This window comes from Urocampus carinirostris, chromosome 19 (assembly GCF_059441175.1).
Source record: "Urocampus carinirostris isolate Australia breed hairy pipefish chromosome 19, RoL_Ucar_1.0, whole genome shotgun sequence".
Taxonomy (NCBI): Eukaryota; Metazoa; Chordata; class Actinopteri; order Syngnathiformes; family Syngnathidae; genus Urocampus; species Urocampus carinirostris.
The window spans coordinates 10,155,319-10,440,015 of NC_142367.1; the positions used below are offsets into that span (position 1 = coordinate 10,155,319).

The 284,697-nt window shown below is 39.9% G+C and overlaps 19 protein-coding genes, 1 long non-coding RNA gene and 1 pseudogene across 40 annotated transcripts; 12 read left to right on the forward strand and 9 right to left on the reverse strand.

The window, feature by feature from the left end:
• The first annotated feature begins 7,417 nt into the window (after positions 1-7,417).
• timm23a (translocase of inner mitochondrial membrane 23 homolog a (yeast)) lies at positions 7,418-10,848 on the forward strand. The gene is made up of 7 exons (XM_088323078.1): positions 7,418-7,893; positions 7,992-8,050; positions 8,748-8,841; positions 8,926-9,010; positions 9,088-9,146; positions 9,220-9,330; positions 10,022-10,848. The coding sequence occupies exons 1-7, from the start codon at positions 7,788-7,790 to the stop codon at positions 10,144-10,146; spliced, it is 639 nt and encodes a 212-aa protein (XP_088179204.1). The 5' UTR covers positions 7,418-7,787; the 3' UTR covers positions 10,147-10,848.
• LOC148347236 (elastase-1) lies at positions 10,340-17,466 on the reverse strand. Its single transcript, XM_088323077.1, has 6 exons — positions 17,250-17,466; positions 17,079-17,188; positions 14,301-14,395; positions 13,958-14,238; positions 10,606-10,769; positions 10,340-10,550 (listed from the first exon to the last, which is right to left on the reverse strand). The coding sequence occupies exons 1-6, from the start codon at positions 17,341-17,343 to the stop codon at positions 10,371-10,373; spliced, it is 924 nt and encodes a 307-aa protein (XP_088179203.1). The 5' UTR covers positions 17,344-17,466; the 3' UTR covers positions 10,340-10,370.
• Positions 11,205-39,233, forward strand: syt15 (synaptotagmin XV). 4 transcript variants are annotated; one of them, XM_088323074.1, is made up of 10 exons: positions 11,221-11,487; positions 23,926-24,049; positions 24,140-24,301; positions 26,449-26,531; positions 26,592-26,781; positions 29,942-30,078; positions 31,079-31,371; positions 34,068-34,232; positions 38,574-38,865; positions 38,944-39,233. In XM_088323074.1, the coding sequence occupies exons 4-10, from the start codon at positions 26,495-26,497 to the stop codon at positions 39,081-39,083; spliced, it is 1,254 nt and encodes a 417-aa protein (XP_088179200.1). In that variant the 5' UTR covers positions 11,221-11,487; positions 23,926-24,049; positions 24,140-24,301; positions 26,449-26,494; the 3' UTR covers positions 39,084-39,233. The 4 variants fall into 4 exon arrangements, with proteins under 4 accessions (XP_088179199.1, XP_088179200.1, XP_088179201.1 ...); XM_088323073.1 differs by lacking the exons at positions 23,926-24,049; positions 24,140-24,301 and having other exon boundaries at positions 11,205-11,267; positions 11,349-11,487; XM_088323075.1 differs by lacking the exons at positions 23,926-24,049; positions 24,140-24,301 and adding an exon at positions 19,918-21,340.
• Positions 19,497-26,521, reverse strand: LOC148347238 (uncharacterized). The gene is made up of 2 exons (XM_088323072.1): positions 26,416-26,521; positions 19,497-21,326 (listed from the first exon to the last, which is right to left on the reverse strand). Exon 2 carries the CDS (start codon positions 21,318-21,320, stop codon positions 19,896-19,898), a length of 1,425 nt encoding a protein of 474 aa, XP_088179198.1. The 5' UTR covers positions 21,321-21,326; positions 26,416-26,521; the 3' UTR covers positions 19,497-19,895.
• Positions 39,234-42,761: 3,528 nt separating the features above from the next.
• Positions 42,762-46,355, forward strand: nat9 (N-acetyltransferase 9). 2 transcript variants are annotated; one of them, XM_088323698.1, is made up of 6 exons: positions 42,762-42,951; positions 43,198-43,307; positions 43,387-43,527; positions 43,590-43,649; positions 43,707-43,801; positions 44,739-44,912. In XM_088323698.1, exons 1-6 carry the CDS (start codon positions 42,785-42,787, stop codon positions 44,841-44,843), a joined length of 678 nt encoding a protein of 225 aa, XP_088179824.1. In that variant the 5' UTR covers positions 42,762-42,784; the 3' UTR covers positions 44,844-44,912. The 2 variants fall into 2 exon arrangements, with proteins under 2 accessions (XP_088179824.1, XP_088179823.1); XM_088323697.1 differs by lacking the exon at positions 44,739-44,912 and adding an exon at positions 45,361-46,355 and having other exon boundaries at positions 42,764-42,951.
• On the reverse strand, positions 45,586-52,714 carry lrrc59 (leucine rich repeat containing 59). Of its 2 annotated transcripts, none has more exons than XM_088323696.1 (8): positions 52,531-52,714; positions 52,343-52,453; positions 52,203-52,262; positions 50,813-50,971; positions 50,641-50,745; positions 50,504-50,576; positions 47,659-47,883; positions 45,586-45,990 (listed from the first exon to the last, which is right to left on the reverse strand). In XM_088323696.1, the coding sequence occupies exons 2-8, from the start codon at positions 52,442-52,444 to the stop codon at positions 45,713-45,715; spliced, it is 1,002 nt and encodes a 333-aa protein (XP_088179822.1). In that variant the 5' UTR covers positions 52,445-52,453; positions 52,531-52,714; the 3' UTR covers positions 45,586-45,712. The 2 variants fall into 2 exon arrangements, with proteins under 2 accessions (XP_088179822.1, XP_088179821.1); XM_088323695.1 differs by having other exon boundaries at positions 45,586-45,993.
• Positions 52,715-54,499: 1,785 nt separating this feature from the next.
• LOC148347241 (5-hydroxytryptamine receptor 3A-like) lies at positions 54,500-59,792 on the reverse strand. Its single transcript, XM_088324248.1, has 9 exons — positions 59,747-59,792; positions 59,523-59,687; positions 58,046-58,086; positions 57,843-57,952; positions 57,615-57,784; positions 55,486-55,914; positions 55,299-55,415; positions 54,778-54,836; positions 54,500-54,703 (listed from the first exon to the last, which is right to left on the reverse strand). Exons 1-9 carry the CDS (start codon positions 59,790-59,792, stop codon positions 54,500-54,502), a joined length of 1,341 nt encoding a protein of 446 aa, XP_088180374.1.
• A 3,431-nt stretch (positions 59,793-63,223) lies between these two features.
• On the reverse strand, positions 63,224-75,051 carry LOC148347242 (5-hydroxytryptamine receptor 3A-like; the record flags this gene model as incomplete). The annotated part of the gene is made up of 9 exons (XM_088324249.1): positions 63,224-63,439; positions 63,506-63,585; positions 64,871-65,014; positions 66,442-66,652; positions 69,331-69,488; positions 71,974-72,143; positions 72,215-72,324; positions 74,735-74,779; positions 74,866-75,051. Coding segments are annotated over 9 exons (1,320 nt in total), but the record flags the coding sequence as incomplete, so codon positions are not given.
• A 2,499-nt stretch (positions 75,052-77,550) lies between these two features.
• Positions 77,551-78,051, forward strand: LOC148347243 (uncharacterized). Its single transcript, XR_015848172.1, has 2 exons — positions 77,551-77,684; positions 78,022-78,051. It is a non-coding gene; the product is annotated as an uncharacterized LOC148347243 (long non-coding RNA).
• A 4,676-nt stretch (positions 78,052-82,727) lies between these two features.
• On the reverse strand, positions 82,728-98,180 carry LOC148347244 (5-hydroxytryptamine receptor 3A-like; annotated as a pseudogene). Its single transcript, XR_015848160.1, has 12 exons — positions 98,139-98,180; positions 97,931-98,051; positions 94,205-94,282; positions 93,974-94,140; positions 93,155-93,199; positions 92,317-92,426; positions 89,197-89,366; positions 86,575-86,735; positions 86,302-86,512; positions 84,493-84,648; positions 84,375-84,427; positions 82,728-83,050 (listed from the first exon to the last, which is right to left on the reverse strand). The product of XR_015848160.1 is annotated as a 5-hydroxytryptamine receptor 3A-like (transcript).
• rnf157 (ring finger protein 157) lies at positions 96,403-121,535 on the reverse strand. Its single transcript, XM_088324361.1, has 19 exons — positions 120,749-121,535; positions 118,778-118,896; positions 116,898-116,986; positions 113,681-113,830; positions 113,481-113,598; positions 109,642-109,708; positions 109,535-109,578; positions 108,767-108,814; positions 108,619-108,690; positions 108,390-108,549; positions 108,212-108,324; positions 106,211-106,443; positions 106,034-106,136; positions 104,629-104,737; positions 103,049-103,266; positions 101,477-101,527; positions 101,365-101,413; positions 99,366-99,476; positions 96,403-98,374 (listed from the first exon to the last, which is right to left on the reverse strand). The coding sequence occupies exons 1-19, from the start codon at positions 120,834-120,836 to the stop codon at positions 98,250-98,252; spliced, it is 2,067 nt and encodes a 688-aa protein (XP_088180487.1). The 5' UTR covers positions 120,837-121,535; the 3' UTR covers positions 96,403-98,249.
• Positions 121,536-122,964: 1,429 nt separating this feature from the next.
• On the forward strand, positions 122,965-125,347 carry srsf2a (serine and arginine rich splicing factor 2a). Of its 4 annotated transcripts, none has more exons than XM_088324364.1 (3): positions 122,965-123,130; positions 123,255-123,583; positions 123,936-124,422. In XM_088324364.1, the coding sequence occupies exons 2-3, from the start codon at positions 123,258-123,260 to the stop codon at positions 124,204-124,206; spliced, it is 597 nt and encodes a 198-aa protein (XP_088180490.1). In that variant the 5' UTR covers positions 122,965-123,130; positions 123,255-123,257; the 3' UTR covers positions 124,207-124,422. The 4 variants fall into 4 exon arrangements, with proteins under 4 accessions (XP_088180490.1, XP_088180489.1, XP_088180491.1 ...); XM_088324363.1 differs by adding an exon at positions 124,449-125,347 and having other exon boundaries at positions 123,039-123,583; positions 123,936-124,230; XM_088324365.1 differs by adding an exon at positions 124,865-125,347 and having other exon boundaries at positions 123,040-123,583; positions 123,936-124,230.
• Positions 125,348-127,006: 1,659 nt separating this feature from the next.
• mxra7 (matrix-remodelling associated 7) lies at positions 127,007-135,620 on the forward strand. The gene is made up of 4 exons (XM_088323642.1): positions 127,007-127,422; positions 131,189-131,456; positions 133,050-133,158; positions 135,234-135,620. Exons 1-4 carry the CDS (start codon positions 127,180-127,182, stop codon positions 135,346-135,348), a joined length of 735 nt encoding a protein of 244 aa, XP_088179768.1. The 5' UTR covers positions 127,007-127,179; the 3' UTR covers positions 135,349-135,620.
• Positions 135,621-141,117: 5,497 nt separating this feature from the next.
• Positions 141,118-153,160, forward strand: st6galnac1.1 (ST6 (alpha-N-acetyl-neuraminyl-2,3-beta-galactosyl-1,3)-N-acetylgalactosaminide alpha-2,6-sialyltransferase 1, tandem duplicate 1). 2 transcript variants are annotated; one of them, XM_088323501.1, is made up of 9 exons: positions 141,118-141,255; positions 141,327-141,582; positions 143,515-143,677; positions 144,078-144,240; positions 149,768-149,906; positions 149,979-150,082; positions 151,317-151,400; positions 151,471-151,570; positions 151,755-153,160. In XM_088323501.1, exons 1-9 carry the CDS (start codon positions 141,158-141,160, stop codon positions 151,950-151,952), a joined length of 1,305 nt encoding a protein of 434 aa, XP_088179627.1. In that variant the 5' UTR covers positions 141,118-141,157; the 3' UTR covers positions 151,953-153,160. The 2 variants fall into 2 exon arrangements, with proteins under 2 accessions (XP_088179627.1, XP_088179628.1); XM_088323502.1 differs by lacking the exons at positions 149,768-149,906; positions 149,979-150,082.
• A 7,126-nt stretch (positions 153,161-160,286) lies between these two features.
• On the forward strand, positions 160,287-175,489 carry trim8b (tripartite motif containing 8b). The gene is made up of 5 exons (XM_088323531.1): positions 160,287-162,668; positions 167,691-167,786; positions 169,298-169,563; positions 169,638-169,753; positions 171,048-175,489. Exons 1-5 carry the CDS (start codon positions 162,063-162,065, stop codon positions 171,671-171,673), a joined length of 1,710 nt encoding a protein of 569 aa, XP_088179657.1. The 5' UTR covers positions 160,287-162,062; the 3' UTR covers positions 171,674-175,489.
• Positions 175,490-179,255: 3,766 nt separating this feature from the next.
• arl3b (ARF like GTPase 3b) lies at positions 179,256-186,071 on the reverse strand. The gene is made up of 6 exons (XM_088323015.1): positions 185,931-186,071; positions 183,669-183,812; positions 183,488-183,604; positions 183,373-183,423; positions 181,040-181,225; positions 179,256-179,784 (listed from the first exon to the last, which is right to left on the reverse strand). The coding sequence occupies exons 1-6, from the start codon at positions 185,931-185,933 to the stop codon at positions 179,737-179,739; spliced, it is 549 nt and encodes a 182-aa protein (XP_088179141.1). The 5' UTR covers positions 185,934-186,071; the 3' UTR covers positions 179,256-179,736.
• A 1,360-nt stretch (positions 186,072-187,431) lies between these two features.
• Positions 187,432-194,641, forward strand: sfxn2 (sideroflexin 2). 7 transcript variants are annotated; one of them, XM_088323014.1, is made up of 13 exons: positions 187,432-187,789; positions 188,305-188,322; positions 189,800-189,978; positions 190,039-190,209; positions 191,576-191,674; positions 191,736-191,811; positions 191,877-191,962; positions 193,058-193,118; positions 193,191-193,257; positions 193,877-193,926; positions 193,990-194,039; positions 194,112-194,159; positions 194,240-194,641. In XM_088323014.1, exons 3-13 carry the CDS (start codon positions 189,821-189,823, stop codon positions 194,337-194,339), a joined length of 966 nt encoding a protein of 321 aa, XP_088179140.1. In that variant the 5' UTR covers positions 187,432-187,789; positions 188,305-188,322; positions 189,800-189,820; the 3' UTR covers positions 194,340-194,641. The 7 variants fall into 7 exon arrangements, with proteins under 7 accessions (XP_088179140.1, XP_088179138.1, XP_088179135.1 ...); XM_088323012.1 differs by lacking the exon at positions 188,305-188,322 and having other exon boundaries at positions 187,433-187,791; positions 189,784-189,978; positions 194,240-194,361; positions 194,460-194,641; XM_088323010.1 differs by having other exon boundaries at positions 187,434-187,789; positions 188,305-188,324; positions 189,784-189,978.
• A 6,595-nt stretch (positions 194,642-201,236) lies between these two features.
• Positions 201,237-217,684, forward strand: timp2a (TIMP metallopeptidase inhibitor 2a). The gene is made up of 5 exons (XM_088323676.1): positions 201,237-201,656; positions 212,380-212,480; positions 213,081-213,189; positions 214,963-215,087; positions 216,116-217,684. Exons 1-5 carry the CDS (start codon positions 201,527-201,529, stop codon positions 216,311-216,313), a joined length of 663 nt encoding a protein of 220 aa, XP_088179802.1. The 5' UTR covers positions 201,237-201,526; the 3' UTR covers positions 216,314-217,684.
• Positions 217,685-222,466: 4,782 nt separating this feature from the next.
• On the forward strand, positions 222,467-239,160 carry LOC148347253 (cytohesin-1-like). 3 transcript variants are annotated; one of them, XM_088323673.1, is made up of 12 exons: positions 222,467-222,706; positions 232,852-232,934; positions 233,576-233,640; positions 235,508-235,574; positions 235,701-235,819; positions 235,883-236,076; positions 236,140-236,288; positions 237,761-237,872; positions 238,208-238,284; positions 238,358-238,429; positions 238,512-238,666; positions 238,740-239,160. In XM_088323673.1, the coding sequence occupies exons 1-12, from the start codon at positions 222,616-222,618 to the stop codon at positions 238,816-238,818; spliced, it is 1,263 nt and encodes a 420-aa protein (XP_088179799.1). In that variant the 5' UTR covers positions 222,467-222,615; the 3' UTR covers positions 238,819-239,160. The 3 variants fall into 3 exon arrangements, with proteins under 3 accessions (XP_088179799.1, XP_088179800.1, XP_088179801.1); XM_088323674.1 differs by lacking the exon at positions 222,467-222,706 and adding an exon at positions 229,476-229,679; XM_088323675.1 differs by lacking the exon at positions 222,467-222,706 and adding an exon at positions 232,208-232,335 and having other exon boundaries at positions 237,761-237,873; positions 238,206-238,284.
• Positions 238,240-252,638, reverse strand: pgs1 (phosphatidylglycerophosphate synthase 1). Of its 2 annotated transcripts, XM_088323671.1 has the most exons (12): positions 252,620-252,638; positions 249,155-249,288; positions 247,841-248,039; positions 246,188-246,265; positions 245,106-245,205; positions 243,683-243,872; positions 243,205-243,383; positions 241,473-241,651; positions 240,712-241,003; positions 240,481-240,629; positions 240,281-240,401; positions 238,240-239,433 (listed from the first exon to the last, which is right to left on the reverse strand). In XM_088323671.1, the coding sequence occupies exons 2-11, from the start codon at positions 249,286-249,288 to the stop codon at positions 240,282-240,284; spliced, it is 1,620 nt and encodes a 539-aa protein (XP_088179797.1). In that variant the 5' UTR covers positions 252,620-252,638; the 3' UTR covers positions 238,240-239,433; position 240,281. The 2 variants fall into 2 exon arrangements, with proteins under 2 accessions (XP_088179797.1, XP_088179798.1); XM_088323672.1 differs by lacking the exon at positions 252,620-252,638 and having other exon boundaries at positions 238,240-239,438; positions 249,155-249,302.
• Positions 249,001-259,385, forward strand: socs3b (suppressor of cytokine signaling 3b). 2 transcript variants are annotated; one of them, XM_088323678.1, is made up of 3 exons: positions 249,001-249,351; positions 255,190-255,484; positions 258,111-259,385. In XM_088323678.1, the coding sequence occupies exons 2-3, from the start codon at positions 255,365-255,367 to the stop codon at positions 258,615-258,617; spliced, it is 627 nt and encodes a 208-aa protein (XP_088179804.1). In that variant the 5' UTR covers positions 249,001-249,351; positions 255,190-255,364; the 3' UTR covers positions 258,618-259,385. The 2 variants fall into 2 exon arrangements, with proteins under 2 accessions (XP_088179804.1, XP_088179803.1); XM_088323677.1 differs by lacking the exon at positions 249,001-249,351 and adding an exon at positions 252,663-252,878.
• The last annotated feature ends 25,312 nt before the right edge of the window (positions 259,386-284,697 follow it).

Here is a 284,697-nt window from a genome sequence, read left to right on the forward strand (position 1 = left end):
CTTAATCAGCAACTGAGTGCATCAATGATCACACCAAGTGGCATTATAATATATTGGAAAACTAACTAGCTCAAACTAAACAGAACATAAAAGAAAGAGGATGCAGTATATATATATCCAAAAGTGGTATTAATATAAAAACATAACAGGAGTGGCATGACTTAAAATCACGGAACCTGAGTATCAATGATGCGTTCAAGAGTTGTGTAAATTGTTTTTATTAACTTTGGATTGCCCATCCTGCAATCTAAAGGCAAAGGAAAATTACATAATGTTTCATTGTCATTGGGTATTAATTTTTTTCGTCACTGTAACTCAAAATCACGTTGCGCTCAATTTTTGTTAAGATTTTTCCAGATTCCAGTTATAGCACCTGTGCTCACTTCCTGGTGTGGGACAGTTAGAATCCCCACTTTTGTCGAATGCAGCACGGGCGTTTATCAAAGTAAGCGAAGCAAACGAGTCACATGTAAAAAGAACAGTTGTAAACAAAAATCTCAAGATTGAAAAGAGGTTAAAAAAGGAGAGAGAAAAAAAGGAAAGAAACGAGAATTAAATAAAAAATAAAAAAGGATACACGCTAACAAGTCTACACGAGGCTAGCAGTGAATCAATGATGCGTTCGTGATAAAATTAAAAGTCGGATAGATCACTTTCCTTTGATCTCAAAGCATGCATTAATTAAAGTCTCCCGCAAAAAAAAACTTTATCAGGTCAAATCGACCAGGAAACGTTAATACTCTTCCTGAGCAACATAACAAAAGCTTTCAAAGACTTGATTGAAAACAGGAAAACTAGAAAAGAGCGCTCACACCCATCCCAACATGCATGGCCCCCTCCCCAATTCAAAAAAAAATCACTCTCCCAACTGCAATCTTCCTGTCCAGAGGACTGTCACATTATGTTCTTTCTCTCTCGGTAATCAGGGGAGGGGGCTGAAACAGGCTCAACTCCAAGCCTGAAGTTCAATATCAAGCCCCCCGTTTCCCCCCTCAACAAAAAGTCCACAATGAAAGCAGGAAGGGCAGGCAGAGGACGAATGAGCCACCCATGGCTGCTTTCAGCTTGGAAAAACGCTGTGTTGTTGTTCAACTTTTAAAGGGAAACGTTGTGCGTGACCTGACTGGATTTTTCACTTTGTGGGTCCGAGCGATGCAGGCCAAGATGGGCCCCTCTTCAAAGTCTTTATCTTTCTTTTAGGGGTTTTCCCATAAAAAAAAGAAAAAAAGTCATGAAATATGGCCAACTTGTGTTTGGTAAGAGTGGAGGGCGTAACCACAAAAAACAAAAATGATCTCGTAATAGGGGAGGAGGCCATTTTGCGTCAAAACACACATTTAAAGATATTTTGACTGTTTCAGCGTTCAAACAATCAAAATATCACTTTAGATTGTGATATCTAATAGATATCCCCCCAAAACTTGTCAGAATTCGGCTCACTATTTCCCCCTCTTGAGAGCACCAACCTGAAGGGAGTGGCTGGAGAGTGCCCGCCTGTCCTTAATTTAATAATATATTTGTCATAAGTAACCCCACAAAAAACATGCGTAAAAATAAAACGTCTGCCATTTTAAGCTTGTTGAATGACCTGTAAGTGGACTTAGCATACTGAAATCTGGTAGACTTGAATATCAGTCGACTCCCTCCAACCCCCGTCGGAGTCTTGCACACTATCCTCCACAGGAGGCTAACCTGGAATGAGTGACAGGGGAGTGCTCACCTGCACTTATGATAGACGAATCACCAAATTCCATATTGATAAATCAATTTTCAGGTCCTAAAATAAGTCTAAAATGGCTGCTTTGTAAGTTTTTCCAAATAAATAGGGATCAGGCACAGTTTTCCACTTCTATAGGGAGTGGCTGGGGTGCACCTACCTGGAACTAATCAGAGTATCTTTGATGATTTTGAATTCTGAAGATCCTGGAAACGTCCTTGTTCTGTTTCGGTACCAAGCCAATACACATTCCTTTTTCCATTGGTAAACCATTTTATACAATCCTATCATCTTAATTTTCTGTTTTCTTTTCTTAGAGATGTTTGGTGTGTTAGGTAGTTGTTCTATCCACACCAGAGTATGCTCTCTGTGTGGTATCCTCTTCATGTTTTGTTAAGTTACAACTATTTGGTTCTGACATATCCTGCTTTGTTTAGTCGACGCCATTGCTTGTTTCTTGTACACTATCCCACACTGATTTCTTTTCTGTAAATAAATCCAGCGTTTTCTTACTTACATGTTTTGTTCATCAAGATCTCGTGGCTTTATGTAGTAGGGATGTATAGTTGAGCCAGTGTTTGAGTAACGTTGATGTTTTTGAATTCTGAAGCTCTAGTACACTTCCTTTTTCTGTTTCTGCACTCTATCTAATACTGATTGAAATTGTTTTGTTTAATCATGTGGCATTTCCCCTTCATATTTTTTTCTTTTAGAGCTGGTTGGTGTTCAAAAGTTATGTAGTAGTTGTGTCAACCCGTGAGGTCTCTGGATCATCTTACTTACATGTATTGTTCAGTTACAACTGGTTGGTAATCTGACATATCCGTTGTTGTCCGTCAAACCTTATTGTACTGTTTCTGTACACTACCTGATTCCATCCATCCATCCATTATCTGCACCGCTTATCCTCAGTAGGGTCGCGGGGGTGCTGGAGCCCATGCCAGCTGTCTTCCGGCAGTGGGCAGGGGACACCCTGAACTGGTTGCCAGCCAGTCGCAGGGCACACAGAGACAGACAACTCACTCGCTCATTCACACCTAGGGACAATTTGAAAAGGCCAATTAACATGACATGCATGTTTTTGGAGCGTGGGAGGAAACCGAAGTGCCCGGAGGAAACACACGCAAGCATGGGGAGAACATGCAAACTCCACACAGGAAGGTTCGATCTCATGACCTCAGAACTGTGCCGCACACGTGCTAACCACTGCGCCGCCAAGCTGCCTGATCACGATTCCTTTAATGTTTCCTTTTCCTTTTATGTTTTGCTTTGTTTGAGCTGGTTGGTGATGGAAAGCTATGTCGTCATTGTGTCCACATGTGAATATGTTTCCTGCGTACATTCTTTTCATGTATTGTTCAGTTACAACTAGTTGTTATTCTGACATATCCCACTTCGTCAAGTCAAGTCATGTTTATTTGTATAGCCCTTAATCACAAGGAGTCTCAAAGCGCTGAACAGACTATTGCAAACTACAGATTATTATGACACCACCCCATGATCTAAAACCTACATGAGGGCAAGGAAAAACTCAAAACCTCAGCATGAGGAAAATGAAGAAACCTTGAGAAAGGGGGCTGCACATAAGGTAATCCCCCTTCCAGGATGACCATGCTACAATGGATATTGCAATAAAAAAACAATAAAATCAAAAATGAATTATACCGGAGCAGGATACCGGACAGGATGGGAGGGGACCGATACTGAATACACGAGCAGGACACTGAACAGGACGGGACCGATACTGGATACCGTATAGGACAGGACAAACGGGATCGACACCGGATACACGAGCAGGATACCGGACAGGACAGACGGGATCGATATTGAATACACGAACAAGATACCGGGTCAAAATGCAAGTCTTGCAAGTGCAGAGGTTCGTTGACGGACTGACTAGGAGTGAATGGGAGCACTGAGTCTAAATAGGAGGGGAGCCAATCAAGCAACGAGCAGCAGCTGGCGCCAAACGAGCGGCCCCAGGTGAGGGCAATGGGCAATCGTGACAGTAGCATTAATAAACAATACACAGATATCGTCAATATGAAATATAAGTCATTCATAAGCTAGAGAAGTGTGTTTTAAGCCTTGATTTAAACAGTTCCACTCCATCAACTACACTTTTTTGTTCTTTTTCTGTACACTTTCTGGCACCGATTCCTTTTTCTGAAATAAATCCTTGAAAAAGAAATTTTGTATTTGTTTATGAGAACGTGACTTCTGACCCTTATGCCTTGGTCAAACTTTGACAAAATAAAGAGGATTTTTAATTCCAAAAGATGCATAAGTTTGCTGGAGTCTTTTTCAAAAACTTTCAAATGGGTCATTCCGACAAAAACTGGAGGCTGAAATCACCCCGCTAATGTATTCCGCAGTCAACTCCGGCCAAGGCCCCCGCCACAATAAAAGAGTGTGAGAGAGACAGCTTGATTTAAAGTGCGATGCATTCTCCATGTAATGAACAGCTCCACATTTCCTCTTCTCTGTAAATATTTGATGCAGCGGAATGATTTTGGGGGGGAAAAAAGTCGTATTTAAACCCTCCGATCCTCACTCTCACCCTTGTCCTCTTCCCATGTAAATAAGCCCCCCCCCCCTTCAAAGAAACCCCTCAGTGAGGGGAGTTTAAAGACCTGACACTGTCTTCCCCGTTTCCCCGGCAACCGGACTACACTGTGGAGGCCTCTTCTTGTCTTTTGAGTTCAGGAGAGAGAGAAAAAATCGAGAAAACCCAAATAAAACGATGACATCACAACTATTTTGCAGAAAAAAATGGATGATGATTATAGCACATACACGTCAAGTAAAAAAAAAAAGAAAAACGGAGAGGAAGGAGGAGAGAGGCCCCCGGGGGGCCTGAATGGGGCATTGTAGGAGGACAGTGGGCACACTGGGCAGCGAGACAGAGAACACTAACTCACAGATGATGCCAGAGAGTCTGAAAAACACCCACACGGGGGCCACAATGGCAAACTTCATCGCTCCACTTGGCCCCTTGTGAATACGCACACCAACACACACACACATTCGCACACAATGGCAGCCTGGCTAAGATGTTGTGTTATTCGGGAAATTCTGCACACTGAATTCCTTCAGTGGCGCTTTGAACAAGGGCCTCCGGTGGGGACGAGGGGATGGAGGTGATGTCAAAAGCGTGCACGTACGGGAGCGTGCGTGTGGTCTTTCTGTGTGTTGCATCACGGGGGGAACAAAAAAGGTAAAGCATAAAATGACCCAATTTCTGCAAGTGATTTGACATAAATCGAGTTCTTTATTAAAAGTATATTTTATATTTTTTTAGTGCATTTCTTTGCACAAAATGACCCGATTTGTGCAGGTAGTTTTGAAAACACAATTTGTTAATGCCACCTTTATTGCAACCTAGTCATCTTTTTATTCGACTTTTATTTTATATTATTCTTTGATTATTTTATATGTGGGCAGCACGGCGGCGCAGTGGTTAGCGCTTGTGCGGCACAGTTCATGTCATGGGAACCTATCGTGGGTTCAAATCCAGCTCCAGACTTTCTGTGCGGAGTTTGTATGTTCTCCCCGTGCTTGCGTGGGTTTCCTCCGGGCACTCCGGTTTCCTCCCACATTCCAAAGACATGCATTTCAGGTGAATTGGCCGGTCCAAATTGTCCCTAGGTGTGAATGAGCGATTGAGTTGTCTGTCCCTGTGTGCCCTGCAATTGGCTGGTAACCAGTTCAGGGTGTTCCCTGCCCACTGCCCGATGATTGCTGGGATGGGCTCCAGCCCCCCGCGACCCTAATGAGGATAAGCGGTACGGCTAATGAGATGAGAATCTCATTAGCCGTACCGCTTATCCTCATTAGGGTCGCGGGGGAGATTTTATATGTTGTATTTAATTTTATTGTTTGTTAATGCAACATCCATTGCAGCCTGGTCATTCTGGAAGGGGAATTACCTCATGTACGGTCCCTTCTCAAGGTTTCATCATTTTACTCATGTTGTGGTTTTTGAGTTTTTCCTTGCCCTCGTGTAGGTTTTAGATCAGGGGATGGTGTAATATTAGTCCGTGGTTTGCCATAGTCTGTGGTCTGTGCAGCCTTTTGAGACACCTTGTGAATAAACAAGACTTAACTTGACTTTTAGAAACAATTTTTAACATAAAATTATCAAATGTTGGCGTAGTAAAAAAAGATTGAAATTAATTATTCTTAACATAATTTATATATGTATATACATATACATATACACACACACACACACATATATATATATATATATATATATATATATATATATATATATAAATATAAATTCTCAGAATTTATGTCAGTTTGAACTATACGTTTTCTGTCTTTTTTAGACATAGTTTTATAATTTTTCGAACAATGGCTTTGCATAAAACAATCCAAATTTACGGGGGTAATTTGACACAATTTGAATGTTTTTAAACATATTTTTGATAATTTTTCAGGCATCTTTTTGGAGGGATCAAATGACTAAGTTTCGGGGGTCTTTCAAACTACATTGAAAATTTTTTCCAAGCATAATTCAAAAAGAAAATTGTAAGTATTTTTTTTAACAAAACGACCCAATTTGTGTAGTTAATTAAAGTGAATTGATTATTTTTTCAAACATGATTTTTACATTAAATGATCCTGATTTTTGTTGTTCCCAATAATTATCATTATTTTTCCAACATAATTTTATACTTGTTTAAATTCAAGTTATATTTATTTGTATAGGCCTTAATTACAAAAACTCTCAAAATGTACCCATATATGTATGGAGAAAAAGAAGGGGAGAGAGCGAGAGATAGAGAGAGAGCAAGAGAGAGAGAGAGAAAGAGAGGGATAGAGAGAGAGACACGTTTATTTAATTTCATTTTTGTACATAGAATGACCACGTTTTGGGGTAAGCGAAATAAAAATTAGGTGTGTACTACATGCAGCACGGCGGCGCAGTGGTTAGCGCGTGTGCAGCACAGTTCTGAGGTCATGGGAACGAACCTCTTGTGTGGAGTTTGCATGTTCTCCCTGCGTTTCAGGTTAATTGGCCGGTCCAAATTGTCCTTCGGTGTGAATGAGCGAGTGAGTTGTCTGTCCCTGTGTGCCCTGCGACTGGCTGGCAACCAGTTCAGGGTGTCCCCTGCCCACTGCCCGAAGACGGCTGAGATGGGCGACCCTACTGAGGATAAGAGGTTCAGCTAATGGATGGATGGATGTGTACTACATCAAAGCAAGGAGATGAGGAGAGCTGCGTTGAATTAAGTGTAACTACATAGGGGTAGTTTGTTTCTAAATGTGAATGAAAAAAATATGAAAATGTCAAATAAATATCTAATATTCCACCCGCCAACCCGGGATTTCAATAAAGACGTGAAAAAAAATCTAAAGGCATGTTGCATGTTCCTTATTGTTAACTCTCTGGCGGCCTTTAGTGCATATAATATGAACTACATGCTCTGCCTGAAGCTCTATTGATGTTTTAAGGTGAAGTCTCCAAAACAAAAATAAGAAGAAGTGAGAAGAACAAAAAACAATTCTACGAGAATTAAGTGATAAATGAAATGAAATAAAAAAGGACAAAAAAAATAGATGATTATGGTTATTAAATTTTCAGCAACTGCCGTAGTTAGCCCTTAACTAACGTAAAGCTGAGGCAGAAGTTAAGGCTCATTTGGTTATCCCTAAAAAGTGTGTAAACGTCTTCTGAAGCGAACTTGATAAAGTCGTAATGTAAAATATTGCAACTCGCACACTTTTGTTTTTATATTATAAATTCCATCCCTTTTAACCCTCCCTCTCGCGTTTTGTAACGACGTCATCTAACAGCATCGCTTTACGGCAAGAGCGTGCTGCTCTATGTGGAGGTCAAGGGAAAGCTATAACCGCCGATTTAAAACACGAACATGATAATTTTTTTGTGAATTGTTTCTTTTTATTTAAAAATACACCTTTAGAATACGATAGTGTTGTTATTAAATTGGACGCCAGTAGAGAACTATATAATCGTCGTCGTTGCATCATCGCTACTTAAGAAGCAAGGACTATTCTTTTCCATCTTTTTATTTTTAAATTTACATCATTTTTTGAAAACATGGACAACAATTCTCAAAATCCTGGGGGGCTTAAAGCGAGTCTTGGGGGTCTGTTCGGTGGTGGGGCACCGGAATATTCTAACACGGAGCTTGCCGGTGTTCCATGTATGTAGCCTTGCATTTTAGCTTAGCAGCTAACAATCTAGCAATGCATAAGTGAGTGCTGCATGCTTCATCTTTTATTGATGTTTTCTTTATTATAGTGACTGGAATGAGCCCCCTATCACCTTATCTCAACGTCGACCCTCGTTACCTGATTCAGGTAAGGTAGAAAATAATTTATGCAGTAACTGGGCTGAGACCTCACTGTCTTAAACTTTTGGAGGCCTTCATGCTGATGTAAACTCAAAAGGAAATTCTCATGTTTATAGATCAGGGGTCTCAAACTCGATTTACTTGGGGCGGACAGAGCTAGGGTCTGAGTGAAGTTGGGCCAAATAGGGTTTTCTACAAAAAAATCTTATAAAACATTGTATGTGTCGCCCCTTTCAAAATGGGTCTTTATTTTCCTCATGCTGAGGTTATTGAGTTTGTCATTGCCTTCATGTTGGTTTTAGATCAGGGGAGAGTGTAATAATAGTCTTTGCTCAAGGTTTCTTTATTCTCCTCATGCTGAGGTTTTTGAGTTTGTCATTGCCTTCATGTTGGTTTTAGATCAGGGGATGCTTTAAATCAGACTATTATCTGTAGTTTTCAATATGTGGTCTGTGCAGCCCTTACAGATTCCTTGTGATTAAGGGCTATACAAATACACAGGACATGGCTCATGACTTAACTTTTATGATGCACTTCAAACTTAGGTCAGTCTGCAAGCCCTACCTTGTCAATATTTTCTCCCTATCTTAATTTTTTTTAATCTTATTTTATCTTTCACATTTGAATGACAAATTTATCCCGGCGCGTCGTAATTAAAGCGAAGACAATACTAACTTCATAATGGGTGTCCTTTTATTTGTCAGGACACAGACGAATTTATTCTGCCAACTGGCGCTAATAAGACTAGAGGAAGGTTTGAGCTGGCTTTCTTCACCATCGGAGGCTCTTGCATCACAGGTTAATCGATTTTACTTGAGATATGGTTAAAAACGTTGGAGTATATCAAATTTGTGTAACAATTTACATGTATATTTTTTGCAGGGGCTTCTTTCGGCGCTTTGAACGGTCTTAGGATGGGCCTAAAGGAAACCAGAGACATGGCTTGGTCCAAACCGCGAAATGTGCAGTGAGTATGGAGCCTAAGGAAATTGATAACCTCGTTTTAGAAGATCACATGTCAAGACTTGGCCTTTGTTTTGCAAGGATCATCAACATGGTGACAAGACAAGGGGCTTCTTGGGCCAACACATTAGGATCAGTAGGTGAGCCTCACTGCCAACTGTCTGAACAAATTCTTTGATGTAGGGGGCGCTGACATTTGATTTGTCGTCTCAGCTTTGTTGTACAGCGCCTTCGGTGTGGTGATCGAGAAGGTCCGAGGAGCTGAGGACGACATCAACACAGTTGTCGCCGGTACCATGACCGGGATGCTCTTCAAAGCAGCCGGTATGTATTTGTTAAATGTGAATTTTAATTGTTGAATAAATACCGGTATTTATTTCATATAAATAAAACACTATTCATTCAAATTTACAAATGTGCAAAAACAAATGTACTTTCTCATAAACATGATTTTATGCCTGGAAATCCGGAACGATATGATACAACTTGAAGAAGCTGTCGTGTTTGGCTGCCATCTTGCTTCTACATATGCCCGAATGAGTACTATGCCAAGCTAGCTTGTTCCGGTTGGTGCTTTTAGCTGGCAACTGGGAATTAATGCATACAGCTTACCCCAAATATGATGGTTTCTCAGTCCCATGATTTAGGCATCATCCACTTCATGTTTCCACGGTTTTCTTCTTTAGCTTCTCGTATTAGCCACTTGGCTGCAGGCTATGGCTCACCACTTGTTTCGATTGTTTTTGTTAGATGCTTTGTGTGAATAGATTGTACTGGCCCATTTTGTAGCTTTCCCTGCTAGCCGCTTGAGTGAGCCACTGGCTGAATTTCATCCATGCTCAACTGAGCAAATATGAAAGTAAGCTTCGGAATTTTGCTAAGTAGTATCCTTCGGGCTTCTGTAGTGCATATGTTTTAGCTCTATTCTAAGCTACAATGACCTCTAGTGGTGAATTATTACACACTGTCACTTTAGTATGTAGACTTTTGATTTCAACTGAGTGTTCTTTGGCAGGTGGTCTGAAAGGTGTCGCCCGCGGAGGCCTAGCTGGTCTGGCGCTGTCCAGTGCCTACGCCCTTTACAACAACTGGGACCACCTAACCGGATCGTCATCACCCTCCTCCTCTCGACTTTACTAATTTTCACCGTATCATGCTACTTTTTCCTCTGACATTCAGGCTAAACTATTTCCAGGCGGGAATGAGCAGACTCATTTAATGATGGACTTTGCCTTACAGTCAGTGTTATTCGTGTATTTATTTTATGATCATCATCATCATAAACTGTACTACAAGGAGAAGATGTCGTGCGATGTGATAAATCACAAAGGAATACCGTTAAAGGTTTTATTTTGTAAACAGTGTCAGTGCAAGAAAAAGTCCCGAATGCGTGTGGCCTCTATCCATGGCACGTATGCGCCGGTCCGGGTGAAAACGCTCGGCTTGTTCTGCACCGTGCAGCCGATGGGGCCGAAACTGACCACGCCGTGGACCTCCCAACGCTCCCGTCCCAGCTGGCATAAGAGCGGACCGCCTGAGTCCCCCTGAAAAGACAGCCATTGATGTCCTGATTGACATCCCTCCGTGCCCGAAACCAACCTGACAGGCGGCGGGCGGATCCTCCGTGTCCCGGAAGCCGGCGCAGATCATGGAGTCTCGCACGCGATCTCCCCAATATTTCTTCTGCCGACAGGTTTTGAAGTCAATGATGGGGAGGCGGGCTTGGTTGAGGGCGTCTGACAAGGAAACATTCTCCTTCCCACCTAGAGGGTTTCAATCAATTGTCATGACTGCTTGCTTTTCTTCTTCCCAAATGTTAGAAATAAAATATGCCACATGTTACTATGTTCCAAAGTTGACTTATTTGTGTAGGAAGTAAATGACTCATAAGTATTGTGATGTTTTTATTAAGAAAATATGTCAACAGTATGATTAAATATCAGACATGGGGACTTGAGACTTAGTGACTTGGACTCGAGTCGACTCGAGTCGCTGTTTTTATGACTTGTGACTTGACTTGGACTTGGCAATCTAAGACTCGGGACTTGACTTGTGACTTGACTTGCCCAAGAAAAAAATACTTGGGACTTACTTGGGACTTGAAGGTGAAGACTTGAGACTTACTTGAGACTTGCACATGTGTGACTTGGTCCCATGTCTGCTATTCACCCTTTGCACGGTACGTCACTTTGCATTCCCCGGAAGTATGGGCGCCATGACAGACGGCTAAAGCACTTGAGCAGATGGCAGTTGAATAAGCAGTTGAGTTGAAACAGATATCAATAACCATCACAGAAGAATATAACAATGATTCTTTATGATGGTGATTTCTTGCTGTGCAGTGCAAGGTTCTAAGCCCAGTCTGGCATTTTATCATATCCCTTTTGATGAAGACTGAAGACAGCAATGGATAACTGAAATCACTCGGAGGGATTGGCAGCATTAATAGTACCCCAGGATGTGCTGCATATCTTTTACCAGGTACATTTTATGTCTTTCCCAGTGAAAGATTTTATACATTTGACTATGAAGGATTTTATACGATTCACTCATAATGCGATGAAGATCTTCACTGAGGAGGCTTTAGTTCAATGACAGGTCACGCTGTTCCAAATGCAGAATATTTTGTCTAGTTCTGTTGATCACAGGACATTGACGGAGGTTGGCAGGCGTTGTTTTGAGAAACGCTTGGTGTTGTTTTGAGTACCCCAGACATCGGGACGCTCTTCTACGAGATGGTGAAGCCCAGGGGGCTTCCTTGGCACGCCCATGGGTGGAGTCGGCACACCATTATGCGGGGAGAAGATGGCCAATAGGATAAAGCTAAAGGACTTGAGAAAAAGGCTGCCCATAGACTCAAACATCACTAATTCGGCCGTTTTCGATGAAGTACACTTAGTTGAATTGTTAATGAAATTAAATCTGCCCCGTGTGGAAATGTCGGCTTCCTGTTCATCTTTTCCTTCAGGAAACGAGCGCACATAAATTGTTGGGTGAATGTAGGTTGTGTTTGGTTAATGGAGTCAGATAACTAATCCGAACAATTTGGTAAACGGTACATTTTGATATTTAATTCCCAACACCAGCAAATTTGTTTTAAGTTGGTAGGACAGTCAATGTAGCTACCGATAAGTTAGCTTGTGCTACTGTAGCTGAGTCGATTTAAGATTGATGGCACCCTGGAAACAAAATCATAGCATACACAGCTAAGGTTATTGTCTTACCTTTGCCATTATGAGGCGCTTCCTCGACAACACAGCAACGTGTATTGGTGAGAACTAGTAAACATTCAGACTTTTATAAGCTTTTAGATCAGCACTGATGTATGTGGATACTCCATTCACAATATATTGGTACAGATCGTGTAGACCAGGGGTGTCAAACTCATTTTAACCCGGGGGCCACACGATAGAACAAACATTCTGTTGGGGTCCGGACTAGTAGATTAAAGAGAAAGAAAAAGGTAGATAATTAATTAAGAGAAAGACGGAGGGTAAAGGAGAGAGGGCGGGACAAAGAAAGAAAGAGAGGGAGAGAGCGTGAGAAACAAGAGATAAAAAGTCGTGAGAGAGGGGGAAAAGAAAGGGAGAGGAAGAAAGAAATCAAAAGAGAAATAGAAAGACAGAAGGAGAGAAAAGAGAAAAGAAAGCGCAAAGGGTAGAAAGAAAGAGAAAAGAGAGAAAAGGAAAAAAGGAAGTTAGAGCAAAAGAAGTTAAAAAGACACAGAGAGAGAAAGAGACAAAGAGCAACAATGGAAGAGAAAGAAAGAGACACAAAGAGTGAAAGAGACAGAGACAGAGAGTGGGAGAAAAGGGATGGAAAAGAGGGAGAGAGAAAGAGAGAGAGAGAGAGAAAGAAAGAAATCCAAAGAGAAATAGAAAGACAGAAGGAGAGAAAAGAGAAAAGAAAGTGAAAAAGGGTAGGAAGAGAGAAAAAGAAAAGAGAGAAAAGGAAAAAAGGAAGTTAGGGCAAAAGAAGTTAAAAAAGACACAGAGAGAGAGAGAAAGAGACAAAGAGCAACAAAGGAAGAAAAAAAGAGAGACACAGAGAGTGAAAGAGACAGAGTGGGAGAAAAGGGGTAGAAAAGAGAGAGAGGAAAAATGGTGGAAAAGAGAGAGAGAGAGAGAGAGAAATACAAGCACAGTGTCTCTGTGAGAGGCACCTGGCTTGGCAACATCAAGTTGACATATTTCAACCTGCAGCTTGTTTTTCTCTTGCGCTTCTCTGAGTGTTGTCTCGCGGGCCGGATTCAATCCCTTAGCGGGCCTGATCTGGCCCGCGGGCCGCCCCTTTGACAACTGTGGTGTAGACTAAAGTCAGGCAGACTGGATAATTTGATCAGATCTTTGAATATGTCAGGAGGAAGACGTTATGGGTTGGTAGCTAGCCCTGCTATGCTCAGTTCCTCTAAATAGCACTCTTTGTGCTTTCCGACAAGGGGACCCGCTTCATCGAACAGCTGCACAATATTCATTTGACTAATCACTGCCAATGGTGTTGAATAACATAGTTTTTTTATTGTTGTTTACCGTTTACTGGCCTCACTCACGGGATGTAACGTTTACTGGGTTTACTGCCGTCTGTCATGGCGTCGTCACGTGTAGTTTAATGAATTACAAATAATGGTCACTTTTTCCTTTTCTAGAATTGAGAGTACACTGTATGGTCGAGTAGAGCCTCGGGATACCATGTCCTCTCTTTATGACATGTTTTATTTTGCAGTGTGGAATATATATTTTTTTCCATAATTCACACTTCAGAACTGATTCATGTTATCTCCAAGGGGTTTACTGGGTCTATATGGTTAACTCTTTTATTTAAAACCTCAGTTTAGACAAAAGTAGCGATCGTCTGTGCTGCCCTTTGTGATTAAGGGCTACAAAAATAAACATGACTTGACTATTCTACTGACTTAAATCCTTTTGACTGTGTGACGTCCCCCGTGACTCACCCCGGGTGTCACCCCAGCCGGTCACCCAGCAATAGTGTCCTGGCTTGAGGCTGGTCTGCTTGCGCGGCAGGCAGGCGTAGCGGACAAATTCGGACGGCAGAATGTCTGCGGCGGCCTTCACCAACGCAATGTCGTAATCCAGCTCTGTGTACGCCGGGTAGCGGAAGTTCTCGTGCCGGTAGATGCGCCTGACGGGGAAAACCATCTCGTACGCTTCCGGGCGCTTCAGTCGGTGCTTGCCCAGGACGATCCTCCAGGAGCCGGCGTCCTCGACCTTGCCCCTGAAAAAGACTTTATAACTTCTGTCGTAATTTGCTTATATTGATTTTCTTCTTAGGCTTACTTTTGGAAGCAGTGAGCTGCAGTAAGGATCCAGTTCTTATGGATCAGTGTTCCTCCACACACGTGGATGTAATGTTTGCTACCTCTGGGGCGTACCTGAAAAAAAAAAAATCACGCTAAAGATTCCCTCCGTAACCCCCTTTAAAAAGCGAGTAAAGAAATCAATAAAATACATCATAACCAGTGTTGGTAGCCAGTCTTTTGCAATGGCTCACTTCAGGCAGAACATACACGCCAGTGTCGAGGACAGATAGAACCTGTGATTATCATAGCAATCGATGGAAAACCAAATGTCTACTTTTCTTTCTTTTGACTCCACCCAGTGACGGTGTCATTCACAAAGGAGAAAAGACCCAGTTCTAAGGTTTTGGGAACCTCCTGTGTGGGTTCAAATCCAGCTACCGGACTTCCTGTGCGGAGTTTGTATGTTCTCCCCGTGCTTGCGTGGGTTTCCTTCGGGCACTCCAGTTTTCTCCCACGTTCCAAAGACATGCATTTCAGGTGGATTGGCCGGTCCAAGTTGTCCCTAGGTGTGAATGAGCGAGCGAGTTGTCTGTCCCTGTGTGCCCTGCGATTGGCTGGCAACCAGTTCAGGGTGTCCCCTGCCCACTGCCCGATGATTGCTGGGATGGGCTCCAGCACCCCCGCGACCCTATTGAGCATAAGCGGTGCAGCTAATGAGATGAGATGATATATATATAATGTATTCGGCCTTTTCCAAAGACCTTTTTTTCACTCCCAAGATAATTCCTCAATTCTTTGGATGATTGAAAATCTCGGTAATCCAAGTGGCGAGCTACCCAACACCAGGCCAACACCAGGAATCCAACAAGAATCTGATTGCTCATAGGGCTCCACATTAAGGATGTGATTCATCATAGAGCTTCACATCAGGGTTGAAGCAGGAATTGGATTACTCCTTTGATCTTGACTGTGGACTCGTGAACTTTGAGGAACCAGTTATACTCATGGATTTGGTACTCCCTGAATTGGATAACGTTGCCATTGTTAGGATCCAGAGTGCCATTCTTGACCACACCTGCTGCCCATTATTCACACTTGCCGGTCATCAGTGGCTTTGTATAAGCCTTTGATTGGGGACTTGACAAGTTTCATAATCATAAAATCTTTTTTTTGCTCGGAAGGGCACTAGATTGGTACCCCCGCGATCCATTATCCCCCATCACATTTTGCTGAGAGCAGGGCAGGCAGAGAGCATTTTTTTCTGATTAGGGCTGCTCAAGCGTGCCATTGTAGCCCGCCAAAAATGAATGGATCTGTTTTGGCCGTATTCTATTATCTCAGATCGTGTATTGCTGCGAGCATGGTTTTGCAGAGCAGATTTTTGTCAAGCCCGGCATCTCTTTTTTGCCTTTCTGACCACCAAAGACTGAACTGCACTCATGGAGCCCTGGCCCATTATCCCCCGTTGTATTCTGCAGATAGCGGTGACCGGCAAAGTGTATTTTTTTATTTACATTCAGGCCACTGAAATGAAATGTTCTATTGTGGCCCCATTCTGCTATGTCTGTTTGACTATTGCTGAGAGCTTGGGCTGGCAAAATGTATTTCTTTCTTTAATTTAGGTTGCTGAAGCATGTCAGTGTGGCCCGCCAAAAATGAACAGCACTGTTTTAGACACGATATATCATCCTGAATCGACTATTGCTGCAAGTGGGGTCCAAGAGATTTTGAGATAAACTCGTTTTATGTGTGGCTGCTTTTTTTTAAGTTCTTTTTGCCCGAAATAAACAGCACCCGTGTGGCCGCGATCCATATTCCCCAGCCGACTATTTCTTTAAGGGGCGTTGGAAGAGTGCTTAAAATCGGTGGGAGCTAGCTATCGTGGTGGGTTCTGGTCCCGTTAAGTGCTTATACCTGAGGGATTACGGTACTACTGATATTTCTTACCACATAATATTTTGTTTAAATATAATACATTATTATTCTATATGCAAATGTAAAAATATACATTTGCCCCCGTCCTGATTTCTATATTTTTTGCATATGTATCACTCACAAAGTTTTCAGATCTCAGTTTTAATCTCACAGAGACAATCCAAGAAAATACAAAATGCTGTTTTAAATATTGATTCAATTTATTAAGGCACAAAAAATCCAAGCCACCTGGCCTTATGTGAAAAAAGTAATTGTCCCCTGTACTTAATAAGGATTTGGGCCACCCTTGGCAGGTATAACAAAATAAAATGTTTATGATAATTGGTAATGAGTCTTTCACAACACTGTGAATGAATTTTGGCCCACTCTTCTTTGCAAAATTGTTTCAAATCTGCCATATTGTAGAGATTTCTAGCATGAACTGCTTGTTTAAAGTCACACAACAGCATCATAATTGGATTTAAATCCAGACTTTTGACTTGGCCACTCCTGAATCTTCATGTAGTTTACATTGATTCATTCAGAGCTGGACTTGCAGGTGTGTTTCGGATCGTTGTCCTTCTGCATGATACAAGAGCAGTGCTTGAGTTTGAGGGGACGAACTGATGGCCGGATGTTCTCCTTCAGGATCTTCTGGTAAACATCAGAATTGATTATTCTGTCAACCACAGCAAGTTGTCGTGGTCTCGAGTTTTGATATTTATGATTTTCCCTAAATAAATGGAATCAAAATTTCAAAACTGCGTTTTGTATTTCCTTGGTTTGATATTAAAATTTGTTTGATGATCTTAAACCTTTGTGAGTGATTAATATGCAAAAAACACAAAAATCCGGAAGGGGCAAAATAATACTCTACGGCACTGTATATGTCTAAATGTACCTGCAGAGAGACCTGCCAGGGCCAGGAATGCGGCCTGGCCTCGTTGCCTGACACGATCCTCTCGACTACACTGGGCTTGAAGTAAGCCGTCCCGCAGTCTTTAGGCCAATCTAGAAGAGAAAAACATGTTATTATCACAATGATTCAAGTCATAGGAGTGTGTATTCTCACCTAGGTGTAACGCCTTGTGCTGTCCGCTGACGTATGTGGCATCGCTCAGTAAAGGCAGCATTGAAAACGCAACACAAAGCGCAACGGCGGCCATCGTAGCCCACAGCAAATGGCCAGAATGCGCGCCACTCCAGGTTTTTATAGTGGCAAATACGCACAATGAGTTGGAGCGCAACTAGGAGCTGGATTGTTCTGCTGTTGTGATGACTTTCCACAAAAAAACAACAACACTTGTACGCTAACATGTCATGGGACATATTATAGTTGCACTGTGACCTTCAAATGACATACAATCAACTACAATGACCACCTATTTTGTACAGACATATTTTTTTAATACTATAAATGTAAAAAAAAATCCAATTTTTTGATATTTTAATATTTATTGTTCATACTTTTTTAAATATTATTATTTATATTTAATGGGCAGCACGGCCAGTTGGTCATGAGATCGAACCGCCTGTGCGGAGTTTTCATGTTCTCCCCGTGCTTGCGTGGGTTTCCTCAATGCACTCCGGTTTCCTCCCACATTCCAAAAACATGCATGTCAGGCCAATTGGCCGGTCCAAATTGGCCCGAGATGTGAATGAGCGAGTGAGTTGTCTGTCTCTGTGTGTCCTGCGACTGGCTGGCAACCAGTTCAGGGTGTCCCCTGCCCAATGCCCAAAGATAGCTAGGATGGGCTCCAGCACCGCCCGCGACCCTACTGAGGATAAGCGGTGCAGATAATGGATGGATGGATTCATATTTAATATATTTTTAACGGGGCGGCACGGCGGCTGGGTGGTTCTAGGGTTCAAGTACAGCTACCATAGCCTCCCCGTGCAGAGTTTGCATGTTCTCCCCATGCCTGCGTGGGTGTCCTCGGGGCACTCAGGTTCCCTCCCACATTCCAAAAACATGCATGTCAAGTTAATTGTCCCTAGGTGTGAATGAGCGAGTGAATTTTCTGAGTTGTCTGTCCCTGTGTACCCTGCGACTGGCTGGCAACCAGTTCAGGGTGTCCCCTGCCCACTGCCCTAAGATAGCTGGGATGGGCTCCAGCACCCCCGCGACCCTACTGAGGATAAGCGGTGCAGATGGATAGATGGATTTCTTTTAACGAGATCATGTTTTTTTAAAGGGGCAGTGTGTAATATTTAGTGCCTTCTAGTGGTACCAAAAACTCATTCAGGAAAAAAAACAACTTTGATTTGAATAATAAGCAAAAATACATAAATTATCATGCCAGATATAATATAAATAAATATTCATAGGCAAAAAGATGTACATTTATTTTACATAGCGGAATATATATATATATATATATATATATATATATATATATATATATATATTTATTTTATTTTTTCATTTGGGAGCGAGAAAAAAAACAGCATTTCATAACAAATCACTGAGAAAAGAGCAAAGACATCAATACGTTCATTTATTATTACATTAAATTCTGCCTCTGCTGTACGATGCCTAAATAAGAGCTCACTGGAAGTCCCCAGTGTGTTTTTTTAAAACTCTGAATTGGAATGTGCATGCTCATCTGAAACACTGAATGGTCACAGAGCATCGATGCGGTTCAACAAGTTAACTGTAGCTAATACGGACAAGTAAATTCCGCAAGAGTTTTTAAAAAAAAATAATATTCAACGGCAATAAATGTGGACCAAAATATGGGTATCACTTTGTTCATTGTTGTAAAAAAAGACAGGAAAAACTGTTAAAAGGTCGTTTTGTCGCGTTTTTTTGCCCCTTGAGGTCTTTATAAAACATACAAATGATGATTTATGGTCGTTTTTTACAGACGATTCATTATATACAATTTTGCCTCTTTCCTCACTGTTTCTCTACATGTTTTGCTACACTGTTTGTGTTTGGTATCTTCCCGTCCTCCAAAGAATATATCAGGAATCCCTTGTTCTTGTTCGCCTCGTCAACAATATAAGATAAGAAAATTAATCAAATAATGAAAACAATTAATATTTTTTGTGTTCTGTTAGCAATGACAGTAAAACCCTTTTTTTCCTTTGTTTTATTTTAGCTGTTTGGCCCTGTGTAGTATCTATAAAACACACAAATTGTGATTTGGAATCATTCTTCGCAGAAGATGAATAATATACAACTTTTTTTACTATTTTTTTTCATTGTCTCTCTACTTGTGATGTTTTACCTTTTGTGTTAAGTAGGAATTCCATTGTCAAATATAATCAGAAATACTTGTTCCTTGCCCATCTTGTTAGTAATATACAATAAGTATATTAATCAAATAATGAAATCATAATAATCTTTTGTTTGCAACAAGTAGGAGTAGAAACATTTTTGGGAAGGCTGGTGCTCCTTTTTTCAAAATATAACATAGATACATAACGTTTTTCAGTGCTTCTTAGCTTGTTGTCATTATAAAACAAACCAATGGTGATTTGGGATGATTCTTTGCAGAAATAATGTCTGACTTTGACTATTTATTTTACATCTTTCTTCAGGTGTTGCTGCACTGTTTGTGTTTTGTAGGAATTTTCTTGTCAAAACAATCAGGAATCCTTGTTGTTTGTCCATCTTGTTGTCAGTATACAAGGAGTAAATTCATCAAATAATAAAATCAATTCATATTTTTGTGCAAAACATTATTTTTGCATATGAAAACAGTGGAGCTCATCAGTCTTCTTGTTTTTTAAAGGCCCCACACCATCCTGTTTTCAGTGACTTCATCACGCTCCTCTTGCGGACGGTCCCACCTGAGAGCGAGGGCGATCTCAGAACCCCATCGCCTTCATCAGGCGCCTCCTCAGATTGGACACCCCCGCCTGGCATTACCTCTCCAAGCACAGAATTTGGAACAACGGGAGGTTTGGGTGCTTTGGCCTTCTTCTTGGAGGGCCGTCTTGCAGTCTGGGGGCTGCTGCGAAACTCCAGGTGCTTCTTGATGGCGGCGGTGAGGACCTCCGGCTCCACAGAGGCGCCGTGAACGTCCCACGTCATGCCGTCCTCATCCCACTGCACCTGCTTCATGCTGCTCCTCCTTCTCCCCCCCACCTCAGGCTTCTTATCCTGGACCTTCAAACATGACCTCCTGCGTTCTTGGACCTCTCTCAACTTCTCGTCCTCGCCGGAGGACGGCGAAACTAGGTTGGAGTCGGACCCCGTTGAGGCCCTGAGGTCCAGCTTGGATCCGGGAGGTGAGCCCAGTAGGGAATGGGATGTGTTCCTCCGGAGATCCGACAAGGAAGCGTCCGGGGTAAGGGTCTGCATGGCGGCGTCCACCATTTCCCGTCGAAGGAAGTGCTCCCTTTGGGCGCTTCCTATGGAGCATCTGCAGCCCTCACGCAGAAGCGAGTCACTCCGAGAGGACACCATGAGTGAGCTCCTTGGATGGGGTTGCCAAGGCAACTGGAAGTGGCCCATTGGACTTCTTTCGTCAGTTTCTGCTGAACTTGACATCCGACCTCCAAAGTCGGACTCCTCTGAGCAAACCGAAGACGCCATTGGGGAGGGATACTGGAAATAGAGTAAGCGGTTACCTGTGAGGCCATCGTCCTCCGTGATGGTGGCCTGAGTGGGAGGGGATTCGAGGACATGTTTGTCAGAGGTCACAGTGGACCCAAAACGGAGCCCTGGGCAGTCCCCAAGTCTGCCGGTGGACAACGGGTGCGAGTTGTAGACGTTCGCCGACGGCGTCAGCAGCGGGGAGATGAAGGGCGAGGAGGCAGGCGTGGCTGAGAAACGGGACGTGGCACAGGAAGTCACATCGCTCGCCAGGCTTTCGGGCCGCGAAGCGCCGCCGCCCCACACCACCGTGTCGGGCGTGCTGCTGCGGCTGCCGCCCTCTGTGCTGCAGCGGCTCCATCGTCGCACTTCGCCCATGGCTGGCTGGCCCTGTTCTGCGCTGGAGCTGCGACGGAGGGCGGCAGCTGTCCATGCGGGGTCACGCCTAAAAACATCTACAGAGCTCTTGGAGACGGTGAAGATGGGCGTTTTGGCGTCGCCGTCATCCGGCAGGCTAGAGTAGGACACGGAGGGGCTGACAGTACAACACACCGACGGGTACATCTCAGAGCGGGGTCGCACCGGTTGTGTCGTCATGGCAACCTGAAAAGAAAGATGTGGGTCACATAGCCGGACACTTTAGAGCACAGGTGTCAAACAGGCGGCCCGCGGGCCAGATCAGGCCCGCTAAGGGATTGAATCCGGCCCGCAAGACAACACTCAGAGAAGCGCAAGAGAAAAACAAGCTGCAGGTTGAAATATGTCAACTTGAGGTTGCCAAAGAAAGGTGCCTCGAACAAAGACACTACTTGTATTTATTTCTCTCTCTCTCTTTCTCTTTCTTTTCCACCCCTTTTCTCACACTCTGTCTGTCTCTTTCACTCTCTGTCTCTCTTTTTCTCTTCCTTTGTTGCTCTTTGTCTCTTTCTCTCTCTGTGTCTTTTTAACTTCTTTTGCTCTAACTTGCTTTTTTTCTTTTCTCTCTTTTCTCTTTCTCTCTTCATACCCTTCGCGCTTTCTTTTCTCTTTTCTCTCCTTCTGTCTTTCTTTTTCTCTTTGGATTTCTTTCTTCCTCTTCCTTTCTTTTCCCCCTCTCTCACGACTTTTTATCTTATGTTTCTTACGCTCTCTCCCTCTCTCTCTTTTTCTTTCGTTGTCCTGCCCTCTCTCCTTTTCCCTCCCTCTTTTCTTTATCTCTATTTTTCTTTCTCTTTAATCTACTAGTCCGGCCCCTTGTTCTATCGTGTGGCCCCCCAGTTAAAATGAGTTTGACACCCCTGCTTTAGAGCATAAGTGTCAAACTCACGGCCCATAGGTAACATCTGGCCCAGCATACAATGATATCTGGCCTGTGAAATCATTTAGTACACATCCACTATAATGGCCCTGCTCTATGAAATGTTGATAACGTTCAAACTACAGATCCCACAATGCAGCGCTTGAGGTGCCACCACAAGACTTCCCGGAAATGTCCCCGCATCAATTGAGTTAGCTGTAGCCTGACAGCGCAGCCACTTTTAAAACTATCTTCTGACAAACAACACGTCGGCCAGTTCAAAAACAAGACTGATAATCGTGCTAATAGTGAGTCTTTTGTGTCAGGAAGTGGTGACGTAATGTCCAGGGGAGAACTATAAATCACGATGTAACGGAAGGCTAAACGGAGAAAAGCAGGGTGACGTTTCTGTTGTTGTGGATCACCGGGATGCTAAACCCTCACAATGGCCGAACAAAAAAATGGTTCGGACAACGAAGCCTTTCAAAACCGAGGAGGGGCTGAATGTTTGTTAACTGACATAGCCCAATGGGTCTTCTTTGTGAAGCTAATGTGGCCGTAGTTAAGGAATTTATTGTAAAACAGCACCACAAGACAAAACATCAGAGTAAGCTGAAAAACTTGAATGCAGAGCAGAAGATAATGAAATTTGAAGAGTTAAAGAAGAATATAAATACCCATATATATATATTGTGAAAGGCATAAATGTTATTAATATTGTAATTTTTTCACATTTTGAATTTGTATAGTTTTGACAGGAGATATTTTTATGGAGAGCAACATTTTTAAAGTTATTTAATGTTTAAGTTTGTTTATTCTGGAATTATATTCCTGTCAGTTTTAATTTCATATTTATGTTTAGAGTCAAGTTTAGTGTATTCAATAAATATCTATCTAGTTCAGATCACAACCAAAGCTGTTGTTTGAGTGTTGGCCCTCTGTGCAACTGAGTTTGACACCCCTGCTTTAGAATGTCTTGTGGTACACCGTGAGTGCATGCAGAAAATAAAGGCAAGTCACATTTATGTATTTGTATAGCCCTTAATCTCAAAGGGCTGCACAGGCCACAAGTACACCATCCCCAGATCTGAAACCTGCATGTGGGCAAGGAAAAACGCAAAAATCCCAGCATCAGGAAAATCGAAAACTTGAGAAGGGCCCACACAAAATCAGTCAACATCACCAACAAACATAAGTTATATCTGGAATTGTTCAAGAATTCTAAGACTACAAACGACACAGCTTCCCATCTCAGCCAACTGTTCAATGCATGTGAGGGTGAAGCTGTTTAAAATGCAGCAGCTTGAAAAACCAGCTTGTGATTTTTTTCCCAGACTTTTTAATCATAGAATAATTGAAAAATAGGAAGACAAGCAAGTAAAGAAAACAATAGAAAAAAGTGCAAAAAAAGTAGAAGAAAATACTGTATATATTTTTGTCTCCTAGAAAAAAGTGGAAAAAACGTAAATACTTGTATTCACGGAAAAGAGAGGAAAAATAAAAATAAAATAAACATATGCCTGTTATAACTACTTTAGAGTGCCATGTGGTATACCATGAGTGTACGCAGGAAAAATAGGTTAAGGGTGGCAAAATTCAAAGGTTATCCTGAGATTTTTGCCAGTTTTTTTAATAGAAAAAAATAAAATGTGAAAAAGAAATGAACCAAAAAATAGAGAAAAAAAACAAAAACAGACAATTGTGAATTATACAAGGATAAAAATATCCTGTTGTGACCACTTTAGAGTACCCTGTGGTACACCATGAGTGCATGCAGGAAATAAGACAAAATGTAGTAGATTGAAAGGCCATCTTTTAGAAAACAGAAAAAGTTAAAAAAAAAAAAAGGTAAATTTAAAAAGCGGGGGGGAAATAGAAAATATAAACAATTATAATATTCGTTTTTAACTGTTCTGAACACTTTAGAGTGCCTAGTCGTCCTCGTCCAAGCGGCAATGCTGAAAATCATAGAGCGGGAGTAATGAAGCAAGATTAAAGAAGAGGGAACACCCCACTCCACTCACACATCCAGGTAATCCTAATAATCCAGGTAAAGACTACAATGATCACCTTGGAAATCCTACCTTGAAATATTTCCCCCTTTTAAACGGCGTCTCCTTTTCCTTCCATCATTTCTTAGTCCCAGTTTGCAGTTCCTTTACTTGCGGCATCAATATGGTGCGTTTGAGAGAGGTTAGCGTGGGTGTGTCCCTTCCCGGCCCCGGGATTAAGCCGCCACCTTTCATCCCATTAGCTGATGGCCAATCTGCGTATACCAGTGTGCCTGAAGAGTTAAGATCAGGTCAGCTGGCAGGATTTTGCATGCACACTTATTCTTGTACTGGATAACCCAAATTATTTTGCTACTTTTTTTGCCAAATTGTTGTTTGACTTTTACTGTAAATTTATTTACAAGAAAAAATTAAGATAATTAAAAATGTAACAAAGGGTCTATCCTTGCTGACTTTGCAAAATAGAGGTTTTCCAGTTAATGTATTTTTTATTTTGTATAATTAATTTTGGTAGGGTTTTTATGCAATTTTATTTTATGTATTTTTTATTTGAAAATAAATTCATTTATTGAATTTGAGTTCTCTCAATTGTAAACTATAATCAAAACGTTTTATTAATATATTATTATTATTTGTCCATTATTATATAACTTCGTTTGATTTTAAGCCATTTTTGTTAGAGTATTATTTTTACATTATTTTGTGAATCTAGTTTATATTCAAAGAATATTTTGTGTTTCTGTTATTTTATTTATTTCAAATTATTTATTTTAAGTTTTTAATATTCCTTATTTTTATTCATTCAAATCTTATTACTTTTTGTTATTTTTTATTTTTTTATTAATTTAATTCTTTGTATAAAATATATTTTTTATGTTTGATTTGTTTAGCATTTTTTGTGTGTGTTTTTTCTCAATTTTATTTTGTTATAAATTATTTTTTATCTATTCAAAAATAATGAGTACTTTACAGATTATAAGTTTTCTGTTATTGCATGTCAACAATAGTTATGATGCCATCAGTAGCCTAGATGGTAAGGCGCCCGCTTTGAGACTGGGAGGTCGGTGGTTCGCGCCCCGGCCGAGTCATTCCTAAGACTTAAAAAGTGGTCGGCGGCGCCCTCTGTTGGCTGCGGCTGCATCGGCTCGCTACAACGGGTCAGGTGCAATCGACATTTCGTTCTGTGTACATTGTTACACAGAATGACAATACAAGGAAATTATTATTATTATTATTATTATTTGTACGGTTAGATAATTATCCTATACATAATATTTTCTGGACTATGAGCCGCACCTGCTTATAAGGCGCACCTTTATTGAAACACTTTTTTCTTATGCAAGGCGCACCACACTATAAGGCGCATAATAAAATAACTGTTATGGGCAAGGTTGTATGAGAAACATCAGAAAATAATGGAAATGTATACTGTACAACGTAAACTATCATTATAGAATCTTGTTTCACCATGTTTTATTATGATTTTAATATTGCAAAACCTGCGAAAAAATATTGAATACGACGCCAGTTTGTTATTTTGACTATTATGGTGTAATAATAGTCTGTGGTTTGCAATAGTCTGTGGTCTGTACAGCCCTTAGAGACTTTTGTTATTAAGGGCCATACAAATAAACATGACTTGACTTGACTTAATGTTTCTGTTCTTTGTTTTCCACGTCCTTTAGGGTGGATTTGCTTTTAATTGTATTCAATGTTTAATTATAATAATAATAACAATAATACGTTGTATTTCGAAGCACCTGTCAGGACACCCAAGGTCGCTGTACATATGAGCAGGACACAACAATAAACAAAGAGTAAAACAAGCAAGTAATAAATAGCCAATAAAACACATTATAGTTAAAAGGGGCGGTGTGTCAGGCAAGAATAAGCAAGTCTGAAGAGGTGAGTTTTGAGTCAGGATTTGAAGGTGGACATTGTCGCAGAATTTCGGAGGCAAAGTGGCAGTGAGTTCCAGAGCTGGGGGGCAGAGTGACTGAAAGCTCTACCCCCCTTGGAGCTGAGGCGGGTAGGGGGTATAGCAAGATGGTGAGAGTAAGATGATCCAAAAGGGTGGGATGGCGTGGTAACGTGAAGGCGGTCGGTAAAGAAAGGGCTCAAGGTAGGTAGGGCTTTTCAAACAGATTTGGAACTTTGGCATTGTGAGGGTATTTAGTGGTAAGTTCTTGCCAGTTCAGCATCCATTGATGTCTTCTCTCCTCATTTTCATTATCTACAAAACTGTAAACGTATCAGTTGGATCTCGTTGTAATTATACATTTCCAATCTTATTTACCATATTTTCCAGCCCTTAAGATGCACTGGTTTATAAGGCGCACCCGCAATTTTTTGTTTTTTAAGTGTGTCTTATAGTCCTTAAAATACGATATGTTTTTTTACTCACTCATGTCAATGTGATTTAATGATTGACCCCTAGAGGGCGGAAAGGTCTGGGAAGCAACCACCTGTGTCCATCTCCACACATGCCTGCAAACACTCCAGCAGTCATCACCAAAAAAGGTAACATTTTAAACTTGAAGGTACACAAACGCCTCATTCTGTGTTCGACTCTGGTTCCAGGTCCTATGGTTCAGGTCGGACTGACGGCAGGCCTCCTGGTGCTGCTTTTCTTCCTCCTTTTCCTTCTGGGCCTGGCTCTTGTCTGTCTCAAGCGCCATCGCAGACGATACCAAGAGCTGGTCGCCACCAAACTACACATCCCAGGATGCAATTTTCCCGCTGTCCCAGTTTCGCAAGGATTTGGCACTAAGTCGGTAGAACCTTTACCGGAGGGGGGGAACTTTTTGATTTTAAAAAATTGGCAAAAATGCTCGACTAGGAGAGAAAAAAATGATTTTTTGCGTCTGAGGCTGGATCCATGATGCATGCATGAGGAAAAATGATATACTATTTTTATTATTTGTATAGATATAATTATTATATTTCATTTTATATGTGTTTATTAATTGACTATTCAATTAAAATGACTTGGAAATACTCAAAATGAAAGCAAAATAATATAGTATACCCCTTTTATAAAGGTGGCTTATGTCATTCGAGGTGTTCTTAAAAAGTTGAGTTACATATTTTCCCCATTAAGTATGTGTTAAAGGTACAGTGTGTAATATTCAACAACTAGATGGCACTGTGTTGTCTGGTGCGAACGAAAACCAATGTCAAATGAGCACAGCGTAGCAGCAAGATACTAGACAAGCATGGCGGATACTACTAAGGAAGGGATTCCACTATGTAAAATAAATACACATCTCTTGACCTATGAATAATTATAAAAAGTATAATTAATATAATAGTTCATGTATTTTTGCTTATTATTCAAATCAATGTTTTTTTTTAAATGATTTTCTTTTTGTACCACTAGAAGGCCCAAAATATTACACACTGTCCCTTTAACAACGCCCCTATGCTTAATATTCCACTGCACCTTCTGATTTTGTCTTACTTTCTGCAAAGCTGTTTGGGCGGAACACATTAGCGAGGAGGAATAGGGACTTGTAGTAGGTAGAAAGACTTATGCTTGTCCCAGCGGGTTTTTTATTTATGTTTATCAGTGTAGCGTGAAAATGGTGAAAGTAGGAGAAGGCCTGTTTCATGTTAAGTCCAAACGCCAACCCAAACCCCCAAAAAGATGAAAAATAAGTGTTTATTCGGGTGTTTCTTAGAGATGCACGTACTTGCACGCACATTATAAGGAGCTTGACAGAGGCTGCAGTGATAGCACAAGCTGGGAGATGGCAGCAGCGAGCATTAAAATTCTGTACAACCCCTTTAGGCACTTAATTTGATCATATGCGTGAAAGAAAGGGTTTTCTTTCTTCCAACATATGATAAGTATCTTGATAAATAAAATAAAAAAAATACTGAAAATATATATTTTTTTAAAACAAAGCAATTCCACCATAAATTCGTTATTGTTAAGTTTAAACTTTATAACTAAAATAAGGAGAGAAGACATCAATGGATTTCAAACTTGCAAGTAAGACCAGGAGAGAAGCCTTCAGAGAATAAATTCCAATTATTTGTTTTTATCAAATCTTCAACATTCCCAAAAACAGATCCACCCTAGAGGGTGTGGATATCAAAGAACAACAACATGATTGACAATTATGTGAAATTGGCTTAATAATCAAAATAACAAATAACTGTGCGTAATAATAATAGACAAAATAACAAAGTGCCCTGGCATCCTCAGTAAACTTCTTTGCAGGTGTTTAATAGTAAAAACCGAATAAATGATTTGCTTGTGAATGAATGAACGAACGAACGAATGAACGAACGAATAAACGAATGAATTAATGAATGAATGAATGAATGAATAAATGATTGAATGAATCAACAAATGAATAAATGATTGAGTAAATGAACGAACAAATAAATGAATGAATAAACGATTGAAGGAATGAAGGAATGAATTGTGTGATTGTAATCCTGTGCAGTCCTTTGAGACATTCTTGTGATTAAGGGCTATATAAACAAATGTGACTTGACTTGACTTGACATGAATAAATGAATAAATGATTGAACGAATGAATGAACAAATTAATAAATGATTGAACGAAAGAATGAATAAATGATTGAATGAATGAATAAATGATTGAATGAATGAAAAAACGAACGAACAAACAAATGAATAAATGATTGAATGAATGAAAGAACGAACAAATGAACAAATGAATAAATGATTGAACGAATGAACGAACGAACAAATGATTGAACAAACGAACAAATTAATGAATAAATGATTAAATGAACGAACAAATGAATGAAAGAATGAATGAACGAATGAGCAAAGGAACATTCATTTGTTCAAATGAAAAAATGATTGAATGAATGAATAAATGATTAAATGAATGAACGAATTAATGAATGAAAGAATGAATGAACGAATGAACAAACGAATGAATGAACAAATGAACGAACAAATGAATGAATAAATAAATGAATGAACGAATGAATGAACCAACGAACGAATCAACGAACGAATGATTGAATGGCCTTTATTGTCATGATACAAGTACAACAACATTGTAGGACTTCTCCTTTCAGTGCAAGATCATCAAAAATCATTCAATCAATTCTTTAGTGTAACAAACAACAAATTGTTTACTTAAAGGGGCAGTGTGTAATATTTTAGTGCCTCATAGTGGTACAAAAAAAAACATTGATTTGAAAAATGGACAAAAATACATGAACTATCATACCAATGTTCATTCTTATAAATATTCATGGTTCAAGAATTATCTTTTTTTACATAGTGGAATTCCTACCCAAGGTTGCCACCATGTTTGTCTTCCATCTTGCTGCTACATTGTGCTCACTGGTTCCTGTTAGACAATTTAGTGAACAAATATCACACAGTGTACCTTTATTAAAAATGACAGTTACATTAAGCACAATGCAAAATGTATATTTTTATTGGCCACAAAGGGAAACTGGGGACAAGACTGCGAACAAAACAAGAACAACAAATAAATGATTGTTATAGTGATTTAATTAAAATATATACATGGTAAAAACATATATACATAATACAGAAAAATGCACAATTAAAAATAACAATATTTAAAATGACAATATATTAATTGAACACATGAAATCTTGACACTGGAGACAAAAGAGTCATAAAAACTACAGCTTTAAAAAAAAATTGCTTATTCTAATAAATAAACACTTTTATTGTACTCAATGCGTTACATCATGAAAAATATATTCTTAAGCAGGAGGGGCAACAAAGGGAAACCGGGGACAAGACTGCCACGAAACCGTTTTTATTTGCAGCAGTTTTTTTTTCCGTTTGGTTTCGTGGCCCAAATTAAACGGACCGCATTTGGACCGAGGGCCGTAGTCTGTCCACCTTGACTTGATTGTTCGATTCTCCAAAAGTCTGTTTTTCTTGTTTGTTTTTCCGGAAGGCCTGGCGAAATCCGCTTCACGTTGCCGCCTCGTTTTACGCCGCCTCACAGAAACACAACCAAGAGCCAAGAGAAACCGGTGAAAATGGAGGCTGGCGAGGAAATTGTGTCCCATCGGGGGTCTCTTTCCGTTCAGAGTAGGTCATCATACAATGTATTAGCGCTTTAGATCTTACCTCAGAGTGAGCAAATACTAAGATTATTCTATGGATTACTACGCCAGATTTAAGCAGATAAGTAAGTAGGCATTTTTTGTGAAAACTACAAATATCAAGCAAATACCAAATTTCTACAGTGAAATTACTAAGCATAGTTAGTTTTATTTATTTATTTATTTTTATTTCATTTTTTTATTGTGTTTGTTTTCTATTTTCCAAATTGTACTTTATTCTCCTTTTAATTTTACCCCTTTGTTCCTTATTTACCTTTCTTTCTTTTTTCTCCTATTTTCTCTTTTCAACTTTTTTCTTTTACCTTTGTTTCCTTTCCCTTTTTTATTTTCTCTTTGTTCCTCCTTTTTCCCTTTCCTTCTTTTTTCTCTTTTACCTTTTCCCCATGTTTTCTGTCATTTTTTTCAGCTTTTTTCTTTTTTCTTTTTGTCCTTTTTACTTTTTTCTTTTCCCCTATTTTCTCCCCTTTTCCTTTTTTCAGCGTTATCCTTTTTTCATGTCTTCATTTTCTCTTTTGTTTTTATTTCTCCTCGTTTTCTCATTTTTATCCTTTTTTCTTTGATCCTTTTGCTTCTTTATTCCTTTGTCTTTTTGTATTTTCCTCCTTTATTCTTTTACTTTCTTTTTCCTCTTTTTTCAATTTAAGTCTTTTGCCCCCCATTTTTCCTCAATTTTTATTTATTTTATTTTCTTAAGCTGTTTTTGTTTTCTCTTTTTTCTCTTTTGTTCTGCTTTTTTCTTTGTTTTTTTTGTTATTTTTCTATTTTTCCTTTTTTCTATCTTAGTTTTTCTCCTTTTTTTCCCCCTTTCCTCTCTTTTTAAAAATAATAACATAGTCAAATAGCACATTCAAGCTAACAATAGCTACTAGGAAAGATGTTTCACAATTTAGAAATTCTCTGTATCCATTCTAAAATTTTCATTTCTTCAATATTTGACAGCTGTGTTCCCTCTATTCAATTTCCAGGTCTGTATCCGGTCGGCACGGTGCTGGCTGACCTGTATTCCGGGCCGGGGTTGAACCCGGTGGTGGCCTCCGCGCCTGGCACGACCCCTCGCCTCTGCTTCTCAGTGGAGTACCGGCCCAATAGCGAGCAGCTAGCCGTCTCCTTGCTACGCTTAAAAAACCTGCCGCCCCGTTTCCACGGCAATCTCACCCTGGTGCAGCTCCTCCTGCCGCCCGACGACCGGCGCCCCCGCCAAGCCAAGGCCAGGGGCCCCGGGGCCACCCCGGAGTTCAACGACTGCTTCTTGTTTCAGGTGAGAAAGTGAGGGAAAGCTCGAAAGAGTGGCATCCAGGCTTGGGAGTAGCGCATTACAAAGTTCTCTCTGTAAAGTGTTTTTTTTGCATTACTCCGCTATGTATTGAAAAGAGTTCACAAAAGCACAGAGTACAAGAATTTCTCCCTACTGATGTTCTCCCTACCATAGTATATATTAAATCACTAATTGTGCAAGTTCTTCCACTTAAAAATATTAGGTCTGTAATTGTCGACATGGGTAAACCTCAACCATTAGAGACAGTGTGGAGAAAAAAAAAACAGAAAATCACATTGTTTATTGTTAAAGTTTTTAAATGCAAATGATAGTGGAGAATAAATATTTGGTCAATACCAAACGTTTCATCTCAATACTTTGTTATGCACCCTTTGTTGGCAATAACAAAGGCCTATTATTTTCTGTAACCCTTCACAAGCTTTTTAACACACCGTTGCTGGTATTTTGGCCCATTCCTCCATGCAAATTTACTCTAGAGCAGCGATCTTTGGTTTGTTGTTGGGCAACACGGACTTTCGGGGGGATGATAACAAAAAAAAACATAACAAAAACAAAAAATTGAACAAGTTTGGCTGGGTTTGTTAGCATTAGGCAATACGTGTCCCGCCATGTGTTCAAATTATGTCCGGAACTCCGACTGTGAATTTGGACAATAGAACAACAGCTGAAGAGAGCAGTTCTGTTGAGGGCTTTTATTACAAAGAAACAAAGTAAGAAACAGAATATTCTGGGCTTGAAAACAGAACAAAGTCCGCCCTAAACAAGCATCGACAAAATGGCTGGCCATTCTTTTTATAGGAAAGGGGTGTGAATTGACAAAATCAAAACTTAACTCAGATGAAATTTTCCAGTCGAAGTAAGGTAGTCACATCTTCACAAAAGACCTTTGTTAAGACTGTATTTGGATTTCGCAGGTTGTATGATAAGATTAGAGCAGACTCACCAAAACCATCTTAACACCACTTAGAAACAATGTTGAAAAACCCACTGAATGAATGGATACATTGAAACAAATGAATACAGCAAGTAAATACTTCATTCAAATATATGGATAAGCATAAGGCGCATTTATTACAACTAGATGAATAATGTGATTATCAAATTAATGATGTCATGTCCTGCATGGTTGTCATGGCGCCCAGCTGGCCCCACCCCTTGACACCGGCTGAGATGCATTGGACTGATTGCTTTTGGAGTACTTAAACGCTCCTTTTCGGACTGCCCGTTGCCAGACCATTGCTTTACCTTGTTGAAGACCCGTTCATGCCTGTTTGTTCTGAGTAATGCCTAGATTGTAATTTTGCCTGCCTTTGAACCTGCTTTGTTTTGTTTTTGGTCCGTTTGTGTGTTGTGCACTTTAACAAGTATAGAGAATGGTGGACAGCGTGTTAGGAGGGTGTGAAGTCTATATATATATATATATATATATATATATATATATATATATTGTGTATTTCTCTGAACATTCCCCTAATATTCACTGTCTATATATCCACCCAATGATGTGTCAGTCTAAAGTCCACCATACTTGTACTAAATAAAGCCGGCTGCGGAGGGGAAGAGGCAGGAAGACGATTGTGGAGCCGAGAACACATCCTGTGTGTTTCTCCCCGTTTCTCCCCCGCTGCAGCGGAACGAAAATGTACATTGTCTCTGCCTGAATTTCCTTTTATATCTGATGACCGGCCACACAGGGTTTACACACATTTGGACCCCAGAGAGGGGCGTGGCTTATAGAGGGAAAACAAACCTATGGGTAATCAATGGGGCAAATGTAAGCCCAGTAAACGTGGTCTTTTTATTTGTAAAATTATTTTTGCAATACACTGCATCTTCCGATGGAGGAATCTGAGCCAATACACTGTGGAAATTGTTCATTTTCCTCATGTTGAGGTTTTAGCAATTTCCTCATGTTGAGGTTTTAGCATTTTTCCTTGCCTTCATGTAGGTTTTAGATCAGGGGATGATGTCATAATAGTCTCTAGTCTATAATACTATGTAGTCTGTGCAGCCCTTTAAGACTCCCTGTGATTAAGGGCGTCACGAATAAACTTGACTTGAAGGTCAGTACTCAGCAGTAAAGGAGGAAATCTTAGTGTGCTTCAAAGCCCGTAGACATAATGGATGTGGAGTTTCTGGGCTAAGTGTTTGTTTGCAAGCTTTCGATATCACGCAAGGCAAGCATTTTTGACTCTGACTCCCGTCGGCCCCGTTTTGTCACTCGTCTTCCTCTCGTCCCTTCCTGATTTCCCCGCTTGTCTCCGACTACGACCCGTTTTTTTGACCCCGACCACGTTTTGATCGCCCGTCCCGGCTAACGACCTTTTTTTCCGTCTACTACGCTACTATCTCCCGCGCCGGAAGATCCACTTCCGCATTCAGAACACGTTCCGATATCGTGAGCGACTTGCTTCCCACGTTCAGCGAGCACCGGATCGCTGCCGCTGCCGGTACTCTATGTTTAAATAAACTTGTGAGTAACGTTACGCATCTGGGTCCTACTTCTGTTCTGGTCGTGACATTTAGGTGGTCAGCTCCTATGCGAGTATATAGTATATTTGTAACTAGAGTTACTTTCAGAGTAATCCCGGGGGTCTGAAATACTTTTAAACGAGGTAGCTGGCATGAGTAACTAATTACTTTTTTCCACTAATATTTTCTTTTCATGTACCCGGCAGGTGTCGGGAGCGCGGGTGTCACGGAGCACGCTCAGTGTCTCCGTGCTGAGTGTGGGGCAGGATGGCAAACGGGAGGCGGTAGGCCAAGTGATGTTCCCTCTGGAGGGGGAACTGGGCCAGGCTGGCAGGGTTCTCTGGAGGGACCTGGACACGGAGAAGAACCAGGTGCAGATACTCTTGGGTTTGATCTGCACTGGAGATTAGAGAACCGCTTATAAAACAATTTGAATTTTGAAATAATACCATCTTCACTGTTCCATAGTTAATTATTTTAGTCTATATCATGGTATTACAACAGTTTTTTTTCACAAAATGATTTAATGCAGACAAAAAAAGAGTCAGAAAATATTCGAGAATGGCATGGAACTTTTTTTTTGAAGGTTACAACAGTCAGCAATTTGTAAGAGGTGTACAGGCTTCTGCTCTCAATGACTTCAGCACATCTGTGGCCACAGGATAGCCCTAGTCTCGCACTCTGTTTTGGAGTGATTTTGGTCCATTCTTCTTCCAGCCTCCTCCACAGTTTGGTGATTGTATTGGGTTTCTTGACTATAATTCTGTCAACAAGGACTTTACAGAGGTTCTCTATTGGGTTGAGATCAGGACTGTGGCCAGGCCATGCTATTAATTCAATGTTTTCACTGTCAATGAAATTCTTTACTGGTTTTGGTCTGTGACATGGAGCATTGTTCTGTATGAAGACTGCAGGCTGATTTGGTGATGAGTGCAAGCTAGGAATTATATGCTGTTGAGGAAGGTTCTGATATACATTTGCACTTACTCAACCCTGTAGCTGTACAAGTGACCCAACTCCTTCTGCAGAAAACGTGCCCCAAACCATGACACTTCCTCCTCAACCTTTCACTGATTTTTAACACACTTTGAGTTTTGTCTTTTTCCAATGTGTCGCTTGACATAATGCCTCCCATCAGGCCCAAATAGATTAAATTTTCTTTCATCACTAAAGTGAACTCTGGACCAGTTCTCCTCTGTACACACAACATGCTCTTCACCTCCTTAACCTTCTTGGGCGACTTGAGTGAGTTTCTAGTTTTGTAAAGATTCAATATTCTTGAAATCACCCATTTGGAACGATCAACTTATCTTGCTGTGGCTGATAGAGTCATCCCTTTTGTTTTTATCTGGACAACCTGCTGCCGGAGGCTTTCAGTCACTTTAGGACAGCCCACCATCTTGCAAAGTCAGAATGCCAGTTAAATAGGGGCTGACGGATCAAGGAGATCAAGGAAATTAGAACAATGTGCTAAATTCGCACCATTGGGTGGGAGGCACCTGAAAGTGTTCTGTAATTTTAATCGGTGCATTTTTGGCAAAATACAGTTTTGTTGTTGAAATGCCTTATCTAGTTTGTGAAAAAGTGTTGTAGTAACTTGGTATAGACTCAAAATGTACTTAAACTGTTGAGTAGTGAAGATGCCATTTTTTTCCAGAATTGTTCGTAAATTCTTCTCTAATATTGATCGCCAGCAGGGTTGGGTAGAGTTACTTTAACTTGATTACTTCAATTACTTTTGGATTACTCCAATACCAAATATGCTAATAAAAGACAAAAGAAACTAAATATGAATAAAATGATGACTCACAACACGTGGTAAGCTTTCTCTCCTGGCTTTGATCTATTTGATCTCCAGCAAAACTAACATAAAATGCGACAGAAACAAAATGAAAATAAATCCAAACAGCTTGCCAACATCATTTTTGCCGTTCCATGTATTCCGTTACTCCCCAAGCCTGCACAAAATTTAGTAATTTTATTCATATTAAGTTTCTTTTGTTTTTTTTTAGCATATTTGGTATTGGAGTAATCCAAAAGTAATTAAAAGTAATCCAGTTAAAGTAACCCTACCCAACCCTGATCGCCAGTGTAAAAAAGGGGTAGGCAAGCTATATGAATGGTGAGACGTATTGAATTCAATGAATTGAATTGTCCTTATTGTCTTTGATATCAACGTAGTGAAACAATGTATGCAACAAGATAAGCCATGGAACTTCAATGTATACACATAATAAATACTTTTAAGAGAAAAAAATAGATAAAACACCTTCAGGATAAATAGACAAAATATTTTCAACATAGTGCTTAGTGACTGGCCTATATAGTTATTTTACATATAAATTATCACTGTTTTCATTACTTTATTTCTTTTACTAACTTCACTAGTTGGACAAGAGTAAAAAGCCTGAATGTGGCCCACAGGCTGAAGTTTGCCACCCCCAGGATAGTGGCTGACTAAGACTCGAGCTCACAAATAGGTAGAAGCATTTATACAAGCATTTTAAATAGTCTCACATTTCAAAAAAATTACAAAACACTTTTAAAATAAAGGGGTGAAGCTATTATAACACTTATTTGGTTATCTTAGCACAGGGGTCTTTGACATGGTGCTTGTGGGGAGAAGGTAGTGTCATGATTACTGATGTGACTCAGCTGTGCCCGCTCTTTTGGCGCCAACTGCCGCAGGTTCTGATTGGCTCCCTATCAGTATTTGAACCCAGACCAGTCTGATCCCCTTTGTCAGTCCGTCTGCGAACCTCAGTGTATACCAGGCAAACCTTTTGCGACCCTGACTCCCACCTGTCCCGTTTTTGCTCCCGTCTGTCCCTGGCTACGACCCGTTTTCATCCTGACCACATCTGCTCTCCCGTCCCAACTTACTACCTGTTTTTGATCCCGACCACGTCTACTCTCCCGTCCCAGCTTACGATCCGTTTCTGACCCCGAGCACGATTTTGGTCTCCTGTCCCGGCTATCGACCTGATTTTCCGTCCTTGACACCGCCATCGCTCGCTACGGAAGATCCACTTTTGTGTTCGGATCACAATCCGATTACGAGAGCGACTTGCTTCCCGCACCTAGCGAACACCGGGTCGTGGGCGCAGCACTTCCTCTTTCCTTTAATAAAACCTGCAAGAAACGTAACGCAATTGGATCCTGTTTCAGTTCTGCTCAGGACAGGTAGCCACTTAAGGACAGCTAAGTAGTCCGTCACTTGTTCTGAAAATAGCTCATCAGTACTGGGTCAATGTGATTTTCTAGTAGAATTTTGTTGTTGTTGTTGTTGTTTGAGTCTATTCAACCCTACTCCCAATAACTGACCAGGTAATAATATAGTTACAACATAGTAGTAACATGATAAGTTTTTATTTTAGAAATGCTTATCAAACTAGTAGCCTTTTGTGCTAAATATTAACAAAAAGTAGCTCTTTGATTCAAATAGGTTGAAGAACACTCTCTTAGGGCTAGTGTAGTGTATTTATCTACTTTCTACTTTATATTTACTTTGTCTACTTTACTCTATATCTACTTTCAAAAAGTAGTATGAGTATATCTGATATGGCCAATTGTAATTATCTCATAATTCCTAAAAGAGGGAGGCAAACAATATTTTAATAAAATAAAAAAAGGGGACAATGGGGACAAGACTGGACCCAAATCAAAAGAAACATTGGTAGTACTTTTCTCTCACCCTTTCATAAATTCCCATTATGACTTTTTCTGTTCTGTGGGCCGGATTCATAACCCTGAAGTGACCCACGGGCCTTATTTTGCCCAAGAACAGTGGTCTCCAAAGTAGGGTCCATGGACCCCCAGGGTGTAAAAAACTTCTTTCCAGGGGGTCCACAACATGATGTCTGAGACAGAGTAATAATCAAATATTTTTCTGAAGAAAAGTGTCAGAACCCACACAGACGGAGGATCCAGACGCGTAACGTTTTCACACAAGCATTATTTTGCGGGAATGAGGCAGTCGTGCGCGTGAACACAAACGGCAGGGATGCGACGATCGCTGGGCGGAAGAAGTGAGACAGAGAAGTCAGAGGCAACCGAGATCGAGGCCAGACAGAACAGATGGAATCGATACAGGACACACGGGTAGATAACGGATGGGACAGACCGGATCGATACCGGGGCAAGATACAGGATCGATACCGGATACCGAAGACTGGAGCAAGATACCGGACAGGACGAGACAGGCGGGATCGATATCAGAAACTGGAGACTGGTGCAAGATACCGGGCAGGAGGAAACAGACAAGATCGATATTGGATACAGGAGACTGGAGCAAAATACTGGACAGGAGGATACAGACAGGATCGATACCGGATACTGGATACACAAGCAGGAAACCGGACAGTCAAAATACAAGTCTTGCAAGTGCAGAGGTTCGTTGACAGACTGACAAGGAGTGAATGAGAGCGAGCACTGAGTTTAATAGGAGGGAAGTCGATTGGCAACAAGCCGCAGCTGGCGCCAAACGGGCGGGGCCAGGTGAGGGAATTGGGCAACCGTGACAAAAAGAACCAAAATAAATTGCACGTGAGCCATTAAACTTGAGTATTTCTCTGTAGCAGAATTGCATAACTGTGTCCAGTACTACATTATTGGCAAAAGTTAAGGTTGGGGGTCCGGGACCTTTTTGGGGGCCCGGGCCCAGATTGACATTGAAAACAACTGCTCTGGAATAAAACAGCTTCTTCTCTCAGCGTTCAGAGCTGGGCGACCTCTCGGTGTCCCTCAGCTACAACCCGACTCAAAAGCGACTTTGGGTGGAGGTCCCGAAGGCCCGAGGGATGCCGATTCTCGCCGAGGGCGTCTCGGTGAGGGCCACTTTGCAGATTCACGCTCGCGTTGTGAAATTTAAAAACAGCGGGGTCGTGGCGGCGGACGGCGAGCCGCTCTTCGAACTCAGAAGCAGTTTCAAACTGAGGAAGGAGCACTTGGACCAGGCCTGCCTGCGCTTGGAGGTGCTGCTGCAGAACCGGCAGGTTCCTTCAGGTGGCTCCAGAAAAAAAGAGAACTTTTATTATTTTTTGCTGAATTGTGTGCAAATGTATCATCACATCCTTCTTTCAGAAGCTTCAGTGCCGCTGGGAGTGGTGGTCCTGGGTCCGTTCATGTACTCCAGGGGCCCCCAGCTCCAACACTGGATGGACGTGGTCAACACGCCGATGCAGACTGTCAAATTGTGGCACGGACTTTGCACGGCTACTTAAGCTGCTAAATGAAATAAAAAGAGACAAAAATCATGTTTGCCTTCATTTAAATGGATTTATACAGATATTTAGATTAAATATTTCATACCGGGCATGTTCAAAGTCATGGCCCGTGATCAAATTTTCACTAGCTCACGGCCTCTGCCATAATAATAATAATAATATATGGCCCGCTGTAATATTGACCACAATATAAAATACATTTGTACAAAATCACCAGATAGTGGCAGCAGACTGAAGGATTTTATACATTTGACTATAAAGGATTTTATACGATCGAATACAAATTACATTTAATAAAAAAGATATTGACTGGCTGGGCTGTGGTGCGAGGTCAGGGCACCCTCGTAGAAAATGTTGTTTACAGGGACGGCGGGAACGGGACGTAAGGCTGATAAGAATTATCAGCACATCCAGACGCAGAAAGGCCCTGATGACGTAGAAACGCTCAATGTTGTTTTGAGTATTCCAGACATCGCGACGCTCTTCGACGAGATGGTGAAGCCCAGGGGGGGCTTCCTTGGCACGCCCATAGGAGGAGTCAGCACGCCATTATGCGGGGAGAAGATGGCCAATAGGAGAGAGCTAAAGGACTTCAGAAGAAGGCTTCACACAGACTCAAACGTCACTAATTCGGCTGTTTTCGATGGAGTATACTTAGTTAAATTGTTAATTAAATTAAATCTGCCCCCATGTGAAAATGTCAGCTTTTTGTTCATCTTTTCCCTCAAGAAACGAGCGCGCATAAATTGTTGAGTGAATGTAGGTTGTGTTTGGTTATTGGAGTCAGATAACTAATTCGAACAATTTGGTAAACGGTACATTTTGATATTTAATTCCCAACAAGACCTTTGGCCATCGTCCGCAGTTCTGACGTGGCGACTGTAAATAAAAAAAGGAAAGTTGACTGAGGGCCGTCGCTTTGAGGACAAGTGGAAATCGCAGTATTTTGTTCACCGAAATCCTAAACAACTGCGCTTCCAGAATTTAAAACAGGAGCACGCACGTTTATGTTCATTGGAGCTTGAGTCAAGAGAACGTAAAACGTTAGTTTTCATCAAGCGTAGCGGAACGCCGTCAGTAAGTCCTCCTTCGTTTTGAATTGAATTGAATTAAATGCCTTTATTGTTATCATACAAGTATAATGAAATTTGAGCTTCACCACAAGTGCATGCATAAACATACCTGTCAACCCGTACTTTTTTTTTGCCGTACAAAGTATATTTATTATGCATTTTAAGACGTGAACGACGTACGAGATAATCTGTACGGAAAAACGCAAATTTGTCGATTATGGGTACCCTCCGGTATACACCGACTATCACGAAACGGCAAATCAATCAAGTCAAACGAGTTCGCCCCGGAAGCCTCTATCTCGGTATTGTTTTTTTTGTTGCATACTAAGCGAGCGGTTTGATGCTACTGTGCGTATGCGTCTGCCGCCTGGGGATTTCCCATTGCATCCAAGTGGTAGTTGTGTAGTGAAAGAAAGTCCGTCTCTTTTTAGGGAACCGGCTTTTTCGGCTCAACTCATTAAACTGAGCCGGCTCTTAAACGGCTCACTTGCTTTGATGTATTGTATTACGAATTATTATGTTGAATAAAGAAGTTAAGAAAAAAAGGAAGTTTAAAAGGAGAAAATGAAAAAAGAAAGGTTTGTGGTAATCCCTTTAATCAGTATATTACCAACAATAATTTAATGCAGAAAATGAATTATATTAAACTTAATCATATTTGCATGTACTTTTTCCTTCTACAGTGAACGTCCAAGCTACGGTACTTAATTTTTGAACATTTTTTATAATAAACCTCATGCATGTCAAGCAACTCGGTATCTCACAACAAAATGTTATTTAACAATATATATGATATAACGAAACACATGTACAATATAACACGTTAAACTACATAAATAAACACGTTTGAAAAAACATATGGTGGAAGATTATTTTGTATTTTGGAAGGGAAAATACCACATTTTGTAAGGGCATGGAGCCCTGGAGGTTGACAGGTATGCATAAGGCTGCGGCTGCATCGGCTCGCTACAACGGGTCAGGTGCAATCGACATTTCGTTCTGTGTACATTGTTACACAGAATGACAATACAAGGAAATTATTATTATTATTATTATTATAAATAAGTATAAGAAAATAAGTACATTGAAAAAATAGAATAAAATAAGGTCTGGAAATGTGTGCAATAAAACCAGTATTGAGTTACTGTCAGCTATATATAAAATGTCTGAAGAGGTGCAAATATGCTGTCATCGCAGCGTAAAATGATGATTCGTTCGGGTTCAGTTCTTAACTGGAGTTGAGAATGGTGACAGTCTTGGAGAGAAGCTGTCTATTTGTTTTGGCTGATATGGCCCTGTAGCGCCCACCAGAGGGCAGCAGGTTGAACAAATGGAAGCCAGGATGTGTGTAGTCTCTGATGGTGTGTTTTTTCTCTTCCCAAGGCACCGGGAGTTATTGATGGTGCACAGGAGTGGTAGGAGGCGGCCGATGATCCTCTGTGCTGTGTTGGTCACCCTCTGCAGTCTCTTCCTGTCTGCTCCTGTTCAGCTTGAGTGCCACACAGACACAGCGTAGGTCAACAGCTGGCACAATAGTTCAATAGCTTTGCTCCAGGCCCACCGAGGGATTGAATACAGCCCGCGAGACAAGGCTGAGAGAAGTTAAAGAAAAATATTCAGATGCAGTTTGAAATATATCCACTTGAGATCGCCAAAGCCAGGCAACACTCCCAAAGCAACTGAAACTGTATTTTTTTCTCTCTTTTTCTTCCCTCTTTCTTTCTTTCTTTCTATCGCTCACTTTCTCTTCTGCTCTCTCTTATTTTTGTCTTTATCTTTCTTTCTTTCTGTGTCCCTCTTTTCCTTTCTCTTTTCTCACACTCGCTTTTCTCTTTTTTCTCTCTGTGTTTCTCCCTCTTTTTTCTCTATTGCTCTCTCTTTCTGTCTTTGTCTCTCTTCTCACTTTCTTTATCTGTCTCTCCTTTTTCTCCCTATCTCTCTGTCACTTTTTCGCTCCCTCTCCCTTTTCTCGTTTTCGCTCTCCCTTTTTCTCTATTTATCTCTCTTTTGGTCTTTCTCTGTCTTCTCTTTTTGTCCATTTGTCACTCCTTTTACTCTCTTTCTCTATGTCTCTATCTTTTTCTCTCCCTCTCTCTTTTTCATTTTCGTTTCTCTCTGTCTTTCAGTTTCTCTTCTGTCTTTCTTTCTGTCTTTCTTTCTCTCTTACTTATTTTATTTCTCTCTAACTCTCTTCCTTCTCTCTTCCATCTCTCTTTCTTTCTCCCGTTCTTGCTTATTTTCTGTTTCTCTTTCTTTCTCTTTCTCCATTCCTCTCTCGCTTTCTCTCTTTCTCTATACCTCTCTCTTCCTTTTCGTTATTTTCTCTTTTTTAATCTCTCTCTTTCTCTCTCTCTCTCTCTCTCTCTTTCTCACACACACACACACACACACACACACACACACAACACACACACACACACACACACACACACACACACACACACACACACACACACACACTCTCTCTCATTTTTACTCTTTTCCCAGTACAGTGAAACCTTTTTTTAAATTATATTACATAAAAAGTGTTTTTTAAGCCTTCAAACGAAGAAAATGGTTGTAATACTATTTGAGTCCAGTAGAAGAGCTGTTTGTATCTCGTTCCGTTATCAGCGTAGCGTGAGAATGACCCCGGAAGTCGTCCGTGCTAGCGCTTCACATCCACTCAAACGTGTTTCTACGTGGCGACTTAATAAAATATTTGAAACATTTATCATGAAAATAAACGAAAACACATTATTAGAAGGACATAAAGTCGTATTAGTGCCTTATAATGCGGAACACGTGCCAAGGTAATCGCTAAAGAGTGTACTGTGTAACACTTTACAGGTTTTCCTTTTTTACTTATCCAAATAAGAACAAACTGGAAATGGGAGAAAAGTTTGAATCAAATGTGGGTGGACAAACGGAGAAAAAAAATGATTACTTGTTTTTATATTTGCATGTAGGGTAGAATTGTCTCTGTCAAGGAATACAACGTTGAGTACAATGTTATTTGGTATGTGTTATGCAATTGTAAGTTGATTTCTTTTTTTCAGGTACCACGAGTGGATGAAGTCCGAGGAGCTTCAGCAGCTAACGGCCTCAGAGCCTCTGACGCTGGAACAAGAATATGAGATGCAGAGGAGCTGGAGGGAAGATGCTGACAGTAAGTGAAAGGAGCCAGACTCCTTAATATATTCTAGAAAATGAATCTTTGCATGATGTTTTATCTCTTGTTCTCCAAGAGTGCACCTTCATCATCCTGGACAGGCGTCGCTGGGTGGATTCAGGCGCCCAGGAGGAGCAGTGCATGATTGGAGACGTCAACATCTTCCTGACCGACCCTGCCGATCATTCCCTGGCTGAGCTAGAGATCATGATAGCAGGTCAGGAAAGCTACTCGATTTGGTATTATGACTGAAGGGGTTCATTTATTATTTTAATGCAGACCCCATCTACAGAGGCAAAGGCATCGGGAAGGAGGTGACGCAAATGATGATGCACTATGGTGAGCTCTTACAAGTTTCTTCAAGAGCCAATAGGACATAACGCACTCTCTTCTCAGCGATTGGCAAACTTGGCATCCGAAAATTTCAAGCAAAAATCGGCCTGGACAACGAGATCAGCATTGCGATGTTCAAGAAACTACAATTCCAACAGGTAAAACAATTTGGTCTGATTTTTTGGGGGGAAAAGGTATAGGATTGGTATTTCAAATGTAGGGACACTTACCCTCCCTTCATAACAACTTTGGATCTTTTTAGAAGTATGGGACAGGGGCCCAATACAGTTATAATAGTTGCTATGATCTGATACAGTGAACCTGAGGCGTGTTCAGGAGAGTGAGCGATTGCTATCGCTAGCTATCGCTAGCTTCTGAACGGCCAATGATTATTGAGCGCTCGCGTGCCCGAGTAATCACGGGAGAAAGACCGCTTACTTTGATTTCCAACATGGCGTCGACAGTGCTGAACATGGAGGATCTCACCCTGACGAGTGCTGTTGGCGATATAATTTATCGTCTTACATTGCCTGGTAATGTTTGTCAACAATGCAAGGCAGGTATGACCCTTCCACTGCGTTTAGGATAACCTTAACTGTGTCAATATGCGAACTGTCGCTCATATCAGCCAACTCGCTCAAAGCAAGCTGTAGAACGAAATCCATTTTACTGTCGTCGGCCATTTTGGATCAGTAAGGCAATCACAGTGAGCGATTACAACCGTTCAGCAGTGCGCGGCAAGCGATTAACAAGCGACTACATGTCTGATTACTCTCCTGAACACGCCTCAGCTTTAAGGCAGTTTTCCTTTACAGTGTGCAGTTCGATGTTTTTCCACTTTTTACTGCATTTTCCCAACTATACGACAGAAACAATAAATTATTTACCATGCCGAAGAAAAAAAAAATCAAACTTAATGTCTGTCTGCTATTGGTCACCGTCATATAAGAATCTGGTCTGCTTTTGGCTGAACTACCTCCTACAATGCATTTTTCTTTATGTAGTTCGGAACCCTGTGTAATTCGAAAAGATATTGCAAGTTGCAGACACAAGATTGTAATTTTTGCACTGTGTTTATCCCCTACGGTGCCCAAGGCTTGCGGTGATGCTAAAAGAAGAGACAAAGACATAACCATAAAAATAAAGCAAAAATCAAGAAATATGAAGAGGGCACACCGTTACAGGAAGTGTTTCCCCTGACAATTTCCCACAGGGAAACAGTACCTTAAATTTTTGCATCATCCATAATAAATGTCCATAATTTATACGTAATCCTTCCACTGATAATTATATAGTACCCTGTTAGGTGTAGCATGCACACCCGAGCTGTAGAGGGCAATGATGCTTCAGAGGACAATAGCAAAGAACCCACAGAGCAGTGTTAGCGTCATTTTTAAGTAAATTTGTAGAGAAACCTGGGAACAATTGTTAAGCATTTACAATCCTTAAAATAATCATCAAAATTCAAGCATTTAGGTATTTCAAGCACTTGTACAAACCCTTTCATTATTTTTATTTGGGGTATTGGGGATTTGTAATTTATTACCATGGGTTTCTATCCCTTTCTTTATAATTCCACTTTGTGAGCGCCACTTGGGAACCTAATTGTGTCTAATCCTGGGGTCTACTGTAGTATTTGCCCCTCTGAGCAATAAATAATTGAAAAAAAAAACATGAGGTCAAAAATGGATGAATTTGACGTGTGCCGATTGCACAGGTGTCCGTGTGTCAGGTGTTCAAGGAGGTGACCTTGGAGACGCCAGTTGACGAGTCCCTCCGTCGTCGGCTGTCGCAGCAAGTGGCTCACGTGAGCGAGCGAGATTATCTGGCGGCCCGCGGCGCCAGATGGGAAACCACGCACGCTCACGCGTGAGCTCGATGGAGACCGGCGTGGACTCGGCCTGTTTATTTCACATCGAGTGAGGAACTTGGAAAAGTGGCGTCTGGCGACAAAAAGACCTTTTTTTATCTTAAAAACAAACAGTTGTACAAAGAGCGACAACAATTCCATAGGAATTTTCACACGCCTGCCCCCGCCCCACTGAATATTTTCAAAATCACATTTTCTTTTAGCTTTTGGACGTTTGCGTGGATTCCAGGAAGTCCTTGACTGCCGCAGATAGGTCGCCGAACAGCTGCCGGACCGTTCCCTCTTGCAGGCGGGCCCAAGCCAGGCCTCGATCCAGGGCGGCATCCAACGGCACGCATACGTCCAGCTTCCGGAGCTCCGTCAGGCGACACGCGGCCGTAGTGGCGGCTACGGCCAGGAACAGGAGCAGCAAAAGCTTGAAGACCGCGCCCAGCACGGAGCGGCAAGGCTTGGGGGCCGCATTCGCGCTCTTCTTCCCTGCTGACGACACACATTCGGGATTTTTTTTAACACACGTGAGTTATATTCATACCATACGATTTTGGAAAAAGACCTAATTGGGTTTTTTCAGACCTGTATTGCAATTTCAATTTTAGAGAAGCAAAGTGCATTTTCTGTGCTAGTTTTGTTTTATGTGAGTAAATAATCATAGTAAAATGCTTTAACCTTAAGAAAACATCTGACTCTTCTGGAGAGCTTTGTTAGGGTTGGTTTGGATACCTTAATCGATGAAAGTACCTCGTAGGTGCAAGGGTAAAATGATGTGATTACCTACTGGGAGTGTATGATTAACTAAATACCAACCATACTTCTAATAAAACAGAATGCAGAATTGCAGCGGAGTAATGTGCCTTTATTGTCATCATGCAAAGTCTAACCAAGTTAGAGGGAAAAATCTCCCCCTGCCCAATCTGCGAGTATTGAACCTCTAACCAGCCCGACAAATTAACCCTCTGGACAAGCGCTATTCAAATTATTATAACTTCACGACGAGTTCCTTCAAGAAGACAAACTTTGACTATAACCCTTGATTTCGATGAAATCCAATAAAAATAGTTCTCCAAAACACCCCCAAAGTGGCAGCAACTTTCCATAATGGATTATCCCTCAGGCATTGGTATCACAGGTATCCACGTGTGGCAACCATCAAATTACAGGCAAGAAATGATACATTACAGAAGCGAAGCAAAGCAAAAATTGAGTGTTAGCCGTTAACCTATCGATCGGTTTTTTAAAGATAACAATAAGATTTTGCCTAGAAAACCCATCGAGAGTGACAAACCCTTAAAAGCGGTTGATAGTACAGTTTAGAGTTAGATGAAGGGAGTTTGTCTGGAGCAGATCGATCTCAACCAGAGTAATCTAAAAATTCCAGGCAGCCTGTATGATACTTGGTCAATAAAGGATTTTTTGAGAGACCGAGCCAGAAGAAACACTCAAATTTTCACTTTTTTTTATTTGTGAGGAGGTTTCCTCTATCGATTAGCTTTTTAAATTATCCACCCGTATTTGGTTTTGGGTTTTTTCTTTAAAGAACGCAATGGATTCCGCACGTCCCCCTTTTGCTAACAGGGACGCACTAAGCCTTTCTAGCTGCACGCTAAAATCTTGTAACTGCAACTTAAGCAAGGTCTCCCTGATAGATAAAATATAGCGGTTTCGACGAGTTGTAGCTTCAGGTCATCCAATTCATGGGTAATGGATCTGGCAGAGGTGAGATACAGGCTCAAGGTGGCTTAAGAGAGTTGTTAGCCTAGCCATAGCAGTAGGCCAGACTTGAAGCCTTGCTATTGCTTTCCCTCCTGACGCCGCCTCAGTCGTTTGACAGACGTGGTAATAATCCACGGCGCACCTACTGATCGCCATTTCTTTGGGCTCTTTTGACTTTTCCTCAAGAGTCCAATGTAATTGTTGAATTTCTTTTAAATGTAACGAGTCGCTAAGGCTTCTAGCTGTCGCGTATTTTGTTATTTGACAGCATACTTCAGCACATCAGTAGCACACACACTTGCCTCTGATTGACTGGTGCCTTTAACACCCAAACTGACAATTCTGGTTGGCCAAACAGTGTACTGTAAATTCACAATATCTATTTGATTTCGGTTAATTGTGCAGTCCTTTGTCGTACAATAAAAGTTGTGTTACCTGAGGCCTGCCCGTTCTTCTTCCTGCTTTTCTTCTCTTCCTTCTTTTTCTGAGGCTGCTGCTGCTGTTGCTGCTGCTGTTGCTGCTCTTGAGCAGCGGTGGCAGCCATTTGGGCGTTGTACTCCCGCCTTCGCTTTTCCTTCTCCTCTGCCTTTTCACGCTTCCGCGCCTCCTTCTCGCGGGCCTCGCGTTCCCGCTTCTTTGCTTCTCGCTTCTTTTCCAACTCTGGCAGGGATGAGGAAAAATGACTGACTTGCACACAATAATACCAATAGATGCTTGCATTTAGTATTTTTTTCACCTAAATATTAAGTCCCAATTTCATTTTCAGAAAAAAACAAGTAGATTTTTTAATATATTTTTGCAACTTTCAGAAAATGCCCTTTGTAATATAAAAAAGATTTAATAATTATCTTATCAAAAAGTGTAAATTAAGGTATTCATCTCATCTCATTAGCTGCACCGCATATCCTCGTAGGGTCGCGGGGTTAAGGTATTCATTCATAACCTAATTCCTTTGTATTGTTATTTCTTGTTTATTTTTTTGCTCTCAATTGTATTACAACAGACACCACAAAATGGACATGTCATCTGAAAAGAAAAAAGGGATGAAAGATTGAAGCCAGAAGCTTATGAGAGACCCCCTCCACCCACAAATAACTTGACATTTCTATCTAATATTTAAACCAATTATCATATCTTACATCATTATAACAATCATTAAAGGTGAGAACCACCAGGAAAAGTATGTGTGTGTCTGTGTGTGGAGTCAAACTTTGGAACAATTTACAAGATGAGATCAAAAAATGTCCAACTATCCATGTGTTCAAATTTAAAAACAAAAAAAGCATTACTGGCAAAATACAGGGATGAAGAAAATGGGATCAGAGGGAGATTGGAAATACTGCATTTAAAACTATGGTTAACTTGTTGTTATTGTTGCTATTATTATATCAGAACTGTTATTATAAATATTATGTTTATTTTTGTTGTTATCATTGGTGCCGCAGTGACGTTTGGTAACTATTATTATTAACCACTATTATTACTACTATTATGACGTTGAAGGGTGGGTATTGCGAAGATTAGTGTATAAAATCTGATTATTGTAATTATTATAATTATTGATATCTGACTTATGTAATAAGCATATCCATGAGATTTTTTTATATTAGACATAAGAGGAAAGGAGGATTTGTAAAATGTATTTAATAGGGAAGATCAAGGGGTAGGAAAAATAAGCATCTGCTTCTGACTACCCCTTTTCGAACATGTTATGTGACATTATTTTGTTGTTGACTCATTGTTTTTGTCCTGTTTTTATTTTAATGTTCGAAATAAAAGTTTTCATTCATTCATTCATTCATCATGTTTGAATCACAATATATATTGGACAGTTTGTGGTTGTTTTATATCCATCCTTCTCTGGGCCGTTGCTAACCATTTGGGTGCTCTAAGCAATTATTATTATTATTATTATTTACACAGTATTTTAAACAAACATGATAATTAAATAAGTAACTTTATTCTGTTTCTTTTGGATTAATAAAGTGACGGCGTTTTTTTTTTTTTTTTACAATTTTGTTGTATTCTGGTGTTTTACTTTATCAGTACTTGATTAAACCACAATCAAAGTCAGTTTTGTTGCCGGTGCTTTTTTTCTTTTTCGTTTTTTAATACGCACACTTGTTTTGGTATTAAAGGCGTTCGCAAAAGATTCGCATCTAATGGGCCAGTGTGCATGCGGTGGCATGCAATAGGCGACAAAAAATAATTTGAACCAAAGAGAGTGCGCCCTTTAAAACAGTGCGCCAAATGGGTGTGGGAATACAGTACAAAATAAGCTTTTTTTATTTTAACATTGACTACCGGCAAGCGACGCATGAGCTTCATCTCGTTTCTTGTTGTTTTTTCTTTTCTCCGCTCCAGACTCTTGTTGCCGTTTCGAGACCATGTTCGCAGAGGTGTTCACCAAATGGCCAATGAGGCATAATCGAACATACCACTGGGAAGGGAGGGGGGCATCATGAGACCGGAGATAGGCAGGGGCACAACTCAGTTTCACCCCTTTTTGGGGAAATTTGGTTTATGCCGCTTTTTGTATGGTTTAACCATATTCACGCATATTATTAACACTTTACACTTTTTTTTCCCACGACCCTGATTTCTTTTGGTGCCTTCCTGGGCCCTTGATGCCCTCACAGTACGCGTTATTTGCGTTTGCGGGGCTACGGCCCTGATCCTTCTCCTTACTCTCTAACACAATACAATGTGTAAAACTTAGGACTAATAGGTTTTTCTCATGTACATAATGATGTGGAATTGAATTAAATCTAATAGTCTTTTTTGTCAAAAGGCCTAAAAAGTGAGTTACTAGGGCAAAACAAGACCAAGTGAGAGCCTGTGCCCAGGAATTACTAGTAATAATAGTATTTCAACCAGACAGGAAAAAAAATGTTCTGTTGTAGTTTTAGAAATACATTTTCTGACAACAAAATTTTAAATATTTTTTAAGCATTTACAACAGATAGAAAATACTGAAAAAGTAAAAAACGGTAAAGATCAAAAATATACAATTGTAAGGTATTGATAAAGTTGGATTTAATGAAAAAAACACAAAGTTACATTAAAAGTGTTAAAAAACGAGGAAATAAATGTGAAAACAGTTTTCTTAAAGATACTTTGTCCAGTGGAAAAGAAATAGCATTCAAATAAGTGGCAGTTCAACAAATATAAAGCGGGATTGTATTTTTAAATGGGAGACAACTGTACCCTAAAACTAGTATGTTACAATTTATTGTGAATTTGTAAGTTTTCGTTGCTATCAATGTTTCTATATCCTGACCTTTCTCCCTCAAGAGTCGCTTCTCCCGTGCACGGTCGGCCTCCTCCTGAAGCGTCAACATGTACTTGAGAACCTGAAAGGGAGAAAAAAGAAGGAATTGTGACTTGTGGTCTTCCCTTTTTATACAGCTTTCTTACCTTGGTAGCACACTGTTTGCACTGCTTCTCATCCAGACAATCTCCTGCCACCTTGGCAAGGCCAACATCCAGAGGATTGTCCTTCAAGTCTAGCCACTTCAGACTCTTTAAAAAAAAAATCTGTTAGCTTAGCGACAGCAAGCAAAATGCTACTTTCAGCACGTCCACTGACCCGCAACTGGGAAACACTGAGTGGCAGGACCCTCAGCTTGTTGTTGTACAAATCCAAGTGCTGCAAACTAGTCAGGTTCCCCAGGTCATCTGGCAAACATGTCAGCTGGTTTTTGCTCAGGTCCAGCTTTACCAAGTGGGTTAGGTTGCAGAACTCCAGCTGAAGTGGGAAGCAAAAGGATAAATCATGTGGGTATAACTATGATGTGTAATCCGATGGTACATAAGTTTAGAGCTACAGTTACAAAGCAAATTTGGGACTTAAAGTAGGTCTTTGTGATAATTGTGAACTTGTGCGGTTTCAGTTAGAGTAGGTACTATCTCAATGCAAGACTTTCCTTAGGTAAATTCAGGGACAATTATTAGGTTTACATGCGAGCAATAACTCGATTGAAAATGATATTGGCTTTCCAGAGCAATCCAAATGAATATTTTACGTGCCTAAAGTAAAACGAATAATCCCTTATACATAGCATTTGCGAGTAATCCGATTAAAAGACAGAAGTGGGAGTGACATCATGACACAAATAGATGTCATCTCCACATTTGTCGTGATATAAAGGTTGATCGCACTCACTAAATTCAACCAACTGCCGTTCTTGTTTGCTCCAAATTTGAAATCCATTGCTGAGATGTGCTCATTGTTTGCAAAAATTAAATACTTGTATTATATATGGATGGAGACAAGTGGGGAAAAAAAACACCAAAATGTCCCGCAGAAATCAACTGATACAAATGAAGTTTTTTTAGTAAGTAAGCCGACGTTTGTGCTCGTCATTCGTCCCACTGTGCTTTAGGGCATCAAAATTTCCCAGATGAGTGAAACGGCGCAATCAGTTTCTATATGCAAGAGTAATTGGAAAATGGAAGAACTAACCCCACCATTGTAAACGGAATACTCTCACAGACCTTAATCTGATTATTTACATAATCAATACTTGATTTCGTTTCCAATCATATTTTCTGCCTGCAAATGTACCCAGTATTTTAAGAGAGTGGTTAGAAAGTAATACAGGAAAATTATGGTGGAAAAGACGTCCTTATTTGGTTGTCAAGTCAATATTTAGGGGGATAAGTTCGATCTAAAACCAATAAAATGTATGAAGGGGAAAACAGAATAAAGGTTAAGACTACAAAATTACGCCATATTGTTTGACACATGAATTGCTTCCCCCTTGGATTAAATTAAACCTACCATTCTTTTATTTTATTTTTTTGCCTTTTTCTCTGTATTCCCACAGTAGTTAGTGTTCCCATAAACTTGATGACTCCATATTGTTGTTGTTTGTATCATTCCGATTTTGTTCGAAGTGATGCAATGTACAATTTACAAGAAAGTTAAGCCAGAAAACAATAATCTGCATATTTGGACATTAAAAAAAAAGACTTACCGGCAAAGAGGTGAGGTTGTTGCACGACAAATCCAAAATGGTCGCTTTGGGGAATAAAGCCTTTCAAAATAAAAATGATTAATTATTCTTTGTAAATAACGTAAAATTTAATGAAGGGTTTTTTTTTCCCGAACACTCACCAGCTCCTTGACAGGCACCTCAGTCAGATTGCACAGACTTAAATCCATCTCCTTGCCATTTATTTTGTCTTTTAAATTAAACACTTTGTTCGTTTTAGCCATTTTGTGTAACTGAGGGGGGGAAATAAATCACACCAATATAGGGGATATTGATTGTTGATTTTTTTCCGCACAAACGAAGCACTCACCTGTTTTTTTGTGTTGCCTTCCAACTGTCTTGAGGGGAGCGATGAAAAGAAAAATATTTTTTTGTAATTGTAGAAAAAAAAAGGAATGGAAAAATAAGCTTTGCAACGTTCCGTGTTTTTGGGGCAACTGAATGAAAATCCACGTCACTGATTTGAGACGCACAGGGGAGGCGTGGCAAATAGCAGCGTCTCCTGCAGCACCGGAGGACGCATTACATCCGTTATTATTTACGAACATTGATCATTAAAATTATGTATGATGATTGATCTCATTTAAAAACATTTCACTCTCAAATCATAACAATTTATTTTATATACGTTTTTTGTAACGAAGAAAAAGCTCCTTGATAAAATAGTAGATAATTTGTTTTAACAAAATGCAGTATTTTTAACTGAAATATTTTTAATCAAGCCTTGCAAAAACTTCATTAATAAAAAAATGCATAATCTAAAATCAACATGAAAAGTTTAATTCTGGTTTCTTTTCTAAACTATGTTTCACTTTAATCCTGTAACTTGTTATACTGTATAGCTATCCCAGTTGTTTGCTAATATTCCGGCTTGTCAACTGAGTTGCTTGCTAATGTTCTGGCACGGGAGCCAGCTAGCACATTATGTAGACAGCTAACATCCAGCTTGGTAGCTAACTAGATTACCTAATAATGTTCTGGTCGGATATCTAGTAGGTTTGTTTTAAATCTTGCTAAATCACTTGCTAATGCTCTGGATAGCCAACCATTCTCATGTAGTTTACTAAATTGCCTTTTAATGTTCTGGCTAGCTAGAGAGGTAGTTTGTTATACAGCCAGCTAAGTTGCTTGCTAACATTCTGTCGAGCTACCTAGCAAGCTTCCTACATACAGCCGTCTAAATCGCTTCCTAAAGTTCTGGCTGGTTACCTAGATAGCCACTTGTGTGGATTCCTTAATCTCTTGCTAATAATCTAGCCAACTAGCATATTATATAGCCAACTAGCATATTATATAGCCAGCTGTAATGCTTGCTAATGTTCTGGTTGGCGATCCAGCGAGCTTGTTATGTATCAAGCTTGCTAACATCTGGCTAGGTAGCTAGCCAGGTAGCTTGTTATATAGCTTGATCAATTGCCTGTGATTGTCCTGCCTAGATAGCTTTTTCATATAGTTTACTAAATTGCCTTCTAAAGCTCTGGGTAGTGTAAAGTTTTTTAGGTTTATTAGACTCAAATCTGACCCTGGAGACACTTCAAGTGTCTTGTCTAAACCCCTACAGTTTGAGCATGTTCAAAAGTCGGGGAAATATGAGCCAGGCGATGAAGATAGTCCACAGTGCTAACTTATTCAACCTATAAAAGAGTTTAACAGATAGATATCTGGGTCTTCTACCACGTCAATAGCAATCGTGTAGGAGAAGACAAAGAGGGGGCCCCAAAGTTGCCCATTTTTATAATACATTTAGATGAAATGTATACGCCCTATGACTAAGCTGCTGCTGACTGGTCCACATTGTTGCCGAGGCAGACTTTCCCAGTACTTCTCCAAAAAGGGAGGAGGGGTGATGGGTCATCGTTATCTGCGCAGAATGGGGTAAGACACACATTCCAACCCCCAAGGAGAGGGGATAGGTCATCGTTATCTGCACAGTATGGAACAAGAAACACATCCCACCGCAAAGCGCGGTTTACGACACACTTCTGCCAGAGTTCGCTCTTGAAGGCTGGAGTCCAACATAGGACAAGTATATTTGAGTATAAGTAAGATAAAACAGCGTATAAAATAGTGTATAACTTCAGTAGCTAGAGAGCAAGCTTGTTATACAGCCAGATAAATTGCTTCCTAATACTCTGGCTAGCTAGCAAACCAGCTTCATAAATAGCTTATATAAATAAATAACTAAATGAAGGGGATTATTTAAATGCATCTTTAATTTCAGACATGCATTTTTGTTTTGAGGGAAATCATGCATGCATCATAATTGTGATTTCAATTCCTCATTCTTGATGATTTTGGTGCCAAATGAAAAAGGTGACGGCTAAAAACAAAGACACGGCAGTGACATAGAAGCAAAAGAAAATTCTGTTGATTTTGAGGGTGATTCTGGTCCAGTAGCCGGGCTTGTCCTCATTTGTTTTATTGTTTTCCAGAAGCCGGACCAGGGTCTTCATCATTTCCCGCATATCGCCTATCTCGTCTTCCTGCAAAGGGTTTTTGGGATTATTGGGATTATTTGACGGATTCAACAAAATTATGAAGTTTTAAAAACCTTCACCATCTCAGGTAGGTTTTCATCCGTTGGTCCTTTGCAGAGACAGGGTCTGGTTTTCTTCTCTGCAATTAGACAAAACGCTATCCGCGTTAGCATTAGCATTGTTTTGAGCTGAAAGTGTTTAGGACCCTAATGTTTTTAAAAAAAAGCGGAAAGAAAATGAAAAGCATTAACTCAAAGATAGAGGAAATAAATTAAATTTGAAAATAGAAAAAGTGAAAAATATTAAACTCATAAAATAATTAAACAAAATAGAAAAAATATTGAACGATAAAAATATTGAACTCGATTGAGCAAACCATCTACTTTTAAATGATTAAAAAAAGAAAGAAAAAGAAAAAAATAGTCATCAAAATTTTATTTAAAAAATGAGAGACAAACACAAATATATAATTAAATAAATAATGTAACCAAAGTATATTAAATTAAAAAGATGAAAACGTTTAAATTAAAAAAAAAATCAGTAAAGGAAAGAGAATGAAAAATACTATTGCTGGGCACTGTAAAAGGCAAATTTTTCTCACCATTGTCACCAACCATCACGTCCTGGCATCCTTTATCTTTCTCCATCAGGTACATGACCAAGATGGTCTCCAGCAGGCTCAGCATCATTATAGCGAAGATGCCCATGCAGTAGACGGCTGGGGATTAGGCAGAAGATCAGAACATGGCACCACGTTTAAGCTTCTGCGATTTTCCGCTTCTTCCGACCTATAAGCGGGATCTTGTCGGACGAGCACGGCAGGATCTCATTGAGGATGAGCTGCATGACGGTGACGGCCAACATGACTGTGATCTTGAAGCTCAACTTCTCGCCGCCCATGTCCGAGATGAAAAAGGAAGCCAAGTCCAAGGCCAGGAAGAAGAAAACCGGCAGCAGGAAGTTGATGATGTACAATACCGGCCTCCGCTTCATGCAAATCTGCCGGATAAAGCTTTCAGAATCGTCGGAAATCGGAAACCGAGTAAAGTGACTCACGGTGTAAACGATGGTGTCCTGCCAGATGCCGAACTCGGCGCTGGTTCGGTTGACCACGGTCATGCTCAAGAAGATCCACTCGTTCCGCGTGCCCATTACCTCCTGCGACCACTTGGTGGCCTCGGCCGAGCTCAGAGAGTGGAGCAACTGCAGTTCCTGAACTGGGAGTTAGAAGATATATATATATCTATTTACATCCATCCATCTATCTATCTATCTATCTATCTATCTATCTATCTATCTATCTATCTATCTATCTATCTATCTATCTATCTATCTATCTATCTATCTATCTATCTATCTATCTATCTATCTATCTATCTATCTATCTATCTATCTATCTATCTATCTATCTATCTATCTATCTATCTATCTATCTATCTATCTATCTGTCTGTCTGTCTGTCTGTCTGTCTGTCTGTCTGTCTGTCTGTCTGTCTGTCTGTCTGTCTGTCTGTCTGTCTGTCTGTTTCCGTAGCACATTCGCCTAACAGGCGCCCCCGGTTGCGAGACAATGTGGAAATATTCGTTGGGGGCCACCAGGAAATGGTGCGCAGATGACCCTAGTGGTTATGGGATCCACCCACCCACCATGCATATATCAAACTAATTTAATACAAAATATTATAAATATATAAAGTAAAAACATAAAATAAGTATAAAAAATGCATACAATAACAAATATTATATCCATCCATCCATTATCTGCACTGCTTATCCTCAGTAGGGTCGAGAGGGGGCTGGAGCCCATCCCAGCTATCTTCGGGCAGTGTGCCAGCCATTCGCAGGGCACACAGAGACAGACAACTCACTTGCTCATTCGCACCTAGGGACAATTTTGACCGGCCAATTAACCTGACATGCATGTTTTTGGAATGTGGGAGTGCTTAAAGGAAACCCACGCATGCACGGAGAGAATATGCAAACTCCGCACGGGGAGACCGGTAGCTGGACAGCAATATTTTGAATACATAAAATAAATATTTTGAAAACATGTTATATAAGATATTATAAATATCTGCATTTTAGAAAATTAATATTTAAATTACATTAATATAAAATATTTCAAATACAAAATAGAAACTAAATATAAAAAATGGATTTAATATGAATGATTATAAACGTGTAAAAAGTGAATATAGATAATAAATAAAACATAAAATGATATAATCATATAAAACAAAAATATAATAAAAATATAACAAACATAAAAATACATTTTATATAAAATATTATAAAACATGAATTAGAAAATATTAATTACATAAAACAAATGCAACATAAAATAAGAATATAAATGAGTATATAAATGAAAAATATAAAATATATAAAATAAATATAATAGAAGATTACGAATATCCATGGGCAGCACGGCGGGGCAGTGGTTAGCGCGTGTGCGGCACAGTTCTGAGGTCATGGGATCAAAACATACTGTGTGGAGTTTGCATGTTATCCCCGTGCTTGCGTGGGTTTCTTCCGGGCACTACGGTTTCCTCCCACATTCCAAAGACATGCAGGTTATTTGGCCTGTCCAAATTGTCCCTAGATGTGAATGAGCGAGTGAGTTGTCTGTCCCTGTGTGCCCTGCGACTGGCTGGTAATCATTTCAGGGTGTCCCAAAGATGGCTGGGATGGGCTCCAGCACCCCCGTGACCCTACTGAGGATAAGCGGTGCAGATAATAAATGAATATCCATCGGTCAATTAGCTGCACCGCTTATCCTCAGTAGGGTGGCAAGGGTGCTGGAGCCCATCCCGGCTACCTTCGGGCCTGAACTGGTTGGACTATGAATATATAAAATACAATTTCAAAATACAATTTTAAAATCCCCTGAAAAGAAATATCTTTATTGCAAGCCTCACTGGAGTGGACCACCGACTTAAAGGTGAGGTTGCAGCTCTGCTGGTCAAAGGGGAAGTGGTAGATGTGCAGCTTGCAGGTGCTGAGCAGAACCTGGTCGTTTTGCAAAAATACCTGGCCGTCGCTCTGGATGGTCAAGTAGGGGCTGGGGGGGGCTTTGTCCTTTTCAATCCTGCAGGGATTTACACTCATTGAAGGTTCAAGTTTGGCTTTAATAATTTTCCACTTACATTTCCTCAATTGTGAGATCGGGTTGCCAGAACAGTTCTGTGGGAAGAGAGATGTTCCTCATCCCGCAAAAGTCCTCCGGATCCCAAGAAATATGATCGTTTTGCCAGCTCTGTGCAGGAAAGACAGTTACAAAACAATCGATACACAAAATTCACTCAGAATAGATCCAATATGATGAAAAAGGAAATAAATCGGACAGAACCATGAAAATCCAAACGTAAGGTACGAAGGTCTGGTCCAGCTCTCTCTGTTGACAGATAAAAAAATGGCTCAAATAGGAATCAAAACTAAAATAATACTTACAATTAAACATGAATTTAAATCATTTACATAAAGGGAGGGACGAGACGCCCCAAACTGGCAACCCAGCCTGATTAATTATTCATTTGATATAATAAATTACAGCGGGGAGAAACCGGCAAAGTGATTTTCCAAAGCTTTCCATCTTTAAGATGACACCTGCCCAAATCCAAAGTAATTTATCATTTATTCATTGTGCATATATCATTTGGCCTGATTGAGTATTTTATTAAATATGTTTTGTACATATTTACATTTATTTCTTTGTGTTTTTATTTCTTTATTCGGTATTATTTTGTTGATCTGTTTAAAAGTCTATTTAAAAGTCTATTGATGTATTTAGTTTTATTAAAAATGTTTTGTATAAAATTTCAAGTCTTTTAAGTCTTATTATAAATGTTTTATTTCTGTATTCTTTATTTAAATGTTTAATTGCATTTCAAGAACATGTGGAAACATCTTTAGGCCTGGAGAGAATGGGCGCCAGCAGGATGTACTTGCCCAAGAATCACCACAAGAAATGGGGCCCCCAAGACCTGTGTGGTTAAGGGATCTAAACAAACAATGATCATTCTATATTGTGTATACGGTACATTTTAGGGCAATTATGGTTGGTTGGATCCCTTAACCGCTTGGGTTGGAGGGGCACCATTTTCTGGGCAGGGGACACCCTGAACTGGTTGCCAGCCAGTCGCAGGGCACACAGAGACAGACAACTTGCTCACTCATTCACACCTAGGGACAATTTGTACCGGCCAATTAAAATGAAATGCATGTTTTGGAAACCCACGCAAGCACGGGGAGAAAATGCAAACTCAACACAGGAAGATTTGATCTCACAACCTCAGAACTGAGCCGCACACGCGCACACCACTATGCCGCCGTGCTACAAGTCAATTATACTTTTTCAAAATTACTTATTAATTTATTATTATTTAGATTTTTTAAAAAAAACATTTTTACCATTGATAAATATTTTGTGAAACTCGACAATACGAAAATTATATCATTAATTTTTAATTGATTTCCCAAAAAAGCTTATATTTTATTAAGTAAAAATGTTAAGTCATTTTGTTATTTTTATTTAACTTTTTATTTTATTCATTTAATACTATCAATTAGTTGTATTTTTTTATAAAAATATATTTTTTAATATGATTTTATTATAATTCAGTTTAGTTATTAACAGTATTATTTAAATTTTTTATTTTATTTCTTTGTTCATTATTATCTGTAGTATATATATATATATATATATATATATATATATATATATATATATAAATGTATATTAAATCCACCAAACAAAATCAACTTGACCTCTTTGCAAAAAGAAAAAAACAGCAAATAAAATGTTGGACTTCAAAAAGAAACCAGACTGACCACATCGAGAATAGCATAAAGGACGACTTCCAGCGAAACCACGATGGGCTTTTTGTAGTTCTTGACGGGCCTGGTCCAGGAATATAAAGTGCTGTCCGTGGTCAAGTTGAGGTGGTCCAAAACCTTGCGGTACGAGCACGCTCGCTCCGTTTGGGCAGCACCTGCACCGCATTTGCTGTTACACAGTCATAACACGTTGATAACACAGTTATAAACTCACCTGCCAAGAGCACCATGAAGGAGAAGCATCTGGAAGAGAGCATCATGACGGACTGAATGTGTTTGTGTCTGATCAAGCTGGTCGGAGGAAATTAAATCTAAAATAGTGAGGGGGTGGTAATTTGTACTGGATCCCGCAAGTCCTAATTGCAAATGTGACGATGGCGCCGGTCCATACTCTTCGCCTGTGGTTGGACCACTCAAATTCTCAGATTTCGCCTTCGATTCTTGTTTGTCAGAAAGCTGTTGTGAAAATAAATCAATAGATATAAGGAAAATAAATGAATAATATTGAAAAAAAAGATTTTGTTACCCATTTTTGCAATGCTCAGCCAAAGCTTTATCCCATTTTGTGCATTTAGTTATACATACATTTATACTCGTGTATATAAACAACGCCCTGTTTGAGGCTTGTATAAGTAACGTGTATTGTTTTGTACTAAAAAAACATTTAATAAAATAATATGCTCTATAAAGATAAATAAAATGAAGTTTAACTTACTTGTGGAAGATGGGCTTCAAGAGTTAGGCTACTTCCTCCTTTGTGGTAGAAGGTGGCCGAAAAAAAGCGATCCAACCATTTTCTCAACCGTATCAAGCTTTCTTATTCCACTTTCATTTCAAAAGAAACAACTCGCCTCTTCTTTACACTTTACACCAACCATATTGAATGGATGGACGAGATATTAAACAATGAAAACGTCAAAGTTCTTAGCGCGCTGGAGATACAGTATAAAATGTTTACACACGATCTAGGAAGTAGAAGCCGGATTTCTTCTTTGGGGTGGATGCTGGGTGACCTCTCAAGGCGGAAAGAAGCACTACAGTAATGTCCTCTACTCGGAAAAAGGCGCACACAACACAAATCTAATTTACAGCAATGTCCAGAGATTTTTCCACATCCCGGAAAAAATGATCGTGTCCACCTTTATGTGTAAGTCGAATGTTAATAAGTAGGGGAGTGTCTTAATTGAAATTAAAGAAAAAAAACTACACCCAAAATATTAATAAAATCTACACCTAAACAACAATACATGTTTCATTATGTAGATAATGAAGATTAATATACTCGTAGAAAAGCTAAAAATGCAACATGCAAATCATTTACTGTACCTTCCAGCAGTGCTTCGATGGCAGACACTCATATTTATATTTTCGAATTTCGGAATCGTTTCCCTCTTCGACTCAATCGCTAGTCACTTATTTTCACTTTCCCTACCCCTTATCACAGATTTCCTTGGGACTGTATGTTATTGGAAGAAAAAAAAAATAAAACAGACCAAATCTTAATAAAATGAGAGGTGGTCCCTTTCAAACAATGCCAGGACAGCGCCAATTGACTTAACAGGAAGAGATGACGCAGGGCATTAGTCGCCATCTACCGGTCACCAACCCTCCGTATTCAATAAAAATAAGGGAAATTATAGTTTGATTATAGTTTGAATGTGCCTTTATAATTTTATCCCCCAAAGCACCTTAACAAAGCCAAAGATTATATCCAGGTGCTGTTTGTATTCTTGAAACAATTGTATCCTCTTGGGGCCCCCTAACTATTAGTCAAGATGGCCTTCGCTTTAGTGCCAGGAAGTCTGCTCAAGAGCTTTCCTCCCTTTTTCTTTTACTACATTCCTTTCTTAACTAGCTTGAATTCACAGTGACGCATCGTACCTTTTGTGTTACAAAGTTTCACTTTCCTTACTGCTCATTCATTATAGTCACATGCCATCTAGCGACCAGCATTATTTGCTTCATTTAAACATGTGATTTCTGTCTAAACCGATCAGATTTGTCTCATGTATTCGAGTGATCTTGCTTAAGCCAATCAGAAGTGTTGTTTTATGCCTTTGTTTTCAATAAATGAGTCTCTAGCCACTGGGGGCACGTGATTCCTTCCTTAGCCGATCTTGGAAGCAGAACTTGGAATGACGCGCCTCTGAAAGAAGGGCTATCAAAAACCTAATTTCCGACTCAGAGTGTGTTTTCTTTATCCTAATACAATCTCAAGTTTTAACCTTGTCAAAATGTTGGGGGGAAAGTTAATGATTTTTAAAAAATGAACACAAAAAATAAAATGACGATGCTAAAAATGTTTATTTTATTACTGTTGTTTGCAATGCTAAGCTAATAACTGTACATTTAATTTTCATGTTATATCATTTTATTTTTTTATTGTTTTATTTATTTATAATTATAATATCCTCCTTTTTTATTTCCTTTTTTTTTAAATTCCATTATAATATTTGACAATATGTTTCTTTAATCTTTACCTCTCCACACTGCAAAAAGTTGTTGATGTCACAATAACAAAAATATATTACTATTGCTAATAATAATAATAATCAATAACTTTTTTCTTCATTTTTAGATGTTTTTATGTATTGTTATTTTATTTAATAATAATAATAATAATTTCCTTTGTATTGTCATTCTCTGTAATTTATTTACAATTATCATTATTATTGAATTTTATAAGGAAAAAAAACGTTTTTTTTTAAAAATAATTTGTACTTAATAATTTGCTTCTATTACTAATGCTGGAAATCCCAAAATGATAATTTTTTTTCATTCTTACGTATTCTTATATTTTAAACAATACAGTATACAGTATTCCTCATGTGACAGGTATTTGGAGATAATAGCGCCTCCTCTTGTAAACTTCAAATTACATCACAGGAACTAATTATTTAAAAAAATCAGGAAAAAAATAAATCAAAATGATTGTATTTAATCATTGTTTTTAGGCCATTTCATTATTTAACAATATTTTCCCTCGATGTTTTTTCTCTAGAATTAATTCTACTTTTTTCTTTAAATGTATTTGTTTATTATCCACGCATTTATTCTATCCATTTTTTAAAATATATTTATCGGTTGAAAATAAAATAGTAAAACATAAATTGTGAATGGCTATCGCTGTAAACTGCAATGAGATTTCTCTCGTTTGAAGAAGATAAATAATATATTCCAGTCTACTCAATTTATTTGGTCAAGTGGAAACCAAATAAATATTCAACTTTTTCTGAAAAGTATTTCAATTTATTTACTTTTATCATAAATATTTTAGATATTTTGTAAATATTTCTAAGTCAAGTTGTGTTCATTTGTTTTTGTTTTTTGTTTTTTTAAAATGTACTGTTTCCATTTATGCATTACTATTTTTATTTATGTATTTATTTATTCAAATGTGTTCGTTTTCTTTGGTTTATTATAATTATTTGTTTTTTTTGTTGTTTTTATTTTACAAATTATTGTTAGGAAAATAATTTCCTCTTTTATTTGTTATTGTTTTGTGTTTATAGAGTTTTTTTAGTATATATTTATTATATTTTTTAGGGTTCTTTTAGGTTCAAAACGGAACAATAAAACAGGTCTTTGTGGACAGGGCCGTCGACAGCAAAAAGATGGCTCATCTTTGCAGGGGATAAAGAATATATTTTATTTTTACGCTCATGATCAGCCAACAATGTTGCGAATGGCGTCAGATCCACTTGGAAAAGAGAATGGTCAAAAAGACGCTGACCACCGTCAGATAGAAAACGAAAAAAATCCTGTTGATCCGATTGGCCACGCGAGTCCAGTAACCCGACTGGGCTTTTTCGTTTTTGCTCTTGAGCAGAACGGTCAGCGTTTTTTCCATCTGCCGCAAGTCGTCCGACAGTTTCTCCAGCGCCTGGCAAAGGGTGCCGCTTTGATTCTTAGAAAAAGAATACGCCAAAAATAAAATAGATGGCAGGTTTATTTGGATATTATCCCAACTTACCTCTTTGGTTAGCTGTAAGAGCTCGGTCGGCGTTTCCGGCATGGAATAAAAGACTCCGTCCTGCGACCAAGCTTCGATTTCTGTAAGCAAATCGAGGACATTGCTCAAGCTGATTCCAAAGCTAATGCTAAAGTTAAAGCGAATGCTAAAGTTAGTCCTAAAGCTAACACTAAAGATTTCGCTGATGCTGATTATAATGCCAACAATAAAGCAAACGCTAAAGCTAACACTAGAGCAAATTGACACGAAAGATTATGCCAAAACTACCGAGCTAACACTAAAGCTAACACTAATACCAATGCTAATGTCAATTCTATCGCTAACACTGACACTAGAAGTGATGCTTAACCTACAGCTAAAGCTCACATATACGCTTATGGTACCAGTAAAGCTAACGCAAGTGCTGACACTAAAGCTAGTTCTAATAATAAATGTTGAGGTTATGCTAAAGCTAATACTAAAGTTTATGCTAAAGATAATGCTATAGCTCATGCTATCATTATCGATAATGCTATAGCTGACACAATTGTGATGCCAATGCTGATGTTAAAGCTGCCGCCAAAGCTTACGATAAAGCAGACACTAAATCTGATGCTAAAGCCCACGCCAATGTTATTGCTAAAATCAATGCTAAAGCTAATACTAAAAATTATGCTAAAGATAATGATAATGCCAACGATAAAGCAAACGCTCAAGCTAACACTAAAGCCTATGCTAATGCCATCCCTATAGCTTTCGCTCAAGATAACGCTTAAGCTGACACCAATGCTGACGCTAATATTGACTCTAAAGTTGAAGCTAAAACTACAGCTAAAGCTCAGTTAATGCTAAGTTAACACTAAAGCTAACTCTAATGCTGAAGCTCATGCTAATGCTAAATGTTAAGCTAAACAGAAACCTCATGCTAAAGATAATGCTCATGTTAACACTTTAGATAATGCTGAAGCCAACACCAATGCTGACGCCAATGCTGATGCCAGTGCTAACACTAAAGCTAACATAAAAGCTGACACCAAAGCTGACGCTAAAAGCTAACGCTAAGGCTAATGACAAAGCTAACAGTAAAGCAAATGCTATCGCTAAGGCCAATACTAGATCTAATGGCAATGCTTAAAACTGTTGCTAAAGTTTAGACTAAAGCTAACACTGACTTGAAAGCTAATGCTGAAACATTTTTTAAAGATAATGCTAAAGCTCACGCTAACTCTATGGATAAATTTAAAGCTAACGCCAATGCTGATACTTAAGTTAAACTCAAGCCAACGCTATAGACAACGCTTAAACTGACTTTAATGACTTTAAGCTAAACCTAATGCTAAAGCTAAAAACAAAGCCAAAACATAAAAACACCAGTCTTGTAACTACCGTTTTGGAATCCGGTTTTGGGTTTTCTGGTTTGTCTTCCCCCGTTGCCGCGGTTTTTGTCGTCCTTCTCCACGAGATGCATCACCAAAATTGTTTCTAGGAGGCTGAGGAGCATCAGCGCGAAGATGCCGATGCAGTAAACGGCTATATATGAAAAAAAGACATTTAAAGATCAGATACATTTTTTTTTACCGATACTATTAGTACTTATGGATAAGAAGGCACAATTTTTGTTTTCGGATTGGTATGATGATCCTTAACTCTACCACTAAGGGACATGAAATGACTGATTCAGCCACTAGAGGGCAGCAGATATTGATATCAAGTCCTGATAATAATAATAATAATAATAATACCTGTAAATATACAGTAATTACACATTGGCACTGACACTTATGGGCACCACCACACTGTACTTGCCCAAGACACACCACAAGTAATTGTGCCCCTAAGATCCTATATATATATATATATATATATATATATATATATATATATATATATATATATACGATATGCATAAAGGTCTTTACGTTTCTCATACCTTATTGTAAAATTGCCACAAGAGGGCATCAGATCCTGGTATCGGACACAGTCATGAGTTCCGGTACCTTTAAAATTAAAAATCTCAAAATAATACTGATGTTTGGCATCAATACCTGGCTTTCGAGCTTTTGATATATAAATGTATAGAATTAATATCGATAATAATGAAGAACATGTTTAATTTATATGAATTTAATCCTTTAAAAAATAAATTTAAAACAATAATAAAATAAGAGCGTTTATATAATTATAATAAAAATAAAAATGTACAAAATAAGAAATGTATACAATCATAATAATAGAAAAAAAATAAAAAATCAATGTTCAGATGCTGCACAATATATAAATACAATAACATAAATAATGTAATTTAATTAGTTTTATTACAGAACACAGCACTAATATTGGATGGAAAAAGACCAAACTTTTTGGAAATATCACATACAAATCTTAAACAGGATGTGAACGATAGACAAGATCCTAGGCCCGTCCCGACAAGGCTGAAATGTCAATCATTACGTTCGGGTTCCACCAGGAAAGGGCCAGGCTGGTCCAGGGTTTTCTCGCTGACGTTTTAATGTTTTTATTATCCACCTGTCATTGTTCTTTGTTTCTTTTTCTTTGCGGAGGACCCACGCAGCACAGCATGCACGCTTGTCAGCCCGTGTGCTCGGCGGCCCGTGAACGCTGCAGGGGGATGGGGGTGGTTTATATGGGAAGTGGCAAAGTCAGCCAAAATTACCCATCCTCCTTCGAGTTCTCAAAAATCAAGTATTAAAATTTGGGTTTGCTTCAGGCTCTGTCCCTCAAATCAAATTCAATTTCGGGCTGGTTTGGGCTTTGGGCCCAGGACAGGCTGGATTTTTTTAAGTGCCTGATCTTACCTCTAATGTGAACGTAGTCTGCTGCCACTTGGTGGTTCAAAGTGGGATTACAATCAAATCCTGTTTCTTTTTTCCTCCTAAACAAAACCTCAAAACATTCTATGACCTTTTTCTTTGTTTTAATGAAGAATGACATGTTACCTATGAGCGGGATGGAGTTTGAGGAGGAAGGCAGGATGTCGTTGAGGATGAGCTGCAGGACAGTGACGGCTAGCATGACGGTCACCTTGAAGCTCAACTTCTCGCCGCCGCAATCCGATATAAAAAACGACGCCAAATCCAAGGCCAAGAAGAAGAAGACGGGCAACAGGAAGTTGATGATGTACAAAATGGGCTTCCTCCGCATGCTGATCTGCAACCAGAACCGCAGATCAGAACCCAAAGTCCAAACGGTAATCCTCGAAATGTATTATTTTGAAACCTTATTGGAACAAAAATGCTAACATTGGTTTAAAAACCAAAAACACCATTTGTAACCAAAAACAAAACAAAACAAAAGCTAATCCAAAATAGGTCAAAATATCTTCAACGACTTCTATTATGGTTACATGAAATTGGGTTGTTTTCATGTCACATTTACATAGATTTTTAATGAAATAATTTATTTTGGGGGTAGGGGATATAATTTACATCTTGAAAACAACGATTTATTCCTTATTTTGATCAGATTTAGTTCTGTACATTTTTAAACTAACTCAGTTAAATCTAATCCAAAATGGGTCAAAATGTCTCCAACATCATCAACAGAACTGTAATGTTTACCAAAAAAAGTTTGATTATAATTGATATTTTGTAGATTTTGAATAAGACCAAAATGAAGCCCTCTCTCCCTGAATGTTTTTCTTTTAATTTGAAAGCAGAAAGCCAACTTTCAAACGACTGTGACGAAAAATAGGTCAAAAAGTCTCCTTGCCAGGCATTCTACTTATAAGCAGTTGTTGGGGCTGTGGTTTGTTAAGAAAAAAGTGGCAGAGAGCCACTAGGGGGCGCCTAAGAACTGCATGCAGTTCCAGAGCTGCTTGTACATGAGAGAAGAGGGTTTTCAACTTTGTTGGTAGTTGGTTGAAAGTAAAAAGCATAAATATTTGGGATTTTTTTTTTAATAAAAACATTTTTGGGGGTGATTTCATTTGATTTCCTTGTGGGGTGAAATGATCTTTTAATTTTTCTACGGGCAATTTTTAGACACTGTGAAAGAGTTGTAAATGTTTGTCTTCTCTTTCCAGAAGTCATTTACTTATTGTTCACACTTGTGCATGATAATCGCGCGTAAAAATGGATCTTGAGTTAAATTACGCGAGTTCATTTCTGCCTCTTACTTGAATAGACATTGTAAATATCCACATATTTATGTTTGAAATTTATTGGCTAACCAATGTGTCAATCATCGTTTGAATCAGTTACTAATGGCTCAAGATCTTTGATGCCAAAGTGGATCTTGTCCGTTTTTTCTGTAGAATCCCTCATAGGCTATCGCAGGAGAAAGACCATGAAAAAAAGCTCCCAATTGGTCGAGAGTGGGGCCAATCAAAAGCTTAGAGGCTAGCGGCAATTACAAAATCATCTTACGAGTTTTTTTTACTTTAAAAAGGGAAGGATGGAGTGTAACAATTAGACCAAGGATCGTCAAATGATGCAGAAATGCTTTCAGGTGGATTTTTTTGTTGGCAATACTCTGTGTTTTGGAGTAAACATTTTACAAGGTTGGATTCACTGGACTGTCATGAAGGTTACAAGAGCATGTTATTGGTGCGTTATACCGACTTAATAGTTTTCAGATATCTTGTTTCAGACTGATCGTGATGTTTCCGTGATGATTACATTTTAAAATGATATGCAGCAGGCTGCCGGGACTTTAAAGGGTTGATTGAGAAAACAGAAGAGGAAAAAAAGGGCTATCGGGAAAAAGACCCAGCTTATCGTGGTGCCGTCCCGTCGATAGTCCAAATACTCAACATCAAACAAATCATATAACCGGTTATTATAACAAGGTATTATATGTAAAATGAACACTCAATATGAAGTCAGATAATAAATGGAGGATTATAATTTCTCATCACACCATTTTATTCAGCATCATCACAAGACATGGGCGATTTTTGGAATTTTGGTATCATTCCAATCCAAGTAAATACCATACATGGTAGTATCAATGGATACCAATCCGATGCCGATATTTTTTGCATGGAAATTTCATGATCATTGAATATTTGAACCCTTCCCTCGTCTGAGTGACTTCATAATAACGATAAACACACAGTAAAGATTTTAGGCACTCAAAATATTTCATTTTTTATGTCATAACTATATTACAAACCTCAACAGTATTAAAAAATAGACATTTCAATTATAACTGTTTCAGAGCAAAAGCAGAGAGTCAAACCAAAAAACCAACCATGTAAGGAAAAAAATATATTGTGTATCAATGTCAACTAGAGAACTAAAATACCACCCATTGCACTAGATTTTCAAAATAAAGTCACTAATGCAATTTAGGTTTTGTCTCTCGTTGGCTCTGTTGCAATAGTAACAACAGTAACATGTTTACATTTATAATTGTAGCTCGTTGCTCTTTGGAGGGTAAGCTTTTTTTTTCATATGTTTATGTAAATGTGTGGTGTTGCCACAGTAAGAGACCACGTTACCAGACAAATTGTACCTGGAATTTTCCTTTTCTGTAGGTAAAAATAAAGTCCACACTGTGCTGCACTTCCTGTTTGCCTCTGTCATTTTGGCCTTCAGATAAGGGCGGGTGCATAGATTTGCACTTCACTAATGCCTCGCAGGCAGGATGCAGCAGCAGGCCAGGTAGGGGGAAAGTACTAAAATTGTGCCTGTTCGTCTCGACTCAAGTATAATTTTTGAGAGTGGGCGAGAGAGAGAAGGGCTGCGCTATCTAGATAGTTAAGCACCACTTTGGGGAAATTTTTGGAGGAGTTAAGTATCGACCCCAGAACAATAGTATCATTCCGATAATATTGATATTGGAATCATTCCGCCCGCCCCGGATAATCACACACAATTTCCCACCGTGTAGATGATGACGTCCTGGTGGTTGGGGCTACTGGCCGGGATGGAAGTGACTTCAAGTTTGAGGAAGATCCACTCAAACTGGGTTGGCATCAAATCTCGCGACCACTCGGTAGCCTGGGAGGAGTTGTTACTAGGCTGCAGGCGGAGGTCCTTAGCTGGGGGGGATAGAAAAAGACAGTGCCTAGCAAAAGTATTGACCCCCGTAAGAACTTTTTGTCATATCGCCACATTTCGGGCTTCAAACTTCAACGTAAAAAACTGAAAATATTTGATAAGAATTAACAACATGTGAGACACAAGAACGAAGTGGATACAAATTATTTCAACATTTTATATTATACATAGAACGAAAAAAACACAAAAGTAGGTGTTGCAAAAATATTGGCCCCTTGGTATCTCAGCTTAGCAAACTGATTTCAGAAGTTCCTTGATTACTTCTGAATGGTCCAATGTTGACCTAAATGACTAACAATGACAAACAGAGTGTTTTAAGTCTTAGTTGACTGTCCGTGCTCTGTGATGGGATCAAAGACAAAATACAGCATTCGGAATACCAGAGAACACACCAAGCATGTCCGGGAAAATGTTGTGGAAAAGTTCAAAGGAGGAATGCAATATTTACACATCTCCCGGAGCACTGTGCAAGAAATAATATCAAAATGGAGAGAGCATCAAACTAACTGACCAAAACCTGCCCGTCCCTCCAAAGGATAGAGTCTAAACCCTCTGTCCAAACAAGGAGAAAACCAGTCAGAGAAGCAACCAAGAGGCCTATGATCACATTGGATGACCTGCATGCACACAGAGCTGATGTGTGACAATCTGTGTATAAGACAACTTTAAGTCGTACTCTGCATAAATCTGCTCTTTATAGAAGGTAGTCCTTTCTGAATACTATAAAAAAGCCAATTTGGCATTTGCAAGAAGCCACATGGGAGACACAAATAACAAGTGGTACAAGGTGCTTGGGTCAGATGAGAACAAATGAAACCTTTTGGGCTCAATGCAAAGTCGTTACGTTTGACATAAGAGCAATGCTGCATATCACCCTGAAAACACCATGCCCACCGTCAAACATGGTGGTAGCAGTATCGTGCTCTGGCGTTGCTTTTCTTCAACAGGGTCCCGGGAGATTGTTAGAGGTGATGGGAAGATGGATGGAGCCAAATACAGGGCAATTCTGGCAGAAAATCTGTAGGAATCTGCTAGAGACCTGAAAATTGGGCACGGTTTCACCTTCCAAAAGAACAATGACCCTAAAAATGACAATGGAATGGTTCAGAACTAAGAATAAAAGGTGTGAGAATGGCCGAGGCAAAGTCCAGACCTCAATCCTATAGTGCAGGGGTTTGGGAACCTTTTTGACCCAAAGAGCCATAAAAGCAAAACATTTAAAACCTTTTTTTAATAAGAGCCACACCATATCTATAAGAGCAAACTTTAGCAAAACCGCCAAACCAGCTCTCCCTAAAAAACAACTAATTCTCAACGGCATTTTATTTCACTGTGTGTTATTTGACAGTTTGATCAAATAAATATGTAGTAATAATAATAACAGAGCCTGTGTCTTGTATCAATATAAATATATCAGTTAGAATTTGTCTCTCCACCAGATACTTTACTGTTTTAAGGCTCATTTTGGCTGTCATGTTTGTCCTAAATAATGGTTTCAAAATAAGGTGCAAGCAAAGTTCTTTTGTAAAAATGTCACAGAATACTGCAAACGATAAGAACATTGTCGTATTTACCTTCAGCGCGGACTGCACTGAGTGAGAGGGAAGGGAGTGCCCAGGGCTGTGTGCATAGATCCGCCCACCTCTACCGCTCACCCAATCAAATTACTCTCAGTGGTTTGCTGGCGTTTTTTCGGGTGTTCGCATTTTGTTCTGCGATTCTTCATCATAAAGTATTTCAACAGTGAACATACATAGTTTAATGAGCTTATATTTAAAGGTTTTTTTAGCGACTTTCTGCCAAAATGGGAGATGGTGGTGTTGCACCCGATCTATAAACTGTGGTCAAAAATGTGCCCTATATATATATACTGGACTGAACAGGGAGCCAATTCAGTGTTGTTTCAGCTTCGCTTTTACCAAAATCAGGTTTTAACCATCCGACTTAGGCAACAGAATCACGTCAAATTTTATCCCTGAGCCACATGTACTCAAAAAGAGCCATATATGACTCGAGAGACATAGATCCACCCCTGCTACAGAGCATTTCTGGGAAGATTTGAAAAAATACTGAGCACAAACGATCACCATCCAACTTTAAGGAACTTGAGAAGTTCTGTAAGGAAGAATGGGCCAAAATATCTGTTTTAAGATGTGAAAAACCTTTAGAGACATACCCAAAAAGACTTGTGGCTGTAACTGCTGAAACAGGAGGTTGTACAAAGTATTAACTCAAAGGGGGCCAGAATTTTTGCAACACCTACTTTTCAATGTTTTTATTCGTAAGTACAATATAAAATGTTGAATAAATTTGTTTTCTTTTCACGATTATGTCCCGCATGTCGTTGATTCTTCGAGTTTTTTTTATCTCCAGGTCTGAAACCTGCAATGTGGCAAATAGTCAGAAAGTTCTCAGGGGGGGCAATACTTTTGCAAGGCACTGTATGAGGAGAAAAGCTGAGCTCACCTGAGTGTATGATGGACTTGAAGGTGAGGTTGCATCTCTGCGTGTCGAAGGGGAAGCTATAAATGTTCATGCGGCACATGCTGAAAAGAACTTGGTCGTTGGTCACCTCCACCAGACCGTCGGCGCCGATGCTCAGGTACACGTTGGGGGGGGCTTTGTCCTTCTCCGCCCTGCCCCCAGAAAGGGTTCCTTATTTAATATCGGGGGTTGCAACCAGGAGGACAACGGGGCCCCCACTCACATCTCCTCGATGGTGAGGTCGGGCTTCCACAAGATGCCCACCGGGAGGGACACGTTGGCGATTCCGCAAAAATCTTGGGGGTCCCAAGAGATGTGTTCGTTGTACCAGCTCTGGGGAAAAAAAAGGGATTTCATGCAGAGGATAAAGAATGCATGACTTTTGTCATGAAGTTTTTTGCCAAAATGAGAAAAAATGTCAGGACTAGAACGGAGACAGGACCCACTTGCGTTGCGATTCTCACAAGTTTTATTGGAAGAAAGAGAAAGGGTTGCGCCCACGATCCGGTGATTGCTGGACACGGAAAGCAGGTCGCTCTGAACACGGAAGTGGCTCTTCCGTGGCGAGCGATGGCGGGAACGGAAAATGGTTCAGTAGCCAGGACAGGAGAGCAAAAACGTGGTCGGGGTTGGAAGCGAGACGTAAGCCAGGAAAGGAGAGTAGACCTGGTCGGGGACAAAAAGAAGTCGAAAGCGGGGACGGGAGAGTAGACGTGGTCAGGATCAAAAACGGGTCGAAGCCGGGGGACAGACGGAGCAAAAACAGTTGGGAGTCAGGGTCAAAAACGGCTTGCCTAGAGTTAACTGAGGTTCACAGATGGACTGACAAAAGGGGAAAAATAGGAGTGGGTATAAATAGGGACAGGGAGCCAATCAGAGTCCGAGGCAGTTGGCACCAAAGGAGCGGGCATAGGTGATTCACATTGGTAATCATGACAAAAAAGGTAATTTGGTTTTGTTTGAAGGGACAGTGTGCAATATTTGGTGCCTCCTAGTGGTGCAACACAACTTTCATTTCGTAAAGAAAAAACCTTAATTTGAATATTAGGCAAAACTACATTAACTAGTAGTGTTAGTATTTATGTAAAAAAAATCATAAGTCGAGAAATTTGTATCTCTTTTGCGTAGTAGAATCCATGCCGAGAAGTCGCTGCCATGTTTGTCTGTCATCTTGCTGCCTCGCTGTGCCTTTGGCACTGGTTTACTTTTGCGTTAGACAGTGCCATCCAGTAGTCAATATTACACACTGGGGCTTGAAAGACTTTTAGAACCATCAGGAAATAATTAAGTAATCATTTCTCAAACTAATCTTCTCTTGTTCTTTTACTAAAAATGATAGATAAATGTACAAAATTAGAAAAAAAAATGTTTTAATGGATTCTATATACATGTTTTTGGATTTTTTTTGTTCAGTATTTCAATTTTAAAAATGTATTTAGGGACAGTATTTATTTTTTTTTAATTAAAAAAATAAATAAATATATATATATATATATATATATATATATATATATATATATATATATATATATATATGTGTGTGTGTGTGTGTGTGTGTGTGTGTGTGTGTGTGTGTGTGTGCGTGTACTTTGGGGGGGTCAAAAAATAATAAATACACAAAAAATGTTTTAATGGATTACATATACGATATCTATATTTTTAATTCTTTTGTTAAAAAGAATTGATAAAATATACACTAAAATAAAAAAAGTATAAAAATATATAGTGTTTAAAATATATTTTGTCTGAAATTGTCACGGTTGCCATGGCACCCAATTGGCCCCGCCCGTGTGTCACGGTTGCCATGGCGCCCAATTGGCCCCGCCCGTGTGGCGCCAGCTGCAACTTGTTGATGGGGTGGCTCCCTGTCAGTATTTAAACTCTGTCCTGTCAGTCCCCTTTTGTCGGTCTGAATCTCTGTTTTTACACGGCAAGCCCTTTTTCGCATTCCTTGTTTTTTTGCTCCTGTTTGTCTCCCGTTACGATCTGTTTTGATCTCGACCACGTCTGTTCTCCTCTCCTGGCTTTCGACTTGTTTCCGATCCCGATCACGTTTTTTGCCTTTCTATCCCGGCTACTGACCCGTTTTTTCCATTCCCGATGCCGCCATCGCTCGCCACGGAAGTCCCACTTCCGCGTTCAGAGCGACCTGCTCCCTGCGACCAGGGATCACCGGATCACGTGTGCACTCCTTTCCCTTCTTCCCAATAAAACTGTGAGAACCGTTACGCGAGTGGGTCCTGTTTCCGTTCTGGTCCTGACAAAAAAAGTTAATAATAATATAAAATAAAAGAAATGTTGTAGTGGATTGTATATAATTTTCACTCATTATGTTGAAAATATTAAATTGGAAATAATTCCATAAGTGCATACATTCCTTTTTCATTAATGTTGTTGAATATAATAGATGAAAATGTAAAATTTAAAAAAATGTTTGATTGAACATGATATATATATATTTTTTTAACTTTGAATAGAAATATTCTCATTATATAGTTAATATGCAATGTAATATAGTAAAATTGTGTAAAATTTCCATCAGTGGTTAGCACTAAGCAAGCTAGCATGATAAGAGAAAAACAACAAATGAATCCATTAGCCTGTCTATGAATTGTATTTCGTTTTTAGCGTAAAGCTAGCTAGTTTTAGCGTTTTAAGAGAAAAACTGCATAATAAACCCATTAGGCTGCCTATTAAATCTTATATTAGCATCAAGCTGGCATTTCCTCAAAGGAGAACTCACTGTGACAGTCCAGACGTAAGGAACAAACTTCTGCTCTTTCTCCACCTGTAATATAGATATCTCATTTGCACGAATGGTCTTTTTATTGACATTTTAATGGAAATCATGGGACATTATTCGGATCAATTTACCACGTTGAGGATCGCGTACAGCAGAACCTCGAGGGACACAATAGTGGGCCTCTTGTAGTACTTGACGGGCCGGGTCATGGAGAAAAGCTCGTTGGACCGAGTCAGGCGCAGATGGTTCAGGACGTCCTGGTAACTGCAATTGGCAGGTTCTGAGGACACCCCGGCTGTTGAAATCAGAAGCAGAAACCGTTATTTTCTGATAGATGGCAAAAGGATTGTCTCTTAAGTGGTCCAGGGTCTGGAGTGACAAAGCTTCCCCATATGATTGTCGCTTTTCTTTTAGGATTTTTCTCATTTATCTCAATAGTTCTCCGCTAATGTCCTCATTTCACAATTTCTAAATGGTGAACGTTAACCTTGTTTTTGTGACTTGAATTAGCCGTCCACTCATTTTGCAGCTTCACCACATTTGCCAAATTTGTCCATTAGGAGATAATGGCTCCCGGTCTGCGGTTTCATTACCCCGAAATGACTCATGTTGTCGCTCAATTGCTTTAGAACACAGTACACTTGTTTTGTTTCTTGTAGGACTATTTAAGTCGATTTTGTATTCCAAAAATTAAATGTATATGGTGTGGGTGTGACCACGTAATTAGAACTTGACAGTCAAAAAACTTTTTGACATTTTGTCCTTTTTGGGAACGGCATTCTGATATAGAATACATTTGCTTGATTTAAGCCTTATTTCTAGTCACTAAACAATAAAGTGTTACTTAAAATGAGAAAATATTTTAGTTCTTGTGGTAGGTGACGGATAATTCTGCTTATTTGAAATGTTTTTCTTATTTTACAATATTTTCCAACGCAATTCTCAAGCAAAACAAAAACAAAAAAATCTAATCACATAAATCGGCTATTTTTAAATTTAATTTCAATCCATTAATATTTTTTAGGGTAAAAAGTCTTTATTGAATAATATTTGTCCATGTCCTTGTCCAGGAATATTAAATACAAATATTGAAGTAGATACACCAACTTCTTTATTTTTTACATTTTATTTTTAAGAACTTAATATTTTCTTTACCTTACAATATTTGTCAACTTATTTTTCCAAAAGATAAAAACATCAGTTTAAATATATCACCTTTTTAACATTTATTTATTATTATTTAAAATTTAAAAAGCAAATGTTTCATTTTACTTTACAATATTTGTGAATATGTTTTGCAGTAAAATAAAAACCTATAACATTAGAAAAATCAACCGATTTTTGCTCCCATTATACATCCATTATCTGCACCGCTTATCAGTAGGGTCGCGGGAGTGCTGGAGCCAATCCCAGCTGTCTTCCGGCAGTGGGCAGGGGACATCCTGAACTGGTTGCCAGCCAGTCGCAGGGCACACAGGGACATATTACTCATTCGCTCTGGTACACCTAGGAACATTTTGGGCAGGCCAATTAACCTGAGATGCATGTTTCTGGAATGTGGGAGGAAACCGGAGTGCCCGGAGGAAACCCACGCAAGCACGGGGAGAACATGCAAACTCCACACAGGAAGGTTCGATCTCAGTGCTCTCAATCACCCTTTGTCAGTCCATCAACGAACCTCTGCATCCGCAAGCCGTGTGTTTTGACTCTGTCTGGTATCCTGCTTGTGTATCCTGTCCGGTATCGATCCCGGCTTTCTTGTCCTGTGTGATACCTTGCTACAAGCTCCAGTATTGGGTATCATTCTCGTCTATCTCGTCCTGTTTGATATCGGTCTCTAGTCTCCAGTGTCTGGTATCGTTCCCGTCTATCTCGTCCTGTTTGATATCGGACTCCAGTGTCTGGTATCGATCCCGTCTGTTTCACCCTGTCTAAAACCTTGCTACGATCTCCAGTAGCGGGTATCGTCCCTGTCTATTTCGTCCTGTTTGATATCGAACTCCAGTCTCCGGTGTCTGGTATCGATCCCGTCGGTCTCGTCCTGTCTATATGTCTCCTGTATCTGATATCAATCCTGCCTGTCCCGTCCTGTCCAGTATCGACCCCATCTGTCCGGTATCTGCTCGTGTAACTGGTATCGATCTCGTCGGCCTCTGGCTTCCTGTTGTTCCACGCCAGACTTTGCCTTACTTCTTCCGCTCAGCGGTGGTTAGCGCGTGTGCGGCACAGTTCTGAGATCATGGGTTCAAATCCAGCTACCAACCTTCCTGTGTGGAGTTTGCATGTTCTCCCCATGCTTGCGTGGGTTTCCTCCGCGCACTCTGGTTTCCTCCCACATTCCAAAAACATGCATGTCAGATTAATTGGCCGGTCCAAATTGTCCCTAGGTGTGGATGAGCGAGTGAATTGTCTGTCCCTGTGTGCCCTGCGACTGGCTGGCAACCAGTTCAGGGTGTCCCCTGCCCAAGGATAGCTGGGATGGGCTCCGGCACCCTCGCGACCCTACTGAGGATAAGCGGTGCAGATAATGGATGGATATATCTATGTAACGGGTGTAATAATAACTTTTGTTTTATTGAAATTCCTGCTGAAATATGTGTATAGTTTTTGGTAAATGTCCTGCAATGCTGAGTCCAACAGTGCCATCTGCTGGTATGGGGTGGGGTCTGGTTTTGGCTTCTAACATGTGACCAGGAGGCGGGGTTTGTTGTTAGTCTTACCAGAGAGAACTACAAAGGTAAGACATATCTTTTGGTGCTCCACAAAAGAAGTTAATTTTAAACATTATAACCCCAGCTGACAAATCAAATAGTAATGTGATTGATATTGTCAAGCTGTTTACGTTTATTTTCGTTTTGTTTCTGTTTTACTAAATATTAATTCCCCTTGTAGAGATCAAAGAGATCAGACCCAGCAGAAAAAGCTAATGTTGTGACTCATCCATTTGCAGGTAAATTGTACCCATTTTTATACTCATTATTGTTTTTATTCCTATTTTCTCATATACATTAAAAAAGGATGATGTTGGTTAAAATTCAGACTAAAGAAAAACATGTTGAATTCATTGTAAACATTAAAAATCCACTATATGATCTCTTGTTAAAAGTATCTTGTTAAAATGTAAAGATGTAAAAATGTATTGTGATATTCTAAAATGTATTTTCTGTAAAGTGAAAAGAAAGCTCTTTGATATGCTTTGTTGTTAGTCTTACCAGAGAGAACTACAAAGAGATCAAAGAGATCAGACCCAGCAGAAAAAGCTAATGTTGTGACTCATCCATTTGCAGAAACTGTAATAATAAAAACCTCATCATCCAGTCCAGCGTGAATGTGGATCTTTGGTGGGACACGTACACCGCGGTTACATCTATATATATATATATATATATATATATATATATATATATATATATATATATATATATATAGATATATATATAGATATAGATAGATAGATAGATAGATAGATAGATAGATAGATAGATAGATAGATAGATAAATATATTTATTTTTTTTGTTTAACAATATTTTTAATCCTCTTTTTCCAGGTAAATAAAAAGTAGATTGAACAAATCAACTCATTTTTAATATTTTAAAAAAGTATTAGAAACGTAACATAAAAATATTTAACGTTGGATCCCTTAACCACTGGGGTCGTAGGGGCACCATTTCCTGTAGTGTGTCATGGGCAAGCACAACATGGTGGCACCTATCCCTCTCACAGGCCAACGTATGTTTTCACCCGGTTTCGAACCAGGGACGTATCCTGGGACTTTTTGACTCTTAGGTGAATGTGCTATACATTTGTCTTTTTTATTCTAAAACATTTTTTCAACTATTTTTTTAAATAAAATCTACATAAAAATCATCATATAATATAAATCAGTTCATTTTTCGTAATCGTATTTCACTTCTATTTGACTGTGATTTTATTAAGGATAGTTTCTTGATGACAGCATCTCATTTGAGAACATTTTTTTTGATAAAAAAAAGGAAAATACTCAACATTACATTTAAAAGAATTCTATACAGTTAATTTCCTTCAATGTGAGACTCAAAGGCAACAATATGGCTTTTAATATCCAAAAATATGAAATAAACGTTTCTCACCAGAGAAGACGAGGACGCAAACGAGAGCGGCGAACATAATGAAGTCTTGACGGAGCACTAAGGGGCGATTTCCTCGCCTCCCCTTATAAAGTACGTACATCTTTACGAGCACTTGCGGTCAGTGGCTGTTTTAGGCATGGGCGAGGCGGGCAGCCCCCTTTTTTGACCATGACACATAGGGGGCAGCACGAGATTTTACAAAAAAATAAAAAACAATTACCGTAAATTCCGGACTATAGAGCGCACCTGATTATAAGCCGCATCCACCACATTTTAAGAGGAAAACTGCTTTTATACTTACACAAGCCGCACCTGTATATAAGCCACATGCGCCCATATTATAACATGCAACACAATCACAAAAGTAACCCAAACTCAGCTTTATGTCCCGCGATTGTAACTGAATATAAGGTATACAGTCCAAAAAACCACAGCCAGGTAAATGAACGGAAAATGATACCGGTACTTAAGGTTTGATGCAGACCTGCAGAGTCCGGGTCCCGTTGAAAGTAATCCAAGGAAAAAAAGTCTATATTTCCAAAGGTAAGGATGGGAAAAATACATATCCACTATTGTCTGCTGTGTCCACAAACACGTCTCACCTTTACTCCACTTCCCGTCAGCCCCCGTTGTTTTCGCCCCTTCTTTTTGATTCGCCCGTGGAAAACATATCAGAATAAGTCTCTAAAATAAATACATTACAAAAATATACAGTTGCAAATACATATTATACATGGTTAAACATATTTACAAAGAAAGACGGTACACCGAGAGAGTTTTCAAAGCTTTAATAATAATAATATAACTTTCATCCCAAACCGTGACTGTGACAGGTAGCAACACGCTATTACCAACACGCTCGCAAAACAGTAAACGGGTCCGTTAAAAAAATATACCGTACTTTTAAAAATCTCGGTAAACCGTCCTCATCTTCCTCCTTATAACTGACGCCATCAAAGTCGTCTTCCTCAGTATCGAAAAGAAACTTTGTCATGTAGACGTCGTCCCACAGCTCCCGTATTCCAAAAACATATTCCAAAACACGCTAGCAACACGCTCGCAAAATAAAGTTTACGCGCAATAGCTCTGTTTCCTTCTTTATCGGATTGCTCGATTGCTTTTAGCTTGAAAGCTGCGCCATGTGCCTTTCTTTTTGCAATTTGCATGATGAGGGTAAGTTTACGCTAATTTAATTTGTGCACAAACTAAGAAGCTGCAGTCTTCCTCGGCGTATATATTCCAGCGGTCTAAATCTTACCTTTTGTACTCGAGCGCCGTTGGCGGCCTTTAGAAAAATTACATAAATTGGCCGCATCACTGAATAAGCCGCAGGGTTGAACGTTTGGGAAAAAAGTAGCGGCTTATAGTCCGGAATTTACGGTACAATAAATGACCTGCGTCTTGTCAAATAGGCGCCCCTTTGTTGCAGCTTTGACCGCCCTGCTTGCTGCGAAGGTGTGCAGAAAGACAGAGGCTGAGACGAGGAGACCCGTAGGGGAGGGATGAGGTGGGGGACACTTCACTTTTGACTGGGGGAGGGGGAAGATTCTCTGTATTACTGCTATACGCTTGGAGGTGGTCTCACCCAGGGAGTCATTTAGTGTAGAACCGCTACTGCTTGCGGTTGCACTAATGTGACGAGATGTTTTTCTGATAAAAATCGAAGCGAGCGGACATAGTTAACAAACATACATGAATATTTGATCGCGTGTGTTATAAAAATGCTGATAATATTTAGTTATTTCGCATACGCTGCAGACATTATCTTAGTATAGGAAATTTGATTTTTTAAAATAGTAGAAAATTCAACTATGGTGATAAACAAAAATATTGGGAATAATTCCTCCTATTATCGAAATAGTATAAATTTGCGTTTAAAATCTATCAATGAAAACTAATAGAATACATTAAGCCATTCTGATCAACACATCATCGTTCTGTCACGACCAGAATGGAAATAGGACCCAGATGCGTAACGTTAATCACCAGTTTATTGAGATATACAAGAGAGGCAGCCCCCACGAGCCGGTGCTCGCTGGACGCGGGAAGTAGGCCGCTCACAGAATCAGAACGTGTTCCGAATGCGGAAGTGCATCTTCCGGAGCGGGAGATCGTAGTGTAGGAGATAGAAAAACAGGTCGTTAGTCGGGACGGGAGATCGAAACATGGTCGGGGTCAAAAAACGGGTCGTAGCCAGAGACAAACAAGGAGATCAGGAACAGACGGGTGGAAAACAGGTGAAAAACCGGGACCGACGGTAGTCAGAGTAAAAAATACTTGCCGTGTGAAAACAGAGGTTCGCTGACGGACTGACAACCGGCGAGTGAAAGGACTGAGCTTAAGTAGGACGGGGAACCAATCAGGAAGCCAGCAGCGGCTGGCGCCAAACGAGCGGGCACAGGTGAAATTAATCATTCATCATCACACATTCATAAATAGGTCTGAAGTTAAAGATTATTTTGCTCTTTTTTCTTCTTCCTACATTTGTTTACTTTTTATATAGTAAATTTCAAACAGAAACATATGCTTAATTCTAAAATGGAATAAATTGGCAAATTCTAAGCCTTTTTTTACTCAAACAAATATGTAGGTGTTTTAGTATAATTTAGATGAATTCAACTCTTTTTTTGTTACCATATTTTCTAGATAATTTTTTAAAGTAAAATTAAAAATAAAAATATTATAATTGTCATATTTACCGATGTGAAGCACCCGTGCCCGCTCATTTGGCGCCAACCGCTGCGGGCTCTGATTGGCTCCCCGTCCCTCTTTAAACCCAGTCCTGTCAATCCCCTGTTGTCAGTCAGTCTGAGAACCTCTGTTGGTTCAAGGCAAGCCTTTTTTTACCCTGACTCTCGCCTGTCCCGTATTTGCTCCCGTTTGTCTCCGGCTACGACCCGTTTTGATCCCGACCACGTCTGCTCTTCCGTCCCGACTTACGACCCATTTTTGATCCCGACCATGTTTTTCCTCTCCCGTCCCGACTATCGACCAGTTTTTCCGTCCCTGACACCGCCATCGCCCGCTACGGAAGATCCACTTCCGTATCCGGATCCCAATCCGATTGCAAAAGCGACTTGCTTCCTGCGTCCAGCGAGCGCCAGACCGCGGGCGCTGCCCTTCCTCTTTCTTTCAATAAAATTGTGAGAAAACCTTACGCAATTGGGTCTACCCTGTGTGCTGGTCGTGACAGAAAGCTGTAGGTTTTTAGCTATGGAATACATTTGCTAATTTTAAGGTTTACTGTGTTTTCATTTATGTTTTTTTTTCCCAAAAACATTTTACGTACCACGGGACGGATGCTTATTCGTATGCTAAACATTTATTTATTTTACAATATTTTCAACCTATTTAAAAAACAAACCACTTTATTGTACTCATTCTCTGTGATTAAAAAAAACAACACTCAAATTCTGCTCAATTAAAATGTTTTTTTTTAAATAATTTTTCTAGTAAACTACTGTTTATTTTTTTCTGATAAAATAATTAAAAAAAACATATTTAAAATGATCTACACACAAATTACAATTTTACCGTTTATTCATTGTGCTTAAAAATATTTCATTGCAAACAAAATAAAACAAATTTATCACATAACGATTTTGTGAATCATTGTAAAAGTAAAATAAATGATAAACATAATTATAAAATAAATTAAAAAGTAAAATAAAATACAAAATTATGCTTAAGTAGTAATAACCAAAATATACAAAATAAAAAACAATACTTTCATTTTATATTTCATTAAAGGGCTAAAATGTACACCCAAACAAATGTCTTCAGTGAAATGTAATTTATTAACTCTATTAATCCAAACACATCTTAAGAAATGCATAAAAATGTCACAAACCGATAAATAAATTCAAATCTGAATGTTCGCCACCTGCGAAGTTCTGCCATTGAGTGGAGGCGGGTTTAGTTGTTATGCAGGTCAGTATACATCATTCTCATCGATAGACCAATCGTTTTTGTGTTTTTTTTTCGTTTTGCTGCCATCTAAGTGGTCCACTCCAGGTACAGAAAGGAAAGGAATAAAATGGCGGCAGCCAGGTAGAAGAAGAAGAAGCTTTTGTTGATTCTGTCGGCAGATTTCTTGCGAGCGTTTTTGCAGTTCTGGTGCACGTCCAACATCTTCTGCAGCTTCTACAGCTCGTCCAATAGCTGCTGCAACAGCGGAGTCTCCGCCCCCACCGATCCCCCGTTGACCTATCAGGATGTAGAACAGGGGTATGCAAACATTTTGAGTCCTGGGCCACATTGGGATCCTGGAGACCTATCCAATTTTTTTCATTTATGAATACATGTACATGTAGACATCTGAATTGTATATTTTTTTTATATTTGTTGTATTTTATAGTTTTTATAGTATTACTGGTGACATATTTTTGTAGCATTTCTGTAGTGGTATTATTGTAAAATTTCTGTAGTATTTTGTAGGTCTCAGATCACGGGATATTGTCATGATTGTCAGTGCAGCCCTTTCAAATTTTTTTTGTGATTAAAGGCTTGAGTAGTAGTAGTCTTTTTGCAGTATTTCTGTAATACTATTTCCGCAGTACAATTTCTGTATAAGAATTTCGGTATGATTGTTTTTATGCAATTGTATTTTTATTGCAATTCTGGAGTAGTATTTCTGTATAATTATATTACTGTAAAATTATATAATAAGTTACTGTTTTTAGTCACAAAATTTGATATTTAGTTAGCGATTTTGTAGTATTTTTGTAGTAGACACACCAAGATACAATAAGGACAAAGCTACCCCAAAAACCCTGTATTGTTTATTCGGAGTACTATTATTACGGTTGCCCATTGCCCTCACTTGGCCCCGCCCATTTGGTGCCAGCTGCGGCTCGTTGCCTGATTGTATTCCCTTCTATTCAAACTCAGTGTTCTCATTCACTCCTTGTCAGTCCATCAACGAACCTCTGCACTTGCAAGACTTGTGTTTCAGGTATCCTGCTCGTGTATCCAGTATCCGGTATCGATCCCGCCTGTCTCATCCTGTCCGGTTTCTCGCTCCAGTGTCAGGTATCGACCCTGTCTATCTCACCCTGTCCGGTATCTTGCTCCAGTCTCCAGTATCCGATATCAATCCTGTCTGTCTCCTCCTGTCCGATATCTTGCTCCAGTATCCGATATCGATCCCGTCTGTCCCGTCCGTTATCTACCCGTGTGTCCTGTATCGATCCCATCTGTTCTGTCCGACATTGATCTCCTCTGCCTCTGACTTCTCTGCCTCACTTTCTCCGCCCAGCGATCGCCGCATCCCTGGCGTTTGTGTTCACGCACATTACTGCCCCAGTCCCGTAAAGTAAAGCTTGCGTGAAAACGCTATGCGACTGGGTCCTCCGTCTGTGTGGGCTCTGACAACTGCACTTTATTCATCATTGTATACATTATGTTGTCATTAAACTGGGCCACATTTAAAAGCCTTCCAGGCCACATGTGGCCTGCTGCCCACAGTTTCCCACCCCCGATGTAAAAGATGGAACACGGATTTCCTTCCCAAGACTTTTGTTCACCTTACCTCATCTGGCAGCAGCTCGTCTTGTTTCTCAAGTCCGGCTGTGTTCATCTCTCCTGAAAAAGCAAAACTGAGTTAGAGAGATGCTATCGAGTTCTGGGAGTTCTGGAGGAGTTCAGACCCGATCCAGATTCATGGGTCGGATTTTTCTCCTGTCGGTGTCTTCTGGTGCAGCCGGTCGGGTTCTCTGAGGGGTCGTCCTCGGTCAGGTAGGCCACAGTGATGGTCTCCAGAAGGCTGAGGAGCATCAAGGCGAAGATGACGATGCAATACGTGGCTAGGAGGATGAAAGTAAATAAGTCCATACAGGCAAATAAATAGATAAATGAATAAATATAGGGCTGATGAAGCGGGTGGCGAATGACAAAATGATTGACCAAAGAAATAAAACACGCAAAATATGGGACTATTGAAAAATAATTTGTAGATGACAGACTGCATATTCATTGTGAGGTTTTTGTGCCCTTTATTGGGTGTGCAATTCTAGAAAATGTTGTAACGATCCAAGTAAATACATGCTAGCATCGATCGATACTTTTGCTTGGAAATGTCATAATCCTTGAATTCTGTATTTGAAAAAAAGAAAATGCACACTGTACTGTGCTTCGTGTTTGCCTCTGTCATTTTTAGCTTCAGTTCGAGGTGGGCGCACTAATTCAGTACTCTTTTCTGCATGGCAGACAGGATAGAGCAGCAGGCCAGGTAGGGAGATGTTAGGTTAACCCCAACACTTGTAATAAAAACCCGCACTTAAAGAAGACACAGAGACGTGAATATGACTTACTAACTTGCAAGGAGAGATGACCATAGACTGCCTGTTACAGTCTACTAGACACTCTGAAAATCTCCCCTTCGTCCATGCCTTTTTATTGTGTTCGGAATGCCCTAGTTTACATAAGGTCTCTTCTGCTAAAGGGAGGGGGAGTGACAAAATAAACAGTTGAGACCTGTTTACACAACAACATGTTATCATAAGCATATTCTATAGTAAAGGGAACTAGGCGTGCCTGCGGTAAGAGAGGAGCTGAGTGTCCCTTATCTGGCCGCAGCTAGGTGTTGGCTGTTTAGTGAACATACTGTTTCCTCCTACAAACACAAGCAAGAATGGCACACAGTATGCAAAGAAGATAAGCAACAGTAGAATAACTTATTTGCAGTTTAAATCCTTCAGGAGAAGTGCTAAAAGTGTGCCTGTCAGCTGCACAATCAGGCATAAACTTAGAGTGTGTCCAAAGACGTTGGGTAAGAGAGGACTGTGCTATCTACATAGAGAAGAAACGCTTTGAGGACATTGGTGGAGGTGTGACATACAGTATCGATCCCTGGACAAAGATATCGATCCAACCCAAGTAATTGTTTAGCATCAATTAGGTTGATATTTGGATTGATCCACCCACCCTTACAACGTAGTGTTGGTTGGTTGGTTGGTTTGATCCCTTAACTGCAAGGGTCTTAGGGGCACCATTTCCTTTGATGGTCTTGGGCAAGTACAGCCTGGTAGCACCCACCTCCTCCAGGCCAACATATGCTTCCACCCGGTCTCGAACCAGAGAGCTTTTGTTGTTAGGCAAAAGTGGTAACCACTGCACCACGGAAGCACTCGAGTGAAACAAACCATGATCTGTTTGGCCTGCAGAGAGCTGTGTGGTGCTATGTTGATAATCAAGCGGAAGCCAAAAAATAAACGAATGATAGGTACGCTGTTATCTTATTTGGAGATCAGAAAATACTGATACCAAGTGATTATACCATTTCAGTACTTAAATGGAGAAAATTTGTATTACTTCAAATGTTCATGTTTTCTTTTTCCTGTTTGTCTTAAAATGACCTAGTTACCGATATCTGTCGCAAGTCCCGATACCGTGAATCTTTTTTACTCTTTTCAATGTCGGGCCCCCCCTCCGGCAGTTAGCCCCGCCCCCCTTGTTACCAATGAGTGGGGTCCTGTCTGACATGGAGGGCAAGATGTCGTTAAGGATGAGCAGCAGGACGGAGATAGCCAATAGGACGGTGACCTTGAAACCCAGCTTGTCGCCGTGGCGACCGGGGATGAAGTAGGAGGCCAGGTCAAGGACAAGGAAGAAAAGGATGGGCAGCAGGAAGTTGATGACGTGCAGCAGGGGGCGCCGCTTGATGGTGAACTGAAGGAGGACGAGGAATCACGGAGAGCCAGGTGCATTTTTTAAAAATGTTTTAGTCATACCGAGTAGACCAGGCAGTCCCATGCCTGCCCTTCCATGGTGATGTTGGTGCTGTTGACGGACAAATGGAGGAAGTCCCACTCCCCCTGCGAGTGCAGGAGCGATTCGGTGTACTCAGTGGCCCGAGACGAGTTCACCACTGGGACGAGGCGGAGATCTTCGTCTGTCCGGGAGAACGAAACCCGAATTTGTTGTCCAAATCCCAGTTTTGCTTTCAAACCCTAGTATCAGGCCAAAACTGTAGTTTGAAACCGTAATTTGAAACCCCAAAAATGCTTTAAAAGTGGACTATGAGGCCAAAACCATAGTTGGAAACCCTAGCTTGACACCTTAAATTAACTTTAAAACCCTAGTTTGGGGTTGAAACACTAGTCTGAAACACTAACTGGAAACTCTAACTGCGCTTTAGAACCCTAATTTGGGCCCCAAATCCCATTAAGAAACCCTAACTGGAAGACCTAAAAGCGCCTTGAAACCTTAGTTTGGGGCCCAAACCCTAGTTGGAAACCCTGAGTGGAAATCCTAAAAGGAAACCCTAAATGTCCTTTAAAGCTCTAGTTTTGGGACCAAACTGGTTGGAAACCCTATCTAGAACACCCTAAATGTGCTTTAAACCCTAGTTCAGAGAACAGACCCTGGTTGGACACCTGATGTAGAAAACTCTTAAAGTGCTTTAAAACCCTAGCTTGGGGTGCAAACCTTAGTTGGAAACTCTAACTGGAAATGTGCTTTAAAACTCTAGTCCGGGGCCCGAACCTAGAGCTAAAAACCCTAGCTGGAAACCTCAAATGTGCTTTAAAACCATAGTTTGGGGCTGAAACACTACTTTGAAACCCTGACTAGAATCTCTAAATGTGCTTTAAAACCCTAGTTTGAAACCCTAACTCGAAACCCTAAATGTGCGTAAAACACCTAGTCTGGGGTTCAAAAGCCTGGTTGAAAACCCTAGCTGGAAACCCTGAATGGCTTTAGAACCCTAGTTTGGGGTACAAACCTTAGATGGAAACCTTAAATGCACTTTAAAACCCTTTTTTTGTGATCTAAACCCTAGGTGGAAACCCTAGCTGGTGATCCCAAATGTGCTTTAAAACCCTAGTAATTTAGTGATTTACGACCCCAGTGTTTTGGGGCAAAATTGTCGATTTATGACATCAGGTCCTCTTATTGATGTTATCATTTCAACATATTTCCATAAAAATTGTCAATCTATGACCTTAGTTTTTAGAGTGACATTACCATCTTAATGTATTTTTTAATGGAAATATATTGTCATGATTACTGATGAGAATCACCTGTGCCAACCGCCTCGGATTCTGATTGGCTCCCTGTCACTAATTGAACTCAGTTGTGTCAATCCCCTGTTGTCAGTCCTTCTGCAAATCTCTGCGTATACTAGGCAAGCCTTTTTTAACCCTGACTCACGCCTGTCCCGTTTTTTGCTCCTGTTCGTCTCCCGCTACGACCTGTTTTGATCCCGACCACGTCTTCTCTCCCGTCCCGACTTATGACCTGTTTTTGATCCCGACCCCGTCTGCTCTCCTGCCCCGGCTTACAACTCGTTTCTGACCCCAACCACGTCTTGCTCTCCCAGTCCCGGCTACCGACCAGTTTTCCACCCCTGACACCGCCAAAGCTTGCTACGGAAGATCCACTTCCGTGTTCGGATCACAATCCAAGTACGAGAGCGACTTATTTCTCTCCCTCTCTCTCTTTCATTGTACTCATTTTTTCTTTCTCTTTCTTGCTCTCATTTTCTCTTTCTTGCTTTCTCTTTTTTCTCTTTTCTTCTCACACTCTCTCTTTCCCTCTTTATCTTCTCTCTCTCTCTCTTTCATTTTTTTCTATCTATTGTTTTCTTTCTCTGTCTTGCTCTCTTTGTTTTTCTCTTTCCCTCTCTATAACTTTCTCATTCTTTCTCTTTCCTTCTCACCCCCTCTCATTCCCGCTTTTTTCATTTTTTTCTATTTCTCTCTCTTTTGCTCTTTCCTTCTTTTTCTCACTTTGTCTCACTCTTCCTCACTCTCTTTCTTATCACTCTTGTTCTCTCTTTTTCTTACTCTATCTTTTTCTCCTTTCTTGTTCTTTTGATCTTTCTCTTTCTCACTTTCTTTCTTTAATTTTCTTTTTTGGTCTCTTTTTACTCCTTTTTCTCTCTATGTGTTTCTCTCTCCTTTTTTTCACTTTCTGTCTATCGTCTTCTCTCTATTTCTCTCACTTTTCCTCCATGTTTCTGTCTGTCTCAGCATCTCTGTCTTTTACGCTGTCTCCCATGTTCTCTCTCTCTCTTTATCTTTCTCTCTTCTTTCCCCCTCTCCTTTTCTCTTTCCTTTTCTCTCTTTCTTTTTCTTAAACCTACTAGTCCGGCACCCGTGTGATTTTTCTTTTAAGCATGTGGCCCCCAGCTCAATGGAGTTTGACACCCCAGTATTATAATAACAATAATTCTCACTGGTGCTCATGGTGAGAGTTTTAGAGTGACACAGCCACTTCTGTGCATTTTTTTTAAAATGTCGATTTAAGATCTCAGTTTTAGAGTGAAATTGACATTTCGATGCATTTTGACCCACGTTGATTGATTTATGACCCCACCGTGTTTCCAAAATCGTTTTTTTCACCCGACTTACATCTGAAAACGGCAGAGACCAGCGAAATGTTGCAGCGCTGCGTATCGAAGGGGAACTTGTGAACGTCCATGGTGCACATGCTGACCGCTCGAATGTCCTGATCCATGGAGACGCTGCCGTCGTGTCCCACCGCAAGGTACGGGTTGTGCTGGGAGTTGTCTCGCTCCACCCTGGCCAATCACATGCCACCGTGTTTAATCACATATGAGACGAATACGTGCTAAAACAGTGTTTACTCACATATAACGAGTTTTGTACTCCGTCACACATGTTTACCCGCGTATGATGAGGGTTATACCTTTTACAACAACGCAATTATTTGCATATAATGAGGCTCATATTTTCTTAAATGTAGTTAGTCGCATATTATGAGACTTTTACTTTCTAAAATGTGTTTACTCGCCAATAACAAGGCTTATACGTTCTAAATAATAATAATAATATCCTTTGTATTGTCATTCTTTGTAAGAACGAAATGTCGATACACCTGACCCGTTGTAGCGAGCCGATGCAGCCGCAGCCAACAGAGGGCGCCGCCATTTTACCAATGTTATAAGTCTTAGGTATGACTCGGCCGAGGCGCGAACCAGCGACCTCCCAGTCTCAAAGCGGGCGCCTTACCATCTAGGCTACTGAGAAGCAGGTTTATATAATGAGGATTTTACTTTGTAAAATGTATTTGCTTTCACATAACCAGTTTTATACTTTCTCAAATGTGTTCAGTCACATTAAATTAGTTTTATACTTTCTTAAATATGTATACTCGCATATCATATTTTTTTAACTTTAATAGGACATGTTAACTCGCATCGCATGAGTTTCATATTACCCAAAACGTGTTTAGTCGCATATAATGAGGATTTTACTTTGTAAAATGTGTTTGCCTGCACATAACAAGTTTTATACTATACGGGTTTAGTCACATTTAAAGAGTTGTATACTTTCTTAAATATGTTTACTCGCATATCACTGTTTTTTTTTTACCTACTAACCTATAACGTTATTAAAACAACGTGTTTATTTGCATGTAACGAGTGTTATTGTCACGGTTCCCATGGTGCCCAATTGGCCCCGCCCGCGTGGCGCCAGCAGCAGCTCGTTGACGGATTGGCTTCCCTTCTATTTAAGCTCAGTGCTCTCACTCACCCTTGGTCAGTCCGTCAACGAACCCCTGCACCCGCAAGACGTGGGTTTAGACTCTGTCCAGTTTCCTGCTTGTGGTTCCTGTCCGATATTGTTCCCGTCTATTTTGTCCGGTTTTCCCAATGATCACTGGCGTTTGGGTTAACGTGCATGACTGCCCCATTTCCCGTAAAATAAAAGCTTGTGTAAGAAACGTCATGCATCTGGGTTCTCCTCCTGTTCTGGTTAATGACAGTTATACTACCCAAAACGTTTTTACTCACATATAACGAGAGTTATACTATCTAAAACAAAGTATTTACTTGAATATAACAAGGCTTATACTTTTAAAAACAGTTTCCTTGCATGTAACGAGTTTTATACTTTCTAAAACGTGTTCACTCGCATAAAATGAGGCTTATACTTTCAAAACCCGTTTGTTTACTCGCATAATTTTTACTTTCCATGTGTTTAGTTGCTTATGAGGCTTACACTTTCTAAAATGTGTTTACTCGCATATAACAAGGCTTGTACTTTCTAAAATGTGTTTCGTCGCTTATAATGAGGCTTTTTGTAAAATGTGTTTAGTTGCACATAAGAAGTTTCATTCTTTCTAAAAAATGCTTGGTTGAATTTAAGTTTTATACATACCTAAACGTGTTCACTCGCATATAACGAGTTTTTGACTTTCTGAAACAATTTTTAACGACATAACGAGGCTTATCCTTTTGAAACGACGTTTTTACTCGCATATAACAAGTTTTATATTTTCTAAAATCTGTTAGTTACATACAATGAGAATTACACTTTCTAACATGAATAAAACGAGGCTTATACTTTCAATAGTATGTTTACTCACATTTGAGAAGGCTTATACATTCCAAAACAACATAGATAGTCACATATGATAAGGTTATACTTTCTTAAACATGTTTACCTGCATTTGTAAGGCTCATATTTTCTAAAACTTAGCGTTTACCTGTATATAACAAAGGTAAAACTTTATAAAACATTGTTTTTACTTGCATCTACGCAAACTTTGTCATGATTACTGATTTGGATCACCTGTGCTCATTTGGCGCCAGCCGCTGCGGGCTACCTGATTGGTTCCCTGTCATTTTTTAAGCCCCGTCCTGTCACTCTTCGGTTGTCAGTCCGTCAGCGAACCTCTGTTGTTACAAGGCAAGCATTTTGACCCTGACTCCCGCCTGTCCTGTTTTTGCACCAGTTTTTCCACCTGTCCGTTCCTGATCTCCCCGTCTGTCTCCAGCTAGGACCTGTTTTTGATTCCGACCACGTTTTTGCTCTCCTGTCCCGGCTATCGACCTGTTTTTTCCGTCCCTGACACCGCCATCTCCCGCTCTGGAAGATCCCCTCCCGTATTCGGATCAAGATCCGATTTTGTGAGCGGCTTGCTTCCTGCGTCCAGCGAGCACCGGATCGCGGGCGCCACCCTTCCTCTCTCAATCAATAAAACTTGGGATTAACGTTACGCAATTGGGTCCTGATTCCGTTCTGGTCGTGACACATAAACATGTTTCCATTCATATAGGGAGGCTTATATTTCATAAAACGTGTTTACTCACATATAATGAGTTTTAGACTTTCTAAAACGTGTTTTTAGACTTTCTAAAACGTGTTTACCCGCATACATCGAGGCTTCTGCTTTTTTGAAACGTGTTTACTCACATATGACAAGTCCTATACATTTTAAAACAACTGATTTAGTCGCATATAATGAGGTTATACATTCTAAAACATGTTTACCCTCATATAAGGAGGCTTATATTTTGTAAAACGCAGTGTTTACTCGCATATAACAAGGCTTATTCGTTTTCAAACATAAAAGCGACTAAGCAAACAGCAGGTGAGGAACTTTGTTTGCCAACAATTTGCTCGTAATTGGCGGTCTACAATCACGATGTAGAATCAATAACGTTTTTGGGGGGACAGTCACAAAGCTAACGCATCAGATTTTTGTGTGTGATACAGATATACATTTCCAGGATAAAGATGTCGGGTTTCCACAGCAACTCAGTGGGAAGGCTAATTTCTGTGATGCCGCAAAAGTCGTCCGGTTCCCAGAAGATGCGTTCGTCCTTCCAAATCTGCACAAAATTAAAAAAAATGTGTTTCTTTTATATTAAAATTGTATCATTCTGTTTTTGTTTATTGTGGTCTTTAAGCAATTATAGTGGCTTAGTTAAATAGTGGAGTGCAGTTAGATTTCTTTTAAAGAATGTTTATGATTTTTCACCTTTTTACTCATTCACTGGCAATGACTTGTATTGCTGTAAATGGCAATGAATGTGTTTCATGATGTAATTAAATACATTAATTTCTTATTTAAAAAAAACAAAATTGTCATCACATACTATTAATTGTAAAAAATAAAGATGAATTAATACAAAGAAAATGGATGAAATACATCAATAAATCAATAAAAAACAGAAAAAAAAATCGTCGAACCAATGTAATATGATGTAAAAATATATAAATGATTACAAAATTGAGACGGACAAATAAATTAAAAAACAAGTAAAAAAATAAATGAATAACAAATAAAAAAACAATATGGTAACATGATAATAGAAAACGAAAATAAATATATGTAAAGTTGAGATAAATAAAATAAAAAATTGAATGAAATAAAATAAAATAAAAAAGAACAATAATGATAAAAAATTAAGAAAAAGAGTATCGTCACATAATAATAGTAAAAAAATAAAATTGAATGCAAAATTAAGACAAATGATTACACATAAAAAATAATATAATATAAATAAAAGAATAAATACATCATAAAAAAGAAGAAAAGATTATCATGAAATCATACCATCAATGTCCAGAGGAATGGAATGAAGATTTGCGTTTTCTCGATCTGCGAGGACATAGAAAGGTCACTCAATCCACATTCCCATCTATGAGAACCAGAACAAGAACGCGACAGATCCAGTCGGAAACCTGACGAGAACCCCATGGATCCCAACGAGAACTCGACCAGAACTCGACGGATCATGAAGAAAACTGATGGATCCTGACAAGAACCCGAAAAGAACCCGACAGATCGTTACATGGACCCAACAAGATCCCAATGTTAACTCTACGGATCCCGACAAGAACCTGACGGATCCAAACAAGAACCCAACAAGAACCCAAAGAGAACCTACGAGATCCCAATGAGAACTTGGCGAGATCTCAATGAGAATTCGACAAGACTCTGAGGGATCCTAACGAGAACCCAACGAGAACCCGGTGGAACCTGACCGATCCTGACAAAAACTTGACAAGAACCCGACGGATCCCGCTAAAATCCTGATGAGATTCCAACGAGAACCGAATGAGAACCGGACGGATCACAACAAGGACCTGTGAGATCCCTACAAGAAAACTATGAGAACCCCACAGATCCTGATGAGAAACCAACGACAGCCCAACGGATCCCAACGAGAACCTGACAAATCCCAACAAGAACTCAACGCATCCCAACGAGAACCTAATGGATCCCGCAGAGAACCCGAAGTGTCCAGTGGAGAATTCGCCAAGAACCCAACAGATCTGGACGAGAACCTAATGAGAACCTGACAGATCTCGACGAGAACTCCACAAGAACCTGGCGGATACCGACGAGAATCCAACGGATCCAAAGGCTTACCACGCCTAAGATCCCATACAGGATGACATTGAGCTCCACCACCGTGAGACGGGTGTGGTCCAGGACGGGGCGGGTCAGCTGAAGGGCTCTGTTGCCTGAGCTCAGGTTCAGATGCTCCACCACGTCCTGGTAGCTGCACACTTTGCCTGGGGAGGTCCCTCCCATATCTGAAACAACTTTATCATGTTATTACTGTTATTATCGTGTTATTACTAAGAATACCGCTCTTACCTGAGAGGATGAGGACGATGAGCAGGATTTTCAACATGGCTGTGATTTGACCGGGATGGGCAAAAGCCCTTTTTAAAGCTCAAATGAAAAGCTCCTCCCACAAACGACGTCACCCAAAAGCAGGTGGCAACGAGGACGTCTCCCAAAAGTAGCTTAATGGGGTTTTGACGAGGAACCGCAAGCTCCGAGAGGGAAAATAATGGAGTCAAGGAAAAGCAAAACTCATTCAAGTCCATTAGAGAGCCCACATAAATTAAATTAGAATAACATTAGAAACACATCCGACTTTTTCTCCTTTTTTGACGTAAAACAGGAAGTGAATGCTTGAAATAATTCTGGAGGTTTTGATTTAATTACATGCAACCAATTCCCACAATTCTATGGGACAAAACAATTTCAATACGATATAAAACATTAAAATAAATGTCTTTACTTTTGACAAAATCAGCAAGGCTTTATTTTAGTATTTTCTATGTTTAAATTCTGTGATACACTTTTTTTATGGTTGATAAAATATCGTCAAAAATATTACTTCACAATAAAAGCATAACCTTATTGAGAAAACAATGTATTTGAAAATATTTACATTTTTTTAAATCATCAAGTACATTGAAATTAAATTATTTGACAAAAACAGTAATTTGCCTATTAACCTAAAAAAAAGATAAAAATATAAAAAGGTATTATCTATTACATCACAATAAAAGAATTTAACAGAAAAAAAATTGCCATATTGGAATATTACATGCTCGAATTCCTCCACTTATTTAGGATAATTTTTCTATGTTTTTATATGATTTTTTAAAATGTCCCCCCCCCCAAATAAATTGTTTTAGTGTCTTATTTTATGAGTTATGAAAAAAGAAATCCTGGCAGATTATTTTGCTTATTGATGTTTTATTAAAATATTTATTATTAACTATTGGTCAAAGGATTTGGTTACCCACACAATTTTGTGTTTTCCAAGAAACGTCAATTCAACAAATGATTTGCAAAAAATAGAAAGTGTAGTCAAAATATTGAAAAGGTTATAAATAATGATTATTATATATATATATATATATATATATATATATATATATATATATATATATATAAACGATACTGGATACACGAGCAAGGAACCGGACAGGACGGGAAAGACGGGATCGATACCGGATACTGGAGCAAGATATCGGACATAACAGGACAGACGTGATGGATACCAGATACTGGATACTGGAGCAAGATACCGGACAGGACGGGACACACGGAATCGATACCATATACTGGATACACGAGCAAGACACCGGACAGAGCAGGACAGACGGGATCGATACCGGATACTGGATACACGAGCAAGGTACCAGACAGGACGGGTTCAGACGGGATCGATACCGGATATTGGATGCTGGAGCAATATACTGGACGGGACAGACAGGATCGATACCAGATACTGGATACACAATCAGGATACTGGACAGAGTTAAAATAGAAGTCTTGCAAGTGCAGAGGTTCATTGACAGACTGACCAAGAGTAAATGAGAGCACTGAGATTAAATAGGAGGGGAGCCCTTAAGGCAACGAGCAACAGCTGGTGCCAAACGAGCGGGCCCAAGTGAGGGAAATGGGCAATCGTGACAAAAAACAAAACTGTGAGATCTCTTGTTCTATTAGCAGGTCATTTAGCTTTAAAAATAATAATAATTACACTTCTTTTATACTGGTTATTTTTGAGAAATATAAGATTTAAAGATTTTATATTTAAAGAAAAATACCTAAAAATAGCTCAATTATTTGCTATATTTATTACATTTTAGTTATAGTATTGCTTTTAGTAAAATAGGATAATTTATTTTTCTTAGTTCTTTCAAATTCACACTACTGTCACCAAGTTTGGGGCTGCTTAGAAATTTCAATTCTTTGACGAAAGCAAAGTTTGAAGTATATATATATAGATAGATAGATAGATAGATAGATAGATAGATAGATAGATAGATACACACATATCGCTGGCGTTTGTTCTCGCGCATGACTGCTGCATTTCCGTAAAGTAAAGCTTGTGTGAAAGCATTACGCGTCTGGGTCCACCGTCTGTTCGGGTTCTGACGTTGTTTTTTTTTTTTTTCTCCTCAATTTTCTAACTGGATTCTGATTTTGCTGACTTGTATGGAAACAAACCATCAACATTTTCAAAAAATACACCCAAAGTCGAGCTGTACGTTGCAAAAAAAACCTTTATTGTCCGTCTCTTGTCCTACAATCCTACAAAAGTGAGTCGCCCTGACGTGATTGGCCGCAAGAGAGGGCGGACATTATCATGCTCCGCCTTCGGCCTCATGCAAGGTGACGTCGCCACGGAAACGGCTACTAGTGCACCGTCGTCCCTTATTCCCACCGGCTACAGTACGTGTGAGTTTGTCCGAGTGTGTAAACGTTCACATTGTAATAAACATTCTGTTTCACAACACAGTGCTCCGCGCAACCACAAAGGAAAGCTTAAGTTAAAAAAAATGTATGGATCCCTTTCTTATAACACGAAAAAAAGTCAAAATGAAACCATTTTTATTGCCTGGGGATGACTTCCAGTGTTGCACTGCAACAATACTGACCATCGTCATCTCTGCCGTTATCACAATTTTCAAGCCCGATGTCGCTAACGGTATACAGTAGACCCCCGGGATAAGGCGTTCCCACCTTAAGACGTTTTTACTTGTGGTGTGGAATGTTTCCTTGTGCCATTGTTACAGAATTTTCCCCACTATACCACATCAACAACAAATTACTTTAGGTGCCCAAAAACATACAAAATTCAAACTTTGCGGTGTTTGTGCAAATGATGACTTATGACCCCGAGATGCCTGTCTGCTATTGGTTGTTGTCAAATCAAATCCATAGTCCTAGGCAGTATTATGAAAATCCCAATATCCTATTGGCTGATCTACCTCCTATAATGACTTTCTCTTTATTTGCTGTGCATCGTAAAAACTTTGCAAGTACTGTTTCTGTCCTGTAAGGGAAAAGCAAAAAACATGACAAGCCTGGAACTGAAGCTCACGATTAAGAAATACTAAGAAGGCACGCGAATGGCTACTCTTACTAAATTGCATGGCCGTAAACTATTGATGATCATGACTATTATTAGAATAGGGATAAATCCTCCCAAATTAATGGTTTAATTTGAATTTGCCGTCTTCTCCCCCCTCTGCATCCACCCGCAAACTCCACTGTACCAGTTCAAATCACATCACACCACATGAATATTTATTTTATACTGTATTATTTCATTTCATACAATTATACTAAACACAAGTGGTACTTAATATGTACAATTATGTCAAAGTGTCCTTGGGCGGCGCCTTGCATGGCCGCTATTGGTGTGTCAGTGTCTGTGTGAATGGGTAAGTGTAATGCACAATGTAAAGCGCTTTGGAAGGTCTTCAATGACTTGAAAAGCACTATATAAATGCAGACCATTTACCATTTAATGTTTAATGGTCGGAACGTATTAGCCAATTATCGTAGGTTACTATCTGCCACCTAATGGCCAGTTTACTTTGTGATCGCTACCTGAGAACCAATTCATATTGTGTCCTTGGGCTATACTGTATTTGCCGTAACAGGCTAATCGCTAATGCTAATATTGCTCTGGGCCACAAAGACGCCAACGTCGGGCGAACAAATTAATATCGTATCCCGAGGGTCTCTACTGCACCGGATTTTCCCAAAATACACTGACGTCAATACCCGTCATCGGCAGCGGACGAAATACTTCACATTCGGAGACGGAGTAGCCCACCTGACGACGGTGATCGCGGCAGCTCCCGATTGGTTGGCCGGTGGACAAGGAAAAGGGCAGCAGCGACTTCTAACCAATAACAAAAAAACTGGCACGGATAAAACTACGGGGAAATAAATACGGAAAAACATAAAAGGACTCAAAGAAAGTGCTCACTGGGTAGGAAACTGAATGGTGGCGATGGCCGTTATCGAGCATTGAAGCTCTGAGTAGGAAGTGCTAGTAACTAGTAGTAGTGTTTGTAGGTGAGAGTATGCGTTAAGAGGGCTACACGATGAGGGGTCCCCGGCGGCGGGGTTCCGGACTTTGGCCCTCCCGGTTCTGAGACCCCCGCTCCTCACGGTTGCCGGTGGACTCCAGAACCGGCCTGTATCCGCCCAGGTACATAAGACCTGAAGGGGGAGAAAACAAAACAAAATAAACACATGCACAACTACAAACTTTTCAGATATAATCCTTTGTTTTTGAAAGACCGAAACTAAACTTTAAGTAGTCTTCCAAACCAATACCATCAGTACATTAAAATACAATTAAAACCATGATCTCTCTTTTTTTTTTTTAAATCGAACTAGTAATAACATAACAGTTATTTCTGAAACTCCAAAATCAAATACGTTCGAAAAATGGATTAATAAATCAAAATAATCTTATTAACATTTTTGTAGAGCAAATAAGCCCAGCACAAAATTGACTTCCAAGTAACTCAGAACCTTAAAATGGATGGAACGACTGAGTAAAATAGTAATAACATAATAATAACATAGTTATAACAGTTCAGAAATTACTATCAAACTACTGCAACACCTACTAAAATATAGTAATAACATACTAGTAACATAGTGTTAAGTTGAAACTTTAGTAGTCACTCAAAATAATGAGAAAATACATGGATTTTTAAGAACAGATGTGACCCTTACTCAAACCCAATAGAGATTTAGCATCCCGGCCAATGCCGCATAGTGCCTACCTAGTCCTCAATATGTACCGGGCATGACTCCATATCTTTCCATCCAAAAGGAGGGCAGAAAAGAGGAAAGGAGGAGGAGGAGACGGGATGGGAGGAAGCCACAAGGAGAAGGGAGAGATAACAGAAGACATTTTACGACACACACAGAAAAAATCGGAAGCCACCGAACACGTTGGAGCTCAATAATGGAGAAGGGGAAACAGGTCGGTGAGGAGAATGGAGGACATGCGTGACAGCGATGAACACACACACACACACGGGGGCTGAAGGTCGCGAGAGCTGAAGGTCACGCGGGGATGACAAGCGATGAAGCAGCAGAGAAAGGAATGTCAGAAAGATTCTTCACGCTAGCTAGCCTAGCATTGGCTAGCTAACATAGCATTCGCTAGCATCACGTCCGGTCGGCGTCCACTCACCGGCGAATCGGCCGTCGGGAGCCGGCTCATTGTCCAAGCCCAAAGAGGGCGTGTCACACAAGGCCACGCCCTGATTGTTATTGGCCAACTCAGGACACTTGCTTCGCCCACCTGTAAGCGAGGGCACAGGTCAAACAAGTGGCGGCCAGGCACGGCAAAGCGGGTGAAAGGGGGGGAGGCAGGCAGGGGACAATCTGCCATGCTAGATGAAAGCATTTGCGGATGGATCTTTTTTGGGGGGGTTAACGAACGGTCTCCGGTGCGCACTTGCACCACCTTCGGGATGGGAGTGGAACAGCAGTCAACCAGTCTTGACATTTTTTACCTATCTTTGGTACTATTCTGTACTAAATATTAAGAATCACGATAAATAATCGATTCAAAACATTATTATCTAATTTTTTGGAATATAAGGCGCACCCAAAACCCCAAAATTGGCTAGAAATTTGAACGTGCGCCTTGGAATCCAGTGTATTATCCTATTTGTGTAATTATGTATCCCTGACCACAATTGCAAAACAATGTTGGCAACAGGGATTGTACCCAGGTAGCAATGGTAAAAAATGGTCTTACCTTATTATCACACTATTATTTGTCATGTTACCAGATACAAATGTTAGAAAAATGAGAAAACAGAAAGTGATAAAAAAGATTCAGTATAAAATTTTGTCTCACTTTCTCTTAGCTCAAACTAAGCATTGTGGAAAAGTGCGGGCGTGCGTTTGTTTTTATCTTATAGGACAACTGAATTACTTCCCACAATGCCCTTTTCTTCATCCAGTTCAGAATCTCGTGCATTTTGTCAAGACTTTGCGAGTTGGCGATACAAAACTGTATTTCAGTGGTCCCGAACCTTTTCTGTATCACAGACCAGTTTAATGTCTGACAATTTTCTTGTCATATTTGATTAAGGACTATACAAATAAACATGACTTGACTTGACTTGTGGCCCAATAATAACATCAACAACTAGTCCCCAGGAATAAAAATAGCCTGATGATGAAAATAAAACCAAATGCTTTTCCATGTGTCTTCTGTATCCCTAATAGTCTGGTGGATAGGATCTGGTGCTCTCCCCGCATCGATCCGGGTTTGATTCCCTTGCCTCCACTTTTGCTATTGTGTGAAAGAGATAATTTGACAGATCATCCATCCATGAATCCATTATCTGCACCGATTATCCTCATTAAGGTCGCGGGGGTGCTGGAGCCCATCTCAGCTGTCCTCGGTACATCCCGAACTAGTTGCCAGCCAGTCGCAGGACACAGAGAGACAAGAAAGACAACTCACTCGCTCATTCACACCTAGGGACAATTTGGACCGGCCAATTATCCTGACATGCATGTTTGTGGAATGTGGGAGGAAACCGGAGTGCCAGGAGGAAACCCACACAAGCACGCGGAGAACATGCAAACTCCACACAGGAGGTTCGATCTCATGACCTCAGAACTGTGCTGCACACGCGCTAACCACTGCGCCGCCATGCTGCCCTTCGACAGATCAATCAATGCTCAAATATGGTACCTATTTATATTTCATGCACCCCAAGCCTTTACTGCAGTTCTAATTTTATGCGCCTTATAGCCTGGTGCACTTTTTAATCCGTTGCGCCTTATAGTGCAGAAAATTTTGTAAATGACTGATCAGAAAACAGTAATCACATATATACACTCCCTTTTTGAGATATCTAATTTATTTATTTTTTAAATCGCTGGGTCGCAAAGCTTATAAAGCACTGGAAGGAACCCTCTACTAATACATCATAAACTTTTAATGAGGGATCAACATTCATAGGAGCAACCTGGTAATACCATGATAACGAGATTGTAATAACATAGTAATAACACGATAAGTTAAGTCAAACTTTAGGAGAGGGAGGGGCCTCCCAAGGACAAAGCGTGCTTGAAATGACCTCACCATGCTCCAATTCATCCGAATGTGACTTTTCCACTACCAAATATCAACAACAGGAAATAGGAAGTGAGCGGACGGTAGTTACCTTTGCAGTTGGAGGGTGAGGATCGGTCCTCTTCCGTGACATCGTTGCCCTGAGAAAATAAAAGATAAGATTTAATATCAAATATTGGGCGGCGGCCATGCCAGCGTATCACCTCTGAGTCCTGCTCATCCAAAGCCGAAGGGTAGTTTGATTCTTGCGACTCCTTGGAAAGAGAGAGAAGAAAAGACCTTTATATAGCACAGTTTGGAAATATGTATTAAGGAATCGAAATAATACAGTTTTCCAAATTATTATTGTCTTTATTATTTACAAAGATTTGTATTAGTAATGGTGACGTTGGCTGATACCAGTATCGGTGGCCTCTAATGGCTATTTTGTTAATGAAAAATTGGGGACTGATCAATTGCAAATACATTCATAATATTTTAAGGTAATCAAATATATTTTCGAAATATTATTATTGTTCATTAAAAATACTTTGGGGTGATATTATGTATTACAGCAATCCCTCACTCTATTGTGGTATACTTTGCAGGGTTTCACTGCTTTGCGGATTTTCATTGTGTATTGAATTCTGCATTCTGATTGGCTAAACAGTTACTCCACCCCTTTTTTGCCTGAGTCTGCCTGTGCGTCAATAACATTGAAGTCTGAGTTGTACACCTTAATGAACCTTTGAAAGTCCCTGGCGATTCACCACGGTCTAATCGGTCACCGCCAGGGTTAAAAAAAAAAATGGCACAGGAACGGTTCAAGAGAGATTGCAATATGAATGACGAAAAGGAAAGGAAATCTAAAAAAAAGAAAGCAGAAAAATGATCCTTATTTGGACTCATTTTAATTACATTAATAGCTCAAAAATGTTGTGCATAGTCTATTACGGACAGAAGGATCTGAATCAGTCCCTCAGAGGTTAGGCACATTGTATTCTAGATGTCAATATTCAGAAGGGACTAACGATATCTTTATGTTTTATTCTTTACGTTTTTGATCATTTCAAATTGTGTTTCTGTATAACAATTTTTATATGTGGGCACACCCCCCGGAACCCTGTAGATTGTTTACCTACAAGGGTCTCACAAAATTCTATGGGAAACACTCGAAGCTATATTACATATGAGAAAATCATTTTTAATATTTAATTTTTTTAAAATAGCCTTCATGTCAACAAAACACTCTGGACCCACAAAAGCAACAAAGTGCAGCGGGATATGCTTTCTATTACTGATGAATAATAATTTCCTGTCATGATAAAGGAAGATAAAGAAATGTTTACGCCACATTTGTGTTTTCTCAATAACGTCCACACGATGGCGACAAAATATCTTCTTAAATAGGAATAGTGCCCTGAAATCATTTTTAATACCACAGTGCAATACAGTATAGCTTGATTATTTTTAAAATTATAATTTGGCAGTACAGAAGTTATTTGTTAGCAAAACATTTTTCTTAAAAAAACTCAAACGAATACTTGAGCGATAAATGCGTTTTTTTCTTTAGTTTTAATGCATTTTAGAGTATTTGATAAATTAAAAAATGAATGTTTCTACTTTGCCGGTTTTGACTAGACATTTTTCGGACGCAAACCCCACAAAAACGAGGGATTGCTGTATCTGTAACAAAAACACATTTTTAATAAGAAAATGTTCTGATCCTCTTTACCGAAAAATGTAAAATATATGAATGAAATTAATACATTTTTCAAAATCAAGCTCTAATTTACCCTTTCCAACTGCGAGGGTCCCTGCCTCTCCTCGGGGGTGTCCCGATTCTCCCGGCCCTGGGCGTGCACCCCCTGCTGGGCCCCCCCGGGCTCACCGTCCGCCCCAGCCAGGTAGGACCCTGACATGGAGGACATGGTGTCAGTGCTGATGTGGGAGTGCTGCGAGTGGGACGAGGCCATGGACATCACTGACTGGGCAAGGCTGCTGCTCACTGCGTCTGCCGGACAAAAAGTGGAGGGGGACATAAATCACCGTCGGACCCCATTTTGAAAACAAATCCGCCTCCTGCCTCGCTGGACTCCTTTCCCGGCACACTGCTGATTATATTCCAAAATCCTCCCGGCATCAGGTAATGATTTATTCATGTAAAACATCTAATAGCTCAAGAGTGGTGGTTCATCGTTCCTCGAGTGTGATATGTCGATAATCTTTCTAGTGCAGGAGTGTCAAATTCATTTTCGCTCAGGGGCTAAAAAGTAGAAAGACCACCCTTACAGAGGCCGGACTAGTAGATTAGAGAGAAAGAGAAAAGTTGTTTATTTACATGAAAAGAAAGAGAAAATAATAAAGAGAGAAGGAGATCGGAAGGGAGAAATAAAGACACAGAGAGAAAGACATAGAAAGTAAGAGAGGGAGAGAAAGTAAGAGAGGGGAGAAAGTAAGAGAGGAGAGAAAGTAAGAGAGGGGAGAAAGTCAGAGAGGAGAGAAAGAGAGTGAGAAAGAAATTCAAAGACGGAAGGAAAAAACGACTAAAAAAGATAAAGAGAGAGAAAGCAAGAGAGAAAGATTAAAAGAAAAAGAAAAGAGACAGCAAAAAAAGAGGGAGAAAAAAGAGATAGAGAAAAATAAATAGGGAAGGAGAAAAAAGAGAGAAAGAAAAATGACAGAAAGGAAGAAAGAAATGCAGGGAAATATAAAAGAAAGAGAAAGAAGGAGAGAAATAAAGAGAATGAGAGGGGGAAAGAGAGCGAGAGAAGGGGTGAGAGTGTGTAGAAAAAGAGAAACAGAAAATATAAAAAGAGAGAAAATGAAATAAAGAGTAAGCGAGAGAGAAAGAAAAAAGAAAAAAAGAAAAATGTCCCACAAATAAAGAAAGAAAGACATAGCAAGTAAGATAAAGATAGAGAGAACAAGAAAGAGAACAAGAAAAATAAATAGAGAGGGTAAAAGAGAAACAAAGAAAAATAGACAGACAGAGAGAAAGTGAGAGAAAGAAAAAGAGAAAAAAATTGAAATATAAAAAGAGAAAGAAAAAGAGGAAGGGAGAAGAACGAGATAAAGTAAAAGGGAAAGAGAGAGAAAGAAAGAAGTACAGCTACAATTGCTTTGGAAGTGGAAGTGGCATCTGGCTCTGGCGACATCAAGTGGACATAATTAAAACGGCAGGCAGTTGTTTGGCTCTTTTTTCTCATACGCTTCTTTCAGCATTGTCTCTCGGGCCGGATCGAATCCGCTGGCGGTCCTGATACGGCCCACGCGCCGTATTTCCGACACCCCTGTTCAAGTGTAAACTGAAACCCTCGGATCCCGGATTTCTTCTTCCGGTCGACTTATAACAGAGGGGAAAGTTTCGTGTTACCTTCAGGGGAAGTGATAGTGGAGGAGAGCGGCGTTCCGGTGCAGGGCGACTGGTCGATGGCCCCTGAAGAGGAGAGGGTCAGATTTTCGCTGTCGGGTGTCGCGCCGTTCTGTAAGTTCAGGAAAGACAAAAAATAGGAGCACTGTTTTCGGTGTCAGTCTTGATGCTGTTCAATATTTTTTTTAAATACTCGCATTTAAAAATGATTGGTGGTTAATTCCACGTTTCTTTTGATACCACTACGAGCACTCAAATAAATGTACATTGTGTAACTCTGACCGGTATCGGCCACCATCCCAAGCACCAATAACTTAAAACAATGCAGCTATTGTCTGCATCAATATGTGATATCGATACTATAATACTATTTTCAATAACTCTTTTTGCAAGAATGAATAAAATGTAAAAAATATAAAGGAGCAGGGTTTTTCAGACCAATACCAGTTTTAGCACTCAACTAAAATTATTGACGCTTTACTGATACAACGGGTCAGGTGTATCGACATTTCGTTCTGTGTACATTGTTACAAAGAATGACAATACAAAGGAAATTATTATTATTATTATTATACAAAATACTGATACCAAGTGCACTGCAAAAAACTTAAAATATATTTTTTCAAATAAGTACCTTAAAACAATGCAGCTAGTGTCTGCACCAATATGGATACCTGATATCGATACTGTAATAAAAACCATGTACGACCTCCCTTTTATTCAAGAGTGATACTGAATCTACTTTGAAAAAAGAAAAAAAATCTATAGGCGCAGCGTTCAAAAGGATTGGTGGTTGATTTCATGTATTTTTTTGGACCGATACCAGTATGAGCATTCAAATCTCGAATAAATGACAATTGTGTAACCCTTGAGTAGTCACAACACTGGTATCGGCCACCGTCCAATGCACCAATAACTTAATACAAGACAGCTAATGTCTGCACCAAAATAGATACCTGATATCGATACTGTAATAAAAACCATGTATGACCTCCTTAACAAAACTGGGTATTGAATCTACTTTAAAAAAAAATTCTTAAGGAGCAGCGTTAAAAAAGATTTGTGTTTAAGTCCATGTTTTTTTTAGACTGATACCAGTATGAGCACTCAAGTATTAAATTAACAACATGCTATTGATACCAAATAATGATACCGAGCGTCAGGGATCCTGGTATCAGCCACCGTCACACGTATCAATTACTTAACATAAGACAGCAGTTCTCTACAACAAAATAGTTGAGAGAAGTGACTGGTCCCCGCAACAATCGCAAGCACCGACAACCTTAAAACAAGGCAGTCAAAAAAGATACCTTATATTGATACGATAATAAACACTGTGTTCGATATCCCTTTAAGATGCTGATTTCAAGACGGGCACCGATACAACCGTTATATAAAATACACCCACCTCCTGCTGATCCACTGCAAGTTTGTGGCGACGCCCCTCCAATTCACTACACGACTTCTCATCGTCCTCCTCGGGGAGCACTGAGGAATTCTGGGAAAGCGATCTAAAAACCGGCAGACTTTCCATTACGAATCGATTTTCAACTAACGAAAGATACGGGCTCTTTGGGGGACTCACTTGGAGCCGCTCTTTTTCAATTTCAGGCCCTGACTGGAGTTGGAGTGGTCCAGGGGGGAAAGGGACCGGGCAGTTGCCGGGTGGGCTTCGCTGGCATAGGGGGGCAGGGGAGCCGCCGACACGTGGCTGGGGCCCGAGTGGAGGGCCGGAGCTATGGAGGAAGTGGCCAGGGGGCCGTTGAGAGCCTCCAGCAGGGATACGGCCTCGTAGCCTGGGGGGATGTGTTCCGATGCCTGCAACCGAAAAAGGACATTTAAGTTATTTATCGATGGATTTTTGTTTTCTTCAGTACTTTCTAAAGCAGTGGTGTCTAAACCCTAGCCCTGGGGACAATTGAGGCCCATCATCAGTTTATTACCAGCCTGTAACATATGTGCTCTGTTGAATATTTCCCATACAAATGTTCATTTCTACTAACCTTATAGAAAGTTATTTCATGCTAAGAAAACACAGATTTTGGAATATTCAAAAAAAAAAAAATGAAATTTGTTATATATATAATGGAGCAACTAGAATTATAACTCCTATTGTACACAATAACCCAATTGATTGAATATTCCGTTGGAAATTCCAATGCCTAACTGCAGCTTGTAGCTGGCCCAAAGTCAATTTGTCAAAATGGTGCAGCTAGCATTGCTAATGCTAATGGTTGTATAATGAAAGACCTGAGCCTTAACGGCACTTGAAGGGCAACCGTTGAAGGCCCTTACACCTACTGAGCTTTGCTAGTCAAGTCAAGTCTCATTTATTTCTATAGCCCTTAATCACAAAAATGTCTCAAAGGACTGCACAGGATTACAATTACACCATTACCTGATCTTAAACCAGCATGCGGTCAAGGAAAAACTCAAAACCTCAGCGTGAGGAAAAAGGAAACCTCTAGAAGGGGCCTGACAAGTGGTAATCCCCCTTCCAGGATGACCAGGGTGGAATAGATTTGAGTTACAGTACACAAATATAGCTAACCGCTAATGCTTCAGCGATGCTAGCCGAAATAGCATTAGCACTATTGGTTCCCTTCACTTTTGAGGCGTAGCATAAAAAAGGCGTTCAAGATGGTTGATAACGCCTTAAATGTTGCCGACATAAGCAGCCCTTGAGCTAATCATTTAACGCCCTCGCAACTTCTCAGCTTAGCATGTTGCTAATACTTCTGCGATGCTAGCTGCATTGTCATTAGCAGCATGGGCTCTTTCCACCTTTTAGATTGCATTAACATGCATCAAATTTGGTTAATAATTCCTTTAAGTTTAGCGACATTAGCAGCGCTTAAGGCCCTTGCACCTACTGATCGCTGCTAGTTGCTGATTGTTCTGCAATACAAGCTGCAGTAACATTATCGGAAAGGGCTTACTCCATCTTTGAGTGATAGTATATAAAAGTAGGTTAATCGCGTCTCTAAGTTTGGTGATGATGCATCTGTGCACATTTTTACCAAAATGCTAGCTTTAGCTTTAGCTCACTATGTTTACTGCTCACCTTGCACAATGTTGACTATCTTTTTTTTGCACTGTGATGACTATTTTTGCACCAAATGCATATGTTGACTATTTTTTGCACTAGGTTAATAGCGTCTCTAAGTTTTGTGATGATGCATCTATGCACATTTTTACCACAATGCTAGCTTTAGCTTTAGCTCACTATGTTTACTGCTCACCTGTCACAATGTTGACTATCTTTTTTTTGCACTATGTTGACCATTTTTGCACCGAATGCATATTGCACAAACCCTTACGATACCAAACTGTATGTCACATCCTACATGCTGACATTTCTTGTGTAAATTTTGTGTAAATTATAACTATAACCTTATCCTCCTTGTTTTAAAACCTTATCTTCTCTGTTCCTTTACCTTCTTGTTTTTTTTTACATCACTGTGATTGTGTGAAACTGGAGTGTCATGCCCAATTTCGTTGTCACAATATGTTAACCCATTTTGTAACAATGACAATAAAGGTATATTCTATTCTATTCCATTCTATATTATCGCCATCCAATTACCGAGTGTTCCTCCGAGTCTGACGTCTGCGATGTGATGACAGGGTTAAAGTTGGTGGGCGTCAACGGGCTTAGCTTCTTCCTCATCGCTCGGATCTGCAGCAGAGCTCTGAAAGCTAAAACCACACAGAAGGTTTAAGGGGGGTTCTTTGGCATTTGTCGACGGCTACCGTCTACTCACGAAGCCTGCAGATGGGGCAGCAGTTGGCCTGGTAGCGCAACGTGTCGGCGCAGGCGTTGCAGAGGCACAGATGCCTGCACGGCAGGATGAGGGTGTCGCGCACGTCCGACAGGCACACCACGCACTCGGCGCTGTTGTCGCTGATTTCATCGTCGGCCACCTGAGAGTGGTAGGGGGGGCAGGATTTGTGTCGGCACCCCAACCTTGCAAAACCTCTCGTTCTGTTTACCTTTGATTCCTGGCTGTTATATTTGTTCTCGATCCCGTAGATCTCCTGCAGGAGATAACTGACGCCATCCACCTGTGGGATCAAAGAACCGTCTGCAGGGGACTGGCTTTCAAATAGAATCAAGAAATACTTGACGAAAGGCGCTCACCACTTGTTTCTGCTTCAGAGGCTTCACGCAATAGCTGCCGTCCATGTGCTGCCAAGGAAAATAGTGACAAATTTGATTTGACGAATATTCCGTTGTTTACTAAGCCAGTTTAGAGCAAATTACGAAGTTTTCGATGAAAACTAAAAAATTTGAAAAGACCACAAAAATCAAGCAAGGCTTGTTTTTGAATTGACCACGTTGAGTGTTGCTTGGTTATTTATTAGTGTCATCTGCTGAACACTAGCAGCTACAGCAGGTTTGATGTGCAGTTACTTTTTGTTGCCTAAGCGCACACACAGTTTACCTCATCTGGAATATTCTGATGTTGCAAAGCAGTACAGATGAGATTGATACACACAGACTCCAGCATAAACGCTTAAAAAAGCCTTCGTGTATTGTTTGATTTATCTTGGGGATTTCCCGTTTTTTTTTTTCTTCCAGAGCGAAAACACTACGGTCCATATGGAGTGGATGTGACAGTTGTATCCGTCCATATGTAGTGTAAGTCTATGCTTTTGGCTAGCCACTTAATAGTACTTTTTATAAAAGTCACTGGTCGCAGCAATGGAGCACACTTTTGAAGCGATTTTGTCATTCATCATGTGAATGATTAATTCGTATTGCTCAATTTAGCACCCAGGGAACAGAAGGCAGTTCTCCGCTTGGTTAGAGTGTAATGTTGCAGAAATTCCGCCACATACTCAAAAATCATAGGAAATAAATCTGCATTGCACTTTACTTTCAATACCTCACAATCGACAAACTTACCTTCTCAAACGTGGCCAGCAAAATGTGCGAGTGACCTAGATGTTCTGCGGGTAAAAACACGATTATTCACAATAAGTCATGATGGCCGTTCAGAAATGTAAACTCACCGTCTCCCTCGTCCACTACAGCTTGAACAACCATGGGGAAGATTTCCCTGTCTATGTCGAACAGCAGCTGCGGAAAACAAAATATGTCAAAACTCTTTTATCTCCTCTCCTAAAAAAAAACTACATGTAAAAAAAAAATACAATAAACAAAAAATAGGTTCACGTAACGTGTTCAAAAATGAATCGGAAAGAGCATATGGTTATTTTATCGTACCCCCCGACTTCTTTAATAATTGTCTTACAGATAGATATCTCTTGTATATTTACATGTAACATGTACCTCATGAATATACACATTTACATAGGTTTGCACAGACACAACATCATCATCATTATCCTGATCAATATCATCACTATCACTATTTTTAACATCACCATTATCATCATTGCTGTCTCCATAGTTTCTCATTATACTATATAATAAGACTATCTATCATAATAACAATAATTCTCATCGGTGCTTATGGTGACAACTCAGTGTATTGTGGTGCGTGTAGTCCATCACAGAAAGTATTTTTGGATCAGCCGCCTGCAGGCAGCAGGACCATGCATTGCTAGGTGTCCTGCACTGTGCATTAAAATGACAAGAGATGGGAGCTTGAGTTGGATGCCTCCAGCAGCAATCTCCCAATTGTCTGCCCTAACTATGAGTTGTGCAGTACACATATTTTTTGTGTTCGTATTAAAATGTATCTCTATGTGATTTCTTCCCCATTTATTTAGTTATTGTTTCGTTTTCGCCATCATCACCAACATCGCAAACATAAATTTAGATCCAGATTGTGATGAATTTGCATTATAAAATGGTGACAGCAAAATAACAACAATAACAACGTTCAACATAATAGTAGAGTTGATAATGATAGTAATAATAATAACAACAATAACAACAAAAACAAACAAAAATAATATTCATGACAATAGTTATAACAATAATAATTACAATAATGATTATAATAATAAAAACAAGCTTAATTATTAGCTTGACCCAGCTATTGACTGTTTAAGACATTCTCTGGGTGCCGATAATACTAATAATACTACAATAGTAGTCACATAATAGTTATAACAATCATCATCATCATCAAAAAAATATTTATAATGATAATAGATTAATTATTAGCCCATCTATTAACTCTGTATTGCTACTGATTAGTCGTAAAAGTAGCTAAATATCATTCAGACACCAATAATAATGACAAGAATAACAACAGTAGTGATAATAACAGTTGATGACAGCTATGACAATATTAATTAAAAGATTAATAATAAAAATAATAACAAGGTTAATTATTTGTGTAAAACATCCATTTGCTATATCTCTCAGACCCCATTTCCTTCCTCTTGGTACTTTTACAATATTGTTTTTTTTTTTGTATCTGGAGTTGAACCGGTGTATATTTGGACATTGTTTGACCTCATCCTGTAATATGTTCCAATGTTTTACTCAACATATAGACGCACACATAGTTTTCCTGGTGGTTCTCACCTGTTGGATCTTGAAGTTATTACACTACCTCAAATTATAGCTTCCTTCTTTTGTGTGAATAATTTTAGATGTTCTTTGGCAGTACATCTTTGTCTACTTTGAATACTAGTAGTGAAGTGGAAAATTCCACTAGATTAAACAGTTTTAATTATTTCGACTGCAGAAATAGAATATTGGTGTTATCACAGTATCCGGCCTTGTGTATAATTCTTACTGCACGTTTTTGGAGTATAAAAGGGGGATGGATTGAACTTTTGAAATTATTGCCCCAAACTTCTGCACAGTATGTTAAATATGGCAAAACAAGAGAACAATATAATAATTACAATGCATTTTAATTTAAAAAGAATGTGGCTTTATTAATCTTTGAAATCATTTTAGATACCTTAGTTTGTATGTGTCTGACGTGTATTTTCCAGTAAATTCACTCTCTATTGTAACTCCTAAAAATGTATTTTCTGATACAGTTTCTATGGCAACACCATCCATTTTCACCGCCAGGTCTGGATTTGCTTTGTGATTGGCAAAGAGTATCACTCTAGTTTTGTTAAATGTTAAAACATGATTTATTTATATTGATCCATGTGTTTAGGTTAATTGATTCACTATTAATGTTTGTTACTAGAATAATATATTTATCATTGGAATAGAAAATGTTTGTGTCCTCTGCAAATATCAGAAATTTGAATAGATTTGAAACATTAAATATATCGTTAATTCATAAATTAAATAGCTTTGGACCGATGGCCGAACCCTGTGCTACTCCAGATGTCCAAGTATCCATATGTCAACTCTCCCATTTTTACATATTGTTGCCTCCAAGTCAAATAACTTAGAACCCATCCCAAAACCACTCCCCTGATGCCATATTGTTCCATTTTTTCTAATAGTATAGGATGATTGATGGTATCAAATGCTTTTTTTTAAGTCAATAAATATCCCTGCTGCATATCTCTTCTTTTCTATGCTATTGGTAATTTCTTCTTCCGCATCAAAAACGACCGTTGTGGATCTATTTGTCATAAAACCATATTGACTTTCAGTGATTAATTTATGCTCATCTATAAATGTGCCTAGTCTATTATTATGAAGTGTCTATCATATTTTAGGGAACTGAGGTCGCAGAGATACTGGTCTTCAGTTTGTGAAGATGTGCTTGTTTCCATTTCTGTATATTGGTATAACTTTTGCTATACGTTCAGATCATTGTAATTCCCTGCTCTCCGTGCTCTCCATAACAAATTTTGCAAGCCATTCATTTGAATGATTTTAAGAACAGAGCCAGAGTATGTCGGTTTCTCTCTCAGAGGTGCCAATGTATGCTCTTATCTCATCTTGTTTAGATTACAGAGACACCTCTACTTCGCACTTTGGTTATCGCTGGCTCACTCCTTTGCAGATTTTTAATCGAATTGAATGGTCTTTATTGACATAGATATCAACGTATTGTGCATTGTGGTTCCAATGGACAGCAGAAAGCAAAAGAGAGATTAGAGAGAGGGCGCTCTGTGTTCAGTGGGTGTGACTGTCTGTGTGCGCGACTGTGATAGGCTGCTGTATGCTGTCAGTCAAACAGTCGATTTGGGCATGCTTAGTCTCCAAATCAAAAAAACTGGTAAGGAAAGGGGCTGAAAAAGGAAGCCTGGCTATCCACGACATGGTAACTCAAGATTTCCTATATTTTTTCATTAGATAATTTACATCAAAGTGGTTATGAAATGTCTAGTTTTATCAAGACAACGGGTCAAGAGAATGGATGGATAACTAACTCAATAATTAGAAATACGAATCCATACCAAGCTACAAAACAGGAAATATTAATCTTTTTTAAGCTTTTTTAAATTACTCTGGGCTCACCTACTTTTTTGAAGCTGAAACCTACTTTTTTATTACTGATAAGTGTGAAGGGCCTACCAGTTTGATATGCATTTATAAAAAAACTTGAGTTACTAGAACATTAGTAAAGTATTATATTATCAGGTTGTAATGATTACAAGTAGGGTTAAAATAGGATTAGTCATCCACTAAAACATCTGCAATTAACAAGGCTAGCTGAGTGATTTAAGATTTATTTTATAAGAATTTTGAGAGAAAAAATTTTAAGACACTGATCATGTCGATGATTTCTCGTGCCACTTAGATATCCAATTTCCTAGAAAATCATAATGACCTATTGCGAGTGAGCTATTTCCAGAAACAGTCAACAAACTACTCAGGTGTTTTCAGAGGGGACAATGTTGGTGACCCCAGGAGTAACTTTACCTATTTTGTGGGGACTTTTTAATTGAAAGGATGCCTGAAGATTGCTATGTGGGTGAGAAAGAATGAAAAGGTCGTCTTTTTTTCTCACCTCTTCCTCCGCCCATTCACTGAGGTTGACCGTGTGTGAGGGCAGACAGAACTGCTGGCTCACCCCTCTCTTGAAGTGCACCGTCTCCGACTGCAGGGAGCCGTCCTGTGGCAGGTAGCTGCCGGGAACCCAAGCATCCAGGTAAAAAAAATATATATATACATCAAAAAAGGTATCAAGCTCCTCTGTGGAGAACCTACACCGGCACGCCATTGTGGAACTCCTCGATGGCCTGGTAGAAGATGGTGATGGCCACCTGCGTGTCGGCATCGAAGGTGAACTCCACGTTGTAGCAGGCTCGCTGCGTGCCCGTCTCTTCGTCGCCGGGCAACTTAAGTTCCTCGCTGCATCTGCCAGGTAGAGCAAGAGACGGGTTTCGAAAAAGGAGACTGCTGTTGCCGTGGAGACACTGGCATGTAATATAAACTCCAGCGTAGGCTCACTGGAATAAACTTTATGTTGAGGTTTTTATTGGATTGGCTTCAAATTTGGAGTGTTTAAAAAAGGGATGGTTATCAAATCCTTACTTTAGCCATGGCGACCACTAATAAAGACAAACTAGGCCAGTTTGAGGGTTTAAGTCTCATCCAACAGAAAAATTCTGAACAACTTCCAACTAACTTTAGTGGTTATGTCTGAAAATTTTTGAAAGAGAAAATTATTTAAATGCACTATGTGTATTATTTGACCACAAGATGTCACTGTATGGTGTGGTGCAATCGAAAACTAGTATAAGGAAGAATAAAAACTACAGAGACTCAACGTAACCGAAACGCACCATTTTACTTATCATTTTTTTGCCCAGCCTTTTTGAGGTTTTTGAGTACCCATAGAAGCATGATGGCTGACAATCATGTCAGCTCCCTCTAGGTGAGCCTCATGGTATGTAAAATAAATGGTAGTTTCTTGCCCTACGGGTATTTTAAAAAATGCATGTTTATATGATAGTTCTTATATTATTGGCCCATTTTTAAATCAATATTGTTCTTTTTTAATGAATGAATAGTTTTGTCTACAACTAGTAGGCACTAAATAATACACTTGGTCCCTTTAAAGGCTTTTAGTTGGACGCTGGTCTAAACCTCAGCAAATCGATTATTTTGTTGTCCGATTAATCCATCGAATGTTCCTACAGCTTAAGGGTTCCTACAGCTTAAGGGAAGCTAAATTCAAGACTTCTTAAGACTTTTTTGATGCCTTTTGACACCAAATTTAAAACCAAGTCGACAAAAAACACAATTGAAATAAACAAAAACAAAAAAACACACCAATATTTCTTGCAGACAGTACATTGTGCCTCGTACACATTACCTGGCACAGCTTTTAGCCATGGCGGAAAACGTCCTTTGGACAGCCAGTTCTCATTAAAACTTACACTTTCCCATAGTCCAAAGTAAACATCGCTGTCCAAAGTTGCTATATGTATTGTGGTTAACCTAAGACCTAGGTCTGCTCTGTAAGGCAAGTGGTACTCACTGCAGAAATACCACAGGTTAAATCCTAAAGGTGCAGGCCATGAGTCAGCCCTGCCCACTGGAGATCTCTGGGTGCAACGTATATTCTACAAATGCTCTTTTCTCAATTTGATGAGTTGGCATTGTGGGTAACAGTGCTGATATAAAAACAGGTGTCTAGCGTTAAATTCTCTATTAAGTTTTTTTAAGTTTCATATTGCAATAAACAAGTACAGTAATACCTTTAAAAAGATTCGATCATCCGAAAAGAATGATCTAAAGCAGGGGTGTCAAACTCATTTTAACTCGGGGGCCACACGATAGAACAGACATTCTGTCGGGGGCCGGACTAGTAGATTAAAGAGAAAGAAAAAGAGATAAAGAAATAAGAGAAAGAGGGAGGTAAAAGGAGAGAGGGCGGGACGAAGACAGAAAAAGAGAGAGAGAGGGAGAGAGCGTGAAAAACAAAAGATAAAAAGTCGAGAGAGGGGGGAAAAGAAAGGGAGTGAAAGAAACAAATCCAAAGAGAAATAGAAAAACAGAAGGAGAGAAAAGAGAAAAGAAAGCGCCAAGGGTATGAAGAGAGAAAGAGAAAAGAGAGAAAAGGAAAAAAGTAAGTTAGAGCAAAAGACGTTAAAAGACAGAGAGAGAGAAAGAGACAAAGAGCAACAAAGGAAGAGAAAAAGAGAGACACAGAGAGTGAAAGAGACAGAGACAGAGTGGGAGAAAAGGAATGGAAAAGAAAGACAGAGAGAGAGAGAGAGAGAGAGAGAGAGAGAGAGACAGAGACAGAGAGAGAGAGGGAAAGATAAAAAAAATATAAGTACAGTGTCTTTGTGAGAGGCACCTGGCTTTGGCAACATCAAATTGACATATTTCAACCTGCAGCTTGTTTTTCTCTTGCGCTTCTCTGGTTGTTGTCTCGCGGGCCAGTAATAAACGGCACAGCGTGGCAGACAAACATGGCGCCAACTTAAGTGGGGATTTCACGGTGTAAAAGAAATACAAATTTCTCCAACTACGATTGAAAGTTTTTTTGTACCATTAGGAGGGAATCAATATTACATACTGTCCCTTTAAATCAGTCAAAAAAAAAAAACAATGTTGACTGATTGTAATATTTAGTGCCTCCTAGTGGTACAAAAACTTTCATCCAGTAAAACAAAATATTGATTTGGATACTAGGCAAAAATACATTAACTCTAATACCAATGTTCATTTTCAAAAAATGGCAGAATTTAACCTGTGCTGCACCTGGTGGGCGGGGCTGCACCTGGTGCAACTCCGCCCCATGGTTCTGCAGCAAGCACTCTCTCCTGTAAGGCCCAACTGAAACCACATCACCGTTTTGATAGTTCCGTGATTGTGGTCACGCCATCTTGCCACAAATGTAAATCAGTGAATTATTAAAAAAGACATTTGATAAATGGTACTAAATGTTTTTTTTGTGTACTGTAAATCTTAGTCACGTTTTTACATTTTTAAGGCTTTCGAAAGATGATTTAAGACAACTTAATGCCAATTAAATAATTGTTTTAAAAAATAATGAATTCAATGCCTTTTAAACCTTTTCAAGGATCCGCAGGAACCCTAGTGTACTTGATGGTCTTCTCCCCTCACTCATTCTCTACGACGACAATAGAGACAGCAAAGATCCAACCGGCTGCCGATATCCAGGTCAACTAATGCATTTTTTTGGTACAACTGAAACCCAAAGCCGCAATTTAGCGTTGTTGATGAATACCCAAATATCACAAACCGCACTGGTCTTCTCTCCTAACTCATTCTCTAACATAGACGACATCAGACGTAAAAAATCCCACCATGCCGCCAGCTTCCAAATCGACTCCCACCATTTTTTTGTTTGTTTTGCTGGTGCAACTGAATCCCAAAGTCTCAATTTTGCAGTCGCTGCCGACTCTTAGTCAGCCCTTCTGCGGGGGCGACTCATATCACAACGTACCGTACGAGCCGCAGTGTGTCCTTGCGGATGTTTATAAGGCTCCGTAGCGTCTTCACCGGTTCCTGAGGTGGGGGGGCAGCGTAGGGGAACTGAAAGCGATGAAAAAAGAAAGTTAAATACATGTTGGGAGACGATAGGGAGTGGCCGCAACATTCCGCTCGCACCCACATTGACTGATTTTAATGCATATTTCCATTTGGTGGAATTTAAAAAAAACAACAACAAAAACTTCCTTTATGATCCTGTTACGATCTGTAGGTTAGGTTGACAAATCTGACCCCGGTTGTGTTTGGCTTGCATTCGGCTCAAAGACACAAAATGCTGACAGTGCAAAAAAAAAAAAAACATGTTGTTTGTGTGATTACGCGACAGCTCTGGGGAGCAAAACACACACAAGCACCCGATACTGAAAAGAGCCTTTCATTAGTGGACAGTGGGGGTCTTATTGGAAACGTTACAACCGCCATTCAAGCTCCGTACTAGAGATGATTCCACGAAGGGGGGAAATCTCTAAATATAGATCGTCCGTGATCATATTTGTGAGCGAGACTCGAGCTGGCTTTATGATTTTTGCTGCGCCATCTGCTCACAAGCCACCCTGCATTATATAACGTCTTGTTCAAAGGGATTTTTTTTTCTTTTTTTTGTGAATTTGGAGCCAGCGGGAAGATTTAAACGTCTGTCATTTAAGAGGAAAAAAATAATGCTACTGGTAACTTTAGCCCCAGTCTAGACTTAAACGGCAGTGATCCCACAAAGGTCACTTATAAAGTTTGTGAGCTGAAAATTTAGAGCAGCGTTTTTCAACCAGTGTGCCGTGAGACCTTCTCATTGTGCCGCAGGAAATCGCCCAATTACATCTTTGCAAAAAAGGATGCCATCATTCAGTAGCTTTGCTTTCTCCCAGTAATCAGCGCAGTAACTGTAATGATCAACCCTATCAGTATGTGGTAGCAGACTACTCTTTATTTCATCTTTTTTATATGCTAGTTATTTGTTCATAAGGTATATACTCGCATATAAGTGGAAACTAAAACTAGCTGTGCCGTGTCCCCGTGCAGCCCCTTCACCCGATTTAATCTTCCTGTTCAGTCAATCAGCACCTCTCGATTGTGTTTATGAGGGAATACATCTCATTTTATTGTGATATTGTGCGTGTTATTGCCTTTACTGACGATAATAATGGGTCCAAAGGAAGTTAGTGATAAGGAAAAGTGGAAAACTTTGACAACATTGATCAGGAAATTATTGTAAAATACGATATAGGTGTCTGCAATCAAAGCGGTGCTCAAAAGTACAGGTTTAATATTGTTTTATTTGTATCTTCATTACCAGTATACTGATCCTAATTATCTACACATGTAAATAATTATTGTTGTTTAGGTACACATTTAATAAATATTTTGTGTCAGTTTTTCTTTAAGTATGTGACTTTTTTAAAGTAGTTTTAGGGTGCCTGCCAATATGCGATGTAAGCTAATGTGCAAATATATACGGTAAGTTTTTTTTATGAAGCTGTTTCACATTTTTTACTCTAAAAAATAATGAAATTCTGTTACTTGTTTTTATTTATCTTTATTTTTTAAACAAATGAAAACAAGATAAAAATATAGTAAAACTAGAAAAAAATGTTAAAAATATAGGAAAATCAAAATATTACATCAAAATCCCAAACCTCCATTAGTTGACAATTCAGACTAAGTTTACTCTTAAAAAAAACAAATTTGTTTTAAATTTGTAGTATTTTTTTTTAATTTTTTAAGCTTGGCTTACTAGCTAATAATTGTTACAGAGTAATTAACAAACACTACCTTGTATTTGTATGATTTAGGCAATAAATTGATACTTTTCAATCTTTGACTTCTTTAAAAAGAACTTACAGCGACTGGTCTGGTCCCAAGAAAGTTGAGGTCCGTGTTTTCTCCAAACAAGTAACCTTCCGGGTGAGTGGAGTCAAACTTCTCGCCCCCCATGATGAAATGGCTAGCAAAGTAACTTCCTGTGGGTACGGGAGAAAACGATGTAAAATAAATTATTATGTCGGCTTAAAAGAAAACCCATAAAAAGAGGTAAGATAAATCAGTTTCAACTCGTGAGGATATGTGATTAACTTAAGCCCTGAACTCTATCTGGCTCAGCCGATCCGATCCCCCTCTTTTATTGAAAGAAATTCAGAGAGGGGCTTGAGGAGAGGGGTGTAAAAACTCAATGAGGCCAAAACATCAAAGTTGAATAGGAAATCATTTAAATTGCTAAAAAAAAAACGATGGGAAGATAGGAAAACGGATTATAGGAATTGGGAAACTAATGAGAATTTTGCCTGATTTCTCGTTAATTTTAAATTGTTTTCCAAACGTCAGCGGCTGTCACCAGATCCCGCAAACGCGATCTCGGTCTGATAGATCAATTTCCTTCACCCGTGAGCTTCTTTCTTCTTCCACCACACCAACAGGGTGATAACAAACAATTATGGTTATGCATTTATTTTAATCAAATAATCTTTTAAGAAGCCAGGTGTGGCAGTAAACAACAAAGCCATTTTTGCATGTATTTTTATTTTGAATATTTACATGATAAACGACGCTCATGTTGTGTTTCTTCTGGTAAGAAATGATCAGCTAGTCCGTAACTCATATTCTACCAACACAAAATAAATAGGAGCACATACAGCATCATTTTGATGAGATTTCGGGATACTTTCAAATCTAAAATGAGGGCTGCAACATGTGGCATGAGTATGAGTAAGAAAAAGTAATAGAAGTTGCACTAAAAGCACTGGAAGCTAAGGGATAGTTCTTTTTTCCACAAATAATAAAGGTTAATGATTGAGGTGAAACCAAATGATGTCATAACAATAACAAATATCCAACACAGAAATTGCTGCTATGGAGGGATGTAAATGAAAAACATATTTCGGTTTTGTATTTTAGTTTATTTTTTTGCCTATGTAGAGTATCATTAACCAAATTTGTGTTGTTTTTTTTTTTTTTTAAATAATATGACAAATTTGTCTTAAATCAGGGGTTTACCAACGCAGTGTCCTCTAAGACCACCTGAGTAGCCCACAAAATGGTTCTGAAAATAAATCATCGGCCATTTTGATTTTTGGGGAAAATTTAATTTCTAACTGGCATAGATTTATTGGTTGACTGAGCCTATTGTAACCTCTAATAATAACATGTTGTATTAGAAAAGTGTGTCAAACTAGTAGCCCTTCGCCCTAATCAGTAACAAAAAAGTAGCTTTCAGCTTCAAAGAGGTTAGCGTCCCCTGTCTTATATCCAATAAGCAGATATTGGAGGTTATTTTGTGAAACACTGCCCAATTGAGATATTATAAAGGTAAAACTAAGAACAAAAAAAATTATATGAACAATAGTTACGATATGCTTTTTTTAAATTGTCACAAAGTTGTTTTGTTGTGGGGTGAGGAGAAAACAAAATGTATGTTCCGATTTGCATGATGGATGTGTCAGAGGTTGATAAGGCATTTTTATAATCAATTTCATCGAATTCTCCCACTGTGTTGAATTCAAGCTCTGGTTTACTTTAACTTAAAATTGATTTGGGGAGTTTATGAAGGAGCTATGCATTATTTCCTTTAGAGAAATCAGAAATTCCAAATATTAGGATATCTGTTTTTTGTTTGAATCATGTGTTGTATAATTCATCACGACTGACGTTTAAGTGTGACGGGGTGTGCCTCCCAAAAACAATTTAACCGAGAATTTACGATATATGAAGAAATGTCACGATATGTCAAGAATATCTTCTCAGCATCACTTGCCGTACGCTTTGCAGCCTGAAACATTTACTTACATGAACCGGGCGGACCTGTTGGAGGACTCTTACCAGATTTGGGTGGATAACGGTACACCGAATTGGACGTGATGTCCAATTCTTCCACACCTATGTTTTGTCTGCTCGCGAAAACTCCCATCCTCGGTCACACGACGACAACCAAGACAAAAAGGACATTCAGCTCGGCTTGGTCGAACCCCCCTCGATGGTGATGACGACTCTGACTCATTTAATCCACTTGATCCTTGTTCTGATCCATTTTTATGCTCGGAAAAGAGGGAGATTCGATCTCCTCTGAGGATTAGTAGGTTGTTTGTCCTCTCCAGTTGAAGCGTTGTTGGTCAGTCAGAGGTGGGGGGAAAACTGTTGCGGGATTCCCTTTATTTAAAAAAAAGAAGCGTGATTTAGATTCCCAAAAAAACACACACAAAAGAAAAGACTCAGATGCTCAAACGAGAAGCAGCAGGACGCAGGTCCTGTCAAGAGGTCTGTGGATCCCTGTGACGTCACAAATCCGGACCCTGTTTTTGCGCAGTCCCCCTTCTCTCTCTCTCTCTCTGCACTTAGCAACCAACATAGCCGACTAGCCTGCGAAGACTGCAATGCAGAGATGCTAACAAGCACGAATACAGAGGAAGTCAACGGAGGCTAAATGATGGAGCCTGCTACGCTAAAGGACCCGCGGCTAATCTATGGAGGCAGCTATGCTAAATAATATAACCGTCATTAGCTCTACATTTAATGACAAAGATACATTAAAGCCGTTAAAAAACAAACTTGAGCGATGTATTCCCGACACATATGTTTAGGGATGTTGCTACAAGCTTACGTTGCTAACTGACGTTAGCGTGGCGTAATGACGTCATAGCGTATTTATAAATGTACATTACACGTTAATGTGTGAGTCATATATTATAAACGTTTAAAATGTCTACGCAGCTCGTATCAAAAGTGAACTGTTATATAATGAAATTGTGAATATGCTTGATTGCTAATAAGATTTTCGAGAAGGGTTGTTCAAACCTCACATTGTGTTTGCTGTTAAAAACGTCATATTGGAATATAATATTGTGAATGTGCTTAATTGCTGTTGAGATTGTCATGATTGTTTTCTGTTATTAGTGTCAATAAATTTGTTCAAACCAAAAAAATTTCGGAACTATAACAAATATTCAAGACTATCTAGATATAGAAAGTTAATGAGAAAACCTAACTTAAATGTCATATGGCAAATAAATGAATCGACTCACCGTAGACATTGTCAATTAGCATGTGAAAATACAGGTATCATCTATTATATAATATTTTTCATATCCCTCAAGAGGGGTGACCGACAGCAAGACAAACACATACAACAACAATGAAAATAAAAGGAAAAAAACACACACACACACACAAAACTTTTGGGGTCATGGCCAACCCAAATGCCCAAACACCCAAACAAGTCAGACACTTCGGCACCTAAGTTGGTCATGCTTTCGTCCCTCCAGATGAAACGGGACACAAGAAAGCGGCCATGTCACTCGGGTCAGGGAGACACAACACACTCTTTTGTTCAACAGCAGGGCACAACAGCTTTCACTGGTTTACCCCTGACGCATCATACAGGTGCCCTGCCCATCCCTTAGAACGCGTCCAAACATCCCACTATCTTTTTACCTCTCCACGCATTCCTATCACCAACAATAGCTCTAGCTTTTACTAGATTTAGAACTCTTTCCTGCAGTGCACTCATAACACCATCCATCCATGTCAATCGCGGCCTTCCTATTGGTCTCCTTCCATTGACTTCTGCTCTGTAGATCCTCTTCAATATTCGCTCCTCATCCATCCTCTCCATGTGTCCAAACCAACGGAGTACTCTCTTATCAACACACTTGCTCAGTTCCACGACTACTCCAGTTCTGTCTCTCACAATTTCATTTCTCAATCCAAGTTTGTCACTCCTAACATACTCCTCAAACACTTCATCTCAAAAACATTTAATTTCCTTCTTAAATCTGCGTTCAGGCTCCAAGTCTCTGCACCATACAACACAGTCGGCAAAATCACACTCTCATACAGTCCCCTCTTAAAATCCATACTCATACTCTTGTTGCTCACCACTCGCCTCAGAGCACCCAAAACACACTTTCCAATATTTTTAAAGTCGTCATTTAAAATTCCAAAAGTAGAAAAAATATTCAGGAAAAAAATGCTGGAAATTTAGCTAAATCTAGCAACGCAATACGAATGAATTACTATATAAAAATAAGTTAGAGTCATGTAACATCCCAGTCAGCAGGGGCAGTAGTGAATAATTGAGGGTGCCGAAGCCTGCGAGGACATTAGCCAATCAGCAACAGCTGCCACGAGCAGAGAAGAGAGACAGAAAGGAGGCTTCGGTGCCGCCATTTCACGCATTGCAAAGCCACAACTCGCACACGCGTCCTTGTAAGTTCAATGTTTTTTTTTTTAGATTACATTCAGAATTAAATCAATTTTAGTTGTTTGAGACGCAGTGAAAAAGGCTATATTATTTTACTGACGTGGTAGCTTATCTGTCGGTCGCGCATAGAAAATGGCCTACGGTAGGCCTCCGCCAGACGTGGAGGGGATGACCTCCCTTAAAGTGGACAACTTGACGTACCGCACCTCGCCGGAGGCGCTTCGCCGAGTCTTCGAGAAGTACGGCCGTGTGGGGGACGTCTACATCCCGCGGGACCGCTACTCAAAGGAGAGCCGCGGCTTTGCCTTCGTCCGCTTCCTGGACAAGCGTGACGCCGAGGACGCGATGGACGACATGGACGGAGCGCTGCTCGACGGGCGGGAACTTCGCGTGCAGATGGCCCGATACGGCCGGCCCCCAGATTCCTTGTACAGCCGTAGAGGAGCTCCGCAGCGACGGTACGAAAGGGAAAGTCTAATTGGGGGTTTATATTATTAGTTTCTGATAATGGTTTGAGATTTGTGCACGTAAATAGCAGCCATTTTGTTTCCTGTAACACGTGCATTCCTGGTTTAAAAAAGGTCACTGTTAAAAATTTGTATCCTCAGCTGGTATCGTAATTGGAATAAATTAACGAGGGGCCTTGTGACCACCCCCAGCTATATTTTAAATATGAGCCTTATGTCACTAATAATTATCACCAATTAAAAATAATTGAATTGTTGCTGATAGAATACGTCATTACCTCCACATGCCTAATGAAACTACAAACAAATGTGAAATTGATGATTTTAAATTTTTTTTTTGCAGGCGCTCACCAAGCCCTCGCCGGCGCAGACGTAGCCGTTCCAAGAGCAGAAGTCGATCCAGAAGCCGTCGTCGCTACTCTCGCTCCAGGTCCCGCTCCTACTCCCGGTCCCGCTCCAAGTCCAAGTCCAGAACCCCAAAACGAAGCAAGTCCAAGTCTCCCTCAAAGTCCCGATCCAGGAGCCGAACCCCAGTTTCCAAACATGGGTCCAGATCCAGGTCAAAGTCTATGAGCCAGCCCAAGTCTCCGGAGGACAACGGAACTGAGCCTTAGCTTCAAGCTGGATGCAACATGACGGTATTTAGTGGGATGGCTGGGGTGTCATGAATGTCTTTATGATATAATTTCTGCATACTTGTGGTTGCGTTTTTCTTAAGTTGACAAGGCAACCATCTAAACAAGTCCGCAGAACTATTTATAAACATGCAAAATAGGGATCTAATTGGGCTTATTTTAGTAAATATGGGTGTGCTTCACCTGGATGGTTGACTTAATGTGGAATTCTTTCCTCCAAGCTGCTGAGTCCTGTTTGCAAAGAGTGGAGGAGGAGATGGGTTTTGGCAGTGTGAGAGCAGTTAGTGTGTGACCTGCCCATTGCTGGGGGGCAGCGGCAGTTGCTCGGGAGCAGGTAAACCAGGCAAGGCTTGCTTGGTCAGGAGCAGGTCGTCATTGCGGCTGTCGGTTGGTGTGTGTGGCGGTGCGGTGAAGTACGTTCACGGGGATTGGGGGCCTTCAGCCCGCCGCCTGCATTTGCCCTCCCGCCTCTCGACCCAAAGGTTTGTTTGAAAATAACACGCGATTGCAAGAGTCCTGTGTAGTGCTAAAGGGAGTGCGTGGAAAAAAATGAGATGTACTCACGAGATATGAATCCTCGGGTGGGGAGTTAAGATGGTGTATTTTGCCATGTGCTGACTGTCATATTTTCTTGCAGATTTCTCAAAAAGATGGCTTCTTTTTGCCGAGGACAACAGGACTAGTCTCCCCATCTTCAAGTGGGCTCCACAAACGCCACTGAAAGCAGACTGAAAGGTCATTTGGAACTCGGAACTTTTTCGTAATAGTTATTCTTGCTTTACCGAAAGAAAAGGAAACGTCATGTTGGTCGTTCACAAAGTACATGTATGATTTTGTTCCTTCCCTTTTTAAATTGCTTTAATTTTGAATATGTACTCAATAAAGTTTTCATTTCTTTATTGGAAGATGTTATACTCTTTCACAGCAGGAAGTTGTACCTTACAAATTTGTTACACCCCACTCAATGGGTGAATATCCTGTACGTTAATCAGTCTGGCTTTTTTCCCCCACCCAGTCAACTCTTATCTAGTTAAAATTGCTGCCTGCGATTCTAACCCTCTTTCTTGTATCTTTTGTGCACTAGGCGCAGTTGTGTAGCAGTTGAGTAATGCTGGTTAGCTGTTAAGATGCAGTGCGGTGGTGAGATGGTGTGGCGTGTTGCGGTGCTGAGTGCCCGGTCACTGTTCTGGGGCGCTCAACCCTCCGCTGCTGTATGCCGGTTCGTAAGCTCACAGGTGTTTTGCAGCTCAACCTCCCCCATTTTTTTTTTCATTTTGATTTTGCCTGTGTGCTGTACAGCTTTCACTTTTTTCTTTCCTCTTTTCATGTCTATCTGGTTCATCAGCGAGTCCACCGGGGCTCAAGGTTTAAGTTCTTTGGGGTATTTTTTTACTAAACGGGGGGGGGGGGGGGTGGAAGCATCAGCTGCCTTTTTGTTCTCCGCATTCCATGTTGACATCTGTTCCTCAGGCGAATGCTAATAAATGTTATTGTTCAAACAAACTGTTCTTTGACTTGTGTCTTTGTTTTAATTAAGTTGGTGCTTTTCTGGGAGTATTTATGGTGTCAAACGAGGGAATTACTTAGTCAGTTTGAATTATTCATTATGATGGTCAAGTATTGTTTCTAGACCTTTAATTGGCATTTAAAAGCAAATACCTCCAAATGACAAGCTCCACATTTCATGTTGCTTGACAAAGCCAATTCTTTGAGGCATTTTTCAAAAAAGATTCGGATGTATTGCGTTGGCTTTATCAATGGTTGTCAAGTACTGGTGTGGGTCCCCCTTGAAGGTTTGTTGTTGGGCCCTGACCCTACTCCAGAGCTCAAGTTCAAAGTGTTTATTGCTTTATGCACAGTAAAGAACCACAATTCTCTGCGCAATAAAATTCTTACTTTGCTGTCCACACAGTTACCAGCATAATAAATCTAAAAGTACATGTATAAATAAAAGAATATTTCAAATAACTTGAATACCAGAATAACTCGATGAGTTAAGGTAATAAGATGAAACACAGTTGAAAGTGACTGTCCTAATTAGCAAGTCATTTTTATTTGTATAGCCCTTAATCACATGTTAATAAGTTTAGGTTATTTGTATGCTATAGAGTAGAAGTGAGTTTTAAGCTTAGATTTAAACATTTCCACTGAGGTTGCAGATCAGATCTCAGGGGGAAGAGCATTAGAATATTAACTTTACATTTTAACAAGCCAAACAGTTTATATTGCACCGAGTATAGCATGTTAACACAAAGTGAAGCAGACCCTTAATTGACCCAATGAAAAAAAATCAAACCCGGATGAGATGGACAATAATAGTCAGTTTAAAGGGACAATGGAGTCAAGTTCAATGAAGCATGCGTAATATCACTGCCACCATGGACGGAGCACTACAGTTCTAATGTATTTGCAACATGGGACAGCATACAAGCAATGCCTTGTAAATGTCTATCCTAACATTATCTCTGACAAGTGATTTATTACATGTTTATTCTGGAGTGACACGTGAAATCTCGTGGGAAACAATGCTCACCATGTTATTATCAATGATGAGACGTTTATAATTTAATAAAACCGTGACCAAGCCAGAAACCATCACCAACATGTCACCCCTAAAAAGCCCCCCGAGGTGAGGCCGAGCGTCTTCCTCTGACAGTTTCTTGACTTTTTTTTTGTAAAGTTACCCTGCGTTTACACGCCTATCGACGGAAGCTTTTTTTTCCTCGATAGTACATCTAGACACTGATGCGATTAACACCGATAAGTGTCAAATCGGCGTGCACGTTGCCGGAGCGCCTGACGGAACGGCAAGGGGGCGGTGCCGGATGGGGTGACGTCACAGCTGGACACTATCCTGCTTGATCCAGTAACGCGCCTCGTTTAGGGAGATAATCCTCGAAGCGTCGCTATGGCTGCTGCAGAAACTACGCGGGAGCATTAAAAATATCAAACATGGATTGGACTTTCCTATTATCAGCAGTTGTCTTTACGCTGCTCGCCCTGGTGGTCGCGACGTCGCTGCTGAACGTCTCCTCTCGACCACCGTGCAACGCCAGTTTGCAGCCTGGACCCAAACCGGACGCCCGTGAGCAGAACGGCCACGTACCGGGAAACCCTAAACAAAGGACGGACGACTGGTGCGAACTCAGCGGATCCTCCCACGACCACTGGGAAGTGGTCAAATCTGTGCAGTCAGTAAGTGTGTCCCCCTCTCCACCCTTAACATTTTGCTTGTTGTGTTAAAGCTGTGATCGATGGCGTCACGGTATTAAGCTGTTTACCTTCCACTTGGTCCTGTCAAGGCACAAAGAAAGTTTCTTAGTCTACTTCAGGGGTGTCATGAAAACTGCCTTAGCTAGAGGGTTGGGGGTATTTTCTGAGCCTCACAATGAAATCACGAATCAGGGATGTAAGATTTTATTATAAAATTATTATTTAGGTTTTTTTTTTCTTCAACAATATTTCCCTTTTCTAGAATTTAATCTATTGTAGTGTTACTCAAAATTTAGGAACAAAATAGTTTTTCCACCGTGATTTAAGATCTTGTACGAGTATTGTCAAAGGGATCCTTGAACTGTTAACGAGTGTTTATCAACTGTAATATATTTCTTCGTTTTGGAGTGGGTGGCTGGGGGAGAGAAAGCAAATTTTGTTATTCATTTTCACTACAGCTTACTTAACTTGGGGTAAGTAAGATGACTGATAAGGGACAAGAAATAGCATACGAACACTCAGTATTTCAGATTTTTTTTAAATAAAATGTTTAACTTATTGCGACACGGCGACTGAGTGGTTAGCGTGTCAACTCCACAATGTGAAGGTCCAGGGTTCAATTCCAGCCACCGCCCTCCCGTGCAGAGTTAGCCTGTGCCTGTGTGGGTTTCCGCTGGGTACTACGATTTCCTCCCACGTTTCAAAAACATTCATGGAATCTTGATTGATGTGAATTAGTTGTCTGTCTCTTTGTGCCCTGTGACCGGTTGGCAATCAGTTGAGGGTGCCCACTGCCCAAAAATGGCTGGGATGGGCCCCTAGTGAGGAGAAGCAAGTAGAATAATGATTGGATGGAACATCAGGATGGGTTTCCTCAATTTCGTCTGGTTGATGATTTGTAGTCTGCAAATACAGCTACACTGAGTGCTTTGAGAGTGGCGCCTGGCTTTGGTGGCATCCATTGGACACATTTAAAACCGAAAGTCCTTGTTTCTCTTGTGTTTTTCTCAACATTGTCTTACAGGCCACAAACAATTATGTCATTCATTTTGTCACTTTCTAGTCAGCATGAGTTTCCCTGAGTTAAATAAATTGCAGTAGAGGTCAAGCCATGTTTATTTGTATAGCCCTTAATCACAAGGAGTCTCATAGACCACAGATTATTCCAAACCACAGACTATTATTACAACATCCCCTGATCTAAAACCTACATGAGGGCAAGGAAAAACTCAAAAACTTCAACATGAGGAAAATAAAGAAACCCGTTTTTCAGTACCACGCCCAACACTGCTTACCATTACCAAGTGCCTATATAATTAATACATAATTATTTCAATTCAAACAATTTGTTTATAAATTATACACTCTAAAATGAAAGAGATATCAGCTAAACATAAATGTTATTGTCACGAGGATTACCAGAACAGAGCAGGGGACCCCAGAGCGTTCGTTACAAGTCTTTTATTTGGGGAAAGAGTAAGGGTTAGCGGGAAACACGATGACCGTCGAACTCAGCAGCAACGTCGTGAAGACAACTTCGGACGACGTAGCCAATCGTAGCGTGGACGGAAGCAGGTCGGATCGGAGGCAGGCAGGCAGAATCAGGTAAACAAGGCACAGGTAATCGGGAGCGTCATACGGGGTACAGATGTGAATCCTCCGACAAGGAGTTCTCCGCGTAACGCGTTTAAAAGGGGAGCATTGATCAATCAGGAAGCACATTCCAGCGCGCCACATGATTACCCCAGGTGACTCCACTTGGGTAATCATGACAGAACCCCCCCCTCAAGGAACGGCTCCAGAAGTTCCCCAGGAAAAAAAAAAATAAAAATAAATTTAACCCAAGACACGTCACAGGGAAACACAGGCAGATCAGGACAGGCAGAATCAGACAGGACAGGCAGAATCAGAAGAGTCCAGACTCAGGGGGGTCGGATTCAGAAGAGTCCAGACTCAGGGGGGTCAGATTCAGAAGAGTCCAGACTCAGGGGGGTCAGATTCAGAAGAGTCCAGACTCAGGGGGGTCAGATTCAGAAGAGTCCAGACTCAGGGGGGTCAGATTCAGAAGAGTCCAGACTCAGGGGGGTCAGATTCAGAAGAGTCCAGACTCAGGGGGAGCAGATTCAGAAGAATCCAGACTCAGGGGGAGCAGATTCAGAAGAGTCCAGACTCAGACTCAGGGGGAGCAGATTCAGAACAGACAAGACAGGACAGGAAAGACTGGAGAAAATCAGTACAGGGAGACTCAAGGCAGGCATGGGAGTCGAACAGCCAGGCATGGGAGTCGAACAGCCAGGCATGGGAGTCGAACAGCCAGGCATGGGAGTCGAACAGCCAGGCTTGGGAGTCGAACAGGCAGGCTTGGGAGTCGAACAGGCAGGCTTGGGAGTCGAACAGGCAGGCTTGGGAGTCGAACAGGCAGGCTTGGGAGTCGAACAGGCAGGCTTGGGAGTCGAACAGGCAGGCTTGGGAGTCGAACAGGCAGGCATGGGAGTCGTTCGCAGTCATACGGCCGGAGGTGCCTTAGCCAATTTCGCCATGTCGGAAATGACTTGCCGAACTGCACAACAGGTATCGCGCTGCTGATTCAGACTTTTATAGCGGTCAGGGGGCAGATGTACAAACGCGGGGTCCATTCTGGTCGGAGGATTCTGTCACGAGGATTACCAGAACAGAGCAGGGGACCCCAGAGCGTTCGTTACAAGTCTTTTATTTGGGGAAAGAGTAAGGGTTAGCGGGAAACACGATGACCGTCGAACTCAGCAGCAACGTCGTGAAGACAACTTCGGACGACGTAGCCAATCGTAGCTTGGACGGAAGCAGGTCGGATCGGAGGCAGGCAGGCAGAATCAGGTAAACAAGGCACAGGTAATCGGGAGCGTCATACGGGGTACAGATGTGAATCCTCCGACAAGGAGTTCTCCGCGTAACGCGTTTAAAAGGGGAGCATTGACCAATCAGGAAGCACATTCCAGCGCGCCACATGATTACCCCAGGTGACTCCACTTGGGTAATCATGACAGTTATATTAATCATGTTCCTACAAGCTTGTTACTGCACTACTAAATTTCTAAACACAACAATAAGCTGTTGTAAAATGATAGCAAAAAATGCACTCATATCATATGTGGACTAACCAGAGCTACATTATGGGACCTGTATTGTTATGCTTGCCAAATAAGCTTGATTTTGAACTCCCTAAATGAGGTGAATACAATTGTTTGTTTTTTTTGTTGATAAACACTACAAGGGAAAAATATTCAGGAAAAAACGATGAATAATCAAATCTTACATCCCTTAATCATAATTTTATTGCTAGCCTCCAAAAACCCTCACAACCCTCCAATTAAGACGGACCACATGTGCAATCCCTTCTCAAGGTTTCTTCATTTTCCTCATGTTGAGGTCTTTGAGTTTTTCCTTGCCCTCATGTAGGTTTTAGATCAGGGGATGGTCAAATAATAGTCTGTGGTTTGCATCAATCTGTGGTCTATGCAGCTCTTTGAGACTCTTTGTGATCAACGGCTATACAAATAAACATGACTTGACTTTTCTTGCCATCGATTTACTCATCCAGCCCTCTTATGAATGGTTTTCCTATCATGTAGCCTCCTAGGCTAAAGGAGTTGGACACCCCTGTCCTAAACAAACATGTTTTTTAAGTCACTTGTCAATCATCCGAAGCGTAGTACTGCTCGACACATCCGCATCCATCCGAAGTAACTTTTGGTCTGACTCCCCCTCACAGGTGGAGGCGCAAAGTCGTCCCATCAACGAGGAGCCGGAGCCCCCGGCGGTTGAAGTCACCCCGGCCGAGCGCTCCTCCTCCTCGTCGGCGGCATCCAGCCTGTCTGTGCCGCCGCCCGAGTCCAGGCAGGCCAGCTTCGATTCTTCCTCCGAGGCATCGTCAGGGCGCGGCCGGCGCTCCTTCATCGGGCTCTCTGATCAGGAGCTCCTAAAGTGCGCTTTCTCTCACCCTCAGACCGACGGAGACGCAGAGATCCCGGAAGTCAACGGTGGGTGGCCACACGATTTCAGTTCATTGGCTGATTACATATTGTAAATATAATTATATACAATATTGGACAGCATTCAAAACCGTAATAATTTGTAGCATGGACAAATGAACTAATGCAGTCGAATGTTAGAATGTCAGAGTTTAAACTTTAAAGCGGCTTAAATTTGCTTTAACTTAAGCTATAGTAGATGTAACAACATTTTAACTTGAACTAAGGCAGCCACAAAGATGTTTAACTCGAGCAAAAATAGCCGTAAAAATGCTTTAACTGGAGTTAAAGCAGCTGTAAATTTGCTTAGACTCTAGTAAAGCAACTTTACAGCTGCTTTAACTTGATATAAAGCAGTTGTAAAGCTGCTCCAACTCGAGCTTAATCTTTAAAGTTGGTTCAACTCAAATGAAAGATGCTATAGAGTTGTTTTAACTCTATTTTAAAGCCGCGGTAAAGATGCTTTGACTTGAGTTGAGGCAGCCGCTAAGTTGCTTATACTAGAGTTAGATCGGCCATAAATCTGCTTTGTCTCGAGTGAGATGGGCCATAAAGCTACGTAAACTCTGGTTAAGGCAGCCATAAAGTTGCTTTTACTCAAGTTAGATTGGCCATAAATCTGCTTTTACTCGAGTTAGATTGGCCATAAATCTGATTTAACTCGATTGAGATCGGCCAGAAATCTGCTTTAACTCGATTTAGATCGGCCGGAAATCTCCTTTAACTCTAGTTAGATTGGCCGTAAAGCTGCTTTAACTCGGGTTAAGGCAGCCATAAAGTTGCTTTTACTCAAGTTAGATCAGCCATAAATCTGCTTTTACTCAAATTAGATCGGCCAGAAATCTGCTTTAACTCGATTTAGATCGGCCTTAAATCTCCTTTAACTCGAGTTAGATCGACCGTAAAGCTGCTTTAACTCGGGTTAAGGCAGTCATTAAGTTGCTTTTACCCGGGTTAGATCGGTCATAAATCTGCTTTAACACGGGGTAGATTTGCTATACATCTGCTTTAACTCGAGTTAGATCGGCCATAAATCTGCTTTAACTTGAGTTAGATCGGCCATAAATCTGCTTTAACTCGAGTTAGATCAGCCATAAATCTGCTTTAACTCGAGTTAGATCGTCCGTAAAGTTGCTTCAACTCGAGTTAGAGCTTTGAAGATGTTTAATTTTATATGAAAGCAGCGATAGAATTGTTTGAACTCGAGTTAAAGCAGCTGTAAACATGTTTGACTCAAATTAAACCTTCAAAGTTGCTTCAACTCTAATGTCCACTTATATTAAAAACTCTGAAATTCTTGACTATAGATTAAAGTTTCACATATGTCGTTAACATTGAATTTTATACTCTCAATCTTCTTGGAGCTAATATCAGAATTTATTTACAATATTTGATTAATAGGAGTACTTCAACCAATTAGTTGACATGTGAAATAATGGAATACTTTTATGTTATTCACTATGAATAAATTGACCTTTAATAGGTGTTAAATAAAAATACACATACAATTTTTATTAGTAATACGTTTGCTGAGCTACAATGCAATTTGGAAATGCTTTAATGTATACTGAGTTTATTGCATTGTTTCTACCATGCTTGCAGAAAAATCAGAGTTCCCCACAAACAATTCTTTAAAATATGTTCCCGGAAAGTCTCGCTCGCACCACATGGAGATGATGATGTCCAAAGAGGAGCTTGAGGAAGAACAGAGGTGAGTTTGAAACATGCTGTGACCTTCCCTTTTAAGCGTTGGCTGCTTTTCACCCGCAGCTTTCCGCTCTTAAGCTGCCTTGTCGTGCCATGCGAGCCAGACTGACTTAATGCTAGGTTGAGTCCCTGCCAACTCGCAGGACGCTTGACCCGAGGACGTGACGGGGAAACGCCGAAACACGTTGTGGACTTGCCTTTTCCTTGCACCTCGCAAGTGTTGATTGGCTCTCATGGCACAGCAGTCGCTTGAGTTTCGTTCATTAGTCCTTCACATAATCATAACAGGCTTGCGTGGCAGAAACGTTCATTTTACCCCAATTAATGCCCGTCAAAATCCAGATAAAGAAATCTGCAGTAAGAGGCTAGTAATAACCCAAATGTCAAGACTGCCTTGCTGATAATGCTAGTTTTATGTACTAAACTACTAAAATATTTGATTTCTTGGCAACCCCAAAATTTTGAAAAAGCTGTATATTGTATCTTAAAACACGTGTTTTGTAGCCACAAAAATAAGGAGAATTATATACGCTTCATAAGGAAGGCAATATATAGTGATATATATATATATATATATATATATATATATATACAGGGTTGGGTAGGGTTACTTTAACTAGATTACTTTCAATTACTTTTGGATTAATAATACCAAATATGCTAATAAAAGACAAAAGAAACTAAATATGAATAAAATGACTAAATTTTGTGCAGGCTTGGGGAGTAACGGAATACACGGTACGGCAAAAATTATGTTGGCAAGCTGTTTGGATTTATTTTCATTTTGTTTCTGTCGCATTTTATGTTAGTTTTGCCGGAGATCAAAGAGATCAAAGCCAGGAGAGAAAGCTTACCACGTGTTGTGAGTCATAATTTTATTCATATTTAGTTTCCTTTGTCTTTTATTAGCATATTTGGTATTGGAGTAATCCAAAAGTAATTGAAAGTAATCAAGTTAAAGTAACCCTACCCAACCCTGTATATATATATATATATATATATATATATATATATATATATATATATATATATATAATATAAATTCACTGAATCATGTTTGGATCATCATGGTTGTCCTCCTATAGACACCATATAATTTTCCATTATCAAACATTTTTGAAAAAGGGCCAGGGAGCCACTAGTCGGTCCAAAGAGCTTAATGCGGCTCCAGAGCCTCTTGTTGCCCCCCCCATCAGAAACAGCTGATGGCCACAATAATGTGTAAAAGTGAGGAATATTGGGATGAATTGACATCACACTTTTTCAGAAAGAAATGAAGAGAGGCAGGTAAGATGATTAAAGAGTACAAAGCAGGGTCATGAATGCAGGTAGCCAATTATTTGCTCTCCACTGAATCTCAAAATATAGAAACTTTCGAGGGTCACATGACTTTTTATGCAGAAGCCATATTGGATTACCAGCGACAATGGAAGACAATGCAATTACAAAACAGTCTGCAAACTGCTCATTTTTACAAGGATATCTAAGAGTAGATATGAGGAAAAGTCTAGGCTTATTAACGAAATTGACGATTTTTTCATGAAAAACAACAAGTTGTCGCCGGATCCTGGCATTTTACCGGCAATTCATACTCAGACATTGTCAACTACATACTCGTCCAAGAGATAAATGATGACTGTTGATTTCAGCTGATTTGACTTTTCTAACCTCTCAAGTTTTTTTCATTTTCCTCATGTTGAGGTTTTTGATGTTTTCCTTGCCCTCATGTTGGTTTTAGATCAGGGGATTGTGTAATAACAATCTGTAGTTTGCAATAGTCTGTGGTTGTTCCAGCCCTTTGAGACTCCTTGTGATTAAGGGCTATACAAATAAAAATAACTCGACTTGACTTGACCCAGCCTGTAAATAAACTGGTTTTATGGATTTTCTTCCACTGTCGCTTGAAAAGGATAGAAACACAGAAAGGACATTAAAGGATACAAGGAGTTGAAACTTTAATGTCAACAAAAAGTTACAAATCTTGAAATGTCTCACAGTCCTTTAGAAAAATTTACTTTCCTGTGCGTCTTCTGCAACCAGGATTGAGTTCCCTATTTGGTCTGTTTTTGTTGTTTTTAGGGTTCAGCAAGAGCAGCTGGCCGCCATCTTTCAGCTTCTTAAGGACAACACGGAGACGTTTGGTGACGTCTCCGAGGGCGACATGGAGGAACAGCTGCGTCTCTACTCGATCTGATAAGACAAAGACAAAGTTTATGACGTCGCCTTACCTCGACGACCAAACTCTATCACGATTGTGTGACAGCCGCCATTTTGTGGTGGAAACAAGGACATTTGCGTGATGGCTGCCAATTTGTTATGGCAGAGAACAAGCGGTACAATTGTGTTCCTTTGGCTTTAGTTGGCCTCGGCTGGACTTACGTGACATAATGCCACCAACCAAACTACAATTTCCTCTCTTATTTGTGACTTCTGAAATAAAAACCAAACACGCAGGTGAAATTTGTATTCGAGAGTTAACGACCGGGTGTCCTCACACTGCCAGAATATATGCTTGTCTGATCCATTCAGCATTCCATTTTGTTTTACCGATCATCACAAACTGTTTGAACATTTTTTAAAATCCGTTGACTCGGCCAACCCATTATCATGGCAACAATAATATTTAATCTTACAAAAAAGTACATACTGGGGGTTCTTCGTGATTGAGTGGATTTAATTTTGAAACGTGGATTACCCGCATGCTATATACAGTGTCTGGTTATCCGTAACGAATGTCTGTTGTAAAAGGCAGGGCTGCCATTTTACTTTGGAGGACAAAGTGATTTTTTTTTCATCTCCCTTTTCTTCTTCTTTAAGTTTAACGGCGTTTGCCATCCATCACTTTGTCAAGTCAAGTCATGTTTGTTTGTATAGCCCCTAATTACAAGAAGTCTCATATGGCTGTACAGACTACAGACCAGGGAATATAAATTAGATGAATAATGATTTTCCATGAAGTTTGTTGCAAAACATTTCAAAGAATTGCTTTAAAATCCATACGTTTTATATACATATATATTTTACAATTATGATATTGGTACTAGCACGGCGACGCAGTGGTTAGCGCGTGTGTGGCACAGTTATGAATTCGTGAGATCGAACCTCCTGTGTGGAGTTTGCATGTTCTCCCCGTGCTTGCGTGGGTTTCATCCGGGTACTCCGGTTTTCTCCCACAATCCAAAAACATGCATTTCAGGTTAATTGGCAGGTCCGAATTGTCCCTAGGTGTGAATGAGCAAGTGTATTGTCTGTCACTGTGTGCCCTGCGACTGGCTAACCACCAGTTGAGGTTGTCCCCTGCCCACTGCCCGAAGATAGCTGGGATGGGCTCCAGCACCCCCGCGACCCTACTGAGGATAAGCGGTGCATGATGGATGGATGGATGGATAGATAGGTATTGGTACTTGTGTCTACATAGCATAGTAGGCTGAAAAAATGTAATATTAAAAACTCCCGATTTAAAATTTACCTTACATTTTCATAATTAATATAGATTTAAATGCAATTCTTATTTTCAAAATAATAATAATTGTAGTATTGGTACTTGTGTCTGTCTACATAGTGTAGCAGGCTGAGAAGAATGTTGTATTCAACACCCCCCCCCCCCCCCCCCCCCCCCCGATTTAGAATTCACCCTAAAGTCAAGTCACATTTATTTGTATAGCCCTTGATCACAAAAATGTCTCAAAGAACTGCACAGGATTACCATAACACCATCGCCTGATCTTAAACCAACATGCGGGCAAGGAAAAACTCAAAACCTCAGCGTGAGGAAAAAAGAATCCTTGAGAAGGGGCCTCACAAGTGGTAATCCCCCTTCCAATTCTCATAATATAGTCAAATCAAATTATTTATTAAAAAATACATATAAACCCCCCATCACACAATCGAGATTGATAATTACTCAGTAGTAGCCTGAAAAAATGTGGTTTCAAGTATCTGATATTTTTTACTATTACACATTTCCAAGCACCCAGTTTATGTGTAGCACGCACCTGGAAAAGTGAAGTCACCAGAGGGCAGTGTCTGCATAATTTTTAAGCAAACATGTTGAGAAACGTGGCACCAATTTCAAGCATTCACGAGTACTTCACCCAAAATTAAAGCAATTTTCGATCCTTGAAAGCACAACATTAAAATTTAACTATATTCAAGGATTTCAAGCACCCGTACAAACCCTGTATATCGATACAATCGTGGAAGCTTTGAGCAGTCTACTTTGGTGCATTACTACCTACTATCATTCACAGATTTTTGTCTCTTTCTATTAAAATGTCCCATACTCCTCTGAAATGGTAAAAAAAACAAGTACCATTTGTTGAGAGCTATTATCCAAGTTCAACAATTCTTTCAGTAATGTTTCCTTTATTCCTTCTTCATTTTCTCCCTCTGCACTTCATACTTCCTGCATAACACGCACTACCACTTTATTTTCTTCTCACAGTCTTCACACAATGCAGTGCTATGTTTCCCCATCAGTTTAAATGTTTTGTTCAAAGTGCCGTCTCCAATCCTTAGTTTCATCATTATATTCTTCTATTATTGCCATCAACCCTTGCCGTCCTAACATTTTCTTGAATTTTCTACAAGTGTAGCCCTCTTATCTCTCCGTCCCACATGCTCTGCAAGTTCAGATTATTTTTTGTCATTGAAGAATGTCCGGGCGGCACGGCAGCTGAGCGGTGGCACAGTTCTGAGGTCATGCGTTCAAATCCAGCAACCAGCCTTCCTGTGCGGAGTTTGCATGTTCTCTCTGTGCCAGCGTAGGTTTCCTCCGAGCACTTTGGTTTCTTACCGCATTCCAAAAACATGCATGTCAGGTTAACTGTCCCTAGATGTGAACTAGTGGGTTGTCTGTCTCTGTGTGTCCTGCAACTGGGTGGCAACCAAGTCAGGGTGTCCCCTGCTCACTGCCTGAAGATAGCTGGGATGGGCTCCAGCACCCTCGCGATCCTACTGAGAATAAGTGGTGCAGATAATCGATGGATGGATACAAATTTTTTACAAAATGAATCATACAATATTTGTTGTCATTTTACAAAAGAATGAATTAGTTCCCAATAATCAAACTAAAAAGAGATGAATGTCCATTGTAAAAGTTATGCTTAAAAGCAAAACGGCTTGAGTTTATTATTTCTTCAAATGCAAAATGTCAATCAAATAAACACAACAAACTATTGATATTATTTAAATAGGATCAACTACAAATTGTATTAACCAAAGTCAATAAAGATGAATGTCTGTTGAAAAAACCATGACCGCCAACTTTTTCCATTGCAAAATTGTACATAACTGACCAAAAAGTAAATATTTAAAAATATTAATGTTATTATTTAAAATAAGTTTAATACAAGTTTAATTCATCTTGTGTCAGGAAACGGACCAGGAAGCAGGAAGTCGGAACTCATTTGCGTAGCTGATCTTTCACTTTAATTGAGAAATAAAAGTTGTCCAACACACAAACGGGCCAAGAACAAAACAGGTTCAAAGGTAATTAAAATGACAAACTAGGCATTACTCAGATCAAACAGACATGAACAGGTTTTCCTCAAGGTTGAGCAATGGTCTGGCAATGGGCAATCCCAAAAGGAGCGTTTAAGTACTCCACAAACACAAACAATCAGTTCAATCCGTCTCAGCCGGTGTCAAGGGGCGGGGCTAGCTGGATGCCATGACAACCGTGCAGGACATGACATCTTGAGAAATGAAATACAATTTAACATACTGATATGAACTACAGCAGGAGTGGGCAAACTGAGTGGTGGGCCGCATTTGGTTAAAAAACGTGGCGGAGGGGAAATAATGATTGTATCGGCAGATACAAAAACAATATCGGAGTCTAGGTTTGATACCTTAGCAAAGATAATCCGATTTTTCTCAAACTTATTTATGAATACCGGTAAATATACATGCAGACGTTTTTGTATTCGTTTATTAATAGACAATTTCTTCAAATTGGAACGAAAGCAAATTCAAAATGCAACAAGACAATTCCTGCGGCAATGGTGACAGTTGGGGCTGGGCTCTGGCAGTTGTTAGCGTGTAGCCACAAGGATGAAGGTGTTTGCGTGAGGTCGTTAGCATGTAGTCATTAGAATGGTGTCATTAGCAATAAGGGGACATTTTGAAATCACAGTCATAGTATTAACACTGTTATTACACTGTAATAACATTTTGAAAGGGCCCATTCAATTGAATAGGCCTATTCAATCTGAATGGGCCAATTCATTTTCACAGGTAGTCGTTAGCATCTACCTTTTAGCATGTAGCCGTTACCACAAATCGTTAGCACAAAACAGTCAGCATGACTTGTTTGCATCTACTCGTTAGCAGGTAGCTGTTGAATCGTAAGCATGTTTCCGTTAGCATTACACGTTCGCATGAAGCCGTTAGCATGACTCATTAGCATCCATTGGTTAGCATGTAACCGTAAGCATGACTCATTAGGATCTATTGGTTAGCAGGTAGCTGTTAGCATGACTCCACAGCATGACTCGTTAGCATCAACTTGTTGAAATGTAGGATTGGCATCAGCCAGCCCCAACTAATTAGTGGTCACAAAATAAACACTGTCACTTTAAAACAGGCGTATCTTTTGTAGCAATGGACAGATTATGTCTTACTTTAACAATTAAATTATGATTTCTTATATCCTTTTTTATTTTTTTCTAAATAATTTTTATTATATATTTACTGTATATTGTTTGTGATTTTTCTGTCACATAAGATCATTTTGCTTGTTCTATGGATGATTTTTCCATTTTCATGATAAGAAAAATTATCGTATGTTACGAAAAATAAGTAGTAATAAGTAAAATTAATATAATAAGTCCTTTTTTAACCATCAGATTTGATAGCGTGCATAGAGAAACTCAAAATGCTAAAGTGTTTTATCCATAACAATTGTTAAATATCTTGATAAATATACTGTATCAGAAAATAGAACAAATCCAGGAAAAAAACTGTGAAACATAAAGCTTTATGGACGGTGACGCAAAGGGAGACCTGGGACAAGAATGGACCACCCTGATAATGTTTTTAAATTTCTTTTTTCTTTTTTTAAAACTGTTGTTTCGGCGGGCTGGATTAAAAACCCTCATGGGCTGCATGTGGCCCGCGAGCCATAGTCTGCTTACCAGTCAAACAACATTACATAAATTCTGAGGAAAATACGGTAGGTCGCCTCGCTCCCTCCTTTTTTTAGCGAGTTTCGGTGGGGAAGCAGATTTGTATTCTTTTCTTATTCTACTTTTGTATCTGTTTTTATTTGACTCAAACAAAACCACTTTATTAATGGGCCACCAGACTGTATTTGCCTAAGACACACCACAGGAAATGGTGCCCCTACGACCCACGTGGTTAAGGGATCCAACCAACCATTGTAATTTTTAAAATCCACTGCACTCTCGCTTTTTGACAGAAGAGGTCACTGTTACTCACTCTTTGGAAAAAAAGAAAAAAAGACTTTAGTGTAAAGTTATCAAACGGATATTAGAAGAATAACGTCATACATTCTATGATAAATGTATCATTATAGTAAACTGTTGTTTGACCTTTATCAAAATGCAGTTGTCCCCTTTTCAACTATACAAATAATGAACAATGACATAAAAACCCGTTTTTCTCACTACTTATTTGATGACGTTGGAAAGTTGCGCAAGGCGGCTAAAATATCCCCTGATTGTTAACATCTTTCAAAAGTCTTTTTTAAACCCTTTGGAAAGTAACTGCCTACCCATTACTTTAATTCACTTTGTTTTGTATTGGTTTTTTTTCGAGGGAAGGGAGTGCGGTTGTTTCAACCTCAATATTGTGAATTCAGTCAAGGAAAATGTAGTAGTTATGTTCTTTGTGTGACAAGACGTCAAGTGTGTGTTCATGTTGTGTGTGTGTGTGAGTGGGAACAAATACAGAAAATAGGCCCTGCCCAAGTGTGGCCTCTACAAGGTTCCACCTGCTCGGAAACACCAGAAGAACCCTTTTTGGAGCCAGCAAGGTACGAAATGGCCTTGCACATCTCCAAGATTTTTACTTGGCTTATTTTCATCTCTGTGGGAGTTGTAGTTTTCGTTCTCTATCCGGAAAGTTCCCCGACGATCAAGTAAGTGTGATGTTTTTGGACTGAATCCATCCTTTATTTTTAATTTTCCTCACATTTCTTCTTCACTGCAGCTGGAGCACTTTCTCTCAAAACTTTGGCATTCTGGTCTCCAAATGGGATCAATTGGAAACAACCACAAAAGGTTTATGGAATACCGGAAAAGTGACCTCCAAGCCTGTCACCGAGCTTCGGAATCATATCGGGAATGTATCCATACCCCTCCCTTCTGAGACCCCCATTCCTATCCTCTGGAGGAAAAACTATTCTAAACTCCCAGTGTGGGATTTCGACGACGTTTATAACCAGGATGCCGCACCTGTCGAGACTGTAAGTATCTGCCGATCGGCCCAAAAAAAACAACAGTCTTTATTGTTTCATTTCATTTCATGACCCATTTATGGCTGCTTTTTGACCCTAACAGTCATAAGTTTGCAAATGAGCTTTAAAATATGAGTAAAGCCCATATTCATCACATTCCTTACATCCTTGAAATACTTGTAATTACTTCCTGGCTGATATATGGCCCTACAGGTCATACTTAAGCAAACAAGCTTTAGAATATGAGTAATTACAGTGTTTATTGCATTAGTATCATTTTACCAGTCATATTAATGCACATAAGCTAGAAAGAATAAATGAGAACCATATTCATTGCATTCATGTCTTTCCATTAATTCATTTATGACTATTTTGTTGACTCTTTCAGTCACATTTATGCAAAGTATATATAAAATATGATTAACGACTGTATATATTGCATTCCTTACATTCCTTTCATTAATATCTAACGGATTTATAAAATACAGTCACAACTCATCTTTACCAACGTATTTACATGAATATGACAGCTCGTTACCAAATTTCTGACAGGTATGGTCATACGTCTGTCTGGACAGGAACGGAAACAGGACCCAATTGCGTTATGTTTCTCACAAGTTTCATTTAAGGAAAGAGGAAGGGCTGCGCCCACAATCCGGTGTTCGCTGGATGCGCAAAGCAAGTCGCTCTTGTACTCGAATTGTGATCGGAACACAGAAGTCGATCTTCCGTAGCGAGCAACGGCGGTGTCAGGGACGGAAAATCGGGTCGGTAGCCGGGACTGGGAGAGCAAGGCGTGGTCGGGGTCGGAAACGAGTCGTAAGCCAGAACGCTAGAGTAGACGTAGTCGGGGACAAAAAGAGGTCGTAAGTCGGGACGGGAGAGCAGACGTGGTCAGGATCAAAACAGGTCGTAGTCGGAGACAGACATGAGCAAATACGGGACATGTCGGAGTCAGGGTCAAAAAAGGCTTGCCTAGTATTCACTGAGGTTTGCAGATGGACTGACAACAGGGGACAGACAGGACTGGGTTCAAATACTGACAGGGAGCCAACCAGAGCCCACGGCAGTTGGCGGCAAATGAGTGGGCATAGGTGAGTCACATCAGTAATCATGACAACGTCAATGAGAAGAATGCTAGGGAATACAAGAAAATTCAGTAAATGCAGTAAATACGGTCACAACTCATATTTTCCAACTAATTTGCTTGAATATGACAGGCAGTAACTCAAGAGGTAGAGCGCTCGTCCTGCGATTCCCGGCCCCTGCGAGTTAAATGTCGAATTGTCTTTGAGCAAGAAACTGAGCCGATAATGCCCCTGATAAGCAGGTAGGTGCCTTGTATGGCTGACGCCACTCGCGGTGTGGGAGTGTCTGTGTGAATAAGTAAGTTGTCATGTCCTTCACGGTCATCATGGCACCCAGCTGGTCCCGCCCCTTGACACCGGCTGAGACAAATTGACTTGATTGCGTGTGGGATACTTAAGCGCTCCTTTTGGGCCTGCTCGTTGCCAGACCATTGCTTAACTTGAGGAAGAACCTGTTCATGCCCGTTTGTTCTGAGTAAATGCCTAGTTTGTGATTTTGAGTAACAGATCGTACACGCAAATGAGTTCACACTTGCTGCGTCCTGGTCCGTTTTGTGACATAAGTAAGCACACTGTAAAAAGCGCTTAGGAGGGTCATTTACCATTAATTTAGCTCATTAGCACAAATAAGTCCGATTGGGTCATAAATCAATAAAACAATGTCTGGAGTGTAAGGAAATGTAATGAATAGAGCATAACTCCTATTTTCTAACTCATTTGCATGACTACGATACCTTACTAGCATAAATAGGACAAATCATTAATGTTATCATTGATCCTAAATCAATAGTGAATGGGACATCTAATAATAAAAATAGCAGATTTTGACAGGACATTCACATTATTTCGGTAGAGATGCCAACGGTCATTGAGGAAGTCCAAAGACGAGAGCTTCAGAAAGGCCTTCATCCCCAAAGTTCGCTTGTTCCTGCACAAGGACAACATCAACATGAGCGAGTGGAACCGACTATCGCATTTCAACAATCCTTTCGGCTTCATGGACTTCTCTTATAACGGTAGGACATTTGTCGTTTTTGGGTAGATTCAACAAAATGACTGACATTTATTTTGGGGTTTGCATTGAAGCTGTGATTTTTTTTTTCCCCCCCCAAAAAATCAAGCAGCTCATGCTGCATTCAGGGAAACTGTGATATTGGAATTTACTGATCCAGCAGGAAAAGGGTGATTCAATAACAATTAAATAATTCTTTTGGAAACTATAGAGGGCGACATCCTGGGGGCGGGGGGAAAGTGGCTGGAGTGACCCAACCTGTGCCAAAGATTCATCAGATTTCTGACCTTATTTAATTTGGGGGGAGACATTTGACCTCACAGCTTGCTGGGATAAGACACAATAATAATAATGATGTTAATAATTAATATTAATTCATAATGTCAATGATATTTTTATTTTAGATGTTATGTCCTCAGTCAAGTTAATCCCGGAGCCAAAGGAGCCTTTGGTGACCCCAAAGGCCGGCGGAGAAGGTTGCACCCGTTGCGCCGTTGTGGGTACGGCCGGCATCCTGAACGGCTCCAAAAAAGGAAAAGAAATCGACGCGCACGATTACGTCTTTCGGTAAAGCTTTTTCTTTTTTTGTGTAGTTGACGATTAGAATCTCGATATAGCTTTTTATGTAATTTTTATCATTTTAAATATATTTTTCCATGTTATATTTCACATGTTTACATCGTTACAGAGGGATTATAATAAACATTAAAACTCTCTGGCTCTGTTTCCCTCTCTGTCTTAGACTTTGTCTGTCTGTCTGTCTCTCGCTCTCTCGCTCTCTCGCTCTCTTGCTCTCTCTCTCTCTTGCTCTCTCTCTCTCTCTCTTGCTCTCTCTCTTGCTCTCATTGTATGCCTTTCTTAGTATATCTTTCTGTCCTTTTTCTCTCTCTTGCTCTCTCTCTTGCTCTCATTGTATGCCTTTCTTAGTATATCTTTCTGTCCTTTTTCTCTCTCTCTCTCTCTCTCTCTCTCTTGCTCTCATTGTATGCCTTTCTTAGTATATCTTTCTGTCCTTTTTCTCTCTCTCTCTCTCTCTTTCTCTCTCTCTCTCTCTCTCTCTCTCTCTCTCATTATATGCCTTTCTTAGTATATCTTTCTGTCCTTTTTCTCTCTCACTCCCTGTAAATTGACCTGTCAGTCTCTCTCTCTTTCTGTCTTCCTCTCTTTACCTGTCTTTCTCTCTTTTTTTTTGTCTCTCTCTCTCGCTCTTTCGCTCTGTCTAAATCACACCGTTTGTTTTCAACAAAAGAGGCCAGCCAAATGCAACAACTTTCAAATACCGTGTTTAAAACACACTGTACACCCAACTTGTGTTTCGCGACCTTACGTTTTGTTTTCTCTACTTGCACGCACTGTTTTTTTTAGTCCGTCCTCATCCGAGTCAAAACGTCACTATGACTATGGACATAAGCTTCAGGATGCTTTAGATAAATAAAGCTAGAGTTGTGCACACATTCAAATGCAGGATACGTCCAATTGTCAGCGCAAACCAGTTTAGCCACATACGCTGACCAGTATAAACACTTTTAGTGTGAACAATGGCAATGGAATCTATCGCCAAGGCAGGATTTGGCTTATGTGTTAGATTTCTAGTTCATAATTTATATTGATTGACACGTGAAGACTTATTTATACAGAGGATATCACTGCCAGGTGTTCCAATACTTTTGGACTGATAAATCCTTATGTGGCCTGCCTTAAAAGAGGAAAACCGGTGACTATCTAGTATCAGGGATCAACTATTGTTTGTTTTGATATAACCAGCGCCTTCACATTACAGATACAGATCAAACAAAAATTGTGCCACCAGACAGGAACAGTGACATTCTTTTCCCAAAGACATTGAAAGTCGCTTTTTAAAGGGAAATTTTCTAAGTTTAAGAACCCAGAAATTAGAAAAAAATGTTTTCAAATACCAGTAAACTTTTCAATTTTGGGAACCTAGGAACCCCAATTATTTTTCATGTTTTGATTTATTTTTCTTTATTAATGATTCCTAATATATCGATATACGTTTATATGTAAATATTTATAATAAATGAAAAAAACACATAATAAATATATAATGAATACATTGACCTAACCATGCGACGACACCATGACGGACGGCACTAAACTGTCATAAAATGTTATATCCGGGGTGCCCTCAAATTTCAAATCGACTGTAATCAAAAGCTATTTTATAATCATTTATAATTATTTTGAACAGACCAATGCATTTATTCACAGCAGACGTCAGACACACTGAGTAGTAGTAGTAGTAAAGTAGCACCCTCCAACTTATTAGTAGCTACATTAAGTGTCTTTGACGTGACCTGTGCCTATTTATATAAATTTGCTTGGAAATAGATTAAATGTACCTTAAAAAAATTCTGCCAGGGCCTTTGTTAGCCATTTGGGTGGCGCATCCAATTGGCCAGTGCGCCGTATGAGCCGATGAAAAAATAATTTGAACCATGGAGAGTGCGCCCTTTAAAACAGTGCGCCAAATGGGTGTGGAAATACGGTACAATAATGAGCTTTTTTATTGTGACATTGACAACCAGCAAGCGACGCATGAGCTTCACCTCGTTTCTTCTTATTTTTTTCTTTTTACCGCTCCAGATTCTTGTTGCCATTTCGAGGCCATGTTCGCAGAGGTGTTCACCAAATTGCGAATGAGGCCTAAATGAACATGCCACTGGGAGGGAAGGGGGCTATCGTGAGACCGGAGATAGGCTGGGGCACGAATCAGATTCACCCCTTTTTGGGGATATTTGCATGCTGCTTTTGTATTGTTTAACCATATTAGCGCATAATGACTTAATGACTTTTGCTTTTTAACTTTTTAAACATTAAGTAAAGTCCTCAGGTTCGCAATAGACCCGGACCCACTAATTGTCATTTTCGGAATCCCGTCACCAATGCGTCAATCCAGACCACCACAAACTGTCATTTCCTTATCCACCCTAGTAGCAATAGACTCATCCTCCTTAAATGGACGCATATGCATGCATCCCCTCCAACGCACAACAAATGGATTAGTGAACTTCTGTAAAACCTGAAGCTTGAGAAAATCATACTTTCTCTTAAAAGCTTCCAACAGGCCTTCCACGAGACCCGGCAACCCTTTCTATCATACATCGATACCCTGCAGTTTGGCATAGATGATCACTAACTCTGAGCTGCCCCTTGTTTGATTTTTCTTATTTTATATAACTCGGGCTAATATATATATATATATATATATATATATATATATATATACAGTATAGAGATAGAGAGATAGAGATATTGTCACGAGGCGTGGTGGAGTGGAAGGGGTGACCGGACCAGAACGGAGGCAGGAAGGGAGAACTCAATTGCGTGACGATCCCTAAGTTTTATTTAACAAAATAAAAGTCGCCCAATACTCCGGGTCAAAACAGAACAGTACAGAGTTCCTCCGGCACGAACTCAACAGGACAGGGCATAACAGACGGAAAATGTTTAAAACTAAAACAGGACAAGGCATAACAGACCGGGGAATGTGTAATGAGCCAGCGCCCGCCAAACCCACAACCCAGCCTTAAGTAGCAGACCAGCAATCAGCTGATCTGCTACAGCTTGAGTTCGGGGGCGCGGCAGACTGGTCGCCACGGCGACCGTGACAGAGCCCCCCCTTTAAGGGACAGCTCCTGAGGTCCCCAAAAAAGGAAAAAAAATAAATAAAAATACTACCTCACGCCCCGGAATGGTTCGACGCTCGGCAGGGTTGGGGGGGTCCGGCAGGCAAACTGGACCGGCGAACACGAGGACAGACGGAATCAGAACCGGCAAACACAGAGGACAGACGGAATCAGAACCGGCAAACACAGAGGACAGACGGAATCAGAACCGGCAAACACAGAGGACAGACGGAATCAGAACCGGCAAACACGGAGGACAGACGGAATCAGAACCGGCAAACACGGAGGACAGACGGAATCAGAACCGGCAAACACGGAGGACAGACGGAATCAGAACCGGCAAACACGGAGGACAGACGGAATCAGAACCGGCAAACACGGAGGACAGACGGAATCAGAACCGGCAAACACGAAGGACAGACGGAATCAGAACCGGCAAACACGGAGGACAGACGGAATCAGAACCGGCAAACACGGAGGACAGACGGAATCAGAACCGGCAAACACGGAGGACAGACGGAATCAGAACCGGCAAACACGGAGGACAGACGGAATCAGAACCGGCAAACACGGAGGACAGACAGAATCAGAACCGGCAAACACGGAGGACAGACAGAATAAGACCCGGCAAAACAGGCGAGTCAAAATCAGAACCGGCAAAACAGGCGAGTCAAAATCAGAACCGGCAAAACAGGCGAGTCAAAATCAGAACCGGCAAACAGGCGAGTCAAAATCAGAACCGGCAAAACAGGAGCAGCAGAGTCGGACTGGCAGGCAGCAGAGTCGGAGTCGGACTGGCAGGCAGCAGAGTCGGAGTCGGACTGGCCGGCAGCAGAGTCGGACTGGCAGGCAGCAGAGTCGGACTGGCAGGCAGCAGAGTCGGACTGGCAGGCAGCCAAGTCGGAGTCGACCCGGCAGGCAGCGGAGTCGGAGTCGACCCGGCAGGCAGCGGAGTCGGAGTCGGCCCGACGGGCAGCGGAGTCGGAGTCGGACTGGCACGCAGGGGAGAAGGAATAGCAGGCAATCGGCACGGGAGTCGGGCAGGCAGGCATGAGAGTCGAACAGGCAGGCGTCAATCCTTCCCGGGACCCCATTCGAGGCACAGCAATGGCCACGACGGGCGGGGCCGTGGTTCGAACGGGCAGGGAAGGTTACCTCAGTGGGCGCTTGCCAAATTGCGTTCTCCAGCTCTCCCCAAGTCGCGCTGGGATCGTTCGCTGAGTTCTTGTCGTGGCTGGCTCATTCTGTCACGAGGCGTGGTGGAGTGGAAGGGGTGACCGGACCAGAACGGAGGCAGGAGGCAGGAAGGGAGAACTCAATTGCGTGACGATCCATAAGTTTTATTTAACAAAATAAAAGTCGCCCAATACTCCGGGACAAAACAGAACAATACAGAGTTCCTCCGGCACGAACTCAACAGGACAGGGCATAACAGACGGAAAATGTTTAAAACCAAAACAGGACAAGTCATAATAGACCGAAAATGTTTTAAAAACTAAAACAGGACAAGGCATAGCAGATCGGGGAATGTGTAATGAGCCAGCGCCCGCCAAACCCACAACCCAGCCTTAAGTAGCAGACCAGCAATCAGCTGATCTGCTACAGCTTGAGTTCGGGGGCGCGGCAGACTGGTCGCCACGGCGACCGTGACAGAGCCCCCCCTTTAAGGGACAGCTCCTGAGGTCCCCAAAAAAGAAGGCAGTGGACAGGGGACACCCTGAACTGGTTGCCAGCCAATCGCAGGGCACACAGGGACAGACAACACGCTCACTCATTCACACATAGGGACAATTTGGACCGGCCAATCCACCTGAAATGCATGTCTTTGGAATGTGGGGGGAAACCGGAGGAAACACATGCAAGCACGGGGAGAACATGCAAACTTCACACAGTAAGGTTATATCCCATGACCTCAGAACTGTGCCGCACATGCGCTAACCACTGCGATGCCGTGCTGCCCATGTTTACATACGCTATCCATATTGTTATCGTTATTATTATCATTATTTCTATTTTAAGTCCCCGTTTTTTTTCTCTTTAATTTCGTTTTTTTTTGTTTTCCCTGGATGGTGTGTATGTGTGGCGGAGTGTGTGACTTACAAAATTGTTTTTCAATGGAGACCCCTATGCTTACTGCCTCCTTCAATTTTCTCTATCACCATTGGAGAAAGAATATAAATAAAAAACATATTTTTTTTTTAAATGCCAAATTGGGCTTAGAACAATGCCGGTTTGCGCAGCTCACCGCACAGCAAGAAATCACTAGTGTAAAAAGTCACGGTTGTATTCTTCCGTATTAGTTTTTGATGTTAGTTTCAACTCATCTTCTTATTCAACTGCCGTCCGTCACGATGCTCATACTTCCGGGGAATGAAGCGTGACGTTACGTGCAAAGGGTCAAAACTAAAATATATAATCAAAAATATCTATGAATATGAAAATCCCAGGATGAACGGCGCGGTCACCCAAGGCTACGAGGAAGATGTGGGAAATCGAACGTCTGTCTACGTCCACACGGCTCACTCCATCACCACGTCTCTTTACCTGTTCAAGAAATACGGATACAAGTCGGCCCCCCACGATGAGGTAAACCGACCCCCGGGACCTCTCTGGGCCTCGGTGCTCCCCTCCGTCACTTATGCAGCTCATCTGGTGCAGGGCATCAAATATGTTATGATCCCGGAGGGTATGAGGGACTTCCAGTGGCTCCAAGGACTTCTCAGCGGAGAAAGGGTCAAGCTTGGGCCCTATAAAAATCGCCGGTGAGGAAAAAAGTATTTACTAATCCAATACCAAAGCTGATATTGTTGTTTAAACACTAAAAAGATCTGTATCTTTTACCTCTGTTTCGAACACTGCCTATGTACTATTGAGCTTGTGAATATGATTTAATACACACATTTGTGAAATAATGTTAGCAATTCTGAGATACCAAAGCTGATATCATTGATACCAGTATTGAGACATCACTGAAAGATTGCTGCAATATACACCTCTGATTTAAAACACACAAAAGGTCCCTGGTTCGACACCGGGTTTAAACGTGTGTTGGCCTGGGGAGGGATGAGTGCCACCAGGCTGTATGTACTTGCTTGCCCACGACACACTACAGGAAATGGTGCCCCTAACACACTAGTGGTTAAGGGACCCATCCAAAATCTTTACTATTGAGCTTGAGAATAAAGTGAAATAATGTTAGCGATTTCTGTTATTCTCGAGTAATTCCTTACAAGTGAGAAACTAAAGCTCATATCGTTAATACCTAAACTGATACTCCCTTAAGATTGGCTAGTATTTATCTCATATGTGAACGCTTCTACTATTTAGTTTGTAAATAAAGTTTAAGAGTGTCTTAATCAATTGCTCTCATTCTTGGCTGATTCCACTCACTGATACGATACCACAGCTGATATCATTCATACCAGTGTTTACCATTTGACAGAAATATTTACCTTTGATATAAACACAGTCATTATTACTAGATCTTGGAAATAAAGTTTAATTTTAAGGTCTGTGAATTTATATCAAATAGTTTTCGCTCATTTATTTACCGGTAATATGGCTAAGCTATATCATTGTTACTGATCCTTATATAATTATTGTTGCTTGATCGTTAGTCGATTGCTTGTATTATAGGCTTAACTTCTTACTTGTATTATACCAAAGGTCATATTATCTGATACTGATGCTTTTCTTTTTACGTGTTGATTATTTAGTAAAAGGTTGCTAATATTCTTGGCTAATTTTCTTACGGCTCTACGCCAAAGCTCATACAGTTGATATCAATCCTTATACTTATTGCTGACTGTTCACTAATTTATTGCTGATCAAATGAGCTAATTTCCTTCCTGGTTTGATACAAACGCTGATATGATTTATACCTAATCCTCGTCATTATGGATGTTATTTTGCAGTTGTTTGATTATAGAGTATTTTAAAGAAAGACTGAAAAATATATCTTATTTATTCATTTATTTTTTAATTTTCTCATTCCAGCCCTCGGACGTACTATAGCGGGCAGTACAATGAGAGCCGTTTTTACGTCCTGCACCAGGATTTTATGCGCTACGTGCGCAACAGGTCGACTACATTCAAAATTTTTCATTAAATTTTCTTGAGTTAAACACATTTTGTTCTTTTGTTTTTTTAGATTCCTGAAATCTCCCAACCTGAATAAAAGACACTGGGCCATCGTCCGACCCACTAATGGCGCTTTCGCCGTTTTTCTGGCTCTTCACACGTGCGATATCGTGAGTTGTCGTTTTTTATGCATTTTTCTCAAGTAGGAGCGGCCATTTTGACACTGGTTGTCATCTGTTGCCTAATGCAAAGCCCTGATTAGTTGTTGGAGAGGCAAAATGGCTGGCCCCTAGGTTTACAAAGTGGATTTTTTTTCCACAAATGCAATAATAATTTGATGTTTTTTCCCCCCAGGTGGACATATATGGCTTCATGACGAGCGACTATGCTAATTACTCCAACTATTATTTCCAGAAGCACGACAAAAGCCACGTGGTTCTCTACGCTAATCACGACTACATCTTGGAGATGAAAACCTGGGAGAACTTGCACAAGCGAAAAATTCTGAATTTATATCGGGGGAATAGAAATGAGGAATCAGCAAAAACATAACGGTCAACATTTAATCGCCTACGTTTTTTTTGTTTTTTTTTTAAAGTCAAGTCAAGTCATGTTTAGTTGTATAGCCCTTTATCACAAGGAGTTTCAAAGGGCTGCATGGACCAGAGATTATTGCAAACTACGGACTACACCGAAAGTGAAGAAACCTTGAGAAGGGACAGCACCTGGGGTAATCACCCCACCAGGAGCAGGACAAAGACTAGGAACCTTCCCGTGGTGTCCTGCGAAGGGCTCTCTCCCGGGGGAGCCTTACGAATCCTACTCAATCCACTCAGACTCGCTCTCTCTTTCTTTCTTGGTCCTCTCTCCTTCTTTGTCTCTCCTTTTCTCTCTTTCCCCTTTACACTCTTGTCCCTAATTTTCTCTATCCATTCTCTTTCCTACTCTCTCCCCACCTCTCTCACTCTCTTTTCCCCCTTTTTGCGTTTTACTCTGTCTGTCTTTCTCTCTTTCTATCTGTCCCTCTTTCTCTCTCTTCTGCTCTCCTCTCTCTATTCTTCTTAGGGCACGCGACCCTGGCCCCCCAGTCCAAATGCCAGTGGTGCTTTCGAACCATTCGCTGCGACCACACCCCAATCACCTGTACTACCTGCCCACGGGGTTTCCATAAATCATGCACCGGCCTGTCCGAACGTACTAAGGACTTTATAGGCTTCGTCTGCTTGGTTTGCTTGGGTCACACCCCGTCAGGCCTGGCGGCACAGGACAGTCGCAGCCCCCTCTACTTCGGAGAACTACGGAGCCTCCGACGAGCGAGTCTGGCGCTACTATGGATTACCTTAGGCGCCTTGAGTGACTCAACGACGACGACGACGACCCCACTAGGATGACCAGGCTGCAACAAATGTTGCAAAAACAAACAATACACAGATATTGTCAACGTAGAATATAGATCATTCATAAGCTATAGAATAGAAGTGTGTTTTAAACTTAGATTAAACATTTCTACTGAGGTTGCAGATCGAATCTCAGGGTGAAGAGCATTCCACAGCACCGAGGCCCAAATGGAGAACGCTCTCGAACCTGCAGATTTCTTCTTGGCTCTTGGGATCACTAGTAGACCAGCATTTTCAGAGCGAAGGCATCGGACCGGAACATAGGGGGAAATTATATCTGAAAGATATGAGGGAGTGTATTTAGTTAAAATGTATTTTTCCTTTTTACATCTCGTGGATTTGATGAGTAGAACAAAGATTCATCACAACGATGTCTAAATAAACTGCTAATTTATATTTAAAAAATCATGTGTCTCTTCTCAACATGTTTTTTATTCACTCAACTGAAACAGTATTGTGAAAAAAGACATGAACAATAAATCCGGTATTTTGAAGTCAAGGTCGAAGTAGAACAAAGTTGAGTAAAGTCAGTAGAGTTTTTCAAGAACCTGCTTCTTCGGCTCGGCTCACTAAAGGGAACTGGCTCTTTCGGGTCCTAAAGGGCTCTTCAGGTTGTTTTTGCTCCTTTCATCCTTATATGACCAAATATTATGTAAAATTATGCACAAAATGACTTAAAGGAAGAGGGAATACAACAAAAAGAAAAAAAAATACCAAAATGAAAAAGTAGTGAAAAGCTGAGAAAAAAAAACAAACGGAAGAGAAGAAAGAAGGAAAAAAATCAGAAAAAAGCCAGAAAAAAAGTAACAAAGGGAAAAAAATTTAAAAAAAAGAAAAAGAAAAAACAAAAAGAAAAAAGTAAAAGCTAGGAGAAAATAAACACAATGAGATTGTTTTAAAGGAATTAAAAAAAAAAAATAGAAAAAGCAAGGGAAAAAGAAGAAAAAGTTTGTGTTGCATTCAAATAATTTCCAATTATACCTAGTCAATCTTGTTGCCAACATTGTACTTCCACTAAAAAATGTGATTAAATACAGTTGTGTATCGTGCAACCGACTAAATAAGCCCCCCAAAATACTAGTATTTTGCGACAAAAGATTCTATCTATAGTGACAAAAGATACCAGGAAAAAAAAGAAATGGAAATCTTGTGAAAGAATTGTTGTAAAAACAAGTGACGTTTGTAGGCCGTACAACCTTTGCAATAATACAATGCATTACATTAGTCAATTCATTCAAAAGTGAAAAAAACCTCAGCAAAATGTAACGTGACGTCAAGTTTTGGATGTCAAGTTTTGGACATGTTTGATAATGACTTAGTTGCCACACTTGGGATTGCTGTTGCTCACTGTTGTTTCAAGCGTTGCTCACCGACTTTGTGTGAATGCTCAGACCCGTGGAAAATTAGAGGGAACATTGCTGCACAGTCTTATCTGGCCTGTGCGATCCTATATGCCCAGTGCCAGAGTGTGGTCTGCACTACCGGAAAAAAAGTCAGATTCGTTTCCAGTGTGTGTATTACTCCTCCAGGGCTGCCCTTTGTCACCGATTCTGTTCATAACTTTTATGGACAGAATTTCTAGGCGTGGTCTTGGTGGGGGAAGGGGTCCAGTTTCGAAGCCGCAGCATGCCATCTCTGCTTTTCGCAGTTGATGTGGTACTGCTGGCTTCCTCAAGCCGTGATCTTCAGCTCTCACTGGAGCGGTTGGCAGCAAAGTGTGAAGCAACCGTGATGAAGATCAGCACCTCCAAGTCCGAGACTTAGCTTTATGGATATAACGTAATTTTTGTAACCAGGCTGTACTTGCCCACGACACACTTCAGGAAATGGTGCCCCTACGACCCTAGCGGTTAAGGGATCCACCTACCCTATTAACATCATATATGCAGCACGGCGGCACAGTGGTTAGCGCGTGTGCGGCACAGTTCTGAGGTCATGAGATTGAACCCTCTGTGTGGGGTTTGCATGTTCTCCCCGTGCTTGCGTGGGTTTCCTGCGGGCACTTCAGTTTCCTCTCACATTCCAAAAACATGCATGTCAGGTTAATTGGCCGGTCCAAATTGTCCCTAGATGGGAATGAGCGAGTGAGTTGTCTGTCCCTGTGTGCCCTGCGACTGGCTAGCAACGAGTTCAGGGTGTCCCATGCCCACTGCCCAAAGATAGCTGGGATGGGCTACAGCACCCCCGCGACCCTACTGAGGATAATGGATGGATGAATGGATGGATGGATGGATATATATATATATTTATATATATACACGACCATGGAGGAGACAAACCCGTAAGTGCTTCCCAGCATACATTGCGTCGCAGAAGGCTTTACATTAAAGCTTTAAGTTTGTGTATTATCATCTCATGTCATCTCATTAGCTGTACCGCTTATCCTTATTAGGGTCGCGGGAGGGCTGGAGCCCATCCCAGCCATCTCCGGGCAGTGGGCAGGGCACACGGGACAGACAACTCACTCGCTCATTCACACCTAGGGACAATTTAGACTGGCCAATCCACCTGAAATGCATGTCTTTGGAATGTGGGAGGAAATCGGAGGGCCCGGAGGAAACCCACGCAAGCACGGGGAGAACATACAAACTCCGCATAGTAAGGTCAGAAGCTGAATTTGAACCCACGCAGGAGGTTCCCACGACCTCAGAACTGTGCCGCACACGTGCTAACCACTGCGCTGCCGTGCTGCCCTTCGTGTATTTTGTAAAGCCCAATTTTAAGGTAACCTTTTAAATTATTCATTATTATGTGAAATCCATGAGTAAACTATAATGAATTTGTTCAGTAATTAGAAATTTAAAATAGAAGTGTTTAAGGTTTACGTTTTACAAAATTAATTTAGTAACATTTTAGAGTACAATACATTGAGCTCCACTGTAGGGGTCCCAGCAGCAGTGGCCTGGCTATCCGGGTGGTTGTGGAAAGTAGAAGCAAGAAAGGAGAGGACCCATCTGAGCATCCCGGGCAGAGGACTGGAGGATGCTGCTTGGGAGGGTGGGAAGAAATCCCACTTGAAAAGACAGAGCTGTGCCCCTGCACAATAGTATTGCCCTTTACACATTGGTTAACTGCTGTTAAAAGTGTCGATAAAAACTGTTCAAACCTCTTATTGTTAGAATATGATATAATGAAATTGTGAATGTATTTAATTAGATAGATAGATAGATAGATAGATAGATAGATAGATAGATAGATAGATAGATAGATAGATAGATAGATAGATAGATAGATAGATAGATAGATAGATAGATAGATAGATAGATAGATAGATAGATAGATAGATAGATAGATAGATAGATAGATAGATAGATAGATAGATAGATAGATAGATAGATAGATAGATAGATACTTTGTTCATCCCCGAAGGGAAATTCACATTTCCAAATTCACATTTCCAGCAGCATCCCTGAGCTGAGAACAATCGAGAACAATCGAAAATAACACGGGAGCTGCTGGAGTGGCTGCCAGTGGCTGCCATTCGTGACGGCGCCGGAAGAAAAGATTCAATTTGAATCATGTACAAACAAACAAACAATTGAATCATGTACAAACAAACAAACAAACAAAATATTCATGTTTGCTGTTGAAAGTGTTGATAAAACCTCATATTGTTAGAATATGATATAATGAAATTGTGAATGTGTTTAATTGCTGTTAAAAATGTCGACAAAAATTGTTCAAACCTCATATTGTTAGAAAATGATATAATGAAATTGTGAATGTGTTTAATCGCTGTTAAAAGTGTCAATAAAAATTGAACCAAAATAATTGATGCATTTTATGTATGTGTTTACCAAATCGTTGAACGAAATTGGGCAATATGCTTTTCAAATTGCAGCAAAATAATAATAATACGGGATTCCACTGGGTAAACGTTACCTGCTCGCCATCCTCGTCAAATGGCCTTTGTCGCCCCTTGCAGGCTATTTTTAGTACAAACATTTGGTTTTGTGAGACGTTCAATGATTGAGAAAACGATAGAAATTGAGGAAAACGTGATTTGTTGACGTTTTTATTTTTCAAGTCACCGACTTTGAATGCTCATCACTGACAGAATGAAATGTAATTGTGGGGTCAAGTCAAAGAAAGGATGAAAAAGGTCAATAAAGCAGACTCTTATGCTTAAGGAACTCATCTCAAATTCCAGCAAATAATCTTTAAACCGTAATCAATTTTAAGACCTTTTTTATGATCTTATCTTTTGATTAACCCCATTGCACAAAGTGTGAACGTCAATATATTTTACGGACCGACAGAGAACAAGAAAAACAGAGTGAGAAAGACAAAGAATGGATGGACGGAATACTGCTCCAAACTCTACAACCACCTGACACAGGGAACACATGGGTCCTTAAAAAATTATGCCCAGGAAAAAGTGAAGAGTTCCTTATTTTATGAGAAGAAATAGAGGCACCAATTAACTTGCTGAAGAAGGGAGAGTCTCCAATCTACAAAATCCCGTCAGAACTCATGCAAAATGGTGGTAAGGCAAACTATAGATACTTTATGTTGGCAAAAATTTTCATAAAGATCTGGCAAACAAGACTCTGGCCATCCGCATGGATAGAATCAGTAGTGATTATACGACCAAAGAAAGGAAACCTCCAATTATGCTCCAACTACAGAACCATCAGCCATGCGAGTTAAGATATTCTAAAGGTCCTACTGAATAGACTGAAATCACAGGGTGAAAACACCCTAGCCGGAGAACAAGCAAGTTTCAGGGAGAGAAGGAGCACCATAGAACAGATTTTTATTCTGTGGAGTCTAATGCTAGAAGTTTCAAGACCAGAGAAACCTCTATCCTGCGTTTGTGGATTTCAAGAAGACAGAGTAATCAAGCCGCTTAATGGGCCACCATGAAGAAGTACAACATGAGGCAGAAGCTGGTTTAGACCATTGAACAGCTGTATGCCAATGCCGACAGTGCGGTAGTAATCAATGGTACCATTGGAGCGTGGTTTCAAACAACAATCAATGTAAGACAAGGCTGCTTTCTCTCTCCAACTTTATTCAGTATCTACCTGTCAACCTCCACGGCTCCATGCCCTTACAAAATGTTGTATTTTCCCTTACAAAATACAAAATAATCTTACACCATATATTTTTTTCAAACGTGTTTATTTATGTAGTTTAACATGTTATATTGTACATGTGTTTCGTTATATCATATATATTGTTAATTAACATTCTGTTGTGAGATACTGAGTTGCTCGACATGAATGAGGTTTATTATAAAAACGGTTCAAAAATTAAGTAGCTTGGACGTTCACCGTAGAATGAAAAAATACATGCAAATATAATTAAGTAGAATAATACATTTTCTTATTCAAATTATGAATTCATTTTCTGCATTAAAATATTGTTGGTAATATACTGATTAAAGGGATAACCATAAACCTGTCTCTTTTCATTTTCTCCTTTTACCCTTCCTTTTTTTCTTAACTTCTTCATCTCATCTCATTAGCCGTACCGCTTATCCTCATTAGGGTCGCGGGGGGGCTGGAGCCCATCCCAGCCATCTCCGGGCAGTGGGCAGGGGACACCCTGAACTGGTTGCCAGCCAATCGCAGGGCACACAGGGACAGACAACTCATTCGCTCATTCACACCTAGGGACAATTTGGAACCGGCCAATTCACCTGAAATGCATGTTTTTGGAACGCGGGAGGAAACCGGAGTGCCCGGAGGAAACCCACGCAAGCACGGGGAGAACATACAAACTCCGCACAGGAAGTCTGGAGCTGGATTTGAACCCACGACAGGTTCCCATGACATGAACTGTGCCGCACAAGCGCTAACCACTGCGACGCCGTGCTGCCCTTCTTAACTTCTTTATACAACATAATAATTTGTAATCTAATGCATCAAAGCAAGTGAGCCGTTTGAGAGCCGGGTCTCTTAAATGAGTTGAGCCGAAAAAGCTGATTCTCAGAAAAGGGACAGACTTCCTTTCACTACATAACTACCACATGAAATCCGAGGCGGCAGACGCATGCGCACAGCAGCATCAAACCGCTCGCTTCGTTTACAACGGAAAAAAAACGATACAGAGATAGCGGCGAATTCTTTAGACTTTATTGATTTGCCGTTTTCGTGATAGTGTATACTAGATGATACCCATAATTGAAAAAAATTTGAGTTTTTCCGTACAGATTTTCTTGTACGTCGGACACATCTTAAAATGCAAAATAAACGTACTTTGTACGGCAAAAACGTACAGGTTGACAGGTATGGGACCATGTCCGAAGCTCTGGAGCAACATGAAGGTACAGTCAAGCATTTGTCTTGTGGATGATTTTTCCAGATTGACCGGAGAAAAACAAGAACTCATAGATCTGGTCAATCGCCTGGTCAAAGCATCAACCCAGTTTGGAAAATAAATCAGGACACACCAAAAACAAAAGTAATGACCAAGAATCCCCACGGGATCACCACAAACATCACCATCAACCACCAAGAGCTTGAACCTGTCAGCAAATAATTTCAATATCTTGGAGCTGTCATATCAGAAGAGGGCTCAGAACAAGAAGTCATAGACAAGATAGCTCAGACTACAGACACACTTGCCAGACTTAAGCCCATCTGGAGGGACAAGAACATGGCAGTGAAATCAAAGATCAGACTCATGCAAGTACTAGTTACTTCCATCTTCCTCTAGGCTTACAAGACATGGAACATTCACAGCAAAATTGGAAAAGAAATCCTGGCCGTGGAAATGTGTTTCTAAAGGAAACTTCTAGGCATTATAGCCAAAGTGACAAAAAAACAAACGCCATCTGAGGGCACATTCTACCTTACAAAGAACTGTTGTCAACTGCATAGACTGAAACTTCAGTGGTATAGTCACGTCACAAGACCATCAGGACTGGCCAAGATAATTCTCCAGTAATCCAAGGGTGCTGGAGGAAAGGAAGAACAAAAAGAACTAGGCCGACAACATTAAGGAACAGACTGGTGCCAACTTTGCCACGGCCACAAAAACAGGCCAGAAACCGTCAACAGTGGAGGAAGCTGTCCAGAATTGCGTCCTCATTGGTTCCCGACCACCCAGGGGGTTAAGGGATCCATGAACCGTGAAGTTTGTGAAAGGTTTAACATTTCTCTAGGTCTTACAATTTCTGTGCCTGGGAACAAGTAAAAGACTGGTATGTGAAAGGAAGCTGCCTGGCAGTTTGGAATTACTGTATTTATCATTTGTTTCATTATTTAGACACAACACAAAAAAAAAAAATCGTTTATTATAAAAAAATGTTGCTGGACATAATATATCTAACATGACATGATTCATATATTTTTAGGCCAGCACAGAAGGCCTTGCAGGCCCTCGCGGACAACCACTGGTAGATTCACGGTTCACAAATCCCTTAACCACCAGGGTTGAAGGGACACCACTTCCTATGGTGTGTATTGGGCAAGTGAGCCTGGCAGCGCCCATCGCTCTCCGGGACAGTTTTTTTTAGGGAGGGGGTTTCCTCCACCTACTGGTTACCATTGTTACCAGAAGCAGGAGAAGCCTCCTGATCTGACTCAGATACAGAACCTTCATCATCAGTGATTTAGGACGTACAAACGCTGCTGCCATTCATTGCTTAGGTCATCACCTTTAAAGAGCGGGATGCCACTGTATAGCAAAAAAAACAGTGACGAGATGATTAGTCCATTTTTTACGCCCATCCCCCAAATGACATATCACCAAAAACCCGACCTCCAACTTCCGGTTTAATTCTGAAACGCCGGAAGTCGACACTTCCGCTGCTCGCCTCCTTTGACGCGAACCGTCCAGATCGTCCGCATTCCTCCTCTGTCGACAGGCGAGACTGCCTTGCTGTGGCAGAGTGAGACACAGGAAGAAAGGAAGCCGTCATAAAAGAAACAAGGCTTCAAATTATTCACATTATTTTCTCTGCCCGTGTCTTCCCAGCAGCACCAAAGCGATGTGGATGTTTATAAACAAGAAGCCGTCGATTCTTCAACCGGAGCCTGTGACCGAATATGGGCCGTGACTAAATCACAAGCACGTCAGGACTGTGGACTTTAGGACCTGAAGAAAAAAAGCAGAACCACCAGAAAACGGTCGTTTTTATTGAGATCTTTTTTTAATCGACGATAATATCGATATAAAAGAAGACGAGCTTCGAGGAAACGACCTCCATTTTTTTCTAACGTGCTTAATGTGTGCTCTTTTAATATCAAGATGGCTGATGACAGCAGCTAGCCTGTAACAAGGACGGCGAGGCGACGTTCCGCTTTTAAAAATATATATTTTTATACGATACCGGCTAAAGAATTACAAATATATATATTTTGACAAATAATGTCGTCGTTGTATGCGAGTAAAGGTTGTGTTTGTGACGAAAGTGCCGTTTGAAAATGTGTACCTGTGCTACAAAATGGTGAGGTGAGTCGCTTCGTCTTTCTTTTAGCCCCCACGATTGTCGTCGAGATAAGTCGATTAAATATGTTTTTGGTCGACGGGGGAAGAGCAGGCGAAGAGAAAGGACTACTGATTATTTTTCAAGTCATAAAAGATTTTTTTTAATTTTTTGTGTGGGTGTCGAAGCAGGGGACACATTCCTGTGGATCCTTAAAGGTAAATAAAACCCTTTTTGTTCGACGAGAGCTACTAAACAGCGACAACTATGCAGCCAAACCTCATCCGAAGCGATTAATTTATGATTCCCCCACCCCCAAAAGATTACCAAACCCTTTTGTTTTCCATCGGATTATTATTTATCTCAAGGCAATGGCGTCATAACGAAATTGAGGCGTTTTTAATCTGAGTTTTGTGTGGTCTGTGGTGCGTTCAGGGCCCAGCCGAACCTCCCGGGCTATTCATAGTGACTGTTAAAGGTTCAGAGTCAGGTTCAAATAAAGTAGTGCGTTAATCAGGGTTCGAGCAGGTTAATGAATCAAGCCCCGGGCTTTTCGTGGTCCACGTGCAGAAGGTCTGTCCTCATTTGAATATTGGGCTGCCCCCAGGTTGGGTTATCTGTGCCTTGTTTGGATTCCAAGGTTTTACCTGCAGGCTGCTACTTCCTGCAGGTTGCACACACACGTTAGCACGTTAATACGCCCCGTGTGTGTCTCACAGTTTACAGTAATCTTGTAACGTCAGCCTCACGCTGTGTGAGTGTGAGATCATCTGGTCAGTTTTCGGGAACTTGCCACAGCAATAACTAACAAGTCAGGGTGTCTTTGTGGAGAGTGTAGTTGTTTTTGTCTTGGAGAACACTTGGACTCAAATCCAAAGGTGTCCTTGCATGCCCGCTCCTGCCGCCATGACGTCCGACATGGCCGAGACGTGGAAGAACTGTTTTGAGGAGGAGCTCATCTGCCCCATCTGTTTGCACGTCTTCTCTGAGCCCATCCAGCTGCCCTGCAAGCACAACTTCTGCCGAGCCTGTATCGGCGAGGCCTGGGCCAAGGACTCGGCACTGGCCCGCTGCCCTGAGTGCAACCACGCCTACAGCCAGAAACCCAGCCTGGAGAAGAACCACAAGCTGTCCAACATTGTGGAGAAGTACAACGCCCTCAGCGTGGAGAAGGCCTCACTGCCGCCACCTCAGTGCATCTTGTGCCGACGGGGGCCGCCGCTGCCCGCCGTCAAGGTTTGCCTTCGCTGCAACGCGCCCTGCTGCCAGTCGCACGTGCAGACGCATTTGCAGCAGCCCTGCTCTGCGCTCGGGCACCTGATGGTGGAGGCTGAGGCCGTCAAGGCCTGGACGTGCCCACAGCATGACGAGTACCGGCTTTACCACTGCGAGGCCGAGCAAACCGCCGTGTGCCAGTACTGCTGCTTTGCCCGATGCCACCCAAGCCACGGGCACGCAGTTGCTGATGTGGAGGTGCGACGCAACGAGATCAGGGTAAGACTTTCCGTACTACTTTCCTTGGTTTGATTCTGTAATACAATCATTGCCAATGCATTTAGATGATCTTTAGATATTAACACTGGAATCATTCGGCTAGCACAGGGGTCAGGAATGTATGGCTTGTGAGCCACATATGACTCTTATTATGAATACGTCTGGCCCGGAGATAAAAATATTATTTTAAACTAATGAAATTCTTTACTTTCTAATTTTCGTGTATGCAAAGTCAAAGCAGTTAGTGACATGTTTGGTCCAAAATATATAGAGCGAAGTTTTAATTACAGTTCAAACTCTCGATGTTAAACCAAAGACCCCGTTCTGTCTGCACACCTCCAAGGAATCTTTTATATGAAAGCTCATTAAAACATGTATGTTTACTGAGACATGTTATAAATAAAACCCACCGAACAACATCCAAGAATGCCAGCCAAGCACCCATAGCAATTTGATTGGGTGAGCGGTAGGGGTGGGTGCATCTCTGCACACATAGCGCACTCCCCTAAACGCATCTGTATCCTTCTCATTTGCAGAATTTTGTGACATTTCGACAGAAGAACTCTTCTCTTACCTTGTTCAAAAATATTTACAACAAAAATGAGCCTAAATGAGTTTTAAGTTTCTGCGGGAGGGAGAAGCATTTTAAGGGGTATACTTGTTGTTACGCGACACAGGCTCTGTCATTATGATTTCATAGTTTTTTATCAAATCATTAAACGTTACACAGTGATTTTTTTAGTTGTAAATTTCTTAATCACAAATGAAATGTGCTGAAAAATTAGCTGTTGTCTGGCGAGCGGGTTTGGTGGTTTTGTTTAATTTTCTCTTAAAATATGTGACAAAGCTCTCCCCAAATAATAATAACAATAATATATATATACACAGTATATATATACACAGTATATATATATGTGTGTGTGTGTGTGTGTGTTCCAGATCCCTGGGCTGGCATGTTGGCTAACTTGTAGCATTGGTGCGACCAAATATTTAAGTTTGTTGAACATCACAGGATTTGTTCCTTTTATGTGAGGCTTTTGGGTCAAAACCCATCCGTCTATCTATTAACGGCACCGCTTATCCTGAGTTGGGTCGCGAGAGTGCTGGAGCCTATCCCAGCTATCTTCGGGAAGTGGGCAGGGGACATCCTGAAATGGTTGCCAGCCAGTCGCAGGGACCACAGCGACGGACTACTCACTCGCTCCTTCACACCTAGGGACAATTTGGACCGACCAATTCACCTGACAGGAGTGCCCGGAGGAAACCCACTTTTGGGTACCCTTTATTATATAAATCGAACCCACAGAGAATTGAGCAGAATATAAGGGGATGGTGTCATAATAGTCTGTAGTTTGCAATAGTCTTTGACCTATGAAGCCCTTTGATACTCTTGTGATTAAGGGCTATACAAATAATCATGACTTGACTTGACACACTTTTGTCAACCGGCCTTGTATTTAAGTGTTTTTTTACATACCGGACGGATACACTATCAAAGATGTTATATAACGAAATTGTGAATATGCTTGATTGCTGTTAAGATTGTCGAGAAGGGTTGTTAAAACCTCACATTGTTTGTCTGCTGTTATTAGTGTCAATACATTTGTTCAAACTAAAAAACACAAGTGAATTGGTCCAGCCTCATTTGAGTCATGGGAAGAAACCTACTGTAATAGCAATTTGACTCAGAAAAAAAGGAAAAAATATTTTACAAACTTTACCGGACTGTCTCCGAAATTAAGAATATTGTGATGAAGTTTTTCATTTTGGGTAACACAATTAAAAAACAACAATTTTGAACATTCTGGATTCATTGCAAATCTAGTGAAATATTGCAAGCGTTTTATGGTTTTAGTATTGCCTGACTATGGGGAGAACGGCAAAATCTCATTTGAAAATATTAGCGTATCATGAAAAAGTATTTACAAAGGGTTTAAGCCATAATCAGACATCATAAAACGAAAAAATACTTGCAGTATTTCAGTTGATTCTGTTGACTGCATTGTTTTTGCTCTTAATTGCATTTTAAAAATTAAAGAAATGTATAGCAATATTCTCATTTTTGGGGACAGTCCTGAATATTATTCTTGATTGCTCGCGTGTGCTTGAATATTTGTACAAATTATTGCCAGATATCAAATATAAAAATGCAGTGTTAATTTCGAGGCTACCAAGAAAAGTGTCAATTTCATAGGCAGAAGATTTCTGACTGATGCCAATGATCAATTTGGAAAATAATATTCTTAAATCTGATCAGTTCATAGAGAGTAATGACCTATAGATTGTAAAATATTGATTATTGGAAATCTAAAAGAGTAGCGGACATTTGATTAATAGAAAAAAGCAATGGTAGCAAGTTTCTGACATTTTGAGTCACTCAACATTATCCCTCATCGATAATCGTTTCTCTACGTGAATCGCACACACCCACTACGGTGATCGCTTTACATTTTGTGCGGTCGCCAAGCAACAGCAAGTGCATTTAAAGCGGGCGGGGGGTGGCTCGCACTGCTGGCGTTTTAGTCAGTAAAGGCCGAAATACGTTGCTGCAGTCGTCCTTCTTATCTGTCGGAATGCTTCACAATGCAATGGGGGCAGGGGTATTGGAGACAATGAGGGTCCTTCGTCGTAGCGGAGAGTGTGTGTGTGTTGGGTGGTGGGCTTATCTTCCTGGCACAGGTGCATCCTCGCTCGGGATTTCAAAGATTCGTGACTCGATTGTGTTTTTTCTCTCCATTTTTTTAAATAACTTTGCTGGGGTTTTGACCCACCTCCCCCCTTTTTTCTTCAAAGGTGTGGGTGTGTTTGAGGTAATAAGTCCGAATGGGAAACGTGAGACGCCTCTGACTCATGTCACCGGTGTCACCATGGCCTCGTACTTCCTGTAGCTGTGAGTCAGCAGGGGGGGGCAACAGGGGTCTGGGGCGTGATTGCCCATCTGAACTCTTCACACTCGCATTAAAAAATCTTTTTTTTTCCTACATTATTAATGGTCTGGATGCTTGCTAATTAGAACTCACTGAATTATTCAGGGAGGAATATTTACACACTGTGTCGCCGAAGGTGTGTTCGAGTACAATGGGACAGAACTATTTAACATATATTTACATATCTGGCAAATATGTCAGATGAAGAAGCGCCGATTCAAGCCATCTTTAATATGATTTCAAATCCCCCCTCAGCCCAGCACTCATCAGATTCACTTCTGGGCGTGGCCAGACCTAACCGCCCCCCTTCCTGATGGAAACGACACTGTGCTGATTTGACAGCTAAAAAGGGGCCTTGCCAACCCCTCCCCCTTTGACCCCCTTCCACCTCCCCACCTCTTGCCCTATGTAGCCATAGCTGCAACCTCCCTTTGCTAAGATTCTTACCCCTTCAAACTGGCTGTTTGAGTCAGGGAAAAAAATAAAATAAAAACAATCAGTCAGCTCAACCAGGTCACAGTCCTGCATGTAACATGGCAACCGTATGTGTGTGCGCGTGCATGTTTGATATCTAGGCCAGCGGTTTTCAGCCAAGCAACCCATGTCAACAATCATCCGTTTGCAGAGCAAGATAATGTTTTATTATATATTTTTTGTCATTTTGGATTTTGCAATAATAACTTCTAAAATGCATTAAAAATAGCTAGCATGCTACACAGAGGAAGCAAAATACGTGTAAAGATGGGGCCAGGGAACAGAAAGCCAGGTCTGTGCATGCTGGCATTAGCGGTTAGCTGGAAGCGCTAATGTGGCTGCAAGGGGGTGGGGGTTGTTCGTTCCAATCTGGATCAAGTTGATAGCTCGGCTTGATCTTGTCGGTTTCTGTTTTTCAGAAAAATGTAGTGAAATGTTTTAGATTTTTTTTAAATGATTGTTGTTTTGATTCTTGGTTGCATATACCTGTATATAAATACAACATGAAATTTATAAAAAAAAAAATATACATTTCATGCAGGACTGTTAGTCTGGAAGGATTTCTTTTGTTTTTGCACTTTTGATTTTCCCTTTCTTAAGTTTCATTCCTTTACCCGACCCCACTTAGTAATTCTTCTGTGGCAAACCCTGTCTACTTCTCTTGTTCCCTGAATGACCTTTGATTTGCATTTTTTAAATGAAATATTCCAGTTTTTCTACTTGTACATTTTTGGGGGGTTTATTTATTAGTTTTATTTGCAAAGTTTTTTTGTTTTTACAACAACCTTTAGTGTCATAAAAAGCACTTTGTTTATTGTGTTTATTATTCAATAACTCAAATGAAAGAAAGGAAAAAATGTAAAAAAAAATGGTTTTCAGTAAAATCTTATTATTTGATAATGCAAATAAAATAAGTTAAAAATATTCAGTAAATCATATTTAATAAATACTATGAAAAAGTAAAATAAAAAAAAAGAATAATATAATAAAAACAATAGCGTAATAATATCATAAGGATATAATGAAAGGAAAACGAAATTCTGTATATACATAAATGTTTTTAAAAAATATATAATGTGTTAAAACAGAGATGTTCATCCTTTTGAACATGAATTTTCCCCAAATTTGAATAAATATGCAAAATTGGAATTTTGTGCATACTTGTATTCAGATGCAATGTAATGGACGTAGAGACATTCTGTATTCGTATCCTTTGCCGAACCTCCACCCAACAAAAAAATACCGTAATCAAGAGAAATCAGTCCTGGTCACATACACAATTAGCGAAGTTGCCCCTCGCATCTAAAACCAAAATAAAGTCGACATTCCATCATGGCAGCCTCGCTTTCTCATTCTAAAAACCGGCCACCAAGGCGGTGGGAGGGAGGAGAGCTTTTCCTGCTGCCTGTTTGTGTTGCTTCATTTATCAACTAAACCCCCCCAACACACACATACACACTTATGCAAGCACAAAACAGCTGCCGGTTGCTATGGCAGCCCCGTCCTCCCCTCCTGCGAGGATTGTGCGTGTCGGATGGGGACTAACTAAGTCGGGGATAGAGCGAGTGAGGGGGGAGAGCGTTGCCATCCTTAAAGGCCTTTTTCTGTTTTTTTCTTGCAGCAAAATTTACTGAGGCAGCAGGACCGCGTGGAAGACCGCGTGCAGGAGATCGAGGAACAGCTGTGCAAGCTGGACTCTGACAAGTGTGTGGTGGAGGTACGTTTGGAAACCAAAATCAGCTTCACAACTGACTAATTGAACCTATCAATTGCGCAAAATGGGCCAATCAACTTTTTTTTTTTTTTTTTTTTTTTTTTTTTTAACATAACACGTCCCTTTTTTTCTGGTTCATAGACAAAAGACACAACTAACCTAAACAAAAGGAGACATATTTTTTTGTTGTAGTTGGTACAAAATAGCACACCCAATTTTTTTGTTTGGAGCATGATGATGAGACATTTTATACATATATATATATATATATATATATATATATATATATATATATATATATATATTAGGGAATTTTGTGTAAGTGTATGTTTTCTACAATATGACACATATAGATATTATATTTTTATCATTTTTAAAGGGCAGTTTCCAAAATGACGACTTCTTTATTACAATATTAGTTTTGGGAGAGTATTATTTTGTAATTCGTCCCATTAATAAAAAAGTATTTTTACAGCAATATTGCCAATTTTTACGAATTGTTTTCTTCTTTTTTTTTGTAGTGTATATAATTTCACATTTTTTTTATATTTTTGGTTATATGATCCTTTTTTTAAATAGACATTACCCAGTGCTTCTAAATTGTTTTCGTTCACACCCCTCACCCCCTTGGAAGAAGAAATCCTCTGGCGCCCCCCCTAAGATCCACCTTTCCTCCCCAAGTATAATTTGTCTTTAAAATTGTTCTAAGTACACATCTGCATAACACTGTATCATTATGAACATATAAAATAATAAAAACGAAAGACGGACCACCTTACAACAAAGAAAAGCGTTATTAGCTGTAACAGAAAATATTAAAAGTGCATCAGAAATTAAAAAATAAAATAAAAATCCCTTAACTACAAACATTTTTGACTGACTGAAAAATTAAATGAAATAAAATCAATAAATACTAATGCATTCAAAGTGATCCCAGCATTAAATCAAGAGCACACTATGAAAAAAACTGCAAAACAAAAATATATAGAATAATTAGCGCTCGTTGGTTTAGTGACGAAATAAATCACAAAGCGGGATGATTGTCGGTAATATTAGGCTCCAATGACGCCGTTTTGGGGCAGGCGTTAATGATGACCAAATCGTAAGTCTCGCGTGAAATAGGGGAGAGGCACCACCAATTCAAGAGAACGTGTTTTAACCCTTTCTGAGCTGCTTTGGTTGATCAATCTTTTTCTTAAGTAAACAAATAATATTGGTGGGGACGAAACAATAATTGCTCAATATTGGTGGTAAGACGTCACCACAATCCATGCCGCCTTTCGGCACGATTTGGACACGATTAAATAAAAAATGAAATTCAAATGAAAATTTGGGTTCTCTTCAGGCCCGGTCCTGCAAATCAAGTTAATTGGTCAGGATCGAGGTTGGTCTGGCTTTAATATCCGCAACCCTTGGTAAGGTCCAGCTGGATTTTATAAAGCCCGCTCTTACCACTTATCTACAAAACCGCCTCCATTTTGTGTCATTGTTCACACTGGCGTCTCCTCCCCAAGGACCGCGTTCTGGAGCTGAAGGAGGACGTCCGCCTGCAGTACCAGCGCATGCACCAGCTCCTGGAGGAGGACCTGGGCCGCACACTGGAGGCCCTGGAGCGAGCGCATGCGCGATTCTGCCAGGAGAACGCCGCTCAAATCCTGGTGCTGGGCGAGCAGCGGCACGAGGCGCACAAGCTGCTGAGCGCCATCAACACCGCTTTCGGCAAGGCGGAGGAGCTCAGCTTCATGAAGAACACTAAGCCCGTCAAGATCCTCGCCGACAGGTAGGGCGGGCAGTCGGATCGGGCGTCGGCGTCTCGTCGTGTGTCCCCAGAGTCTCATCCAGAAATTTTTGCAGGTCTCAGGCATGCGTGGGAAGCTCGTTGCCTCCTTACAAGGTCGGAAATCTCAACGCCAAACTCTTCCTGTCTGAGATCTCCAAGCGGGAGAAAAGTTTGAAGAGAACGCTGGAAGGTAAGGGCCTCTGATTGCCACCTTCATTTTTGTGAGACTAAGGAAATAACAGTAACAATATAGTGAATTTGTAAATAGTTAATCAACACTTTTGATTATATATCCAATTGCTTAAATTGCTAAACAAATTCAAAAATTATTTTAAAAAGCTCCTCAAGAGTCCATTTACGCTGCAAAAAAATCTTGGACCTTTGAGAAATAAATTTGCTTGGTTCAGTTATTTTTTTCTCACAATAATAAATAACATGTTTCCATTAAACTTACAATCTGGCTATTCTTTTTGTATCAGTTTGGTGTGTTTAATCAAGTCATATTTACTCAAATAGCCTTTAAGCATAAAAGACTCAAAGGGCTGCACATGTAATATTATTTATTAGTATAATGAAATTATCATTTTGCTTATTTGGTCGATTTGTAAATTGAATAGAAAAAACGTGTTTTCAATATAGTACAAAGCAGGTGTTACTAACCTTTTTGAAGTTAAGAGCTAATTCAGTTACTGATTGGCACAATGGGCTACCACCATATTGATATACATTTTTTAAATAATAACTTGTGATTGCCTAGATGTTACTATGTTATTACCAGGTTGGAATGATAAGAAGTTAAGTCAACCACGTATCGATGATGTCAGTTAGAGATCAAATTTGATAGAAAATCGCACCGTTGAGCCATTTTCAAACCTGTCTGCTACTCAGGTGCTCTTGGGCGGCTACCTGGTGCCCCACCCCTGGTATAAAATGTAATTTTTCTTATTTTTGGTATTATTTTTTGGACTTTAATAGACAAAATATGCCTTATGCAATAAAATAAAACATGATTTTTCTCCTTTTTCGTATTCATTTTGTATGTTTATTTTTTTTATTAACATGTTAAAAAGTATCATCTTGACTATTTCCTGTGCTTTGGGGAGTTTAATCGAAAAATCGACACTTTAATTTATTCAAAAGTGTACGTTTTTTAATATAATAATGACATAAAATAGCACTTAAAATGAGATAAATCCTATATATCTTATCTAATATATATATGTTTATTGGCGACACAAATAAAAGATCTGCCAATGAGACGATATTTAATTTTATTTTTGCAGTGTTATAAATAAATAATGATCCCTCTTTTTGATAATGTAAATATCGGCTGGGTCCTATTGTGGCTCCCAATCCATACTTTTCGCACCTTTTGCACGTGCTCAGGATAAACTGTAGCGTGATGCATGAATCCACATAAATAAGCTTGCTGTGTTTTGTCTGGAAGGTTTTGCTCTTGACGTGTTTTCATGACTTTCCCCCAGCTCCGCTCACACCCCCATCCAGCTTCCTGCAGTCCGTCCCAGCCTTCCCCAGCAGCCAGAACTCGTCTTCGGGCGCCGAGAAACGCAAACATTCCGCCGCCTTCCCTGAAGCTAACACGGGCAAAATCAAGGACGCCTCCTCCTCTTCCTCGTCTTCGAGCAAGCAGCCCTACCTGGGCTCGTCCACCGGCGAGGGGCAGTCGGCCAATCCGGCCCACTTGTCTGAAGGCGCCAACCACCATTCGGGCGCCGTCTTCGGGTCCTCGCACTTCCCGACTGGCGGCGGGGGCCCAGGGGCCGGCGGGGGCTCGGCCCACTCCTCCCAGCAGGCGGTGCTGCCGCAGTACGGCGGGCGCAAGATCCTGGTGTGCACCATGGACAACTGCTACTGCTCCGGCGTGCCGTCCGTCTCGGGGCACCGCGCCCACCCGCCATACCCGCGGTCCGGCTCCTTCCCGTGGGTCAGCGCCCAGGACTACCCGCCCCCGCCCGGCCTGGCCTCAGGGGGGCCGTCCATGCAGGGCCTGGCCGTGCGCGACTGGATCGACGCATCGCAGTCGCACCGCCACGCCGACTTCTATGGGCTGTACGGGCAGCCAGCGGCAAAGCACTACGTCACCAGTTAACACACACACACGCAACACACACTCAAAGACCCCTTTCCTTGTTTGTAAACGAGTGCGACGTAGCCTGGCTGCGTGCGCATTGTTGAGCCAGAACAGCGAAATTCATCTCAATTGATATCAGCCGATCGACCGGAAAATCTCGTAGATTGTAACATTTCAAATAAGCACAAAGTATGTGCATGCAGCAAGATAGTGACTTTATTTTAGGCTCGGTTCACACTGCAGGGAATTTTGATCTTTTTGAACGGACGCAGTCTAAACGGCACAAATCCAACTTTTTCACTCCAGACCCAGGCCACATGAATGTAGTCCTAGATCTGATTCATATGTGATCTTTTGGAAGGCGACTGCTGTGTAAACGATCGAGACCCATCCAGGCGACCGGCAAGTCATGGAGAGGCAGGAGTATAGCGTAGAACTCAACAACCATGGCGGACAAAAACACGAAAAGCATTCAGTGGAGGGAAAGCAAGGTTTTGGATTTTATTATTATCTGGGGGGACAACTCTGTTCGGCCTTTGATTGCACAATAACTTTCAAATTGCTAGATACGCTAAGCTGATAGCATCCACGAGTACTTCCGCGAACAATGAGCACATTGCCTGTGGCATCGCTTGTCCTCTTCTGTCCATGTGGAACACTTGAGGTGTTCACACAGAAGACGCATAGAAGTCACAAATATTGCATACAAGTCTCATTTGGATGAAAACGTTAACGATCTCGCAAAAACATTGTAATTCACCCAAAATTTCGAATTGAGCTTCAAGCTCTGCAGTGTGAACCATTGTGATCAAAGTCAACCAAATCAAGAATATACACATAGATTGTGCGAGCCACTTTGTGCAGCCTTTGTGTTCGTTTTTTTGACCTTATTTACAGGGTCACGTCAAATCGGGTAACGATTAAAATAACTTTTTATGCCAGCGAATTAAATGGATGAAAATAGCGGGTGACGTTTCTAGTAGCTTAGTTCGCACATAAATTAAACATCAGAACAATTCACTTTCCTTCGCTTGCGCCTACCTTGAATAAAATGTTAACGTTGCTGGGATCAATAATAATTATAACCACAATTAACCGATATTTTTATTAACAAGATAATACTGTATTATTGTTAAACATATAAATTGTACATTAATAATAATGTTGATATTGTAATAATAATAATTATTATTATTATAAAAGATCTAATAGTAGCAACCTCATCGTCTTTCGTAGGCATTTGTAGCAAACATTTTCATAACACCTAACCATCATACTTACACTTACTAAGTAAATCCAAACCAGATCGCCACAATACCTTACCAGACCTGAAATGAGCCCCGCAAACGCGGATATTCCTAATGATGTCCTCGGTCCTGTAAGTTATTTATATGGCTTGCAGCCAAAGGTGCGTTTTAAATAAGCCTCTTCTTAAACATTGCGATTCGTGCACCCGTACACAGTACAGCTGGGCATGTTGTTTTTGTAAATTGCGACTCTTAAAAAAACACAACCTACAAATCTTCTCTCTCTCCATTCAAACTCGTGCTCCTACTCCTGCTGTTTTGGGTCCACAATGCGCATGCATCCTATGCTGATCATGTGATGACGTAGAATGGAAAGGGGTCTTTGGCAAAACACTAATCCCCTGCTAGTTTCTTATATTTGCATCTAAACCCATAGTTTTAACACCATTTCTAACTCGTTTTCAAACAGAATCCCCAAAAGAATATTTCAAATGTGATTTCGATAAATTTCTGCTCAGCAAAGACTCTCCTTAGCCACCCATGCTAAAGTAAATCTTGCCCCAACAGGGGTCTCCAAAGTGGTGCCCGCCAGAACACATGAGTAGCCTGCAGACAGGTTCAGAAAATAGCTCAACAGTGATAGGTAATTGCGATTTTCTAGGGAATCTGATTTCTAATTGTAATAACCTGGTAATAACAGTAACTACAGAATAATAACAATTAAAAAAAAAATGTATATCAAAATGGTAGCCACTGGCACCAATCGGTAACAAAAGAAGCTCTCGTTTTCAGAAAGTAGGGTTAATAATTTTGTTTTATTTATTTTTTTGGTCCGTTATATGAAAAAAATATCTGTAAAAAAGCTAACGAAATTAACTATAACTGCTATTGCACTGCTAAATAATGATTAAAAAATGATTTAATATAATTGCGATGTGAACCTAAAAAAATCTAACAGGGGAATTCGATTTTTTTTTTTATTGCAGTGAAAAATGTACTTCAATATTTTCTGTTCAAAGACCAAAAAAAACATTCAAAGGCCATGTAAAAGTAACTATATAATTTAAAGGGACAATTCATATTATTTGACCACTTGATGTAATTGTATTGTGTCATGCGACAAGGTGCTAAAAAGCACAAGAAATAATACAAACGACTGTGACCAAAAAGCAATTTTTTTTTCCCCCTGCGCCTTTTGCAAAGCTTTTTGTCTATTTCGGGCACCCTTAGTGGCAAAATGGCTGACTCTAGTGAAGGCTTTTTTAAATTACAAAAGTCTCAACCTACCTGTATTAATATATGATTGTCCATGCATTTTTACTCATTATTTAATTCAATATACTTTTTATGATTTTTTTTACTACTAGCAATAGCTAAATAATTCACAATGTCCCTTTAAATTAGTATGTTAACTAAATTTAACGTATAATGTTTTCTTTTTGTTAGTTTTTGTAAAGATTTTTTACCACCAGGAGCCACTAAAAAAGGAGATTAGATTATTTTAATAAAGACACCTAAACTCAAAGGCTTTCTGTAAAATGAATCGGTTTTAACTACATAAAATACAAAATTCTTTGATTAAAAACACTAAATCATTATTTTTTTCACTCAATGGAATACTTTAAAAAAGTTGTGCAGTGTGTAATAAAGACAATAGTGTCTGACTTTTCAAAACGACACATGCATTGTCCACTAACAACCCAGACTAAATTAGTTCCTATTAATCAAAAGTGGAAGAAGTAGAAGTACTTTCAGTTACTTGCAAACTACTTGAAATATTTCAATGATTGTTTAAAAAAAGCAGGGGATTACCAGAGACACAAAATACGTTAACACTTTCGGGGGCAGGGTCGATCGGTTTTTACTTTAACTTTGTTTTTCGCTCGTGTTGTAAAATATATGTTTAACTTTGGAAAGAAAAAAAAAAGGATTTATTAAGGAATTTGCGCGACTGTTTTTAGAGACTCTGGAAAGGTTTTTTTTTTTTGTAATTTAAAGATGGAGAAAGTGTTCCAGTTTAACATCCACCGAGGTCCGTTGCCTTACGAGTTTTTGTTTGGAGGGGGGCTCCTTTTGCCGCTGCACTTGTTACTGCTTCCCAAGCTCTTCCACCCCATACCCACAATGCACTTGGAGGACGCGTTACCGTTCCCCGCCCCACCCCCTTTCGGAAAGCCCGGACCAGCCGGGACAGACCAAACCAATCAAACGTCGAGGAAATGATCCGACGATTCCGTTGAAAAAAAGTACTTCCTTCAGGGCAACGATGTCACTTCCTGTCAATAAGCACATACACACACACACACACACACACACACACTTCCTCTTTATTTTTTTATTTTAAGGCACTCAGAAGAGAGACAATGTATGCAGTTCAAGAAAAAAGGGGAGTGTACGGAGATCTACTTTTTTAAAAGAACGAACTGCTCATCCTTATGTAGAAGCCATTATCGATGCTTGACTTTGAGAGAAAGGACACACCAAACACTCACTCAAAAAATAACTTGAAAGTATCTTTTTTTTGTAAATATTTTGTGAAATGGAAAAATGACTCGTCGTGGATTCCAAATAAAGGAATTGAAGACTTTCCTGGTTGCTTGACTCGAAAGGCTTCATCCCTACACTAGACCCCTAACCTTAAGCTTTGATTCCATGGTTATCATGTTTTGATTCTTCTTTTAGCCTTAGCGTCACTACAAGCCTTAGGGCACATTGCATTTATAACACAAAAAAAGTGAGAAAAGCATTGTGGGAGGGAGTTCTGCATATCTGCACTCTAATGATACTGTAACACGTAGCAGACCAGCATTTTGTATGATGTCAACCAATAGACTGGCATCTTAGACAAGTTTGAATATCATAAGCTTTTAGGCCAGCAAAATTATTTGTTTTTAATGTCGTATAAGTGGGGTAAATGCTATAAAGAGGGTCTGAAAAAACATCTCATTCTACTATGTAAAATGAAAAGGGTTGTAAGGTTGGGTCGCCTTATATATTACTTACTATATTTGACGACCTAGCGCTCGGGCAAACGAGTGAGACGGGATTGGTTGAGCCCTCTGGGGCTGTGATGTCATTTTTAGAGGAAATCGCCTAAAAAATATCCGTCCTTGGTTGGACATTGCTGATCAATTTTTACTCTAAAACAGTAGTCCCGAACCAAGGTCAGAATTAAACGTGTTTGTACTTTTTCCATAGTAATAATAGAAATAACGACTTTATTTGGGTGTCTTGTGTAACATTCTACTATATTCATGTGACACGGGCCACAAGCCATGTGCTAAGCACCCTATTTTTCCTGGTTTAAAGTTGTACCTAATTATAATGTGCACCATCAAAAAGAGGACATTTTAAAAATATTTTTCATCTACAAAGCACACTGGACTATAAAACCGCATCATCAAAAAAGTATTTGTAAAATATTTTTTATATAAAGTGCATCGGACTATAAAGTGCACGTAAATACAACTTCTGTGAAAAAAAACTCAAGATAATGAAACAATAAATCTCAGAACCTAACTAAAACTAGAACGGCTGTGCGCCATTAGAACATCACCTATGTTTAGATGTGAAACCATTTTTGGGTGGCATTTCCCTTTTTTGGCAGGCTCATTCCCCTCTAGAGCAGGGGTGTCAAACTCATTTTAACTCTGGGGCCACATGATAGAACAAACATTCTGTCGGGGGCCGGACTTGTAGATTGAAGAGAAAGAAAAAGAGAGATAAATAAATTAGACAAAGAGGGAGGGAGAAGGAGAGGGGGTGGGACAAAGAGGGAGAGAGTGTGAGAAACAAGAGATAAAAAGAAGTCGTGAGAGGGGGAAAGAAAGGGAGAGGAAGAAATAAATCCAAAGAGAAATAGAAGGACAGGAGAGAAAAGAGTAAAGAAAACACAAAGGGTAGGAAGAGAGAAAGAGAAAAGGAAGTTGGAGCAAAAGAAGTTAAAGACACAGAGACTGAAAGAGACAGAGTGGGAGAAACAGGGTAGAAAAGAGAGAGAGAGAAAGAAATACAAATACAGTGTCTTTGTTTGAGGCACCTGGCTTTGGCAACATCAAGTTGACAACCAGCAGCTTGGTTTTCTCTTGTGCTTCTCTGAGTGTTGTCTCGCGGGCCAGATTCAATCCCTTAGTCAGCCTGGTCTGGCCCGCGGGCCGCCTGTTTGACACCCGTGCTCTAGAGTGACCAACTTGAAAGATTGTGATCCTGCCCAAATATGTGTCGGCTTGAAAAAGTAGAATGTCTTTCTGGGAAAGCTACCGAGTCAGCAAAACCCCAAAAAATGCAGAGTCAGCTTATTTTTCAGATCTGGGGTAACCTACATGACTGCCTGTAAAAGAATTGGTTGAAATTTAATGTTGTCCTGGATAAAATACTAAGTCAGCAAAACCAAACCTTCTGTCCGCAAGACATTATGTCAAGTCATGTTTATTTGTGATGCCCTTAATCACAAAGAGTCTCAAAGGGCTGCACAGACCACAGATTATTGCAAACCACACTGTTATTACACCATCCCCTGATCTAAAACCTACATGAGGGCAAGGAAAGACTCAAAAACCTCAACATGAGGAAAATGAAGAAACCTTGAGAAGGGACTGCACATGAGGTAATCATCCTTCCAGGATGACCTTCTACACATTTATACTCCTCTCGCTCTGATTTGCAGTCTGTAACCATGGAGCCTGGAAGATTTTTCTTCTGTGGTTCTGCCCCTGGTTTCTTTTTCAATCAGAATTGTGGAGAAGCATGAGGTAGTTTTACCTTGATCATCGCGAACACCTTGCTGAGGTCGTGGTTACCCAATGCTAGGGTGTAGCTAGCTAGTTCCTCTCTAAAATTGCTTTCTTATGCTGAAAGAAGCCCCCAAATTACAATATACTTTTGTATATTGACACTAAAGACCGTTTACTCAACTACAATACTGGTTTTATTTGTAGATTTGTAGTTATTTTGTTACAGTCGTATACTCTTAATCAATAATGAGGTCATCTTGAGGTAAGTTCGCATGTCACTATGTTTAAGTTCTCCCCACAGACAGAACTAGCACAGAAAATGCACTTTTCTTTTAGAATCAAAATTGAAATACATGTCTGAAAGATCGGAACTAGGTTATTTTCCCAAATCGTGCAAGCACTAGAGTTGGCCACTTGACATTTTGCTACTCTCTGCCGCCATCTCCTGGCTTAAAAAGTCATGATCACAGCCCAAGTTTTTAGTTTTTGAGGGGGTTGGTGTTTTGACTATATTAGAAACAGGCCATGTCTTACGATTTACTATTTAGGCTACACTAACAAAAATAAAAACGGTGAACAAGCATGAAATCGCGCTCCCAAACTCCTTCCCCATTTCCCGCTTTCTAATACAGTATGTTGCAAGAGCAGCAGTGCTAAAAGATAAAAGCAGGCGCCGTTGGAAATAAATAATAAAGGAACTCAAGAGTTTTTACAAATTTTTTCATGGCCAAATTCAACCTTCTGTTAAGCGTTGGGAGTCGAGTTTTTGGGGGTCATTTTCACATCTAGAGTGACCTACCTGATTGCTTAGGAAAGATCGTGATCCTGGCCAAACTTATTCTGGCCTGAGAGAGCAGAATGTTTTTCCAGGAAAGCTGTTGAGTCAGGCAAAATAAAAAAAGCTGAGTCAGCTTTTTCTGTTTAGTCATTTTCACATCTAGGGTAACATACTGGACTGCCTGTAAAATGTGGTTTTGATATTTGATGTCGTTCTGGCCTGGTAGAGTGGAATGGTCTATTGGGGAAAAAAATTCTGAATCAACAAAACAAAAAGTGCTGTCATATTTTTGGGGTATTTTTCACATCCAGGGTAACCTACCTGACTGCCTGTGAAAGATGGTTATATCTAAACTCTTTCCCCCTTTTCTTGGTTGGATAGACTCACAAACAAACATACTTTTACTTTGAATGTGTCTATTGGGTTATTTATGGGTATTGGGTTCTTATCTATATTTATTCTGAATATTTATGGATCTTTGCATTTTCTTTTAACTGTGAATGGATAAATGGATGCTCCAAACGAAGTTTCGTTGTTCTTATAATGACAATACATTTTCTGATCTGATCTTGTTGCAACATTTCTTTGTCATTGCCACTTTTACTGACCATATCTTCCAGCCTATAAGGTGCACCCCATTATAAAGCGCACTTCTCAAATTTCTGACATTTTTAACATTTTTTTTACATGTACCTTATAGTCCAGAAAATAGATTGTTTATTATCTATGTAACAAGATGTGGAAGACTGAGGTTGATAGTCGACTTTTTGTTTTTTTGGAGTCGCGACCTCTCCACTGCCATCAACAGCTGCTGAGTCGGCGGGGGAAAAAAAAATCACAGATTCTCAGTGTTTTTTTCCTTTTTTTTATTCACAGACGGTATTTTTCACTTTTCTCGTTTATCAAAATGAAATCCGACCCGACAAAGCGTCGCAGAGGTGCTACGAGGACTAGAAAATAGAACATTGAGGGTGTGGCAAGGGGCGTGGTCCCGGTCGCAGAGGTGGCGCGAAGACTACAAAATTCAGCCGGGGGAAAACAACATGGCGGGCGGGGAACGAGGCGTGGTCCCACACTATTTACAGCGTACTTTTATTAAAAACTCGTGTTTTTTATTATACATGAAATGTACAGTTTCATTCTTGGGCACTGGGGGGGTGAGGGAGCACACTCTAATCACTCTGTCATAAATAAAACATCAAAAAATTAAAGAGCTCACGTCAAACAAAGACAGCAGTGGTGAAAAAAATAGTGTAACCGTCCAGGTTGGATTAGTAGCGTGTACATTCGTAGGGTTTGGAGGTAGGGGCCGGGGTCTTGCTGCTACTTCTTTTTGGAGTTAACGCTCTTGCACACCCAGTTCATGCCCTCCTGTAAGGGATGGGGAGGAATGAGTAAAAAAACTACCGGTATATAGATAAAAATCACATGCACTTCTGAATAGGGGGAAGGAACGAGTAAATAATATATAAATAAAGATTAAATAAATTTGTACCTGTATGCTCTCATGAAGGGCGGGGGGGAGGAATGAGCAAATTCATTGATAAAAATACAGAAAAATGTGTACCAGTACGCACTTCTGAATAGGGGAAGGTATGGGAGAGGGGGTAGAAGTAAGAAATGAATGTAAGAATAAAAGTTTACCGGTAAGTCCTGAATGGGGGAGGAACAAGTTAAAAAGAAATATGAATAAAGAATAAACATGTATTTGTATGCCCTTTAGAATGGAGGGAAGGATTGGGTAAAAAATATATATGAAGAAGAAATAAATGTGTATTCTATGCCCTCCTGAATTTGAGGAACAAGTAAAAAGTGTATATGAAGAATCAAAAATGTGTACCCACATGCGCTCCTGAATGGGGGGGGCATATATAAAGATTTAAATAGTTTTAAGATCAATTAATTTGTACCTGTATGCTCTCATGATAAAAATACAGAAAACATGTGTATCAGTATGCACTTCTGAATGGGGGAAAGTATGGGGAGGGAGGGGCTTAAAAGGAAGAAATTAAAATGGGAATAAAAGTGTACCAGTAAGCCGCCCTGAATGGGGGAGGAACAAGTAAAAAAATGTATATAAATACATTTTTAAAAACATGTACCTGTATGCCCTTCAGAATGGGGGGTGGTCGAGAAAAAATATATATGAATAAAGAAGAAATACCGTGTATTTTATGCCCTCCTGAGTGGGAGGAACAAGTAAAAAATTTATACGTATAAAGAATAAATAAGGTGTAGCTGTATTCCCTCCTAATTTGGGTTAAGAGGAACAGGTAAAATAATGGATTAAGAATAAAAAAATAAAGGTGCAATTAATAAAGAACTTTTTAACAATTTTCTAATTTTAAAGACATTCCTGTATAACCCCCTGAATAGGGGTAACGAGCAAAAAAACGATAGAAAAAAAGAATTAACTTGTGTCCCAAAACACGCTACTGCATGGGTTGGTGGAACGGGTAAAAAATATTACACCATTGAAGACAGAATAAAGATGTATCTGTATGCTTCGATGAACAGGAGGGAGGAACAAGTAAAACGTTTCTTTTAAAAAATAAATAATGTGTAGCTGTATGTTTTCTTGAAAGGGGAGAGGAGCAGGTAAAAAAGGAATATAACAAACGCGTACCTGTATGCCCTCACCGGTGAGGGCGGAGCAAGACTGGATCTGCCATATACGGTCGCGGATGGTGTGCAAGTTGAGGCCCTCGGCGATCTCGGAGGCCGGCGCCGCCGTAAGAAGGTCCTGCTTGTTGGCGAAGATCAAAACCGGGACGCCGCTCAGCTTCTCCTCGTCCAGAAGCTCGGCCAATTCCTAATAAACAAGATGGCCGACGGATGTACTTAACGAGATTTGGGCAGATGTTTATGAAAAAGACGGCGGCTGGCATGAATGGGAATCTCAAAATGGCCACAGAGGAGATGGCAGTTTGGGGATTTTTAGGTCGTATGCAAATTTTTGTATTTTTTTAATAATGTTGATACTACTTCAAAGTATGACACAGTTTTTTTCCAACAGAGAGTATTTTTTTAAAATAAGTCCCTTTTTAATTGTATTTTAATGATTTACGAATTATTAATTGATTAGGTTTGTTTTTTATTTTTTTTGCAGCAGAAAAATGAATGATCTTATTATTAATGATTATCCGCCGTGCTGCCCTTGAGCCACATTGATCAATGATAATAGTGATAATCATCTATTTTATATTACATCGAAAAAGAGGCAAAAAGTAAAAATACAAAATTAAGATTTTCTCCCGGGCAGCACGGCGGAGCAGTGATTAGCGCGTGTGTGGTACAGTTCTAAGGTCTTGGGAACCTCCTGTGTAGGTTCAAATCCAGCTACCGGACTTCCTGTGCGCAGTTTGTATGTTCTCCCCGTGCTCGCGTGAGTTTCCTCCGGGCACACCGGTTTCCTCCCACATTCCAAAGACATGCATTTCAGGTGGATTGGCCGGTCCAAATTGTCCCTAGGTGTGAATGAGCGAGCAAGTTGTCTGTCCCTGTGTGCCCTGCGATTGGCTGGCAACCAGTTCAGGGTGTCCCCTGCCCACTGCCCGATGATTGCTGGGATGGGCTCCGGCACCCCCGCGACCCTATTGATGACAGGCGGTGCAGCTAATGAGATGAGAAGATTTTCTCACGACAACAAAAAAACAATTATCTTCCTGCAACATCAACACAATTTTTTTTTAATGACTTTTAAATTGTTATTAATAATTCATTCATCATTACACAAAAAATACTTATATTATAGAAATTAGTGGAATGTTGACATTGTAAATAAAGACGCTGCCCTACTTACGAATGAGAATTTGTAAGTTGCTTCAGTGATATATTTTGTATGTTTAAGGTTCATTTAAGAATGTTTAAGGCTTTTATAAGTAACCTGTATTGTTTTGTCCTAAAAAAATAAATATTTTATAAATTAATATGCTCTATCAAGATAAATAAAGTTGAGTTTAATTTCATTTTTTTCCTCTTCAATGGTAAAAAGTGGCCAAAAAAAGCGAGCCGACCATTTTCTCAACGGCATCAAGCTTTCTTATTCCACTTTCAGTTTAAAAGAAATGGCTCGCCTCTTCTTTACACTTTACACCAACCTTATTAAATGGATGCACGAGATCTCATTAGCTGCACCGCATATCCTCAGTAGGGTCGCTGGGGTGCTGGAGCTCATCCCAGCAATCATCGGGCAGTGGGCAGGGGACACCCTGAAGTGGTTGCCAGCCAATCGCAGGGCACACAGGGACAGACAACTCGCTCGCTCATTCACACCTAGGGACAATTTGGACCGGCCAATCCACCTGGTGAAATGCATCTCTTTGGAACGTGGGAGGAAACCGGAGTGCCCGGAGGAAACCCACTCAAGCACGGGGAGAACATACAAACTCCACACAGGAAGTCTAGTAGCTTGGATTTGAACCCACATAGGAGGTTCCCAAGACCTTAGAACTGTGCCGCACACGCGCTAACCACTGCGCTGCCGGATGCACGAGATATTAAACAATAAAAATTTCAAAGTTCTTAGCGCACTGGAGATATTATAGACATAGACAGTATAGAATGTTTACTAAGGAACTAGGAAGAGGAAGCGGATTTCTTCTTCGGGGTGGATGCTGGGTGACTTCTCACAGCGCCACACAGCGGTGGAAAGAAGCACTACAGTAATGTCCTGTATTCTGAAAAAGATGCACACGATACGAAATCTAACTCACAGCAAAGTCCGGATTGTTTTCAACATCCCCGAAAAAATGATAGTATCTACCGTTTTGCGTGAATCAAATGGTCCTAAGTAGGGGAGCGTCTGTATGAGCATGAAGCAGCCTTTTTTGGCAGTTATAATTTTTAATGGAAAAGGATGTGTTGATTATCTCAAACGATGCCTTTGAAACTTAATACACGTTAATTTAAAGGACTTTTACTGCCATGCACCACAAAATGTCTCGCTTGTGTACATACCTGCCCCGTTTCCTCAAATCTTTTCCTGTCGGCGCTGTCGATGACGTAAATCTGCAGACGATAAAACCCGAATGTACAACTTGAACTCGTACGCGATACTACGGTGACAACATACGAGCACGTCTGTGTTTTCAAAGTAGTTCCTCCAGTAGGGTCTGATCTTCCTCTGGCCGCCGATGTCCCACACGTTGAGTTTGAAGCCTTGCGACTGAACGCTCTTGATGTTGAAGCCCTGGGGAAAAAAAGAGATTTTGAGCGGCAATTCTCAAACATATCTGGAGAAAATGACGGTCCACCTGGGTGGGGGTGATGTGACTGATGTCCTCGGAGGCTAGCTGCTTGAGCAAAGTGGTTTTGCCGCCGTTGTCCAGCCCCAGTAGAAGTATCCTCACCTCCTGGTCCGGTGTGCTCTTCAGCTTGCGCAGGATTGACAGCAATCCCTGCAGAGAAATAAAATGATGTGGTATGCTAGGAGCATGGCAGCAGACGGAAAGGAGAGAGTCATCAACCCAGGAAATCATGGGCTGCTCTCTACCCAGTCTGGAACATGGCAACAGACGGAAAGACCTCACAGAGAGTCATCAACCCAGGAAAGCATGGACTGCTCTCTGCCCAGTCTGGAACATGGCATCAGAAAGACCTTAGAGAGAGTTATCAACCCCGGAAATCATGGGCTGAGCTCTACCCAGTCTGGAGCATGGCAGCAGACGGAAAGACCTTACAGAGAGTCATCAACACAGAGAGTCATCAACCCAGGAAATAATGGGCTGCTCTCTGCCCAGTCTGGAACCTGGCATCAGAAAGACCTTAAAAAGAGTTATCCACCCAGGAAATCATGGGCTGCTCTCTGTCCAGTCTGAAACATGGCATTGGAAAGACCTTACAGAGAGTCATCAACCCAGGAAATCATGGGCTGCGCTCTGCCCAGTCTGGAACATGGCATCAGAAAGACCTTAAAGAGAGTTATCCACCCAGAAAATCATGGGCTGCTCTCTGCCCAGTCTGGAAGACTTTGCCATGACTCGCTACCACAACAGACCCGACAACATTATTTACATCTATAAAGGTTCTTTGAAAGAAAGAGCTGAGAGACACAGCAATTTGTGCGCCTTTTTCAAATTTATTAATAATTGCAAGCTCTGTTTCCATAGCGGCAGACAGAAAGTCCTTACAGAGAGTCATCAACCCAGGAAATCATGGGCTGCTCTCTACCCGGTCTGGAGCATGGCAGCAGACAGAAATACCTTACAGGGAGTCATCAACCCAGGAAATCATGGGCTTCTCTTTGTCCAGTTTGGAGCGTGGCAGCAGACGGAAAGACCTTACAGAGAGTCATCAACCAAGGAAATCATCGGCTGCTCTCTGCCCAGTCTGAAGGACTTTGCCAGGACTCGCTACCGCAGCAGACCTGACAACATTAATGAAGACTATAAAGGTCCTTTGAATGAAAAAGCAAGAGACTCTGAGACACAGCAATTTGTGTGCCTTCTTTGAATTTCTCAATAATTGAAAGCTTCGTTTCAATGGTTACAATATTTTTGCTTCGACCATTAGCATCACTGCAAACTTTGGGACCTCTCACCGATAAATACGCAACAAAAATACAGCATTTTAAAAAAATAATCATAAGTCACAAGGGAGGATAAAATATTCTGAACCGAATAAAAAGAAAGGCACTATGGGAGGGAGTTCGGCCAATATTGTACGGGCATTTTCATGATGCCAGGATGCAGACCAATAGCAGACAAGCATTTTATATGATGGCGACCAATAGTAAGCTTCAATCTTAGACACATAACTTGTCATACACACAAACACTGCAAAGTTTGACTTTTTGAGGGGAGGGGGGCAGGCAAAATAATCGGTTGTGGATGTCGTACAGTGGGGTAATTGCCATGAAGAGGGTCCCAATTGTGTTTCTTCCTATTAAATTAGAATTGTCTTCATTGTTATTGATTACATTTAAACATATAATGATAAAACAAAATGAAATAAGATTAAAAAAAATATTATCACATTGTTATAAATTTTTCCTTTATTTAATATTCTTTTAAAACATAACGGTGATGGCTACAATTTATTTTGTGTGCAATTTGCAAAATACAATATTGCACTTCCTAACCATGCACAGATTATTTAGATTTACGCAATAAATATGTGCAAAAGCAAAATCTTGCAGAGATTTCATTTTTCTTGATCCGAGTGGTAAGGCCGCAGCCGGGATTCGAACCAGAACCTCAGAACTATTAAAGCAAACGTGCACAGCCATAGTTTACTTCTTTCGTCTTACAAACGTGTTTTCACTACATTTTTTTCCTTTGATAACATAATATTATCTAATTTTATGGTGATGCAGAGAAACAAGATGGAAGGTGCTAAACGTGGCTAATTTGCTAAGCTAATCTCCCCCTAGCAACCAGCGCTAACGCTTCAAGACATCTTTCGCAGTTCCGATCCCATCACAAATGACTTTGCGTCTTCACCTGCGTTACATCTAGTAAATGTTAACTCGTTTAAACGCAGTTAACGATAATTCAAAACAATTTTCGGACGCTTACCATCTTGTTGTCTTGTGTCGTGGAGACGCCGCCGCGGTGGGTTACTAAGGGCGGTGACGTCACGCACACAGTTTTCTTTTTTAAATTAAAACCACAGGGTTTCGAAATATTTCAATATAATATAACGATTTTAAAATAGTGTTCATTGATATTACATGAAACTGAGCGTAGTGAAACAAGATAAAAAAACAAGAAGAATTGAAGTTTTTTTATTTGTATAACGATTGAATATTTTCTTTCACCTGTATTCATGAATACAATTTAGTTCATATCATTTTTTGCAACACTATTTTCACAAAGTGTGCAACCGAAACGACAGAAAATTCGAATTAATTACTGTAGCAAAAAAACAAGTATTAAAACTCAGCGGGTTTTAGAACCCAGCTAAAGCAGCACTGCCTGTACCGTTTCTAGCCACGAGAAGAAGAAGAAGAATATACCTTTATTGTCATTGTTACAAATGGGCTAACATATTGTGACAACGAAATTGGGCATGACACTTCAGTTTTACACATAGTGAGGGTATGAGCAAGAAGATAAAGGAACAGAGAAGATAATGTTATAAAACAAGGGGAATAAGGCTATAGTTATAATTTACATGGTATTTACACAGCAATGTCAGCATGTGGGATGTTACATACAGGGTTGTCGTGATAACGTTGTATCGTAACGGTTGTGCAATATTGCATTTGGTGCAAAGTCATCATGGTGCAAAAATAGTCCGCATATATATTGGTGCAAGCATAGACATCATAGTGCAAAAAAAGGAAATGGTCAGACATTGTGCAATTTGAGCATTAAACGTAGTGCAGTCGACATGTGCAAGAACAAGACTTGAGTAACATTATATTCGTATGAGGTAGTGTTGGCACGAGTTTTCAGTTTTTGTGCGGTGTCTGTTGAGCAGTGAACAAACATAGTGGCAGTGGCAGTGAGGAGAATTTTACCCATGTCGTATTAAATTACTGTATTCTTTTTTTAATTTACAAAACGTGCAGTCGGTACATTAATGCTTAATATTGAATAGGTTTATGCAATGATATGTGTAAATATTTAGATAAATAAGAGGGTGTTGTGTCCTAGGCAATTAATTACAGCATGGTGGCGTCCATCCCTTCGCTAATCACACTACAGATGACGAATTTATTTTTGTATTATACAATATTATTTTATAAAATAAGAATATTCTGATATAATTACGCAAATTTACCTAAAACAGTTGGATTTCAGATATTTTAAATAGTCGTAAACTAAAGTCTATGGATTTGATTGGGCTTTAGGACCCAGCGATGAGCGTCTCAAAGGGAGCTGCTCTGACACCTTATCGTGTTAATATATACTGTATGTCTTTTTTCGGATATGAAAAATGTAAAATAGTAATCAAAAAGAGAGAATTTTGATATATCTAGGATACAAAAACAACCGATTAAATTTAGATGTATTACTTGACTTGCAATTTCGTGCCGTTTTTGTTCGCTTCCGGGTCATCCGCCAATCACACGCCTGTCTGTTTTAAGCTTGGAACCGCGTCATGTCGCATTTACTAACCCTCCAATTTTATAGAAATAATACATATTTATCTACTTTCAGCACACAATTGTATTTGGATTAATAATTTTCATTGTATAATACTCACATATTTTCAGCTATAAATAGCTGTCTTTTAGATTATTTTCAGTTTAGTAAGATGAATATTGTTAGCTATCTATTAGGGGCTTTAGGACCCAGCGATCATCGCATCGAGGGGATCTACCCCGCCACGCCATTGGCGGAGAGCGTGCCACGTGCAATATTACTTTACGTTACTTGATTTACCTGGCAGCATTTTTACGCACGAACGGCGGACAGCCAGCCCAAAGGTGAGATTTTCGTATATACCTGCAATCTAAAGTACAATATTTATATGTGGGATTTTTCTTCGGCCTCCTGGCGATCGTAACACGAGACACGAGTTGCATCAGTCCTGCCGATTTTGTTTTTTTTCCCACTAAACTTCCACACCCAACTTGCGAATGCAATTAAGTCACACCTTTAGTTGTTGATTTTTTAATGCAATCAAATTTAGTTTAAAGCTGGAAGCGTTTGTAGACATGGTGGACGAAGCCCAGATGTTCTCCAGTCTTGTGGATCCAGTTTGACAAGCTGTTGTTGCACACAGAGGTGCTCCATGTTTTTATCGATTTAGTAAACTAGATTTAGTCAGTAAAACTGTAATTAAATGACTCCAGTCTGCGTAATGACGGTTGCTTTTGTTGATTTGCACAATGGACATGCAGGAAAGTCTGCAAAACTGACCTTGCACACCCATTCCATTTGTTTTTCTTTTTTTACGTCTTTCCCGTGACCTACTTTCATGCATCTGGATTTCCTGCAGAGCACTTCAAAGTTTAAGGTTAGAGAAAGTTTTGACTTTTGACACTTATTCAAGTCAACAAACTAGACAAATCATTCACCCGGAGCTAAACCGAGATCTTTACCGCTTTTTCCACAACATCTTTGAATAACATACTTAACTTGTGTGAATGATTAGTAACTTGTAATCGCTTGTTGAACCATTCACTCGTGCCCCGTCAATTATTTGCATTTTTTAAAAACATATTTCTCTCAAGCGGTGGTGAAGTGCACATTTCTATCTTTTTGAAAACTAAAAATAAAAATACAATACCCAAAAGTAAGTACCCAAAGTAAGATTCAGTTCTCATTAGAGTGATAGTTTGTAATTCACATTCACAACTAAAAGTTATTTATTAGAAAGACTTCTGCTGCATTTCTGAGTCCAAGTTTGAACTGTTTACCAGTAGAGATGACTTAAAGTGACAGTGTGTAGGAATTTATTACAAAAGGTCGTTTATTAAGTGGCTAACTTTAGCAGCTAGCAGTAGAAGGTACTATACAGCATGACCATCTGTGAAAAGCGAGTGACACTAAAGGACAAAGTGAGGTTTATTTTTACATGGAGCCGCTAACAATAGCAGCTAGCAGCGAGCCATAGTCTGCAGGCAAGTGGTTACCTTGAATGGCTAAAGAAGGAAACAATGGGTAAAACAAAGTGGAAGAGAATGATTGGATTTGGCAACCATCACATTCGGGGCTCAGCTGCGTCAAATGATCCTTGGGTGCTTAAAGCATCCACTGGACAAATAACCTTTAAAAAATGGCCCTTTGGGTTTCCGTAGTACAAAAATGGCCATCAAATGTGTCAAGTCAAGTCATTTTTATTTGTATAGCCCTTAATCACAAATAGTCTCAAAGGGTCAGCTCCTCAGGTAGTATGAGATGTTACATGTGTTTTTGCTTATCATTAAATAAATAAAATTTAGTTTCAATAAGTCAAGTATTTTAAATCCACTAAGGGTCGCTACATAATCAGAGTCGTAGGGGCACCACTTCCTCTGGTGTGTCTTGGGCAAGTACAACCTGGCAGCACCGATCGCTCTGCAGGCATTTTTTTGGCGTAGGGGTTTGCTCTCTCACATAAACATTTACTGGTAGGAGAAGCCTCCTGATACAGCACCTTCATCATCTTAATGGTTTAAGCGTCATCCCACTCTTCAGGGGTGAGCCGAACCAGGATGTCAACTGATTTGAGAAGTATCCTTCAGGTCATACCAGTATACAAAAAATGGCTTTTCCGCAAATGTAAATTAAAGTATAGTGAAGAAAACATTTCTTATGTACCGTGCAAAGTTGGGATTTGAACTTTTTTTTTACTGGTTTGCTTCATTTTCTCTCTGAGTTACAATAGCAGTTGATAAGACACACCTTCAACTTAAAACCGATTGATCTTGAATTCGAACTGAATGGACTCCAGGCCCTCTACGGTCAGAAACGGAAATACATTCCGCCCCTCAGGTTTCCCCTTTCCGGAGGACGAACGTGAAGCGGTTGCCATGACGCTGAGCCCCGCCTTCGACATCGATGCCCCGCGATGGGACCAGACCACTTTCATGGGCCGCCTCAAGCACTTCTTTAACATTACCGACTGCCGGACGGCCCTGCTGCCCGACTCGCGGCTGGACGAGGCCAAAGCGCTGGTGGAGAGCTGTAGGTGAGGAATTGACTTTTCATCCCCCGTGTTTTTATTTGTAATAAAGGTTTTGCGTCACAGGGCTGGATCGGTGCCACCCGGCACTACCGAGGAGCAGCTCCACTACGCCAAGAAGTTATATGACTCCGCCTTCCACCCAGACTCGGGCGACCGCATGAACATCATCGGTCGAATGTCTTTCCAGGTACCCGGCGGTATGGCCATCACCGGAGGAATGCTGCAATTCTACAGGTGACTTGAGATGGTTTTGTGGAGTAGCGGGTGGATGCAGAAGGGGGCAGAGACAGCGGATTCAAATGAAAACTGAATTGAAAAATTCAATTTGAGACGATTGTCATGAACTTCATTTATTCTCCTTTTTTTTCGGCTCCTTTTAAATTTATAGTCCCTATTATCAGTTATCGGGACCCGTAGCTAAACAAGTTGAAGCTTGCTACATGAGATTCTGTGTAAATACGTCTTGAACAAGTTTTTTCCTGTAAATTCTCTCTTTTGACCTTAGCATTAGCAAAACATTTTCCCTCTTAATAAGAATAAAAACTAAACCAAAAGTACACAGATATAATCATAAATATGATATTTTGTTTTTTAAAGAAATTACCTACCCCGCCCCTCCAATATTTTATTTCTAAAATATAATTAAAAAAAACATTATTTTACAGTCCAATCAACCAAAATGATAATAATTTGTGATAAGCTAGTACCGATACCAGTTATTTGTGTCTTTACCAGCTTTGTAGGCTTTAACAGTGGCCGATACCAGTATCAAATGCCCTCTAGTGGCCGTTTCAGGAACTCCAAATTCAAGGAATTGTAGAGTCAAGTCCACAGTTTAGTGTGGCAGATTCCTCCATTGAAAGATCTAGTTAAGTGTCATCTGCATAGCAATCGAAACTGATATCATACTTGGGAATAATATCACCTAATGGAAGCATGTAAATGCTGGAAAGAAGGGGACCAAGCATTGAACCTTGCGGAACACCACAGGTAACACTAAAGGGCTCAGATGTCATTTCATCATATTTAACACAGTGCGTCCTATCTGAGAGGTAGGATCTGAACCGTAAGAGGACGGTTCTTGAGAGACCAATCCATTTTTCCAACCGTTCTAGCAAGAGTGATGAAGTGCTGGAGTCCATTGCCAGTAGAAGATCATTGGTTACCTTAATCAGTGCTCTCTCAGTAGAGTAGTTAGCCCTGAACCCTGAATGCATATTGCCATTTTGTAACTTCTGTGTAGTGCTCAATATCAGATATTTATGCCGATACCACAAGTACATATATACAGTTATCGATGCCAAATTTTATTGCAAAATCACAACATGTTTTTACTAATATTGCATATGGTTGTATCTGGGGTCGCAGGGGCACCACTTCCTGTGGTGTGTCTTGAGCAAGTACAGCCTGATGGCGCCCATCCATCTCCAGGCCAACATATGTTTCCACCCGGTCTCGAACCGGGGACCTTACGCGTGTTAGGCGAATGTGCTAAACACTGAAGGATTTTTTTTTTTTTCAAGGGTAGATGATATTTTTTAGATGTTTTATCCACGCAGCCAAAATGGCCACCGCTAAAACGAGCCTTGGGTCTTTCCAGAACGGTGCCCGCTGTGGTCTTTTGGCAGTGGGTCAACCAGTCCTTCAACGCGCTGGTCAACTACACCAATCGCAACGCCGCCTCACCCATCACCCCCAAGTAAGACCTCGCCCCCTTTTTCACAAATTCGGATTCTAACCGCGTGCCACCGCCCCACCAGGCAGATCGGTGTGGCTTACGTGACCGCCACCAGCACGGCTCTCGCCACGGCAGTCGGGCTCAACCTCTACACCAAGGTGCGCTTGCAAGTGATGCCCGCTTAGCTGTCGTGTGCGTGAACTATCCTGCGTTCTTCCTGCAGAGAGCACCCCCCCTGGTGGCACGATGGGTGCCTTTTGCCGCCGTGGCCGCCGCCAACTGCGTCAACATTCCCATGATGAGGCAACAGTGAGTAGTCGGACCAGCCGGAATGATTCCGCATAAGCTTTTTGGGAGGGTGTGCACATTTTTGCAAACGTTTTTTTTTGTTTCAGGAAAATCAACTAGAACATTGAAAAAATAATAAAACGAGAAACAAACCTGCATACGTTTGAAGGGAGAAAATGTAAATAAAAAAAGGAAAGGGGCAATAAAAGGGGAAAGTTAGAGCAAGGAAAAGGTAGCAAGAAAAATACAGAGTGAAAACCAAAGAAAAGGAAGAGTGTGAACAGAGGATAAGGTTGAGCAAAAAAAGTATCAAGAAAAAAAAAGAGCGAGAGAGGAAAAGGAAGAGTGAGAAAATAGGAAGAGGAAATGAAAGCAGGAGAACAAAGAAAAAAGAAGTGTGTGCATAATAGAGAAGGAAGAGCATGAACATATGAAAAAGAAAAGCATGTAAAAATGAAAAGGAGGAGTTCGAAAAAAGTAAGAGTGAGAAAAGATCAAAAAGAGGAGTGAGGCCAAATCAAAAGGGGCTAAAAAAATGAAAAGGTAAATAAACGTGAGAACAATGGCAAAGAGGAAAGTAAAGAGGGAGAACAAAGAAAAGAAGTGTGTATGAAGAAAAAGGAAGAACATGTACAAGGCAAAGTAAGACATAAAAAGGAAAAGTAACAGTTAGAAAAAAGGAAGAATGTTAAAAAATAAAAGAGTGAGAAAAAGAAAAGGAGAAGCAAGAAAAAATGAAGAGGAAAAGGAAGAAAAAATAAAGTGAAAACGTAAGAGTTTGAATAAAGGAAAAGGGAAAGCATGTTAGAAGGAAGAGAATGTTGAAAAGGAAGCGCATATACAGGTAAAAAAGAGAGTGAGGAAAAGGAAAATAAATAAATGAAGAAAAAAAAATCAAAATGGGAAAGGGTGTAGCTAATGTAAATAGGGAACATGTTTATATTCTATATTTTGGTCTTGTTTTGTGCTTGTTTTTCATAGCACAAAAATATTAATGCAATGATTCAATACCTGCTCAATTCCATTCTTTTTTAATTCCAATGCCACCCATTCCACTTTTTTTACCACTAGGAGGCGCTCAACAGTACACACTGTCCCTTTATAATTGATTTTCAGGGAAATCTTGAACGGCATCGCTGTCACCGATGAAAACGGCAACAAACTGGGACACTCGAAAGTGAGTTCTTTTAATGTTCTTCTTTGAAACATAAACATCTTAGTAAATCCCGATGACGTGGATTTGTGTCAGAAAGCAGCGGTGAAAGGCATCACGCAAGTGGTGGTGTCCCGGATCATCATGGCGGCCCCGGGGATGAGTACGTAGTCCGGAAAAATGAAAATGCTTCTTTCTTTTATTGTTTGTTTTTGATTTCTTTGTTCCTTCTTTCGTTCTTTCTTGTGTTCTGTCAGTTTTTAATTATTTTTTTGCTCCTATTCTTCCTTTTTTTGTTCTTTCTTTCCTTCATTTTTCTTGATCTGCTCCTGTTTCTGTTCTTTTTATTACTGTTTTCCCCTTTTTCTTTTATTTCCCTCTTAATTTATTTTTCTTTATTTACTTATGTTTCCAATCTCTTTTATTTTTTGCTTCTTTTTGCCCCTCTGTTTTGTTTTTTTCTTTTATTTTCAGTTTTTTTTCTCCTTTCTTGCTTTCACTCTTTCCATCTCTCTATCTCCTTTCTTTCATATTTTTTTTCCCCTTTTTTGCTTTCATTTCCCCGTTTTCTTTATTTTTTTTTCTTTATTTACATGTTTTTCAATCTCTTTTATTTATCCTTCTTTCTGCCTGTCTGTTTTGTTTTTTCTCTTTTCCTTTTTTCTTTTCTTTTCAGTCTTTTCTCCTTTCTTTCTTGCTTTCACTCTTTCCATCTCTCTATCTCCTTTCTTTCATATTTCTTTTTTCTGTCCTTTTATTTATTTTTTCTTTCTCCTCCGCAGTCATCCTGCCCATTATCATGCAGCGGCTGGAGAAGTACAAATTCATGCAGGTTTGTTTTCCTCTTTAATTTTTTCCTTTCATTGAAAGTGACAGAACGCGATTCTCTCTGCAGAGAATCACGTATCTCCACGGGCCCATTCAAGTAATGATGGTGGGCTGCTTGTAAGTACTTCTGCCGGATGAGGATCTCAAGGTGGGGGTCAACTCTTATTTGTTGCTCTTTTTTGCCAACAGCTTGATCTTCATGGTGCCGGTGGCTTGCTCCATCTTCCCACAAAGATGGTTTGATTTTTCTTTTTTTTAAATTTCAAATTGGATTTAATTCGTTTGATTCGAATAGTTTATTTCCTATTTCTCTGCAGTTCCATGGCTGTGTCCAAACTGGAGCCGGAACTGCGCGAGTCCATCACGTCCCAATACGGCGACCGCGTACAGCGCGTCTATTTCAACAAAGGCCTCTGAGGAAGCTCGCAATTTTCAAACGGTTACAACCGTCAAATTTCCACCTCACGCGAGGGGATCTTTTAATTTCGGCTCCGATGATTTCCGTTTCTCACCACGAACCAAATAAACTCTTCTCAGGAATGTTCCTTTTTCTGAGCTCGGAAGTCAACAAAAGTCCTGTTACTGTGCCCTCCCACCTTTAAAGCGTGCCTTGGATGATGAGTCTCTCTGGAAGTTCTCAAAAAAAAAAAATCAAAAATAAACTGACTCTATGGATGGTTTAAGATGGATGAAATAAAGCTCTTCTTGTGAAACTGCAATTTGCATGTTTTGTGAAAAAAGAAAACAAAAATGGAAAAGACAGAGCAAAGAAAAACGTAGAGCAAAGAAATGGTAGCAAGAAAAAAGAAAGGAATAACAAAAAAGGAAGGAAGTGGATAAAAGAAAAAAAAGTGCATGAACATAGGAAAAGGAAAAGCATGTACAAAAGAAGAGTGTGTAAAAGAAAAAGCAAGAAAAAAAATTCAAAAGACGGGCTAGAGAAAATGAGGAAAATAAAGGAGAATACAGAAAAAGGAAGAGTGTAAATAAAGGGAAAGGAGAGCTTGTAAAAAGAAACAATGTAAAAAGGAAAGTCATGATGTTAAAAGGAAAAGTGTTAAAAAAAAGGAAAAGCAAGAAAAAACAAGGGAAAAGTAGAAGTGAGATCAGCAGAAGTAAAAAAAGAAAGGGGGAAAACAATGAAAAAGACTGAGAACAAAAACAAAGGAAGGACGTGGATAAAAGAAAAGGATAGTACATGAACATAGAAGAAAGCATGTAAAAAGAAAGTGAGAAAAAAAATTGAAAAAAAGAGCTAGAAAAAATGAAGAGGAAAATAAAGGGGAGAATAATTGCAAAGGATGCGGCACGGCGGCGCAGTGGTTAGCGCTTGTGCGGCACAGTTCATGTCATGGGAACCTGTCGTGGGTTCAAATCCAGCTCCAGACTTCCTGTGCGGAGTTTGTATGTTCTCCCCGTGCTTGCGTGGGTTTCCTCCGGGCACTCCGGTTTCCTCCCACGTTCCAAAAACATGCATTTCAGGTGGATTGGCCGGTCCAAATTGTCCCTAGGTGTGAATGAGCGAATGAGTTGTCTGTCCCTGTGTGCCCTGCGATTGGCTGGCAACCAGTTCAGGGTGTCCCCTGCCCACTGCCCGGAGATGGCTGGGATGGGCTCCAGCCCCCCCGCGACCCTAATGAGGATAAGCGGTACGGCTAATGAGATGAGATGAGATAATTGCAAAGGAAGAGGAAAATAAAGGAGAATTAAAAAGAGTGTGAATGAAGGGAAAGGAAAGCTTGTAAAAAGGAAGATAATGTAAAAAGGTAAACCATGAAGTTAAAAGGAAAAGTAAGAGAAAAAGGAAAATGAAGAATGTTAAAAAAATAGGGAAAAGCAAGAAAAAATAATAGACGTTCAATAAAATATAGTTTTATTACAGTAATAATGTATAATAAATGAATACCGGTAACTTTAAAAAAAAAAAAATTGCCGCCACTTTTGTTAATGCTAATCAACTCTAATCTGACTTTTTACTTGCTGTGGCTAGTCGAATAAAATGATACAAAAAAAAACAAGGTCTTCCAATTGACCCTTTGCACATGAAGTCAGGTTGCCTTCTCTGGCAGAATGAGAGCCATGACGGACGGCAAGGAGCAATTGAGCGCACGGCAGTTGAGTTGAAACAAATACCATGACAAAAGAATCTAACCACTACTTTTTACCATGGTGATTAATTTATAAGCTTTTAGATCAACACTGGTGTATTGGAATACTCCATTTACGATCTAGTTCGCAGGTGTCAAACAGGCGGCCCGTGGGCCAGATCAGGCCCGCTAAGGGATTGAATCCGACCCGTGAGACAACACTCAGAGAAGCGCAAGAAAAAAACAAGCTGCAGGTTGAAATATGTCAACTTGATGTTGCCAAAGCCAGGTGCCTCTCACAAAGACACTGTACTTGTATCTCTCTCTCTCTCTTTTCCACCCTTTTTCTCCCACTCTGTCTCTTTCACTAGTTGTGTCTCTTTCTCTTCCTTTGTTGCTCTTTGTCTCTTTCTCTCTCTGTGTCTTTTAACCTCTTTTGCTCTAACTTCCTTTTTTACTTTTCTATCTTTTATCTTTCTCTCTTCATACCCTTCGCGCTTTCTTTTTTTTTCTCTCCTTCTGTCTTTCTATTTCTCTTTGGATTTCTTTCTTCCTCTCCCTTTCTTTTTCCCCCTCTCTCATTTCTTTTTATCTTTTGTTTCTCACGCTCTCCCTCTCTCTCTTTTTTTCTTTCTTTGTCCCGCCCTCTCTCCTTTTCCCTCCTCTTTCTCTTATTTCTTTCTCTTTTTTTCTTTCTCTTTAATCTACTAGTCCGGCCCCAGACAGAATGTTTGTTCTAACGTGAATTAAAATGAGTTTGACACCCCTGATCTAGTGGTACAGACCGTTTGAACTGAAGTCAGGCAGACTGAACAATTTGTTTAGATGTGTGAATATGTCAGACTGTATGGTTCGGTAGTTAGCAATACTAATGCTATCCTCAATTTTCTCCATATAGCGCAGTTTGCGCGTTCATTGCCAATGGTGTTGAATAGTATAGCTATTTTTGTTCTTGTTATACACTGTTTGCTGGCCTCGTCCTCTATTTCTTTTTTCGTCTATGGTTAGGTCCTGTGTGTGCAAAGGGTAAATTGACCCTTTGATTTGTTTGTAAACATTGTGACATATCCAGTGGGCGGGGCTTAGCCTGGAGGCAAAAGAGTACTTGCGCTGGTTAGAAGACAGTGGAAAAGAACGATGTTGTAGCTGCTAATGTTCGTCATGCCGCGTGTTTGTGTGCCAGAATCGAATTAGTGATCGTTAATTGAAGTTTTACAGGATCCCAGGGGACACTCTTGATCAAAGAAAAAAGAAGATAGTTGTGCATTAAAGCAAAAACATTGGACCGAGGCACTCATCAAAAAGGCTCAGGTTTAAGCCAGTATTAAGAAAGAGAAATAAACATTTATGATTGTTGCTATTGATGTCCATATTACTTATTATATCGGCAAAATATTTTGTTATTTTCCCAGCTTTAGCTAACTATTAACACCTAAATGCTGACAATAGTCTTGTAAACACTGCATGGGTTGACAATAAAAACAGGCATGCATTGCCAACAATCGTTGAGCAAACATGAGCATTTTTGATGAGTGCCTCAAACCAATCTTTTTGCTCTAATGCACAACTCTTTTTTTTTTTTTTTTTTTGATCAGGAGAGTCCTCTGGGATCCTGTAAAACTTCAATTTATGATCACTAACGCTTTTTCTCTGATTCTGGCACGACATGACAAAAACTAGCAGCTACAACAGCGTTCTTTTCCTCTGTCTTCTAACCAGCGCAATACTCATTTTCCTCCAGGCTAAGCCCCGCCCATCGGATACATAATGTTTACAAACAAATGAAAGGGTCTATAGGCCCCTTTCCTTGTTTGTAAACAAGTTGCTGCGCAGGCATTGTTGAGGCAGAACGGCGGAATTCATGTCAGTTTCTACCGAAACAGATTTTGGATTGTGGATAGTAAGATGTCAAGTATGCACAAAGTATGTGCTAGCAGAAAGATAGCGACTTTATTTTTCATTTATCAATGCTAACAACAAAAAAACAGTTCTTTTGATATGCGCTACACATTGATTTTTAGTGCGACATTGTGGATAATTTTTGTGTGCCTTTTTCATTTTATTTACAACGCCGCTCCGTAGTGGGTAAGTACAGAGGAAAATACTTTTTTATAACAGCAAGTTAAATGGACGACGGTAGTGGCTCAAATAAAATGACCTGCTCATGTTTACAGTAACTTTATTCACGCATTAATTCAATTTGAGAAGAATTGACTTTCCTTGGCTTCACCCACCTTAAATACATTGTTATTGTTAGTGGGATCAATAATTATGATAACACATGATGAGCTTTATTAACAGTATAATAATGTTTCATTTTTAAATATATATAAAATACACATCAATATTGTATCAGAATGAAGAGAAAAACACAATCTGAGTCGGAAATGTTGGTTCTCGATAGCTCTTCCATCAGAGGCGCGTGCTTCCAAGATCGGTTCAGGAAGGAATCATGCTCCGCTTATGTCTCTAGGCTCATTTAGTGGAAAACACAAGAATAAAATAACACAGTTATTAGTTATTCGTTGAAATGTAATATTTATTGTACATATTTTGGGAGCATTGAAAAATGTTACAAGTGTTTGTCTTTGTGTCATACAGAAACATTATTAAACCAAAAATTATTTCCCTCTCCCATCTTTTTCAATTTGTAACCTTTCTTGGAGAAGTGTGCTAAAGATGTAGCTCCTGAGCCACATGTTGCTGACCCCTGCTCTATACTGACATGACTTGGTTTTTTTTGTTTGTTTTTCTTCGTCCTTCAAGGGACTGTGTGTAATATTTCGTGCCTTCTAGTATTACATGACCTTAATTTAGTTAAAAAAAAATCATTGATTTGAGTAATAAAAAATAAATGGACTATTACACCAATTGTTAATTTTCATAAATATATATAGGGCTAGCAATTTGTATTTCCTTTGCATAGTGGAATTAATACTTACTAGTCGCCACCATTTTTGTCTGGCATCTTCCTGCTACGTTGTGCTTATTTGGCACTGGTTTTCGGTCGCATTAGACATTACAGTGCCATCTAGTGGTCAAATAATACATAATCTACCTTTAGAATTTCCTTCAATTAATCGAATATATCATAGAATTTAAACTAATGTGTATTTTTGGTAACATAAGTAATGAGTTTATCTATGTAAAGGGGGTAGTAATAACTTTTGTTTTATTGAAATTCCTGCTGAAATATGTGTATAGTTTTTGGTAAATGTCCTGCAATGATGAGTCCAACAGTGCCATCTGCTGGTATGGGGTGGGGTTTGGTTTTGGCTTCTGACATGTGACTGGGAGGAGGGGTTTGTTGGCAGTCTTACCAGAGAGATCTGCAATGGTAAGACACATCTTTTGGTGCTCCACAAAAGAAGTTAATTTTAAACATTATGACCCCAGCTGACAAATCTCTCAACATGCACAGTAATGTGATTGATATTGTCAAGCTGTTTAGGTTTATTTTCGTTTTGTTTCTGTTCTACTAAATTATGAATTCCCCTTGTAGAGATCAAAGAGATCAAAGCCAGCAGAAAAGCTAATGTTGTGACTTATCCATTTGCAGGTAACTTGTACCCGTTTTTATACTTATTATTGTTTTTATTTCTATTTTCTCATATACATTAAAAAAGGATGATATTGGTTAAAATTCAGACGAAAGAAAAATAACTTGAATCCATTGTAAACGTAAAAAAAAATCCACTATACGATCTCTTGTTAAAAGTATCTTGTTAAAATGTAAAGATGTAAAAATGTATTGTGATATTCTAAAATGTATTTTATGTAAAGTGAAAAGAAAGCTCTTTGATATGCTTTGTTGGCAGTCTTACCAGAGAGAACTGCAATGAGATCAAAGAGATCAAAGCCAGCAGAAAAGCTAATGTTGTGACTTATCCATTCGCAGAAACTGTAATAAAAACCTCATCATCCAGTCCAGCGTGAATGTGGATCTTTGGTGGGACACGTACACCGCGGTTACATCTATAACTGTACACATATTGACCGCATGGCGGCTGAGTGGTTAGCGAGTTAGGCCCACGATGCAGAGGTCGGGGTTTTAATCACAACTACCTGCCTCCCCATGCAGAATTTGCATGTTCTCCCTGTGCCTGCGTTTTCTCCAGGCACTCTGGTTTCATCCCACATTCTAAAAGCATGCACGGCAGGTTGATTGGCGGGACCAAAATTCTCCCTGGGCGTGATTGAGCAAGGGAGTTGTTCTCTGTCTCTGGCAGGCAAGCAGTTCAGGGTGTCCCTTGGCCACTGGCCAAAGTCGGCTGGAATTGGCTCCAGCCCCCTTGTGAGAATAAGTGATTCTTATTATATTCATTGCCATTGTCGAGGAGCAACTGAACTTTGTTTGGAACATCCAGTCATTCATTCACAGCAAAGGATTTTATACATTTGACTATAAAGGATTTTATACATTTGACTGTAAAGGATTGTATACGATTGACTCATAACGCAATGAAGATTTTCACTGAGTAGGCTTTAGTTCAATGACAGGGCAGGCTGTTCCAATTGCAAAATATTTTGTCTAGTTCTGTTGATAACAGGACTGTGACGGAGGTCGGCAGGCGTAGTTTTGAGAACACAGCCCTGATGACGTAGAAACGCGTTGTTTTGAGAAGCCTCATGTTGGGCTTCCTTGGCACGCCCATGGGAGGAGCCAGCACACCATCTTGCGGGGGGACGTGGGCCAAGGAGAAGAAAGCTAAAGGACTTCAGAAGAGGGCTTCCCATAGACTCCGACGACACTAATTCAGCCATTTTTGATGGAGTAGACTTAGTTAAATTGTTAATGAAATTAAATCTCCCCCCGTGTGAAAATGTCGGCTTTCTTGTTCATCTTTTCCACCAAGAAACGAGCATGCATAAATTGTTGGGTGAATGTAGGTTGTGTTTGGTTTTTGAATCAGATAACTAATTCGAAGAATTTGGTAAACGGTACATTTTGATAATTAATTCTCAACAACAGCTAAAAGAAAATGCAAAGATAAAATCCAGAAAAAAATCTTGATAAAACCAAATTCCCATAAATAACCCAATACAAACATTAAAACAGCAGCATAATAGTATCTGTGAATGTTAAAATGCACACATTTAAACCCATTAACTCTAATAACGCGAATCTTATACATCTGGAAATTCTGTTTAGGTCATTTGTTTCTTTTTGGTCTTTCCTACTTGCCGTAGCCACAGGGGGCGTGGTCAAGGCGCTTCTTTTATAAAACAGGCGTGCAGCCGACGACAACAAGAGTCCTTGACTGACGCGTCTCAACGCAACCCACTCAAAAATCGACTTTTCAGGTTTCTTCCTTGTAACTTACATCAAACGTTTTTAATATTGTTTAAGTCTGGACTCTCGCGGGTAATAACACAAAACAAAAAAGATTTATTTACCGGGATAGAAAAAAAAATAGAAGAGTCGTACTCGTTTGCATCTGCGCCGCAACTGCAGGAAAAAACAGGAGAGGGAAAAAAAGAGGAAATTCTCTTGGTTTGCTGCGATTTTCTTCGACGATGTCGCCGATGGCCAACGGCGTCTTTTGCACCCTGGCTCTGCTGCTCGCCTGGCGGGCGTCGGAGCTGGCCGAGGCGTGCTCCTGCGCCCCGGTGCACCCGCAACAGGCTTTCTGCAACGCCGACGTGGGTGAGTACGCCCACGCAAGCACACCCCAACATTCTTAGCTTGTTTTTGTTGTTGTTGTTGTCGTTGTTGTATGGTGCACATGCTGCAGACAAAAAATAGAAGCGTTTTTGTGCTGCTCAAGGCCACGACTCGCTTTGCATGCTGATTTTTTTTTTTGCAGCAACACCCTCCTGCAGACCAAAGACCCCACTACACTGAAAAACGGGTCTTCACTAAATAAGGGAAATAGGTTGTAACAAAGGAATAGGACACCTTGACTTTAAATCATCACTAATGAATTAAAAACTAATTATATATAGATACAAGTATATTAAATACTGTATATATTCTTATTTAAAGGGGTACAGTGTATTACTTGGCGCCTCTTGTTGGTAATAAACTTCATTTGGAAAAACATAAACAACACTGATTTAAATTTTAAGCAAAAAAATATAAATTATCATGTAAACAGGCACTTTGGAAAATACTTGGAGATCGAGAAATTAGAATTTATTTAATGATGATGATGATGATCCTCACTTAAAGGGAGCTGACATGATTGACCGCCATCTTGCTGCCAAGGCATTAAAATATTTTTTTTATTCCCTTTTTCCTGTTTTTTTCTTTTTCTTTTTTTTCTTTCTTTCATTTTAAATATTTTTCTTCCTCTGTTTACTCTATTTTACTCTATTGTTTTCTCCTTTTTTGGGCTCTTTATCTTTTCCTTTTTTAATATTTGTATTTATTTTTTCCCCTTTTCTGTTTTTTCTCTTTCTTTTCTTTCATTTTTCCTTTTTGTATATTTCTTCTTTTTTTAGTTTTTAAAAAGTATTTTTCTCTTTCATCTTTTCCTTCTTTCACCTCTTTCCTTTTATCCTTGCAAAAAAAGTGAGGGAAAATAATGTGTTTTGGTTGCTGTGAGTGTCCACAACACCATACAGAGCCATTTAGTGGTCAAATATTACATAGTGTACCTTTAAACACGCAAAATCCTTTGATATTAATATTCACGGCTACCTGCATCTAATTAAAATGTTACTATGACTGGCCTGGCCGTGAAATTTGTTATCATTATAATTGATATAATATAATATAATCGTTTTTATTGTTGTTGACACAACAAGATTATATATGGTAATACAAGAGAGACGTGTTTTAAAAACTTGAAGAATAAAATAAAAGAAATTAAAGTGACTGTGTATGGTTTGAATGGTGTTGTCGCTCTATTCTATAGTGCAACCGAAAACGAGTACTAAAAAGCACAGGGGAAAAGGCAAACTATGGAGAGTCAAAGTGGCCAAAATACACAAACACATTTCCTTTCTTACTTTTGCCTTTCGTGAATTTCGGGTTAATTTTTTTTTATCACTAGAAAGCACCAAGTAACACACATCGTCACTATAAAAATTTTAGGATCGATAGGCAATATTCTCACGGCTTGTAGACTGAATGAGAAAAATAGTGCTATGAAAATACTGTAGTACAATGACAGAAACATTTACAAAAATAAGAATAACAGATTAAAAACTAAAATATATATTTTTCCATACATTATAATCAAAATATACTAAGGTCTCTTTTTTTCTAAACTAATTTACGAATCACTGTTTTTGTTTTGTAACTCGACCAAATTAAGTGGAATATTTTCACACACTCAATATTTAAAAAAGAATATTGCATTTTTATTATACTAATCTATAATTTAAGAGCAATGATTATTTTTCACAAGTGCTGGAATCTGCTAAAAGACACAGCCGCTGTAAAAAACGAATATTATTTTTTGTTAACCATCAAGTTATGATACCAATACTTTTCTCTCAAAATGGGTTTTAATGTCATATTTAGGTGCATATCGGGATAATTATAAAGGTACCTTAAAATGTAACATTTTTGTAGGTGGCTTGGATTTCTTTCCCCCATGCCTCCTACTTTTATAAACGTTGTGGGTATTTTAGAATAAACAGGAGTGAACAAGTTCCTCATTGTGGTCGTACGTTGCCAAAATCATCATTTTTGAGGCCTCTGGTTCTTTAAAACTACTATATATATATTGGACTGGATGTTTCGGGAATTTAGAACCTGAAATGTATCAAACTAAATAATGATGATCGGTCATTTGTCACGCCACAAAGTATAACAAAAACTCAGTTTACACAGCGCTTTTCAGGTCACCGAAGACCTCCAAAGCGCTTTACAATGTACTTTACACTTACCCATTCACACACTCGCACTCCGCTAGCGGAGTCAACCATGCAAGGCACCTGCTTATCACGGGCATAAGGAGGTTCGGTGTCCTGCCCAAGGACACTTCGACATTTTACTCAGAGGAGCCAGGAATTGAACCTGAGACCTCTCGGTCCCAAGACGAAAGCTCTGCCTGTGCCACTGCCGCTAATAACGCAACTAATTTTCTTCTACATGTAATAATAAAACAAAAAAACTTGTAGCTGCTGTACTGTACAGTCCAACTTTCCCTTCGTTCAAAACAGTAGCTGAAAAAGCTAACATACTAGCCCAGGGGTCCAACCTAGGGGTCTGGAAACTCTTTAAATCAAAGAGGCATTGAAAAATAATTTATATATATGTATATATAAATATATGCACTTTTATTGCCATAATACTGTTATTATCTCCTTATAATTATCCCAAAACACCAACTATTGTTGTGCTTCCCCCTTTCTTCCGCTTCAAGAAAATGAAATGGATGAAACCTTGCAAAATGTATCTTGCATCTCATAGTCCTAACGTGACCTCTAGCGCATTGGAATCTGCCTCACGTTGCCGCGGCAACAGCAGTTTGATATCCTTTGTGGATGAGAATGGATGCACAATATCTATTTCAGCTAGAATGTAAATATTTTTTCTGTCTGCTTTTTGAAATTGACCAAAAATGGATGGGAAAATCGTTTCTCAATTATTATAATTTTCCATGCGAAAAGGTGAAAACGTGAAATTTAGATTAGTGTGTAATACTATAGTAATTATCATTGACTATTTTGTTAGGGGAAAAAAATCCTTACATCAAGGCCACCTCGGCCAGTGACCCACATTTAGAGGTTTGTAAAAACTGATCAAATAGAAATTCTTAATAATTATCAGGCTGATCGTTATCTGATTGATACCGGTCAAATATTATGTCACGGTTATCGGCCCGATATGAAAAAAATAGCCACGCTATAATATCCAAACAACCGACACTACTTGTTAGAAAGATTCCCATTCATGTTCCTCATTTGAATATTTTTAGATTTTCTGTAGAACTACTAGCACAACTTGGTTGTGTCTCCTCTCTACCTCTTTGTATTGTGCGTGAGGCACTGGAGATCTGGATCATAATCGGTCGCATGGCTTGGATGCGTGCACCCGATGTAAATTTTTTAATTTTTGATCTATAAGAGTAGCAAAATTTGGTCGTGTCTCCTCTCTTCCTCTTTGTATTGTGCGTGAGGCACTGGAGATCTGGATCATAATCGGTTGCAGGGCTTGGATGCGTGCACCCGATGTAAATTTTTAAATGTTTTTATTTTTGTTCTATAAGAGTAGCAAAACTTGGTCGTGTCTCCTCTCTTCTTCTTTGTATTGTGCGTGAGGCACTGGCGATCTCGATCTAAATCGGTCGCATGGCTAGGATGTGTGCACCCGACGTGATTTTTGAAATGTATTTTTCATCTATAAAATTAGCAAAACTTGGTTGTGTCTCCTCTCAACCTCTTCATAATGTGCATGAGGCACTGGAGAGCTGGGCCATAATAAGTATCATGGATCAGGATGCGTCCAGGCTGCTGTGATAAGTATTATAGTATACCTTTACGTTGTTGGGGATGGGGACAACGTGGCACAGAGGCAGTGTGGAAAGTGTGGAGGATCGGGGGGATGTCAGAGAAAAAGCGGGATCCCTGCCCGCCACATCGCAAACTTTCCTCTCCGGCCCAGTCCGTCTTTGGACTTTTGCAAGTTGTGGAATTGCAGGAATGCCCGGCAACTTTGAACGGCGCCAGAATAAACACGAGCGACGCTGTGAGGGGAATTCAGCAGGATTTGAAATGAAAAAGGGATAAACACACTACACTTGAAGTCAAATAATTACTTAAATACATCATATTGCAATAATATATATTACGAACATTAGCAAAAAGTCTATTTGGAAAATTGAGGTGCGAATCTGAAGTAAAGGCTCAATAATTCGATTTAAGTCAAATTCTCTTCTGTTGGTGAATTTGCAAAATTGAGTTTATTAAAAAATCATTTTAACTGGAAATACTATACTTTATTCTTAGAATTATCTTTTTACAATTAAAATATTTTTCTTTTCGCAAAAAATCCACTGAAAATTTGTTGTATTTTTTGAATACAGTAATGTAATAAGTATTTTATTTTAAATGTATAAATTATTTTTTAGATTATACGACATTTTCCAAACTCTTTGTTATGGAAAAATAATTATTCGTTGATCGTTAAAAATCTACTAAAACGTGTTTTTTTTTTTTCACAATGTGTTTTTTAAAGTATTTTGGGGCACATGTTTTATTATTTATTTTACCCTTCCTTAAGATTTTTTTAAACCTAAAAAAAATTGAAAGCGAAAATTCAACTACTAATTCGTGTTTGAAAGTATTTCCCCCCTATATTTTTCCGTAAAATGATACTTCCTTCAAGTATTTTTCAATTGTTGAATTATTTTTAAGTTTTATTACATTTAAAACTAGTTTTTTACCTATTTTGTTTTTGTTTTACAAGAATTTGTTTAAGATTTTTTTCAACCTCAATATTATCCTTCACACTGAAAAATCCACTCAATCTTTCTTTAAATGAAAAAATAGTTTTTTTCTAAACTGATTAGATTTATTTGTTTTTAAATTGTTAAACCCCTTTTTTATTTTCTAAAATCTATTTTTATTATTAGTTTTTTAACTGAAATGGTTTTCTTTCACAGGGAAAAATCCACAAAAACTCATTTTTTGTCATGAAGAATATAGTGTTTTGGGTGACTGGCAACTCTTTTTTATTTTTTTTATTATTTTATATTTTGATATACTTTTATAATTTGGTTTTGTTTGTCTGACATAGCTCCTTCCACCAGGGAGTCACAACCAGGGTTTGAACTGGGTATAGGAGGGTGATAATAGGACACACCTCTGTCCAGTTGAAACCCCGGTTGGGGCCCTCTGGTGGTAGGAGGTATGTCAGACCCTGACAGGTTTCCTGCTTAAAAATCCACACTCTGCAAAATGTTCAATTAAAAACTAATATAAAAGACAAAAATTATGTTAGAAAAACATGTGAATTTCAAAATATGATAATTGAAATGGGCATAGTTATCTGCCAACAAAATATATTACATCTTTCTTGTGGGATCAAAATGGCATAAGGCAGGGGGTCAAGTATGCGGCCCGTGGGCCGGCTCAGGCCCGCTAACACATTGGATCCGTCCCCCGAAACAATGCTGAGAGAAGTGCAAAAGAAAAATGAGCTGCAGTTCTTAAATATATCCACTTTATGTTGCCAAAGCCAAAAACACTGAAGCTGTATTACTTTCTCACTTTCTTTCTCTTTTTTTCTTTCCCTCTCTTTCTCCTTTTTCTCTTGAATTCTCTGTCACTCTTTGTCTGTCATTCTCTCTTTTCCCCTCTTTCTCAGTCTCTTGCTTTTTCTCTCGCTTTTTTGTATTATTTTCTTTCTCTCTGTCTTATTTTTCTCCTATTCTCTTGTCTTTCTCTCTCTTCCTGTCTCTCTCTTTGACCTTTTTTCTCTTTTTTGTCCCGCTCTCTCTCTTTTTCTTTAATTTACTTATCAGGCCCGCGTGAGAGTTTTTTTATTTTGACCATGTGGCCCTTGAGCTCAAATGACGTTGACACCCCTGGCATTAAGTCACTGTCTAATGGAAGCTTGGTGGAAACAGGAAGCTATAGGACTGTGAACCACTTCATTTATTTTGATGGCAAAGCTTGTTTTTTTTTCCAGACCTACAGTTCAAAATAGCGCAACATCCGCCTTATGGTTTTCACCATAGTTTTTTTTGTGTGAGCCGATAACAAAAAAGGGAAGTCCAAACCGAGGGCGGGGCTCTTTCAAAATAATAGCGTATGTTCACACGCTGCTGTTCCACATTAGCATGGCAGACGGATTACAGCTGACGCGACGAAAAACTAAAAAATTCCAGCTGACGCTTATGCTTTAGCGCCGCCTGATGTAATTGTCTCAACATGTGGCGGGCAACCGACGGAAAGGGAAGAAAGTCGTCATGGTGGCGGGGGTGATTGGGCCTTTGGGGGGTTTAGCGCATGGAAAAGTTGTAGGAAATCACAATTTGGAGTCGCTAGCAAGCGAAATGTGGGTCACTCGGCGGCTTGCGGTAGAATCGGCGGTCGCATGATCTCAAGGCGAGTCCAAAAGTTCTACAGCAAGCAGTTTTTCGGTCGTTCATTTCTAAGTACTCTATTTACAGGAAGTGAAATTGACCAAGGGTAACTTACAGTAAAGAGGAAACAAGGTTTTACAAAGACCTCTTTCATCAAAGATGATGTAGTAGACCACCAGAATACGACATGAGACCATTCTGGGGTGGGGATCTCAAAATGAAATTGCTGTAAACCAGACGATAAAATCTCTTTTAATTAGCTAACCTGTTTTGAACCTACGGTACCCAAGATTAAAATAACAAAATAGTATGAAATAAGTACTATGTTTGTGTAACGTGTGTATTTGATCAACTCATTCACTGTTATAATGTATGAATATGTTTTCAGAAGCATTGGCCCTTAGTGCCAAAACGAAACATTATATTTGTATTTTATTTGTTTAAAAAAGAAATAGTAAATGGGTTGGCACAACTCTTCAGCAAGTATAAAACCTCTGGGAATGATATCAGTATGAAAAGTCACTCGGAGTGGCTTTGAGCTGATCTTTGTCCACACTCCTACAAAGCCCCCTCTTCCTTGTGTTGCTTCCTGTTTCCGGCGATTGAGAGTGTTTAGGCAGCCCCATATGGCAAGTACAGACGTTGCCCTTCTTACGAACGAGATAGTAGAATTTGTTTGTAAGTTGCTTCAGTGCTATATTTGGAATGGAATGTATGTTTGTTTATATAAGTAAATGTAAGGCTTGTATCAGTAACCTGTATTGTTTTGTACAAAAAAAATAAACATTTCATAAAATAATATGCTCTATCAAGATAAATAAAGTTAAGTTTAACTTACGTTTGGAAGATGAACTTCAAGAGGTCCTCCTCCCTGGAAGAAAGTGGCTGAAAAAAAGCGGTCCAATCATTTTCTCAACGGCACCAAGCTTTCTTATTCCACTATCATTTTAAAAGAAACTGCTCGCCTCTTCTTTACACTTTACACCAACCATTTTGAATGGATGCACAAGATATTAAACAATAAAAATGTCAAAGTTCTTAGCGCGGTGGAGATACAGTATGTTTACACACGAACTAGGAAGAGGAAGAAGATTTCTTCTTTGGAGTGTATGGTAGGTGACCTCTCACAGCGCCACACGCCGGTAGTGGCGGAAAGAAGAATTACAGTACTGTCCTGTACTCAGAAAAAGGTGCACAGAACACAAAATCTAACTTACAGCTATGTCCGGATATTCTTCCACATCCCGAAAAAAAGATCTTATCTACCGTTTTTCATAAGTCGAAGGGTCGTAAGTAGGGGAGCGTCTGTAGTTCGTGAAGCAGTGTGTGAGAGAAACAAATGTATGAAGAAGCAAAGAAAGAGCTTTTTGACAAAGTCCCTTTGTGACATTTTGTGCATGCCCGGAGGAACGCGACCACCATGGTGATCGAAATGGTGTAATCACATCACTGGAAACATTTTTGCAAAGTTCATGTATCGGCCATGCATAAGTTCTGTGTTCTTGCAAAAACATGTCTTTTATTTTGCAAGCAAAGTGCCCTTGTGTTTATGGGAAGCATTGTTTAGTTATTGGTGGTATCACAAATGCAAAGTGAATGTTATGCTTGAAATGCACCCTTTCACAAAAAGCGTTTTTTTTTCTCTGATTTTTTTTGGGAGGGAAACCAGTATTTTCTAGAAACTTAGCAATGTTCAACTGTTGTTTACTAAACAAAAATAAAAGCTAAAAACATACTATTTTTTTACTGAAAGATGAAATTTCAAGCTTTCTTTTGATATGTCCTATATGCATATATAGCTACAAAACCACATTTTCTGTATGCCTTCTACAATGGATAAAAATGGAAAAATTTGGCTGGCACTCGAACTTTCCATTTTAGAGAAGCGTCTGGCATTGAATGTGTTAAATAACATTATAAAAGCAAAGTAAAAATCGTGTTTCATTTACCAATAGCGTTGTGGGAGGGTGCAGAGGAGGAAAATGTTGACGGCAGATTAAAAATGATTTAAAACTTCCACTTGCAAGGATTGTCATGCAACTTAGCAAGTGTATGTTTTATTTCTTGATAAGAAAAAAAAATATGTCTGGAGCAGCAAAAATACTAAAACCTATTTTTAAAAGATATGGTGAGTCATACATAAGTTAGTCATTCAATATTTAGTACTTATTCTAAAGAAAACCATCACATATAAATGAATAAATAAAATCTACCCCATCTTTTTTCATTTTCAAACACTTCAAAAAAATCTCCAGGGCCACTAAGGCAACTCTAAAAAGCCACATGCTCTAGAGCCGCAGGTTGCTGACTCCTGCTTTAGCAACACTTGCAAGCCTTGGGAGCCATAGCAAATAAATACATGATTTAAAAAAAAACGGTATTTTATCACTGATTTATCAAGTCTGACCTACTCGAGATTCTTAACTAAATAAAGAGTAAGGCATTGTGGGAAGGAGTTCAGCCAGTAACATATCAGCATTTTCATGACCAAACCAACAGCGGACCAGCATTTTATATGACCTTGGCCAATAGCAGACGGGCATTTTGGAGATATAATTTTGATATTTTGTAAGTATTTGGGCACACGGAATAATTTGTCATTGGTGTGGTATGGTAAGGTAAATGCCATAAAGAGGGGCTGTAAAAACATCCTATCGCAAACCATAACATGATAACGCCCTAAGGTGGGGACACCATATCCCAGGGATTTACTGTCGCTCGAAGGCCCACAAAAGGAAAAGAAAGTACCGCGAAAAGGTTTGACAAAGATCTTCTACAACACCCATGATGCCTCACCCCGACTACAAACTGCAAAAAACAAACATAAAACTATAGTTACAATTCAAAATCAGCGGCACATTCACTGAATAACGCCGATTCTTCACTCCGATCGAGGTCAGAAAGCAAGAGTGGGCTGGGGGGCTAAGGGAAGGAATTTTAGAAGAGGAATGCGAGCGCCAGCCAGGTACGACCGCATTATATTTGCAGAGTGGGACTCAAAATGCTGAGCTTGCAGAAACTCAAAGAATTTAAATGAAAAGCTTTTTGCCTGAAAGAGCGTTTTTACAGTTTTTCTGGTGTTTATTTCTAATACAAAGAAGTCATTTGAGTTGGTCTCACGGCCCCGAATGGCGTTTGGGTGCGTAAATAAACTATTCGCTCCTGATTGTTTTTCCTCGTATTGGTTCGCTCACTTTTTCCGTCGAGAATTTGATGTCGTAAGCCCGTATCGGCTTTCGGGTTCTTTAAATAGAGTCTGGGGGGAGAAAAAAATCATTTTTTAGGCATGTTTGAGCCTTTCCTGGTCAGCTGTTTTAACATTTGAGTTCAAACTTTCAAGCAGATTTGGATTTGATTTAAAGGTTTGAGCTTAATGTAACTTTTGAGTTAACGCTTCGAAGTTGAACTTACTCTCCAGTTAAAGCTTTGTTGCGTTTCTAACCTTAGTTAAAGCTTTGAAGTTAATGTAGTTTCTGAGTTAGAGCTTTGAAGTTGCTCTAACGTTTGAGTGAAAATGTTGATCCTATTTAACTTTTGAGTTAAAGCTTTTGAGCTGCATTAACATTTGAGTTAAAACATTTAAGCTGGTCTAGTTTTTGAGTTGATGCTTTGAGGCTGCTTTAACTTTTGAGGTAAAGCTCTGAGGCTGATTTAAGTTTTGAGTTAAAGCCTTTAAACTGGTCTAATTTTTTTGTTAAAGTTCACAGGCTGATTTGACTTTTGAGTTAAAGCTCTGAAGCTGATTTAACTTTTGAGTTAAAGCCTTTAAACTGATCTAATTTTTTTGTTAAAGTTCAGAGGCTCATTTGGCTTTTGAGTTAAAGCTCTGAGACTGATTTAACTTTTGAGGTAAAGCTCTGAGGCTGCTTTAACCTTTGAGGTAAAGCTCTGAGGCTGCTTTAACCTTTGAGGTAAAGCTCTGAGGCTGATTTAACTTTTGAGTTAAAGCTCTGAGGCTGATTTAACTTTTGAGTTAAAGCTCTGAGGCTGATTTAACTTTTAAGTTAAAGCTCTGAGGCTGCTTTAACTTTTGAGTTAAAGCTCTGAGGCTGCTTTAACTTTTGAGGTAAAGCTCTGAGGCTGCTTTAACTTTTGGGTTAACGCCTTTAATTAAACTGGTCTAATTTCTTTAGTTAAAGTTTGGAAGCTGTTTTATTCTTTCAGGTAAAGCTCTGAGGCTTTAACCTTTTGAGTTAATGCTCTGAGGCTGCTTTAACTGTTGAGTTAATGCTCTGAGGCTGCTTTAACTTTTGAGTTAATGCTCTGAGGCTGCTTTAACTGTTGAGTTGAAGCTTTGAGGCTGCTGTAACTTTTGAGTGATTGCTACAAGGCTAATTTACTAACTTAACTTTGGAGTTAAAGCTCATTCTGTCCATTTGATTCCAGTGATCCGAGCGAAGGTGGTGGGCGAGCGCGAAGTGGACTCCGGCAACGACATCTACGGGAACCCCATCAAGAGGATCCAGTACGACATCAAGCAGATCAAGGTCAACAATGGCAATTATTATTTTTTTCTTATCCAAGCATTAAGTTCATTTGCTTCCTGTTGCGTACAGACCTTTGCGATTTTCGTCAGCGATGTTTCCTGCTTGATCAATCATTGACTCAAATACAGCGCCTTTATTATCTGGTCGCCGTTGTTTTTGATGGAACCGCAGTTTCGTGAGCGTTTTCCATTCATGCCCTGGCGCTGTGGAATGTTCTGGCCTCTGAAATTCGGTCTGCAACCTCAGTGGAACTGTTTAAATCTTGGCTTAAAGCACACTTCTATTCTATAGCTTATGCATGACCTATATTTCATGTTGATGATGTCTTTGTGTAGTATGTTGATGCCCTTGCAACTTTCATTGCAGCCTGGTTATCCTGGAAGGGGGTTCCCTTATGCGCGCCCCCTTCTCAAGGTTTCCCAATTTCTTCATGCTGAGATTTTGAGTGTTTCCTTGCCCTCATGGAGGTTTTAGATCTGGGGATGGTGTAATAATAATCTGTAAAGCCCTTTGAGATGTCTTGTGATTAAGAGCTATACAAATAAACATGACTTGACTGGACTTTAATATTATTTGTATTTTTATTTTTTTTACCAACAGATGTTTAAGGGACCTAACCAGGACATCGATACCATTTTTACTGCGCCCGTATCAGCCGTCTGTGGCGTCACCCTGGACACCAGTGGCAAGAAGGAGTACTTGATTTCCGGTGGGTGCGCTTTAATTCTTGGGGTGTGGGTGGCGTGGCACAACATAGCCATCAGAGTGGGACAATATGCTTCGGTCACAATTCAATTGTATCACTACTAAGGTGCCGATTCGATTTATATCACAATTCTGGACAATTCCACAAGGATTGCGATTCGATGTAATTGACGATTGCTATTTAATTTTCTTTCCTAAGAACATGGAAATTAAATCACACACTTCAGGGACAATAAACCATGAATGATGTTCAAACAACGCACGTCAGCCTGTGTCAGTCAGTCCGGAAGCTGACATTTATTTGAACTGAGACAATTAGAACATAACATATACACCATGCAACAGGTTTACAGCCACAAATTGTGATTAACTGGTCAACGTAACACAAATATGGTCCTTTAATGATCCTATTAACAGTTTACTCTGTAGGATGATAAAATAAAGCCTTCTTTTCCACCTCCGTTTGCATTTTTAAGTACCGCATATGACGTCGCAAAAATCCATTCTGGGAGGAAGGTCAATTTTTGGAAAGTTGCCCAAAAAATAAAATCACAATTTATCTAATTTAATTTTTTTGTCCTACAGCTATTAGCCATCAAGCAATCTAAGATAATAAATGTAAAATTTTTCATATAAATTGTGAGCTTGTGTCTTATACATAAGTTAAGAACATTCACAATTATCAGAAAACCTTGCTTTTTTTTGAGAAAATAAAAGTAATCTTTAAAAAATACGTAATTAAAAAAAAACACTTTGTCAGTTTGTCAGTCATAACAGTCTGACTGCCAAATAGTAATGATGAGAAATTATACAATTGGCAGAGGATGCTGCTCCTTTTCTTTGGGAAAATAAATATAATCCTTCAAAAAAATCAAAAAAAAAAAAATCAGATAAATGATCAGATATAAAACTAATAGAAAAACGCACACACACACACACACATATATATATATATATATATATATATATATATATATATATGTACTACATGATCACTTCATCATCCAGACAATTGTGTTTCCCATGAAAATTCACACTTTATTATTAATCAAATGAGTTATAAAATAAATAGAAAATATAGTCAAGACATTAAGAATAATAGAAATACTATTTTTTATGTGATAAAAAAAACCCACAATAATTAATCCTTCAAACTTTGCTTTCTTCAAAGAATGGAAATTTCTAAGTGATTCCGATCTTTTAAACGGTAATGTATGCCTAGAAAAAAATCTCCAATGCAGAATAAAGTGTAATTACACTCCTCTCCAAAAGATGGCAGTAGCTTTCTGATTGTCAGTGTGCACTTCAGTATCAAATTGGTTGGTTTGTTGAAGCTCCTTACCACTAGGGTTGTAGGAACACCATTTCCTGCGATGTGTCTTGGGCAAGTACACATTTCCATACAAAATCTTCCAACAATGTGTTACATGTATAACCAAACTATACTAACATTCACAATACAATTAAAACTAATTTTTAAATACATATGCCAAGGAGCGGGGGAATACGTTATATGAAATACCAAACCGTTCACAAATATTATTGGTTTAAATGGCCTTCTGGTTTTGGCAAAGCTTTATGGATAAAATGTATTATTTTACCTCACATTGGAAGGCAACAAAATAAAATTGTGTACCACTGAATTTGTATTTGTGAATGTAGAATTTGGCTATGATGATGATAAGATTGACAATAAAGTTTCTTAAATGTATTTTTTATTCAATTTAAATCTCTCTGAGTCATATAGTCCAAAAACGATGTTGTGTCCCCTTGGCAGGCAAGGCCGATGCCGGTGGTCAGATGCATGTGACGCTGTGTGATTACATTATGTCCTGGGACCTCTTGAGCAACACCCAGAAGAAGAGTCTCAGCCAACGCTACCAGATGGGCTGCGAATGCAAGGTCAGAATTATTTGTATTACTATTTTTTAAATATAACAGAATTGTCCTTTTTTATACAATTTAAATTACTTCGTTTGAATTGGATTCGATGTGTTATCAAGAGTAATATCAAAGATTATTACATAAAGTAATGATAAAGACTTTAGAGTTATTCAATGCTTTTGTAACTATTTCAAAAATGGTAAATGGTCTGCATTTATATAGAGCTTTTCAAGTCACTGAAGACCTCCCAAAGCGCTTTACAATGTGCTTCACACTTACCCATTCACACACACACTCGCACACCGATTGCCAGAGGCAGCCACGTAAGCCTATGGAGAGCTCGAGGGGTTCAGTGGCTGCCCAAGAAACATCACTTAAACATTATAATTCAAAGCATATCTGTCAAATTAAAAATGTATTTGTAATAATTGTATTTAGTGGGAAATCAGTCATTGAATGGCTAAAAAATTCACATATCTAAAATGGCAATATTTTATTTCTTAGGGTTAAGGATAAGGGCTAGAGTTAAGTGCTTGGGTTGAGGATTTTAATTAAGTTTAGGGGTTAGGTTGAAGCTTTGTTGATTGTTAAATAAATTAAAGGTCGGCAATCATTGCTGTAATTAAAATTTCAAAACTGCTTTAACTTAACACCCTGCTATTAAAGTAAAACTTCTTCAACTATAGAGTTAAAGCTCCGATTCTGCTTGAACAGTAGAGTTAAAGCTCCGAGTCTGCTTGGACAGTAGAGTTAAAGCTCTGAAACTGATTGAACAATAGGGTTTAAGCTCTGAAACTGCTTGAACAGTACAGTTTAAGCTCCAAAACTGCTTGAACAGTAGAATTTAAGCTCCGAGTCTGCTTGGACAGTAGAGTTTAAGCTCCGCAACTGCTCTGGATAGAATCAAAGCAAATTTACTCTCAATTAACATTGTATATTGAGCACCCTGAACCAAATCAGGCCAATTTGTAGTATTTTTTTCCCTACTCTTTTGTGCATCCTCTCACAAATTAAACAAAATATTGATTTGTGGCGGTGGGTTACAGATCGTGCGCTGCCCCTCGCTGCCCTGCGAGATCTCGGCCCCCGAGGAGTGCCTGTGGACGGACTTGATGATCGAGAAGCAGGTCTACGGTCGCCAGGCCAACCACTACGCCTGCGTCAAGCGCGCCGACGGCTCCTGCTCCTGGTACCGTGGCGTGGCCCCACCCAAGAAGGAGTTCCTGGACACCGAAGACCCCTAGGGAAGGCCCCACCGCCGCCAGGCCTGAGAGTATTAAATGCAACGACATCAGGCCATTTTGTTTGGGAGGGATGAAAAAAAAAATCTAGCTTTTCTGTGTCCATTTTAAAACCAAACAAGGGTTTTTAGTTGTGGCGTTGGAGGCGTGCGCCTGGTCAAGTGATGTCTTTTCCTCCTGAGGCTGGCGTCAGGAGGATACAACATAGTTTTTTTTTTCTTTTTTTGTTTTTGTTTGTTTGTTTTGTAGCAACAAAGCACTTGTTTTAAAACTCCCACCAATTCACTATAATGACCTCATCGTCCATTTTATCCAAAGCCAAAATTCCGAGTTGCCTTTTTATCATTTTCTTTTTGTTCGTCCTCAACTTTGGTTTTTGTTGAGAGGCAATCGTGTTCACTGTCAAAAATGCATGCGAATAATTACAGGGGGAGGAATAAGTAATTGAGCTGTCACTTTTACAGTGTCTGCTTTAATCCAACCCACCCAAACATTTATACATTTACATGTTTTAGAGGATAACATGCAAACTATGACAGAAATAAGAAGAAAAAGGAACCGGACCTTTACATTTAATATATAGGTGTACCCTTTTGGCAGCAATAACTTCAACCTGTCACTTTTTGTACCTGCAATAGTCAGCTTTAACTCAAACCACCCAATCATTCCTAGGTTTCTGAATTTGAAAGGGGAAACGCATGCAAGCAATGACAGAAGAGGGAGGAATAAGTAAGTGAGCTCTCACATGTACAGTGTCTGCTTGGCCTCAAACCACCCAAACATGTCTAAGTTTCCTTATTTCAAAAAGAATAGCGTGCAAACATAGGGGGAGGAATAAGTAACTTAACCATCACATTTCATATTTAGTATTTTCCCCCTTCCTTGACCATTAGTATTTTAATAAATTCACAGTGTTGATTTACTATATTTGCACATTTTTGATGTTTTTGTTATGATTACAGTATTATTACATTACAGTATTGTCAAAAGGGATCCATTCATTTTTATATCCTTTGATTGTATCTGCATTTTATATAAATATGGTGGCAGATTGAAAAAGTGTGCGCACTGTTTTTTATGTCCGTTTACGAAAATCAAGCCCCCGAAAAGTAGAAAATAATGTCCCCGGTGTACGCTTTTAGCCGCTTTTTTTTTCCACATTCAATGCCGTAAACGCGTTTAGCCGTCGAGGCGAGGTCCTCTTGCGCTGGAGCAACGTGAGAGTGAATGAAAGCTAATTTCTTTTTCTTTCTTTTTCATGTGTGAATAATTCTGAACACCGTGCATGTGTCTAATGTTTTGTGTACGTCCGGTTCAAAATAAAGGACAGAAGTATTCCGTATTATCAAATGAAATAAAACGTATTTGAAAAGATTAATGGCTGGTTGTTTTACGGTGTTGTTGCCTTCCTGGTAGGGCACCTGCCCTGAGACCTGGAGGTTGTTGGTTCGAGCCTCGACGGGGTCAACATTGGTACCCATTGCCTCCCTGCTCGGAGTTCTGCATTAGGGGTTGGAATTGAGGTGTTTGGTCACCTAATGACTCCCAATGAGATGTTGCAACACATCAGTTTGGATGAGCGAGGGGGCTGGGAATCCCCTCCTCAGTATCAATCTCCCAGAAAGAGTCAAAAAATTTAAATGTGTTCTTGACTCTAGCCACTTCCCGCTAGGGGGATATGGCTCCGGTGTATATAATATATATATATATATATACATATATATATAACATTTTTAAATTTGTATTTATTTCATTACTATAAATTGACTATTTAAATTTATTTTGTATTGTATATTTCAAATGGAGTCTTCCAGTGGCAAATAGTTTTATTTTGGTATTTTTATGTGACTATACTGGTAACTGCTTTTTGTACCGGTAATACAATCAGAACAGTTTTAAGAATAATTTATCTTTATTTTTCCATACCTTTTTTTTCTCCTCGTAAAATAAACAATTTATATTTTAATCATTCATATTAAAATAGAGTTACATCATCTAATTATAGGTGTATTTAAAATTATATCTAACTAAATTACATATAAGTATTTTGATAAAAATCGGTTGAATGTTATTCTTAAATCATATTTAAAAAATATTCAACCAAATTATATTTCGGTAGATTTAAATAATATGTAATTTGTTAAAAAATTATTTTGATAACGTTATTTTAAAGTAGTGATTATTTGTCCAAATGACATTTAGGAATATTTTAATAAAATGTAATGGTGTAAATATTTTTTTAATAATTATTTTAAAATACCATTAATATTTTCAAAATATGAGGTCAGCAAAATGATTAAATTCCTTTGAATATTTTAAATACTTCAAAGGAAAAAAATGTCATATGTCATCATTTTAGTATTTAAAAAAAATACTTTTTAAAAAATAAATAAGTATTGACTTATGGTTATTTATCACATGTATTGTTTTCCTTCAAAAATGCGAAATAAACTATCCTGTGCAAGTTAGATATTTCTCTGCATGAGTTAGGAGGTTGCTGCTGGGAATTGTGAAAAAAAATACTCAAATGACTTGACTCCATTTGGAAAATATTTGAAAAATGCGCAGCCCAGCCCAGGGTGTAGCTTTGCCATTTTTTTCTTTATTCCTCTCTTTCTCTCAAGTTTTCACGTTAGAGATTATTCTTAATATAAAGTGTCTAAGGTTTTCATAGTTGGGATGCAAATCCAACCATAAACGTGACTTTTAACTAAACACCACTTAAATTTGTAGTTCTTTCCCCCTGCAAAACTTCTACAATAGTTTATCTGCTGCGTAGTGCCCTCAAGCGGCCAACTGTGGTTATATCATTTACTGGTTTTGGGTGAGTTTGTGATCTTATGACAAATAACAATAATTAGTTTTAAAAGAACATATTGCTTTTTTTTTCATATTTTGCAATTTTTTTAATGTACTGTACGCATATCACAGCGTGGTATGCTATGAGCACGGCCAGAAAAACCATTAACAACATAGTCCAGAAAATCATGGGCTGCTTTCTGCCCAATCTGGGGGATGTAACCGGTACACAGAAAAAAAATAATTGTAATCATGTTTCACAACTGGCAGCACCGCGGCGCAGTGGTTAGCGCGTGTGCGGCACAGTTCTGAGGTCATGAGATCAAACCTTCCTGTGTGGAGTTTGCATGTTCTCCCCGTGCTTGCGTGGGATTCCCCCAGGCATTCCGGTTTCCTCCCCCATTCCAAAAAAAATTAATGTCAGGTTAATTGGCCGGTCCAAATTGTCCCTAGGTGTGAATGAGCGAGGGAGTTGTATGTCTCTGGGTGCCCTGCGACTGGCCGGCGACCAGTTCAGGGTGTCCCCTGCCCACTGCCCGAAGTTAGCAGAGATGGGCTCCAGCGCCCCGTGACCCTACTGAGGATAAGCGGTGCAGATAATGGATGCATGGATGGATGTTTCACAACTGAGAAACGGCAGTTTTTGGCCACCATTTTGATACTACCGAAACAGGAATGGCCATTTTGTTAAAATAGATTATCCCGCTTTTAGCATTTAAAGGCTACTTACCTTCCACGGTCACAGAGTCATGGCATTCAAGCATTTTTATTTTTTTTTATTATTTTTTTACCGTTTCCTTCTCTAGATACTCATGTTAGCCACTTAGCTGCAGGCTATGGCCGACCCCTTACCGTTATCATTTTCTACTCTGTTCAGATAAAGCTTGCTTCGTTCTTCAGTGTCATTCACCCCACATAGCTGAGTTCAGTGAATCAGGTGTCTGGCACATTTTTCTTCAGTTTCCTTCTCTAGCCAATCTCGTTAGCCACTTTTTGTCACTATAGCTATTTTTGGCTGCTATGCGTAAACAAAGCTTGCCTCGTCCTTCTGTGTCACAGACCTTCCACTACGAGTTCTATAATTCAGGAATAAGGCATTTTTTTCCCATCTGTTTCCTTCTCTATACCCTTTTGTTAGCCACTTGGCTTCTGGCTATGGCTCGCCGCTAGCAGTCATTGTTAGCTACTCCATGTAAACAACACTTGCTTTGTCCTTCAGAGACCCTCGCCTTCAACAGCTGAGTTCTGTGATTTAGAAATGCAAAGCTTTTTTTCCCACTGATTCCTTCTTTAGCCACTCATGTTAGCCACTTGGCCAAGGCTCACAGCTTTTGTTATCGTTAGGTGCTCCTGCTTTAATATGTGCTATTATCCATTTTTAATATTTATTTTCTTCCAAATTTAAAAGTAAGTATTTTTTATTTTTCCCCACTTGTTCTTTTTTTTTTAATTCCGCCAATGAACACTTAGTCTGTTTATGTGATGTATTTCTGTAAAGAAACAGATTAGGGATGCTCACTTAATGTAGATTTTTCTCGCCTTATTTTTCCCAGTGAGTCACAAATGTCTCTTTGCTGTTGTCGCCTACACGCGTTGCCATTTCAATATGGTAACCAAGACTTTTCTATTTGGCAAAAAAAAGATAATTGAGAGAGGAGGAGGTGAAACACCTGCAGGCAGGAAAGTTTTAAGAGTGAGAGAAAGAGAAAGGTCAAAGAACGAGGTTAACACGGCAGGGGAAAGGAGAGCTATTAATGGACTAAAATGGAGTACAACCGAAAGATTTGGCCTTAAAGCCCTAGTGTGTAGTTTACAGTGACGTTTAGTGGGGTAAAATATTATATATTATATTAATTGAGATAAAACACTTATGATTCATAAGCAATAACACATGTACAATCTAATAAAGATGATTTTAAGTTTATAAGATGGTAATTACATATCTATACAAATGGCTCAATGACCATTATGTTAGGGACTTTATGACCACTTAACTTCCAATGCTGAGGCCTGCATGTAATGGTAGCCGAGTCCCGGCATCCAGGCATCTTCCCCTTTTCCCACTGTTTCCTTCTCTAGCCACTCACGGTGGCCCTCGTAGTGTGTCGTCTTCCAATGTGCACCTTTCATCTCTATTCCAAGCTACAACGACCTCTAGTGGTGATTTCCTACAGACTGCCACTTTAGATTATTTTTATACCTCTGATATCGGTTTGATATCCGCCAAAATATGTATCAGATGTCATCCAAAATATCCCATATCGATGCACATATTCAAGGTCTTCATTCCTAAAGTTTAAACAGTTAACTCCTTCATTTTTTTCATGTTTACTTACTCCCACAGCTGAGCCCTGCATGTGATAGTCGGCATGGGGCGGCAGTGGCTCAGGAGGTAGAGTGCTCGTCTTGGGATCAAGAGATCGCAGTTCGAATCCCGGCTCCTCCGTGTTACATGTCGAAGTGTCCTTGGGTAAGACACTGAACCCCTAATACCCCTAATATGCAGGTTAGCGCCTTACATGGCTGCATGGCCGCTATTGGGAAATGTGAAGCGCTATGTAAATGCAGATCATTTCATTTCACATTTCATTTCATAGTCGCAGAGTCCCGTCATTCAGGCACCTTTGACTTTTTCCCCCAGTGTTTTCCTCTCTAGCCACTCATATTAGCTCTCATAGTATGTTTTCTTTCAATGTGCACACTCCAACTAAGTTCAAACATACTTGTGATGGATTCTTACAAACTGCAATTTTAAGCAATACTTTATATATAACTTTAACCCCAAAATAGGGCGAAATTCTTTCTAAAAATTGTCTGCCAAGAAGAGAACCGCAGGTTCGAGAGTATTCTCCATTCGGGCCCTGGTGCTGTAGAATGCTCTGCCCACTGACGTTCGATCTGCAACCTCAGTGGAAATGTTTAAATCTAGGCTAAAAACACACTTCTATTCTATAGCTCATGAATGACTTATATTTCACGTTGACAATATATTTGTATTGTTTGTTATTGCAACGGCTGTTGCAGCCTGGTCATCCTGGAAGGGGGATTACCTCACGTGAAGTCCCTTCTCAAGGTTTTTTCATTTGCCTCATGTTGAGGTTTTTGAGTTTTTCCTTGCCTTCATGTGGGTTTTAAAACAGGGAATGGTGTAATAATAGTCTGTGGTTCGCAATTATCTGTGGTTTGTGCAGCCCTTTGTGACTCCTTTGATAAAGGACTATACAAATAAACATGACTTGACTTGAAATGAAAATATTTTTCTGTGCGTGGGAGGAGCAGTTAGTGAGCACGCGTGCACACCCATTTGTCACCATCACTTCCAATAATAGTTGAGCAACTGTTGAAAGTGTTGTCACGGGTGTCTTGGCGATGGTGTGCGTGGATGATGGGAGTCAGGTCAAGTGAGGGAGGAAAGAGAGAGAGAGATGAAGAAGGAGAAAAACGCTCTTTTGTAAAAGTGTCGCCGGACGGAGACAAATCGTGATGGTGGAGTCTCCCGCGACGTGATGGGGAGCGTCAGTGAATTGTGCGCCTCCAGTTTTCAGGCGTTTTTGTGTCCAATGGTGCGAGATCTACAATCTGCTCCTGCTAGTAAAGGTCAGTGATTTCTTCTTATTATTATTTTGCTCTGTACACTAAACAAGTAGATGGCATCACAATCATACACAGCTTTGTTCAATATAATCCATCTCAAAAGCTACATTTGATTAACGTTAGGGTACAGTATTTGAGACGGATTTACCTTGTTATTTAGGTGGCATAAAGAAGGGGTCTCATACTGGATTTTCTTGGGGTCTGTCAGAGCTTAGGCCTGGGTGAGGTTGGGGTTGAGGAAAGCCCTTATGAAAAATACCACTGTTGTCAAAAACCTTGTTAAAAATATACAAATTAAGTTCTAAAATTAGAAGTGAAGTCAAGTCATGTTTATTTGTGACGCCCGTAATCACAAAAGTCTCAAAGGGCTGCTCAGATTACAGACTATAACAACAACACACTATTATTACACCGTCCCCTGATCTCAAACCTACATGAGGGCAAGGATCTAAAACCTCAACATGAGGAAAATGAAGAAACCTTGAGAAGGGACTGCACATGAAGTAATCCCCATTCCAGGAGGACCAGGCTGCATTGAATGTTGCAATAACAATTAATATACAGATATCGTCAACAGGAAATATTCATAAACTATACAATATAAGTGTGTTTTAAGACTAGATTTAAACATTTCCACTGAGGTTGCAGATCGAATCTCAGGGGGAAGAGCATTCCACATAACTGAGGCCCAAATGGAGAACGCTTTCGAACCTGCGGATCTCTTCTTGGGTCTTGGGATCACTAGTAGACCAGCATTTTCAGAGCGAAGGCTCCGGACAGAAACATAGGGGGGAATAAAATCTGAAAGATATGAGGGAGCAAGTCCATGCATGATTTTTGTATCACACCGACAGAACCTTGAAATCACATCTTAAGCTAACAGGTAACCAAAGCAAGTTTGCTAAAATCAGGGTAATGTGATCAAACTTTCTTGTCTTAGTTTAAAGCCTCGCTGCAGCATTTTGTACCAGCTAAGACTATAAATGTGAGTCAAAAAATTGAATTACAATGATTCAGATTTTAATATATGGCTTTCGCCTTTAATTTTCTGAACATGAACGGTTTTAAACATGGCTTCTTGCAAAATAATTTATCGTAACATTTAACTACTGTGACATATGACGATGCTAATTTAGCCAAATTGGGTTTTATAACCATGGTCAGGCAGATGAAACATGTATAACTCACTTTTTTCAAAGGCAGAAGCCCACCAAAAGTTATTTGCAGGGTGCGTCTACTGTCTTTTAATCTTCAGTTCAACAGCGATGACAATATCCTCCCTGGTAGGATAATCTATATGGAACTCTTTCCTTAAACTTGCATATTGAGGCAAAGGCCTCACAATTTTGCCCGTGAGCCTCAACTGGCCCTCAGGCCACATGTCTGATACCACGGGCAAAAAGTACTATTCTATGGGTACAAGGCTTGCACTGATGCTTGGGGGGAAGAAAAAAAATATTACCATAGAAACAGAGTAATACGAAGAAGGAATATGCATAGTTACCCTCACTTAGTTGCATGGCCGTACGTAACCAATCAACTCTCAGGAATATTATTTAAAATAAAAAAGCAGTTAAAATGAGGAAATCTTCCAATGGTTTAACAATCCTTGAAAGGGGAAGTTTTAAAATCACTTTAATTTTAATCTGCCGTCTTCTACCCGCTCTGCATCCATCCACTAACTCCACTGTACCAACCGAAGTCACGTCACACCAAAGGTAAACAAAATGTCCTTTTTCCATTACGTGCATGTACAGATTCATGTTGCGTCCTGGGAGTCTACTTTATCAGTATAACAGGTTGCTGCCATTGCCATGGCGACATCCAAGAGAGTGACAAGATGTGTTTTAGTGCATGCATTTATGAGGCATTTGGTTGAGTGTGCATGAGTCAGGCAAGATGGTGGGCTCGCTTGGAGAGCGTGACACACGCTCTTCGCCTTCTTTGATACTCTTCTAGAGCGATATCTTCACGGCGGCCCACCACTCTCACCCTCATCTCATTGGAGATCCCTTCAAACTCCATTTGGGACTGAGAAAAGTTCAAGTGGAGGTTATAGTGGTGGACTAAGCTTATTTTACAACTAATGGTTACAACCTAGTATTGAGTTAATAACAACATAATAATGACGGGTGTTATTAAAATGTGTCCCTGGTTATATTTAGTCATGTTTATAAAATGTCTTAATTTACCAATTCATTTCCACCATATGTAACTTCTTTATTCATTCAGTCATAATTACATACCTGTCAACCTCCAGGGCTCCATGCCCTTACAAAATGTTGTATTTTCCCTTACAAAATACAAAATAATCTTACACCATATTTTTTTTTCAAACGTGTTTATTTATGTAGTTTAACATGTTATATTGCACATTAATTAACATTTTGTTGTGAGATACTGAGTTGCCCGACATGAATGAGGTTTATTATAAAAAAGGTTCACCAATTAGGTAGCTTGGACGCTCACGGTAGGAGGAAAAAATACATGCAAATATAATTAAGTAAAATAATACATTTTTTTATTCAAATTATTCATTCATTTTCTGCATTAAATTATTGTTGGTAATATACTGATTAAAGTGATAACCACAAACCTGTCTTTTTTCATTTTCTCCTTTTATACTTTCTTTTTTTCTTAACTTCTTTATTCAACATAATAATTCGTGATTAAATGCATTAAAGCAAGTGAGCCGTTTGAGAGCCGGCTCTCTTTAATGAGTTGAGCCAAAAAAGCCGGTTCTCTAAAAAGAGACGGACTTCCTTTCACTACATCAAACCACTCGCTTCGTTTGCAACGGAAAAAACGATAACGAGACAGAGGCTACCGCGGCGAACTCGTTTGACTTGATTGATTTGCCGTTTTGTGATAGTCGGTGCATACCGGATGGTACCTTTAATTGACAAATTTGCGTTTTTCCGTACAGATTTTCTTGTACGTTGTACACGTCTTAAAATGCATCAAAAACGTACAGGTTGACAGGTATGTAATTATACATATTCTTCTATTATTTCAGTTGTTTTGTAGCCAGAAGTGGCCTTGAAAACCTCAGCATAACCATACTTGTTAGAACCAATGAAAGCAAAGGCTCTTGTTCGGGGAAATTCCACTTCAGATTTTTCTTTGGGTTTTGTTTCGACCGCTAGCTTACTCTAGACACTGGTGATTTCTGTCAAGAGGTGTCGGACAGACCCAAGTGCATGTCAACGAGGAGACGGAATACAAGGAACATGATCAAACCCCAACAGGGGGGAGTTTATTTAACAACAGCAAAAAGGCTTTACTAGGTAGAGTGTGGGGCCTGAACTGCTGAGGACAGAAACTTAAGAGGAAGTCTCTTTGTGAAGAAAACCTTGAAAGGAAGATTTGGAAGTACCTGTAAAGAAAATAGGCTGGAGTCAAGTCATGTTTATTTGTATAGCCCTTAATCACAAGGTGACTCAAAGGACTGCAGGATGGAAGGAAGAAAGAGAAAAAAAGAGCAAAAGAGAACTAAAGAAAGACAGGAATGAAGGAAGAGAGAAAAAAGACAGGATGAGAGGAAAAGAGAAAATAGACAGGAGAAAAGGAAGAGAAGAGAGAAACAAAGAATGAAAGGAAGAGAGAAAGAGAGGACGAAAGGGCGAGAGAATGAAAGAAAGGACGAAAGGAAGAGAGAAAGAAAGAAGGAAGGATGGAAGAGAAAAGGAAGAAGGGTAGCGAGAAAAGGAGTGGAAGATCCTGGGGCAAAGAGGGAACTGAAGAAGGAGGTCAGGGAGTATAAACTTGAAATCTTGAAAGTGAGATTTGGGAGTATCTTTATAAAGGCGGTTGGAGTGTCAGGACTTGGTATGGGTGAACTTGGAACGAGAGGGGGAATGAAGAAGGAAGTCGTGGGGGAAGCTTGTAGTCTTGGCGGGTGAATTTCTTCAGGAATCGAGATGACTCAACAGTGTAAAATGGAAGCCCGGAGTATTTATATTAGAGGTGGCTAATTGTCTGATTAAAATCACCTGGGGAGAGGAAAAGTGAGGGGGACTGGGAAATGGGGTAATGCTGCCACCTTTGGAGAAGGAGAGGGACTGCAGGCGCCAAATCATGACAATTTACAACAGCCATTGTTTTGTTCGTGCTTGTCTACTAGTGATCCCAAGAGCCAAAGACAGATCCGCAGGTTCGAGTGTTCTCCATTCGGGCCCGGGTGCTGTGGAATGCTCTTCCCCCTGAGATTCGATCTGCAACCTCAGTGGAAATGTTTAAATCTAAGCTTAAAACGCACTTCTATTCCATAGCATATGAATAACCTATATTTGATGTTGACTTTATCTGTAGATTATTTGCCCTCTTGTAGGTTTTAGATGAGGGGATGGTGTCATAATAGTCTGTGGTTTGCAATAATCTGTGGTCTGTGCAGCCCTTTGAGACTCTTTGTGATTAAGGGCTATACAAAAAAACATGACTTGACTTGTAGCTCATTTGCCCCCGAAATAATCTGTAATAAAAACCTCAAAAGAACTGCTTATCTTCCAAGCCTTTATTTCAACCAACCAACACCTTACAGCCAAGATACAAACGAGCATGCAGAGGAAGAAAAAAGCTTTCTTCTTAAAACAATAAATTATTATAGAAATGTGTATCAAATTGGTAGCCCTTCGTCACTAAGTAACAGAAAAGTAGCTCTCAGCTTAAAAAAAGTTGAGGTTTTATTTAGATTATATCTTGACTTCTGTTTTATTCGAGGTAACCATGTTAATGATTAGATCCAGGAAAAGGTCATTAAAGATTTCCTGAGCGCTTCCTTTTTGTCCATCCTGTTTTTAGCGAGTACAAAATGGCCGACAGCTGCAATGACCTTAGACTTCTTAACATTCCCGGCATTGTCCGGCCGCGTCCAGTACAACAGCTGCTTCCCTTGCAGAAAATTACTTTTAACGTCCCCAAAAAAATTCTGATCAGCAAATATACAGGGAATTCTCAAGTTAATCAGTGTTAACACTGCAGTTCTGCTTACCTTTGGCACGAAAAAGTTTGGTTTACCCATTAAATTTATTATCTCAATAAAGTAAAAATAATAATCCATTATTTTGTTATTTCTCCTATGCTCAGAAACAAGACCGAAAATGAAAAATTTCCCAACTGAGAGGTCAAGTCGACCCAAATAAGTTTAAAGAAAAAAAATTCTAAATACAAATCTAAAATGTCAAACACTGGTTAAGCAATTTTCCAACTAATTTAATGATAAACAAAATGATTTATCCTCTTTATCAGATGCAGCATCAGATAACAGCCAATCAGAGCGCCGCTTTAGACAACAGATGAGTTGTGATTGGTTTATTAAAATTGCAAATAGTAAAATGGCCGCTACTCATGGATTATGTGTTTCCAACGTATTTTATACGTTTTTGATCATTTCAATTTTGTACTACAGGAATATATATAATATATAAATAAATTGTTTTTTTCCCTCTCACATATTTTTTCATGACCAAACGTTTCTGAAAAATCTCCAGTTAGCCACTAGGGCAGCTCTAAAGGGCCACATGCTCTAGAGCCACAGGTTGCTTACCCAGGCTTTAGAAACACTTGCAAGCCTTGGGAGCCATAGCAAATAAATACAGTATCGATAATACAGCATTGTTTCATTGATTCACAAAGTCTGAATCACTCAAGATTCTGAACTAAATAAAGAGTAAGGCATTGTGGGAGGGAGTTCAGCCAGTAGCATATCAGCATTTTCATGATGTCGTGTCGCAAACCATTAGCAGACCAGCATTTTATATGACCTTTGCCAATGGCAGACATGCGTTTGGAGACATTACTTGTCATATTTTGTAAGTAAATTACTGGAAGTTGGGAAAGAACAAAGAAAGAAGCTGAAAGAATTGTGTAAATAGATGCCGTGTTGTGTTTGTCAGGTTTATTATGGTTTAGTAAGGGGAATTGCAATTGTTTAAAAGAGTATGGTATATTTTGGTGCATAACAAACTAATTGCCGTTGTTCATAAAACAAAAATCCCCAAATTCGGTGTTTTTTGTTTATTATCTAAATCGTATCTCAAGAGTTTATTAAGAATTGGAATTGTCTTCTTACTGATCAGAAGCTAATAAACATTATTTATAGTCCGTCTGCGAACCTCAGTTAACACTAGGCAAGCCTCTTTCGACCCTGACCCCCACCTGTTTTTTGCTCCTGTCTGTCCCCCGGCCTCGACCCGTTTTTTATCCTGACCACGTCTACTCTTCCGTCCCGGCTTTCGACCTCTTTTGTCCTCAACCACGTCTACTCTCCTTTCCTGCCTTACGACTCGCTTCCGACCCTGACCACGTTTTGCTCTCCTGTCCCGGCTACTGACCCGTTTTTCCGTCCCTGACACCGCCATCGCTCGCCACAGAAGATCCATTTCCGAGTTCAGAGCGACCTGCTTTCCCGGATCGTGGGCGCAACCCTTTCCCTTTCTTCAAATAAAACGCACCGCGAGTGGGTCCTGTCTCCGTTATGGTATAATTCAATTTTTTTTTTGTCCTGAAAAAAAAAATGTTCCACAGCAATAAAATGCGATATCATCAGCAAATCGTTAGTTTAGCCTTATGGGAACAATTATTTAAAAACAACTGAGTACATATTTGGCGTTGGTGTCCACTTTTAAAGAACAAGAGCATTGTTGAATAAATAATTAAAAATACTTTTAATTGTTATCTTTTTTTAAATAACAAAGCTTAACACATAATTTTGGCCTTCGTCTCATATCATCTTCGATACCAGCCGCCTTCTGATTGGCTACTTCTTCTAAGTCACGCCCAACGCCTCCCTAGAGTCCCAACACCGGGTGTCTCCTCCGATGGGCTTAGTTGTAATTTTTCCCAACTCGACTCCAAATCCCAACTTAAACCTTAAAAGTTACTCGAAGTCGCGTTTACTTTTTCTATTTTGTCCTCGCTCTTCTTAAAAAGTCAGACGGCACAACCAACATGGTTTTAAAGTCAGAAGACGGCGTCGGTAAGTTCCCCTGGGGGTCTTTTTAATTGAAGCTAACTAAGTTAGCTTGGACAGTTTTGCTAATTAGCAGTTAGCTTAATATAAATTAGCGCTATATGTTGTTTCTTTTGGAGTTTTAAACAAGTGACTCGTCTTTTAAAGTGTCGATAAAAGCCATTAAAGCGAGTTGTTATCAGTCAACTGGACCGAAGGCGCACTTAACGAGGTTCTAGTGCGCCGCATTATTTATTAGCTTTTTAAACGTGAACATTTTTAAGGACGTTTTTTGACTTACGTATGACGTCATAACAAGATCTCTTGTGACGGTCAGTCAATGTTGATGTTCTGTAAAAGCGACGGTCTTTTCATCGGGGTTGAAGGCTATTATTTACACTGTGTTTATTTTTCGATCCCACTTTGCAACAATTAAAGGTTATACCAAAATATTGGTCAGAAATGTTTATAATATCTAATGTCTTGCAGTCCATCTTGGTTATAATTACGAGGATGAACAAGTACCGGTATAGGTTTCTTTATATTGTTTGTCAAGTCACGAATTGAGGTTGATATTTATACAATATTTATCCTATGACCAAACTTAGCAACGATTAAAATCATAAGTTGGTGGGTCGGATCCCTTAACCACTAGGGTAATGGGGGCAACATTTTCCGGTGGCGTGTCTTGGGAAAGTACAGCCTGGTGTTGCCCATCCCCCTCCAGGCCAACATATGTTCTCACTCGGTCTGGAACCGGGGACCTTTCGCGTGTTAGGCTAAGTACCGAAATCAATTTTCGTATCAGTGCTGATACCAGTTTTGGTTTAAAGTAATAACACTTCCTACAGTGACAGGTACCGGTACAGTATTGGCTTTCCTATGGCAGCCAATTTTGATTAAGATTTAGTTCATATAATTTAAAGTCCTGAAGGGTAAGTGTGAAATATTTAATGCCTCCTGATGGTACGAAACTACTTCATTTGGTAATAAAAAAAAAACATTGATTTGAATACTCGACAAAAAGAATTGAACTATTATACCAATGTAAATTTAGAAAAAAACATTATTTTACATAGTGGAATCCGTACCTAGAAGTCACTGCCATGTTTGTCTGACATCTTGCTGCTACGATATGCTCTTGGCACCGTTTTTTGTCCGCATTAGACAATACAGTGCCATTTAGTGGTCAAATATTGCACACTGGGCCTTTAACTTTATAAGTCAGTTAGGCTGGTAAAAAGTTTATTGGAATTTGAACAAAACAATAAATCTACTCAAGAAGCGTTTATTTTGACAGTTTTTTTTTTTAATATAAGTGGTCTTTTGCATGAAGTTCAGAAAAGAATAACATTTATAGCTTTTGTAAAAAGAAAATCATGTTCATGTCTTGTTCTTGGCAACAATTTAATAATTGGTAATCATTGAAATAAAATTTTCAAAAGTGTTTAATTTTTAGGGAATCAATTTCCACTTCTAAAATATTTTCCTTGATTTCAGGATGAAGCAAATTTTTAAAATGGCAAATTATATTGCCCAGCCCATTTCCCTGGTGTCGGCATTAATCCCTTTTTATTGTTGTCTTTATTATTATATTTAGATAAATATTTGTACTGTCACTCCCATCATATCACCATGGTCTCTTTTCTTTTCAAACTTTTTTTTTTTTTTTACACCACTCACAGTGATATCCGCACTGTTATATAGAAAACAAAGCGTAGTATATTTTTTGTTGCAGCTTTCCATGAACTCATTTTGCATTCTTTTGAACTGGCCACAATTCTTGTGTTGGCCTTTTCTGTGGATGAATGCAACCCAGTCTCCAGTGGGAGTTCACCATAACCGCCGGATTATATCTCCAAGCTGGGCCGGTTGGCCTGGGGGCCAGCTGCCGTAGCAAGAAACAATCCTCGCTTTATGAGTGAAGCGAGACGACCAAACGCATCATTTTCTTTTCTTCACAAACAAACCCGCTTGGCCTCGGGTCCTGGGTCAGCTGCTTCTGACGGTTACAGTGGCGCAGTGCCCAACGAGACTGGTCTGAGACGAGAGGGCGGGCACAAGTTTGATTGTGTGGCCATTGGCATGCGATGACCACAATGTTTTTTCTGCAAATACTCAGACAAGTTGAGGAATACACCGAATTGCTTTTGGGGGAATTTTATGGAGGGTGGCTTCGAAAGTGAGAAACAAATGTGCCCTTTTACAGTTATAGTCATTTAGAATATAATATAATTGTTTTCATTACATTTCACCTTGCAGCTCTGGCAATATTGACTTTTTGATTTAAAACCAGCACTTTCTGTATTTTAGGCCTCATTTAATTGTGTAACGTTGTGTCAACCACACTTTTGCAACCGGTTTAGGTGAAGCACTACTTTAAAATTAAAAAAAAAAAGAATCCTCCATTGCTTATTCACATGAGGATCATTACTGCCTAATTTTAAGGCCAGTTAAACATTGAGGGTGGAGAAAGTCAAGAGGGAGGGGAAGTATTGGGTGGAGGGAAATGCTTAAGGGTCTTGCCCCTCTCTGGCAGTTTCACATTGGTTTGGTTTTGAGCGTCTAATAAGTCTGGAGAGGACGTCCTATCAAAAAGGCAATCATGTGGACTGAGCAACTCTAAAATTGACAGGTGGATCAGATCGGATTCACGAGTTAAGGTTTAAATAGCCTCTCGCTGGTAAGAAGCCGTGTGATAGTGATTTGTTACTTTTTATAGCAATGTTTTCTGTTTCATGCTTTACACTTTGTCATGCATTCCGAGGAGTCTTGTTTCTAGCAAAAACACAGTTAGTGGCCTCTCGAGAGTCCTGTTGCTATTGTGTCTGAGATTTCGCACTTGAAATTTGATTTCTGCTCACAATGGTGGGTTGTTATTCTGGTACTGGGTTATTATAAGAGCGATGTCTGTCTGGGAGTTGCATGCTTGTGTTTATCTCTTTTAGAAAATGTGCCATACCACTTGAGAAAGTTGACTACCATGATAATCAGGGTTGCTCCAAGCCTGTCAGGCCACTGGGCTGTTCTTGTCCGTTGAGATAAATTTTGATGTGTTACTAGATGGTCAGATAAACACTGCAGTGTTTGCTGTCTCATGAATTTGTAATATTTTGCACATTTGGAACCTGTTGCCACAGAGATTAAACCCAATCTGTCGCCTGTTTGTTTTTTTCTTCACTGTCTCAATGGTCATCAGTGCCTGATGACCTCAGTCCAGAAGAGAGACAGGAGCTGGAGAGCATCCGACGCCGAAAACAGGAGCTACTGCAGGACATTCAAGTAAACATACACACACTTTTTCCCTTTAACATCAAATGATTTAAAATGTATTTTTTTCAAGGCTCAAATATCTAAACAATATGAGACACTGCAATCAAAAAAATGAAATCGCATTCAATCGACATGTTCCTTGGCCACTCTTGAGCCTATATTGTCTGCTATAATCGTCTCTTCCGTGTGCCCCCGAGACAAATGGGCAATGAGCCGTCAAATATTCCAGTAATTGAGACATTGGACGCAGTTCCTTTATAAAGAGTGGGGATGGGTAGTTGTCGTAACCATGGAGACGCATATGGAAGAGTTCAGACTATTTTTTTTTTTTTTCATACGATGGATGAGGATTGTGTCTAGGGAGAGTTCAACCTGAGACACATTCCTGGTCTGTTTTTTTCTTCAGGATTACCTCTATTGCTTTTCCCTCCAATCTTTTTATCCTATTTCCGTTCATTGCCATTTAATTCACTAATTATTTAATTTTTCGCGTGGGCCAAGTATCTGGGGGGGCAGCCTCGTAAAAGTGGGTCAGGGCGCATGGGGAAGAAAGGTCGCCGCACTGACCCAAGAACAGGTGCTCAGGATCCCATAGAAGAGGTGTCGAGTGTCACTCATGTTTTTTTTCTGTTTTAAATGTGATTTTCTAGAGACTGAAGAATGAGATAGCAGAGGTCACTTGTGAGATTGATAACCTAGGCCTAACTGAAGAAAGGTAAGAAATCTTTAGAGGAACATTTTGCTTGTGAGTACATCCTTATCAAGGCTATGAAAAGTGACTCCAAAAATTGTAGGGCACTATTGTGTCTTGCTTATTTGTCAGCAGGCAGGTTCCTGAGTCATTGAAAAGACTATTTTGAATCTACCGTATTTTCCGCACTATAAGGCGCACCGGGTTATAGGGCGCACCCCGAAAAAATAGTTTTTGGTCCAATTTTTGACATAGATAAGACGCACCGGATTATAAGGCGCTACAATGGGAACGTGGACAAAACAGTCAGATAGTTAAGTCCAACTTATTACCCCCTTAACATTCCCAAAGCTTGCAAAGACGCAAATACGTGTCGAGAACACGTGCGGATGCGGTGTCCGTACGATGTCACTCAAATGCATCGTTCCATCATTCGGAAGGTTAAAGTCTTGGGATTCAAGAAATGCCACACATTTCTTAGTTTCTATTTTCTTTTTCGCTCGCAACTTTACTGTGCATATGACAATAAACACTTGGAATTGAGTTTAATTTAAAAATAGACACTCCATCCATTATCTGCACCGCTTATCACAGAAACATCGAGTTCAGTCTGAAACAAGATACAGGGACAATATAAAACCCGAAGTAGCTCACCGAAGTCGTTGTGTTCAATAATAATGTGCAGCCATGGTCCTCTTATATCCGTGAGTTTAGTAAATCCAGGAGAATAAAATAATTTCAAATACAGAATAGAAAAAAATGCTTTCTCTATGCCGTCAGCCACGTGCCATAAACATTCATCTTTTTTGGCCAATTGCAGGCTTTGTGTTGCCGTTTAAGCCAATGCCAGCCTGTAAATGATAAAAAGGATCCGCCTCTTGACCTCCGAATAACTTTAGCCAATAGTGATCGATTCAAATGATGATTGACACATTGATTAGCCAATGAAACGCCGGTAAATAAATCCCAGCATACACCGTTGTTTTGGCCAATTGCAGGCTTTGTGTTGCCGTTTAAGCCAATGCCAGCCTATAAATGATAAAAAGGATCCGCCCCTTGACCTCCGAATAACTTAAGCCAATAGTGATTGATTCAAATGATGATTGACACATTTGTTAGCCAATGAAACGCCGGTAAATAAATCCAAGCATACACCGCGTACTACTTGGCGTTCAGGGGAAAATCGAGTCGGCGGCTGCAAGTTAGTTGGAAAACTTTGCAATTTTAAAATTGATCCATAAATAAGGCGCACTGTATTATAAGGCGCATGGTCAGCTTTTGAAAAAAATAAAGGCTTTTAGGTGCGCCTTATAGTGCGGAAAATACGGTATTATAAACCTGCCTATACTTGGCTTATTCCTTTTTTTACATTTCAGTCATATATTTTATTGGTTTCGGCAGGAAAAATATCTCCTTTCAAAGTGACAATTGAATACAAATTTATTTTGCAGGAGTATCACATACTTTCAAAATGATGTTCAAAATGATGTCCCAACATACTTGCAAAATGTCTTGGAATATTCTCGATAACCCAGTTAAAGGGCACATGCAAACGTTGTAATCGGATTTTTATTGTTTGCACATTTTCTGAAAGTAATCAACAAAATTGAGTAAATAGCATGGGAACACTACCTAACACATTTATTTGTAAAGTTGCTTCTGAAATGCCCTAAGAAGCCTCAAGATGGCGTCAACGTTTAAGTTAGCTGATGAAGTAGCAATGTAATATTGTTGAAACGATTGAGGTTGGAGCCACACTTGCATTTTTTATCATTTTTGACATAATCTATTTAAAAGTAATATAAATATTTGTGGGGGTTGGGCAGTAGGTTCATTATTTTTTATGCATGGATAGTGTTTTGTTTTTTTAAGTTTTTTTTTTTTACTTTAGGAAAAGCATGCAGAGGAATAAACAGATCTCCATGGGCCGGAAGAAATTTAACATGGACCCCAAGAAGGTCAGAAAAAATAAAATATGAATATTCTCTATTTAATCATTTGAAAGATCCCAATTTAACAGATGAATGCGCTTTTTAAACAATATATTTAAAAACTAATACAAATTTGCCAAATGTTGTTTGAAGGGGATTCAGTTTCTGATAGACTGCTCATTGCTGAAAAACACCAGCGATGACATCGCTCGCTTCTTGTACAAGGGTGAGGGCCTGAACAAGACTGCCATCGGTGACTACCTCGGAGAAAGGTCAGTGTTTTTCCTAACCATGTTTTTGTTCGTTCATGCAAATTGCAAAAATGTGTGTTTCAGAGATGATTTCAACATTGAGGTGCTCCACGCCTTCCTACAGCTTCACGAGTTCTCGGACCTCAACCTGGTCCAGGCCTTGCGGCAGTTCCTTTGGAGCTTCCGGCTTCCTGGCGAGGCCCAGAAGATCGACCGTATGATGGAGGCCTTCGCCCAGCGCTACTGCCACTGTAATCCTGGCGTCTTTCAGAGCACAGGTGAGTAATTTGTAGTTGGTGGCCATGCTCCTTTAATGAATGAGCGCTCTTTTATTTCCGCAGACACATGTTACGTGTTGTCGTTTGCCGTCATTATGCTAAACACAAGTTTGCACAACCCCAATGTAAAGGACAAACCCTCCGTCCAGAGATTTATCGCCATGAATCGGGGCATCAATGATGGCGGTGACCTGCCAGAGGAGCTTCTCAAAGTGAGATTTCAGACTTTTCTAAACGTGTTTTCATTTTGACTTCTATTGTGTTAGGTGAATGTGGTCATGACAAACGGGCTAGGGAATGTTGCACATTTCATTAAACTGGCAAGGGTAGCAGTCACAATTTTTGCATTGTACTAGAGTTTGATCTTGAATTAGTTGATGACATGTGGATTTAACCACTGTTTAAGGGTGTTCCAAAACAGGGTTTCTTTTTTCAATTAGGCACAGAATGTGAAGTGTACCTCCCCACAATTATGCAAATATTTTGCAAAATATTCCACAATATTAAACCACACCCCCTACATTGCATATTACCGAATTTTATTGCAATATGTATTCTGTGTAGCACTATTTAGATATTCTATATAACACGCTACAGTGGGCATTTGCACGTCACATTGGGTATTTGTATATTGTATTCTTTTTGCTTTATTATTGTATTGTTCTCAGCTCAGGGATGCTAATGGAAATGTGAATTTCCCTGCGGGGATGAATAAAGTATCTATGTGCCGGGGGACTTGAGAAATTTAGTCCAAGTTCACTGATGTGGTTTGCTTCCTATGGAGCTCTGATGTGATGGCGGGACAGAAGACTTTCAAAATGGTAAATCCCATTAGTTCATCATGTGAGGCTAGCACCGAAACAGACAGCCATGGTCAACAACAAAGGTTGAGCAACGTGCCTAACTAGAATAGAATATACCTTTATTGTCATGGTTACAAAATAGATTGAACATATTGTGACATCGAAATTGGGTGTGGCACTCCAGTATCCAGACATGGGACCAAGTCACACATGTGCAAGTCTCAAGTAAGTCTCAAGTCTTCACCTTCAAGTCCCAAGTAAGTCCCAAGTATTTTTTTCTTGGGCAAGTCAAGTCACAAGTCAAGTCCCGAGTCTTAGATTGCCAAGTCCAAGTCAAGTCACAAGTCATAAAAACAGCGACTCGAGTCGACTCGAGTCCAAGTCACTAAGTCTCAAGTCCCCATGTCTGCCAGTATCCCATTTATCGGGTGAGGATAAAAAAAAAAAGAAGATAAAGGAACTAAGAAGATAAAGGTCATAATCTACACAATATTTACTCAAGAAATGTGGGCATGTAGGATGTTACATACCGTTTTGGGGTCGTATTAGTGCTAGCACAGCCACTAGCAAAACTTAGCGCAAATATGTCAAAAACTCATTTTCTTGGCTGGACTGAATTCTTGTGCCAGTCGTCGATAAATTCAAACTACGAATGAAATTAGGACAGATGAATCCTGACAATAACTCCTTGGATGTAAAAATGTAGGTTTAATGTTGCCAGGGAGTATTTTGCTCAAGATCTAACTTTAGCAGACGTGAGTGCAACAAATAGTTACGATTTACCTCAAGGATCACCAAAAATAGTTTTCTTTCTGAGTATTTATTCTTGTAGTCTTCTTTTGTAAAAAAATTGTTAAATCATTGTCTAACTGTGCGAGTAGAACCTGTTTGAAAGCATCAAAAACGAGCCCTTCAAAATCCCAGAAGATGACGGCAACGACCTCACCCACACATTTTTCAATCCGGACAGAGAGGGCTGGCTGCTCAAATTAGGTGGGTCTTTTGCCAAGAACGCCGCCTAGTGGCTTCTTCGGCCATGTGAACAAGTTCAAAGTTTGACTGTTTTCTTCTTGTGTTTTGTGTTTTATGAAACCAGGAGGTAAGTACCGTCGTAATCGACTTGACTGCAACAACTGCTTTCGCCTCCTGTCACTGCTATGCGCGCATTTGCTTTGAGCTCACACTAGAATGCAAACCATGTTAAGACTCATCCGCGCTTTTAATCTGAAACATTTGCTTCTTACCCCCCTCAGTCGCCACGCCTCCTTTTTAAAATTTGCTTTTATACCAAAAGTCGCCCTCACAGCTGACCCGCCATATCTCTACAGGTGGACGGGTAAAGACATGGAAGAGGCGCTGGTTTATCCTCACAGATAACTGCCTTTATTATTTTGAATTTACAACAGTAAGTAGGCTCAGCAAGAACATTTTTGAACCATTAAGTACTATAATTATAAAATGTATTCCCCTCAACTAAGGATAAAGAACCAAGAGGGATCATTCCCCTGGAAAATCTGAGCATCCGCGAAGTGGATGACTCAAAGAAGCCGGTAAACATGTCACGCTTCTTCACCCGGGATGTGGCTTTTCAAACGGCTTACAGGCGTTCTTTATCTCCGTTGCTTTCTGAAGAACTGCTTCGAGCTTTTCATCCCGGACCACAGAGATCAGGTGATCAAGGCCTGCAAGACTGAGGCGGATGGTCGTGTTGTCGAGGGCAACCACACTTTTTACAGAATCTCTGCACCCACCGCGGAGGAGAAGGACGAATGGATTAGCAGCATTAAGTGAGAACTGCAACTGTAATGCAATTCGAAATGGACATCACACGGCTTGATATGCTCTTGTACTTTCTTTCAGAGCTGCCATCAGCAAGGACCCCTTCTACGAGATGTTGGCGGCTCGCAAAAAGAAGGTTTCAACCTTGAAGGGTGTGTAGCGAGGCTACACAGGTTGGAGGGGGGGAAAAATGGAACTGTTCTGCTCACACCAATGAATCACTGTTGCACCTTCATTTTACCTTTTTATTCAATGTAAAAATCTGAAAGGACCACCTTTTGTTTTAATTTGATGCATCTCTTGGTGAGAATCTGTCTGAACAATTCATTTACATGAGGTGCAAGAAAAGAAAACTGGAATATAACATTTTTCATTTGAATATGCTCCTGCTGATGCTTTCAAAGCACCATTTGTAGAAATGAAGATGAGTGAAGGCATTGCTTGGTATTTATTTGTCCTTATTTATTGTTTTGTCATTAAAGGTTTTCAACGGATCAAAGTTCTTCTGAAATTTGCATTATTTGATGTGAATAGCATAAAGCCTTTCACACATGCTTTTTTTCTTCAAAATATTGGCCCACGTTTTGATGTAAGTCTCTGTAAATTCATGATATGACACACATTGTCCCAATGTGTTAACATTATCGCATAAAGTCCTTTTCACTTTCCGGAGCAGAAGATGCATATTGAAAGGTGAAAATTCCTGGGACACACAATTGTGATCTTTTCACAAGTGCAGAATGAATAAGAATTAAATCCTCTTGGCGCTCTCCACCTGTGCTACAACAAATGACGTCAAAGAAAAAAAACAAAACCAGGGAGTTAGGTTTTCCTAAAAACAATTACGTATAGAACAATTCCTCTTTTTACCACTAGAAGGCACATGTTCCTAAACCTTGAAACAAACCTTTGGTTCTTGTAAACGATTGCACAAAACAGCAGGCGCAGCAATGTTCTACCAGTGTTTATAACAACTGTTCTTTCAACAGATAATGAGTTTTACAGTTGTTTTTAATTGTCGGGTACAAAGCTATTGTCTTAGTGCTGATTTGTTCTTTCCTGCCAGGAACAGCCAGATAGCGGATGTAAAAAAAAAAAAAAAGCATCCAAAATGGCTCCTATTTGGCAGTCAGACAAAGGTGGTCTATTTTCCAAAACTTTTTGTAAAAAATAAATTATTCGTGTATTTTAAATGAGACAAAGGATTTTAGCTTTTCCCAACTTGGTCGTGTTTTTCTGTTGTCATGCACACCAAACATGAAGTAGTCCTCCAAAGATGGCCTTCATAAATAAATATGTGATTCAGAGTTAGAATTTCTGAGTCAGTCATCGCGCTTTTTATTTCTTTAAAAAAAAAAAAGGGGGGGGGGGGGGGGCGTTGTTCTGCTGGGAAAATTAGGACGCCTTCTAGCACAAACCACTTTTTAAAAGAAATGTCAGTTGCTGGAGTTGGAATCTTATGAACCATAAATCACATGTATGAATGATGTCACAAAAAATATATAAACATTTTCAGGCAGGCCAAACTAAGGGGGTGAAAACAAGTATGTTTAATACTCGTCTTTTTGTTGCAGTGCGATACACACGAAACCGGTATACTGACTCAAAAAAAGCTGCATTACCTCAAAAGAAGTTCTTGATGAACGGCGTGACCAGTTTGACCCAGAGTTTAACATACCGATCTGGCTGATCAAATGTCGATTCAGATACCTCCGAAGAGCACCGATACAACGTCTCTTGTTCCTGTTTTAGGACAAAAAGAACAAAGTCTAAGATAGACTGGTAGTTTGCTCAATTTTGGCAATGGAAAACAAAAACCCACCTCTTGCAGCTGGTTCTGCAACTGTGCGTTTTCTGTGATTATGGCAATCTGGGCCTCAAGGTCACGATGGACTGAGCGGTAGCCGAAATTAGGGGAGCCGATGAGTGTGAGGCAAGGCCGGTCCTGCCCCTGGAGGTAGTACCATAGACCTGGAGGATGACCGTATGGATTAGCCACATACATTTGGGATCAACATTAAACAATAACGAGCCTGCACTTTCACAGGCTCACCCTTGGCGTGGAAGGTCCACTCAGGCCTGTGATACTCGTGCAGACGCACGCGGTCCTGCTGGCCAAGATGACGCACGCGGTCGTAGAACTGCCTGGCGATGTGCGTGTAAGCATCGGGGATGGCACCGGCCACACCTTTAGCGCCGAAGAATCCGTTGACCTCCGGCGAGGCTGTGAGGATTCGGTATTCGGCCCCAGTCCCTAGCACCAGACTCATGTACGCCCGCGTCAAGTTGAAGTAACCCGACGTCAGGTAGACAGTGGAATCTGGACCGGCGTCCCGCAAAAGACGCTAGGGGAGAGCATGTTGTTAACGTCGCTAAGGAAATATTTGTGAGTGTTGCCATCGTTTTAGAGACATTTTATAGAAATTTAGGCCACGAATGGATCAGAAGGTTTTTGTTGATGCAACATTTTTAAAGGCCCATTGAGTATTTTTACTACTCGAAAAAGAAAAGGCCTTGGTTAGGTCTGCTTTTAATTTTATTGGTCAATTATCGCAGTTCAACGCAGTCTTGCAGACTCCTCGCGTCAATCATGACTTAATGATTCTAAATGGCAAAATTACAACGTCATAAATATTTGAGGGTACTCTTTGTAGCATTATATGAGCGAGTAAATTTTGCCAAAACAGCTTCTGATGTTGACGCCGTAGTTAACATTCCATTGCACTAGTGACTTTTTTTGGAATGCCTAAAAGATGTGACTCAAACATTCTGCCTGTGAGTCACACCAGTTGAAAACATGCTGCTCAAACCCACCTGCGTAACCTGTTCATCCACCTGGATGCCGAGGGGCTTCATCTGGACCAAGGGAAGGACCCAAGTGTCCTCGTCGTTGTCCTTTTCCTCCTGAGCGCGCAGCTGCTGGCGCACGCGGGCCATGTTTACAACCTCCATGATGCGCTTGCTGGCCGCTGCCGAGAAACCTTGTCTGTCACCTGGTTGACATGCAAAATTTTTCAGTCTTACTCTAAAAATGATATATTTTTTTTATCTTTTGCTATAGGAAACCGTCAATGGTATATTTATCAATTAACATCGATGGGAGGGAGTGGGGGGAGGATGAAGGGCATATCATCTTTCGACTTCAGTCTATTCCCAGCGTTTGAATTCCACTGCCCGAGCAGACATGATGTCATTCGCCCCTTTGGAATTGGCATATTGGAAATCGGTTCTCCGGTTACAGCAATGCAAGGTATGTGTGTACATGTGCTTGGCAGACTCTTCACATTTTAAGAAGCTAACTGAATCTAGGACTTTCTAATAGCTTATTTACCCTTGAGTTCAGTCCATTCAATTTGCTGCAAGGTGGAAGGAGAAGAGTTTCTTTTATGTTGTGAGATTTTCATCTTAAGTTGCCACGAAATATTTTAAAGATGTAGTAATACACCGCACTTCCATTTTACTACACAATCGGTTATTCAGTTACCGTATTTTCCGCACTATAGGGCGCACCGGGTTATAGGGCGCACCCCGAGAAAATAGTTTTTGGTCCTATATCTTCCATAGATAAGGCGCACCGGATTATAAGGCGCTACAATGGGAACGTCGACAAAACAGTCAGATGATTCAGTCCAACTGATTAACATTACCTTAACCTTAACATTCCCAAAGCTTGCAAAGAAGCAAATACGTGTCGTAGACACGTGCGGCTGCGGTGTCCGTACGATGTCACTTAAATGCGTCATTTCAAATTTCATTCGAAGGTTAAAGTCTTGGAATTCAAGAAATGCCAACCATTCCTTAGTTTCTATTTTCTTTTTCGCTCGCAACTTTACTGTGCATATGACAATAAACACTTGGAATTTAATTCACTCAACTCATCACAGCAACATCAAGATCGTTCTAAAACAAGATACCGGGAAAATATAAAGCCGCATAACTCACCTAAGTTCTCACGTTCAATAATGATACGCAATCATGGTCTTCTTACAACCGTGAGTGTAGTAAATCCAGGAGAGTAGAATATTTACAAATACAGACTAATGAAACATGTTTCTTTATGGCGTCGTTTAGCAAGCTTGCTATTCAGTCATCTTTTTCGGCCAATTGCAGGGTTTGTTTCGGCCCTCTAGCGTATCCGAGGCTCCGAATAACTTCAGCCAATAGCGATCGATGTAACGGATGATTGACACATCTTTTTCGGCCAATTGCAGGGTTTGTTTTGGCCCTCTAGCCAATCCGAGGCTCCCAATAACTTTAGCCAATAGCGATTGATTCAAATGATGATTGACACATTGGTTAGCCAATAAAACGCCGGTATATAAATCCCAGCATACACAACGGACTACTCCACGTTCGGGGGAAAATCGAGTCGGCGGCTGTTGCGTAAGTTGCAAGACCTTGCAAATTTAATATTGAGCCATATATAAGGCGCACTGTGTTATAAGGCGCATGGTCAGCTTTTGAAAAAAATTAAGACTTTTAGGTGCGCCTTATAGTGCGGAAAATACGGTACTCCCAAAAAACCCTTAAAGATGCCAGCGCAAACCTTTGTACGGGTGCACCATGCCGTCCCGCATAGCCACAGAGTCGTCGGGGCCGAGTTGGAGCGAGACATCCCCAACCGCCTCAACCAGCTCCGAGAAAAAGTCCGCAAGCTCGCCGCAGTCCTCAAGCAGGACGTAGCGGTCCTGCCGGTTAGTGAAGTAGGAATCGCTTAAATTAGCCCTGAAAAGAATGAAAATATTTCGTTTCATTTTTTTCTTTTTGTCTGGGTGCTTGAAATAATCTGATGGCTAAGAAATATATAAAATCGCAGGCCTGCGGGTTGAATTTTTCGAAAACTATTTAGAGACTGAATTCTTTTGTTATACGCATCCATTTTAATACAAGTTTTACAGGATTTGCACCTTCTGCATTTTGCAGCACATTTCAATTCTTTGCCAGCTCCCGGGCCAAGTGGACTACAAACAGAAAAGTCATAAGCTTGCCAAAAAGTTACGAGATCGGAGCGGGAAGCACCTCACCCGCTGATTACGAAGCTGTCGTCGAAGAGGTAGACCTTGATGTGCTGCACGCCGATGGTCTCGTTAAAGCGCTGCGGCACTAGCAGCCTGAGCATGCCCCTCAGGTCGGGCGTGTGGTAGAGGGAGACGCGCGTCTGAGAGGTGAAGCGCCGTAGCAGCGGCAGCAACATTGTCCTCGAGTTCACCTGCCCTAAATATGCCACCCGTTTGGCCCGCAGAGAGACGTGTTATTAATTCAGAGTAACGGGAAATACTTGTCAAATCTATGGTTACCAGAAAGCCATTTGGATTCCCTACTAATTCATTATTTCCTCAATTAAAAATCCTTGTTTATGCGCACTAGCTAACAATAGCAGCTAGTAGCGAACTGTAGACTGTAACCAAGTGCCCAGAGAAGAAAACAATAGGAAAAAGGGGTAAGATGCCTGAATAACAGGACAAGGCAACCGTTGCATAGCTTTTGAAGATAAACGGCCGCTAAGTACCACTGGGGTACACTAGCTTGTCAAAATGGTCATGAGGGCTTCTGTTGTCACAAGACGATGGCCAAAAATGTTAACTTCCTCAAGTTGTGTCTCATAAATTCCCAATTTCTAAACCACAAATCAGATAAGATGGCACATTTAAATCTTTTATATTAATAATTGTACACCACTAGCGGTTGCTAAATACACACAGGGGCTAATAGTCTTAGGAATTTGTTGATCAAAATATTTTACAATTCACGTTGAATGCTGGGCAGCATGGCGGATGAGTGGTTAGCGCGCAGTCCGACGGTGCAGCGGCCCAGGGTTCGATTCCAGCTACCGCAGTCTCCCTGAGCAGTTTGCATGTTCTCCCTGTGCCGGTGTGGGTTTCCTCCCCCATTCGAAAAACATGCATGTCAAGTTAAATGGCCTGTCGAAATTGTCGCTAGGTGTGAATGAGCGAGTGAGTTTTCTGTCCTTGTGTGCCCTGCAACTGGCTGGCAACCAGTTCAGGGTGTCGCCTGCCCAAAGAAGGCCGGGAATGGGCTCCAGTGCCCCCGTAACCCTAGTGAGGATGTGCGGCGCAGGAAATGGATCAATGGATGTTGAACACTCAGTATAATGTCACTGGTTAATATCCAGAAAGTATTTTAAAAAGCCAGTAGAACCTTACAAGAACAACAGCAAGATACTAACTATGACAAAGGAATGTTTTTTTTCTGTCTGAAAATACAGATTTAGTTCTTAATTGTGCTATTGAATATGACACACTTGGATTTTCTGTTTATATAGCCATTGTCATCCAACTCGGTGATATAAGTTGGAAAGAAAGATGAAAGAAAAAGAAGCCTATGCATTGTATTACTTTGGAATTGAGAGAAAAATAGGGCAGAGAAAATAACACGTTTCTAAATTCTCCTTTGAATTCAGTTTCTTGATCCTAGACAACTACTGACCTCGAGAGCCCCTCGTGTAGTCCAGCAACACTGAGACTTTGAGTTCAGGGGCCTGGCTGTTTTCTTGAGAGCGTTCCAGCGCTTCCTGTATGCAGTCAACCTGCAACACAAGAAAGTAAACCACATCTCAATGGCATTTAATTTGTTAAGTTGGCACCAATGAGCTGATGACAACTCCACGTACAATTGTCCTCGGGAGTTTACCCAAGGGCAACAATAAGCTTATTACCAACAAATAATTTGCTAATTGACATTAATTACCGTGCTGATCACTGCGGCTCTTAATTGTGCGACAGGCAACAAATCAGGCGCAGCCAGTACATGATTTTAACAATGAAAGAAAAAAAAAATCAAAATGTTAAGTAATGATGCAACTGGTGCCAAAATGCAATCAAAAGTTTCCTCGTTCTAGCAGTGACGAGGAATAACACTTACGCTTGCATCCAAAGTTTTTTGGAAATAGGTTGTGAAAGGTCAGTGTAAAGAAGCGCATTTAATTTTTGTTCTGAGAAAAAGTGCTTTCAGCCTTTTTTGACAGGGTGATGTGATTTTTTTTCTTCCAATTAAAATATTAGGAAAACACCATGACAGCATTTGTTAGTGAAATTAAAAAAAATTCCTAGCAACACCTCAGTTAATACAGCTTCCCTCATTACGTTTTTTTTCACCTCATTAGCAAAAAAGTACGCAACAACATGGCCGCCCGGGATTTCGACAGCAACACCGTGTGACTCATCCTTGAAAACTCTAGCAGCGACGCCAACTTACTGAAATGCTTTTTGCCGTGTGACTCAGCTTCTCTGTGCCGCGGACTTTTTGTGTGTTTTCCAAACAAAAAAAAAATGAACGTGAGCCCTGACTGCGGCTACCATTCTGTTATGCTGGTGTCCTTCTACCCATAAAACCTTCATACTTTGCAGTCATAGCTTTTGATTGGCACAGGAGAACGTTTTCATTCTGGGCCGGAGGGAACCGTGACTCACTTTTTCTGGCATCGACTTCTTTTGGTACCCCTCTCAACTGCCCCGAATTAAAGATTGCTGTTCTCTTGACAACACACCGAATTATTGCGAATCTCTCACCAGGTCTTGCTCCAGCTGACCCGTACCCAAGTACAAGGAGGCCAACACCACTCGTCTCTTTGCAGTTCTGATGCGGGTCTGATGGAAAAAGAGTTGAAAGTGAGTATGGAGATCAACAGTTCCACAAAAGATGACAATTGTGTAGCAGATTTGACCAGAAGGGACCTTTTTAGCAAAAAAGTGAATGCTTAAGACTAACTAAATACACAACGTGTACTCCCGCAAGCCTTTGACCATTATTCTTTCCTGATATAGCAAATTTGATTTAGGCAAACAGAGGTTCTGAAGCGTGCTTCCATCCTTTACTATCATTTATACGATTGTAATTCCTTGCTCCCAGGATTCCCAAAATAGAATAATGCTAGTCTGCAGCTGTTGCAGAGGCACAGATGACAAAAAACCACTAATAAAATTGCTACACTGATTCCCTGTTATGATCATTTTAAGGTGTTTTTACTAATTTTCAGAGAAAAAAAATTGAAATTTGTGGCTTCGTGACTGAATTATACAGCAAATTACCCTGCTGGGAATGCAAGACCAATTAATTGTGTTATTACACAATGTGTATTCTTCGCAAGACTGACCATTATTTTATTTATCCGACGCCGCCAGAGTCCGCCCAATTCTCTCTCAGGTAAACACAGATGCTAAGCTTTTATCATCTTCTTGTTTAAATTACCGTAAAATTCAGACTATAGAGCACACCTGATTATAAGCCGCACCCAAAGAATTTAGTACATACATAAACCGCATGTTCCCACATTGAAACGCGAAATATTTACAAAGAAGGACGATACACAGAAACATTTTGAATAATATACAGTACCTTAATCGCTTAGCGGTCTATATCTCACCAGTCACTGAAATATAAAATATGCCCTGCGGCATTTCATAGCTTAAACTCTTGGGATTCAAATATGATAAGCATTTCAAAATATACTCTGAGAAACATCACCATCAGTCTAAAACAAGATACCGAAAACTAGAAAGCCGGCGTAACTCACCATTACGTCCCCTGGTCATCTTCAACTTCTTTGAATGTGCGCGAGAATAGTTTCGCTACATCAAAGACAATCTATAGAATCCGACCATGTAAAATAATTACCTCAAAAATCACACGATAATGCCGACAGATAAATAGGAATACGCCCAAAGCATTTCTGCCCAGTTGGATGTTGCTTGTGGTAATCTTTTCGTTTCGCCACATTAGTTCCGTTTACAAATAAACAGACTGGCAAAATTATTCCCAATATGGTAGTTAGCGCTCCCTTTTTGATTGACACTTTTTCCATGATGCAGGTCTTTTCATTCTAGTTTTATTTCTGCATTATTTTACATTAAACTTCATACAAATGAAGATAGAAAAATAACCCTTAACATTAAACAGAAAATATTCCACCCATCTCACTCTTATCTTAACTGCTCGGATGCGCCTGGCGACCATTAGAAGAAATGCTATAATAGCCGCATTATTGCATAAGCCGCAGGGTTGAAAGCTTGAGAAAAGAGTTCCGGCTTGTAGTTCGAATTTTACGGTAATGTACTTCCTTGCCCTCATGATTCCACAGAAAGAATATTGCAATTCTTCAGCTCTTAAAGCTACAATTGTACGGCTAAGGTACAACTGTGCAGCAAGGCTTCCTTTGGTCTGACCTTCAACGTCTGGTAGAAATGGTCTGGCGAAGAGAGCACATGGACGCGTGCACCTTTGACCCGGAAAGCTGGGACACGCTCCGCCATCCATTGAAAGTGGGCGTGGAGGCTTCGGGGGAAGCATGACGCCGCAAACGCCGTGTTCTCGGGTGCAGGTTCGGCTTTGGCGAGCAAGGGCGCCAAAAGCAGTACGGAGGAGCTGCGCCAGGAAAATAAATAATTGGGTCAACCCTGGAAGAATGCTCAACTCCCATTTGATTAAGATAAAAAGAGATGTCAATCATGATGCATTTAATCAACATTTTTTGGAGTGTTGAGTGGTTAGTGCCAAAACCCACAAAGCATATGATGTTCTACGGGTGCTCAATTGGCTGAAGATTACTCCTCTGCTGCTGCCGTTCTTCCCACAATCCCTTGGCAAAGTGTAGACTTTTCATTGTTAAATGTTGCAAATGTGTGGGTGACGTTTCACCTTGTTGCTATAATTATAGTTGCGATTTTATAGGAGGAGTGTCTCTGTCGTTAAATTCATTTGCAGTCATTCCGGTTTTGTATAATTGCTTTTAAAAGTACACGCACACACTGTTGGATCCCTTAACATCTAGGGCCGTTGGGGCACCATTCCCTATGGTGTGTCTTGGGCAAGTACAGCCTAGTGGCACCCATCCATCCCTCTCAAGGCCAACATGTGTTTCCACCCGGTCTTGAACCGGGCACTACAGAAACACGACATACATAAAAACATACAAAAACTATGCACCCCACTTTAACAGGTAACATTTTTCTATTTTTGTCCTGTAAATCTACCGTCTTTCTTAAGAAAAATAATTTTCTGTTCCCCAAAAAAGGTCAAACAACGTACGTGCTAAAAACGTGACTTTTCAAATAGAAATTTAACTAGAGATTAGGAAAACACACTAATCAAATGATTCTACGTTTCAAAGTACAGTAAGTAAAACAAAAACGAAGTAACCAATGCTGTCTCAAAACCAAACAACCAATCAGCTGGCAGCATTGGTGACCTCGATGACTGCCGATAAGAGCCGAATGATAACGAGCGCCGTTTGGAGCATATTATATATAATTCTCCAAATGAACGCAACGAGCTGAACGACGATAAATATTAATTTCGTGATATGGCAGCATAAAATAGTGTTTGATTGATTTTAACAGTCATTTGTGACAACACTCCCTTCACAGGAGCATCAACGTGTTATCACGCGAGCATTAGCTACTGGTTCAGTCAACGGGATGCCTTCCATACGACTCACTTTCGCTGTCATTTCAACTTTTTATTTTGACGTCCCTTCTTACCCTCCTCGTCGGTCCCGAGCACGGAAAATTCGGTCAGATATTCGCGTGAAAACCCCGGCCAGGACCGGAGAGTACAAGGAGTACACCAGCCTCCTCCACGACATGGGGGCCGCCATTGTTGCCGCAGCGCCCATCTGAACAGGAGAAAAAAAAAACTTTATTGACACGAGTGGTGGAACACGTGACAAGACTCGCGAGTAAGTACGAAAACAAACAGGAACGAAGTCAATTAAAAAACTTGAAATACACGTACCGAAATTTCACGTGCAGTTTTTTTTAATAACTATTTAAAAAAATGCGTCATGCACCTAAACCACTAGAGGTTCTAGTATTGTTAATGACAAATTCCCACTCTGAATATTTTTTACTAACATATGCAAATTTGTTTATAGACACACGCGCACACACACGTGTACGTTTTGTTGTTCTAACACCGAAATATCGATGGAAAATGTACTACTTGTGGAATAATTTATAAAGCAATGAGTTTTGTCATTTAGTACCTAAATGATGAGTTCGTTGCAATTTCACAAACCACATTTAAGATGATCAAAATTGAACAGAAATAGACAAAATGTTATTTTGAATCTGTAATCGCCAAGCCATGGTGGAAAATTAAAAACAAAACAAAAAGGTTAAAGGTAACATACATAAAATGTGATATAATTACAGTGCAAATTAACAGGTTAATTTTGTGCGTATGTTTCAACATATTAAAGTGGGATTTACCAAATACATATATGTCAACATATGAGTTAGCATAAATCTTTGGGAGTAGTCCAACAGTGTTGTATTTTTCACTGAATCAGTATTAAAATGATGAATACAATTCCATCCATTATCTGCACCGCTTGTCCTCAATAGGGTCTTGGGGACGCCGGAGCCCATCCCAGCTATCTTCGGGCAGTGGGCAGGGGACATCCTGAACTGGTTTGCCAGCCAGTCGCAGGGCACACAGGGACAGACAACTCACTCGGTCATTCACACTTAGGGAAAATTTGGACTAGCCAACTAACATAAAATGCACGATTTGGGAATGTGGAAGTGCCCGGAGGAAACCCAAGCAAGACCGGGGAGAACATGCAGACTCCGCACATGAAGACTGGTAGCTGGATTTGAACCCATGACCTCAGAACTGTGCCGCACCAATTCATGAAACACGTTTATGTACCCTAGATTTGGTCATTCATGAGCAAGAAAAATATGATCTCATGAGTAAAACGAAAACGAGGGTTTTTTAAAAAGCAAATATTATGACTATTTTCTCAGTCATATGCTTAATTAACTCAAAGTTAATTACAGGACTTTTCACTCATTTCCAAAACACATTTTCACACTAAATTAAGTCTTTTGCAATAAATAAAAATACTCAAACAGAACAGTTTGTTTTTCATGACTTAATCAAAGTTTTCCCACTGTGTAACTCAAAGATAATTAGAAGGCTTTCCACCAATTTACAGAAAAAATTTCATACCTTGAATTTAGTAATTCATAATGAAAAATATGATTCAATTATTCATATAAAAAAAAGAAACAACAGCTTTTCCACTTATATGTGTAGTTAACTCCAAGTTAATTACAGTATAGGACTTTCTGCCTACCCTAAATTAAGTCATTCATAATAAATAGAAGCAGCACGGCGGTGTAGTGGTTAGCGCGTGTGCAGGCACAGTTCTAAGGTCTTGGGAACCTCCTGTGTGGGTTCAAATCCAGCTACCAGACTTCCTGTGCGGAGTTTGTATGTTCTCCCCGTGCTTGCGTGGGTTTCCTCCGGGCACTCCGGTTTCCTCCCACGTTCCAAAAACATGCATTTCAGGTGAATTGGCTGGTCTAAATTGTCCCTAGGTGTGAATGAGCGAATGAGCTGTCTGTCCCTGTGTGCCGTGCGACTGGCTGGCAACCAGTTCAGGGTGTCCCCTGCCCACTGCCCCGAGATGGCTGGGATGGGCTCCAGCCCCCCCCGCGACCCTACTGAGGATAAGCGGTATGGCTAATGAGATGAGATGAGATGATTCAATTATTCATATAAAAAAAAAAAAGAAACAACAGCTTTTCCACTTATATGTGTAGTTAACTCAAAGTTAATTACAGTATAGAACTTTCTGCTTACCCTAAATTAAGTCATTCATAATAAATAGAAGCAGCACGGCGGTGTAGTGGTTAGCGCGTGTGCAGGCACAGTTCTAAGGTCTTGGGAACCTCCTGTGTGGGTTCAAATCCAGCTACCAGACTTCCTGTGCGGAGTTTGTATGTTCTCCCCGTGCTTGCGTGGGTTTCCTCCGGGCACTCCGGTTTCCTCCCACATTCCAAAGACATGCATTTCAGGTGGATTGGCCTGTCCAAATTGTCCCTAGGTGTGAATGAGCGAGCGAGTTGTCTGTCCCTGTGTGCCCTGCGATTGGCTGGCAACCAGTTCAGGGTGTCCCCTGCCCACTTCCCGATGATTGCTGGGATAGACTCCAACACCCGAGCGACCCTACTGAGGATAAGCCGTGCAGCTAATGAGATGAGATAATAAATAGAACATATTATGATTTCATTATTCAAACAAAACAAGAGAACATAATTTCTCCCACCAATAAGTGTAATTAACTCTAAATAAAAAACAGCAGTGGTCCGGAATCTTTTCTGTACCACGGACCGGTTTTATGTCTGACCGGCCCAATAATATCATTAGTAATAGTAACAACACTAATCATAATACGCCCAGATCTATTGTGTATTTAATAGACCACTCGGGAAGTAGATGACATTGAAAAGGGCATCAGATTTTATCTCAATAATGTTGATTTGGCTGAACTGTTTCCCATAATGCTCCAGTACGTCAAGGTTCAACGCAGCACTGTGATTAAAAATTGTGGGATGGAGGCATAAAATCTGATGCCTTTTGCTTTGTCATCAACAATCCTAGTGGAGTAGTGGTTAGGATTCAGCTCTCTCATTGTCGTGATCCGGGCTCATTTACCGTTGCATCCAATGTTGAGCAAATGTGGTCAGTGATTTGCTGACTGGCCAGCTGCCTCATTCACAGTGATATACCAACATTTCTGGTGTGATGCGCAGCCAAATGTGGAGGTTTTATAGTTAGGTAAAACAAGAATGGGTGTATACACAAATAAATACGGTACGAGGAAAAATTAAGGCAAATAATTTTTCTTTCTGTGTGGCCTGGTTTATGAACTGGACTTTCCACCATTTAATGCGGCATATTTTCTTCAAGAACGACCCAAATTTCCTCCCATTTATCCTAAAAAAAGGTATCTATAAGATGCTCAATGATGAGGATGAATATTTCATAGCGTGTAAAATACATTTGGACCGATACCAGGAAGCGGACCCTGCAGCAAAGGTCACCGCGATTATTTACTGGCAAGCCGCCATCACGCGTGAGCGGGCCGTGCGCGTGCGCGAGTCCGTGCCTTTACTGGAACAAGGGGGCGGGGCCTTACGATCGGCTTTACTCACTGGAAACAACCTCCGGTAACCTTCCGCCACACACCAACCCGAACACACTCACAGGCTGGGTCCGCTACCTCCTTCTTCCCCCCGCAGACGGCAGAACCGCCGCCGCCCGTCCCCGGCAGAATTTTTTGACGGAATATTCCGGGTGGGGGGATTTTTAATGCCTGAGTTAACTCTCCACCATCTAGCACTACTCTCGGGTAGTTTGCCGAGTGTCTCTTTAGGCGACGAGCTGCGGCGCGGGGCTGTATTCATCCGCAAGGTAAGTAAGTTGACGGCTCGTGCGTGAAGTAGGGCGCGTCAAAATGGGTTTTGATATTTTGTCTTAATTCGGATTTAAACGGTTGGCGTTGCTTAGTTACAAGGTTTTACTCCCCCCCCCCCATTTCCATTTTAATTTTCTCGTTGTCCAACCGCTAGACCAGGGGTCACCAACCTGAACAGATAATTAGCCTAGTACCAGGTCATTGTGAATTTCTAGGAAACTTTCATATCGTACCGGCATCATGTTTAAGTGGTCTACTTAATGTTTTAATGGGCCCCCCTAAGACCACTTGAGAAGCCTGCAGGCCGGTTGTGAAAATAGCTTACCAGTGATAGATCATAGTGATTTTCTAGGAGAACTCAATCTCCAACCCATTTTTACCTATTTCAATCCTACTTCTAATAATACCAGCTCAGTAGCCTAGATGGTAAGGCGCCCGCTTTGAGACTGGGAGGTCGGTGGTTCGCGCCCCGGCCGAGTCATTCCTAAGACTTAAAAAGTGGTCGGCGGCGCCCTCTGTTGGCTGCGGCTGCATCGGCTCACTACAACGGGTCAGGTGCAATCGACATTTCGTTCTGTGTACATTGTTACACAGAATGACAATACAAGGAAATTATTATTATTATTATTATTATAATGACAAGCTGGTAATAACATAGTAATAACAGGTCAGTATTTTAGGAATGCCATAAAACTGGTAACTTTTAGCGCTAGTTGATCACAAAAAATAGCTCTCGGCTTTGAAAAGTTTAGCAACGTGCTGATCAGGGCAATACAGTTGTACCTCTACTTACGAATTTAATTCGTTTTGGAAGTACCTTTGTAACCTGAAACATTTGTAAGTTGAGACGCCGTTTCAATGTAAATGCGCTACTCTGTTCCAGCCCTTGCGAAAGTAGGATTGTCTTTTTGATGAATGATAAAAGAGCATCAGAACATGAAGCAAATAAATAGCATGTAAAAAAAATCAAATAATAAAGGAAATAATAAAAATATTCATTTACCTCTTAACTGGCCTCTTTGTTTATTGGTCCTCAGCAGTGCCATTTGCCTCGCATTTCTTGAAAAACTGATCCAATGATGTATGCTTTTGCTGGCTTTTGGCAATCAGTCAAAAATGGCGTGAGGCAGAGGCCGTCTTAATGAGCGATGGCGCGACCCGTCAACACTCTTCTGGGTGATTCCTTTCTACGAATTCCGAGACTTCATGGAATTTTGCCAAAACGTCTTTATTTTGGGATGATGACTCTGTGCTCTTTATCGTCTCTGTTGGCACCGTGTTTTTTCATACCTTTCTATTTACTCTTGCTTTGTTTCGATGGCCGGAAAAAGTCTCTTACTCTTCTTTTCTCCATGTCAACTTTTTTGGATGTCTTTCATGGGGCCATTCTGAATGATAGTTCTTTTTTAGTGGTACCATAAAGTACTTTTTATAGGTAGAACTCTGGGTGCCGCGAATGGCAGCACGTGCTGTACTGTATTTATGACTGTATCCTGAAAGTGGGCAGCACGGCGGATAAGTGTTTAGTCTGCGGCACAGATCTGAGTTAATGGGTTCAAATCCAGCTACCAGCCATTCTGTGTTGGGTTTGCATGTTTTCCCCGTGCTTGCCTGGGTTTATTCCGGGCACTCCGTTTCTTTCCACATTCCAAAAACATGCATGTCAGGTTAATTGGCCAGTCTAAATTGTCCCTAGGTGTGGTACTTTGTAACCTGAAACGTTTCTATGTAAAGACATTTGTAAGTAGAGGTACCACTTTAATTTTTAACAATTCTTAGTATATTGATGATTACTTCTAAAAGGGGTAACCCTCTAAAAAAACCTGCCACAGACCGATTCTGGAAATATCTCACCCGTGAGGTGTCTGTGATTTCCTTGGGAATTTTCTTTTTAACCTATATTAGCCTATTTCAACTCTAAATCTAAGCATTACACACTAGAAATGACATGGGATGACATTGTAAGAACATGGTAATAACATGGTTGTAAACTGGTAATAACAGTAATGGCACAATAAGGTATTTTACAAATTTAGCTCTCAGCTTCCAAAAAAGTTGGTGACTCCTGCTCCCGGAACACGCGCGTGTGTGTGAAACTTTAGAATATGGAGTGAGGGGAGGGGGATGCAGTGACTCTATTATTTTTGAACCCCCACTTTGTGATTGATTGCAGCCAGGCTCTAGTTTCTTAATGGGCTGCAAGGTTCATTGTATCATTTTAATTTTATTTAGGATTTTTGTACGATTTGTTGTTATTCTGCCCTTTATTCATGCATTGACCCTCCCACTATTCCGTCTCCCCCTCAGGTGTGTCTCGGTGGTCTCTCCCAGCCCCTCTCTGGATGCATCCAGCTCCTCTGCCCCCGGGTCCTGGACCCGGTGTGTGACCCCAGCGTCCTCCCCGCTGTCCCCGACATCACCGACCTGCGCCTTCCCGCCCCCCGTCCTGTGCCAGGCAGCGGATGGAGGCGTGGGAGCTGCCATGGTGGCCCCCGGGCTGCACCAGCCCCCCGCTATGAGCGAAGGGACCCCTTCAGTCCCTCGGTCCGATGGCGCTTCTCATCACTTCAAGCCCTTCAGCTCGCATGCACACTACCAGCAGGTGAGTCATCTTTTTTATTTTCTCGTCAAATTAAACCTAAAATAACTAGAATTTCACTTATTTTCAACCAAACTTCGCCCAAAATACATATTTATGCTAACAATACTCACAATCCTGAAATGAAAAAGTTTTAAATTCACCTGTAGCAACGGAATTCTAAAGGATTGATCTTCTGGAAACAATCTGTTCATCAATCTGTTTGTGTTACATTGCCCACTAGTGGCCAAAAAAGTATTAAATCCGTGCTTATACCAGTTTTGATCTAAAGCAAACAGGCGGCCCGCGGGCCGGATCAGGCCCGCCAAGGGATTTAATCCGGCCCGCGAGACACCGCTCAGAGAAGCGCAACAGAAAAACGAGCTGCAGGTTAAAATATGTCCACTTGATGTTGCCAAAGCCAGGTGCCTCTCTCAAAGACGCTGTACTTGTATTTCTTTATCTCTTGCTCCCTCCTCTTTTCTCTCACTATCTCTCTCTCACTCTCTCTGTCTCTCTTTCTCTTTCTTTGTCTCTTTCTCTCTGTGTCTTTTTACCTTCTTTTACTCTCTCTTGCTTTCCCCTTCTCTCTCTCTTGCGTTCCCCTTCTGTCTTTCTATTTCTCTTAGGATTTCTTTCTCTCTCTTTCCCCTTCTCTCACTATTTCTATTTTTATGTCTTTTTATTTGGATTTCTTTCTTTCTCTTTCCCGCTCTCTCACTATTTCTATTTTTACCTCTTTCCCCCTCTCTCACCATTTTTATCTATTTTTATTTCTCTTTGGATTTCTATTATTGTCTCTCTCTTTTTCTCTTATTTCTTTCTCTCTAATATACTAGTCCAGCCCCTGAGAGAATGTTTGTTCTAGCGTGTGGCCCCCGAGTTAAAACGAGTTTGACACCCCTGGGTCTAAAGTAATAACAGATAGCAGTATTGACTTTCCTATGGTAGCCGATTGAGATGAAGACGGAACTGTGTTCATTTTAAAAATATCCGATTTTTTCAAATTAAGTTCATATAATTTGAAGTCTATAGGAAGAGTGTATAATATTTTGTGCCTCCTAGTGGTACAAAAAAAATTCACTCAGTAAAAAAAAACATTGATTTGAATAATAGGCAAAAATACACAAACTAACATACCAATGTTAATTTTTATTGTTATTTCATAGGTAGAGAAAAGCACGATATAAGTGCAGACCATTTACCATTTTACATACCTAGTAGTCGCCGCTGTGTTTTTCTGGCATCTTGCTGTGATAATTTGGCATTGGGTTTTGTCCATATTAGACAATACAGTGCCATCTAGTGGTCAAAAATTACAAAATGAACCTTTAAGCACGGTATGAAAAATAAACGAGAAAAGCATTTTATTAGAACTGTTTTGTGGACATATGTGGACTTTTGAACAGCAAATAAAGTTTTGATTTACATCAATTAGAAAATACAATTCTTATAATGTCTCAGTTTGGTCCCTTAAAAAATCATTAAATTTAAGTGCAGACGTATTTGAATGTTTATCCGTTGAGATAAAAATAAATTGAAAAAAACAAACACATTTGGGGCAATATTTTAAGATAACATCATTAATTTAATAAACACACAATTCATAAAATGTTTTATCTTGTTCCTTAACTCAGCCTTAAAGTTAGAGATATTTGGAGAAATATTTGAATGTTTTAGGGTAGTTTTTGTTAATTTATTCAGTTTAGTGGAAATAAAAATATATTAATAAAAAATAACATCTTTATTGACATTTTTGAAACAAAATGTGTCTTATTTTGACTAAACAAACAATAAACAGCTAGATAAAAATTCAGCCCCCTAAAATTGTACTGACTCAAGATAAAAAAAATGCAAATTATATTTTGTAAGTGTTTTTTTGGGTGTTGTGTGGAATGTTCTATGCTCGTGGTATCAGTACCTGGTATCAAAATTGATGGCCACTTAAAGGAGCTGTATGAAATTTAGAACTTTGTTGTTCTCTGCCAATTTAGTAAATCTATATAAAAGTAAGATAAAAGCAGATAGGTAAAGTTGGAAATGAAGCATAAAAGGGGTCTTTGAACTGAGTTGTCTGTTGTAAACACAATAATGGAGAAAATATTTGACATTGAACTTTTCATCATACATCCTTCATTTTATTCAATACAGATTGGCCAATTTCAGATGATAATTCAATCAGTATTTCTAAGTCTTCTACCGTGATTTCCAGTCTGTTAGGCGCAACTAAAAGAAATTTAGAAGTGAGCCTTTTAGACCCGTAAAATACGGTAGATAAAATTGGAAGTGCGTAATTATAGAGTAGTGGATAGAATCCAGTAGTGGTAAAATCAAATTTTCTCATTATTTATGTCCTATGAAATTCAACTTTTTTATGTGTGCAACTTATGTATGGAGAGTATTTTTAGAAAAGGCTTTTTTTGAAGATGCACTTGATTATCCCATGTGTCTTATTGTCTGGAAAATAATTAGAGTAAATTTATAAGTAGTAATTATGTCCGAAGTTTTTACTTGAGCCTTTATTTGCATTTAATGACATTTTCTCGCAAAATGTTTTCAGGTTATTATGACCCTTACCCAATATTGCAGTAGTGTCAAAACTCTTTTTCCTTTCTTTTTTCTAAAAATGCAAATTGGCCGACTGTTCCAGGTGATGCGCGCGCTGGGTAAACTCCGCGAGAGCGGCTTCTACTGGGGAGCAGTGGGGGGTCGCGAGGCCAGCTCTCTCCTCCGCTCGCAGCCCCCCGGGACCTTCCTGATCCGGGACTCGTCGGACAACCGCCACTTCTTCACGCTGTCGGTGCAGACGGACCGCGGGACCAAGAACCTGCGCGTGCACAGCGAGAGCGGAGGCTTCTTCCTGCAGCCGGACGCCGAGCGCGCTCACGAGCCGCCGCGCTTCGATTGCGTCCTCAAGCTGGTGGCGCACTACATGGGCAAGGGCCCCGCCGGGCCCCCCGGTCAGCCCGGGGCCACTTATCTCATCCACACCGGCGGAGAGCGCATCCCGCTGGAGCTGCGCCGGCCCCTTTTCAGCTCCCTCTCTTCCTTGCAGCACATGTGCCGGAGAACCCTGAACGACCAGGGCATGAGCGGGGCCGAGCGCCTACCGCACACGCTCAGAGACTTCCTGGAGGAATACGATGCCCCCATATAACAGAAATGGGGGGGTGGTCTACGGGGGACGCCCGTGATAGAAGAGGTAAACTGACTTAAGACGCCGAGCGCAGCCTCGTAGAAGACAAGTGTGGGATTTTTTGTCCCTTTTTTTATTCTGAGTCCGAAACCCGCTGCGAAAAATAACAACAAAGAAGAAAAAGTGGATTAAGAGTGCGTTTTCGGATACAAATCGACGCCCCACCTCAGAAATGGCGTCAAGTCTTAAGATTTATTTGTTGTTTTTGTTGTCTTTTCTATGGAGAACCGATCCTGCTTAATGTAGAAATAATTGTATGGGTAGATAAATACCGTACTTTCCGGATATAAACCCCAAGTTTGCTAGAAATTTGAAAGTGCGTCTTATAATCACGTGTGCCATTTAGTCCAGAAATACCGTACATAAAATCTTAAATGTATAATTACAACTAAAGGCCTCTATTTACGGTTACATTCATAAATGATTGCATTAATTTCAGCCATTTTCCTCTTACATATATTTATGAAATAGTTTTTTTTATTTTCCGATGCTTTGTATTTCTAATGCAAACCATGCTCTTGTTGTAGTTTTACTTGCATGCGCCATATAGTCCGGTGCGCCTTATGTGTAGAAGAAATCCTTCACATGGGAATATTTTTGAACGTACGCCTTATTATCCAGAAAATACAGTACCTAGAAATATATGCCATATAAATAAGTCACGTAGCACCTAACTGTATGACATAAATGCAATGTATTCATTTATCTATGTATTTTGTCATTAATTTTGGAATTTTGTAACAACAAAATTTTATTCAAATGAAGGGGTGGCTCAAACCGTTTTTTCACCTATTGTTGTGCACCAACCACCTGCAATACCTCACTTCCCCCTGTAGGAGGGAAGCAAGACACGAGTCGCTGATTCGTTCATCACTGATGAGCCAATCGGTTAAAGGCTCAGCGAGTTTGACCCGCCCTCTCATTCGAAAAACATTTTGTGGTGACACGACAAAACAAACAACAAAATATATAACGAAACAAATACCCCAAAATTGACAAAATGAGTAAACAAATCACTACATTGCATTTATGTCATATTTAGGTATTACGTAATTTTGTTGTGTTCATTTATTTATACGGCATCTATTTGAAGGTATTTATTTATTCATACATTTATTTCTATAAGTGGCAGGATCCCTCCTCCTTAGTAAAATGACTTAGACGTCGAGCGGAGCCTCGTAGAAGACAAACAAATGTTGGATTTTTGTCTTCTTTTTTCTTCTTAATCCAAAACGGGCTGCAGAAAATACCATCAAAGAAAAAAAGGACGACTTAGAAGAGGTCGTCAGATACAAATCGACGCCCCGCCTCCAAAATGGCGTCAAGTCTTAAGATTTTTGGTTGTTGTTGTTGTTGTTGTCTTTATAGTTCTCATCTCATCGTCCAGACTCTTTAAAAACGCCGACCGGCCTCGGCTTACGACGGAGTTCCGTTTCCACGGCGGTCGGAAAGCGTCAAATCACTACTTTAGTAAAGCCATAATTACAGTATTTGTTTGCGGAAACCATGTAAGCCAATTCATATCTGCAACTCCGAGTGCCTTTCTCCAAATTAGCTCCTTCGTTGCGTGCCGTTCAAAAAAAACACCCAGAATTCTTAGCAAGTACCACCAGAGGGCAATGTTGAGAGTGGAATTATTTTGCGAAACATCAAAAACAAAATTCAACTTCCAAAACTCAATATTTTAGATTTGACATGAAAAAAGAAACCAACAACCCAGCTCTAAAAACGCTATCTACGATTTGAATTCATACGCGAGTCTAAATGCTACGCTAGCACTGAAGCTAAACCGGGATTGTATTTCAACGGTAACAGGTTGTGCCTTCATAAGTTAATGTTTTTTTGTGCCATTAGAAAATGCCGCAGTCTCGTCAATATGGACACCCATAAACTAAGGCGAGGTTTACACTGCAGAGTTTACTGCTCCATTCCGATATTTTGGTTATATCCGATGTTTTTCTAAGATCGTTCACATCTCCAACTAAATGTGACTTGTATGCGATCTCCTGTGACTTTTATCCGTTTCCCTCATGAACACCAAAAGTGTCCCGGCATGCTCAGATAGATAGATAGATAGATACTTTATTCATCCCCGTAGGGAAATTCACACTTCCAGCAGACACGTGACGTCACACGCAGAGTGTTTATGGAAGTACATTTGGATGCTAACTGCGTAGCTTATCTAGCAATTTTAAAGTTATTGTGGTACCGGGGGCTGAACAGAGTTGTCCCCCTCCACATATTAGTTAAATCCAAAACTTTGCTTTCCCGCTACGGAGTGCTCTCCGTGTTTTCGTCCGCCGTGGTTGTTGATTTATGCGCTTCCTCCGCCTCTCTATGACGTGCAGGTTGCACAAATACGCCTCGACCGTTCACACCGAAGTTGTTTTCCAAAAGATCAGACGTTTATCGGATTTGAAAGTATGAGAGTGGCTGAAAAAATCGGATACGAGCCGTTCGGATCGAATACCGGTGGTCTGATTTCCCTGCAGTGTGAACCTAGCCATAACAGCGCTAGCTGGTGGACAAACAAAGGGTGTTGTTGTCGGGACTCGATTGTTAAGATATGCTAGCTAGGGGTAAATTAATCAATCAAGAAAATATAACCCGTGACAACAAAACAAAAAAAGTTCAGGGTCTCTTGGACATACTTTTTAACAACATACGTATTTATGTGCGGTAATGCTGCCCCACGAGGTCCGTGCACTCATTTAGCATCATTAATTCATCACACTGAGCAATGCTGCACATTAATTAGCCAAATTAATAGAGTTCGGTCGCTAAAAGCTCCGTATAAAATATTAACGGCAAATCCAGACGCTCGTTTTTAACACTTTTCTGTTACCGGCTACATTTTAATGAAGAGCGCTAAGCTTAACTGGTTCAGTGCCATAGGCGTGTATTCACATCATTTATCATTTTTTTTCGCACTGAAAAAAAAATAAACCGCCTTGTCAGAAAATTTGTAACCATACAACATTCTTAGTTTAATTTATAGATAAATTATTCTCTCATTACAAGAAAGAAATAATAATTTTACCCCAGTGTCAGAAATTGTTGGTTATCTGACTTTTTTTTCTAATTTGATTTGATTTTTTACTTCAACTTACACTCACATTGCTAAAAATGTTTATTAATATTCTTACACCATTGTGAGAAAATGTCGCTTATTTTGTGTACGTAATAATAGAATATTTTTACTTCAATGTAAAACAAAATTACGCTTACATTGGAAAAAAATAGTTAATATTTTTACCCTATTTTTTTCAAATTTTACGATATTTTTGCTGAAATTTATTACAAAAGTATCCCGTCATTGCAACAAATATGGCAAATTTACTCCATGGTCTGAAAATGTCACTTTTTATTTTTTATTTTGTGATATTTTACTTCATTTTATGACTTATTTAGATACTTATTTTGGGAAAACATAATCTTACCTCATTGTCAGAAATGTTGCTTATTTTTTTATTTTTTTTTAGGATATTTTTACACTTATAACTCTATACTTAAAGACGATTTTGCATGATTTTTATTACTTATTTTTTATTAGCTTAGTGAAAACTATATCTTAAAGGGACCGTATGTATTAGTTGACGACTAGATGTTCTTTTAAAAAAATCTCATTTGGATCTTTCGCTCAATTATCAATGTAATTTTATATGGATTTTTTTTAAATAGAGCAAAATGATGTGTCATTTTTAGCATAACTTTTTTCGTTTTCAGATATTTTTCTTAATTTAAGTATTAAATTTTACTTTGTAATAGGCATTTTTTATATTCTTGCATGTAACAACATTTCTGGCTGGGAAAACGTAAATGATGAGAAAATCTGTCTTTGGCACTGAATGAGTTAGTCTTTAAGTTTGGGAAATGTTAACTCAGTGGCGCCCCCCTGGTAACCTCAAAATATTTTCCGAAAAAACGGTTCGAAAAAAAATCCATGCCATGCATAAAATTGAACAGTAAGTCGGCCATTTTGTTTCCGAGAAAGAAAGCAAGCACTCAGTTTTGTTTCTTTTAAAAAAAAATTCTCGTCATACCTCCCGAAAGCACGTCTCCCCATCTCCAAAAAAGGGATTCATTTTTCTACTCATTTTAACATTTCTATTAGCTATAACAAAAAAAAGAACTTGGAACGGCGCTAGCTAACCTTTCCAAACACTACAGAAAAAAATGAAATATCTCCATCACGTCACGTGAAATGATTTTGTCTTTTATAAAGACTCGTACTTCATGAACCGAAGCATGCTTGTGGCCACTTAATGTGGCGTGAAACGAGCTGTAATATCTCTATAAGAAAAAAAACTTTTAAAAAAAAAAAGAGAAAAAAGAAGAATAAACGCGAGGAAAAAGAAAATGACTGTTGCACATATTTATATTTCTAAAATATTTCAATAATTTATATTAAAGAGCACTATTTTTACAAAAGCCAACTGCCTTTGTCTGCCTGGTTTCCTTTTTTCCCCCTTTCTTTCCCTCAGCTACCGCAAAGCATGATGGGTACATTCCGTAAAGGCGGACCTATAGGAAGGGGGTGGGGGGGGTAACAAAGGAATTACCAGAAGAGCGTTTCCACACTTGGACACAGGCCTTACTGTGTCTTAGTGTGCAAAACGCTTGCTTTTGGGGACGGACCTAACTGGAAAGGAATGCAAACGGTCTTTTATATGTCCTGCTTTGGGGAGGGAGGAGGAATAAACCGGGATGTGTGTGCATTGCATCTATAAAATATATTATTGGGGTTTGCTAAAGGTAAATTCTACATATGTTTAATTTAGTATTGTATAGTATTGTGTCTCCCATGAAAAGTCACACTTTGAGTTGCAAAATATAAAGAAAGTCTAGTTGAGACAGTGAGAAGGCTAGCTTTCATTTTATACATCATGGTTCAGGGATCCCACAGAACTATATATTTACAATATATGTGTATATATGGTTAGTTGGACCCCTTAACCGCTAGTGTCTTGGGAGCACCGTTTCCCGTGGTGTGTCTTGGGCAAGTACAGCCCGGTGGCGCCTGTTCGTTTCCAGGCCAACATATGTTTCCACCGGGAACTTTTCACGCATCAGGCGAATGTGCTAACCACTGTACTACAGAAATTTACAAGTATATGTATACATATTTTAAGAAACCATATATGTTTATGTAAACATTTAAATATATTTATGGGTGCTATATATATATATATATATATATATATATATATATATATATATATATATATATATATACACTTGTAAATTATGATACACATGTATCTGTCCATCCATCCATTATCTGCACTGCTTATCCTCAGTAGGGTCGCGGGGGTGCTGGAGCCCATCTCTGCTGTCTTCGGGCAGGGAACACCCTAAACTGGTTGCCAGCCAGCCGCAGGGCAATATGTACATGTATATATATATATATATATATATATATATATATACACAATATATATTTGTAACTAAAGATAAATATATATATATACTTAAAAAAAAAAAAAAAATATATATATATATATATATATATATATATATGTATGAGGCAGCACGGCGGCGCAGTGGTTAGTGTGTGTGCGGCACAGTTCTGAGGTTATGAGATCGAACCTTCCTGTGTGAAGTTTGCATGTTCTCCCCGTGCTTGCATGTCAGGTTAATTGATCGGTCCAAATTGTCACTAGGTGTGAATGAGCGAGTGAATTGTCTGTCCCTGTGTGCCCTGCAACTGGCTGGCAACCAGTTCAGGGTGTCCCCTGCCCACTGCCCGAAGACAGCTGGGATGGGCCCCAGCACCCCCGCGACCCTACTGAGGATAAGCGGTGCAGATAATGAATGAATGAATTTATACATAAAATTATAGAATCCATAACGATTTAATTAAAATAATTTCCCATTTTAAATGTCCCCATTTTTTTATTGAAAGATTATTTTATATATATATATATATATATATATATATAGATTTTATACAAATATTTCTAACGAATAAAATCATATTTTAAATTAAAAATAGATATCTATAATTTTTAAAAAGATGCTTTTATATCTCATCTCATTAGCTGCATCGTTTTATATATATATATATATATATATATATATATATATATATATATAAATTAATTAATATTGGCAATGATGTCCACACATTGGCCGCACATAACACGTCGGTTTCGAACGTGAAACGGTTTGAAATCCACTTGCCGTTTCCCGCGCGTGCCATTCCCGTTCCCTGCATACCTTGTGTGACCGGCTTCCAGGAAAGAGGCTCTTTAATTGACTTGACTTTTTACGGCTTGCCTGCTGTTAGGGGGGGGAGAGAGAAAGATTCTTTTTTTTTTTTTTCAATGACGCCCAAAAAAAAAGAAAAAAAAAGGCCGCGGCTGCGGAGAAATGATGTAAAAGTTATTACGATGAGCATTCCTGGCATGCGCACACACATACTCTCTCTTGCACACTGTCATGTCCCAGTGCGGTCGGGAAAGTGGAAAAATGGATTTTAGACAAGGATTTATTCACAGAAAAGGAATCGTACCGGATAGTGTACGGAAACAGAACAAGGAAGCTTGCTAAAATCTTCAGAATTCAAAGACATCAAAGCTCCTCCAACACACGCTCAACTACACATAAATGCTACATCTAGGAACCAACTAGATCTGAATGAAAAAAACATGAAAGGGATGAGACAACACAAAGTAACTTGTATTGAACAAAACAAGAAAAAGGACAATGCAGAATATTTTGGAACACTATGAAAAAAAGCAAGTCAACACAGAATATGTTGGGACTCTTTTTAGATAAAAAAAAAACATGAAAGCTAGAAGACAAGACATGTTGAAACACTAACAGAGCAAATTTCGAAAGTAAGAGCACTTGGGGAACATACTCACATGTGTACAGAACAACAACAAGCATGCCATGAGGACGAGAACAAGAACTATAATGCATGCACATTTACTAGCTGTAACGGAACAAAACATGAAAAGAAATGGCTCTGTATAAATAATTACAAAAGTTTAAAAGTAAGAAAACACAAAAATTGTTGTGACACTACCCGGATTCAAATGAACAAAACATGAAAGGGAGAAGACGTAGGGTATGTTGAAACACAAACTAGCTTACAGAACAAAACTTGGAAGGAAGACAATTCAGAATATGTTTAACACTATATGGAACCGAACGAACCATAAAGAGTAGAAGATGCGGGACAAAGGTAACAGAACAAACTAAGACAGTAGGACTACAACCCTAGTGCCATGATGACGAGACCATGAAATATAACGAAGACACACTAACTAGATTCCACAGAACAAAACATGTAAAAAAAGACTGCAGAATATGTTTGGACACTAAATGGATCCAAACCAACAAACTGAAAAGTAGAAGACACAGGACATGTGAAAAATATCAGAACAAACTATCAAAGTAAACAACAACCATAGTGCCATGACGACAAGAACATGAAATATAATGCAGCCACACCAACTAGCTTTCACAGAACAAAACATGAAAGAAAGACTATGCAAAATATGTTTAGACACTAAATGGATACAAACCATAAAATTAAAAGACGCAGGAGATGTTGAAACGAACAGAAAAAACTATAGTGCCATGATGACGAGAACATGAAATATAATGCAGCTAAACTAACTGTTAATAAACAACGGGGTAGACTGCTGGAAGTGTGAATTTCCCTTCGGGGATGAATAAAGTATATATCTATCTATCTATCTATCTAGCTTCAACAGAACGAAAATATGAAAGGAGGAAAGACATCGCAGGATATATTGAAACACTATAAATGTACAAAAGTATAAAAATAAGACAATGCAGAATGCGTTGGGACTCTAACCCTATTCATATAAACAAAACATAAGCGAGAAGACAATTGAACACAAACTGTCTTCCACAGAACAAAACATGAAAGGATACAACACGGGATATGTCGGAATACTCACTGGTTGTAACTGAACATAACAAGAAAAGTGTCCGGAAAAATACTCACACGTGAATAAAACTATCTCAACCAACAGAACAAAACATGAAAGTTAGATGACACACAAAACAATCCCGCACGAGGACAGAACAAGGGTGCCGTGACGACGAGACCATGACAAAAATGCAGGCACACTAATCAGCTGTGACTGAAGATAACATGATGGTGAAGTCCGTATCTAAGATCTTAAAGTCATGTTTGGGGAATGCAAACATTTCAGTAAAAAAAACGTAATAGATGAAATTTAACACCAGGATTGATTGAACTGAAAGTTTTTATATTGAATTGAAATCTCTTCATATTAATTTATCTACAAGGTAAAATCTTGAATGCAACAGGATTAGACATGGCACTCCGAGGTAAACATATAATAGACTTTAAAGGGAAAAATAGGATAAAAGACTGTCAAAGAAGCAAAAATATTTACAAAATAGTGCTTAGAGCAGCGGTGGGAAGTTATTTGGAGTCGGGAGCCGCATAAGGTTAAAAAAATGTGGCCAAGGGGCCGATCCTGGAGACCGATCCAATTTTTATTCATGAATAAATATAAAGGAAGACATCTACATGTTTTATTTCTTCATATTAGTTTTTAATTTAATCAAATTTGTTTTGAAATGCTCACAATTAAAGTGAAATCAACTATGAGGTCTAAAGCACTAAATATTTTATTTAGTTTTGTAGTATTACTGTAGTTTTTTCTACCTGTATTTATTTCTGTAGTATGATTTTTTTTAGTATTCCTGTAGTATTACTAGTTTGGTTTTTGTCACATTTTTTTAGTATTTATGCAGTAGTATTTTTGTAGTATGTCTACAATAGATGTATTTGTAGTACAGTCTATGTGTAGTATTTTTGTACTATTACTGTAGTTGTGTTTTTTTGTAGTATTTCTGTCACAATTGCTTTGTAGTATTTTTGTATCATAGTGATAATGCGTTGGTGTTTTTGTAGTATTTCGGTGAAAGTAGTTTTGAAGTATTTCCATAATAGTAATTTTGTAGTACTTCTGGAGTACTTATGTGTTACTCTTGTCGTATTTACATAGTAGTATTCTTGTAGTGTTTCTTGAGTCTTTTTGTAAGATTACTGTAGCAGTATTTTTGAAGTATTTCTGTATGTAGTAGTATGTTTGTACTATAGTATTACTGTCGCAGTTTTTTTGTAGTGTTTTTTGAAATATTACTGTAGTTTTTCTGCTGTAATATTTTTATGGTAGTATTTTTGTATTATAGTAGTACTGTAGCAGTATATTTCTAGTATTTCTATAGTGTTTTTTCTTTTCAGAATTAAAGCAAAATGATATCTCAGGTCCATGTTTTTTACCACTTAATTTGACATTTAGTTTGGTAGTCATTAGTCTTTAGTAGTATTGTTGTTTTAGACACAAGACTGGGGACAAAGTTAGTACCTTTTTATTTGTTGTACTTTCTTTGCGATCCTTTGAATTGTCATTATATTTTGACCATTTTCGTTTAGCGGGCCTGACGGGCCGCATCTGGCCCGCGGGCTGTAGTTTGCCCACCCTCGGCTCAGAGACTGGCCTGGGTTATAAGAGTAATGAAGTGGAAGAACTGTGCATCGTATCACTAGTGAAATGGAAAGGAGTGCAATAACATTGAGCAGCAAGGTTGTAGTCTCCCCAAACTTGCAATAATACGCAAAGGAGCCGAGCTGTGACTCAGGTTGCCCACAAACTGTAAACCTTGTGGAACATTTTAGTCCCATCTCGCACGCCCAGACAGTTTTTTCCACAATGATTCATATTTTTATTCTGAGGTGGGCCGGGAACGGGACCGGCTCCACATTTGTCAACAAACGCCACGCCACTAGGCTCCGCCTCTTCTGCATCACCTCACTCGTGAAACACGAGCTTTCTACCAGAGTTAGTCAACTCTAAATTAAAGGAGTTTCGAATCATATCAAAAAAATTCGATGTTACTCGAAGGTAAAGCTTTAAATCCAAAGTCAGTCAATTCTGAGTTAAAGCTGCTTTAAGACATACGAATCTCATCCTGCCAAAGGTTTGAAGCATAAACTCTGGGTTAAAGCTCTTCCAATGCGGAGTTGGTCAATTCTGGGTTAAAGAAGCTTTAAACCATAAAACAATGGAGCATTCGCAACTAAAAGCAAAATCCAATAATAGTTTCTCAGAGAGGACAAGTTTTAAAACTCTGAGTTAATACTGCCCTAAATTCAAAGTTAGTCAACTCTAAGTAAAATAAACTTTAAAACATACAATCGTTTAAAAAAAAACTAATTTTACCGCTGATAACAGGTAAAACTACAACTTAAGAGTTAAAGCAGCTTTAAAACATGAAAATTGTAAAAATCCAATCTAATCCTGTCAAAAGGTTAAAGCTTTAACTCTGAGTTAAAGCCGTTTCAATCCAGAGTTGGTCAACTCTAAGTTAAAGAAGCTTTAAACCATAAAATAATGGAGCAATGAAAACTGAAGGCAAAATCCAATTTTAGTTCCGCAGAAAGGCAAAGCTTTAAACTCGGAGTTAAAACTGCCTATAATTCAAAGTTAGTCAACTCTAAGTAAAAGGAACTTTAAAACATACAATCATTTAAAAAAATCTAATTTTACCGCTGATAACAGGTAAAGCTATAACTTTGAGTTAAAGCAGCTTTAAAACATTAAAAAATGAAAAAATATCAAATTTACCGGTAGTCTTGCCATAGGTTAAAGCTTTGAGTATAGGTTAAAGTAGTTACAATCCAGAGTTAGTCGACTTTGATTCAGAAAATCTTGAAACCATTTAAAATTAGCAATCAAAACTCAAAAAAAAAAAAAAAAAAATCCAATATTTGTGCTGCCAAAAGTTTAAGTTTTAAACACCGATTTAAAACGACCTTAAATCCAAAGTTTGTCAACTCTGAGTAAATGGAGCTTCATAATATAAAATATATATTTTTTAAATCAAATTTTAACCCTGGCAAATGTAAAACTTTAACCTTGAGTTGAAGTCGTAAACTGAGACTCCATCAATGCTGGGTTAATTGAGCAATACAAATTTAATTTTAAAATGTAGCGATTTAAACCCTAAATTAATACAGCACATATTTCAAAGTTGGTAAACTGTGAGTTTAAGGAGCTTTAGGCATAAAAAATGAAACTATCAATTTCAGCACTGACAAAAGGTTAACCAGACCTGGGCACTCTGGTCCTGGAGGGTCGTATGTTCTGCATGATTTTTGAGGTTTCTCTGATCCAATACAGGTGATTCCAATCACCAGTATCGTTAACGAGCACTTGCTAGCTTGCTAACGAGGTTATAATTTGTATCACCTGAGTTAAAGAAGAGGAAACTTCAAAATCTGGCAGGACGTATGGCCCTCCAGGACCGGAGTGCCCAGGTCTGGGTTAAACTATAACATTGAGTTAAAGCAGCTTTTAAAAAAAATGTAGATGAAAATTCTAATTAAAGTTCAGCCCATATTTAAAGCTTTAACCCAAAATTAAAGCTGCTTTAACTACAGATTTGGTCAACTCCGAGTTAAAGGAGCTAAACAAAGAATTGATACATCCTGTTGAAGTACTGCCAAAGGTTAACATCTTAAGTCTGGGTTAAAGCAACTTTAAATCAAAAGTGACCTGACTCTGAGTTAAAGAAGCTTGAAACATAGAAATAAAATTAAAATCCAATTTAGTTCTGCCCATGTTTAAAGATTTAACCCCGAGTTAAAGCCGCTATAAATCTAGACTTGGTCAACTCCAAGTTATTGTACTTCAAGAGAAAAAGCTTTAACTTTCTAAAAATAGTAAATGGCGTGCATATGCAGTATCGACTTTTGAAAAACTAGAGTGCCGCCTCGACCTTGAGGAATGATTTACATGACAGGTTAACTCAGGGGTGGGCAAAGTACGGTCTGCGGGCTACATATGGCCCACCAAATGAAAACATCAAAAGGAATTACTTCCAAAAAAATCTAAGTAACTTACTTGAACCTCAAGTACAAAACTGTTTTTGTTGTTGCTTAAGAACCTGTTCCATGTGACTGAACTGCCACCTAGCTAGCACCAAGCAACACTACGATGTTTCGTTAGCACGTCGGCACTTAAAACCATCTGCTTTTTAAAACTCGTGAAACGTTCAAATCCAAATGATTAGTTTAAATATTTCTTTCGATTAATCAAAGTATTGCTCGTTAGCGCCTAGCCCCTGTATGGATCTTAGAACTGTTAGGAAAAATGTTTATAAAATGTTTTTAAACTATTTCTTCGTCTGTATGGTGTCTTCCAAGCAAAAACGAGTGCTATGAAGCACAAGGAAGAATACAAATTACTGAGACTCATCAGGACCAAAACACAACCATTTTTACCTCTCTTTTTTGGGGGGTCGGCTACAGGTAGCCACGAGACGGCAGGCAATTACGTTAGTTGTTTTTAGGTGAGACTCATGTTATGTAGATTAAATGCAATTTTTTCAACCTACAAATAGAATAACATCAAGTTAATGTAATCTTGCTTATTGTTAAAAAATATGTTTTACTGAATTGTGTTATTTTTACCACGAAGAAATGCTAAATCATACACACTGTCCATTTCATACCATTTGTTTGCGTTTTTATTTTTTTTACCGTGGCTAAATCCAAATATTTTTATCAATATATATATCTTGATTCGTCATCTTAAATCTTAAAGGGACAGTTTGTAGTATTTGACCACTAGATGGTGATTTATTGCGTAGTGCAACCAAAAACGAGTGCTAAAACCCACAAGGAAGAATAAAAATTATCTAGACTCAAAGTGACCAAAAAAACAACATTTTTCTTCTCTTTTTTTGCCAAGCCTTTTGCGAGAAATGAAAAGAAAATGAAAAAAAAATGAAAAAATAAAGAAAAGGAGGGAAATGAGACAGGAAAGGAAAGAAAAATAACAAAACAAATGTAAAGAACGGAGAAAAATGAATTAAAAAAAGCAAGAAATAAGCTGGAAAAAAGGAAAGCAACTAGAAAAGAATCAAGAAAAAAAATAAAGAAAAGAAGAAGCAGAAAGAAATTAGAGAAGAAGAAAGAAGAAAAAAGGAAAGAACACAAGTAAAAGAAAGGTTTTGGTTCGTGGGTATACCTGGATCAGCAAGATGACGGACACAAATTTCAGCTCCCTCTATGTGAGGTTCACGCTACTAACAATAAACACAAATATCTCAATCCACAAATATTAAAAAATACTAGGTTATATGAAAGTTCGTGGATTATTTGCTTATTGAATCGAATAGTTTTTTTCACCACCAGGAGGCGCTAAACAACACACCTCGTCTGTTTTAAAGGTTACGCTAGATTTGTTCCAACCCCCTATTTAAATCTCAGGCTTAGCCGCTCTCTAAACCCCCTGCGCCTTTCTAAAAGAATATTAAAAACGGGGGCTACCCGAGGACGGCGCACTTCCAGGAAAGCTTTTTAGTTTGTCCGATCTGCGCTTATAGGAAAAGAGCGCTAGTATTGTCACAGCCGCTTCCGATAAATCCGAGCGGCTTCCAGGAAAGCCGAGATTTGCCCTCCGAGCATTCCATCATTCCTTCAGCGCCATCGCGGTATAATAGCGACGGGGATCAATAAAAACCATATGCTAAGCACGTATATTGGAAGCCTTGACCTGCTAGCAGAGGGGTGTCTGACTCGTTTTAGCTGGGGGCCACAAATGCTATAAAAAAAATCTCACGGGGGCCGGACTAGTAAATTTAAGAGAAAGAGAGAGGGAGAAAAAGAGAGAGAAAGAGAGGGAGGGAAAGAGAGAGCGATAAACAGATAGTGAGAGAAAAAGAGAGAGCAGAATAGAGATATGAATGGAGAAGAAGGGGGAAATGAATATATAGAGAAAAAGAAAGTGAAAAAAGAGAAAGATAAAAAGAATAAGAGAAGTGAAACGACAGAAAGAAAAAGAGTCAGCAGGAGAAAAAGAGACAATGTGAGGTGAGAGAGAGAGAGGTCGAAAAAGGGAAAGAAAGAGGGTGAGAAAGAAAGAGAAAAATAGAAAGAGAATTAAAGTGTAAATTAGAGAGAGAAAATAGAAAACGAGAAGACAGAGAGTGAGAGAGAAATAGAGAAAATAGAAAAAGAGAGGGATAGAGAGAGTGAACAGGAGAAAGAAAAAGGAGAAATAAACAAAAAAAAGCGAGTCAGAGAGAAATGGAGAAATACTACCACAATTGTTTTGCAAGTGTTAACTGGCTTTGGTGACATCCGGTGGAAACATTTAAAACTACAGCTCATCTTCCTCTTTCGCTCTTCTCTCACTGTTGTCTTGCAGGCCGGATTTAAACCATTGGTGGGCCTGATCTGGCCCACGGGCCGCCTGTTTGACACTTGTGTGCTAGCACGTTAGCTCCAACCTTAACGTTCCCATTTCATTTGGACTCGTATCCCTTTATTTTTACCAATATGTGTTAATAGATGTACACGGAGACGTTTATATGTACAAGTTAAAATAAATGGATATATATATATATATATATATATATATATATATATATATATACACTGTATATGTAATTAGCTCTCCCAAATAGGAAGTGCCGGTCCTAGCCAAAAAAAATCTAGTACAAACGACATAGCAAAAGAAAGTTTCAACTCTCATTACAGTTTTTTTTTCTATGTTTTCAGCAGTTGAACATCAGTCTTTTTCTTGAAAACACTCGTTTCCGAGAAAACTTAATGACATTTTATTGCAAGTACACTTAACTTACGCATGAACTGTGCAAGAAAGTTTCAGCACCCGGTGTTTCCGGTGACGTGATCACACGATTTTGGTCACCATAGCAATCGTGTGCATTCAGAAGTGCACAAAACGTCATCCCTCTCTGCCTCAATGATGACAACCTAACCATGTATCAGTTTTTCTCACCACACTAGTTTCCTACGACTACTCGCCATATGGGCCGTTTACACACTGTCAATCGCTGGATATAGGAGGCAAAACTACCAAGTAGGGGGTTCCTCCATGTAATAATAATAATAATAATAATAATAATTTCCTTTGTATTGTCATTCTTTGTAACAATGTACACAGAACGAAATGTCGATACACCTGACCCGTTGTAGCGAGTCGGTGCAGCCGCAGCCAGAGGGCGCCGCCATTATACCAATTAGGTATGTCTCGGTCGAGGCGCGAACCAGCGACCTCCCAGTCTCAAAGCCGGCACACTACCATCTAGGCTACTGAGCTGGTATGTGTGGAAAAAGATCTGACCAAAGCCACTCCTGCCACCTAATGGTGATTTTTCATACTGAAATCATTCCCAGAGGCTTGATAGTGATGATCTTTGTACGTTTTGGCATGCAGGGACAAGTTTGTGAAAACATATTACTGAATGAGTTACTTGGCCATTTCATGAAAATAAAATAAAGTATCTAAGACGCAGCGTGTATTATATAGCGACACCTTATGGTGTAAAATAATGAATTTAAATAAAACACTATTGATTCAAATAAAGATCAAAAACCCATGTACTTTCTCATAAACATAATTATAGGTTTTAGAAATGTGTCAATACATGACCAAATTTCAAGTTTTGTTTGCCACCCATCTTGCTACTACGGAAGCCTAAAGGACAATTTACCAAGGTAGCTAGAACTTAATAGTCAATCACCACAAAGCTGAGCCCTGATTGTGAGTCATTCGCTCATCATCCATGTTTTTTCCCACTGTTTTCTTCTCTAGCCACTCACAGCTCGCAGCTAACCGCTTTAGTTATTGTTTGCTCCTTCTGCTTTATCCTTACATGATTTAGTTCCGTGATTCAGGTATCCAAAGATTTTGTTCCACAACTTTCTTCTCTAGCCACTCATGCTAGCCGATTGTTATGGCATACCACTAGCTAGTATTGTTAGCTCCTCCTGCTTTATTATTGAGTGTCACTCGCCCTCCGCAACTAAGCCCTGCAAGTCATGGCTTCTACTTTTTCCACTGTTTCTCTCTGTAGCCACTATTATTATTGCTAGCTTCTCCCTTTTTCATCCTTCAGTGTCACTCGTCTTCCACTGCTGGTCATGCATTTAAGTAGATTCTCTCGCTATTCGCTTAAGTGAGCCACCTCCTCCATGATTGACACCAGCTTTCTGTCCTGTCACTTGCTAAAAGTCATTCAAGAAAATCATGAAGCAGGCTTTCAAATTTTGCCAAGTGGTATCCTTCGGGCTTCTCTATTGGTTTGACTTCAGGAACCAGCATTGATGACAAGTACAAAAATGGACTTCTCAAATGTATCGAATAAAAGGATTGTGCAGTTTAAAGCAGAGATGGTAGAATTTCTTCACCCTTCCAAAAAAAAAAAAAAGATCAGCAAATCCAGAACGTACCATACTGTATATACTTGCATATAAGCCTACATAGCATAAAAATGACCCCCTAAAACTGCTTTAAAATAGCCACAGACCGAATAAAATTCGTACTCCAAATATTTATAGATCATATTCCTCAACATCGTTAATTATTTAATTATGTAAATAATAAATATTAATATACTGATAAAAATCCAAAAATATAACATTTTAAACCATTTACTGTACCCAGGAGCAGCGCTTCAATGACAGAAACTCCTATGTTGTTTATATTTCGCAATCATTTCCTTCTTTCACTCGATCGTTGCTTTTCCACTTTTCTTTCCCCTTATCTCTAACTTTCCTAGGGTCCATTATTATGGGCAAGAAGGGCAATAAAACCAATAAAATCACAATAAAATGAGATGTGGTGCTTCTCAAACACAACTGGGACGGTGCTGATTGACTGAACAGGAAGAAGAGATCGGGCAGGGCATTATTGCCATCTACTGTTGGGGAGTGCAATTGACACTGTTTTTTCTTATTATTAGTCTTATTTTGCCAAGGCAAAGGCCCGTGACCCACTACAAACGGGCCTGCGACCCACTTTTGGGTCCCATAGGACCGGTTGAGAAACACTACTTAAGATGCACCCTAAGCTCCAATTTTTACACGCTGTTACTTTAAGAGCATCATCATTGGATCTCTTACTGACCCGGAATGTTTTGCGAAATTTTGGTTGGAAGAGAACGGGCCGGGATGCTGGAAACGCCGGGAACTGAAAACAAACAGCGCTTCCCAGTCTTTTATTTAACAGGGTGGGGGGGCTCGGTTAAGCTTTCCATTCCCGTTAGTGGAAAACAGGGGGGTTCATACCGAGAGCCAATCACAGCATGGTCCAGGAACTGATCCCCTCAAGTACCGCTGGTTTAGAGGGTTCGGCTTCGGAGAAATCACGTGATTTCCCAGGGAGAGAAGAAAGAAAGGGGGTTGGGGGGGAGAAAAAGAGGTGACCTCAAGAACGAAAACCAACCGAGGGGAGGCCGAGGTGGCGAAGTTGGCGAGCCGGGGAGGACGTTTTTCGAACAGGAGGCGGGAATCCGCAAGGTCGGCTCGACCTTGGGCCCAGGGACGCTTCCTGTAAACGGGCGGGAGACGATGAATCACCGAAAGCCCTCTGCCTCCTGAAATGATGGAGAAGTCGTCGGCGGGGGAAACGCTTTGGAGGGTTGCCGTGGAAACGGCTGTCCCATTCATCAGCGTTGAATAGAGATGAGACGGATTTGAATGCGGAGTTGCCGAGCGTTTAATCCACTGTTACGTAAAGATACTCGGTATATTAAAACTGTCAAATGATGTAGTATATAGTGACAATATTTAAATTTCTTTTGCCATATTTTTATTACATATATTTTTTTTATTTTAGGCAAAAATAATCATTTTTTTTTACAATTAATTTAGCTCTATGTATCCACGTCTGCCACAACAGGTCGATTTAACATGCATTCCATCCATCCATCATCTGCAAAGCTTATCCTCAGTAGGGTCACGGGGGTGCTGGAGCCCATCCCTGCGATCTTCGGGAGGTGGGCAGGGGACACCCTGAACTGGTTGCCAGCCAGTCACAGGGCACACGGGGACAGACGATTCACACCTAGGGACAATTTGGAGGGGCCAATTAACCTGACATGCATGTTTTTGGAATGTGGGAGTGAACCGGAGTGCCCGGAGGAAACCCACGCAAACACGGGGAGAACATGCAAACTACGCACAGGAAGGTTCAATCCATGACCTCAGAACCGTGCTGCAGATGCGCTAACCACTACGCCTCCGTGCTGCCCCTTATTTATCGCAAAATAAATCTTACACCCTTATTTTCGTTTTTTTTTCTTCAAAAATTATATTTTTACTTCAATGTATAACAAAAAATCATTAATATTCTTACCCCGTTGACAGAAAGAGTTTCTCATTTAAGATTTTTTTAAATATTATACATTTTTCTACTTCAATTTATGGCTAATTTATACTCTTTATTGTCAGAAAAATGTCACCAGTTTTTTTTCTCTTATTTTATCACTTTTTGACTGATATTCATAACGTAAATATAATTAATAGTATATATTATATCTTACCCCATTATCACAAAATTTCACTGATTTGTGTCTTTTATTTTCTCTAACTTTACAATATTATTACTGAAAATTATGAGTACATTATACTCTCATTGCAAAATAATATTATGCCGTAGTCGGAAAATGTCATTATGTTTTTGGGATCAAATTTTATGATATTTTTATAACAATTCATAACTACATTTATAGCCACATTGTGGGAAAAGGGTTAGCAAATGTCACTTTTTATCACTAAACTATATAAGAAAGGTAAATTTGGATCTTTTAGCACATGGGTGTTAAACACGCGGCCTGCGGGCCAAATTAGGCCCACTGAGGGATCGAATCTGGCCCGCGAGACAACCCTGTGAGAAGCGCAGGAGACAAACGAGCTGCAAGTTGAAATATGGCCACTTGGTGTTGCCAAAGCCAGGCGCCACTCGCAAAGACGCTGTAGTTGTATTTTTTTTCTTGTTGACCTCTTTCTCTCTGTCTCTCTGTCTCTCTTATTTTTCCCTCATATTTTCTCTTTCTCTCTCAGACTCTGTCTCTTGGTCTCTCTTTCTCTTTGCCTCTTCCTCACTCACCAAGTGCCTCTCTCTTCCTCTCTTCATTTTTCTTCTCTTTGTCGATCTCTCCTCTCTTTCTTTCTCTCTCGATGTCTCTCTCTATTTTTTCTTTTCTTTTCTTTTTTGTTCTCTCTCTTTGTTTGTTCTCTTTCTCCTTTATTTCTCTCCTTTCCTCTCTTTATCCTGCTTTTTCCCTCCCTCTCTAACCCTCTCTCTCTTTCATTCTCTCTCCCTCGCTTTCCTTCTCTATATTATTTTGTCTATTTTTCCTTCTCTCTAATCTATTAGCCCGGCCGCCGAGAGAATGTTTTTTCTTCCGTGTGAGTTTGACATCCCTGTTCTAGCAGATGTTTTGGTCACCCTATGTATGTAGTGTTTTTCTTATCTTGGTAGAAAATATTTCTTAAAGGGAGAGTGTGTATTGTTTGACCACTAAATGTCTCTGTATTGTGAAAAACATGTAAATGACATGAAAATATGTCTTTGGCACGTAGTGATTCAACATTGAAGACCAGAACAAATTACAACCGTGATTGTTTCTGCCCACACAAGTACTTCGGATTTCCCCACCATTTTAAGAGTCATTTCCCAGACTCCTAGTGAGAATTGTCCAAACACGATCATGTTTTTTTCTGATCTAGGCTCGATTTCCCTCAGTGTCTGGTACAGATTTTGGATTAACTAAATATTGCTGTGTTGTCCTTTTGACAACTGTGTTTGATAAATGAGGTACTGCGTTTAAAATGTAATGGAATCCTAATAATCGTTTTACGGTTATTATAAAGTGTTCTACATAGAAAATTTGTGTTTATTTGAGCTTAAAATAGAAAAATATAGCGGAATAAAGCTACTATTGGATAATGCTAATTCTGGGTTTTCCATGTCACTTCTTGTTCTTTGATCTGGATGTCATCAGTAGTTTCACACAATGGCTGACAGGACAGTTGCATATTCTAATCAATCTACATCCATGTTGAGGATTCAACAAGGTAAGTATTCAAACGATGTACAGTGGAACCTCGGTTCTCGACCATAGTCCCTTCCAGAACCCTGTTCGAAAACCGATTTGTTCGATCACGGAAATCCTTTTTCCCATTAAAAATAATGTAAATCGTTTTAATCCGTTCCAACACCCTGAATGTTTACCTAGACTGTTTAACGTAATCATAAAGCTAACCCAGGCTAATCGTACGTTCGCATTAGCGTAATCTTCCGTACGAAAGATTACGCTAACATGAACGTGTAAAAATAAAAAAATCAGGTCGTTTACAAGTCATTTAGCACCTGGGTCTCCACAACAAGTGGTGAGCGGTTCATTGGAAAGGGGCTCCGTTCCAACACCCTGAATTTTGGGCTCAGTTCCAACACCCTGAATGTTTACCTCGAATCATAAAGCTAACCCAGGCTAATCGTACGTTCGCGTTATCGTAATCTTCCGTACGACAGATTATGCTAACATGGACGTGTAAAAATAAAAATAAAAGGATAAAGAAAATAATTATGAATAGGATTTCTTACCTTTGTGGTGGTCAGCAGAAGGCGCAGGTGGACGGTGGGGTATTCCCTAGCAAGACCAGACACTCGCACACCTCCTTCATATTTTGCTATTATTTACTTCTCAATTGCAATAGTTGTACACTCTACTTTTCTTTTTTTTAACGGTAGCAACTTTGCTGCTTGCACTGACTTTATTCGGAGGCATAATAAGGGGCTGAAACACTTCGTACACCTATATTAAAAACGAACGAAGCACGTCCGCACGCGATAACAGTTGGTCACGAGGGGTGGGGGGCGATCTACACGGTCTACACCCGTACGCCGCTCAGCATCGCACCCTAGTGTACGCACTCACGCATTACCGGCGTTCGAACTCCGATTTTTTGACCGAACACCGAAGCAAGAATTTCTCTAAATTTTTGGTCGGACACCGATTTGTTCGAACTGAGAGGCGTTCGAAAACCGAGGTTCCACTGTATAGACAACCATATCTTGTAATAGTTCAGAGGGATAAAAAGTTTATTTATCTTTGTTTTCCTGAATTTATTAGCATATGATCTCAATGCATTGTAATGTACTTTTTCAGTTTTCACCATTCGTAGAAGAAGTTTCAGTTACAAGTCCACTGTGGTCACGTTCCTTCATAGGTGGTTTATCTCGGTGTCTTACTAAGGACTGCACTTATTAAATTCATGAATGCCAACCATTTTACATTAAAAAGCGGTAGATGTTATTGTGCACTCTACTTTTAAGTGGGAAAGACAATCTGTATCCAGAATATTTGTAAAAATCCATGTGCTTGTTTAAAACCAGAATTGGCTAACTTTTATCAAAACAGAAATGTAATGCCATTGTTTGTGCAGTTTATTCGTGTGCAAAAACTTCTCGCTTCAAAATAAAGCAGCTGCACACTGAAATATTAGTCTTGAGTCAAGATTTTGTTGATGTTGTTATTTAAAAAAAATGTTAGGTTGTCTTTAAGAGGGGGAAGTGGCACTCTAATGTGTAAAGCAGTAGTGTTGACAGGTGTGTTATTTATATTTTATTGTATTTTTTCAATAATAAAGTAAATTCTGATTCTGAGTTATGGGTGTTAGTCCCGCCCCCTGGATGACGGCTCGTTGAAAGAAGCCTGTTGTGATTTTAATAAAAATATTTTTTTGATAATAAGATTTTAATCAGTTATTGTAATAATAATTGTGTGCTTTTTGAGTACTTTTAGATTGTTTTTGTTAACATTGATATTACCACTGTAAAAGATAGCAAACTTTGTCCGTGACTGACATGGACCCTGACCAATGGGAGGAGGCGGACGTAGTCACCAATTGTGTATGTGGCGTTTAATCGCGATCCGCGCACTTGTGCAACGGGAGTCACGTGACGTCCTATTAATTATGTGGTATTGGGACACGCCCCGTTGTATGCCACTTTGGTAAGTACCGTTGTTTTTATGTGAGTGTAACCGCGTTATACGTGTCCCACCAAAGATCCACATTCACGCTGGACTGGATGATGAGGTTTTTATTATTACAGTTCTGCAAATGGATGAGTCACAACATTAGCTTTTTCTGCTGGGTCTGATCTCTTTGATCTCTTTGTAGTACTCTGGTTAAACTAACAACGAACCCCGCCTCCTGGTCACATGTTAGAAGCCAAAACCAAACCCCACCCCATACCAGCAGATGGCACTGTTGGACTCAGCATTGCAGGACATTTACCAAAAACTATACACATATTTTAGCAGGAATTTCAATAAAATAAAAGTTATTATTACACCAGTTACATACACCCCCCTGAAATTCTGCTAAATATGGGAGTGCTACACTAAACAGAAAAAAAAATCACATGCCAAAAAGGCAACTACTGATGAAAAAGAGGACACGAAAACTGGTACAGTATTACAAGGAACAAACTGAAGTGCATGTCAGTTCTAAAACTCTCTCAAAAAGGAGTGTGAAAAGAAAGGAGGCGATCAAACTCCTAACTAAGCACAGACTCAAAGATGCCTGTTACATCTCTGAAATATCAAACATTGTTCCTGTAGTTGTAAGTGCTCACATAGGCACAATTCTTGTTTCTTACTCAAGCTTTGTTACTCAAACTGAAAGTGCATCTCTACTGAACTTAAACTAGGAACTTGCAGATATTGCGGACAGAGGATTGTCACCTACCACATGGTCATTCATCTGACAAATAAGACGACTAGGAGGCCTGATGGACTGGCGGACCCTAAGACCATAACGGTTAGGTTGAGCACAAATAACCTGAGCTTGAAGGTCTGGGGCAGTCAAGTCTAAACAGTCAGTATCAGGGGAGTCTGCGTCCGGATAGTCAGTGTTAAATGGGGTCTCGTCTGGGAGGCCCATACCCAAAGGGATCATGTTTTCAGAGCACTGTGATGGGCTTTCCGTATTGTCACTTGAAGTATGGTCAACATCTTGTTCGGGGATGTGCTGACTTCCTCGGCTGGATGTATCAACTGTGAGAGAGTCGGACTGGGCATCAGATCTGCTGTCTAGTGAGTTATCCTCCACTTCTGGATGAACTTGCTCTTCACCTGCCTGTATCACCCAGTTTACTGTACGGACATCACTGTCTTCAACCGCGTCAGGTAAATCAGGGCATACATCACTTCCGTGCATAGCAGCGTCACACCCTGAGTGTTCAGATTCGCTGGCCAGATCATCCTCACAGGGCAAGAAGCTAACAGAGAGCAGCAAATTCCTGTGAACTACCTTCTCTTTGCCCGTCAGACAATCCTTGACTCTATAGACATTGAGATCAGGCTTGACTGATATGACTTCATACGGGGTCGACTCCCACTTATCTGCAACTTTGCGTTTCCCCGGGACACCTCTGTTGGCGATCAACACCCGGTCTCCCACGACGAGGGGTGATCCTTTGGCCCTACGGTTGTACAACTTGGCATGGCGAGTCTGTTCTCTGAGAGTATTCCTCTGTACAATCTGAGCAGCTTCATGTAGATCTTTCTTCAGATGGCGTACAAAGTCAGAATAGCTGACAACAGCATCATTGGTATTTGCATGTTGAAACATGACATCGACAGGGAGACGAGGGATTCTACCAAACACTAGGTAAAACGGTGCAAACCCTGTTGTCTCATGCTCTGTGCAGTTATAGCAGAATGTGAGCTGCTGCAGCATTTGTGGCCACTTTGCTTTGGGCTGAGGGGGAAGGGTTCTGATCATATCTCCCAATGTTCGGTTGAATCGTTCTGCGATGCCATTTCCCATGGGGTGGTACGGAGTGGTATGGGATTTCTGCACCCCTGCCATCTCTAGAAGCTCTTTGATCAGTTTGCTCTCAAAATTAGCTCCCTGATCAGAGTGGATACGCCGTGGGAAACCATAGACAAGGAAGAAATCCTGCCACAGACGGCGAGCAACTTGTTTGGCGGTTTGATTTCTGCAAGGGAAGGCGTGCGCCATCTTGGAGAAATGATCAGTTACGACCAGGACATCTACAGACTTGTTCTCTTGCTCAGCAGTCCAAAAGTCTATACAGACCAACTCCATAGGCTCAGAGGTGACTATGTTCTTGAGTGGTGCACGGTTGTGTGGTTCCGGTGTTTTCCCTACTACACAGCGCTGACAGGATTTGACATAATTCACAACATCACGTTCCATGCCATTCCAGAAGAATCGTTGCCTCACCAGAGACAAAGTACGGTTCTGGCCTTGGTGACCTGCTGAGTCATGTAAACCTTGAAGGACTTTCTGTTTCAATGAATCAGGCACCACAAACTGGAAAAATTTCTTGGCCATGTGAGGATCTTTCCTTATTTTGTAGAGCATGCCATTCTGTATGGTGAGTCTGCTCCAATGCTTCAGTAGTTTCATCACACTAGGCGACTCGACAGCTCTCTCACGCCTGGTAGGTCTCTTGTGTCTATGCACAAAGTACATGGTCCTGCTTATTGTGTTGTCCTGTTCTTGTAAACCAACAAGCTGACTCTGTGGGAGTGCCGTTGACTGATCTCCCTTCTGCAGAAGATTGAAGTTGGCGTCTGTTCCCATCACTTGACCCACGCCACCAGTGGACTGAGCACTGAAGACAGCAGCAACCTCTTCTGATGTCACAGAACCATTGGAGCCTGATGGAATTGCCCTTTTTACTGACTCGTCTGATGTCCCAGCACTCTCGTCTACAACAGCGTGACAATTGTTGGATACTCTGAACACCTCTTGCACAGTACTGTTGTTCACCCTGTTGACTTGGTCCAAGAGCGAAGTATAGGGCTCGGTAACAAGGCGATGACCCACACATGACCGTACAAATGGCTCACGGCTCAGAGCGTCGGCTACGATGTTCTTTGGGCCGGGAATGTACTTCAGGTCAAAATTGTATGCAGCTAGCTTCGCTACCCACCGCTGTTCACACGCATCAAGTCTTGGTTTGGTCAAAATGTATGTAAGTGGGTTATTGTCGGTCCACGTGGTAAAGTGTCTTCCTTTCAACCAATGGCTGAATTTATCACATACCGCCCATTTCAAGGCAAGAAATTCGAGCCTGTGTGCAGGGTAGTTGAGCTGGGAGCGAGAGAGCGTCTTACTTGCAAAGGCGACTGGTCTGGCTACTTTTCCACCAGGTGGCAGCTGTGACAGGACTGCTCCAATCCCATCAAAGGATGCGTCGACAGCCAGAATAAACGGCGCATCAAAATCTGGGTGGGCCAGAGTGACACCTGTCACGAGGTCGTGCTTCAGTGTTTCAAAGGCGTTCTGGCATGCATCGGACCAATCTGCAGGCGTCAGCTTCACTTGACCTTTCTTGCGGGCTCTCTTGCGCTTATGCTTGTCACCAGATTCAGAGGTGAGCCTGAACAGAGGTTTTGCCTTCGCAGAACATGCTTCAATGAAGCTTTGGAAATACATCACCATGCCTAGAAAAGATCTGATTTTACTAGGGCATGGCGTCTTGCCATCCGACTCCATTAGATCAGCGACTTGTACGTCATTTACCGCTCTCACTTTCTCGGGGTCAGTCCGAATTCCATCCTCACTGATGACATGCCCAAGAAATTTCACAGTCCGTCTGAGGAAAAAACACTTTTTGGGTGCGAGATTGAGATTGTGTTCCTTAAGGCGAGTAAACACCATCTGCAGGCGTTGGAGTGCAACTTCCTCTGTGGGGGCAAACACCATCAGATCGTCGAGGTAACATAATAGGCTCATGAAATTCTGATCACCAAATATTGACATCATCATCCTCATAAATGTTGCTGGGCTGTTGCAAAGTCCCTGAGGGAGCCGGTTGTACTCGTGAAGGCCGAATGGTGAGGAGAATGCCGTGTACTTTTTGTCGTCAGGGTGCAAGGGGACATTGTAGTAGCCTGACGTCAGATCCATTGTGGAGAAAAAGGCATTTCCCCCAAGTGCGGCCAAAGCATCAGCTTGATGCGGTAGTGGGTAGGCATCCTTTATGGTTCTTGCATTAAGCCTTCTGAAATCAGTACATACCCTTAGTTCTCCATTCCGCTTCCATATGAGAACAAGCGCAGATGCATAGTCGCTAGTCGACTTCTGAATAATTCCTTTCTCTTCCATCTCGTTCAGAGTCGTCCTCAGTTTTTCATACTGACTTGGTGGTATACGTCTGTAGGG

Excerpts from the sequence above, each read along its gene's own strand:
- timm23a (XM_088323078.1), top strand. The coding sequence starts at position 7,788 with ATGGACAACAATTCTCAAAATCCTGGGGGGCTTAAAGCGAGTCTTGGG. Across the intron at positions 8,051-8,747 it reads ACCCTCGTTACCTGATTCAG|GACACAGACGAATTTATTCT; the intron begins GTAAGGTAGAAA and ends TTTATTTGTCAG. Across the intron at positions 9,147-9,219 it reads CAACACATTAGGATCAGTAG|CTTTGTTGTACAGCGCCTTC; the intron begins GTGAGCCTCACT and ends TTGTCGTCTCAG.
- syt15 (XM_088323073.1), top strand. The coding sequence starts at position 11,465 with ATGTGCTGCATATCTTTTACCAG. Across the intron at positions 34,233-38,573 it reads TGGACACGGAGAAGAACCAG|CGTTCAGAGCTGGGCGACCT; the intron begins GTGCAGATACTC and ends TTCTTCTCTCAG. Across the intron at positions 38,866-38,943 it reads GAACCGGCAGGTTCCTTCAG|AAGCTTCAGTGCCGCTGGGA; the intron begins GTGGCTCCAGAA and ends TCCTTCTTTCAG.
- LOC148347236 (XM_088323077.1), bottom strand. The coding sequence starts at position 17,343 with ATGGCCGCCGTTGCGCTTTGTGTTGCGTTTTCAATGCTGCCTTTACTG. Across the intron at positions 14,396-17,078 it reads CCTGGCAGGTCTCTCTGCAG|GTACGCCCCAGAGGTAGCAA; the intron begins GTACATTTAGAC and ends TTTTTTTTTCAG. Across the intron at positions 10,770-13,957 it reads CGGCTGGGGTGACACCCGGG|GTGGGAAGGAGAATGTTTCC; the intron begins GTGAGTCACGGG and ends GAAACCCTCTAG.
- LOC148347238 (XM_088323072.1), bottom strand. The coding sequence starts at position 21,320 with ATGACGACACAACCGGTGCGACCCCGCTCTGAGATGTACCCGTCGGTG.
- nat9 (XM_088323697.1), top strand. The coding sequence starts at position 42,785 with ATGACCCCGGAAGTCGTCCGTGCTAGCGCTTCACATCCACTCAAACGT. Across the intron at positions 42,952-43,197 it reads AATGCGGAACACGTGCCAAG|GTACCACGAGTGGATGAAGT; the intron begins GTAATCGCTAAA and ends TCTTTTTTTCAG. Across the intron at positions 43,308-43,386 it reads CTGGAGGGAAGATGCTGACA|AGTGCACCTTCATCATCCTG; the intron begins GTAAGTGAAAGG and ends TTGTTCTCCAAG.
- lrrc59 (XM_088323695.1), bottom strand. The coding sequence starts at position 52,444 with ATGGCTAAAACGAACAAAGTGTTTAATTTAAAAGACAAAATAAATGGC. Across the intron at positions 50,972-52,202 it reads ACAACCTCACCTCTTTGCCG|CTGGAGTTCTGCAACCTAAC; the intron begins GTAAGTCTTTTT and ends TTCCCACTTCAG. Across the intron at positions 50,746-50,812 it reads TCAGTGTTTCCCAGTTGCGG|AGTCTGAAGTGGCTAGACTT; the intron begins GTCAGTGGACGT and ends TTTTTTTTAAAG.
- LOC148347241 (XM_088324248.1), bottom strand. The coding sequence starts at position 59,792 with ATGATGCTCTCTTCCAGATGCTTCTCCTTCATGGTGCTCTTGGCAG. Across the intron at positions 57,953-58,045 it reads CTTACGTTTGGATTTTCATG|AGCTGGCAAAACGATCATAT; the intron begins GTTCTGTCCGAT and ends TTTCCTGCACAG. Across the intron at positions 54,837-55,298 it reads CGTGATGGTTGGTGACAATG|AGAAGAAAACCAGACCCTGT; the intron begins GTGAGAAAAATT and ends GTCTAATTGCAG.
- rnf157 (XM_088324361.1), bottom strand. The coding sequence starts at position 120,836 with ATGGGAGTTTTCGCGAGCAGACAAAACATAGGTGTGGAAGAATTGGAC. Across the intron at positions 108,691-108,766 it reads CTCTGAAGCAGAAACAAGTG|GTGGATGGCGTCAGTTATCT; the intron begins GTGAGCGCCTTT and ends TTGATCCCACAG. Across the intron at positions 108,550-108,618 it reads ATAACAGCCAGGAATCAAAG|GTGGCCGACGATGAAATCAG; the intron begins GTAAACAGAACG and ends TACCACTCTCAG.
- srsf2a (XM_088324364.1), top strand. The coding sequence starts at position 123,258 with ATGGCCTACGGTAGGCCTCCGCCAGACGTGGAGGGGATGACCTCCCTT. Across the intron at positions 123,584-123,935 it reads AGAGGAGCTCCGCAGCGACG|GCGCTCACCAAGCCCTCGCC; the intron begins GTACGAAAGGGA and ends TTTTTTTTGCAG.
- mxra7 (XM_088323642.1), top strand. The coding sequence starts at position 127,180 with ATGGATTGGACTTTCCTATTATCAGCAGTTGTCTTTACGCTGCTCGCC. Across the intron at positions 127,423-131,188 it reads TGGTCAAATCTGTGCAGTCA|GTGGAGGCGCAAAGTCGTCC; the intron begins GTAAGTGTGTCC and ends TCCCCCTCACAG. Across the intron at positions 133,159-135,233 it reads GAGCTTGAGGAAGAACAGAG|GGTTCAGCAAGAGCAGCTGG; the intron begins GTGAGTTTGAAA and ends TGTTGTTTTTAG.
- st6galnac1.1 (XM_088323501.1), top strand. The coding sequence starts at position 141,158 with ATGGCCTTGCACATCTCCAAGATTTTTACTTGGCTTATTTTCATCTCT. Across the intron at positions 143,678-144,077 it reads CATGGACTTCTCTTATAACG|ATGTTATGTCCTCAGTCAAG; the intron begins GTAGGACATTTG and ends TTTTTATTTTAG. Across the intron at positions 151,401-151,470 it reads ATGCGCTACGTGCGCAACAG|ATTCCTGAAATCTCCCAACC; the intron begins GTCGACTACATT and ends TTGTTTTTTTAG.
- trim8b (XM_088323531.1), top strand. The coding sequence starts at position 162,063 with ATGCCCGCTCCTGCCGCCATGACGTCCGACATGGCCGAGACGTGGAAG. Across the intron at positions 162,669-167,690 it reads TGCGACGCAACGAGATCAGG|CAAAATTTACTGAGGCAGCA; the intron begins GTAAGACTTTCC and ends TTTTTCTTGCAG. Across the intron at positions 169,754-171,047 it reads TTTGAAGAGAACGCTGGAAG|CTCCGCTCACACCCCCATCC; the intron begins GTAAGGGCCTCT and ends ACTTTCCCCCAG.
- arl3b (XM_088323015.1), bottom strand. Across the intron at positions 183,605-183,668 it reads GTCACATCACCCCCACCCAG|GGCTTCAACATCAAGAGCGT; the intron begins GTGGACCGTCAT and ends TTTTTTCCCCAG. Across the intron at positions 181,226-183,372 it reads GATTTGAGGAAACGGGGCAG|GAATTGGCCGAGCTTCTGGA; the intron begins GTATGTACACAA and ends CTTGTTTATTAG.
- sfxn2 (XM_088323014.1), top strand. The coding sequence starts at position 189,821 with ATGACGCTGAGCCCCGCCTTCGACATCGATGCCCCGCGATGGGACCAG. Across the intron at positions 191,812-191,876 it reads GGCTCAACCTCTACACCAAG|AGAGCACCCCCCCTGGTGGC; the intron begins GTGCGCTTGCAA and ends TTCTTCCTGCAG. Across the intron at positions 193,258-193,876 it reads CATGGCGGCCCCGGGGATGA|TCATCCTGCCCATTATCATG; the intron begins GTACGTAGTCCG and ends TCTCCTCCGCAG.
- timp2a (XM_088323676.1), top strand. The coding sequence starts at position 201,527 with ATGTCGCCGATGGCCAACGGCGTCTTTTGCACCCTGGCTCTGCTGCTC. Across the intron at positions 212,481-213,080 it reads ACGACATCAAGCAGATCAAG|ATGTTTAAGGGACCTAACCA; the intron begins GTCAACAATGGC and ends TTTTACCAACAG. Across the intron at positions 215,088-216,115 it reads AGATGGGCTGCGAATGCAAG|ATCGTGCGCTGCCCCTCGCT; the intron begins GTCAGAATTATT and ends GGTGGGTTACAG.
- LOC148347253 (XM_088323673.1), top strand. The coding sequence starts at position 222,616 with ATGGGGAGCGTCAGTGAATTGTGCGCCTCCAGTTTTCAGGCGTTTTTG. Across the intron at positions 235,575-235,700 it reads TTAACATGGACCCCAAGAAG|GGGATTCAGTTTCTGATAGA; the intron begins GTCAGAAAAAAT and ends TGTTGTTTGAAG. Across the intron at positions 235,820-235,882 it reads GGTGACTACCTCGGAGAAAG|AGATGATTTCAACATTGAGG; the intron begins GTCAGTGTTTTT and ends TGTGTGTTTCAG.
- pgs1 (XM_088323671.1), bottom strand. The coding sequence starts at position 249,288 with ATGGGCGCTGCGGCAACAATGGCGGCCCCCATGTCGTGGAGGAGGCTG. Across the intron at positions 241,004-241,472 it reads TGGATGAACAGGTTACGCAG|CGTCTTTTGCGGGACGCCGG; the intron begins GTGGGTTTGAGC and ends GCTCTCCCCTAG. Across the intron at positions 240,630-240,711 it reads GTGGACCTTCCACGCCAAGG|GTCTATGGTACTACCTCCAG; the intron begins GTGAGCCTGTGA and ends GTCATCCTCCAG.
- socs3b (XM_088323678.1), top strand. The coding sequence starts at position 255,365 with ATGGTGGCCCCCGGGCTGCACCAGCCCCCCGCTATGAGCGAAGGGACC. Across the intron at positions 255,485-258,110 it reads CGCATGCACACTACCAGCAG|GTGATGCGCGCGCTGGGTAA; the intron begins GTGAGTCATCTT and ends CGACTGTTCCAG.